Here is a 288,358-nt window from a genome sequence, read left to right as displayed (position 1 = left end):
AGGCCTTTGACAAGGTATTCCATGGTAGGTTGTTGTATAAGATTAAATCTCATGGGATCCATGATGATATATCTAAATGGATATAAAATTGGCTTCTTGATAGAAGCCAGAGGATGGTTGTAGAGAGTTGGTTTTCAAACTGGAGGACTGTCAGCAGTGTGGCGCAGAGATCAGTACTGGGTCCACAGTTATTTGTCATTTATATTAGTGACCTGGATGAAAATATAGGAGGCACAGTTAGTAAGTTTCAGATGACACCAAGATTGGTGGCATAGAGGATAGTGAAGAAAGTTATCTCCAATTGCAATGGGGTGTTGATCAATTGGGTCAGTCAGCTGATGAATGGCAGATGGAGTTTAATTTAGATAAATGCGAGATGATGCATTTTGGTAGATTGAACCAGGACTTACTCAGTTAATGGTAGGGCATTGGGGAAAGTTACAGAGCAAAGAGATCTAGGGGTACAGGTTCATAGCTATTTGAAAGTGGAGTCACAGGCAGACAGAGTTGTGAAGGAGGCATTCAGTATGCTTGGTTTCATTGGTCAGAACATTGAATGCAGAAGTTGGAATGTCTTGTTGAAATTGGACAAGACATTGGTGAGTCCACACTTGGAGTACTGTGTAACGTTCTGGTCACCCCATTATAGAAAGGATATTATTAAACTAGAAAGAATGCAGGAAAGATTTGCTAGGATGCTACCAGGACTTGATGGTTTGAGTTATAAGGAGATGCTGGATAGACTGGGACTTTTTCCTCTGGAGCGCAGAAGGCTGAGGGGTGATCTTACAGAGGCCTATAAAATAATGAGAGGCATAGATCAGCTAGATAGTCAATATCATTTCCCAAAGGTAGGGGAGTCTATAACTAGAGGGCATAGGTTTAAGGTGACAGAGGAGAAATACAAACATGTCCAGAGAAGCAATTTTTTCATACAGTGGGTGGTGAGTGTCTGGAACAAGCTGCCAGAGATAGTAATAGAGGTGGATACAATTTTGCCTTTTAGAAAGCCTTTAGATAGTTACGTGGGTAAGAATGGTATAAAGAGATATGGGCCATATGTGGGCAATTGGGATGAGCTTAGGAGGTTTAAAAAAAAGGGCGGCATGGACAAGTTGAGCCGAAGGGTCTGTTTCCATGCTGTAAACCTCTATGATTCTATTTAAGCAACAAAATACTAAAAGGATTGATTTGTCTCAAGCTTATACAGCCAGTTATGTTTTTATATTGATATAGAAATTCAAAATATAAATGATATCGGTAGATAAAATGAGAAAAATCTTAATTATTCACCAGAATATTGAGGATTACTTTGTTTTTCTGGCAAGTTAGGCAATTAAGGGTCTTTTTGAAAGTACAAGCATAAAATAAAGCTTCAAAATTAAATAGAACTGAAAGTCAATTTTTTTTTATATTTCATGAGAAAAAGAGCACAACTCACTATGAAATGAAAATATTGATTGCACCATTTAATTCTTTATTAATCCATTTATTATGGGTGAAGATGAAAAATATCTGAATTTATTCTATTTGTCAAGGAATGGCCAGAGATATTTATGCTTGGAAGATCGGTTCTTAAATGGGAAAGAAATGGGTGCAATTTTTCTTTCCAGATTTCTTGAGACTATTTCAGTGACATTCTTGTTTACTCGAGGTAATTCTGATAAACTATAACATCCACTGAAGCAAATATTTATTGTGTAGGTGACCAAGGAGTATCCGATAGCAAGTCTTTAAATACTATTGCTAAGAAACTTAAAGCATCCAGCTGTAAAAGCCTACAAAAATTTTACTGACAACATAGCTGGAAGCATCTGTCTATGAGTATTGGATTGGAACAAATAGCCTGGAAAAGCTTTCTGGGAATTGAAATAGTCACAATTTAAAGGCAGAATATCATGAAAAATTCTTCACTCTCCAATGTTCTTCATCGGCATTTATCGTCCATTCCTAATTGCCCCTTGAGAAGATGGTGGTGAGCTGCCTTCTTGAACCACTGCCATCCATGTGGTATATGTACACCCACAGTTTGTTGGGGAGTGAGTTCCAGGATTTTGACCCAGTAACAGGGAAAGAACTGCGTTATAGTTCCAAGTCAGGGTGGTAAACAGATTGGAGGAGAGTTTAAAGGTTTAAAGTTTATTTTGTTATGTCACATTACATTAACACCGCAACCAAGCTGCCACACTCCAGTGCCTGTTCGGCACTGAGGGAGAATTTAGAATGGTCAATGCACCTAACCAAAACATCTTTTGGACTGTGGGAGAGAACTGGAGCCCCCGGAGGAAATCCACGCAGACACGATGAGAACGTGTGGACTCTCCGTACAGACAGTGATCCAAACCAGGAATGAAACCTGGGTCCCTGGCGCTATGAGGCAGCTGCGCTGGCCGTGGCATTCCTGTGCACTTGCTGCCCATGTTCTTCTAGGTAGCAGAGATCATGGGTTTGGAAGATGCTGTTGAAGGAGCCATGATGAATTACTGCAGTACATCTTGTAGATGGCACACACGGCTGCCACTGTGATTAGTGGTGGTTGGATTCAATGTTGAAGGTGATAATGGATTGCCAATCAAGCAGGCTGCTTTGTCCTGGATGATGTCAAGTCTCCTGAGTGTTGTGGGCGCCATGGTGCCAAATGATTAAACACCACTGCCGCACAGTGCCACGACCCAGGTTTGATTTTCGGCTTGAGTCACTGTCTGTATGGACTCTGCACATTCTCCCCGTGGGTTTCCTCCGGCTGCTCTGGTTTCCTCCCTTGATCCAAAAGATGTGTCAATTAGGTGCATTGGCCATGCTAAAATTTCTCCGTCAGTGTACCTGAACAGGCGCCAGGATGTGGCGACCAGGGAATTTCACAGTAACTTCATTGCAGTGTTACTGTAAGCCTACTTGTGACACTAATAAATAAACTTTAAACTTAGAGATGCATTCATCCAGGCAGATGGAGAGTATACCATCACACTCCTGACTTGTGCTTTGTAGAGGTGGATAGGGTTTGGGGAGCCAGGAGATTAGTTAGTCACATTGAGTTCCAGCCTCTGACCTGTTTTTTGCAGGCACAGTATTCATATGGCGAGTCCAGTTCAGTTTCTGTTCAGTGGTAACCTCTAGGATGTTGATCACGGGGGATATAGTGATGATAATGCCATTGAACGTCAAGGGAAGATGGTTGGCTTTTGTTGGAGATGGTCATTGCCTGGAGCTTGCAAGGCATGAAGGTTGCTTGCCATTATCAGCCCAAGCCTGAATATTGTCCAGCACTTGCTGGACACACACACACACACACACACACACACACACACACACACACACACACACACACACACACACACACACACACACACACACACACACACAGGCATGGACTGCTTTAGTCTCTGACAAGTCATCATTGGTGCTGAACATTGTGCAATCATCAGTGAACATCCCCACTTCTAACCTTATGATGGAGGGAAGGTCATTGAGGAAACAACTGATGATGGTTGGACCTCAGACAATTCCTTGAGGAACATTTGCAGCGACGCCCTAGAACTGAAATGGAAGTTGCTGGCAAGATTGGCATTTATTACCCATCCCTGCTGCCCTGAAAATTTGGAGGCAGTTGAATGGGTTGTTAGACCACATTGAAAGCAGACAAGGTAAGGATGCCAGGTTTATTTCTCTAACGAAGATAATGACAAAAAATGGGTTATTATAATGCTGACTTTTAATGACACTAGCTTTTATTTCTAGAAATTTAAACAGAATTAAAATGCTCAAATAACTAGTGTGGGCTCAAAAACTTAATGCACTGAATTAATAGTCTGTACAAAGGTCAATTTATAATAAGTTGCATCGATTAGTCTTGTATTCCCTTGGTGTATAAGACAAAGGGGTGATTTAATCTGAAAAACTAATCATACCTTTTATACTCTTTCCTCTTAGTAACCACTTGTAATGTTATTTACTATCAATCCTCTCTTCTGATGATGTTTTATACAGCATATTAATTTATAATGTCATCATCTCCCATCCATTGACTCTGTCTACACTTCCCGCTGCCATGGAAAATGCAGCAGCATAATTAAGGACCCCATGCAACCCGGACATTCCCTCTTCCACCTTCTTCCGTTGGGAAAAAGATAGAAAAGTGTGAGGTCGTGTACCAACCGACTTCTTCCCTGCTGCCAACAGACTTTTGAATGGAACTACCTTGCACTAAGTTGATCTTTCTCTACATCCGAGCGATGATTGTAACACTACATTCTGCACTCTCTCGTTTCCTTCTCTATGAATGGAATGCTTTGTCTGTATAGCGCACAAGAAACAATACTTTTCACTGTATGTTAATACATGTGACAATAATAAACCAAATCAAATCTGAGCATACGTTACCATACATACACATGGTGTATATATTGAGTGTTTTGAAAAGAATACTTTTGCTAAGCAGCAAATTATATATATTTCTTTTTCATTGTATAGCAACAGCTCAGAACTGGAAATTGAGCACAAATCGGTCAGAAGTGGATCAAACTTTATTCCTATCATTCCCAAGCCAGTCATTTCAGGGCAAGCCATACCCCTTGCCTGAGATGTGGTGATCCTCAGGTAAAATTATCTCCCACCAGAGAGGACAGCAGCCTATGGCCATCTGGGACAATGATGACTTTACCTTTCACTGTGTTGCATTTGTGAAGGACATACACTGCATTATGGGACCCAGAATCGATAGAGCTCTCAGAGAAAGTAAGCCCAAACTGAAACCAGAGAGAGGCCATGTGACACAGCTCATGGGTGAAGTATACTGAATTCAAACTAGTAGAGATCACCACAGGAATGGAAGGAGCAGTAAACCTATTCACCACATCCCTTTTGAAAATCCGCTCAACATAACATGGCCAGGGACCTGGATTCAATTCCTGGCTTGTGTCACTGTCTATGTGGAGTTTGCACATTCTCCCTGTGTCTGCGTGGGTTTCCTCCGGGTGCTCCGGTTTCCTTTCACAGTCCAAAGATGTGCGGGTTAGGTGATTTGGCTGTGCTAAACTGACATTCAGTGTATCCGAACAGGTGCCGGAGTGTGGCGACGAGGGGATTTTCACAGTAACTTCATCACTGTGTGAATGTAAGCTTACTTGAGACACTGATAAATAAATTTTGCTTCACTTTTGAGCTGTTTGAGGATTAAAAGTGCACCAAAAGATCTCAGTGCCGGAAACGTAGAGCTGATAAAGGAAGATTCCAAACCAAAACCAGTATCTGCAAAGGAAACCAGAATCAACCAACTAACTTGCAGAGTGATTGTTTTAGTGGGAAACTCCCCGTATCAGCAGCCACTGTAAGATGTGATCAATCAGCTGTAAGCAAAAACTCAGACAATCCGTGAATAATTATTTTCTGATTTTACATTGTATCTGGCCAAGTTCTAAGATTAGATTGTCTGTGAAGTTTTATCTATTTTTATGCATGTTGAGAGGAGAAAGAGGAGGAAGTATTGTGCGTACCTATGTGTATTTTTTGAATTAGTGGGAAGCTCAATATATTCGTACATTTTTCAACTTTTTTTAATAATATCTGCGTCCTTACCTGGGTGAGTTTTAACAATAAAACTAACACTTTATTTGTTAAGCTAAGGAACCTGGCTGGCTTGTTTCTCGCACAGATGTACACACATTTAAGTGTATATATTGAATTGGTAACATCACCTCTTTTTGAATGCAAACTCTGTTACAACTAGCTCAGGATTTGATTTGATTTATTATTGTCACCTGTATTCACATACAGTGAAAAATATTGTTTCTTGCATGCTGTGCAGGCAAAGCATGTCATTCATAGAGAAGAAAAGGAGAATATAGTGTTACAGTTAAAGCTAGGTGTAGAGAAAGATCAACTTGATGTGAGGTAGGTCCATTGATGGCAGCAGGAAAGAAGCTATTTTGGATGTGACCTCAGACTTTGCATCTTTTTCCCAATGGAAGAAGGTGGAAGAGAGAACGTCTGGGCTGTGTGGAGTCCTTGATTATGCTCTCTGTTTTTCTGAGGCAGTGGGAAGTATAGACAGAGAACATAAGAACATAAGAATGTAAGAAATAGGAGCAGGAGTAGGCCATCTAGCCCTTCAAGCCTGCCTCGCCATTCAATAAGATCATGGCTGATCTGAAGTGGCTCAGTTTCACTTTCCCACTTTCTCCCCATAACCCTTAATTCCCTTGTCTGTCAAAAACCTATCTACCCGTGTCTTAAATACATTCAGCGAGGCAGCCTCCACCACTTCAACGGTTAGAGAACTCCAGAGATTCACCACCCTTTGAGTGAAGAAGTTCCTCCTCAACTCTGTTCTAAACTGCCCCCCCCCGCCTTATCTTGAGGCTGTGCCCTCTAGTCCTGCTATCCTTTCTGAGCGGGAAGAATCTCTCTCCCTCTACCCTATCCATCCCTTTCATTATCTTATACGTCTCTATAAGATCCCCCCTCATCCTTCTAAACTCCAATGAGTACAGACCCAGTCTATTTAGTCTCTCTTCATGGTCTAACCCCCTCATCTCAGGTATCAGCCTTGTGAACCTCCTCTGCACTCCCTCCAAGGCCAAAATATCCTTGCGCAAGTACGGCGACCAAAACTGTACACAGTATTCCAGCTGCGGCCTCACCAGTGCCCTGTACAGTTGCAGCAAGACCTCCCTGCTTTTATATTCTATCCCCCTCGCTATAAAGGCCAGCATCCCATTCACCTTCTTGATCACCTGCTGCACCTGCAGACTGGGTTTTTGCGATTCGTGCACAAGGACCCCCAGGTCCCTCTGCACCGTAGCATGCTGCAGCTTTTCGTCCTTTAAATAGTAATCCCTCCTACTATTATTTCTGCCAAAGTGGATAAATCCCTCCTACTATTATTTCTGCCAAAGAGTCAATGGATAGGAGGCTGGATGGCGTCGCGATGGACTGGGCTTCATTCGTGAAATTTTGTAGTTTTTTGTGGTCTTGGACAGAGCCACACCAAGCTGTAATACAACCGGCAAGAATATTTTCTATGGTACATCTGTAAAAGTTGGTGAGAGTTGTGGAGGACATACCAAATTTCCTTGGCCCTCTTCAAAAGTAGAGGCATTGGTGGGCTTGAGTTGGATAAAGAAATGAGTTAACTCTCCCAGTTTAGTCATAACAGATACTTGGATGCTCATGTTTGACATTTGAATGATTAGACAAACAAAAGTAATTGGAAATGGAAACTAAATTAATGGGTATAATTTTAAAAAGACAAGTTCAGTTTTCTTGTGCATTAATTAGCATGCATCGCATGCTAACTCAAATGATAAAGCGAAGTAAAGTAAAATTTATTTACTAGTCACAAGTAGGCTTACATTCACACTGCAGTGAAGTTACTGCGAAGGTCACTTTCTAAGTGAGTATGATTACAGAACAGAGTGGAATAACTTGAAATAACTTAAAGACATTCTCCACTGACAAACTGAAAAATGTGGTTCAATAGTTGAGATAGAATTTTGACCAAAAGCTAAGGAACAAGAAATTCAAAGACTAATGGCAGCAATCTTGAAATTGAATTGAAAGTGTTGGAGGTAAGCATTGAACCAGAAATTAAAAAAAACTCACTTCAGCAAAAATATATTCGGAACAAAAGATACTAGAGTTAGAAGCTTAGGAGAGAGAAAAGGATGAAGGAAGCAAGGAGGAGAGAGGAGGGAAATTTCAAAGAGAAAAATAAAGCATTTCAAAGTAAGAGAGTGGCAGGAATGGAGGAAATGAAGAGAATTTCAATTAAAAAAGCTTGAATAAGAGGGGAGACTACCCCTGGGCCCTGTGGATGCACCAATTGGAAGAGATCTGCCCCAGCTCAGGCATAACTGATGAAGCTCTGATGAAGGGTTATTCAAACGTGAACCTTTGGCTCTATTCTCTCTCCACAGATGCAGTCAGACCTGCTGAGATTTTCCAGCATTTACTGTTTTTGTTTCAGGGGTCACTGCATAGCTGCTCAAATTTGCCCAAGCAATCCCAAAGCTTGGTGGACGTAGAAGCATTTTTGTCTATTTCATGTGAAAATAATTGCAAAATAAATACAATTGGCTTGCAGAAAACTGGACACTGATTATGCAAAGCAGGTAAACAGGAAAAACCCACAAGGTATAGCCATGCTTTTTAAAGAGACCTCTACAGTTTGAGATGGCCAAAAAGACTATCCTCAGTGCTTGTGAGTCAGTGCTTGAGGCTTACAGACGTTAGTTTTAAACCCTGTGAAAACAGCTTGAACAAACTTATGCCAAACAATTTGCCTTTGACTGCTAGATGCAGGCATGAGGATGCTGGGTAGACCATTTAAGATGGAAATAAAGAGATATTTCTTCACCCAAAGAGTGGTGAGCCTGTGGAATTCATTACCACAGAAGTCATTGATTCCAAAACATTGAATATATTCAAGAGGTGGCTGGATATAGCACTTAGGGTGAACGGGATCAAAAGTTATGGTGAAAAAGCAGGATTAGGCTATTGAGTTGGACGATCAGCCATGATTGTGATGAATGGTGGAGCAGGCTCAAAGGGCTGAATGGCCTCATCCTGCTTCTATCTTCTCTGGTTCTATGTTTCTATGCAAATTAGAGACTATGAAAGCATCAAGAGAGGTAATTCTCATCAATGAATTTTAAAACTTCACTCCCTATCAATGTAAAGATACATGTGGAGAACGAAAAGGTTTCAAAAGCAACATAAGCAGACCAGGCGGCTGATGATTATGAGCCGCTTCATAAGCCCTTATCCCAGGGGAACTCCTTTCTTCGTCACCCCCATAAGCCCGAGGAGAATAGAATGTGGGAGGATGAAAAAAAGGTGAAGAGTCAGGAACAGGAAAAGGAAGCTGGAAACCTAAGAGAGCTCCCTCAGCAGGATACAAAGAAAAGTTTTGAGAGTAGGGGTAAATGTTCAGAATGTTTCATTGCAACAAGACTGGGCACCTTTGTGCTGATTGATGGATGTTATGGGAAAAGCCCTTATTCTCTCTTTCTCTTTAAGATAAAGCTCATTTCTTTCTCTGAGTCTGTTCCTGCCTGATAACGGGAAAATCTGACTTATTTATCCTTTCTGTATGTTATACCTTTTGCTAAATTACTTTTTATTGACACACTTATCTAATCTAGTGATATCTTCATCACTTGCATTTTCCAATTTCTTTCTAGAGCAAAACAAAAATTGATATTTTATGACATAGGCCATCTTTAACTTGGTGGTGGTCACCTGCAATGAGTAATGATTTTTAAGTTCATATTGCAAATACTTATTCCATTCAAAGCTAAGTCATTTCTAACAGAATGTCACAGCCCATGATTCAGTACACTGTTCATAACAGTGCACATTTCTGGCCAAGTACCAGAATTTGGCATAAAAAGGATGATTTCATGCTGCAGAGTTACCAGTGAGAAAGCTATGGTCACAGTGGACAATTGGACTTTAACCTGGTATTGTGCCCACCCCAGTCCAACGCCAGCATCTCCACATCAAGTATATTAGAGGGCAGGAGGCACATAAAAAATGGCAGGTGACTGGGGCATCATCTTCCACCCACCCTGCCATGCAATTCACAGTATGCAAAATGGGTAAGGCAACCCACCCACTCTTAGGCCTATTGAGATCTTTAAGTGGACAAACATTGGCCCCTACAGAACCTCATTCCACCTCCATCGCTATGATACATATGGCCAGGGAAGGCACAAATAAAGCTGCCAACCCAGCAACTTTGAGAGCGTGGGAAGTCTCCATGCCCACTGGAGACAATCCCCCCTTCCCCGACCCAATGGTACTCCATCCATTTGTGCCTCCTTTGCAGGCCTCTAAAACCAACTCCCCTTACCTTGAGTTGCTGTGGTCCCCAACCCCTGCTTGCCCAAAATGCCTAGACTTCTCTTCAAACCAAGGAGAGCCCCTTCCTGGGGATCGCCTATAGTGCCAGCAGTGGTCAACATTCTCCTCAGGGGCTGCTTTATCTACATAATCAGATAGGCCAGCCGCTCTCTAGGGTAGGATTTCCTGTGTTTGAGGTGCAGAAGTTGTGCTCTCAAGTAATTAAGGCCCCTGCCAATGTATTATCGCTGTGGAAGGAAGTCTTGTGGCACAGTGTTAGCAGCCCTTCTGCTGGACCTGAGCTTCTGTGTTCAAGTCCAATGCCAGGTCTTGTTAGCCATGGATGGAGTGATCAGTGGGCCGATAATCAGCTTGGACATCCTTCCACCACTTTCCCCACTATTTCCCAAAGGGTAAAAGTGAGCGTGAAGATACACAAGAGGGAGAGATCACTGTGGAACAGCAACCCTTCTGGGCAGAGTTTTCAGCCCAGGTTTTGGCTATTCTGGCCCCAAATAAAATTCACCACCCGTGGATATTTGTGATAAATATTAGTTTTGGACAATAAAATATTAAATCCTTGCGATTTATGTGCCTATAAGAAAATAATCTGATCAGCCACAAGATCTTATACATTGTTATACGAAGCATAACGGTGAAGCAACAACTGTTTTGAAATATCAACTATCACACAAAATATTTTCTGAAGTACAGACAAACATGTTTGTATTGTAAAGTTTATTTATCTATTAGCCGCAAGTGGGCTAACATTATCACCGCAGTGAAGGTACTGTGAAAATCCTGCACAGGCAGGACTTAGGAGTGCAGGTCCTGCACTGCACAGACAGCGTCCCAAGTCAGGATTCGAACCCAGGTGCCTGGCACTGTGAGTCTCCAGTCCTAACCTCTGTGCCACTCCAAGAATATGCTGAACAAGATTAAATAAATCCACTATAACCTCTCATAGAATATAAATATTGAAATCGGAATACAGTCTCCTCATCACTTGTCTGTTGGGCGTGATTTTATCTGCCGTTCATGCCATGCTCCTGCTGTAGTGAACTTGAAGAATTTGACAGCCAGCCAAACGGTAGTAAGATCCTGGCCAATATCTTTTTGCAGTGCCTTTAATGGAGCAAAAATATCTCAAAGGGTTTCACTTTTACTGAACCTCATTTGACTCTGAACCACATGTGGAGATATTCAAGTTAATTATCAAATTACAATAAATAAGGGTCCCACACACCCGGACATCTTCTCTTCCACCTTGTCTCGTTGGAAAAAAGGCAGAAAAGTCTGATGTCACTGACTAGTTTCTTCCATGCTGCTGTCAGATTGTTGAGTGGACCTGCCTAGCATGAAGCTGATCTTTCTCTACACCCTAGCTATGACTGTAACACCACATTCTGCACTCTCTCGTTTCCTTATCTATGAATGGTATGCTTTGTATAGCGTGCAAGAAACAATATTTTTCACTGTGTACTATTACATGTGAGAACAATAAATCAAATCAAATCAAAAGCTTGTCAAAGAGAAAGGATTTAAAGAGTGACTTAAAGGAGAAATGAGAGAGAGAGAGAGAAAACGATAAAGAGGAAGGTCTCTTGGAGCTCCTAAGCAGCAATGAAACTATGTGACTATTACCACTCTTACACTGTGGAAAGCACTGAGGCCTCTTAACCACTTAATTTACTATTTCACATTGTGCACAACAGGCTCTGACAGGATGATTTTGCTTTACAACAAATGGATCTTACAACCAGCTGCAGGAACAAAAATATTCCTAACAGTTGCCAATAAATGTACAATTTGAAATAATGTCATAGTTGAGTCCTGGAAATTAAGTCACCTTTTTTTACTGAAAAAAGATAACCGTGATTAGCTTAATTTGACATCTTGCGTTTTAAATTTTTTTTAGGAAAAGCTTTTTACTGAAAAGTAAACGTTTCCTAGTTCTTGTTTTCTCCCACAAAGCTGTGCAGTCATTTAGCATTTAAGCTTGGAAAATATTCAGCTTTTTGTTCTGTATTCGAACAACAATTTCTCATCACCGATTTGAACAGCGACAAGGTTTTCTTCCTGTATTAGATGCAGGAAAAGTGAAATTGCACTCAGCATTTGGTCACAGTCCTCAATCACCCAACTCATCATTTGATATCTCACAAAATGTCACCTGCTTCTCTTGGATCTATGCACTCTGCCTGATTGGGAAGTAAAATATGCTGGGAAATAAAATCAAATCTGATGAAGGTGAATGTCTGTCTGTGAAGTATTCATTATGGTAACAGCGACAAAGATCCTATCAGCCTGTACAAGTTCAGGAGAAGCTAGTTGCAATAAAGTAGTAATACTAACCATAGAATCATAGAATCTCTACCGTGCAGGAGGAGGCCATTTGGCCCATCGAGCCTGCACCAACAACAATCTCACTCAGACCGTGCTGCCGTAACCCCATGTATGGACTCTGCAGATCCCCCTGACACTGAGGAGCAATTTGGCATGGTCAATCATCCTAACCCGCATATCTTTGAAATGTGGGAGGAAACTGGAGCACCCAGAGGAAACCCACACAGACACAGGAAGAACATGCAAACTCCACAACGTTCATCCAAGGCTGGAATTGAATCCAGGTCCTTGGTGCTGTGAGGCAGCAGTGCTAACCACTCAGCATTTTGCTTGCGTGACCTCTGAATCAAAATATATGAGACCAAAAGGGTATTACTAGATTTTTACTTGAAAGGAAACATCTAGAACAAATTGAGTTTTCAACCCAGTTACGAGATATTGATAGCAAGATATAATCAGGCCTGTTTATTGATTTGGTATGACAGTTAGAGTGGAAATGTTAAGACATCACCAGCAGGATTACGTAGAAAGCCAGATCAGAAACAGATGTGTGACTATATGATTCTGTGATTCTGTTGCTGGGAAACGGGATTAGATGGGAAGTTAGGTGTTTCACATGTGTCGGTGCAGGCCTCTTCTGCCCTGTGTGATTCTATAAGTGGGATTTTTACGGCCTTGCTCGAGCGAGACTGGAAATTCCTGCTCGGGTTCAATGGACATTTCTGTTGTCCGCCACTTGCCCACTCCGAGTCCGTGGCGGTAGAATGCCGGCGAATGACTCTATAATTTACAGTCACATGAAGTGAATGAAGAACAACTGATGAAAGGAAACTAATTAAATTAATAAAGAGTACGGTTGTGTCGCAAACTACCTCAGATTCTGGGAGTCTGAAATAAAATTCTGGAAAATGCACAGCAGGTCAGGCAGCCTCAGTGGAGAGAAACGGGGTTAGTCGGAGGAACTTATAGGTAATGATTTGGGTTCATCCTTTGCCTGAACTGTTGATGGTAATCCCACTGCAGCCATTCCAGGGATCCTTATTGGAATTAAGTCCCAATAAGGCAACCCACTGGCAATAGAAGATGTTACAGTTTGTCCTTACCCTTCAGACATTTCTTATGCTTTTGTCTAAATTTCAATCTTCCCAATTTGATTGGCTAGCTTTTCATGCTGCCTGATAATGTTAGTCAGTGGCCCGGTTCACCCTGACTCATTTCAGCAGGCTCCGGATGTTAAACGGGCAGGGGTGGCACAGTGGCACAGTGGTTGGCACTGCTGCCTCACAGCACCCCCTCCCAAGTTCTATTCCAGCCTCGGGTCACTATCTATGTGGAATTTGCACATTCTCCCCGTGTCTGCGTGGGTTTCCTCCAGATACTCCAGTTTCCTCCCACACCCAAAAGATGTGCAGGTTAGGTTGATTGGCCGTGCTAAATTGACCCTAGCATCAGGGGGATTAGCAGGACAAATGCGTGAGGTTATGGGAATAGGGCCAAGGTGGGATTATGGTCAGTACAGACTCGATGGGCCAAATGGTCTCCTTCTGTACTGGAGGGATTCTATGATTCGGGCAAAGATGCTATTGCAACTCCCTATCTCTGGCTCAGTATCAAGTGGCCCAGAGGACAGTCTGATTGGCAGCAGTCCCAGAAAGAGTTTGCAAATTATGGCAGATGAGGAATTGAATATCTAGGTCCACATAAATTTAGTGGAGCTCAAAGCAAAACTCCCATGAAAAAGAATCATTTAAACATACATTGTTCTCATCAGCTCCAATTGTTTACACTGCTTTCTGCCTATTTCAAGTATAGGTTCTAATGAGATTGGAAGGATACCTGGGGAATGACTTGACTTTGGCACAATGGGTGCAGATTTGTATGAATCTTTGATTGCACTCAAGATGAAAACTGGAGGCCATGACTTATAACTACTATCTTACTGCTTCCCTTCACTGAGACTTGATAAATCTGGGAGGTAACAAGAACAATGGCTGCAAATTAGGAGAGGGGAGTGTGCAGCGGGACCTGGGTGTCCTTGTGCACCAGTCGCTGAAGGAGGTAAAGAAGGCAAATGGTATATTGGCCTTCATTGCAAGAGGTTCGAGTACAGGAGCAGGGATATGTTGTTGCAATTATAAAGGGCTTTAGTGAGACCACACCTAGAATATTGTGTGCAATTTTGGTCTCCTTTTCTGAGGAAGGATGTTCTTGCTTTTGAGGAAGTGCAGCGAAGGTCATAGAATCATAGTGCAGAAAGAGGCCATTCAGCCCATTAAGTGCACCAATCACAATCCCATCCAGGCCCTATCCCCATATTCCTACATATTTACCCACTAACCCCTCTAACCTATGCTTCCCGGCATACAAAGAGGCAATTTAGAATGGCCAATCAACCTACCCCGCAGATCTTTGGACTGTGGGAGGAAACCGGAGCACCCGGAGGAAACTCACACAGACACAGGGAGAATGTGCAAATTCCACACCGACAGCAACCCAAGCCAGGATTCGAACCCAGGTTCCTGGAGCTGTGAAGCAGTAGTACTAACCGCTGTGCTACCATGCCGCCCCAGAGCTACCAGGCTGATTCTCAGGATGGCGGGATTGATGTATGACGGGAGATTGACTAGGCTAGGATTGTTTTTGCTGGAGTTCAGATAAATAAGGGGGAATCTCAGAGATACTTATAAAATTCAAATGGGACTAGCCAGAGTAAGAATTCTCACAACACCAAGTTCAAATCCAACAGGTTTATTTGGAATCACGTGCTATCAGAGTACTTCTCCTTTCTCAGGTGAGTGAGGACAAACAGGGTAGATGAAGGGAGGATATTCCTGATGGTGGGGGAGTCCAGAACCGGAGGTCAGAGTCTAAGGATTCAGGGTAAACCATTTAGGACAGAAGTGAAGAAACATTTCTTCACCCTAAGAGTGATGAGCCTGTGAAATTTATTACCACAGGAAGTAGTTGATGTCAAAATGCATGTTGAATGGCTGCATAGTAGCACAGTGGGGAGCACTACTGCTTCACAACGCCAGGGACAGGGATTCGATCCCAGCTTGGATCACTGTCTGTGTGGAGTTTGCACATTCTCCCTGTGTCTATGTGGGTTTCCTCCAGGTGTTTTGGTTTCCTGCCAGATTCTGAAATACATGCTGGTTAAGTTCAGTGTTTAATAATTTTTTTATAAGTTTCAGGTGAATTCTTACTTTCTCCATAGTCCCCTGAAAATCAAGGGAAAGATCTTAGCATCCCATTTCTGTTCTATATTCGGCTAGCGATGGATAGAAGAATTGCCTCCCTATATCAGGTTGGAGGTCCTGTTAATATGCAAATCAATGTCCTACTATACAAATAGATCTTGAGAGTCATTTTGGTGACAATTAGGCAGGTTAGACACTGATGGAGCAGTTGTGAGCATCATTATTCAAGAATGTGAGGATTGAAAAGTTCTGAAAGACTAATATTTCTTACAGAATGAAAAGATTATATAAGATTATTTCTTGCAGAGTTACATGGAAACATAGAAGATAAGAGCAGGAGGAGGCCATTTGGCCCTTCGAGCCTGCTCCATCATTTATTACGATCATGACTGAGCTTCCAACTCAGTAGCCTAATTCTGCTTTCCCACCATAACCTCTGATCCCATTTGCCCCAAGTGCTATATCCAGCCACCTCCTGAATAGAGTTTAAAGTTTAAAGTTCATTTATTACTCACAAGTAAGGCTAACACCACAATGAAGTTACTGTGAAATTCCCCTAGTAACCACACTTCAGAACCTGTTCTGGTACATTGAGGGAGAATTTAGCATGGCCAATTCATCTAACTTGGACATTTTTGGACTGTGGGAAGAAACCGGAGCACCTAGAGGAAGCTCACGCAGACACAGAGAACGCATGCAGACTCTGAACATGCAGAGTCCACACATACAGCAACCCAAGCCAGGAATCGAACTCACATCCCTGAAGCTGTGAGGCTGCAGTGCTAACCACTGTGCCACCCCACTGAGGAACATGCAAAAGAATGTGGATCATAAAGGATCTGAAACCAAAAGAGAAAATGCTGGAAAATCTCAGCAGATCTGGCAGCATCTATAAGGAGAGAAAAGAGTCCAGATGAACTTTTGTCAAAGCTGCATTTTACTTCTTTATTATCCTTAGCTTTCTCCCCGCCCCAGAACTCTTTCCCCCTATTTTCTCAATTTTACCTCTCTCCCACTCAACCCCCCACACCTTCATCTGTCACTGTTTGCCCTTTGATTTCAGCTTCTGTGCCATTTGGCCATTCACACATTTTATTCTCTCTATGAACTGCCATTAACAGCTTTTCCCCTTGTTTTTGTGGCTATGACTCATCTTTCATTCCCTCACCCTACAGCATAAATATCTCCCACTTCCTATGCCTTATAGCTTTGACAAAGCCTCATCTGGACTTGAAATATCAGCTTTTTTTCTCTACTTAGATGCTGCCAGACCTGCTGAGATTTTCCAGCATTTTCTCTTCTGGTTTCAGATTCCAGCATCTGCAGTAATTTGCTTTCATAAGGGATCTTTTCCTTTGAACTAGAAGTAGTTGCTTTGAAGATTGTTTTGAGCAATAAGTAATCAAAGAAAATTGTATGTCATTGAGCAGTAAGGTAATAGCCCAGGCTCTGTGAGCCTGAAGCTTCCTCCTGGGATAGAACCAAGAGATCGCAATGAAAATTGAAAGCGATGTTGTGTCCATTGCGCACAAGTCAAATGTTGGCCCAAGTATCCTTTCAATTGCATTAGAACAGGGTCAAAATTAAAATGAACATAAATCAGTAACTGGGGCCTAAGGAAGCTCCACTGGTATATTTTTCCTTTGAATGTGAAAATTTAAAATTGACCATCATTCATGCACATCAGGCATAATATATTTAAGATTTTGGGATGAGGGAAGTTTTCCATTTTTAACATGACTAGGCTTATGCCGTAAAAATGCATCAAAGGGAACAGAAAATACAGAGCAGACCTCAGTAAAGATACATATTTTTAGCAGTACTCAAAAAAAATGCAAATGGGAAGCCATTAAAATGATTGTCTCCTTGCCGCAGCTGAAAATCTGCATTCATTATTTCAGCCCCTGAACATGTAGGATTGGTGTAAAGATTCATTCCAATGGTGGGTTTGAAGGACAACTGTAAAAGATCAAGGGGACTTGAGTGTATGATCATTATGCATGTTGCCAATTAACGTGCGAAAGTGTGCAATGTTTTAAGTGTGCCAGTTCCAGGTCTCCTGTCTGTTGTGTTTCCAGTTCTGTTGATTCTTAAACACCCAATAAAAAGGGATGTTCGGATTGTAAGTTCACCTCGCTGAGCTAATGTAACAAAGTGAAGAAAACAGTATTCAAAAAGGCTGCAATTTTTCCAGCCAAAATTGGATCAAAGTAGTTTTTAAAAAAATCAGTTGAAGGCAGAGGTACCTATTGAGTAAGGTGGTGTATATAATTGCCAATGCAACCAGACACATATAGTGGCCTGCATGGCCTAATTATATTGCAGGATAATCATAGAATTCCTACAGTGCAGAAGGAGGCCATTCGGCCCATCAAGTCTGCACCGACCACAATCCCACCCAAGTCATAACCCCATGCATTTACCCTAGCAAGTCCCCTAGATGCTAAGGGGCAATTTAGCATGGCCAATCCACCTCACCCGCACATCTTTGCACAGTGGGAGGAAATCAGAGCACCTGGAGTAAGCCCAAGCAGACACTGGGAGAACTGGCTTGAATTGAACCCGGGTCCCTGACACTATGAAGCAGCAGTGCTAACCACAGTGCCAATCTTTCACATCACATACAAATATTCACAAGATCTAGCTGGTTGTGTTGTATATGCTTTTAAGTGGTGGCAACATCTCTTGTAGTATAATGGCAGAGCAAGGGTTAACGCGGGACAGGAAAACAGTACTGTTCACAGCGTGACGCAGAGAGGCATATGATAGTCCTAAACTCATTAAAGATGCCATATATGCGCAAGATTTCTTTTACCTCGAGGTTTATGATGCAGCAGTGTTGTCCAATAGAATGTTGGAATTGTTTTAGCTCCATGCTATAATTTAGCAGGAAGAACCTTACATGCACTCACAATAAGACAAATATATTTCACACATCTACATTTACTCAACCAAGATGTAATACTGTTCTGTGCAAACAATTGCAGTCTTTCTCTTCTGCCAACTTCTGGAATTCAGAAATACCGTGATTTTATCAGACACCGCACATCTTACTGCAGCCTTTAGGTCTTTGTCCAGTGGTTGCAGGCAGTATTTTGCTGAGATCTGTAATTGGCAGGCCACAGCTGGTTTGATGGGATTGACAGATTCAGATCGTGACCACATCAGAATAAATTAATCAGATGGGAAGAAACAAACAAAGGGAGCAAATTTCATTGCCACAAATTAATTTTCACATTAAGCTAATTGAATAAGAAATTGGTCATTTCATGATCTTTATTTAATTACTGCCATTCAGACCCACAAAATCCAATTCCTCACTGAAAATCAGCCCAATTGAAAAGTAAGATTGAGTTGATTTAACTTTGTCAATAACATTCTTTACAAACTCGAGGTAGCTATGATTTTGTTTATATCAGAACCATTAAAATATTATTAATATCAGTAACTCATACTCACACATCACCTTTACCACAATAAATCATCCAAAGGTCCTTTAGAGGAAGATTATAAAACAAAATGTGACACTGTAATAAGCTCCTAGAGGAAGAAGTCCCTTCATCAGAATCCTATTATTTAACATTCCAACAGCAGTACACAGAGTGCAATCAATCAGCAGTCTACCTTTGGGAGTGCCAGAGGAACAGACACTCCTGGTTATATACAAACTAAAGTCTCCCTAACTGGCCCATCAATTGGCCCTTTAATCAGGGATATCTTTTTGCGTTTAACCAAATAAACAAAACCAACTTAGCTTAGAAGGACTCTTTTTCTCCCCAACCAAATAAACAAGATCAAATTAACTTGGGGACAACTCAAAAAGGGCAGTTCCCTAAAAGGAGGGGAACCGCCTGAACCAAAAGACAAAGTGGAAAGGAAACTTAAAACATCAAATTAAAATGTGATTAAAGAGGTTAATTATACATCCCAGTTCCTGCGGTGCCCAGCGGGCACGGAAAACATCAACGGTGCCCTCAGACACCGCATGCTTCCTTTCCAAGGACACCCGGGCATGAATATAGCTGCAGTAGAGGGGCAGACGGTTGAGTTGGACGACTCCCTCGATTGCCCCCTGCCTGGACTGGTAGATGGCACGTCTTACCAGGCCCAGGAGCAGGTTCACGAGGGGGACCCCCTCCTTCCCCACCCCCTCCCTACCCGGTGCATCCTTTTAATTAGGAACTTCATATTCCAATAGGCCAACTTCAATGGCCTGATTAAAGTCATTACCGACACCAAATCACCTGAAGCAATATTAGGTCAGATGGCCAAACGTTTGGTCATAGGGATAGGTTTTAGTTTGCGTCTTTCAAAATTGAGAGACAGAGAAGTTTCTTTTTTAATTCTTTTGTGGGTCATGGGTGTTTCTGGCAGAGCCAACATTTTTATTGCCCATCCCTAATTGCCCCTGAGAAGGTGGTGGTGAGTGGCCTTCTTGAACCGCTTCAGTCCCTGAGGTGTAGGTAGACCCACAGCGCCGTTAGCGAATGTCAGGATTTTGACCCAGCGACAGCGAAGGAATGGTGATACAGAATCGGGACAGTATGCTGCTTGGAGGGGAACTTCCAGTTGGTGGTGTTCCCATCCATCTGCTACTCTTATCCTTCGAGATGGTAAAAGTCGTGGGTTTGAATGGCAGAAAGAGGGAATTCCAAAGAATAGGGCCCAGTCAACCAAAGGCAAGGCCAGTAATGGTAAGGTGATTAAACTTGCAGATGCTAAAGCAGCTACAATCAGACGACATACGTTTCAAAGTATCTGTGAGTTCTTTGTATTTGCTGAGCTGTAGTTAATAAAGAGAAATCTCTCACATGAAAGCCAGCATAATGTATAAGTCTCTGAAAAGCTCTTATAAGTATTAATTGTTGCTTTCTTTGAAATTTGACATTCTTGCATCTGTCCTGATGAGTGCAAAACAAAATGTTTCAAAAGGTCTCTTTTCTCAGTAATAGTTCCATTGTGATTAAGGAAGATAGCCCCTGAAACTCAATTACTGCTGAAGACACGACTAGTGATGACAATGCCACAAATAATTAATTCTAGAAGGTACATCATATTGTTTATAATGGTTTTTTAGCAATGAAAGTAAAAGAGTGAACATTTTATCAGGAATAATTGGATGAAGTGAGACAACTTAAATAGCTGGAAATATAATGACCAAATGTAGCGGATGTGCCAAGAGTGCTAGAATTACAATCAATATAGCTGTGTTTAATAATTGGAACAGGCTTTTGCCTGGATAACTGGTTGGAGAACTGAAGAAAAAAAATTAGAAAAGAGTTTTCTATGTAATGTGGCACTGGAGCTTGGACATTGAGAAAGCAGGAGGTCAGACTTCTAAGAATAAGTGGGTTTAGAGATGCGTGGAGAAAGAAAAATGGGTAGGGAAGTAAATTACTGAGGAGGTATTGGCAATAGTCCAGGGAGAATATATTCTGACATTATCAGGACAAGAGAAATCAATTAAACTAAGCACATGCTGAGAGGGGAAATTTAGGAAGAAGCATTAGAATAGCAGAAGGAAGGAAAAACAAACAGAAGGTGGGAAAATGTTTCAGAACCACCTGAAGTGTGTGTTGGTTGTGGGTCTGGAATACTGTGGGAGAGGGGAGATGATTAATGGGTTGGGGGTGGGGAAGCCCCCTGGGTGGTGAAGAAGATGCAGACAGGGATCAATCTGGGTATTTAGAATACTTACACTGAAGTTAGAAATGGTTAGTAGGAAGTTTGGTAGGAAGAATGGTAGGAAGGACTATTACTTACGTGGCGAAAAACTGCAGCAGGCGACGGTGCAGAGGGACCTCGGGGTCCTTGTGCATGAGTCGCAAAAACCCAGCTTGCAGGTGCAGCAGGTGGTCAGGAAGGCGAATGGGATGCTGGCCTTCATAGCGAGGGGGATTGAATATAAAAGTAGGGAGGTCTTGCTGCAGCTGTATAGGGCATTGGTGAGGCCGCAGCTGGAGTACTGTGTGCAGTTTTGGGCACCGCACCTGCGCAAGGATATTTTGGCCTTGGAGGGAGTGCAGAGGAGGTTTACTAGGCTGATACCGGAGTTGAGGGGGTTGAGCTATGAGGAGAGGCTGAATAAACTAGGCTTGTACTCGTTAGAGTTTAGAAGAATGAGGGGAGATCTCATTGAGACGTATAAGATGATGAATGGGATGGATAGGATAGAGGTGGAGAGACTCTTCCCGCTCAAAAAAGACAGTAGGAGTAGGGGGCACAGCCTCAAGATAAAGGGGAGGCGGTTTAGAACGGAGTTGAGGAGGAACTTCTTCACTCAAAGGGTGGTGAATCTCTGGAATTCTCTGCCCGTTGAAGTGGTGGAGGCTGCCTCGCTAAATATTTTTAAGAAGCTGGTTGATGGGTTCTTGATAAGAGAGGGGATTAAGGGTTATGGGGAGAGGGCGGGAAAGTGGAACTGAGCCACGACAGATCAGCCATGATCTTATTGAATGGCGGGGCAGGCTCGAAGGGCTAGATGGCCTACTCCTGCTCCTATTTCTTATGTTCTTATGTTCTTATGTTTTATCTGTTCTAACTTTTTCTGAGTAACTATTTGTGTATCACTGGCAGAACCATCCAAAATTAGCAATTTAAATTGCTTTGAGTTCCCAGCCCAGCACAATTGTCCAGGGGAGGTTAACGCTTCTGGGCAATTGCCAGGTAAAGCTTTGTCTGCAAACATCTATGAGGGATTCTTTGTGGCACTCCCCCCAAGTGCTTCACTGACGAGTCAGTGAGATATGGGCCATTACAAATTTAGCTTATGAGTTTCCTTTTGTTCTTTTTCAACATTATTAAGGAAAAAATGGGAAAGGAAAAGGAAAAGAAAGAAACATGAACCAAATCTTTGTTATTTAATTCAGAATGGATGCTCTCATGCAAACTTGGAGCATTCTGTCAGAAGTAAAAATTCGATTTAGTCATGGTTTGCAAAACAATAACCATCAAATCAATAAAGCTTTTTGATTATCTGATGGTTTCAATGTAAAAGTATTTTAAATTCAACACTCAGCCCAGCTTCTCAACGATGACGCATGTTATGAATGTGGAATTTTTTAAAAAAATTAATTGCAATAAAATTGCCTCCTTTTAAAATAATATTTCATTGTGCTCCCCAGTTCCAATATCTTGTTTATCATGACAGGCAGCTACAATGGTAATCTCATAAATACAAATGAAGTTACTAAACAAAAATATTCTGATGCCTCATCCTCCTTCAAGCATCATTGACTGATCGTTCAAAACAAAATTCTATTGAATTTTGAAGGTAGGATTTGAGATGATATTATCATGCAAACCTCTTTTGCCATTCTGAATAACTCCAGTATCTCTGAAAGACAAATTAAACTTCCCTGTATAAAGTGACCCAGCTATTAACAGTTAACTCAATTTACCATGGATGGCTGGGTCTTACTCATCTCAGTGGAACTAGAATTGAAGTCAGCAAGGTACAATTCTAAAGATAAAAGCAAATTGTTGCGGATGCTGGAATCTGAAACAAAAAACAGAAGATGCTGGAAAATCTCAGCAGGTCTGGCAACATCTATGGAGAGAGAGGAGAGCCAATGTTTCAAGTCTGGATGACTCTTCAGAGCATAAGACAATAGATCATTGGGTGAGTCTTATACTGCGAGGTTGGGGGTGGTGGGGGAGCGGGGTGCAATTGACAACGATTCTGTAGACATAAAGACAAAAGGAACATAAATGGTGGGGATCACAGCCAGGAAGAGTGCTAATAGCGGCCATTAAAAGATCAGAATGTGTAAATGGCAGGAACAAAGTTAAGCAGACTGTCAAAGGACAACCTGAGACATGTAACAGATGTCCCTAGTGAGGGTGGGGGGTGGGGGGAGCACCGTGGTGGGGGATGAGGAAAGATAGAAAGTAAGGTTCTAAAAAAAAGGTGGAAAATGAAATAATGGAAGAATTGAAAATAAAAAAAAATGAGGTGAATTAAATAAAAGAAAATAAGTGGAAATGGGGAGGAGTTGAAGGAGAGAGTTCCTGGCTCTCCAGTGTCCCTAGAAGCTTAGGATAAAAGCAAGTTACTGCAGATGCTGAAATCCAAAACCTAAAGAGAAAGTGCTGGAAAATCTCAGCAGGTCTGGCAGCATCTGCATGGAGAGAAAAGAGCTGATGTTTCAAGCCCAGATCACCCTTTGTCAAAGGTAGAAGGCATAGAAAGTGGGAAATATTTATACTGTGTGATATAAGAACATATAAGAAATAGGAGCAGGAGTAGGCCATCTAGCCCTTCGAGCCTGCCCCGCCATTCAATAAGATCATGGCTGATCTGTCGTGGCTCAGTTCCACATTCCCGCCCTCTCCCCATAACCCTTAATCCCCTCTCTCATCAAAAACCCATCAACCCACGTCTTAAAAATATTTAGCGAGGTAGCCTCCACCACTTCAACGGGCAGAGAATTCCAGAGATTCACCACCCTTTGAGTGAAGAAGTTCCTCCTCAACTCCGTTCTAAACCGCCCCCCCCCTTTATCTTGAGGCTGTGCCCCCTAGTCCTACTATCCTTTCTGAGCGGGAAGAGTCTCTCCACCTCTATCCTATGTAGAAGCATTGGAGAGAGTGCAGAGGAGATTTGCCAGGATGCTGCCTGATTTGGAGGGTAGGTCTTATGATGAAAAATTGAGGGAACTGGTGCTTTTCTCTTTAGAGCAGAGGAGGATGAGAGGCGATTTATCAGAGGTTTATAAGATGATGAGGGGCATAGATAGAGTGGACGTGCACAGACTATTTCCTCGGGCGGATGTAGCTGTTACTAGGAGGCATAACTATAAAGGTTCATGCTGGGAGATATAAAGGGGATGTCCGAGGTAGATTCTTCACTCAGAGAGTGGTTGGGGTGTGGAATGCATTGCCTGCTGTAATAGTGGAGTTGGACACTTTAGGAACTTTCAAGCGGTTATTGGATAGGCACATGGAGCACACCAGAATGATAGGGAGTGGGATAGCTTGATCTTGGGTTTGGACATAGCTCAGGACAACATCGAGGGCCGAAGGGCCTGTACTGTGCTGTACTGCCCCACGTTTCTATGCAAAGGGTCAATGAGAATAATGCTGTCCATTATGAGGAAATGAAAGATGAATCATAGCTACAAAACACTCATTCCAGAGTAAGAAGTGCTTTACTTGCACGTCTTTCAATTTGCTCGATTGCATTCATTGCACCCAAAGCAATCTCCTCTATACTGGGGAGACCAAGTGTAGACTGATGATTGTTCTGCTGAGCGCCTTTGGTCTGTGTGCAGTCAGGACCCTGACCTTCCGGTTCCTTGCCATTTTAACACATGCTCCCATGCCCACAGGTCTGTCCTTGGCCTGCTGCAACGTTCCAGTGAAGCTCAATGCAAACTGGAGGAACAGTGCCTCATCTTCCGGCTGAGCATGTTACAGCCTTTCGGTCCCAACATCGAATTCAATAACTTCAGATGATTAGGTCTATCCTGCCTCGCCCCCTTTATTTTTATTTTATTTAATTTCTCATAGAATCCTACAGTGCAGAAAGAGGCCATTCGGCCCATCAAGTCTGCACTGACAACAATCCCACCCAAGCCCTATCCATATAACCCCACATATTTGCCCCACTAATCCCTCTAAACTACGCATCCTGGGACACCAAGGGGCAATTCAGCATGGCCAATGTCCCTAACCTGTACATCTTTGGACTGTGGGAGGAAGCCGGAGCACCTGGAGGAAACACACACAGACACAGGGGGAACATGCAAACTCCACACAGACAGTGACCCAAGCAGGGAATCAAATCCAGGTCCCTGGAGCTATGAGGCAGCAGTGCTAACCAAAGTACCACTGTACCACCCTGTTCTCTGCCTTTTATTTCTTTATTGTCTTTCTTTATTTTTCTTCCTCTTCATTCTTCCACTTATTTTATCCCCTTTTCTTATCTTTTCTCTCCCTTTGTTTTGCTTTTCCCCCCTTTTTCTCAATTTTACCTCTCTCCCACCCATCTTCCCTCTCCCCTCACATCTTCATCTGTCACAGCTTACCCTCTGATTTCAGTTTCTCTGCGGTTTGGCCTTTCACACCTTCCATTCTCTCTACGGACTGCCATTAGCAGCCTTTCCCCTTGTTTTTGTGGCTATGCCTCATCTTTCATTCCCTCACCCCACAGCATGAATAACTCACACTTTCTATGCTATGGACTATGGACTAGAAGTTAAGTCTTGGACATCTTGCTGCAGGGGCTCCAAACAAACACATCATTGCAGTGGATTCCAGTCTTTCACTGTTCACTTGTTGCTGAAGCTTTGAACAGGAATTCTGAAACAAATAGAACATAGAACATAGAACACTACAGCACAAACAGGCCCTTCGGCCCACGAGTTGTGCCGATCACATCAACACCTACCAACCTACAGACCTATCTATAACCCTCAATCTCATTAAACCCCATATACTCATATACTCTAGAGACTTTCTCAGAAACTTTGGTAGGTCTTCACCAACACTTAATCTTGAGATTCACGAAGTCTTTCCTTATGAGATTAAGTGTTGTGAAACTGTACTTTATTGGACTCCTTGTAGAAAGTGACTAGAAGCTCAGTCTTGGGCATCGTGCTAGGGGGTTCCCTTGGTCTGCATCAGAAGTATGAGACGGACATGAGGGTAGGCAGAACAGCACCACCTGCTGGAGGAGAGGGAGTCAGGAGGGGGACATGGACTCCTTCCTGTTCCAGGAAAACTCTCTTCCTTCGGATCTCCTCCACCACCTCCAGTCCCGTCTCCGTGCATCTATGCATCATCTCCAGTGTTCCTTGAAACCTGCCACAGTGCGTCATTCTGCCCATTTCACATCACCAATGAAAGTGGGTGCGTGGAAGCCATATACAATATATATGTATATACCACTCTTTATAAAATGTATCTGAACAGTGTTTGAGTGCTAAACCTGAAGGTGTCACTGTCTTTAGCATTCGATGGCAAGTTCAAATTATGGTAATCAGTAACTAGGACCCAAACTGCATTCTAAATCCAAACTTTCAAGCAGGTGTATTAAGTAACCCCCCCCCAGTCACAGCCTCACTAACAGTACCCCCCCACCCCACCCACCCACTCTCCTCCCACCACCTCTCCCCCCACATCTTTTAAAAGGTGATTTGTTGTATTTCCATCCAAAATTTTGTACCAATTAAAGTATTGTGTTCAGAAGCCTTAAAAACAATACAATAAACATCAACAGTGACTGCACTTTTAGCTAAAATTCAATTGAACCAAACATCCACAAAATTGACATTCTGTGCTTTCAAACAGAAAATGTTTTGAATCTGGCATGGTCTGAGGCATTTTAAACTTCATTGTTACATATGAGCATAGTTATTTATCACCATTTTATCTCAACGAGCAGTCAAGTAAGATTAATGTGTTGTTCTTATTTTATATAACTGTTTGTGTTCTTAATAATCTATCGAATTTTATAGAAAACATACCACAAATGTTTTAAGTAAGAATTGAAAATGCTGGAAGCACCCATTGGAGAATAGACAAGTTAATAGATTTCAAGTCTACAGACCCTTTGTAAAAATCAGAAGGTATTATTGATGAACAATATTTCACGAACAACAGATCTAAGGGACAAGGAGGAAAAACCAGAAACAAGCATGAAGAGAGCCCAGTTTTCGTGCTTTCCTTTCCACCTGTTACTCTCCCACTTATTGAAAATGTTCACAACCTCTGAGTGTGAAATTGTTGGTCGCAGATAGAGAATTAGCATCCCACTTTCCACTGTTTGATTTATTGCTATGTTTAGTGCAGCCACCTAAAACAAATATTATACCTGAGTTCTTCTGCTTGTCTTATTCCTTTTATTGTGTCTCTTAATTGTCCCTTGCTTAAAGCACTTCAGTCATTTAGCCATTCCTTGTCCTCTTAGACACTTTACAAGTAATTCTATTTCTTACTCTATGTGTCTGTGTGTGTTTGTGTGTCTGTGCATTTGTGCGTGTGTCTGTTTATGTGTGTATCTGTGCTTATGTATGTGTGTGTGTTTGCGTGTGTGTGCTTGTCTGGTGTGTGTCCGTGTGTCTGGTGTACTTGTCTATGTGTGTGTTTTTGTGTGTATCCATGTGTTTGTGTATGTTTATGTGTATAACCTAGACACAGGTTTAAGGTGCTGGGGAGTAGGTACAGAGGAGATGTCAGGGGTAAGTTTTTTATTCAGAGGGTGGTGGGTGCATGGAGTCGGCTGACGGCGGTGGTGGTAGAGGCGGATTCGATAGATCTTTTAACAGACTTTTGGATAAGTACATGGAACTTGGTAAGATGGGGGGTTATAGGTATGTCTAGTAGATAGAGACATGTTCGGCGCAACTTGTGGGCTGAACGGCCTGTTTGTGCTGTAAATTTTCTATGATTCTATGTCTCTGCATGGGCACCTGTGTGTGTTCATGTTTGTGTGTGTGTGCATCTGGGTCTATGTGTGTGAGTTTATGCGTGTTTGCGTATGTGCATGTGTCTATGTGTGTCTTTGTATGTGTATCTGTATGTATTTGTGCATATATGTGTGGGTGTCTATGTATGTGTGTATATGTGTGTTTGGCTATGTATGCGTGTTTGTGTATGTGCCTGTGTCTGTGTGTGTCTTTGTATGTGTATCTGTGTGTGTGTCTTTGTGTGTTTGGCTGTGTGTGTTTATTGTGTTTGACTATGTGTGCGTGTATGCATCTCTCTGTGTGTATCTGTGAGTGTTTATGCATGTGTGTATGTGTGTGTGTGTGTGTCTGTGTCTGTGTCTGTGTTTTGCTGTCCTTACCTCTTGTTCTGCTCTTTTTTAAGCAGGTTGTTACTCAGCTGAAGATTGATATTTAAGTGGGATATTTCATAAAAACATAATAAGTAGGAGAAGGAAGGTGGCCATTTGTTCTCTCAAGTTTACATCTACCATTCAGTAAGATTGTGGCTGAATTGATTGTGGTCTTATCTCCACTTTCCTGCCTGTTCCATCATAATCCTTGACTCCCTTGTAGATCAAACACTCATGCCAAAATCACACAAAAACTGAATGACATTGTGCAAAATGAAAGAAGGTTCATGCAGACCGTGGGTTAGTAATTAGGTTTCATACAGTCAATATTGATTCATCCATTCCAGCAAGTCATCCAGATTGGTGTCAGCATATGCGCATGAAGGTTGTAGCTGGTATTTATCAAAAAAGCACTGGAACATTTCGCTTTAACTCCACATCTGTTAGAAACATCTGCTTAAAAAAAATACAAAATAAGAACATAAGAACATAAGAAATAGGAGCAGGAGTAGGCCAACTAGCCCTTCGAGCCTGCCCCGCCATTCAATAAGATCATGGCTGATCTGTCGTGGCTCAGTTCCACATTCCCGCCCTCTCCCCATAACCCTTAATCCCCTCTCTCATCAAAAACCCATCAACCCGTGTCTTAAAAATATTTAGCGAGGCAGCCTCCACCACTTCAACGGGCAGAGAATTCCAGAGATTCACCACCCTTTGAGTGAAGAAGTTCCTCCTCAACTCCGTTCTAAACCGCCCCCCCTTTATCTTGAGGCTATGCCCCCTAGTCCTACTATCCTTTCTGAGCAGGAAGAGTCTCTCCACCTCTATCCTATCCATCCCATTCATCATCTTATACGTCTCAATGAGATCTCCCCTCATTCTTCTAAACTCTAACGAGTACAAGCCTAATCTATTCAGCCTCTCCTCATAGCTCAACCCCCTCAACTCCGGCATCAGCCGAGTAAACCTCCTCTGCACTCCCTCCAAGGCTAAAATATCCTTGCGTAAGTAAGGCGCCCAAAACTGCACACAGTACTCCAGCTGCGGCCTCACCAATGTGTAGAATAATTACAAATACAAAATTCGTTGGATGCTCCCTTTATATTGTATCCATAGAAACCATAGAAAATTTACAGCTCAGAAACGGGCCTTTAGGCCCTTCTTATCTGTGCTAAACCATTGTTTGCCTAGTTCCACTGAACTGCATTTGGACCATATCCCTCCACACACCTCTCAACCATGTACCTGTCCAAGCTTTTCTTAAATGTTAAAAGTGACCCCACATTTACCACTTTATCCGACAGCTCATTCCACACTCCCACCACTCCCTGCGTGAAGAAGCCCCCCCCTTAATATTCCCTTTGAACTTTTCTCCTTTCACCCTTAACCCATGCCCTCTGGTTTTTTTCTCCCCTAGCCTCAGTGGAAAAAGCCTGCTTGCATTTACTGTATCTAAACCCATCAAAATCTTACACACCTTTATCAAATCTCCCCTAATTCTTTTACGCTCCAGGGAATAAAGTCCTAACCTATACAATCTCTCTCTATCTCAGCTTCTCAAGTGCTGGCAACATCCTCGTGAACCCTCTTTGCACTCTTTCAACCTTATTTACATCCTTCCTGTAACTAGGTGACCAAAACTGTACACAATACTCCAAATTCGGCCTCATCAATGCCTTATATAATCTTATCATAACACTCCAACTTTTATACTTGATATTCTGATTTATAAAGGCCAATGTACCAAAAGCACTCTTTATGTATCATTTGCTTGCTGAAGCCCTTGCTTTTGCTAACATTTCAAAATTTAAGAGCATAACTTATACAAGCAATGCTGCTAAGCACAAAGAGGAAGGTAAAATATATTTTCTGTCTATTAAAATATGTAATACAAAAGAAGCAGCTATAGTGGATACTGCAGGACAACACTTAAGTGGTGTTGGGTAATCAGGGAGATAAAATTAGCTTTCAATGTTGGGATAACTCAGGGGGCTCCTGTCAGCTGAATATTCAATGATGTCTACCTATAAAATAAACTATTGCAAGAGAATGACAGATCCCCAGATTTCTAAGTGTATCTCTTCACACCAGGCACTATCCCTGTCATTCTCATTATATAGTCTCAAAAGCCTCAATACCCTTGCTACGATGTGGAACCTAACTGTGAACAAAGCATTGTCATAGAGTCATAGCATTGTATGGCACAAAGCAGACTTGGCACATGGGGGGGAGAGGCGGAGGGAGGGGGGGGTGGGGGTGGCTTGGGTTAGGGTCACAGAACATTGGCAGCGCCTTAGACTGATAAACAATGCCTTTGGCCCATCAAGTTTGCACTGACAATAACTACCACTAAATGCTCACTAACCCTATTTTCCTGCACTAATCCCGTATCCTGGAATGTTACGATATTTCAAGTTATAGTTTTTAAAGGTTGTAAGGTTTCCAGCCTCCATTACCTGACCAGATAGTTCATCCCAAATTCCCATCACCCTCTGAGTGAAAACTTTTCTCAAATTCCTTCTGAATCTCCTGTCCCTAAACCTGAAACCATTCACCTATTGTAACTAAGATCTTATTAACATTTTACATAGACTTATCATTCAATCTTGGCTTATATATTGTATACTTGGAATAAGACCCAGAAGTGCTTTAGCTTTTTTTTTTGCATTGGTTTATCAGTCTAAGGCGCTGCCAATGTTCTGTGACCCGAACACAATCCCCCACCTCTCCCCCTAAGTCCCAAGTCTGCTCTCCTAACAGCACTTAGCTTACTTCCATTCAAAGCATAATTACTGTTGTTATTTCCTTTATCAAAATGCAGCACCTCACACTGACTGGCATTTAGATCTATCCATTAGCCCGCTTTTTAATCCATTCCCATCTTATCAATATCCTCGTACTCTTTCCTGTGGTCTTCCAATGAGTTATAAGTGATGACACTTCAAAAGTACTCCATTGCCTGCAAAGAGTTTCGGACCGTGATTAGCTTGTGAAGGAAATGAATAAATACAAACCTTTCTTTAATTTAAACAATGCATACTTTTTATCAGAAGGTATCCCACCCTTGTCCATTCTCCTCTTCCTGCACTTCTTGTTGCCGGGGTGATGGTAAGGGTTGGCCCCTTCATTATCCTAAAGCTAGGCAGCATGCAGCACACAATCACAACTGGGAGACATGTTAGGACTCTACATCAGATTGGCTATCAGAGAAAATCATGCTGATCATCCACTAATTAGGTGGATGATTAAGACAACACAGTGGCACAGTGGTTAGCACTGCTGCCTCACAAAGCCAGGGACCCAGTTCAATTCCGGCCTTGGGTCACTGTGTGGAGTTTGCATGTTCTTCCCATGTCTGAGTGGGTTTACTCCAGGTGCTCCGGTTTCCTCCTATGGTCCAAAGATGTGTGGATTAAGATGATTGGCCATGCTAAATTGACCCTATTGTCAGGGAATTAGCAGAGTAAATATTTGGGGTTATGGGGATAGGGCCTGGATGGGATTGTGGTCGATGCCGACTCAGTGGGCCTCCTTCTGCGCTACAGGGATTCTATGATGCTTCTATGATTCTAAGTGCACAGCCCTCTTTGTGAGCCAGCCCCGGATCTCGGCTTGGGTTGCTGACAGGAGTTGTGAGTCATTTCTGAAGGGGACAGAAATTGTTGTCAAATAACCAACTTCAAAGTCCTCCAGCCCCAAAGGTAGACACTCCAGGTTACCTGCGCCTGTAACAAAATTTATTTGAAAGCAGATGAAAGTTGTTCAGTGATAGAAAAGTGTTGTTGACATAACTCACAAATTTGTTGTACAAAGCAGAAAAAAAATTAAAAACAGGACGCCGAAGAGTTAACCAACAACCTGCAAGGACAAAGGAGTATGTGATCTGTAAGAATAGGCCATCTAAATAGCACAGTTAAAGGCCCTTCCTGTTTGTTGTCATAGAAACAGGGAAACATAGCAAATGGGAGCAGGAGTAGGCCATTTGGCCCTTCAAACCTGCTCCATCATTCATTATGATCATGGCTGATCATCCAACCCACTTTACCCACATATTCTTTGACCCTTTTTGCCCCAAGAGGTATATCTAACGCCTTTGTGAAAACAAACAAAGTTTTGGTCTCAACTGTTTTTGGTGCTAGAGAATTCCACAGGTTTACCACTCTGTAGGTGACGAGGTTTCTCCTCATCTCTGTCGCAAACAATCTACCTCATATTCTTAGACTGTGACCCCTTGTTCTGGACTCCCCCCACCATTGGGAACATCCTTCCTGCATCTACCCTGTCTAGTCCTGTTAGAATTTTAAGGATTCTATGACAGCCCGCTTCATTCTTCTGAAATCCAGCGAATACAATCCTAACCGACTCAATCTCCCTCTTCCCTGAGTCCTGCCAACCCAGGAATCAGGTTGTTAAATCTTCACTGCACTTCCTACACAGCATGAACATCCTTCTTCACATAAGGAGACCAAAATGGCATACGATATTCCAGGTGCGGCCTCACCAAGGCCCTGTATCGCAACAATATATCCCTGTTCCTGTACTCAAATCCTCTCACAATGAAGAACAACAGACCATTTGCTTTCTTTACCTCCTGCTGCACCTGCATGCTTACTTTCAGCAACTGATGTATAAGAACAGCCATGCCTTGTTGCGCATTCCCTTCTTGCAATTTATGGCCATTCAGACAATAATCTGCCTTCCTGCTTCTGTTACCTCCTGTGTAGAGGATAAGCAAATGTCTCTGATTTTGTTATCGTTTGCACCTTGAACAGTGACCAGCACCTCATCATAGCCCAGCTGACAGACCAGACACCATAGGCTTTCAGTATCTGCAAAATTCTCACTGTGGAATAGAGATTTAGGCCGGAATTTTACCACCATGCCTGCCCTGGATTCGGGGGCAGGGGCCAGGGAGGGAGGCTCGCAAAATGGAATTCTCTGTTGGCCTCGCGCGGGATTTTATGAGACTCGCCTGAGCGAGGTCGTAAAATCCCAGTATTAGTTTCGAATGGTAATATTAAATCAGACGTGTGTGCTCATCATGTCAGATCTTAAGGTTAAAACAAACGCAGTGTGTGAATACCAAACAAGACGGTATGCAAGCTATCCTTCATCACTGAGTTGTGTTCCAATCGTGTAGTCAGAAACTACTTAAATCCGGAAATTCAATAATTCATTGCTGCCTGCTGTTCCATTGATTGCGCTAATGCTCAATGCTCCATGTCTTTATTTATTCAATATTGCTCATTGCTGCATTCATTTATTGATTTATCAAGGTATCCAGTGGTCCATTTAATTAATTGGCTCCTGCTGCACTATCCATTTATGAATCGACCGGTATCCATTACAACCTTAAGCTTTCCTTAGTTCTTTACTTCCAGCTTCCTCCAAATTCTGTTTGAAGTGTACAGATGTAAGGGTTTATGGGTAGGATTTTCTGGCCCATCCCACCAGCGGGATCTTCTGGTCTGATCAAATGCGTCCTTCCCACTGCAGGGTCCCTGGTGGTGGAATGAGAGCGTCACACAATATGCCGCAGACATCAGCAGGACAGGACGATCCTACAGGCAGCCAATGCTGAGCTGCCTCTGCCACCGGAAGACACGTCCTTGGAGGAAGTTTGGGGTGGGGACAATCCTGTACTATGTATCTGGCTAGGGTGCATGAGGTGTCAGGGAGATGTAGTACGTCAGTGAGGTGGGGGGAGGAGGGGGTGAAACATGTTGCATCCTTTTCAGGGCAATTTGTCCATCCTTTGTCCCCACCTGGTACTCAGCTCTCACCTTTGGCTCCCTGTAGCTGTTTGCATGCGACAGTGGCCACACCCCGGGCAACGGCTTTGACAAGCCAGCTAAACCAGGTGAGGGTAGTAGACGGGTCTCAACCCTCGGTGAGATAGGGAGATGTCTATCCCATCATGTGAAGACAGACACTGGTGGATTGAGCGGACGAGACCAATGGAAGGTCCAACGGTCAAGAAGGTGGTCTCTGCAAGCGTAGCGAAATGCGAAGAGCAGGACAAGATACAGAAGATGTCCTGGTCACCCACTGCACCTAGTCCCATCTCCAGCCGTCCTGACTCTTCTCTTGCTGCTGGATCCAGATGGGAATTGGGAAGAGAGAGTGAGGCTGACGCTGTGCATATCTCCCTCACTTTAATCCAAATCAAGAGCTAGTCTCGACACCATCATCACCAATGTCCTGTTCAACCTTTGAAGCCCTGTGGCGATGGGCGAGCGACGAAGCAGCAGGTGTGGATACACTGGGAGCTGTAGTCACGGACCTGCGCACAGGCAGCTCAGGTCTAATGGTCGTTTTCTGCTGACCGAAGCAGCAGTGAAACTCGGCATCTACCTGGGCAACTGAGCAGATCTCTTCGGGAATGTACTACTCACCTCCGTAGAATGAGGAAGAGGCTAGAAAAGGTGCCCTAAACATTGCCTGTTTCACTACACCCTGGACAGTTTACCAGGGCTGGCGGGGATCCCATCTTCCAGTCGAACAAACAAAATAAAACACAAGGTGTCAATGCTCATCATTGGCACTTGGAACGTGCGCATGCTTTTGGACAACCCTACAGCAGACAGACCAGAGAAAAGAACAGCCAGAGACCTTGCAAGATACAACATTGACATTGAAGCCCCGAGTGTAATTCGTCTTGCCAGTGTAGGTCAGTTGACTGAAACTGGAGGTAGATGCATTTTTTTCTGGAGAGGTCATGGCAGTGATGAGCATCGTGATGCTGGAGTTGGATTCGCCATCAGGAGTTACCTTGTTCAGAAACTTGCTAGTCTACCCAAGGGTGTGAACAACCAACTTATGACATTATAGCTTCTGCCACAGAACAGAAGTCAAGCCACCCTGATCAGTGCTATGCCCCCACAATGAACAACCCAGATGAGATGAAAGACAAGTTCTACGAAGAACTAGATGCCCTGCTATCAGCAGTGAGCAGTACCGACAAGCTTAGCAACTTCAATGCAAGAGTAGGGTGTGACTCTGCAATCTGGCAGGGAGTAATTGGGAGGCATGGAGTGGGCAAGTGTAACAGTAACGGCCTACTCTTAATGAAGACCTGTGCAGCACATGGCCTCCTCATCACCAACACAACCTTCCGTCTGCCTACCTGACAAGACCCCCTGGATGCACACCCGCTTTAAGCATTGGCATCTTATTGACTATGTCATTGTCAGGAGAAAAGACAGGCAGGATGTCAGAGTAACCAAGGCTATGTGTGGTGCTGACTGCTGGACAGATCACAGGCTTATTGTCTCCAAAATGAGGATCCACATCAGACCCAAGAGGCGACCACAAGGAAGCAAAGTTATGAAAAGAATCAACGCAGCCAAGCTAAAGAAACCCAGCATAGCTTCAGCACTAGCTGAAGACTTAGAAATCAAGCTTGCTGACCTACACCTTGCAGGCAGCGCTGAGGATGACTGGGAATGCTTCAGGGATGTTGTCCATTCATCTGCTCAGGCCCTCCACCCAAGCAGCATGATTGGTTCGATGAGAATGATGAGGAGATACAGGCTCTACTTGTTGAAAGCAATGTCTTCACTGGGCCTGTCAGAACGACCCATCATTAACTGTCAAGAAAAATGCTTTTACCAGTGCTCGCAGGACAGTCCAGAATAAACTGCGTAAAATGCAGGATGCTTGGCTGAGTGCCAAGGTAGATGAAATACAGAGATACACTGACAGAAATGACTTGAAACGATTCTATGAAGCCCTCAACACTCTCTATGGACCTCAGTCTCTTGGGAGTTCCCCCCTCCTGAGTACAAATGGTACAACTTTCATTACAGAGAGGGCACAGATCCTGCAGAGATGGGCTGAACACTTCGAAGCTGTCCTTAACTGACCATCATCTATTACGATGAGACAATAGACAGGATTCCCCAGGTCGATGTCAACTGTGCCATGGATGACCCATCAGTAGTAGTCAAAGTCACAAAAGCTGTCAGTCAGCTATCCAGTGGCAAAGCCCCAGGGGCAGATACCATACTCACAGAGATCTACAACGCTGCTGGTCCTGTACTTATCGAGAAGCTCATCAAGTTGTTCCAGTCCTTTTGGAAGCAAGGATCCATTCCTCAGGAACTTAAAGATGCTTCCATCATACACCTCTACAAGAGGAAGGGCAAGTATGCGACAACCACCGAGGAATCTTGCTGCTCTCCATCACAGGAAGAACTCTCGCAGGAGTCCTGCTAAATCATCTGGTCACTTATCTGGAGCTGGGCCTGCTTCCAGAGTCACAGTGTGGCTTCCGCAAAAGTCACGGGACTATTGACATGGTTTTTGCTGTGAGCCAACTTCAGGAGAAGTGTCAGGAACAGAATCACGAGCTCTGCACAACCTTTGTTGACCTCATGAAAGTCTTCAACACTATCAGCCGACAAGGCCTGTGGAGGATCATGTTGAAGTTCGGCTGCCCCTCCAAATTCATTCAGATGGCCAGAATACTGGATGGCGGATAATCCCCTGAGGCATTCCCAGTCACCAATGGCATCAAATAGGACAGCGTGCTCTCACCCACACTGTTCAGCATGATGGTTACTGCCATGCTGAATGATGCCTTCCAGGACTGTGTTGCTGGAATCAGTTTCAAGTACAGAGTGGATGGGAAGCTCTTCAACCTGAGGAGGCTTCAAACTATTACCAAAGTGAAGGAGACTGTTCTGAGAGACTCCCTCTTTGCCAATGACTGCGCTCAGAGCCAGAGATGCAGGTCAGTATGGACAAATCTTCCATGGCTTGTGACAACTTTGGACTCACCATCAACATTAAAAAGACCGAAGTCATGCACCAGCCTGCTCCTCATGCGTTGTACATAGAACCCATAATCATAATCAAAGGGTAGGAGCTACAGGCAGTGGCCCAGTTCACTTATCTTGGCAGCACCCTCTCCCGAGCAGTGACTATTGATACAGAAGTTAACTGCAGAATAGCAAAGGCAAGTTCCGCTTTCAGTAAACTGTGCCCCACTGTATGGGAACGTTGAGGAATCAGCCCAGCAACAAAACTGAAGATCTACAGCGCTGTGATACTCACTACCCTCCTGTATGCCTGTGAAACGTGGACTGTATATCGAAGGCATGCAAGGCAGCTCAATCATTTCCACATGACTTGTCTTTGCAAAATATTACACATCAGATGGCAAGACTAAGTCCCAGACACCAAAGTTCTTTCTAGAGCAAGTCTACCATCAGTCCACACACTGCTGATGAGAGCACAGACCCACTGGGCAGGGCATGTCATCCATATGCCGGATAAACGCCTACCCAAGCAGCTCCTTTTTGGGGAACTCTCTGCCGGAAGACGCTCGCATGGAGGGCAGAAAAAACATTACAGAGACACACTCAAGGCCTCCCTGAAGTCGCTTGACATAGACCCGACCAGCTGGGAAATGCTGGCACAAAGGATAGCCAATGTTGTTCCTTTGTTCAAGAATAATCCAGGTAATTACGGGTCGGTGAGCCTTACATCAGTAGTAGGGAAATCACTGGAGAGAATTCTTCGAGACAAAATTTATTCCCACTTGGAAATAAATGGATGTATTAGCGAGAAGCAACCTGATTTTGTGAAGGGAAGGTCGTGTCTCACTAACTTGATTGAGTTTTTCAAGGAAGTGACAAAGATGATTGATGATCTGGAGGAGGCGGCTGAGTGTAAGGTAATGAAATTTGCTGATGACAAAGAAGATGAGTGGAAAAGCAAATTGTGTAGGGGGTGTGGAAAGTCTGCAGAGGGATCTGGATAGGCTGAGCGAGTGGGCGAGGACCTGGCAGATGGAGTACAATGTTAGCAAGTGTGTGGTTAACCAATTTGGCAGGAATAATAGTAGGAGGGATTACTATTTAAAGGGTGAAAAGCTGCAGCATGCTACAGTGCAGAGGGACCTGGGAGTCCTTGTGCATGAGTCGCAAAAACCCAGTCTGCAGGTGCAGCAGGTGATCAAGAAGGCGCATGGGATGCTGGCCTTTATAGCGAGGGGGATAGAATATAAAAGCAGGAAGGTCTTGCTGCAACTGTACAGGGCACTGGTGAGGCCGCAGCTGGAGTACTGTGTGCAGTTTTGGTCGCCGCACTTGTGCAAGGATGTTGTGGCCTTGGAGGGAGTGCAGAGGAAGTTCACTAGGCTCATACCAGAGATGAGAGAGTTAGACTATGAAGAGAGACTGAATAGACTAGGTCTGTACTCGTTGGAGTTTAGAAGGATGAGGGGGGATCTTATAGGGACGTATAAGATAATGAAAGGGATGGATAGGGTAGAGGTAGAGAGATCCTTCCCGCTCAGAAAGGACAGCAGGACTAGAGGGCACAGCCTCAAGATAAGGGGGGGCAGTTTAGAACGGAGTTGAGGAGGAACTTCTTCACTCAAAGGGTGGTGAATCTTTGGAATTCTCTGCCTGTTGAAGTGGTGGAGGCTACCTCGCTAAATATATTTAAGTCACGGGTAGATAGGTTTTTGACAGACAAGGGAATTAAGAGTTATGGGGAGAAAGCGGGAAAGTGGAACTGATCCACTTCAGATCAGCCATGATCTTACTGAATGGCGGGGCAGGCTTGAAGGGCTAGATGGCCTACTCCTGCTCCTATTTCTTATGTTCTTATGTTCTTATGAGGGTAAGGCAGTGGATGTTGTCTAGATGGACTTCAGTAAGGCCTTTGACAAGGTCTCTCATGGCAGACTAGTGCAGAAGATTAAGTCACATGGGACCAGAGATGAGTTGGCAAGGTGGATACAAAACTGGCTCGGTCAAAGATGATGGACGGTAGCAGTGGAAGCGTGTGTTTCTGAATAGCGGGCTGTGACAAGTGGCATTCCTCGGGGATCAGTGCTGGGACCTTTGCTGTTTGTCATATATATAAATGATTTGGAGGAAAATGTACCTGGTTTGATTATTTCTCGTTTAATAACATCCTTTCTACAATAGGATGACCAGAACTGTGCACAGTATTCCAAGTGTGGCCTTATCAATGACTTGTACAACTTCAACAAGACACCAAGTGAGGTATGACATTCTCAATGCTGGACCAAGCAAAGCCAAGAAAACTGCTCTTTGAATTTCCTTTGCTTTATGCTCTGAGGATGATACAATGTGAACAAGCATCTCTGATTATAACTTTTTCTGAGGTCAGGTTTTCCATTATTTTTTTTTTCCGATTGATCTTTTACTTCAGCACTCCTGCATTGTTCAGGTGGAGGCTTTGAAGGAAAGAAGAAAAAAAACTTATATTTGTTTAGCGTCTTTCACAACCATGGTAAGTTCACTCAGTTATTTCTGATCTGTAGTCTGCAAACCGTTAAAAACGGCACCCGGAACCCAATTCTAGGATTCCTGACCCCATGCCTAATTTCCAACAGGATGTGGACTGGTTTGGATCGTGAGCCAGTACCCTGCATCTCTGACCTGGCCAACTGCATTGGGGGGTTAGGTACGCCCTACTCCTCCGCTGTTTTCATGGAGATGGTCCAGCATCTCAAAGGGTCGTGGGTCACAACATCTCAGAGGTGTCGTGATTCACAGTCTGCAAGAGGAAATCTTTTGAAAGGTAAGTTCAAAAATGTCCTCCTCATGCTTCCATGCCAATGGATATCCCCCATCCAGCCCCTCATGGACAGTTATGTCCTTGTGCCAAGGGGCGTCTCCTCACCCACTCCCTGTGGCCTCTCACACCCACCATGCCAAAGGATACACTCCACCTACTCCTAATGGCCCCTCATAGCCACTCCTCCCCACCACCCTGCCCCCATGTCAAGCTATGAAACATGCCCAATCACCTGTTATTTATCATAGTGACAATTGGTGGTGCAAAAAAACTTTAAAAAAGCATTAATTCATTAATAAGTTTCCACTTTCTGAAAAATGCTCCATTTTACAATAGCCGAATTAAAGTGTCAACCATACAGAGCCATCTCAGAATCAATGGGAGAAACTGCAGGTACTTAAAGCCACCTTATCATGAGTAAATAAAGATTGTGCAATTTGGATCAGAGAGCCAAAGTTACCAATCAAGTGATGTTTTTCCTGGGACTCAGGCGTTTAAGTACTTGAGTGTAAGTGTGGGCTCTCAGCCGAGATACATAAGAGCAGTTGAAAACCCAGCCGGAAATTCAGCCTGTTGTCATGTACAAAGACACAATCGGTGACAGTCATTTTTTTCTCAGTATTTTTTAATAAGTCACAAGATAGCCAAGGTTAAACATTGTAATTTTTTGAAATCGGTTACTACTAAAATAATCAGAAAACTACACACAATACTACAGGTTATGACAAACTGGATGGCCTCTTTCTGTGCTCTAAATTTCCGTGATCTTATCTTTACAAATGCCAAGACTCCAACTGATTTGCACACAGAAGTGATAAAAACGCACGTAAATCAGGTTTTTGTTGATCGGATCAAGCTAGTTAAGGAACTGGACGTTATAACATTTAGGTAGATTGACTTATTGAAGCTGGCATGTTATCTAAACAAAAGGTAAAAAGAAACAGCTCCTTGATATTAGGCAAGACTTCTGGCATGCGTCCAATGCATCTTACTGAGGAATAACTCAATAAAGGCTCAAATCTTAAAAATACAATTGGCAGCACTTTACTGAGTTGTATAACCTATGCTGCTTACAGTTATATCTGTGTTATATTGCCATTATTGACATTTTATTTTAATGCATTTTAAAATAACTCTTCCAAGGTTTTCACACAGGAGTCATTATTTATATTGCTTGGAGTGGATGTCAACACTGATACCAATACATTGGATCAGTATGGACAGGCTCACTGGACCTGCTAGACTCTCCTGTCCATCATTTTCATAGGTAAATCAGGAGATTATTAACATAACCTGGGTGCTATCATTTCAGGATTATTGGTGATTTGACTCAGAAGGTACTGCTGGTAACTTAAATACAATATTGTTGTTAAGTAAAATTTAGCTCACAAGGGAATGCAATCACAAATAGCAGCTTCTGGCAATCCAGCTTAGAACTCAGATGAAATACCTGTCCAGATGTGTACAAGATCAATTTCAGACAACAGAAGTCCATTAAAGTTATTCTATGAATATTTATAAGAAGGCAGCTCACCACCACCTACTCAAGGACAACTAGGAATATGCAAAATCCCTTGAATTACTTCAAGGGGTATTGGCATTACTGGCTAGGCCTGAGGCCAGTAATGCCAATATCCCTTGAAGAAATTCTTTAAAAAAAAATCACATATAATACTGACTCAGTGGAAAGGGCAAATGCCTGGAGTGTGCCACCATGATGGTGGTTCAATTGACACTTCAACATGCCAATAATTGGGGATGAACAGCAGAGGGAGCTGGGTCAACATTTTGGCTCCCATTGCACCAATTTGTGAGGGGGGGAATGGAGGTATGGGGGGTAGTGGTGGGGAAGAAAAGGAGATCTATTTGCACAGATCTGGTGAAAAATCCCTCGGTGGGAATTTCTCATGTATTGGCAAAGGCTGAGAAATGAAGCATTGAGGCTGCCAACAGCAATGGCAGATTCTTCTGTTAAATAGTGCAGGACATAGGAGTAGGATTTCCACCACTTATCGCTGGTGGGTAGCCCCTAATTCACCCACCCTGCCATCAGCTCAGTGCTTCGATGATCAGAGCCCTTTAATACATTTGGCTGACAAAAAAATGTTGTTATTAGGCTATTGTGAGATAAAAGTTACTATTAATTTTATTCCTTTCTCATGCAAAATAAATCAGGGTTTTAGTTTATAATTAGCCTTGTCTCATTAAAGTATTTATGCATCCACTTGCTGGAAAATAGGAGAAATACATTCAGTAGCAAAGGCAAGAATATGTTAGTGATTTCACCTAACATGGGGTTTCCTTGTTACTGCCCTCAGATTATACTTTTGATAAATATTCAACAGCAAAGATAAATATCTGGGGGTTTGGTTGTGCTGGAGTTTTTGGTCAATTTGCCCAAACCCACTCCAACAATGTTTCTTATGTTTCTTATGTAACCAGTCAGATTGCAGAAGTTTAAGTATCAATTATATGTCATGTGAGTCTGGTTTCTGCGACCTTTTGCTCTAGTCTAAGAAATGTGTGAGACGTGTCCCCAAGATGAGTTAATCACCATTGGGTGTTTCTGTTACTCGTGTTCCGTTACAACCCTTCCGAGCAGGTTTTTAAAAATTAAACTTGCTCACCCGGGTGCAGGGACACGAATAGGCATGTTTTGAAACTGCTTGAATGTGATGCTTGGAAAAATAAAGTTCTAAGAAACTGGGAAATAATTCTGTATATTTTTCAAAGTTGTTATCAATTATTTAAACAGAAATTCTGATGAAGAGCCAAAAGGACTTGTAATGTTAACTCTCTCCTTACAGGTGCTGCCAGACTTACAGTTAAATTTATTTATTAGTGCCGCATGTAGGCTTCCATTAACACTGCAATGAAGTTACTGTGAAAATCTCCTAGTTGCCACACTCCAGTACCTGTTCAGGTAAACTGAGGGAGAATTTAGCATGGTCAATGCACCTAACCAGAATGTCTTTCAGATTGTCAGAGGAAACCTACACAGACAAAGGGAGAATATGCAGACTCCGCACAGACAGTGACCCAAACCAGGAATCAAACTTGAGTTCCTAGCACTGTAAAGCAGCAGTGCTAACCACTGTGGAACCACACTGCCTTGCTGAGTTTTTCTCGTGTCCTTTGTTCTTGTTTTTAAGTTCCAGTAATCACAATATTTTGCTTACTTTGATTATTTAAAATGGGGTTAATTACAGGTGGAGAATTGACACTGTAATTAAAAATGCTTTTTTTTTAGATAACTCAACTTTTAGCTGTATTAATCTAACTTTACCAAGTGACTACTCATAAATATATCAAGGAATATCTTGTAAAGCACAGTGGCACAGTAGTTAACACTGCTGCCTCAAAGCGCCAGGGACCCGGATCTGATTCCTGGCTTTGGTCACTATCGTGCGGAGTCTGTATATTCTCTCCCCGTGTCTGTGTGGGTCTCCTCTGGGTGCCCCAGTTTCCTTCCACAGTCCGAAAGACATGCTGGTTTTGCATTGAGCATGCTAAATTCACCTCCAGTGTACCCAAACAGGTGTCGGAGTGTGATGACTAGGGGATTTTCACAGTAACTTCTTTGCAGTGCTAACGTAAGCCTACTTGTAATACTAAAAAATGAACTATTTTTAAACTTTTACTTTTCAAAAAAAATTACACTTTATAATATAAGTCATAAAATTCGGATGCTAGGTCATGTCAGATTTTACTATTGATGATATGCCGATGTGTTTGGGCAGTAACTTAAAAAGGAAAAAGCACTTCTCAAAACAAGTGCACTTTTCAGGGTAGCCTGCGTATCATAGCCAGAACTTTCTGGATGTTCACGCCGGTGGCATATTCTGGTCCCACTGTCCCTGCATCCCTGCTGCAGGTTGACAATGGCAGGGCCAAAATATCTCACTGCTGGCCAATAGCAGGCTCCCTCCACAGCCACAAGTCACATGGTGGGTTACGTGGAAAATCCCACCCCTTATGATATACTGCGTGCTTTATATTACTGACCATTTTCTCTGAACAATTTGTCATCACAAGCTGTGGCTGGGATTTTGTGCTCACATTCATATCGGACATGACTGGCAACGTGAGAGCAAAATTTCGCACGAGGCCCAAGTATACGTTATACGTTGGCAGGGGGTCCAGTCACAATTGTCCTCAGCCCCTGCCAGTGGCATTATGGGATTCTGGTGGCCTGACGGAGACAAGGCAGCCGATGCGTGGAGTGTATTGGGTAACTCTGTGTGGCATTTGCACATTCTCCCTGTGTCAGCGTGGGTTTCTTCCGCGTGCTCCGGTTTCATCCCACACTCCAAAGATGGGCAGGTTATGTTGACTGGCTATGCTAAATTGTCTCTTAGTGTCCCAAGATGTGTGGGTTAGGGGGCTTAGAGAGGTAAATGCATGGGATTATGGGAAGTGGGGCAAACCTGTTGCCAGAGAGTTGGTACAGACTTGGTAACCTCCCCCCCACCGAATATTCTCTTTCTGCACTGTATGGATTCTAAGATTCTATGAGTGTATAAGGACAGGAGGGGAAAAAGTGAGAGTTCACAATGGCAGGTAGAGAGGGCAAAGAGGTGGATGAAGAACACAAACAATGGAAGACAGAGGGAAGTGAGGGGAAGTAAGAAATTTGTACACATCAATGAAATCACAACTCATTCTTCTAAACTCAAGCGAATACTGGTCCAGTCTTCTTAATCTTTCCTCATAGGGGAATCTCACCATTTTCAGCATTGGTCTAGTGAACTTCCATTGAACTTCCTCTGTGGCAAATATATTGTTCCTTTGACAAGGAGACCAAAACTGCACACCAGGCACAATCTCACCAAGGTTATTTACACACTTCCTTATTGCTGCACTCAAATCCTCTGACAATAAAGGCTAACATACTATTTGCCTTTCTAATTGTTTGTTGCACCTGCATATTAGCTTTCAGTGTCCTATGAACACAAGCACCCATATTTTTTTGACATCAACATTTCCCAATCTCTCCCTATTTAAGAAATACTGTGCATTTTGTTTTATCATTCTATCTGACAAAAATCCTTTCTGTTTTCTGTTTGCTAACTAATTCTCAATCCATGCCAGTCTCTTTTCCCTAATCCCATGGATTTTAATTTTGCTTACTAACGTCCTGCTTGGGACATTATTAAAAGCCGTCTGAAAATCCAAATAAACCATGTTCACTGATTCTCCCTTATGTATCCTGTTAGTGACATCCTCAAAAAGTTCCAATAGGCTTGCCAAACATAAGTTCCTTTTCATAAATCCACATTGACTCTGCCTAATCAGATATTATTTTCTAAATGCCGACATCACATCCTCTAAAATAGATTGTACGATTTTCCCTATACTTTGTCAGGCTAACAGGTCAGTAGTTCCCTGTTTTCTCTCTCCCTCCTTTCTTAAATATTACAATCACATTTGCTACCTTCCAATCTGTAGGCACCATCTCAGAATCATGATCCTTATTACTATCCTACTCTCTTACCTTCTCCTCTCTCTTTACTTCATCACATTTACTCTTGCCCTCACTATTAAGTTTAAAGTCTTCTCTACTTCACTGGTTATGTGATTTGCCAGAACTGTGGCACAGCATTGTTCAAACGAAGAAAGTCCGATCTATGTCATTGACATCAATATGGACCACCAGCACTGGAGCCCCCAACTCTTACTGCATGTTCAGCTCCATTGGAGAGCAGACATCATTAACCATGGCACTAGCAGGCAGCACAGCCATCTGGACTCAAGTTCTTCAGTGCAGTGAACAGAATTTATCACCCTGAGTCTACTGTATCCTCTCACTACCACATTCCTCTTCATTCCTCCCAACTGAATGATATTCTTCACCATGGTGCCATGCTCAGTCTGCCCAACAACCTTGCAGTCCTTCTCCTCATCCATACAGGTAGCATGCATCTCGTTCTTACCTGTTGCACAAAGTTAGGGGCTGAGACGCCTCCATCACTACAACTTGGGCCGAAGTTGCCTAAGCTGTAGACACTTTCTGCAGATATGTCCCAGACTGCAATACATTCCACAGGTTTCTGCCTGCTGCAGTTACAGCACCATAACCAGCCCTGTCCAAGCTTATTAATTTAATGAATCAATTAGTTAATAATTTACACAGATGAAGTGTTTATATATATATATATATAGCTTCTGATGACTCACTCAATGACTTAGCTTTCATCTAACAATGTTTGAAAGTAAGAACCTACCATTTCTAATCTAAATTTACGCTTAAGAAAAGCTTTACCGGAACTTACCACCTGAACCAGATTTCCAGCACCTGATTCACTCTGCGGGTGTTATTTTGCACTCTGTGTACACACTGTGTTGGGATTTCTGTCCGGATAATCCAGCATTCTGTGCACAGAAAATCTGGAGACGTGGTCCGTGCCACCACATTGGCAGAGAGGGAAAGGATGTCACGCTCTGCACGTAATGAAATTCATGTGCCTGCCACCACCCCCCCCAACCCCCATCCCCCATAGATACGAGTAACCCAACCCTGCACATGACCACTAGGGCAAAATGACCCCGCCCCCCAGATGCACAGGGGCAAACCCTCCTTCCCCCATGTATCGAGGAAACTTCCCCCCTCTCTCCACACAAACTGGGGAAACCCCTACTCACATAAGGGGAGCCGCAATAATGGAGCTCCCCAGAGGGCCCACCACTGGCACTGTTCCCTGGCATTGACATAGTGGCACTGCCAGGGTGGCTGGGACCAGTGCAGGCATGTCCCTCTCCCCACAGGGGTTATATTTACCTGTGTACCCCTGGTGGGTCCCTCTTGACTGCTTCACATTTTTGAAAAGCATTTTATTTTCCAATTCTCGTGAGATTTTGCACTTGCGTCGCTGTTTGCACTCGTGGCGGATGTGGGCACAAATTCGCATCCTTCATCGAACTCATGCATAACCTCATGTCCACATGCCCCTCTGTTGAATCCTTATATAAAATAAAAGATCAACCTTCCACTTTTGGTAATGGACTTGAAATAGTAATATTCCAAGTACAAAACTGCTTAATATAAATCGAGTTGAAAGAAGTTAAAAGGTTTCAGGGCTCGTCTGTGTTATATAAAATAAATCAGAGAACCATTATGAATTATAAATAACATACCCTACGTTTACAGTACATCCTACAAACATTAGATCCACGGAAGCCAAATTCGTACTGGCATCGTTGATTCATTTTTGAAGAAAATCTACGTATTTTTTAATAAATAGTATAATAAAATGATGGCTTTTTTTGAATAAGTCAACTTACATCCTAAGTGTTTCCCAGGTATGAAGAGTCTACATATTGTTGAAAATAATTTCTGACATTGCAAATAAATGACAACATATCCAAAACACTTGCAAGATTTTAAGTGATCATTGAGTTTGTCATGGAGAAATGAATATACTGCACCTGGTTGCTATAAATATTCAAATGACATATTGTCACATTGATCTATGGCACATCTTTCTGTATTACATTTTTTCCATTTCAAATTCGTAATGGATTTTGCCTATGATTTTTACTCAGATTGACTACCAGATTCCACAAATCCCACAAAATGACTTCTAAATTGTTCCTCGTTGCTATTCACTTTATTACTTATTGAAATAACTGATGGCCAAAATATGGATTTAAAATAGAGGAAAAAAATGCTTGTTTCATAATAAGGTAATTTGATGTATCAATTAAATTGACTGAAGTATTTACCTGAAAGTTTTCACCTCTTCCAAAAGCTAGGGTTGGAGTTGATTCTCCTACATGATTTTGATTTGGTTTATTATTGTAGCATGTATTAATATAAAGTGAAAAGAATTGTTTCCTGCGCACTATACAGACTAAACGTACTGTTCATTGAGAAGGAAAAGAGAGAGTGCAGAATGTAGTGTTACAGTCAGGGTGGCACAGTGGTTAGCACTGCTGCCTCACGGCACTAGGGACCTGGGTTTGATTCCCGGCTTGGGTCACTGTCTGTGTGGAGTTTGCACATTCAGCCTATGTCTGTGTGGGTTTCCACCGCGTGCTTTGATTTTCTCCCAAATCCAAAGGTGTGCAGGTTAAGTGGATTGGCCATGTCAAATTGCCCCTTAATGTCAGCGGGACTAGTTAGGATAAATGCATGGGGTTATGGGGATAGGGCATGAGTGGGATTGTGCTCAGTCCAGACTTGATGGGCTGAGAATTGCCTCGTTCTGCACTGTAGGATTCTATAGCTACAGTGTAGAGAAAGATCAACTTAATGTGAGATAGGTTCATTCAAAAGCAGGGAAGAAGCTGTTCTTGAGTTGGTTGGTACACAACATCAGAACTTTTGTATTTTTGTATCTTTTTCCCAATGGAAGAAGGTGGAAGAGAGTACGTCCAGGGTGCATGGGGTCCTTGATTATGCTAGCTGCTTTTCTGAGGCACCAAAAATGTAGACAAAGTCAAAGGGTGGGAGGCTGGTTTGAATGATGGATTAGGCTTTGTTCATGACCCTCTGTAGTTGCTTGCAGTTTTGGGCAAAACAGGAGCCATACCAAGCTGTGATAAAACTAGAAACAATGCTTTCTATGGTGCATCTGTAAAAATTGATGAGATTCGTATTGGACATATCAAATTTCCTTAGCCTCCTGAGAAAGTAGGGGCACTCATGGACTGTCTTAACTATAGTGCCAGCATGGGGGGGCTGGAACTGATTGTTGGTGATCTGGACACCTAAAAACTTGAAGCATGAAGTTGAGGGAGAAACCTCAACAGGCCCAGGCAGACTGAGACAGAGAGATTAGAGGTGATGGGAAAAAGAAGAGAGAGCTACGAGAGTTTAGGATTACTATTGGCAGTGTACCACCAGATGTGAGGCAGGGTCAGACTTTCATGAGGTTTGCTGTTAACCTTACCACAAACTGTACAACTCCATGAATCAAGTCTTGAACTATGTAAGTCCTGCTGAGTTTTTACTGTTTCCCGTGCTGGGTTGTTCTTTGTTCTTTGTTTGTTCTTTGTTCTAAACTTTTGCAAGTGTTACAATGAGTTATTGTTCTATTCCCTTTTGTTCAAGCCAAATATTGGCCCGAATCTTCCAAGGAGCAGCAATCACTGTCAGTTTGCTGCTCCACTCCTACTTTCCTTTGTCACACAAGAGTTCCACGTTTCTGGGCATGAGTTCAATCCCTGGCCTGCTCAGAAACACAAAGCATACCTTCAGGCCAACTGCTTCTGTCTAGTGCTTGATCACTGGGGGAAGACAGGCCATGCCATCTTTTTATAGCACTAGCTGTCATATTCTGGTCAGTGCTTACTAACACTCTGAAAACCTTGGACATTTATGCATCTTTTCAGTGTCTTGGTGTACAAGTGAATGGATAAGTGAATGGATGATTGTGTGGGTAGGTAAAGGGCTAGAGTGGGTGAGGTAAATGATTAACGGGGTAAGATGGGTGAGATAGTAGGTTGGTGAGTGTGTAGGGTAGCAGATGAGTAGGATGACAGATGAATAGGGTGGTAATTGGGTAAAGCGGTGAGTGGGTAGTGGGTGGGTAGGGTGGTAAGTGGATTGGATGGTAAGTGAGTAGGTAGATAGAATGGTAGATGGGTAGGGTGGAAGATATGTTGTGTTGTAAGTGGGTTGAGTTTCAGGCCAGAATGGTGCTTGGAAGGTTGTTGGCTGGATGATAGATGGGCAGGGTGGTATGTGGGTTGAGTGGTAAGTTAATTAGTTGGTAAGTGGGTGGGTGGACAGGGTGGTAGGCGGGTCGGGTGGTGGGTAGTTTGAGAAGTGGATCTGGTCAGGTTAGCACGATGACTGGGGATTGGGGGCAGTCAGGGGATCGGCGAGGGTGGGAGTTGGGGGTATTAAGGTGAGTGTTGCAGGATGGGGCAGCTATATGGCTACCCAGGCGTTGGGCTAGGTTTAATCTATCTAACATCGCGTAAGTAACTTTTCAGGTAAATAAATCAAACCATCCAAAGTCTCCAACTCTAACTCAGAGTTGGAGACTTTTTCAGAAGTCTGGGGATCATAGGAATTGCCTGTCAGAAATTGAAACTTCCTTGGCATTGTTGCGTTGGGACTCCCAAAGGGTTTCAGTGGGTATATTGGCAAGTACAGGCAGTCTCTGATGATGCAGTGACTAGAAGATCTGGGTCATTATCTATTGACATGGAGATGCACAGTATGTAAATGTAAGTCGAAATGACAGAACTAATGGAATGAATCTAATTGTTGGTCTTAATGTTGTATTCTTCCAGGGAGATGTGCTTTGAAGAAAAACACAGATTTTTTTGAAACCTAGGGTGGCTAAACTTGGGATAAATATGGGAAGTTCGAGACAACACCCTTTAATATGATGACACACCACTTGAAGGGTCAACTGAACCCTAAAAGATATTAATAGCAGACCTAAAGTTGTAACATCAGGCATTGCTTCTTCCTTCATCTTGGTGAAAGGAGCCTGAGGGAGGTGAGTTACTGCAGTCCATCGTGTAGACATGATGCTACATTATGCAGTGATGATTAGGAGTTCAGTGTGTCGGAGGCACTGATCATACAAACTACATTGCCGTGATAGTGCTGCGTTTCTTGAATGTTGTTGGAACTGCACTGATGCAAGTGAATAATGGATATCAGTTATACCCCTGACATGAGCCTTGCGGCTGGTGGAGAGCCTTTGAAGTGTTTGGAGGCGTTGCAAAGCACTTAGCATCCAGCTGCTGTCCTGCCTGTTGCTCATATTTGCTCCAGAGGGGGCCATGTAACCTCCCTCAATTTGTTAGAACAAATGCAATTAGACCTCATCTCGCAAACTGTTAGCAAGGCCAATGAACGTTTGCTTGGAGTGTATTAAATGTCTTCTGCGTGCCATGCACTTCCAGTAAGCATCACACTTACATCCGTCCTATTAAATTTTGCCCCATTAAATTTTGTTAGTAATATGTCTGTTGTTGTTAAATAATAGATCTTCCAGCTTACTGTGAGTAATACGAGGTCTGATAGTTTTGTAAAAGGAAGATATAATGTTGTGAAAGCCTGTAATAATAATTAATAAAGTTACTGGCCTGGATTTTGGACAGTGGTGAAGGAGCGGTTCTCACTTTTCACTCTGCTTACATCTGTCCACAAATTTTTCATAGGATTTTGAGCAGCAACTTAATGTCATTAGAGGGCGTTATTTAATGTAGGTGTTGGGAGTCTTGTCTGCCCATTGGAAAACCACTAAGAGACCTCCCACCCGCCAATCCCCTGGTCACCTATCGAAGGAAAGACCCATTAAGTACCATTCAGACACTGAATTGGACTGTGGTGGGCCTTGCCTCCGATCGAAGACTGCAGTCAAGGGTGAGCAGTGAGGTGGGTGGGCACAGACATCCTGCCCACATTTTAATAATATCTTTTGCTCCCACATACTCAGATTTTGTATTGAAAACAATTGAGGCAAACAATGCTGACTGTAGTTACGGACTAAGCTGCACAGCGTTTGTTCATTTACATAACATAACATAAGAACATAAGAAATAGGAGCAGAAGTAGGCCATCTAGCCCTTCGAGCCTGCCCCGCCATTCAATAAGATCATGGCTGATCTGTCGTGGCTCAGTTCCACATTCCCGCCCTCTCCCCATAACCCTTAATCCCCTCTCTTATCAAAAATCCATCAACCCGCGTCTTAAAAATATTTAGCGAGGCAGCCTCCACCACTTCAACGGGCAGAGAATTCCAGAGATTCACCACCCTTTGAGTGAAGAAGTTCTTCCTCAACTCCGTTCTAAACCGCCCCCCCTTTATCTTGAGGCTGTGCCCCCTCGTCCTACTGTCCTTTCTGAGCTGGAAGAGTCTCTCCACCTCTATCCTATCCATCCCATTCATCATCTTATATGTCTCAATGAGATCTCCCCTCATTCTTCTAAACTCTAACGAGTACAAGCCTAGTTTATTCAGCCTCTCCTCATAGCTCAACCCCCTCAACTCTGGTATCAGCCTAGTAAATCTTCTCTGCACTCCCTCCAAGGCCAAAATATCTTTGCGTAAGCATGGCGCCCAAAACTGCACACAGTACTCCAGCTGCGGCCTCACCAATGCCCTATGCAGCCGCAGCAAGACCTCCCTACTTTTATATTCAATCCCCCTCGCTATGAAGGCCAGCATCCCATTCGCCTTCCTGACCACCTGCTGCACCTGCAAGCTGGGTTTTTGCGACTCATGCACAAGGACCCCGAGGTCCCTCTGCACCGTCGCCTGCTGCAGTTTTTCGCCGCGTAAGTAATAATTCTTCCTACCATTATTCCTACCAAAGTGGACCACCTTGCACTTGCCAACATTAAATTCCATTTGCCATTTCCTGGCCCATTCGCCCAGCCTATCTAGATCCTTCTGTAGACTCTCCACACCCTCCGCACAATTTGCCGTTCCACCAATCTTGGTGTCATCAGCAAATTTCGACACCATACACTCGGTTCCCTCCTCTGGATCATCTGTATAAATGCTAAATAGCTGAGGCCCCAGCACCGACCCCTGGGGCACTCCACTAGTCACCAACCGCCAATCCGAATAGCACCCATTGACCCCCACTCTCTGCCTCCTATTTGACAGCCAATCCTCTATCCACGCTAACACCCTACCCCCAACTCCATGTCCCCTGACCTTCTGCAATAACCTCTTGTGAGGTACCTTGTCAAACGCCTTCTGAAAATCAAGAAAGACCACATCCACCGGCTCTCCTCTATCCACCGCCCTAGACTCATAGAACTCCAGTAAATTTGTCAGACACGACTTCCCTTTAATGAAACCATGCTGCGTCTGCTCTATCAAGCAATTCCCCTCAAGATGCCTCGCTATTTCCTCCTTGATGACGGATTCTAACATTTTACCTACAACAGACGTTAAACTAACCGGCCTATAATTCCCTGCCTTTTGCCTGGCACCCTTCCTAAACAATGGCGTAACATTAGCCATTTTCCAATCTTCCAGCACTTCCCCGGAATCCAGCGACGTCTGGAAAATAACCACCAAGGCATCCACTATCACCTCCGCCATTTCTTTCAGAACCCTCGGATGCATTCCATCCGGCCCTGGCGACTTGTCCACAATCAGCCCCTCCAGTCTGTCGAGCACCACCTCTCTAGTAACAGTAATGTCATCGAGACCCTCCAGTCCTACCACCTTTCCATCTCTAACACCCGGCAAATTATTCACGTCCTCCTCCGTGAAGACCGAAACAAAAAAGTTATTCAAGACCTCAGCCATATCCCCATCCCCTACCACTAAGTCCCCCTTCTCATCCTCTAAGGGTCCTTAAATGCAGAACTCAAGGAGCTGCTGTCTGATTTATCCTGCGCCCATCACAAGCTTTGCTACCACAGCACCTCACTGATAGACATGGTAATGCAATCTATGCAGCAGCATGGATTTAATCTGTGCCTGGTTGCAGTTATTCACTGTATGTGGCAGAAAAAAAACTAAAGCTGGTGCATTCGGAGGTGAATGTAATATTAGCTGTGGTTGAGGGGTCAATCACAAGGGGACATAGTTTTATGTCCAATCAATTGGACATAATTGGCCGGCCAATCAATTGAACAGCAGCACCACGGGGGGCCAGAGAGGCCATTTGACAGCAATCATCATGTGCTGTCGAGTCATGGGTTACTGAAACACACAGCACATCAAAGGCCCTTCAGCCCACTGAATCCCATTTTCCTGAACTTGTCCCATATCCTTGAATGTTATGATATTTCAAGTGCTCATCCAGACTGGCCCGGCATAATGGCGCAATAGTTAGCACCGCTGCCTCACAGTGCCAGGGACCTGGGTTCAATTCCAGCCTTAGGACTTTGACTGTGTGGAGTTTGCACATTGTCTCCCCATGTCTGCTGGGTGCTCCGGTTTCCTACCACAGTCCAGAGATGTGTGGGTTATGTTAATTGGCCATGCTAAATTGCCCCTTAGTGTCAGGGGGATTAGCGGAGTAAATGTGTGGGGTTAGGGGAATAGTGCCTGGGTGAGATCGGTATGGACCAAATGGCCTCCTTCTACATTGTAGGGATTTTATTAAATATTTTTTAAAGGCTGTAAGGTTTCTAGCCTTTACTACCTTCTCGGGCAGTGCATTCCACTTTCCCACCACTCTCTGAGTGGAAAGCTTTTTCTTAAAACATCTCTGAATCTCCTCTCCTTACCCTAAAACGACATCCCTTTGTGATTGACCCCTCAACCTCAGTCAATATTACATTCACCTCCGAATGCACCAGCTTTAGTTATTTTCTGCCACATACAGTGAATGAATAACTGCAGCCAGGCACAGATTAAATCCATGCTGCTGCGTAGATTGCATTACCATGTCTATCAGTGAGGTGCTGTGGTGGCAAAGCTTGTGATTGGCGCAGGATAAATCAGACAGCAGCTCCTTGAGTTCTGCACTTAAATGAGCAAATGCTGTGTAGTTTATTCCATAACTACAGTCAGCATTGTTTGCCTCAATTGTTTTCAATACAAAATCTGAGTATGTGGGAGCAAAAAGCATTATAAAAAAGTTAACATTACAGCTATCAATCACACATTAGGTACTCTTGAATCACAAAGAGTTTTAGTCAAGAAATTGATAGGCCACAAGGACTTGATTGTCAAGCACTCAAAAGAATGGGCAGCATGGTGGCACAGTGGTTAACACTGCTGCCTTATAGCGCCAGGGACCCAGGTTCAATTCTCGGCTTGGGTCACTGTCTGCGTGGGTTTCCTCTGTGTGCTCTGGTTTCCTTCCACAGACCAAAACTGTGGGGGTTAGGTGGATTGTCCATGCTAAATTGTTTGTTAGTGTCAGGGGGTTTACCAGCGTAAATGAGGGTTACGGGAATAGGGCCTGGGTGGGATTGTGGTCAGTACAAACCCGATGGGCCAAATGGCCCCCTTCTGTATTGTAGGGATTCTATGATATTGAGCTGTTTGAAAAGAACTTTTTGAGCACAAGAAAATACACTGAATAAAGATGGTTGCCACAAGCCACCAGATGTGCACAGATCGAGGGGCCACGGGCTTAGGGTGAGGGGAGAGAGGTATAACACGGATATTAGAGGGAGGTTTTTCACACAGAGGGTAGTGGGAGTATGGAATGCTCTGCCAAGCAAGGTGGTGGAGGCAGGCACGCTGGAGTTGTTTACGAGTTACTGAGACAGGCACGTGAGTGGGTTGGAGATGGAAGGATATAGGAGATTGTTTTAAATAAGGTTCATTAGCATTGGGATGTCCCTGGTAATGTATAAGGATGTGGAATGATACCAATGTTTTTCTCTTTTAATTCACAGGTTTTAAGTCGGTCCGCCTTGTTGTCCAACGGGGGGCATACACGCGATGGGTCGTACAAGGGCTGCTCTTGGATGTTTGAGAATAGCCTAGCACTTCATGTCGTTAGTGAATGCTTAAACTGGACCAGATGCTGGCCAATACGACAGCTCAGTGACTATCACTGTTTGCTGTGCAGACACATGGATTTGGGCCAGTGTCTGTGGGAATTTGCACATTCTCCCCGTGCTTGCGTGGGTTTTCTCCGGGTGCTCCGGTTTCCTCCCACATTCCAAAGATGTGCTATTAGGCTGATTGGAGGTAATAAATTGTCCCTAAACTAATTTTCCCTCAATGTGGAATGCCATAAGCATAGATAAGGGTCATGGGTGGAGGGGGGACTGGTAATGTTAAAATGGCGGCCTGGGCTCGTTGGGCCAAAGGGCCTGTTTCCCGGGCTGTTTTTGTTCTTTGTATGTCAGTGACCACTTTCTGGAAAATTCTGATGTGGAATATAATTCAGACGTGCAGCAGCATCCTTCTCCGCAATTTCACACCCAAGGATGTCAAGAACCACTTTAAAGAGATTTACTGAAATGTACAGGACATAGCATTTGCCTTTCTAAAGGACTATCCCTCCAATGGAGACGGAAAACCTGTTTGGATAATAGTTTTATGCATATACGTCTTCCTACCTCATCAAGATGGGCGATGGTGGTCAGGAAGGCGAATGGGATGCTGGCCTTCATAGCGAGGGGGATTGAATATAAAAGTAGGGAGGTCTTGCTGCAGCTGTATAGGGCATTGGTGAGGCCGCAGCTGGAGTACTGTGTGCAGTTTTGGGCGCCGCACCTGCGCAAGGATATTTTGGCCCTGGAGGGAGTGCAGAGGAGGTTTACTAGGCTGATACCGGAGTTGAGGGGATTGAGCTATGAGGAGAGGCTGAATAAACTAGGCTTGTACTCGTTAGAGTTTAGAAGAATGAGAGGAGATCTCATTGAGATGTATAAGATGATGAATGGGATGGATAGGATAGAGGTGGAGAGACTCTTCCCGCTCAAAAAAGACAGTAGGACTAGGGGGCACAGCCTCAAGATAAAGGGGGGGCGGTTTAGAACGGAGTTGAGGAGGAACTTCTTCACTCAAAGGGTGGTGAATCTCTGGAATTCTCTGCCCGTTGAAGTGGTGGAGGCTGCCTCGCTAAATATTTTTAAGAAGCGGGTTGATGGGTTTTTGATAAGAGAGGGGATTAAGGGTTATGGGGAGAGGGCGGGAAAGTGGAACTGAGCCACGACAGATCAGCCATGATCTTATTGAATGGCGGGGCAGACTCGAAGGGCTAGATGGCCTACTCCTGCTCCTATTTCTTATGTTCTTATGTTCTTATGAATCATTTGGGGGTTAATAGTTGTGGCTTAACAAAATCTAAGCACCCCTAGCCATGAAGTAAAAGTAATTGTCAGTTCAGACATCAGACAAACAAATCCCTTATGAAATCATTAAGGGGAGTGAGAAAGTTTGTGACTGGAGTAACCATCTTGAAAATTCTTTAATGCAACTGCCAACAGTAGCCTGGAAAAGTTACTAATGAAGCAGTAAGGAGCTCCCATCTCTGGATGCCCAAGTTAAGATCTCTCACAGTTTAAAAATCCAACACAGAGATAGTGAATTTTCCATTGGAAGGGAACTCAGGTGAAAAACTCATGAACTGTTGGAAGAGACAGATTCTGGATTAAAAAGAAGCTACGTCCAACAATTGCAGTTACATGGGTTTCAACTCAACTCCTGGTATCTAAAGAAACTTGGAAATAATTCTGAAGCATCCACAATGTCTGGCCAAAGGCTCATAAACAGTGAATCCTCAAATTGTTTATTGAGCTCTAATTTGGTGTAAGAAGTCCTCAGAGGCAGAAGTCCCTTCACCACAATCCCTTTATGTATAACTGCATACAGAGTGCTTTCAGTTAGTGGGCTACACTAGGAGTCTCAGAGGAACTGACACGCCGGGTTAAGTACAAAGCAAGAGGCTCCTTGACGGGCCCATCAATTTGACTCTTAATCAGCGAGTTCATATTCTAACAGGCCCACCTCAATTGCTTGATTAAAGTCATTACATTTGGCTAAGAAATGAATTACTCACAGTATAACTTGTAAATTTTGCATGCTTGTATGGGTGTGAATGAAGGTCATGAAGGTTTGAGAAGTACAGGCTTTAAATCCCTTGCTATATTTATGTGGGTGAGTTTTTAACTCAATAAGGCTGATCTCCTTTTTGTTTTAAACCTCAAGCAAGCCTGCCAGGCTCAGTTCTTTGAAATCAGCATAAGAATGGTTAAACACAGACATTGAGTGAATTCCTTCATCCTTCTAAATTCACAAAATGCCCTGTTATGGTCAGACTTGGAGTTATAAAGTAGGGGAGTCAATTTTTACCACTACTCATGTGTCTGCAACAGTGTGCAGGGCATCAATCCTAATGAAAAATTCATTAAAGCACAGCAGAATAAACGGTACCAGCTTTTAAAAAATTCTTGTTCAGTCACTGCATCTGATAAAATTATACAATTTATATGAAGTTGATGTATTCACAGAATAAAATTTCACTGCACCAGAAACTTTACTATGTCACAGTATGATGATGGAAAGTTAGTGAATAATGTTGCTTTCCTATGGAAGTTTTCCAGTAAACTCTCATGTCTAAGAACGAGGGATTAAAGGAAATTAGTAATAGTGAAAACAGTGTGCTGGAGGAATTAATGGGTCTGGATGCAGATAAATCCTCAGTGGCCATGGAAATAATGGATGAGATAGTTGTCATTTTCCAAAATTCTGTAGATTCTGGAATAGTCCCAATGGATTGGAGGGTGGCCAAAGTAATACTGCTATTTAAAAAAAGAGGGAGAGAGAAAGTAAGGAATGACAGACCGGCACAGTGGGTGGCATTGCTGTCTCACAATGCCAGGCTTTTGCGTTCGATTCCCAGCTTGGGTCACTGTCTGTGCAGAGTCTGCATGTTCTCCCCATATCTGTGTGAGTTTCCTCTGGGTGCTCTGGTTTCCTCCCACAGTCCGAAAGACGTGCTGGTTGGGTCCATTGGCCATGCTGAATTCTCCCTCAGTGTACCCGAACAGGCGACTTGGAGCTGTTCTCTGATTTATCCAGCGCCCATCTCAGTGTGGCAACTTGGGGATTTTCACATTGCAGTGTTAATGTAAGCCTACTTGTGACACTAATAAATAAACTTTAACAATTAGTCTGCCATCAGTAGCAGAGGAAATGCTAGAGTCTATTATAAAAGATGTGACAAAGGACACTTGGAAAATATCAACGGGATTAGGTAATGTCAACATGGATTTCTGAAAGGGAAATTATGTTTGACAAGTTTGCTGGAGTTTTTGGATGATCAGCTTACATAGAAACATAGAACATTACGGCACAGTACAGGCCCTTCGGCCCTTAATGTTGTGCCGAGCTATGTCCAATCCCAACATCAAGCTATCCCCTCCCTATCATTCTGGTGTGTTCCATGTGCCTATCCAATAATCGTTTGAAAGTTCCTAAAGTGTCCGACTCCACTATCACAGCAGCCAGTCTATTCTACACCCCAACCACTCTCTGAGTAAAGGATCTACCTCAGACATCCCTGCTGTATCTCCCACCATAAACCTTATAGTTATGCCCCCTAGTAACAGCTACATCTACCCAAGGAAATAGTCTCTGCACGTCCGCTCTATTAATCCCTCTCGTCATCTTATAAACCTCTATTAAGTTGCCTCTCATCCTCCTCTGCTCCAAAGAGAAAAGCCCCAGCTCCCTCAATCTTTCCTCATGAGACCTACCCTCCAAACCAGGCAGCATCCTGGTAAATCTCCTCTGCATTCTCTCCAATGCTTCCACATCCTTCTTATAATGAGGTGACCAGAACTGAACACAACAGTCCAAATGTGGTCTCACTAACGTCCGGTATAGTTGCAGCATAACCCCACGGCTCTTAAACTCAAACCCCCTATTAATAAACGCTAACACAGTATAAGCCTTCTTCACGGCTCTATCCACTTGAGTGGCAACCTTCAGAGATCTGTGGATATGAACCCCAAGATCTCTCTGTTCCTCCACATTCCTTAGAATCCTGCCGTTGACCCTGCCGTAGCTTGTAGAATATGTAAGGGAGAATGAGTAGAGGTGGGTATTTAGATTTTCAGAAAGTTTTTGCTGAAATTCCACAGAAGAGGCTAATGTGTAAAATTAAAGCACATGCGATTAGAGGTAATATGTTGGCATGAATTGAGAATTGCTAGCAGACAGCAAACAAAGGGAAGAAATAAACAGAGCTTTTTTTGAGTGGAAGGCAATAACTATTGGAGTATCACAGGGATCAGTGTTTGGGCCCCAAATATTCACAATATATATTAATGATTTGGATGAGGGAAATAATTAAGTGTTAAACAAAGGTGTAATATTTCAAAGTTTACTGATGACAAAAAAACTAGATGGAATTGTGAGTTGTATGAACCATGCAATCCCTACAGTACAGAAGGGGGCCATTCAGCCCATCGAGTCTGCAACAACTCACTGAACAGCTTCTTACCCATATTCCTACCTCCTCCATACTTCAGTAATCCTGTGCATTTACCGTGACTAATCCTAATCTACACATTTTTGGAGACTAAGGGATAGCTTGACATGGCCAATCCAACTAAACCCACACAGACACGGAGAGAACATGCAAACTCCACACAGACAGTCACACAAGGCTGGAATTGAACCTGGGTCCCTGGCACTGTGAGGCAGCAGTGCTAACCACTGTGCCACCGTGCCATCCTGGGTAGGCCAGTTCGAACTGAGATGAGGAGAAATACCTTCACTTAGAGGATGGTAAACCTGTTGTCAGGAAGCAAAGGTAATTTTAAGTAACATATGTGTTGTTAGATACTAGAAATAAGATACAGATTTAAGTGTGTTTGATTTAGTTTTTCTGATAAGGCCTTAGTTAGATTCATATTAAGCAAAGGTATTGCATGCATGGGTGTTTGGGTTTAATTTCAAATTTAGGATTATATTCACTGGTGTTTAGAAGAGTGAGTGGGGATCTCAATGAAACTTATAAAATTCTAACAGGGTTAGACAGGGTAGATTCAGAAAGAATGTGCCCAATGATGGGGGAGTCCAGAACTAGGGGCCATAGTTTGAGGATAAGAGGGAAACCTTTTGGAATGGAAGTGAGGAGAAATATTTTCACACAGAGAGTGATAAATGTGTGGAATTCACTTCCACAGAATGTAGTTGAGGCCAAAACATTGTCTGATTTCAAAAAGAAAAAGAAAAAGGAAATTTAGCTCTTGGGGCTAAAGGGATCAAAGGATATGGGGGGAAAGGGGGGATCAGAATATTGAATTCGATGATCAGCCATGATCATGATGAATGGTAGAGCAGACCTGAAGGGCAAATGGCCTACTCCTGCTTCTAGTTTCTATGCTTCTGTGTCTGTATTGTGCTTAGAGAGTTTCAGATGTGAAAAGCAGACAGAGCTTAGAGAAGAAGGAACTGAACTCCAGGAATTCAGCAAAGTTTCTTCAGCAGCACCTTCTAAACCTGCGACCACTACCATCCAGAAGGACAAAGGCAGCAGATAACTAGAACACCACCACCAGAAGTTTCCCCTCCAGGTCACTCACCATCCTAACTTGGAAATATATCGCCGTTCCTTCACAGTCGTTGGGTTAAAATCCTGGAATCCCTTCCCTAACAGCACTGTTAGAGACTGCAGCAGTTCGAGAAGGCAGCTTACCACCACCTTCTGAAGGGCAACTAGGGAGGGCAATAAATGTTGGCCTAACTAGCAACGCCCATGTCCCGTAAATGAATGTTTTAAAAAAGGACTGAGTTATTGGCCGGAATTCTCTGACCTCACTGGTGGCTGGAATTCTCCAGTCCCGCTGCAATGAATGGAGTTTTGGCTGAGTACCAAATTCTCCATTCTCTCTGGCTGCAGTTGCAGGGTGAACATGATCAGAGAATCCTGGCTGTTGCTTGGCAAACAGGGCCACTTTTAGGTTAGAAAAATCTATTGAGTTTAGTTATAAGTGGACCCAAGGCTAGAGAGGAAGCAACTCTCAGCTCTGCCTGAAGTAACAACAGGACATGAAATAATGACAAGAAAGCAAGTCTGAGAAACTAAACAACAAATGTTCTAAAAACCAGGGAATAAAAAGAGAAGTTCCAGGAAGATTGAAGTCAAAGGGGAAAAGGGAATTGGAATTTGAACAAGATACTGTTCATTCAAGTAATAAATAGAAGTAAATGTGCAGGCCTGGTGAAGCTGGTTAACAAGAAGCCAGATATCTAAAGCAATCCTCAGGTTGGTGACCTTAGTACAACCTGTGAAGCAATAGTGTTCTATTGGTATGGCTGAAAACCCGAGAGATTGTGTGGAAGCTTGAATGCATGTGGCAATTCAAGACAGAAGAATACTGAGAGTTGGAAATCCTGGAAGTGGATCCTTGTTGAAGACAGCTGAGGAAAGCGCTGTTTGAAAGAAGATTCTAAGGCATGTCTTTTCAAGAGTGAAGTTTGGAAGCACTCAAGTGGGAGCCAGAGTCCACTGAGACCAGTTTGTGCACAATGTGATGATCATCTGCAAATAAATCCACAGAAGTTCAATTGGGTGCCAGATGCCACTTGGTTTCAGAGTGAGATGTTGTCTAACCCCAGTTAGCCTGGGCTACAGGGACTGTGTGTTTACTGAGAACATTATAGTATGAAATTTGTTTTGTAAACTGCATTATCCTTAAAATCTGTGTACATTTGTGAAGGTAAACGGGAGTGAAGGAGTCTTGTATTATAGTAAAACTTTTCATGTTTAATAAATGTTTTTATTCTGTTATTAAAACCTATTGGAAACCCTGTGGTCCCTCCTGTTCTCTAACAAAAGTTAACAGTTACGGTCCTTTGAGCCGGGGTTCCATTAGTCCAGCAGTAACACCAACTGGCATAGTACCACTGTGGAATTCTCTACCACGTGAGGCCATGGAGACCAAGTCACTGAATCTATTTAAGTAAGAAATAGATAGATTTCTAGCCACTAATGGTGTCAGGTGGTATGGGGAGAGAGCAGGAGTATAATGTCAAGATAGAAGACCACATTGAATGTTGGCACAGGCTCGATGGGCTAAATGCTCAACTCCTGTTTTCTATGTTTCTAATTTATAACATTTCCCTCTCAGCTTCAAAGTTCCTCTCATCTGCAGTGTCCCTCATTTCTTTGGTTGGTGACTAAAATGCCTTCAGCTGGAATTTTCATGATCCGCCCACCACAGAATCGTAGTGGATGGGACATGGACCCGGACAAAGGTAGGGGAGTCTAAAACTAGAGGGCATAGGTTTAAGGTGAGAGGGGAGAGATACAAAAGGGTCCAGAGAGGCAATTTTTTCACACAGAGGGTGATGAGTGTCTGGAACAAGCTGCCAGAGGTAGTAATAGAGGCAGGTCCAATTTTGCCTTTCAAAAAGCATTTACACAGTTTCATGGGTAAGATGGGTATAGAGGGATATGGGCCAATGCAGGCAACTGGGACTAGCTGATTAGAGGTTTTAAAAAAACGACAGCATGGATAAGATGGGCTGAAGAGCCTGTTTCCGTGCTGCAAACTTCTATGACTCTATGCAAAGATCCGTGGACCTCAGGCGGAGGTTTCCAACCTTGGGGTGAATGCGGCTGGAAAACCCAGCCCATTGTCTGTCTCTTTTGCAAGCACAAGTGTTTATACAACAATTAGATATTTTCTGTTGCTGAGCTTTATTCATTTTAGAAATTACAGTTCGGAAAATTAATCAGTGTAGGGAAATATGTGCTCTGTAATTGGAAGTTCCTGTGGAGCTAGGCGCTGTATTGGACTGCTACCTATGGCATAAATAATACATAGGCATTCACTATAGCTATCCCACTCATTACTGCAGGGCTCAATTGAGTTGCATACCAATCAGTTAAAGTATTTTTGAAAAGGCATTCTTACAAATAGGGTTGTTAATGTGTCACATCTCTTTGTTTTTGCATAAAGCGTCAGGCAGTTAGAGGCGCATTAATCATTAGATCACTCACAATACTGACCTTGCGAATGCTAATAAGAATGATTTGGATGAACTAGATTTCTTTCAGAAACTATACTGGGCTGCAAAATAGAGTCAAAAATGTGCAACTATGCTAGCTCAGAAAGTGATATCATTCTTAAGTGTTCCAGGCAACATGCAGCTTTATTTTAATGTTGGCATTTATAGCAGACTTTATGGACTGATGAAAAATCAGAGTCCTACAGTTCAGAAGGAGGCTATTCAGCCCATCGAGTCAGCACCGACCACAATCCCATCCAGGCCCTATCCCCATATTCCCATACATTTACCCTAGCTAGTCCCCCTAACACTAAGGAGCAGTTTAGCATGGCCAATCCACCCAACCCGCACATCCTTTGGAATGTGAAAGGAAACCGGAGCATCCAGAGGAAATCCACGCAGACACGAGGAGAATGTGCAAATTCCACACAGACAGTGACCCAAGCCGGCAATCAAACTCGTGTCCTTGTTTAAAGTTTTAAAGATTATTTATTAGTCACAAGTAAGGCTTACATTAATACTACAGTGAAGTTACTGTGAAATTCCCTGTGTTACCACGCTCCGGCACTGTTTGGGTCAGTGCACCTAACCAAGATGTCTTTCAGACTGTGGGAGGAAACCGGAGCGACCAGAGGAAACCCATGCATACACGGGGAGAACATGCAAACTTCACACAGACAGTGACCCAAGCCAGGAATCGGACCTGGGTCCTTGAAACTGTGAGGCAGCAGTGCTAACCACTGTGTCATCGTGCCACCCAATGTTAAATTGGAGCAGCCCTGATGATTCTGGCATGAACATGGAAGGTTGACTTAAGCTGCAGTACCTAGTCTAGTTATTCTATAAAAGCATTCATTTGTTCTATTAGGTCAAGGGCCTCACAAGTGGAACAAACAGGATTTTAAGGCAGTCGACTATCAAATGTTTAATTTGGAACCCAACTATCACAACACATTTGGATTTGATTTGCTGATGGGTATTTGGTAACTTAGACCTTGATTTTAACGCCCTGAAAATCTATTTGCTCACATACAGTTAAAGTCAGGTGCTTAATCAGGTTTATGCTTTACAATAAATCTATGGCTAGGTTTTGCTTTGTGCTGATGTTACAGTTATGATGTGAGGTTGTAAGCGTTGGGCTGGGCTAGGCACAGTAAGTAGTCTCACAACACTAGCTTATTAATGTCCAACAGATTTATTTGGTAACACAAGCTTTCAGAGCGTTGCCCCTTCATCAGGTGAGTGAAGAGTTCAGTTCACAAGCAATTCTCAATTACAAGATAATGGTTGGAATGCGAATCTTAACAGGTAATCAAGTCATTACAGACACAGACAATGTGAGTGGAGAAAGGGTTAAGCATAGGTTAAAGAAGTGTGAATTGTCTCCAGCCAGGACAGTTAGTGAGATTTTTCAAGGTCCGGCAAGTCGTGAGAGATAGAGATAGTGTGACATGAACCCAAGATCCCGGTTGAGTCCGTCCTCATGTGTGCAGAACCTGGCTATCAGTTTCTGCTCAGTGATTTCACGTTGTGTATCGTGAAGGCCACCTTGGAGAATGCTTACCTGACGATCTTGACTGCTGAAGTGTTCCCTGACAGGAAGGGAATACTCCTGCTTGGTGAACGGTGTTCATTCATCCATTGCTGTATCATATGCATGGTCTCGCCAATGTACCATGCCTCGGGACATTGTTTCCTGCCGTGTATCTGGTAGGCGATGTTGGCTGAGTCACAAGAATATGTACCATGTACCTGGTGGACGATGTTCTCAAGCAGTTGAGACAATGGAACTACGCCATCTACATGCACACCAAGAACAGAAAACTTCATAGAATCATAGAATCATAGAACCCTACAGTGCAGATAGGGGCCCTTCGGCCCATCGAGTCTGCACTGACCACATCCCACCCAGGCCCTACCCCCATATCCTTACATATTTTACCCACTAATCTCTCTAACCTACGTATCGCAAGACACTAAGGGGCAATTTAGCACGGCCAATGAACCTAACTGCACATCTTTGGACTGTGGGAGGAAATCAGAGCATCCGGAGGAAACCCACACAGACATGAGGAGAGTGTCCAATCTCCACACAGACAGTGACCGGAGCCGGGAATCGAATCCAGGACCCTGGAGATGTGAAGCAACAGTGCTAACCACTGTGCTACCATGCCCCCACAGAAATAAACTCAGCATCATCAGAAGCAGCAGCCCTCGGAACCACAATAGAAAACAGTACCACTGCAGGGAAGTCCATTGTCAACTTGTCAGACTACACACTTCAACCAGACAAAATTGAAGTTTTCAGCCTATGGCGCAATTTTTGTCCCGCAACCAAAATAGACCCCATCATTCTCGCAGTGGACATAGAAGAATTGATCAGGCGAATAAGGCTCTGTGAGTTCTTCCACAAATCCCAAGAGGCCAACAGTGAACACAGTGATGCAGCTAATGAACAGGAACAGCCGACAGAGAGATCCGCTGTCGAAGAGGAAAGAGTTGAATTGGGCCCCTCCGGGAGGCCGCTGCCCTCGACTTGACATGTATGTCCAAGCTGTCAGGAGGTGCGTCAATGCCAGATTCATCAGCCGCATGCACAAGACAACCTTGAACACCACCCAAGCACAAGGACATCTGCGTTCTCAAGACCAAACGCAACATTGTCATCAAACCAACGGACAAAGGAGACGTTATCGTCATACTAAACAGAATGGATTACTGCAAAGAAGTGTACTGACAACTAAACAATGAGGAACACTACAGACAGTTACTCGAAGATTCGACCATAGAACACACTCGTCAACTCAAAGACTGATCAAAACCTTTGATCCGGACCTTCAGAGCACCCATCACGCTCTCATCCCATTTACTCCTCACACTGGAGATCTCTACTGCCTCCCAAGGATACACAAGGCCAACACACCAACAAACACTGTACCACTAGCCCACGGATAACTTCACAATTCTCCAATACTTCAGCTTCCACCCTAAACACATTAAAGAAGCTATCCCCAACAGACAAGGCATTCGTATACACAGGATTTGCTCAGATGAAGAGGATCGCAGCAGACACCTATAGACGCTGAAAGATGCCCTCGTAAGAACAGGACATGGTGCTCAAATCATCAGTTGACAGTTCCGACGTGCCACAGTGAAAAACCGCACAGACTTTCTCAGAACACAAACATGGGACAAGGCAGACAGAGTACCCTTCATCATCCAGTATTTCCCCGGAGCGAGGAAGCTACAACATCTTCTCCAGAGCCTTCAACATGTCACCGATAAAGACCAACATCTTGCCAAGGCCATCCCCACACTCCCACTTCTTGTCTTCAAACAACCGCACAACCTCAAAAAGACCATTGTCCGCAGCAAACTACCCAGCCTTCAGGAGAACAGTGACCACAACACCACACAACCCTGCCACAGCAACTTCTGCAAGATGTGCTGGATCATCAACACAGATGCCATCATCTCATGTGAGAATAGGATGGTGTGTTGAAGTGGCAAGCGACAGGAAGGTCTGGGCCCTGCTTGTGGACGGATCAAAAGCGTTCAGCAAAGTGGTCACCCAGTCTGCATTTAGTCTCTCCAATTACAGTAGGCTGCATTAGGAGCAGCGAATGCAATAGAACAGATTGAAGGATTTGCATGTGAAGCATTGCTTCACCTGAAAGGACTGTTTAGGACCTGGGACAGTGAGCAGGGAGGAGGTAAAAAGGCAAGGTGTTAAACTTTCTACAATTGCATGGAAGATGTCGTGGGCACAGAGGGGAGGTGTTGGATGTGATGGAGGAGTGGACTTGGGTGTCCCGGAGACAACGATCCCTTCGGAATGCTGATGGGCGGATGAGGGAGGAAGCTTTGAGTGGTGGCATCGTGCTGGAGTTGGCAAAAATGGCAAAGGATGATCCTTTGAATGCGGAGATGGGCAGTTGAAAGCCCTGTCAACCACAGTGGGTGGAAAACCACGACTGAGGAAAGAAGACATATCGGCAGCGCTATTTTGGGAAGTGGCATCATCAGAACAGGTGCAGCAGAGGCAAAGGAACTCAGGGAATGGGATGGAGTCCTTACAGGATGTGGGGTGTAGTCAAAGTAGTTGTTTAAGATAGTTGTTAAGCATTTGCAGGAAGGAGAGAGATCACGGCAGAAGAACTGCTTGAAAGACGGAGGGGTCCTGCTCCACCTGACCCACAAGCTGTGCTGGCAAAACACTGAGTGGCACCTCACATCTCCCTTGCTTCAGTGGCTGCATTTTCTGAACACTGGAAATTTGGCCCGTGGCTGTTGGAATTAAATGGTTTTAAAGATTTGGGAAATGATGTCTGATTTAAATGCTATAGTTATGGACCTGTCTCTCCGGGGCAGGCTATTCAGATTTTTCAAACTCACCACAGCGAAATGTTAGTGGCAGATTGGGGTCAGTTTTTTAACAATCTAATTCTCCCCAGTCCTGTTGTGGGGATGTAACATTTCATCCATTGTCGTCATGGGGTTTGAAAGGTGAAGGATTTAAACAATAAGGAGAATGGCTGAGGAGGGAATGGTATTCAAAGGCGCTATCTAAATGCAAATTCTTCCTTCTCGTCCCTATTGTGTAGGATATTATCCAGGTAATATAATAAATAATAGCCTGACAAACAAGAGATCAGTCAGTTCTGAAATGGAAATTGCAGCCTAAATTACTGTATTAAAGGTTAACAAGAGGGCAGATTCAACTTTTGCTCTTTCATAGAAACTGTTTCTAATAAAATGGCGATTAGATCGGAAGAATTAAAGAGTGCATTTCACGACAGCTAGGACCCCTGTTTCATACTAAATCCAGGATCAATTGAAATTTCCAATAAGATTTACTCTCATCTAAACTTCACATTTCTTGCAAAGCAGACTTAGGACAAATCATTTCACAGAGAAAATATTACATTAAGTTTCTTAGATTGCTTTGTTTCAGCTTCAGATTTGCTACTTGATTCTTAGAAGATAGAAGAGGCTTTCTCAATATTTCCATTTCCACAGCCAGACATCTTGAGCAGATTGATTTTTGGCACTGTAGAATCTATTTACTGTTATCAATGGATTGGGTCATACTCGCTACCATGGCCACTGCATATCAAATACACATTTCGTGGATTACAGAAATGGATCGCAATTTTTTTTCTCTATCTATTCATGGGATGTGAGTGTTGCTGGCGGGGCCAACATTCATTGCCCATTCCTAGCTGCCCTTGAACTGAGGCATTTGAAGAGTCAACCACGTCGCTGTGGCTGTGGAGTCACATGGAGGCCAGACCAGGGTAAGGACGGAAGATTTCCTTCCCTGAAGGGCATTAGTGAAGCAGACGGAAGAATGCAACAATTTGCAATGTCTTCATGACCCCACTCTCCCCCTCACCTCCCCTTTTCCTCCCTCTCCTCCTCCACTTCTCTCTCCCTTCCCCGCTTATCCTTCCCCTCCCTCTCCTCTCTCACTTCTTCCCTTCCTCACCCATTCCCCTCCTCTCCCTTTTCACCTCTCCTTCCCCCTCCCCTCTCCACTCCCCCCTCTCCTTCTTTCCCCTTCCCTTCCCCTCTCTCCTCTTCCCCCTCCCCTTTTTCTTTCCCATTCTCCCCTTCCCCTGATCCCTCCCTTCTCCCCTCACCCGTCTCCTCTTCAACCCCTCTTCTCCCCTCTCCTCCCTCTCTCTTCCCACTCTCCTTCTCCTCTCCCTTCCCCTTCCCTCTCTCCCCTCCCTCTCTTCCCCTCCCCCCACCTTCCCCCCGCTCCCTACTTCCCCGCCTTTCCCCTGGCCTCCCCTCTGACATGTTCTCCAGCGGTGGAGGCAGTTTGCCATTGGCCACTGCTGGGATCTTCCGTGGCTCACTCGTCCTGCCTCTGGTGAACACACTGCAGAGGGGGAGGGACAGGAAGATCCCACCAGTGGGAAAATCTTGCCCGTGGCCATTCCAGATTGAATAAATTTCTCTAACTGCGGTGGTGGGATTCGAACCCTGTTCGCCAGAGCATTAGCTCGGGTCTCAGGATTGCTGGTCCAATGTCAGTAACATCGAAACGTTGCCTCCCCAAATGTTGTGTACATGAATGGCAGAGGATGAATTTTGACATTCAATGGAACAGTGAAGAAAAGTTTAATTATTCAGTTATATGTAATCAGAATTGACAACAGATTTCCTGGCGCTCGCAGAACTGCTACTCAGCGTTTGATTCACTCTGTACCAGATCTTGTACACATATTTTTCTCAGGACTCATTAGATATAAAGCTAATAGAAATCAGGGAAGTTTCTCAGAATGGATCCGGAATCTCTGAAGAACATTTCGGATGTTGGGGTACTCTCATGAAATGAAAATGTACCTCATGTTTAATCTTGTTGCAAGTTAGCAGGCCTGACATCTTAAGGGTCTGCATAAGGTCTCAATTATTGCTATCCCCGTTGTGTATTTGTTTGGACGGTAACTTCTTTCACAAATCAGCTTTTTGATAACGCAGTGGCTGTATACAGAAAAAAGCTTCAGACAGGAAAAGCAAAACTTTGGAAATCTGAAATACCAACAGGAGATGCTGGAAAAGCTCAGCTGGTCTGGCAGCACCTGTGGAGAGGGAAAGCAAATTGCTGTGTCAATTCTGCATGGCTCTTCTTCAGAGCTTCTTAAAGGCGCAGTCTATCTGGGCTGACACGCGGTGGTTAGCACTTCCGCCTCACAGTGCCAGGGACGCAGGACTGATTCGAGCCTCGGTTGACGGTCTGTGTAGAGTTTGCACGTTCTCCACATGGGTTTCCTCTGGGTTCTCCAGTTTCCTCCCAAATCCCTCAGATGTGCCGATTCGTTTGATTGGCCATGTTAAATTGCCCTTAGCGTTCGGGAGATTAGCAGGGTTAATACTTGGGATTATGTGGATAAGGCCTGGCTGGGATCATGCGAAACTCGGGCAGTTATGCCGGTAAAATGCCGCCCATCGTGTGGAATTTAACACCCTGCCTCGAGCAAAGTTAATGTGGAGGCAGGGTGGTTTAATGAAGTGGGAGGAGATCGGTGGAGACACTGCCCCTTCCCATCTCCATCCTTGTCTCCTCCAGGTTTGTACAAGTTTTTGCTGCCCTGCCAATTGAGGACTTTAAGTGGGCAATTAAAGCTTGCTTAAGGACCTTATTCGACTGCTATCGGTAATCCTGTTGAGTTTGCTCGCTGGCTCTTGGGGCAGATGGGGTTGTGAGGAGGTGGGGTGGAGGGGTTCCTTCTTCAAAGGCACCCACTGCCTGATCGAGGGGCTCAATATTGAGAGGGGAAAGCGAGGTAGCTGAAAGCTTTTCCCTTACCCTTGCTGCCAACCCACTTCCCAATTTCCCCCAAGACCCACATTCTGCGACATCCACTGGGTGGGTCTTTCCCAGAAGGGGTGATGTGGGCTACTTCCAGTTCTCCAGCAAGGCCCCCAGTGTTTGCTATAAATACGGCCTCTGTCTCGATTTATAAAGTAAGAAGTTTCACAACACCAGGTTAAAGTCCAACAGGCTTATTTGGCCATACAAGGTTTCAGAGCACTGCCCATTCATCAGGTGAGTGAGGACCTGTGTTCACAAACAGGACATGCACATACACAAATTCAATTTCCAAGATAATGGTTGGATCTCCAAGAAGATCGCACATTCTCGAATCCAACCATTATCTTGTAAATTGAGTTTTGTCTTTATATGCCCTGTTTATGAACACAAGTCCCCACTCACCTGATAAAAGAGCAGCGCTCCGAAAGTTTGTGCTGCCAAATAAACCTGTTGGACTTTAACCTGGTGTTGTGAGACTTCTTACTGTGCCTTCTCCAGTCCAATGCTGGCATCTCCACATCTTGATTTATAAAGCCCATAACTCTGCTAAGCCTTTTCATATTATTTTGCAACCTCCTTTACCAGCAGCAATGAGTTGTGTACACTTACCACACAGTTTCTCTGTCCTTGCACCTGTTTTTCGAATTGTATTCTTTAGTTTAAGTTGCGTACCTCGATTTAACTGCATAAATGTAATACTTTGAAGTTCTCTTATTTGATTTTTTTTTTAAAAAATCAATCGTGGGACATGGGTGTAACTGGCTGGCCAGCATTTATTGACTATCCCTAGTTGTCCTTGAGAAGGTGGTGGTGAGCTGCTAGCTTGAAATGTTGCAATCCACATGCTGTGGGTTAAGCCAGAATGCCGTTGGGGAAGGAATTCCAAGATTTTGACCCAGCGACACACCAGATTTATGGGCTTCTCATAAGTTGAGACAAAGGGCAATATTTAATGCAGACATGGGGGGGTTGGGGGGTGTGAGTTGGGAACAGTTCTTGTTGGAGAACTGGCATTAGCCCCATGCCATGGCCTCTGAGAAAGACCTACCAGGCGTGTGTCACAGGATGTGGGTCTTGGGGGAATGAGGAAGGGAGTTGATAGCAGGGAATAGCAATATATTTCATCTGCCATGTGCCCAACCATTCCACCAATCTGTCTATGTCTAACTAGGGTCTTTCTTGATCATCAGCACAGTGGCACAGTGGTTATCATTGCTGCCTCACAGCACCAGGGACCTATTTTCAATTCTGGCCTTGGGTCACTGTCTGTGGGGAGTTTGCACGTTCTCCCTGTGTCTGCGTGGGTTTTCTCTGGGTGCTCCGGTTTCCTCCCACACTCCAAAGATGTGTGGGTTAGGTTGATTGGCCATGCTCAATTGACCCTACCACCAGGGGAATTAGCAGAGTAAATATGTGGGATTACAGGAATGGGATGGGATTGTGGTTGGTGCAGACTTGATGGGCTGAATGGCACTGTAGGGATTCTATGATCCTCACAGTTAATTATACAAGTTTTGTGTGAGCTCCAAATTTTGAAAGTGTGCCTTGTGTACTCAAATCTAGGTCAGAAATATTGATCAAGATAGTCATTGCTTCGACCAATCCCGAGGGAACTCCACTATATACAGCACTTCCAACAAACAGCTGTTAACCACACCATGTTCCCTGTTTCCTGTTACTCAGCCAATTTTGTATCCATGTTGCCACAGTCCCTTTTATTCCATAGGCTTGAACTCTGCTGATGAGCCTATCATGTGGCACTTTGTCAAATGTCTTTTGGGAGTGCAAGTATTCCGGGTCAACTGTATGACCTTCACTGATCTTTCATTTCCTTCCTCAAAAAACTAAAAACAAGTCAGCATTTGATGGTTATGCATTTAATTAAATCCCAACTAGAGGCCAGGGGCAGGCATTTTTAATTGAGTTTGCCTGAAGCTTCCAGCATGCAGAGTCTGCATCTTGGGAAAGGCACAGTCAGTCAGGAACTGTGCATTTGCTTGCAACCGCCTGTCGAAAGCATCGCAGGATGAGGAGCCAGATGTCAGTGCCAAATATTATGTATTGGTGCACCAAACTGCTTCCTAGGAATAGGTTCAGATATGTGTCGGATCTTTCCACTTGGAAATCATCGTACAGGACAGTAAGCATTATTTGCTGGTGTTATTTAATTAATAATATATTTCCTCACAGGATACACCCATCAAAACAGAAGCCCACAAACTTTCACTATCTATTTGGAGGGGGTATGGTGGCACTGCTATTAGCTCTGATGCCTCGCAGATCCAGGGACCCGGGTTCATTTCCGGCTTCAGGTGATTGTTTGGAGTTTGCATGTTCTCCCTATGTCTGCGTGGGTTTCCTCCAGGTGCACTAGTTTCCTCCCACAATCCAAAGATGTGCGGGTTAGATGGATTGGTCATGTTAAATCACCCCCTTGTATGAGGGGGATTAGCTAGGGTAAATGCATGGGGTTATGGGGATAGGGCCTGCGTGGGATTGTGGTCTGTGCAGACCTGATGGGCTGAATGGCCTCCTCCTGCTCTGTAGGATTCTATGTGCAATTTAGGTGGATTGGCCATGCTAAATCACCTCCTAGTGCTGGGGGATTAGCTAGGGTAAATATGTGATGTCATGGGGATGAGGCCTGGGTGGGTCAGTGCAGGCTCAGTGGGCTGAATGGCCTCTTTCTGCACTGCAGGGATTCGATGATTTCTATTTTATGATACTTGGACCTCCTAAGCTGTGTGGCATGCCATCAGACAGGTTGGCATGCCATCAAACATGCTGTGCATGTTGGGAGGTCCAGGTATTATGGAATAGAATCATAGAATTCCCTTTTGTCGTAAGATCAAAGGGGTGCTACACACCATCAATCCACATTTGGCCTGTTACCAGACATACACATTCATAAGTGTGATCCTGGCCAAATGAATTATCCCTACAGCTTTCCATCAGCATACTAAATGAATTGTGTAGGCAGACTGAAGGTGCCACACACCAAATGTTATTAACCCTTCTAGTTCTGTAGCAGTGCCAAGTTCTCCACCACCCCCCCCCCTCACCATTGCTGCCCCTCATTAGCAAAAGTGTCTGGTCGGTGTCTGCCATTCCACAAACATGTGCTCCTCCAGCCTAATCCCCAGCGAGACAAGGAACTGAGACGGATAGCAGCTGGGCCTGTCTACAGAAATGGAGATGAGTCGGAACCAGCAACATATTGAACACTTGATGCTTGTCACATTAAACAACCCACAGGGAGAACATACTAACACTCGAGAGCAAGCATACCAGTCGGTGCGTGAATGAAATAGTTAGCAAGCTGGAGTGAAATGAACTTTATCTCCCTCTCTGATGCTATGTAGGGTTTGGTTTCAAACGCTGTCATGACGGGTAAAAGATATTTCCTCAATGTTGTCCATGAGCTAAGAATTAGTGTGTGTTTGTATGTAACCCTCCTTTAACTGGTATGTGGTTCAATCTAACAGCAATTCTTTAGTCTTGAACAAGATGATGTTTTGTTTCTGACAGAATACTGCTGTAAGTTAGTTAAATAAATGACGGCACAGTGGTTAGCATTGCTGCCTCACAGCACCAGGAACCAGGGTTGATTCCTGGCTTGGGTCGCTGTCTATGTGGAGTCTGTACATTCTCCCCGTGTCTGCGTGGGTTTCCTCCTGGTGCTCCGGTTTCCTCCCATGGTCCAGAAGACAAAGAACAAAGAACAAAGCACGGGAAACAGGCCCTTCGGCCCAACGAGCCCGCGCCACCATCTTAACAATGTGCTTTTCCTCCTCCACCCTTGACCCATGTCTATGCTTATGGTACCCCCTTTGGAAACCAGATTAAGGGGAGAATAATTTAGGGACAATTTGTTACACCAATCAGCCTAAGAGCACACCTTTGGGGTGTGGGAGGAAACCGGAGCACCAGGAGGAAACCCACGCAACCACAGGGAGAATGCGCAAACTCCCACAGACACTGGCCCAAATCCATGTATCTGCACAGCAAACAGTGATAGTCACTGAGCTGTCGTGGTGCCCATCTGCTGGTCCAGTTATAAGCGTACACAAACGAAGCGAAGTACTAGGCTACTCTCGAAACACCCAAGAGCAGCCCACGCATGACCCACCATGTGTATGCCCCTCGTTAGACAACAAGGTGGACCCACGCACCTGTGGAGTAAAAGAGAAAAACATCAACACATGTAAGAGTTGATTTCCAGGAACGTCCTGAGACTCTGATCCTTATTTAAAACAGTCTCCCATAACCCTCCATCCCTATTTCGCTCATGTATCTATCTAAATAAACCTTAAACAAGTCCAGCGTGCCTGCCTCCACCACCTTACTTGGCAGTGCATTCCATACCCCCACGACCCTCTGTGTGAAAAACCTCCCTCCAGCATCCAAATTATACCTCTCCCCCCTCACCTTAAGACGTGCTGGTTAGCTGAATTGGCCATGCTGCGTTCTCCCTCAGTGTACCCAAACAGGCGCCAGAGTGTGGCGGTTGGGGGATTTCCATAGTAACTTCATTGCACTGTTAATAGAAGCTTACTTATGATAATCATAAATACACATAATAAAGTTACTAGCTAAACATATACAGAGGTTAAATGCAGAAAAGTTTAAAAGATACTTTTAAAGATGAAATTCAGGTCAATTGTTTGTGATATCATTCGAGGCCTGTATTTGATGTGTTGGTTGTCTGGAGTAAAGTATTGAAGTCAAGGAGTTGAATACAGAAGTTGTGATGGCTTCTGTAGATGAATAGTTGGAGATTGCGTTTGTAAGTGAATTCAACAGCTCAGCAGGTTTTTGAGAGCAAGAAAGATTTTTTGTTCCTCACTAGTTCTGCAGTCCAAAGTTGTGTGGGTTAGGTAGATTGGCCATGCTAAATTGTCCCTTAGTGTCAGGAGGACTAGCTAGGAAAAATGCATGCGGTTACACAATAGGGCCTGGGTGAGATTGTGATTGGTGAAGACCCGATGGGCCGAATGGCCTCTTTGAGCACTGTAGGATTCTATGATTCCATGATTCCATGCAGTCACTGCACTTGCAGGTTGCCTGGACTCTTGACAGAACAGTAGTTGGTTTCTGAATAATTTTCTCTTTGTCCTCCCCTTGACCAAGAATCTTTTCGTATCACGGGCGAGATTTTACAGCCTCGCTTGAGCGAGACTAGAAATTCCCGCCTGAGGTCAACGGACATTTCTGTTGTCCGCCCTTCGCCCTCTCTGATTCCGTGGCGGGCGAGGTGGTAGAATTCCGGCGAATGTATTTCTAAGTTCTCCCTGGAGTCCAGCACAAAATATCTGCCAGATGTTCAAACTCAAAATGACTGCTCCCCAGTTGTCGAAATATGCTTCTATATTTGAAACATAACATAAGAAACATAAGAAATAGGAGCAGGAGTAGGCCATCTGTCCCTTCGAGCCTGCCCCGCCATTCAATAAGATCATGGCTGATCTGTCGTGGCTCAGTTCCACATTCCCGCCCTCTCCCCATAACCCTTAATCCCCTCGCTTATCAAAAACCCATCAACCCGCGTCTTAAGAATATTTAGCGAGGTAGCCTCCACCACTTCAACGGGCAGAGAATTCCAGAGATTCACCACCCTTTGAGTGAAGAAGTTCTTTCTCAACTCCGTTCTGAACCGCCCCCCCTTTATCTTGAGGCTGTGCCCCCTAGTCCTACTGTCCTTTCTGAGCAGGAAGAGTCTTTCCACCTCTATCCTATCCATTAACCTGGATCTGGGCACAATGCCGTCTATTGTTATTTATTTATAAAAGTTAATTAACTTTTTAAATGTCTTACCCATTAACTTGAATGATGCCCGTTCTTCCAAGTTTGGTGAGATGGGAAAAAGTTACCCACATATCCAGGGCAATCATAATGGCACTATCACTGGATGAGTAATCCAGGGACCCAGGGTAATGTTCTGGGGACCTAGGTTCAAATCCCACCACGGCTGATGGTGGAATTCAATAGAAATCCGGAATTAAAAATCTAATCACAACCGTGAAACTATTGTCAATTGTTGTAAAAACACATCTGGTTCACTAATGTCCTTCAGGGAAGGAAATCTGTCGTCCTTAAGTGGTCTGGCCTACATGTGACATCAAAGTCACAGCAATGTGGTTGACTCTCAAATGCACTCTGAAATGGAGGGCAGTTAGGGATGGGCAAAAAATGCTGACCAGGCCAGCAACATCCACATCCCATGAATGAAGAAAAAGAAATTGAGGATGGTAATAAAATGCTAGCCTTACCAGAAACACCTACATCCCTCAAATAAATGATGTCTCTTTTAAGACTCTTTTCAACACCTTCTTATCACCTGCCCTTGAACCCGCTGATGTCAAATTTGATTTGATGATGCTCTTGTGAAGCAGCTTGGTGTGTTTTAATATGTTAAACATGTTAGATAAAAGCCCGTTGCTGTTGTTGCGTATTGACTTGCATGGGAAGTGCAGGATCCTAGTTTAAGGACAATGCTGTCAATAATGTACGCTTTGCATTGCATCAAATGTCAGCTTCTGCTCAATTCAGGCTTGAACTCACAATTATCTGACTCAGTGCTCTATAACTGAGCCAAACTGACATTGTAAATGACCAACGCGTGAGTTACAAACAAACCAACCTGGATATCTGAGGTTCAGGAGTGCTTGTGAATGTCAATTAAGGTTGCACAAAGCAATTTTACTTCAGAACCTGTAATCCTGAGGGTCAGACCTAGATGTATTCAACTTCTACTCACAGAGTTTTCATTTGAAAATTGAACAGGTCGTGTTTCATGTTCCTTTATCTCCCCTGTCCCTGTCAATGCCGGATTGCATTGACCATAGTCTATTTTGCTGTCCATTCTTTCATGGGATATGAAAGGATATCATTTGTTGTCCAGCTCCAATTGCCCTTGAGAAGGCACTGAGCCTATGAATCGAACTGCCCAATGAATCACCTAAAGGTGTCCTTCTGCATGATTGGACCAGGCCAATCAATTCTTTTCTTCTTCATTGCCATCTGCTCAGCAACCACTATATTTTTGTAAAGTAGGTGAAATTTGAAATCCTGAGTGACTCACTACGAGAATAAAACCACAAGAAACAAACAGTAGTTCCTATACAAGTCAATGAAGCAAACAGTAGCTGTTCTGCGATATATCCTGCTCCAACTCCCAGCATTCACATGAGGTAAACATAAATTAATAGGCAGACTGTGATTTAACGCAAACCTCAAACTAAACACCAAGTGGCTGACAAGACTGATCCAACAAATGTGTCCATAACATAGCCAGATGTCAGTGAACACAGTGACCCACAAAAGTCCTTTAAACCCTGTCTTCCTCACTAAGGGGTTACAGCTGCTCTCTTGTAAACATAGGCTATAATTTTATAGCCACTCTCGTCGTAGGATTTTCCCATCCGGCTGGCTGGCTGCTAAATTCTCCAACTTTGCTGCAGTAGGAATGTGGCGTGGACGGTCGGTAAGATTGCACCCATTGCCTCCGATTTTCCTCAACAGCAACTCCAACTCAGACTGGGAGCACTCTCATTTTCTTCCGTCAGGCAACTAGATTCCAGCTCGGCCTGCTCCAACCTCTGCACAATTGCTTTTATCTCATCCAGGCCCTGGCACATTACCCCACCCCTCCCTCCCCCCGCCTGCAAGTGAGAACAGAGAATTTGGCATTCCCCATTCACTTTCAGGGGCACCAGGGAATCCTAGCCGTGAATGAGAATGGAGGTTTTCGGCCTTGTCTGATACTGTGCCCCCAAGGTAATTGGCAGGCCGCACTACAGAATTTATGCTCAGGAATAGTTCCGATTGCCCAGTTGTGCTGCTGCCAACGACTGCTTTCGATCATCCTTCCAGGGCTCCTTCTGCGCTCAGCTCCTGGCTTCACTGTCACCACAGGCATTGAGAAGCCGCCTCTTCAGCTTCACTGAGCTGACTCTGCTCCTGGGTGTTTGCAAAGGCCCAGCTTGCACCTTCCTGGAGCTCTCAACCAGGTTTCTCTGGGCTCCAGGTGCACAGAACAATTATTACTGTAATGCGTCACTAAGTCCTCACTCCCCGTGTTGATGCAAAAGCGCTGCCTTTCAACTCTGTATTCCCCCTGTTCCTGCAGCTGCTCTTTATTTTTATTCATTCATGGGACATGGGCCTCACTGGCTGGCCAGTATATGTTTTTGCCCATCCCTAATTGACCTTGTTCAGAGGGCATTTGAGACTCAACTCCATTGCTGTGGCTCTGGAGTCACATATAGGCCAGAGCAGGTAAGGATGGCAGATTTCGTTCCCTAAAGGACATTAGTGAACCAGATGGATCTTCCTGACAATGGTTTTACAGTCATCAATAGATTCTTAATTCCAAATATTTTTTATTGAATTAAAATTCCACCACTTGCCGTAGCGGGATTCGAACCCGGGTCCCCGACATGTCAGCTGAGATTCTGGATTAAGATTCTGGACAATACCACAAGGCCATTGCCACCCCTGAGACACGCACTGCTCCACTCTGCTGTTTCTCCAGCCCAAACTAATCCTATCACGTGGGCTCAGTTTTGGGCCAAAGCCCTGATCACCTGGTCATTTGTTTCATATCATCTCCCCAGGAAAGGAATCCCAGAATCCCCCACCACACTCTGTGACTGTGCTGGAGGCCCCAGGCATGCCGAGAGTAATAGGCTGGAATCCTTCAATTTCACCCGCGGCTGGGATTCTCCAGTTCCTCTGCAGTGAATAGGAGTTTCGACTGAGAGCCAAATTCTCCATTCTCCCTGGCAGCAGTCACAGGCTGAACAAGATGGCAGGATTGGCGGATAGTGAGGAAGATTGTCAGGTGACACAGCAGGATATAGATAGGCTAGTATGCTGGTCAGATAGATGGCAGATGGCATTTAATCATGACAAATGCGAGGTGATGCATTTTGGAAGGAATAATGCAGGGAGGAGTTACATGATAAAACGTAGACCAATTAAGAGTATAGAAATACAGAGGGACTTGGGAGTGCAAGTGCATAAGTCTCTGAAGGTGGCAACCCAGGTGGAGAAGGTTGCGAAGAAAGCTTATGGAATGCTAGCCTTTATAGGAAGGGGTATAGAGTATAAGAGCTGGCGTCTAATGCTTCAGTTGTACAGAATGTTGGTGAGGCCGCATTTGGAGTACTGCGTCCAGTTCTGGTCACCTTACTACCATAAGTACACGGAGACCCTGGAGAGAGTGCAGAGGAGGTTTACCAGGATGCTGCCTGGTATGGAAGGACTGGGATATGAGGAAAGATTGGGTTAACTGGGGCTTTTCTCCTTAGAAAGACGGAGATTAAGGGGGGATCTGATAGAGGTGTATAAAATAATGAAAGGTATAGATAGAGTCAACAGTGGCAGGCTTTTTTCTAGATTGGAGACAAATATCACCAGGGGTCATGAGCTAAGGATGAGGGGGGAGAAGTACAATATGGATACTAGAGGGAGGTTTTTCACACAGAGGGTCATGGGGGTATGGAATGCGCTACCAAGTATGGTGGTTGAGGCAGGCACGCTGAACTTGTTTAAGGTTTACTTAGATAGGCACATGAGTGACACAGGGATGGAGGGTTATAGGCGACAGTTTTAAAAAGGGTCAGAGCCTCGGGACGATACTGGAAATGTAATACTACATGTTAATGTTTTGTCTCTTTTAATCCGCAGGTGTGTCGGTCCACCTTGTTGTCAAACGAGGGGCATGCACACGGTGGGTTGTGCGTGGGCTGCTCTTGGATGTTTCGAGAGTGGCCTCGTACTTCGCATCGTGGTGTGTGCTTAAACCTGGACCAGCAGATGGGCACCAGAACAGCTCAGTGACTATCACTGCTAGCTGTGCAGATACATGGATTTGGGCCAGTATCTGTGGGAGTTTACGCATTCTCCCTGTGGTTGCGTGGGTTTCCTCCGGGTGCTCCGGTTTCCTCCCACACCCCAAAGATGTGCTTTTAGGCTGATTGGTGTACCAAATTGACCCTACACTATTCTCCCCTGAATCTGGTTACAATAGGGGTACCATTCACATACACACGGGGCAAGGTAGGTGTAGGAAAATGCTTTGTTATGATGGTGGCGCGGGCTCGTTGGGCCGAAGGGCCTGTTTCCCGTGCTTGGTTGTTCTTTGTTCTTTGTTTTTTTATTCCCAGGCATAGTCCTTGTCTCCGAAAATACACAGTGTGAATCCAAGATCCCTTCATACCCTTTACTGAGCTACAGTCAGGGATTCCAGCCAGAGAACTGATGACACTAATTCACTAAAGTCAAAAAATTCAGACATTAGTGAAGTTGGGCTTTACCTCGGATCTCTTGTGAGGCATTGAATATAACATAAGACATAGGAGCAGGAGTAAGCCCATTGGCCCCTTAGAACCAGCTTCATCATTCAGTAAGAATCATTGAATACCTGCAGTGCAGAAGGAGGCCTTTTGGCCCATCAAGCCTGCACTGACAACAATCCCACCCTGGCCCTATTCCTGTAACCCTACATATTCACCTTACCAATCCCTCTAAAATCCCCCTAACACTAAGGAATAATTTAGATGGCCAATCAACCAATCAAGATTGTGGTCGATCTGATTGTTGGCTTAGCATTCCTGCATACCTCCCATTAACCCGTGACTCTCTTGTCAAACAAAACTAAAGCATGTTGGAGCTTTAAGTTTATTTATTAATGTCGCAAGTTGGCTAACATTAATGCTGCAATGAAGTTACTGTGCAAATCCCCTAGTCGCCACACTCCAATGCCTGTTTGGGTACACTGAGGGAGAATTTAGCAGGGCCAATGCACCTAACCAGCATGTCTTTCGGACTGCAGGAGGAAACTGGAGAAAACCCAGAGGGAGAATGTGTAGACTCCGCACAAAGAGTGACTCAAGGAGGAATTGAACCCGGGTCCATGGTGCTGTGAGGCAAATTAAGAGCTTGCATTTAAAACTCCCAAAATGACTCAGTGCTGCAGATGAAAAGAACTGAATTCCTTTACATTTTTTGGGAAGGCGGAAAGGTCATAGCATCAACAAGAATTATTTTTGCACAGAGACAGAGCTCAATGTTATTGTCCAGCCTTTTCTTTTGAATCAGTTGTTGAAAAGCAGAAGTGCTGAGAAGGCAAAAGGGATTTAAACGTTTCTTCAGAAAATTGGAATTGCGACATTCTGTCAAAAAAGAAATTTTCGATTGGTCCTGAGAATGTACCCTGGGTGTAGATGTTGGTCTCAGAATGGGATAACATCCAGAAACATTACTCTAATTGAAAAATGATACATATCAGGCTGGATTCACCAACCTCACCCGCACCTGGGATTCTCCAGTCCCACTGCAGCAAACGGAGATTTGGATGAGTGCCAAATCCTCTATTCTCATTGGCAGCAGGAGTAGAGGAGGTGGGGGTGCTGGGGGTGTTGAGCAATGACCAGATTAAGTTGAGATCTCAAAGAAGGATGGGTTGTGTAGCAAGGAGGTACATATATCTGTGCAATAAAACAGAGGTGCATCAAATGTGAGTTCTGTTATTCCTGTGGTTAACAATCCTTTATTGGTTTTATGTATACACAGGGATGCATGATAATAATTGGTTCCCCATTGACTATATACGCCAAGAATTTGTTTTGCGTAGCAAAGCAATTGAATTCATTAAAATTGCCTGAGCATTTTTCACTGTTTCTGATATGAGTTTGTATGTGTGTGTGAGCGCATGTGTCCGCAGAGGGAAGAAGTTATGCATTTACTTTTCAGGAGATTCAAGAGTGGCGCGGTGGCACAGTGGTTAGCACTGTTGCCACACAGGGCCAGGGACCCGGGTTCAATTCTGGCCTTGGGTGACTGTGTGGAGTTCACACATTCTCCCCATGTCTGCATGGGTTTCCACCGAGTGCCCCGTTTCCTCCCACAGTCCAAAGGTGGGGGGGTGGGTGGGAACGATTCCTCCGGTCCACTGCACTGCTTCAATAGCGCAGCTGGCTGAGAGACATCAGCAGGGGGCTTACTGTGGGTCTCGCTACTGGCGTTTGGCTGATCACGAGTCTCCCAGGTAATGTTTTTCAACGTAATCAGGCCCGTGCCAGAAATCGGCACGGGGTCGATTACCAATTTGAAATTGCCACCGGGGTTTGGGAAGCGGGGCGTGGCACAGTTGTTAGCACTGCTGCCCACAGTGCCAGGGACCCAGGTTCGATTCCTGGTTTGGGTTGCTGTCTGTGTGGAGTTTGCATGTTCTCCCCGTGTCTGCATGGGTTTCCTCTGGGTGCTGCGGTTTCCTCCTACAGTCCAAATATGTGCGGATTAGGTGGATTGGCCATGCTAAATACCCCTTAGTATCAAGGGGATTAGCAGGGTAACGGGGATAGGGCTGGGTGAAGTTGTGGTCAGTGCAGACTCGATGGTACCCTTCCGTACTGTAGAGATTCTAGTCTATGAATTGTTATTTTAAAATATATGCCTTAAAAATGGATGATACAGGATAAGTATATTGTCTTAAAAATCTAGTTCTTAGTCATGATGGGGTTACAGGAAAAGAGCCCGAGTGGGATTATTGTCGGTTTCCTTCTGTGCTGTGGGGATTCATATCTGAATGGGCAGGGCTGAATTCTAAGCACTGTGTGGTGCTGCTAACTAATGGTGGTGGCTCCATGTACTCGATCATAAAAATTAGAGACCTTTGGATACTCTTGCTATTACTGAAAGTTCATTCCAACAGTATTCAGCCTCAATATCCCACTACAGTAACGTACTCTAATGCATTTAATCGTTTTGTGTAAAATCCCACATTAATTTAAGGCTGCTAAAACATGAACTAAGATTTTTCACTGCAATTTCAGAATACTTTGGCATATTCCTACTTCTAAGTATAAAAAAACAAGTACTGGCAAAATATTGGACAACAATTGCCCAACTTTGTTGCAACATAAACCACTGATATACGAAGAAATAGCCATTAGTCAGTGCCACCTGCTGGACTCAAAGTCACACATATAAAAATCCAGAAAACATCTTCTGAATTGCTATTAGGATGCTACCGAGACTTGATGGATTGAGTTATAAGGGGAGGCTGAATAGATGGGCCTTCCTTCTGTGGAGCGTAGGAGGCTAAGGGGTGACCTTATAGAGGTCTATGAAATAATGAGGGGTACAGAGAAGGTAGATAGTCAATATCTTTTCCCAAAGACAGGGGAGTCTAAAACTAGAGGGCGTAGGTTTAAGGTGAGAGAAGAGAGATACAAAAGTGTCCAGAGGGGCAATTTTTTCACACAGAGGGTGGCAAGTGTCTGGAACAAGCTGCCAGAGTTAGTAGTAGAGGCTGGTACAATTTTATCTTTTAAAAAGCATTTAGCTGGTTACATGGGTATGATGGGTGTAGAGGGATATGGGCCAAATGCAGGCAATTGGGATTAACTTTGGGGTTTTGAAAAAAAAGGCATGGACAAGTTGGCCCAAAGGGCCTGTTTCCATGCTGTAAATCTCTATGACCCTATTTGTTGGCTTAATATTGTGAAAGAATTTAAGAAATATAGTCATTGAATATAGCTCAGATAGCATTCCAATTAATTGTATGTAAGTTACAGTACATTTTTTAGCAACTTGTGTGCTAATTTTGGAAGAATAGAATAGAATGGTAACAGCACAAGGAGACAATTTGCATATTCTCCTCGTGTCTGCGTGGGTTTCCTCTAGGTGCTCCGGGTTCTTCCCACAGTCCAAAGATGTGTTTTGTTGATTGATCATGCTAAATTACCCCTTAGTGTCAGGGGTAATTAGAGAGGAGATTAGCGGGGTGAATACTTGGGGTTATTGGGTGGGATTGTGGTCGGTGCAGACTCGATGGACCGAATGGCCTCCTTCTGCACTGTAGGAATCTTATGATTCTATGATTCAATGCATCTGTGCCAGCTCTCTGTGAGCTACTTAGTTAGTCCCACTCCCTTGAATAGCCCTGCAATTTCTTCTTCTCTTCACATAATTTTCCAATTTCCTTCTGAAAGCTCTGATTGAATCTGTTGCCACCACTTCCAGATTTTGCATTTCACATCCTAACCACTTGCTGGATAAAAATGTATTCTCCGCGTCACCCGCTTGTTGTTTAGCCAATTGCCTTACCTTGGTGTTCCTTCATCCTCCGACCATCTGCCAACGCAAATTCCCTTCTCTATTCTGTCCAGGCTCCTCAAGACTTTTAACAATTCTATAAAATCTCATCTGAATCTTCTCTTCTCAAAAGAAAACTACCCCGGTTTTGCAAATCTATGCACTTAATTACAATCTCTCATATCCAGAACCATTCTCACAATCCTTCCCTTCACTCACTTCAATGTGAGTGAATGTGGGTGCCATAAGCACAGACATGGGTCAAGGGTGGAAGAGGAAAAGCACAATGTTAAAATGGCGGTGCAGGCTCGTTGGGCCAAAGGGCCTGTTTCCCGTGCTGTGTTGTTCTTTGTTCAATGCCTTCACAATTCTTCTAACGTATGGTGCCCAGAATTGGACACAATACTCCATTTGAGCCATATCAACGTTTTATTAAAATGTCACCATAACTCCCTTGCCTTTTTACTCTCGTGGCTCTATACAGAAAACTGAGGGTTCTGCATGCCTTATTAACCACTGCCTCAACCTGCCTGGCTTCCCTTAATGATTTGTGCACATATACCTCAGGTCCCTCTGTTCCTGCACTCATTTTAGAAATGTATCCTTCATTTTATACTCCTCCCCTCAATGGGAATAGATGGCCCAGTGGGATTATGGCTAGACTATTAATCAAGAACATAAGAAATAGGAGCAGGAGTAGGCCATCTAGCCCTTCGAGCCTGCCCCGCCATTCAATAAGATCATGGCTGAAACTCAGCTAATGCTCTGGGAGCCTGAGTCTGAATCCCACCATGGCAGATGGAGAATTTGAATTCAATAAAAAATATCTGGAATTGAGAATCTACTGATGACCATGAAACCATTGTCGGAAAAACCCATCTGGTTCACTGGTGTCCTGGAGGGAAGGAAATCAGCTGTCCTGATCCAGTCTGGCCTACATGTGACTTCATATCATCATATTACCATATTACCATAGTAATGTGGTTGACTCTCAACAACCCTCAGGCAACTAGGAATGGGCAATAAATGCTGGCCAACCAGCGATACCCATGTCCCATGAATAAATAAATAAATCACTCCTATTCTCCACAGGATCCGTGGATTCAACTGCTGTGGAATGTTGCAGACCACAGTTTTCAGAAGCTCTGAATTCCAGGAACAAGATAATTCTCCCCATAGATGCTGTCAGATCTGCTGAGATTTTCTAGCATTTTCTGTCTTTGTGTAAAAAAAGATTTCTTTCCACTGATGGTTTGGGCATTATCTCCCTCCTTCCCTGTGGCTTCTTAGCTTTATTTTGTTGCCATTTTTGATCCTGATCAGAAATCTGCTTTCACCCCTGTCAAAAGCAGAGTATATTGCTTCATATTAGCTTATGAAGCTTATGTGCCTTCAATCTTTACTGCTGCTTACTATGGAGAAGGTATTACCTGCCGGATGGCTCCTATTCCACTACCTGCCTTGATACCAGGACTCAGTTTGTGTTCCTCGACTGGATGTTTTTCACTGTACGCTGAGCTGCCAGAGTTTCCAGTAACTTGCAAACAAGACCCTTGTCATCACAACTCTATTGCAGCTAAATGCATCAATATCATAGCTTTGATTGACACTTAGTGGTGACGTATTGAAGCTTCCCTATTTCCTCAACATGCCATTCCCAAAGTGTCAATCAAACACCTCGGGCCTCTTCCACTACTCACTTCACACTTTCTCCTCCTTTGAGCCGTTAAGCCCCAGGCCAGAAACTTCAAGGTGTTTTGTGAAGTTGGCCTAGACCCTAAGTTTTACATTTGATTTTGGCATTGGTGAGTATAAGATGTTTTACTCCAGGTGTGACTCAAGTGACCCACCAGGAAATTTTCATCAAAACAAGCTTTATTTAAGAACACAGTTAGAATATAACAAAAAGAATTGGCATTGCTTTTACTAGTTAAAATATTTACATTTGACAAGGTCTAATTCTTAACAGCTAGCGATCACTATTGTTCCAATTTAGCATTAACCCCGTATTGACATAAATCTTTGCTTTCGAACCAGTTAGTACAGAAACCAAAGATCTTACGTGGGTACTAGATTTTTGGCCTTTTCACACTTCTGGAGAGTGTTCAAGACAGATATTTGTCTTCTAATTCTCATGCAGAAATTTCCAGAGAAAGCTCCACCCCCAAACAGTAAAATCCCATGGACAGAGAGACCTATTTCTTGGCAGGTTCTAGTTTCCACTTCAAGCAGAGCAAGAAATACAGAGAAAGTAATCTCTCTCTGAGGATCCCAAATAGCAGACTGCCTTGAGTTCTCTGGCTGTACTTAGTCAGAGTCACAGAATATTACAGTGCAGAAGAGACCCTTTGGCCCATCGAGACTGCGCCGACACATGAAAGGCCCTCACCTGCTCACCTAATCCCCACTTGCCAGCATTTGGCCCATAGCCTTGAATGTTATGGCATGCCAAGTACTCATCCAGGTACTTTTTAAAGGTCATGAGGCATCCCGCCTCCACCACTCTCCCAGGCAATGCATTCCACACCACTGTCGCCTTCTACATAAAAAGACTTTTTGTCAAATCTCCCTTAAACCACCCACCCCTCACTTTTAACTTGTGTCCCCTCGTAACTGCCCCTTCAACTAAGGGGAACAGCTGCTCCCAATCCACCCTGTCCTTGCCCCTCATAATGTTATACACTTCGATCAGGTTGTCCCTCAGTCTTCTCTACTCCAGAGAAAACAACTCAAGCCTATCCAACCTCTCTTTATAACTTTAATGTTCCATCCCAGGCTGTATCCTGGTGAATCTTCTCTGCACCCACTCCAGTTCGTTCACACCCCTCCTATAATGTGGCGACCAGACATGCACACAGTACTCCAGTTTTGGCCTCACCAAAGTTCTATACAACTCCATCATGCCCTCTCTGCTTTTGCAATCAATATCCTGACTGATGAAGGTGAGTGTGCCATATGCCTTTTTCACCACACTATTAACCTGCCTTTCCACTTCAGAGCTCTATGGACAAATACCCCAAGGTTCTTTTGTTCTTCAGAACTTCCCAGTGTCAGACCTTTCACAGTGTACTTCCTTTTCAACTTACTCCTTCCAAAGTGTATCACCTCTCACTTTTCAGGGTTAAGTTCCATTTGCCACTTATCCACCCGTTTGACCACCTCATCTAGAGCTTCCTGTAATCTAAGGCACTCAACTTCAACTTCATTGACCTTACCTGTCAATCAATCCCTACTCTGCAATATCCCAGGGAGAAAACAAAACAACATAATCCTGTATTGGTTCAGATTAAAACAAATATGGCAGTAATTAAGATCAATTGTGTTTTTGCAGTAAGAATGCAGTGCTGTTGGATCTAGACAAAATAGCCCAGAGTGCATAGAATAGATCCTGCACAACGAACGTGACTAAAATACGTTTGTTGAAGTCATAGTATAGTCATAGTATCATCACAGATGTTACCAACAATGTTCTAGTTGTGCCTCCTACACCAATGGCTCCCATATGCCATGAGGGCCCAACAAGTGTGCCATGAAAACAGATTCAAAATCATTAAACGTTCATGTAATTAAAGTAAGAGTAACCTTCATCGTCAGCTCTGTGGTCAGCATCTGCAAGACCTGATGAACCTTACTCACCGTCCAGGACAGAACCTCACATCCGCTGTTTAGGGTTTTTCTGCTGCTGAGGCCCATGAGCCCGATGAACGGGACTTGGAGCCAAAGACAAAGTCCCCATGCGCCCACGCAATGCAAAATCTCAGAAAGGGCGCAAAAACCCCAGGAGAAGCGAGAGAGACAGAGGTGAAAAGCACAACAGGAGAGACAGGACAGAACGAAGTTAAAAATGAAGTTCCCAGCAAGGGAAGAAGACAGAGGTGTGAAACAGGAACCAAGTAAATTAAGAAAATAAACAGCCCCCAATTAGAGAATGTGCTGCAAAGCACAGACACTAATTGAAATGGACTTAGGAGAACGTGGCTCAAAATTGCCCCAAAAGCTCTTTTTCTAGAGGGTAGTTCAGGGAAAATAGGATGCATGCCCCAAATTGTTTTGATGGTATTGGGGTGTGCCATGACATATAAAAGTTTGGGAAACACTGTCCTGCACATATTAATATTTTCACAAGGCTGACTCCCTCAATCATTCTTGGAGCTTGGTCAAGCATTTATAATGTGGCCATCTGGCAAACAGATGTCTAGCCAGCTATTCAACTATCTTTGGCTGGGGCAGCTGCCAGATAACTGACTCTTTCAACTTCTCATAAAGATGTCAACTGTCTTTAAAGCAGATGTTGAATTTGTTCATGAATGAGATGTAGGCATCGCTGGCTGGGCCAGCGTTTATTGCCCATCACTAATTGCCCTTCAGAAGATGGTGGTGAGCCAACTTTCTGAACTGCTGCAGTCCTTACGGTGTAGGTACACCCACAGTGCTGTTAGGGGGGTAGTTCCAGCACTTTTATCTGTGACAGTGAAGGAACGGTGGTATATTTCCAAGTCAGGATGGTTGCCTGATAAGAGTTTTTGGTTTCTGAGTCTAGGTTCCTCCCATGGCTTCTCTGAGGAACCATGAGCCACATCACCGAAATCTGGTCTGACTCCATCAACATGTCAGGGATCTGAAATGCCCATCTCTGCACTGGAGCTGGCAAGGGTAGTAGAATTATGTGTGGGCTCACGACCCACACCCTGATGCTGCACTGGACACAGGTATTGAGAGGCAATCCTGGTCCTGCCCACCAATCTTCCAAGCAGGTCACTTGAATCGTACCTGGAGTCAAACACCTTAGGCTTACCCTAATGCCAAAATCAAATGTAAAAGTTAGGGTCTAGGCTAACTTCATAAATTACCTTGAAGTTTCTGATCGGTCCTTAACACAACCATGTCAACATTAAACAAAGATCTCTCCTGGGTAAACCTAGGATGATAAATCAGCTTAAAATGCATTGGAAATGCTGCAGTGGTGCAGTCACCAATGCAGTCCCAATATCAGGCAGCGTAGCGACAATGATAGAAATCTACTTCCCCAGATTTCTGTAAAACTAATGTTCCCACAGACCTATAATTGGATTGTTGTGTTTTGCCATGTCAACAAGCATACCTGAGCACAGCAAAGAACAAACTGATACAAAGTGAGCAGACAGATTGCAAGTGCCTCCAGATGGCTGCTAGTCAATGATCTGTCTAATCATACAACAGCACGATCCCTGGGGCTGCTGAAATATCTGCAGCGCCACTCATCTCTATCCTGGTTTTCTGGCTTAAGATATACAGCACAAGAAAGGAAAAGGCAAAAGAAAATGCAGAGCAACTCAACACTGTATGAGTGCAGCGAATGATTAAATCACTGTAAGTAAAGGAGACTCATTTCCCGGGGCATATCTCTTCTAATAAATTACACAGTTAGAATTTGAAACCCAAGTTTTTTATTCAAATATCTTTGTACAGAAAATGTGAACAATATTTTACATTGACAGTTACAACATACTTGCATTCCACTTGTAAACACGTCCATTTAAAGCTCATTTAACACCCACTTCTCATTTTAGACACTCCACCTTCCATTTGTATAAAAGCACAATTATAAATCAAATCATCCTGAAGGAAAACACTTCACTATAGGGGAGTACATCATCTGAGTGCACAGCTGATTAGCAACATGTTTTGTTTCGCTACATGATCAAACCTTCATTGGTAGCATCATGAAAAATACTCACACGACTCTGCAATAGGTTTACAAAATGCTTCTTCTCTGAAAATGATAAGCTATCCTGGATATTCATACATCAGGATGTGCGATTGCTCCTTTTATTCGACTCCAGTAACATTAATTGTGCTATTGCATCCGCACATCTTTGTTGTGAAGCCAGCTGCAACTATCTTAGCCATAACATAATAATAGATAATCAAGAATGTGTACGGGGGGAACTTGGGTTCATTTTGGGCTAACATGACAATTCAGGGCTGTATACACAATTGCAATTTATTGTTCTTTGTTCATTACACATTTGTGATATGATTACGAGCAGCAACATATTCAGAAGCTGCTCCCTTCTACTGTATCGAAGGGCAGCAAAGGGAAGAGAAAGAGAGAGGGGAGGGAGAGAAAGAAACTGAAGATATTGAATATTGAATGTATTGACATGTACCAGGTTAAAAACAAAGCTAAATGTTATCTATAGTTATGTATATATAACATATAAAATAAAAAGATAACTTTCTAGGTGACTGACCCACAAGATGTATGTAGAAATGAAACGTGCCATACTCTTACTTATCCAAATCTCATTTCTGCTAAGGGTTGCTCGCAATAGCCTCGACACTGCAGTATTAATGACAAAACTGCCAACACTCACTGTTCTCCTCTGAAAAGCACAGTGACTTCTGGTGAGCAACATGAATCCAGAAGTTGTTTTCAGTGATTTGACACTTCTCCAAAGGAGATGCTGTTCAAGATTTCCCTCCCTCACCCCTCCCGAGACTGCAATCAAGTAGAAATCACTGAAATGGTAAAGGCTTCCACTTTTATGCAACTATTCTTGCTGTAAATATCCTTGAAAAGGTTATACTACATTGAACGAGGCATAACTGGACTTCTAGCAATGCATAAAGTTCATAATTATTGTTCAATCCCCTCATTAGCTCTGAAAGAGTAATTTTATATTCCTAGTATGGAAATTTTCTCTAATATGGTTACTAAATTCATAAATTTTTAAAAACTTTTGGAATTCTCTCTATTATGGTTACGACGTCCATGATTTTTAAAAAACTTTATCAAAAATTATGATATTTTAGCTCTTAGCTTAATCTCATGTGTGCATTGTAAAATATAAAGCAAAACATTCAGTAGCTTTTAACTTCCTGACTTGCTTTCTGTTAGAATAATTCAATGCAATTGGTTAACGACTCTATGTGATGGCATTGTCATTGGATGCTTGAACAGCTCCTTGGCTTGAGGACAGGTTTAAAATGACAATGGGAAAAGGGAAATACAGATCAACAGAAACCTGTGGGTAGCTTTCTTCAACATCAACAGTGAGTGCCATTGCTGATATTGAAATCTGGGTCAATGAAACAGAACTCAAATTATGAAAATACAATTGAAAAGGTGCAATTGATACAAATGCCTATAACTTTACTAACATCATTTAGCTTTAGTTGGTAGTACATTTCAATATAATTCAGCAAGTACATTTATAGCAGTTAACTAATATTCAGTAAATTATAATGGGTTGCATTACCATTAGTGTGAACACTAATTCAGCAGGACACACGCTTTACCATCAAAACTTATGAATATAATTTATGCAATGTAATAAATAGTCAAACACTACCTATGTAGTGGTACAAAATTATATTAACATTCTGTTTTGTCTAAATGCATTTTTCATATACAAACACTTTCTCGCACAAACCATTTCAATTGTATACAAAACATGAATTTAATTTTCAGACACTTCAACAGAAAAAAACAGCTATCCATAAAAGGTACATTTTCTTGTATAAAAGTTAGAAGCAGAATATGCTTTCAGTAAAAGTTAGTTTTCCTTAATAATCTTTGCCATATATTTTAAAAATGATTAAAATTATAAATAAAGTCCCATAAAACATTGATTTAATGTGCGCTCTTGGGGAGAAAAAACTTCAATCTGTTTCAAATCCCCTCTGCACAATACAAATGTTTTAATTTTTTGCTGTAGTTCTGCAATAGTTTACGAGGTAAGCAAATATCCAAAATACTCAAAGGAGTGATACATGTGGCTTTATAGCCAGTGGATTATAGTTTCCCATTAATAGCATGTTATAGGTAATTTTAGATTATTCCAAGCTTTGGCTAATTTCAGCATGACCTTATTAAGCCAATTTACTGATGATGTGAGGGAAAGGCCAATATCACAAGTCAAAAACCTTAGTCTAGCATCATTTTGTTCACTTTACATGCCACTAGTCCAATTTCCTCTTGAGGCTGGGAACACATGAGTGAAAAATGTCACGGGCCGGAATCTTATCATCATTCACGTTGGCAGGATTTTCCCATCCTGCTGCAGTGAACAGAGTTTTGGCTGGTTGCCAAACTCTTCAATTTTGTTGCAGTGGGAGTGTGCCTTGAAAGTCAGGTAAGGTCGATCTCCAGTTCAATTCTTAAGGCTCACTGAAACCTTTTGAAATGAACAGCTTTGATTGCTAACTGCTGATTGACAACAGTCAGCGGTTACAGCCTTCAGTAACCAAGGTCAGAATTACAACTTCAGTAGCTTACCAATCAGGGAACACGAGTCAAAGTCAACATAAAATAAGTGAGAAAGGATTTTCTTTCTATAAGAAATGCAAATGAAGGTTCCAATAAATACTGCTCCAGTTTTGAATTAATATTAGTAGATATTTACTACTTTAATCTCTCTGAGCGCATCACTTCTGTGCATTAATGCATTACAGAGTTTTGTATTATGTCTTTCAATGCTGACACAATTCTAAGTGATTACAATTAAACATAGACATTTCAACTTTTTCACAGCAATGAAGACCAATCAGCAATAGTGCATAGTTGCACAAATCTACTGTAAATTTTCCATGGCATGTAGCAATTAATGATCCAGCACCATTACACTGCGGGAAATATATTACATTATAAACGTGTCCACTTTAAATTTGAAAGACAGATGTTAGTAATAATCAATTTACCAAGGCAAGGATCTGCATGACCACGTGGACCATTACTAAATTTATAGAATCATAGAATCCCTACAGTGCAGAAGGAGGCCGTTCAGCCCTTTGAGCATGCACTGACAACAATCCCACCCAGTCCATATCCCCGGAACGCCACATATTTACCTTGCTGACCTCCCTGTCACTAATGGGCAATTTGGCATGGTCAATCTGTCTAAACTAACCAGCACGTCTTTGGATTGTGGGAGGAAACCAGACCATCCAGAGGAAACCCATGCAGACATGGCCAAAATGTGTAAACTCCACACAGATAGTGACTCAAGCCGGGATTTGAGCCCAGGTCCCTGGCACTGTGAGGCAGCACTGCTAACCACTGTACTACTGTGCCGCCTTGGCGATCACCTGAAATGTACAGAGGCCTCATCTCAGTATTAAAATGAAACTTTTCTTTCCATTTGTGACTCGGGTTGCTAAATTCCTTTGGATTCAATGGATCTTGACTTGTGCTATTTTGAGGAACCAGACAGCTTTTTGCCTGAACTAACACGGGAGCTCAGCACTGGATAAAATTGGCTAGGCTCCAACTGCCAAGCTGCATTGGGTGCCCGAAAATTGAGACCTACGGGGCGCCAGGATTATCATAATTATCATAATGTGGTCAGAAGACCAATTTAAAATATTCCTTGGGCCTCTCCAGTCATTGCATGCCACCAGAATTCTGCTCAAATCGCCCATCCTTCTTTTAAAGCTCTTGGCTGGAATCTTATCACCGTTCACGCCGATGGGATTTTCTCGCAGTGAAGGGAGATTTGGCTGGCCACTAAATTCTCCGACATCGCCGCAGTGGGAGCGTGATGTGAACGGCAGGTAAGATCACATCCCATATTTAATTGTGATTTTTTTTAAAAAATCAGTCTTTTACATCCCTAATCTCATTAAATTTAACCATATTGATTAATAGTTATAGGACAAATCTTAATGGTGCTGTTTTAAGTCATGTTCAATTGAGTGAAATAATGCAAATTAATTTTTCAACACTGCCAAATGAATGGAGACACCTCTTATGAAGATTGGTGCCTTTCTTGTAGTAACGTACTGAATTGCAAACAAAAACCTCTGCTTTACATTAGTGTATTTTCCCAGCTGTATAGTGAAAAAGTATAAACTTGTAAAATATAGTTATAAAATTTGTAATGAGCCAGAATGGGTATTTTAAAACACTCCATATTATTCCTAATTCTTTGCAATAAGATCGAAAGAAGCGACAATATTAGCAAAGAAATTAGCTCCTAAGAAGATAAATACCAATAATTAAAATTGTTGTTAAGTTTGTCATACATTTCATAGAACCTTTATTTGCTACCATTGTCAAAATGATTACTAGACTACATTGTGAGATAAATAAACGGAGCAGGCCTGGCTGTATCTGGGGCAAGAAGTTGTCAACAGGCGGAATTTTACTGTCCCGCCCACCAGGGGAATCTGAGTGGGCGAGGAGTGGACCATGGAAAGGTCCGTTGACCTGAGGCAGGATTTTACAGTTTCGGGACGAGCGAGGCTGTAAAGTTCCTCCCTACATTTCGGATCTAAAGATCTAGAGAAGGATCATTCAGTTCTGAAATGTTAACTCCGTTTCCCTCCATAGATGCTGCCTGACTTGCTGAGTTGATCCAGCACTTTTTTGCTTTTATTTCAGATTTCCAGCATCTGGAGTATTTGGTTTGATTACATTTTTGAGTTTTTTGACATGTTTTGACAGATCAAAAGGATATTAGCTTATATCACACTGTGCTATTCATTCTTCAGAAACTGAAATATGGCCAAATCCCCTTTAGGCAGTAATTGGATTCCAAAATATATATTAAAAAAAATCATTTTACGCTTATCGATCACACATTTATAGTTGGGAGAACTAACTTCAGGTTGCTCGGAAATAGGAAAAGCCAGACTATGAAAAGGTCTGATGACCTCGGGCAGGATTTTACGGTTTTGGGACGAGCGAATGCTGTGCTTATGAGGTCAAATTCAGATCAGTAGTGTTTCTATTTGTATTCGACAGCACATAGTTGATTCTGATTGACTTTAAATTGGAGCACAGCGACAGAAGGGCTCTGTGCATGAGTCTGCCCAAGTTCCCAACTGTAACATTTTAAGGGTGGAATTTTCCTGTCCCGCCTGCCACAGGAATCGTAGCAGGCGGAGATACAGACCGTGCAAAGGTCTGTTGACCTTGGGTGGGATTTTCCAGCTTTGGGGCGAGTGCAACTGGAAAATTCCATCCTAAATGTTTTGCTGGAGTGTTCAGGAACCCCCATTTTTTTTTCAATATGTCGAGAAGTTCCGCTGCAGTGCACAAAATGCTGCAGAGATCCAGGACCCCAAAATAGTTTTAACATCAGTTTGACACCACACTACGTAATTCATGCACCACAATTACTTTTCAGATATCCAATAATCTGAATTGAACAAAGTGGAGAATTTATTAAATGATTAGATAACTGAACACACTTTTTGAGTTAAGGGTAAGGCTACTTAGCTATTAAATTCAAAAGAAGACCGCTCCCTTACTGTAAGGTCAGACAGTGACAAGCAGATACTTGAATGCTACTTCTCTGTTGGTGCAAATCATAGAATCCCTACAGTGCAGTAGGAAGCCACTCGGCCCATCGATCCTGCACCGACAACAATCCCAACCAGACCCTATCCCCATAACCCCTGTTACCCTGTTTATCCTGTTAATTCCTTGACACTAGGGACCAATTTAGCATGGCCAATCAACTTAATCCGCACATCTTTAGAGTGTGGGAGGAAACTGGAGCACCCTGAGGAAACCCATGCAGACACAGGAAGGTTGTGCAAACTCCACTCAGACAGTGACCCAAGGACAGAATTGAACCTGAGTCCCTGGTGCCATGAGGCAGCAGTAATAACCACTGCACCCACAAATGAAGACCATTTTGCTCTCATTTATACAGTTTTACTAATGTGGTGGTTTAACTAACTAGGATCCCACATAGAAATTTTGTCACAACAATTTGAACAATCAATGCAACTAGCTCCACATTCTGTCAAAGGTGTAAAGGCTATGTCTTTCCAATAGATTGTCAACCTGAAAACCTGATCTCACATTGAGCCAAGTTATCTGTGCTGGACACGTACAAATTTCTGTCAGTGATCAACCTGGAGGCTTCTTCTTCCGATTGGACTGCTGCCATTGAAGAACCCCTAAGTCTTAGGAACCTTGTTTCAAGGCACTGGAAAGAGGCATTAATTGGCAATCCCTGCACTAGGTAGCAACGTATCTCCCTGATGCTACTAGTTCCAGATAAGAACCTTGAACCCACAGACTGTAGTCCAGGTTCTTACTTAGGAAATGGGAAATGTACATAGTGAAAAATGTAAATATTTGGAGATCAAAAAACTGAAGGTAGCCACGACGATTTGCTAAAAATACCTTTTATGATCAATCAAATAAGAAGCTGAATGGTTTGCATGTGTCAACCTTAAGATATTTACATGCTGACATCAGCTAGCTTCATCATGGAATCCATAGTAATTAAAAGAAAGGGAACAGCCTATTGATCCCAATTCAGATATTGTTTTGAAAATTCAATATCCTTTAGAATATTGAACAATGTGACATTAAAACTACAATGGACATTAATTGTTGGCTGATAAAATATACTAAACTTCACCACTGCATTGACTTAATTGTGCCTTTGGAATGCGTGGCTTTTCAAAAATTATGTAAGAGGTACAATCACATAAAGCTTATTTATTCTGAAACATACAAAATATTTACTGAAATTAGGTAACTCTGATCACAAATACAAAAAAATTTGATTATGTTATGAATGGCAAATTGCGCCTCGAGGCTTAAGTGAGCCAAATTTCTTTTCCTGATGAGTGCAATGACACTGAGGTCATGCCTTGGGACACAGCTGTGCAGACACTAATGTCTCCTGTTAGTTTCATAGAGTGCCTACAGTGCAGAAGGAGGCTATTCGGCCTATCGTGTTTGCACTGCCAATAATCCCACCCAGGCCCTATCCCCGCAATCCCACATATTTACCCTACTAATCCCTCTAACTTATGCACCCCGGGATATTAAGGGGCAATTTAGCACAGCCCATCAACCTAACCCACGCATCTTTGGACTGTGAGAGGAAACTGGAGTACCGGGAGGAAATCCACACAGACACAGGGAGAATATGCAAACTCCACACAGACAGTGACCCAAGCCGGGAATCAAACCCGGGTCCCTGGAGCTGAGAGGCACCAGTGCTAACCACTGTGCCACCATTTCGCCCCATGTTTTGTAGTGACTTTCTCCCATTTATTTTAAACAGTTGTACATTTTGAGTGATTGTGCACTGGTATCTCAGCAGCATTTTAGTGCCAGTAATATGAAAAAGGTCATTCTTTGTTGTGTCTATTTATGACAACTAATACTAAATAGTGCATATGACATTGAATCCCTCACTGTCCTTCCAATCACAAAACACAACAGCCAACTTTTAAAATTCACATAATATATGGCTCTCCAATAGATTCTAGTGCAAATTGTCAATAGTCACCACAGCTTTACAAAAAGAAATTGCTTTCATGTGGAACTGATATTTCTCACACCGTTTAGATTGCTGCCAGGTATCAATCCAGTACAACAATATTTATATAGACCCTGCATAATACTTGTTGCTTTCAACTTCCCTGATCCACCTCTCATCACTTGCAACAACAGATCAACAAATACCGAGGGTGGAATTCTCCCATCTAGGGATTTGTCACATGGCAAAAGCAGGAACTAGTGCGGAGGCTGGCGGAAAATTGTGTCATATTTTTCCAGCAGCGGCCTCATTAATTATGCTACTGGATGTCATGCTCCATATTGCGTGGCAAAGCGGATCGGATGGTGAGTAGTCGTTGTAACTGGGCGCCATATTCTAAACCTCCTGAAAATGATGACAGATCTCTGGGAACTCTCTTGAGGTCGGAAGGTGGACCTCCTGAGAAAGTAGATGGATTTCCAGGAACACTCTGGTGGAAGATGGACCTCCTCAATCACACTGAATCTGGAAGATCCACTTGTAGATGCTACTGTGGTGTTCCAGGGTCCAGAGTTGTCGACGGTTTCCATCCTCAAATGTGGAGGCGTTGTTAAAATGAGTCCCGACATTGGCATGACTTGTTCCAGAATGTTTTCCACTGGCATGTTTTCCCACTGGCATCACGGAGAATCGGGCATAGAAGATTCTGGTTAGCCCTTCATCTGCATCCCATTAGCGGGTTGCAAATCGAGTTCCCGCTGTTCTCCATTGGGTTTCCTAATCCACCACGGCAGGCATCAATGAAAGCTCTCCAACCACCCTACCTCCCGCCACTGAACCTTCCAGGAGAAACAATGGGAGAATTCCGCCCTCAGTATGCGGCTATCCATGCTATTGCACCTTGGAAAACTATACAGGCTGCGCCGCGTAACTTTATAAAAGTTCCATTCAAATATTTGAATGCATTATTCTCCCTTTGAAGATAAATTTTGAGTCTTTGTGGGTAGCAGTGCTGTGAACTGCCCAACCATGATCAATATGCAACTCATCCAATAGAAAATTGACGGCTTTTTTTTAGCATTTGTAATTTCCAAGTTCATGGTTTAGCGAACGTCCTCTCTGTTTTATTTATGCCTCTAAAATTTAAATGATCGTGCAAAAGGAATACATTTTACAAAATTGACTAGGGGCAGCCACAAGAGTCGGGGGCCTGTGCCAGGTTCACACACAGATTGACTGGAGCCTTCATATTTGAGCTACACCATGAACAGAGTAAGATACAAGGCTCTAGTAAACAGGGATTTAAAAAAAAAGAAAATATATTTTATTCTTAGGCTTTAAAAGTCTAGATACCAAAAACAACTGCTCCTATCATTGATAGCAATGATAAACCCACTATCATCAAATATATTACATATATACATATACATGTATTTTGGCGATTTACAACTCAGCATCTAATTGATACTTTGTCTGAAAAAAAGGAGCTTGCCCAGGAGCAAGTATTTTAAATAAACAGAGGAGAAAGGCTGTTTAAAACATTTGTCAAAGGAAAATAACTTAAGTACGGCTGTATGGGTTAGAGATGTGGAGAAACATTCCAATTTTCAATCTCGTTCAGGCTTTCTTGGAGGCCTCAGTTGGAGGCAGTGCACTACAATGGCTAGTACTTATTTCAGATTCTTGTGCAGTAATAGAATGGCTTGTAGCTGGACCACGTGCTTTCTTCATGCTCATGAGGCATTTTTTACACTTCACACTTACACCCTTCGCCCGCGTTTAATTCGTTGTGAGTCTGTAAAAAGACAGGATTCCCCAAAGGTCCAGCTCTGCTGAGATGTAAGCGGAACTTTGTCATCTAGATATTTCTCAGGCTGGCTCCTTATTCTTAGATGAATGATGGGTGACATGCAATAATGTAGAATGGCAGGCATCTTCATTCATGGACGATGTGGGATGTAGTTTGAGTGGTGTTCAATAACTATGTTGCAATTGAATGGTTTGCTATCATTTCCGGCATTTCCTTTGATGGTAGCTCTGACTCCCCATTGTCCAGGCTTGAACTATTCAGTGCTGATGTTGGTGGCTTGTACAGCCATAAGGCTATAAAAAAGAACAGTATCCCCAGTACCTGAAACAGAGAAAAACAACATAGTCCTCATTGATTTCTTTGGTTGTGTTTTGGCTATCGGGAAACATGTAAGACGGCAATGGTAACTACATTTATTCAGATGACTGGTTAATGATCCATTTTCTCAATTATTCAGGCCCACTGCCTCAAATTTGTGGTGGTGTGGTGGTAATGTCACCTGGCCAGTAATCCAAAGGTTGAATGTTCGTGGATCATGGGTTCAAAGCTGGTGAAAGTTAAATGGAAAGCTGGTCTCGATAATGGTGACCATGAAACTATCATTGATTTTTGCAAACCCCTCCTGGATCCACTAAAGCCCTTAAGGGAAGGAAATCTACCACCCTTATCTAGTTTGACCCATACATAACCAGATCCATGACAATGTGGTTGACTCTTAGCTGCCTTCTGAAATGGCCTGGTAAATCACTCAGTTCAAAGGTGATTAAGGATGGGACTTTTGGCTATGATCAAGCATTGGATCAAGCTTATTCTTGTCAGCTTGGATCTTGATGTCTCCTTTGTGGGGGGCAATGGATTAGATTCAACCTGAATTTGAACTGTTTTTTGGAGCAAGCAAGGAGATGGATTCGGGGCTTGCCCCGTCTTCCCTTTGCATTGGCTCTGTAACTCTGAGAAAGGAATAAAATGCTTTTTTAAAAAAGTTTAGGGATGGGCAACAAGTTCTGGCCTTGCCAGTGATGCCAAGATCTCATTGAAAGAATAAAGACATTTTGGACACAGGTCGCCTAGTTAGCTATTCAATCCTCCATTCTGTGCTGCTGGGATTGTAAAATATAACTTTTTTCGAAATGTTAAAATCCAGATTAATATTCTATGCTAAAAGCTTCAATGAGTCACATAATCATAGTGATATGGTACAGAGAAGAACCATCATGTTTGTGTCAGCAATTTGAAAGAAAGATCCAATTAGGCCCACACTCCCCTGTTCCTTGTCACAGCGCGATAGGTGACAAATGGGTGCAAATAGCAAATGATGATCGATGCCAGTGTGTTCTAATACATTTGGTGTTTTTTTCCAGACTGTAAATTATCATATATACATTACCTTGTATGTTATTCCTGCAATCAAGAGGTACTTGCTCATGGCTGAATTTTGATAGATATAGCACGAGCCCCTGTCACCGCACTGATCCTGCCATAACAAGCAAGAGATGTCTATAACCGAGCCAAAGGCAATTGGGCCTGGGATTCCACCTGTTGAAATGTACATAATGGATAGAGATGAAGTACAAAAGCAGATTTTTCACAGTTGTCTGAGAGAGATAACACCCTGAGCATGTATTCGGTGGTGGAAACGGCTCACCATGGGCTGGCGGCGAGGTTTTCCAATCTCGCTGATGCCTATGGCATGCTGCATTGTCCGCTGGGGGACTCACCATTGGAAGATCCCGCCAGCAGGAACGGCTGGGAAGATTTGGCCCTTTGACATTACGTTATTGAATATGCCATTTTACCATTAGCATTCTCAAAAAGGGTTAGATTTATGTTCCTATCTAGTTGATGATTGTTGCAGATCTAGTGAACTCACTGTGCTTAATAATCTGAAGTTAATAGAAAAAATGAAATAAGTTCACAAATGCTTTGAATAATGTAAAACCATTGAGGCACAAGGTCAAACATATATTCCACACAGCTACTCTGCTCTGTAATTAGCCCTGCACTTGCTTCAAAAATATATTTTTAAAACGATTAGGAAACAAAAACATCAAAAAGGGTATAAGTCACTTAGAAGTTAATTGAAGTCCTTTAATGTCACGAGCAATTATGGTTACCCATTAATTGTGTAATTCAGCCATGTAATTCTGAAAAACCAATGTTTAGGGCTTTCTGAAATAATGTTCTTGATCCGAAAGGTAAAATAAGGGCAAGACATAAGTTAATCATGTTCAGCTGTATTTGTAGATTAAGTTTATTCAAATGCTATGATTAATATTCAGTTTACATTTAATATGTAATCTTCAAGACTTCCAATTATTCAAATACACTTACATTGCTAGTGTCTCAGTTGAACAATAACAAGGAAACATTTGACTCTAAGCTGTTGATTTACCATTCAATCTATACTGGAGCAGAAATAAAAAGCGCACAGACATGTTATTAAAAGTGGACGAGGTATCCTTACCCAAAGTTCGGACCAAGATCCATTGAATTCCAAGTGCAAATGATCGCTGACTATCAGGGACACACCTAATTAATTTAAAATTTAAAAAATGGAGGTTATCATAGAATCCCACAGTGCAAAAGGAGGCCATTTAGCCTATTGAGTCTGCACCAACAGCAATCCCTCCCAGGCCCTATCCCGGTAACCCCACGTATTTACCCTGCTAATTCCACTGATGCTAAGGGACAATTGAGCATGGCCAATCCACCTGGGATATGCAGACCTATCACATGGCATATTTTCCTCCAAACCTCCAACCCCTTCAGTAATTTTGGTTAGGTCACTGTCTGATTTTTTTTTAAACTTAAAATACTTTAAAAAAAATTCTCAATCCAACTGATAGGAGATTATTTAGGGAGAAAACAAACGCTCCGTGGTGAGCACTGAACAACATTAGTGTGGAAAGTTTCTCTAATATTTACAGCTCAAACATATTTGAACATTCAAAACCATTCCTGTTAAGTCCCATAACTCTGTGACATCTCTGTGCCTCCTTCAATTCTGGCCTATTGTGCACCTTCGGTTTTAAAATTTTTCAATTAGTGTCCCAAGTAGGCTTGCATTAACACTGCAATGAAGTTACTGTGAAAATCCCCTAATCGCCACACTACAGTGGCTGTTCAGCTTCACTGAGGGAGAATTTAGCATGGCCAATGAGCCTAACCAGCACATCTTCCAGACTGTGGGAGGGAACCAGAGCACCCACAGGAAACCCACACCGACGCAGGGAGAACGTGCAGATTCCGCACAGACAGTGACCCAAGCCGGGAACTGAACCCAGGTCGCTGGCGCTTTGAGGCAGCAGTGATAGCCACTGTGCCGTCCCAACAGTGGGGTGGCACAGTGGCACAGTAGTTGGATTATTCCTTCAGCCACCTCAGCCTCAAATTCTGGAATTCCTTCTCTAATCCTTTCTGCGTTTCTGCTTATCCTTCCTCATTTAAGGCACATCTTGCGGCGGATTCTCTGATCTCATTCACCCCTCCCCCAGTGCCAGTGAGAATGGAGAATTTGGTGCTCAGCCAAAACACCGTTCACTGCAGCGGGACTGGAGAATCCCAAATGTGGATGGGGGTTGGGGGTTTCCGGTATTACTGTTTACCTTTTTCACAAAGCTTTTGCTGATCTGTTCTACAATCTCCTTATGTGACTCAGGGTCAAATTTATTTGTAAATAGTACCATAAGGCACCTTGAGATGTGCTATGATGTTAAAGGCATCATATAGATGCTAGTTGATGTTTTATTTGTATCTATTTGGAAATGATTAAGAGATTCCAGTTTCCAGTTGTCCAGATCACCAATAACATGCCCTGATCCCTCCACACTGACATTATAGTTAAGAGAGCCCACCAATGCCTCTACCTTCTCAAGAGGCTAAAGAAATTCAGCATGTTCGCTATGACACTCACTAGTTTTTACAGATACACCACAGAAAGCATCCTTTCTGGATGTATCACAGCTTGGTATGGCTCCTGCTTTGACCCAAGATTGCAAGAAACTATGAACGGTTGTGAACATAACCCAGTCCATTATGCGAACCAGCCTCCCACCCACTGACTCTGTCTACACTTCCTGCTGCCTCGGAAAAGCAGCCAGGATAATTAAGGAACCCACGCACCCCAGGCGTATTCTCTTTTCACTATATCCCAATACATGACAATAAGAAATCAAACAAATGTTTGTTCGATAGCTCCAAATTTAATAGGAACACATTTAAAAGCTGGTGCTTCTCGTCGCTTCGCTGTGTTTTAATAGTGTAGACCATCTGAAGTGATTAGTAAGGTTGGGAAGGAGTGACTCTCTTAATGGTTAGCAACCAACTGCCACATAGAAGGTAATGTTCAGGAGTGCTGATTCCATTCCAACCTACAGTACAGTTTAATGCAAAATATGCAACTGGCGCCAAAGGCAAATATATTCCAGATGCCAGAAAACTGAATTATAAACAAAAAATGGGAACAGGAAATCATAGAATCCCTACAATGCATCTAGCCTGCACCGACAGTATTCCCACCCAGGCCCTATCGCTGCAGCCCTCCATATTTATCCCATCAATCCCCCAGACATGGTCAATCAATCTAAAATGTGAAGGGTCATCCAGCTCTGTTCTCTCTCCACAGATGCTGTCAAGGCTTGCTGAGATTTTCCAGAATTTTCTGTTTTTTGTGTGCTGGAGATGTTCATTTGACAGATTCTCTGCACTGGTGCTGCCTGCCCTGGAGAATATTTTAGGTAGCCTTTACTCAAATGCAACAACTGGCTATTTTTCTAACTTTTGGGAAGGCATAGCCAAGTCAATAACGATTTAAATTTACAGCACATCTGCTTAGGTATATTTTTGTGTTTACTGTCAAATAAATTATTAATTTGACAATGTTGATAACCAAACCAGAAATCATAGGCCGGAATCTGACCACCGTTCACGCAGGCAGGATTTTCCCATCCCGCCACAGTAAATGGAGATTTGACTGGTCGCCAAATTCTCCAACCTTGCTGCAGTGGGATCGGGGCATGAACGGCCGGTAAGGTTGTGCCCACTGAATCATAGAGCCGCCAAACAGACCATTCAGCCCATCGAGTCTACACCGACTCTCTTAACCAGGCCCGTCCTATCCCCATAACCCCAGACACTTACCATGGCTAATCCTCCTAACCTACACACCTTGGGGGACACTAAGGGGCAACTTAGCACAGCCAATCCACCACGGAACCTGTACATCTTCAGACTGTGGAAGGAAACTGGAGCACCCGGAGGAAACCCATGCAGACACAGGGAGAACGTGAAAACTCCACACAGTCAGTCAGTGCTGGAATTGAACCCGGATCCCTGGCGCAATGAGGCAGCAGTATGAACCAAATGTACAATAATCAAATTAAAACATCTTTCATGATGTTCAGATTTTTTAAAATTGAATTTGCACTGTGGCATTTTTTGTGATACTGGGATACAAAAAGTGAACATAATGGGTCACCTGGTAACCAGTTTGATTCTTACCTGAGAGTTGCTGTGAGTGCTGGAATACTGCTCAGAAATGTGAAGAAAATCACAAAAAAGAAGAACACCAGGAAAAGTGGCATGAATGAACACGAGGAGTTGCATTTTCCAGATTTTGCAGTGCCCTTCTCAGACTCAAGGTTCTCCATAACGCAGAGACAGTTGTAGAAAATCTGGTAAGTAAACAGGAATCGTGCAAAGTCTCAGATCATCATGTGATTGGAAAAGCAGAATGGACATGTACAAGGAATTAGCACACCATCACCTTCTCATGGCCTAACCAGCCCAGCTAGCGACGCTCCGTAGAATGCCAACAGGGCAAAAGGCGGTCATTTGGCCTATCAAGTCTGCACCAACTCTCTGAGAGAGCATCTTACCCAGGCCTGCCCCTCTGCCCTATCCCTGCACATTTACTATGACTAATTCACCTCAATTGCTTTTGGACATTAAGGGGCAATTTAGCATGGCCAATCCACCTAACCTGCACATCTTTGGACTGTGGGAGGAAACCAGAGCATCCTGAGAAAGCCACGCTGATACGGAAAGAACATGTAGATTCCACACAGCCAGTGACCCAAAGCTGGAATTGAACCCGGGTCCTGGGACCAGTGAGCAGCAATGCTAAACAGTGCTATCAAATGAGTAAATAAAAGAAAAGCAGAAACACATTGCACACTTTCTCTTTCATGTGAAGCTAGAGATAATGCATATCCATGTCTTCGCTAGGTTGAGACTAGTCCAGCCAATATTTATTCCAAAACTCAGAAGATTTCAATCTATTAAGTTCATGATCATTTCCACTGGCTCAGTGCACTCAGAAACACTTTGCATAATTTAATAAAGCATGGAATTATAAGTCTGTAAACCATCTCAGCCCTATATGATCAATGCCAATGTAAGGTTGTATTTGAATAGTCACTTAGGAACAAAGGAGAAAAAATTATTTTTCCCACAGTTGTAATCATGAATTTGTTTTTATTCATTTGTGGGGGTGTCACTGGCTAGCCAGCGTTTATTGCCCATCCCCAGATGCCTGAGGGCAGTTGAAAGTCAACCACATTGCTGTGGCTCTGGAGTCACATGTGGATCAGACCAGGTCAGAATGGAAGGATTCCTCCCCGAAAGGACATTAATGAACCAGATGGGTTTTCCAACAATTGACAATGGTTTCATGGTCATCAGTAGATTCTTAATTCCAGATTTTTTTTATTGAATTCAAATACCACCATCTGCCGTGACGGGATTTGAAACCAGGTCCCCAGAACGTTAGTTAAATTTCTGGATTAACAGTCTAGCGATAGTGCCACTAGGCCACTGCCTCCCCCTAGGTTAGACAGTTATTAAGTAACATTTCACACAGATTCAGAAAGAGGAAATGTTCTGTCTGACCTACTCTCACTGCTGTTTCTTTGAAAGCCAGAAAGCCATCAAACAAAAAAGTTGTTTGGAAATTGAAAGCAGGGTGTATTCAAGGAAAAGCCTGGAAGTGCAGAGGAAAGTGGTTGTAAGAAAGGAAACAGCGGGTACTTGTTAAACTGGGGAGGAAAGAGCACTGGGCTGTCTCAGCTATTGGCATTTGGGTGTAGAAACAGTCGAAGGTGGCCCCCAGTGTCAGAAGATCGAGTTACAAGGAAAATTAGCTTTTGAATTTTCAACTAGCCTAGGATCGGCAAGTTTCGTGAAGGAGAAAGTTCTGAAGTTCCAGTACACTATGTGTAAAGAAGTACTTCCTGACTTCATCTCTGAACTACACAACAGGTAATAATAATTAACTAAAGAAATCTTGGTTGTTTCTTTGGAAGGAACTCTTCAAAACTGACGATAAAAATATAACAAAACTTACTCCAACTTATAAATCAAAGAAAGGGTTTAATAAAGAAAATTTATTACTCTAAACTTGGGGCCTCACCCTGGGTCAATTCAAGTTCCCTATTCCCAACAGGTTCTTATTTATAGTGAGTCAGCTGGTCAGCTGACTATCACATCATTCTGTAATTGGTTCCATGATTTACTGGGTCAGCTGACTCTTACAGCTTGTTAGCATTGGTCACATTACATCCGATACAAAGTTGTCACCGGTTACATTCGAACATTGGCGACAATAAAATGAGGTCAAACATCTTGGGTGCACACTGAATATGTATGAAGGTAAAACAAAAATTAATGAAAATGGTCATGTTCGGCTTGTCAAAATAACTTCCTTTTCTCTCCATATGGATGTTTGACAAAATATCTATTCATCGTGTAAGTGATTTTCAAAAAATAGTTGAAAGGAGCATTTGTTCTTTCAGTTGAAAGGTTAATAAATCACATAAAGGCGCAATAAATCAATTAGTCAGAATCACTGAATCATACGTACCGTGCAGAAGAGGCCCTTTGGCCCATCGAGTCTGTACCTGCACACGTGTAACAGCTGAACTCCCACTATTCCCATTTACCAGCACTTGGCCCATTGCCTTAAATGTTGTGATGTGCCAAGTGCTCATCCAGGTACTTTTTACTGGATGTGAGGCAATCTGCCTCTACCACCTTCCCAGGGAGTACATTCCAGACCACCGTCTGGGCAAAGGAGCTTTTCCTCACATCCCCCCAAAACCTCCTGCTCCTCATCTTGAACCTGTGCCCTCTCGTGACTGACCCGTCAACCAAAGGGAACAGCTGTTCCCCATCCAATCTGTCCATGTCCCTCATAATCCTGTAAACATCAATCAGGTCGCCCCTTCAGTCTTCTCCACTCTAATGTTTACAACCCAAGGCTATTCAGCCTCTCTTCATAACTTAAGTAACTTCTTAACTTGAAGAAAAAATTCCAGCCCCTTGCAAAACGGGTAACAGGCAAATGCAAAGTACAACTGGGGAAGTTACCTTTCTGCCGTTGGCCAGCTGTGTTGTATTGGATTCTGTGCATCCAGCATGACAGGGGGAGTAGTACGTTAACTTATCCTCTCCGCAAACTGGATTATAAATCTCCATTAAACAGTTACACTCCGCATTGCAAGCTGCAGTAACATTAACTGCACCATCATAATAACTGTGGAAAGCAAATGTCTCAGCATCAGTCAGCACAATTACTGCATCACTAAAGTCTGAAAACCTGGAAATCAAACAATCAGCATATTTATGCATCTTTCACATCCACAGCATAAAGAACATGGTTTTACCATACTCCTGTACTTTTAAGCAGTGTAAACATTGTGATCAACAATAATAAGGAAGCTTTCTTGCAAGTTACAGAATTACCTGATAATCAATAAATCTGAAAAACACAGATATGAAAGATGCTTCTACCCTGCAAGAAGGTGCTACTTCTTTTAAGAATTCAGAGATTATGATAAACACACAGAGTACATGAGAAACAAAGTTCATCACACATGCAAAGAACAAGTTAATGGGAAGATATCTGAGCAAATTATAAGAAAATGGAGAAGTAATTTTTGAACAAAGAAAATTCATCCACGCAGACACAGGGAGCACTTGCAGACTCCGCACAGACAGTGACCCAAGCTGGGAATCGAACCTGGGTTTTTGGCGCTGTGAGATAGTAGTGCTAACCACTGTGCTACCCTGGTTAATGGCAAGTTATTTAAGCAAATTTTAACAAAATGGAGAAGTAATTTTTGTTCTCGTGCAAAGAAAATTCGTTTAGATCTTCAGTCAGAAACATGTGTGGAGCACATCTATTTTCTCAGAATCCAAAGTACATTAATTGTCCCTTTTCATTGCATGTAAAATATTGATTTCTGCAGCTGTTATATGAACTAATCTTACAGATCATTGGTTAAAATATCTTGCATTAACTATGATGTGCCTAAAGTATTAAAGTTTCTGAATGATTGAATGTTATAATCAGATTTGTGTGCATACCTGCCATTGAAGGTAGAAGTGATGCCTGTCACAGGCATATTGGGGCAGTGAATGCAGACTATGAAAATGGCCATCAGACCAAAGATTGTGCAAATCAGACAAAACTTGATGATCCCGGCACAACGGAGTTTTAATTTATTCACGATAAATCCACCGAGGAAAGTGCCGCCTCCACCTGCTGGGACAACAAGGTAGCCTGGAATGGGGGAAAGCGACAAAAAGCTATAGTAAATCCATCTACTTTTAGATTCACCAAATTTATCACTCATGTCTCAGTTTTTGACCATTGTGTGTTATTGCAGTAAGCGACACTTAAGTTATTTCGTTGATAAAATTCATTCAAATGATTTAAAGTACAATATACTTTCAGAAATGGGAATGTATATTTCTTAGGCTAACAGCACTAAGTTTGATTGGATTTGATTTATTGTTGTCGCACGCATTGGGATACCATGAAAAATATGGTTTCTTGCATGCTATACAGACAAAAACATACTGTTCATTAAGTAACATTATTAGAAAGTTTAGAAGAATTCGAGTTCAGTTTTAACAGCGCAGAATAGGAGTGAAAGATGAAATTAGAGGGTCTGTTGGGGGTGGCTCACAAGAAGTTGCCTCGCTCTGGCAGCACTTTTTTGCAATCTTGTGTAAGACCAGAGTAACTAGATTACCCGCATGGAATTAGACCTCACTCTTTGAATTAAGCTCCACTCCAGAAACGATGAATATTCACTTCATCGAGCCTTTACCTGCAAACCCCTGACGTCTTTAGGGTACAAATTGTTTTGGATTTTTTTGGGGTGCTCAGGGAAAACCCGATTAATGTTTTCCAAACAGGCTCGAGGTGAACCTCAGCACTTTTCAAAGTCTCGGGCTGCATAATGGGCATGTAATATTCTGACATTCATTCCTAAAAATCTAGAATTTATAGCCTTTCCAAATTAATTGTCCTGCCCTTGCCATCCACCAGAATCCACAGTGTCAAGCAGGGAGTGGGTGGCGCAGTGGTTAGCAGTGCTGCCTCATAGCACCTGGGTTCGATTCCCAGCCTGGGTCGCTGTTTGTGTGGAGTTGGCACATTCTCCCCCTTTCGGCATGAGTTTCCTCCAGGTGCTCCAGTTTCCCCCCACAGTGCAAAGACGGGCAAGTTAGGTGGATTGATCTTGATAAATTAGTCCATTATTGTCACCGGATTAGGAGGGTAAATATACGGGGATAGGGTGGGTGGGATCGTTGTTGGTGAAGCCTCGATGGGCCAAATGGCCTCCTTCTGCACTGTAGTGCTTCTACGATTCTATGACTGAGATAGTATGGAGCAGCAAAAGAAGAACTAGCTAGTCCCTGAAATATAGCCAAGGGAGGTTGGGAGAAGCCAATGAAGCACATCTCCCAGAAGAAAGCAGGCAAATCTCCTTGCTGGATTACAAAACCTGCCTTGGAATACAAAGCGGAAAGATCAGAAATGTGTTTCATTCATCTATATTAACACTGAAACACCATGAAATATGACACTGCACAGAACTGATAAGGTATTCTATCATGGCCCTTTGTTCCATTCTCTTTTTAACAATGAAAAAGTTACTTAAGTAATTTCACATTGTACAAGATGTATAAATTACCATGTAATTGGTCACCATTATGAAGCACTGGTCTTGTATTTAAAAAAATCATTCCTGTCTTTGATAGCTTAAAAATCTCTTACACGCAATTACACTTTTAAGGAATCTAGCTTGAGCATTATGAAGACCAAATCATCGTGGCAGCACCACATGTTAATCACCCAGCAGTTTCCAGAATTGGTTACTGCAACTTGAAAATGGTTTGATTTATTAAAATTCTACATTTGATCTCCCACCTCTGGCCTTTATTCTCAACTCTCTATGTTTAGTTGCACAATTTTTTTTTGGTTTTTCTGCGTTCCTCATCACTCAGTATTCACAACACCAAATAAAATGGAAGGCAAATGTAAAAGCAATAATGCTGCAGATTACACGCAAGAAATGTACAAAGAGGAAGACAATATCAGAAGTCTTCTGTACTATTTATAGCAACCATATTTGTTACCTCTTTTAAAACATAGAACATAGAACAGCACACCACAGGAATAGGCCCTTCAGTCCCTGATGTTATCCCAAACATGACAGCAAATTAAACTCATCCTTTTTGCCTGTCTTGGGTCCACGTCCCTCAATTACTTGCATATTCATGTGTCCTGTAAACACCCCTTTCATATCTGCCTGCACCACCTCCCCTGGCAGCACGTTCCAGACTCCTACCACTCTCTGTGTAAAAAAACTTGCCCCTCACATCTCCTCTGAACTTTCCCTCTCTGACCTTAGGCCCCTAGTATTAGACACTTCAACTCTGGGAAAATGATCCTGACAGTCAACCCTAGCTATGCCTCTCCTCAGCCTCTGTGGCTCCAGAGAAAACAACCCTAGTTTTTCCAGCCTGTCCTTGTAGCTCATACCCTTAAATCTGGGCAGCATCGTAATAAACCTTTTCTGCACCCTCTCCAAAGCCTCCACATCCTTCCTGGAATGTGGTGACCAGAATTGAACACAATACTCTAACTGCAGCCTAACCATGTACTCAATGCCCTGACCAGTAAAGGCAAACATGCCATACGCCTAATTTACCATCCTATCTATTTGTGTGGCCACTTTCAGGAAGCATGGCTGGAAAACCCCACCCATAGGGGTAAATTTTCCCATCCCTCCTGCCGTGAAAATTGTCATGGGCGGGACAGGCAATTTGACAGACAATTGAAAAGTCCATTAAACTTGGATGGCAACTTCTGGTCCTGCCCGACCCGGGACCAGAACTCTCTATCTGCACTTGATTCCATTAAGAAAAGTGTCGCTAGATAAAATGCTAAATACCCACAAGGATCATATAAATCTATTCTTACCAAATAGGGTTGCAGCTTGTGAGGCACTCAGACTAAACTGGGATTCCAGGAACTTGGGTCCAAATGTAGACATCCCAGCTATCAGTGTAGCTTCAGTTGCTCCCGACAGACAGAGAAAGATGAAAGCTGGATTCCGCAGCAATAATAACGCTGACCTGCAGACAAACAGAGTAGGTCAAAGCCAGAGGTTTTAAGATGCATAAATGGTGCAAAAATCAAGGGCAGGATTTTCCAGCTGCAAGACCAGAAAATCCCACCTGAGGTCAATGGACCTTTGCATGCTCCATGTCCTGCCCATTATGATTGCCATGGGGGGAGGAATGTGAACACTCTACCCCAGTTTCCTCATTCTTCCATCTTAATCTATGCAATAAAACTGAAAGCAAAAGAAATGCGAAGTTATTAAAATTAAGATTTAATATACCACTCTTAATGCAGCATTAAACACAACCGCAATGACTAAGGGTTTATCTTTTGCTCCTCTCCATTTCTCATCTACATGTTGCCCCTGGGTAGCGACATTTATCAGGTTCCACATGTTTAATATGGTTGATAACACGAAGCTCCACCTCACCACCTCTTCAGTCAACCCATTCCGCTACATCTGTGGTCTGGCACCCATAGAAATGTAAGCCATCTCAGTGTATTTCTCCACTGCTGGGTCACGTTTGGTTCACTGCAGGAGCGGGACTGACTGCAGGTTCAAGCTTCAGGGAGAAGCCCAACTATGGGGGTGCCTCGCACTGCTGCTTCACAGCGCCAGGGGCCCGGGTTCGACTCCCAGCTTGGGTCACTGTCTGTCCGAGTTTGCATAGTCTCCCTGTGTCTGCATAGGTTTCCTCCAGTGCTCTGGGTTCCTCCTACAGTCTGAAACTCATGCTGGTTAGGTGCATTGACCCGAATAGGCACCGGACTGTGGCAACTGGAGGAATTTCCCAATAACTTCATTGCAGTGTTAATGTAAACCTTACATTGTGACTAATAAATAAACTTTGACTTTTGACTTTGATCACTACTTGGGGAGAGGGTGGCAGGGTGGGCAGTTGCAGCCAGCACCTTATGTGCAGTACGAGTGCTGCAGATGGGACAAAATGGAGATACAAAGCAGCTGGAGGAATTGGCTCACATCTGCTGGGTTCAATATTATTCGAGGAGTAAACACTCCAATTCCTTGAAATCCACCTGTCACTGCCACCTTTCCACATATAACAAATTCCAACAGTCCATCCACCCGTCCCATGCCATTCTCTCTCTCCCACACCTTCTGTCTCATTCCATCCTTCCCATGATATCCCCATGCCATTCCTTCCATGCCACCTCCACCCCGGTCTTGCCAGCACCACCCCTTCCAGAAATAAAGTCTCCAGCCAAGGGAACGTTCTGCTGTTTTTGCTCTCCACCAGTCTGCAGCTGCCTGGTGAACCATGTGCCTCCATGTGCACCAAGCACTGGTCACCTAATCAACCCACTGCATGTCTCTAAAACTGACTAATCTAAACAGTCCAGACAGACAAAAACAGGGTTTTATTTTTGTGAATTAGGCTTGCTTTCATTTTCATGAGTCTGCACTGTACTGGGGTATCCAAAATCAAACACAACGGCATTTTGCACTCAAGTTGGGTAGAGCAAGTTTGGAAATTTCCTGGCGTGCCCGAATGGTGCAATCTTCACTCTCTAGGCGGGGCACATTCAGTTCGGAGCCAAGCCCTCCAACCCAGATGAAGATCGGAGGGAGCTGTTCAAAAAGCCCATCTCAGTTCTCTTGGAATCCATCCCAATATTTTTGTTAAATTTTAGGCCTTTGGCCATCACCCCTCGGATTCCAGCATTCCCCCAACCATTCCCCATGCCACCACAATGCCTCCATACTAACTCGATGCTAATCCCTGACACTCAGATATCCCCATGGCCCCTTTTTGCATCCAACTTGATGCCAACCCATCTTTTCCACTCACCTTCTTTTGCTCTTATACCCTCCTTCCCAACTCACCCAATAGCAACCATGGGCAGACCTCAGCAGTCATGTTATGATTAAATTAAATATAGGTCGAAATATCGATTACTGCCTTTGCAATTGTAGAGAAACAGTCCCATTCATGAAAACCCATTAAAAACTTATAAAACCCCCCCAAGTATTTAATCCCTTAAAAATAAACAGACTTGTATTCACAATAACAGCCTTCGTGAGCATTTACAACTATTCTAAATAATTCTGACCACACCCTGCAAGTTAAGTTCCTTGCTAGAGTGAAAATGAGATCGATTTGACCTTGCTGAGTTTGGGTTTCCCTTTTATGAGAGTTGTGCCTTTTGCCCTTTCTCCTACTGGCAAAAATGGAATCTATTGGTAATAGGACTGGAATTCCCAAATCCAAGTCTCCCTGCCATTGTTAAGGTTCACGGTGTCTCCTTGAATCTGCAAAAATGCAGGCCAATATTTCAGATGGAATCTGGTCAAGGTTATGAATAAGTGATGTATTAATTTCTTATTTTTAAAATCCTGTCCCCTTGAAATTCTTGAACAGGACACAGTATTGTTTAGTTAAATACTGGGAAAACCAATGTCATTGTCTTTGGTGCCAACTACACACCAATGATTCCATCTCTCTCCTGACAACTGTCTCAAGTTAAACCATACTTTTGGCAATCTTTGCCTTGTATTTGATCCTGAATCAAGCATCTGACTCTATAACTTCACCATCACAAATACTGTCCAGTTCCACCTCCCTGGCATAGCAGATATTTGCCCTGCCTTCAGCTCAACTGCATTCTTCAGCCAACATCGATGTCTCTGTTATTGTCGGACATGATTATTCAAATTCTCTCCAGGTTATACACCAATCCTCTTCTCTCCACCTGTCTCAGCTCATCTGAAATACTTTTGCCTAACTCTTGCCCATCATTGCATCTTCACTGCTCTATTTTGGCTTCTGAACTAACAAAACTTATCCCTTCAAATTCTCATCCTAGAGTTAAAATAACTCCTAGGACTCATTCTTCCCGATCTCTATGATTTCTTCCAATTACCCTCCAAGAATTCTGTTCTCCTCTAACTCTAGCCTCTAAAACATACCTCACCTCTTTCGTTTCACCATTGCTGGTCATAGCTTACACCCTAAACTCCAGAATCCTCTCCCTTAACCTTTCCAGCTCTTTCCCTTCCTTTAAGATCCTCCTTAAAGTCTACCTCCTTGATCAAACCTTCAGCCACTCACCCTAATGTCTCCTCCTTAGGCTTGATATCAATTGTTGCCTGATTAAAAGTTAAAGTTTACTTATTAGTCACAAGTAAGGCTTACATTAACACTGCAATGAAGTTACTGTGAAATTCCCCTAGTCGCCCACAGTCTGGTGCCTGTTTGGGTCAATGCACCTAAGCAGCACATCTTTCAGACTGTGGGAGGAAATCCACTGGCAGACATGGGGGAGAATGTACAAACTCCACACAGACAGTGACCCAAGCCAGGAATCGAACCCAGATCCCTGGCGCTGTGAGGCAGCAGTGCTAACCACTGTGCCACTGTGTTGCTCATGGTTATGTTCCTATTAGCCATTTTAAGACATTTTCCTATGTTGAAGCTGCTCTGTGAGTTCAATAACAATGATGTTTCATTCCAACCATTCCTAACTAAAATATAACTGCTTAAAACTCAAATATTGTTTCAGGAACATTCCAGAGAAAGCACATGCAGATATTCGTTTTTGCCTCAAGTTATTATGTGTGTTGCCTTTGAAATCAGACTAAAATGTGGAGTGTTAACGGTGACTGCTAGCAATGTGCTGAGTGTCGTCCTTGCAACAAATAGTACTTCATCTTCCTATGCCATGGGCAAATAAAGCTTGTAGAAACATTGTGAATTATAGAGGAAGTTTATTGAAGATATAAGCCCAGAGTTTTATTACTGAAGTGAATAGTGGGAGTGGAAAAAAGTTCCAGGCTTGGCTTACTCGCTTCGGGAGAAGAGAAAGAGTGTGCAAAACAGCGATGTTCAATGCCAGGGGAAGCAAGAGGGAAGAGGCACGGTGGTGTTGGTGCAGTTGGGCCACTCGACCTGAGAATGAGGTCAGAGAGAGCCACAAAGGCTGGCGGGTTCAGAGGTGTATTGTTTACAGAGCCCACCTTGATGCCACGGGACTTTGTCCCAGTTATCATAAAAACACAATGACCCTTCAACCCTCACACACCCTCACTCCCCACACACTCCCCTTCTGCCATCTATGCCGCCCCCAGCCCCCCACTCATCCCATATGACCCTTCATACCTCCAATGCCAAATTATACCTCCCCACCCACCCCCTATAGCCACTCATGCCCCCAACGCCAAGCTATGGCACTTCCATTCCCTATACCTTATTATGTATGCTTGGTTGAGAGCCCAGTCATCTATTATTTGTGTTCAAATACCTCTGGCCCTCTGATCTCTGTTGTCAATTTCATAATGTTTACTTACACAAGTTTCAGTGATTGCAAGGGTTTGTGGTTTCTGCTATTCACATTTCAAAGGTTCTGGATGATTGACATTTTTATTGTCTTGTACTGAAATACTTTTTGTAACAGTTGAAAGTATTAGATGACTAAGATTTTTTTGAAAGCTTTGCTTTTATACATGCTAGGGTGCATTGATTCTATACAGTGTATTGTGGATCAGTTGACATGGAAGTGCCAGAGCTTGATATATGGGGTATGAGGGGCCATAGAGGGATTGTGCAGGACATAGCTTGGCATTGGAGTTTGGAGGCCATAGGGGGCAGTTAGGGGCCTTACTTAACATAATAATCATGAACCATGGGCAGAGTCCTAGTCTGGAGTTGGGAACCTAAAGAAAACATAACGCACTCAATGAAATTCCTGCTGAGGAAGCCTTTAATCTTGACCAAATAAACACATAGCCATTCAAAAACCACTTTAAAGAAATAACAAGTTACTACAAGGTTATAAAAATGTCAATTAACCTAAGCCAGTGGTCTCTTTTACAACTAAGTAAATAAAGGCATGCTGAGCTGAGTCCATTAGTCAATGCTGGAGCTCAGCCAAGCATTCAGAATGAAGCCTCTGATAAAACAGATGCCCGGCCATCTGTTCAGCCCACTTTTGGAAGGAACACAGGGATATGACGGGCAGGGGAGATAGTCCTGAGCATGCTAGTTCCCAAGGTGGAATAGTCTGCCTAGATACATTGAGGCAATCATGGGCCAATTTTTAACTCTGCGTAAGTGAGTGAATTAAAATCTGTCCCACTACATGGAAGATTGGGGCAACAGAGGGCATCTCGGTATAATAATGGAGGTGGAGAATTATGTACTAGCTGTGGGTAATTCCATGATATTTATCACAAATGGCAGCAGAACTGTAGAAGCAAAATTATCATCCTCCCTCCCACAACACTGTACCCAAGAAATTGTGCGTAGGAAATGTGACTCAGATATTTTCTGCAGAGTTAAAGACATAACTTGGGCTGGGTGGGGTGGCTGGGGAACTTTGATGGAAAAATGGAGATCTTACTTCTGGGTTTTTTTTCCAGGGATTAAATTGAAACCTGCGCAAGTATAATCATACCAACTCAAATCAGTCTCGTATTTCACAAGAACACATGTATTTATGTGATGTATTGACTGCTGACAAATTCCCACAAAACACAGCAATCACTTGGTGAGTAATTCAGAGTTTGCCAAGTTAGTGGGGCCTTTGCAAAAAGAGGTTACAGATTCTTTTTGTGAACAAGTATTGCTCTACTCAGGCACAATTAAGTAATGATAACTCTGCCTTACGCATTACCTCGGCAAGTCTTTTAACGTTTTCCCAAAATCTGGCTCCAGTGCTGTCTGCTGGCTTCCATCCTTCAGCTGATGAGCTTCAGAGACTCGCATCTTCACATAACGTTGCGATCCTAATTTACAGAGAAACAGATTATCTGATTCATTATCAAGACCATACCCATATACTCATCAAGCACAGATTTGACATTTTATAGATAATTATTATGATTACTCACACACATATATATATTTAGACATTTGATTTCAAGAATACATTAGCTGTGACTTCACAATGTTATAAACTCTAGAGCTGTGATTACTAGTGATAAACAAAACCAGGTTACATAGAATCTAAGCATAAGGAGCAATCTTCCTGCCATTCATGTCACACTCCCACTGCAGTGAGGTCAGAGAATTTGGCGGCTAGCCAAATCTCCATTCGCTGTAGCAGGATGGAAAAATCCCACCGGTGTGAATAATGATAAATTCTAGCCACTGACTTTCAGCTGACAATTTTCAATAAACTTGCTTCTTCCTTTCTTGGTTATCGTTACCAGGAGGTATCTCATTGTGGTGAGTATTTTTAAACACAAGGATTGGAACTCTACCACCTCACCCGCCACGGAATTGGCATGGATGAGAGTCCAACAACGGAAATCTCTATTGACCTTAGGTGGAAATTCCCAGTCTTGCCTGAGCGAGACTGTAAAATCCTACCCACAGTGTCTATTTATGATGAAGATTACGAATGATGTTACAGCACATGATTACAGAGCAACAGATACCAGAAATGAAACTTACCAGGAAAAAATATTCTTTGCTTTCTAAAACAAGAAAATAAATGCATATGGTTTTGGGGTTGAACCCCACTCCAATCTAACACTGGCAAATGGAGGTAAGACTTCCAATCTCCATTTACATCCAAGGGGTTACTCACAGCCATTGGTTTTGTGACATTGTTGGCATTGTTATTCAAGGAATGATAGTTGGCTGCTGGATTAGAGAGTACTCCACACTGGTATAGGCATCAGATTGATGCAAATCATAAGTGGAATCGTAAGATGAACAGGTGAAGGAAACTTGAAAGAAAAAGATTGTAGTTCTCAATCATTTTCAGAACTGTGGTTTTTCAATATCCTTTGTCTCAACATTGTGAGTTAGCCTTGAGGTAGCTGCATAATCATAAGTAATGTAACAGACCCTCTCCATTATAGTTCAATTTGGATCAAATAGAAAGCATGGAGTAGCGAAAAATAATCATAATGCTGATTGAAACTCATTGAACACTTCATAAAGTGTGACTTCTTATACAGATTGGCACAAATAAATTTGCTATACATGGGGGAAGACATACTGATTTAGGTGCAATTGGCTAAATTCTCCCTCAGTGTACCCGAACAGGTGCCGGATGTGGTGACTATGGGATTTTCACAGTAACTTCATTGCAGTGTCAATGTAAGCCTACTTGTGACACTAATAAATAAACTTAAAGACTGAAAACTTAGAAAGAACATAAGAACATAAGAACATAAGAAATAGGAGCAGGAGTAGGCCATCTGGCCCTTCGAGCCTGCCCCGCCATTCAATAAGATCATGGCTGATCTGTCGTGGCTCAGTTCCACTTTCCCAAGAAGAAAATAAGAAAAAAGAAGAAAATAAGCAGATAAATGGTGTGCCTATTTACTGTGTTACGGAGTGGCAGGATGAGGGGTTCATATGCATAGGTACTGATCTGGTGAGGCCCTGTTCTCAGAAGCATTGATGTGGAGATGCCGGCATTGGACTGGGGTAAACACAGTAAGAAGTCTGACAACACCAGGTTTAAGTCCAACCGATTTATTTGATAGTAAACTCACAAGCTTTCGAGGTTGAGAACAGGGATCTTGGGTTCATGTTGCACTATCTGTAGCCCCCATGACTTGCCTGGGTTTGCAAAACATCACTTACTGTCCTGTCTGGAGACAATACACACCTCTTTAATCTGGGCTTAATGCTCCTTCCACTCACATTGTTGGCCACTTTAAGACTTGAATAGAAGGTTAGGTGTAAAGATTCACATTCTAATCAGCAATCTGTAAACTGTCTGTGCTTTATACGCTCTGTCTGAGGCCAGAACTCTCCATTCACCTGACGAAGAGGGAAACCTCGAAAGCTTGTGAGTTTACTATCAAATAAATCAGTTGGACTTAAACCTGGTGTTGTCAGACTTCTTACTCAAAAGTATTGGCCAAGTGCTCTCACAGCACAACAAGATTAAAAAGCAGCTGCCCACTCCAGGGAACCTTTGAACAGTTGAATCATGAGACGCCTGGGGCAGAAACTTAGGCACAGGTTTCCTGTTCAGTTATAGAGTAGGACTTAGTAATAAAACATCAAAACAAATAGAATCAAGTAAATAACTAAAAACAGAGCCGAGGGAGAGGGGGAGATAAATTCCGTCATAAAGGGCTTTGAAATGATGTTCCTTTTACCGTATGGCAAAAGAGTTGAAAAATTCATTAGGAATCATTTAAAATTAATTAATTATAGATTTTCTTTGTGTTCGGTCTGCTGTCGTGATGTTGTAGTGAACATTTCCAAAGCATACATTGTTGGCAATACAGATGTGACACCTTGTGGTCAAAACATTCACAGCATGAAGATTTTACTCCTTTCACAGAAACTAGCCTTAGGTGATTGGATCAGCTTCTCCTGTCCGGTCGTGTACACAGGGAGCCAAGCTGACCCCCGTAAGCATTCTGTATTCATTTGATTTGCAAGTAACACAAGTATTGAAAAAGGCTGGGTGGGGGGGGGTGGGGGGCAGTAATAAATGGGTTAATTTCCTCTTTTTCAGACTACTTCTTCCCTTTGGAGAAACCAAACCTGTCAATCAGGCTTAGAGTCTATGTAAACTTTGCAGTTGGGAACAATGGAGGTACTTGAGATGCATTCAAGCATGAAGGGAAATGTACATAAACACAATTGACTAAGTAGAAATCCATTAAGCTGCCAATGGAAGCCTCTTTTAAAACACTGCCTTTCGAAGCTGACAGAGATCAAGAGAGAGGGTTTCAAAGGTTTCAGCTTGCTAGGACAACCCAGAGACTTCAAATCAAAGCTGAGTGAATTAGGTTGAGTTGAGTGTGCATCTGTGGAGAATGGAGCCCCACTCCCCACAAACCCTATATGTCAAACTGACATCTCCTCTTTGGCAGAGGACTTCAAAGGGGTCTGCTCACACCTGCAGTTTCTGAGAGAAAGAAAGAGAAATCTTTTTAATTTGACTTATTATTGTCGCATGTATTAGTTAACACTGAAATGTATTGATTCTTGCATGCCATTCATAGAGAAGGAAAGGAGAAGATGCAGAATTAGTGTAGTGCAATCATAGTTAGGGTGTAGAGAAAAATCAACTTAATGTGAGGTAAGTCCATTCAAAAATCTGATGGCAGCATTCTGTTGCAGAATGGGGTGCTGCAATGATATAAAAGCTTTTCAGATGACCAGGGGGCATGGAAATTAAAGTGACCTGGCCACAAAACTTTAAGGGCTGATAGGCAGGAATGCAGATATTGAGCACAGGTCTGTCTGAAATCACCATACCAGGGATGACCTTCAGGCCTGTCAGGTTAGAAGGAGCAGTCCAGTTGTGAGACCCACAACCAAGGGCAGAGTGGTAAGGTCAACACCTTACCACTAGCCTGAGCCCACTTAACCCCAACAGTCTTGAGAGAACAGTCCTCTGCAGCCTGGCAATGGCAGAGGGGCAAATAGCCACTTGGCCAAGCTCCATAAACCCTTCAGTGCCCAAGGTACAAGACCTGGGTGTCAGTGCCAGGGGACACTGCAGTGTTGATTCTGCCAGGTGCGAGGTCTAGAGAGGTCTCAGTGGGGGTGTTCTGATGAGGAAGGGGGCTGAGTGGAGGATCTGAGTGGATGGGGGGGATGCCTGAGTGGGGAGGGGTCAGGTCACCCTCATGCCTGTGTAGTGTGTGATGGTGGGATGTTGACCCATTATTTGTGGGTGAGGGGGGAGGATGCCCTCTTTGGTGAGGAGTTGGCGGTGCTCCCCTAGCCAGTGGGTGTGTGTGTGAGAGGCGGGATGGGGAGGGGGCACCATTACAATTTTTGGGTGGAGGGGGGGCCTGTCTCTGAGCGTGGAGATCGGGGTGCCTTTAAAAATGATCTCCGAAGCGTGGGGCTGTCCAGCGGGTTTTACAGGATGAGCTCATTTGCATATTTCAGGTGGGTGAATCCGTTGGTGTGGGAATGTGGCCCGAAAGCAGGTGAATTCAGCCCTTAGGCTGGAATTTTACCAGCACGCCCACCCTGATTCTGGAGGCGGGCGAGGCTCGGAGAATGGCATCCCCCTTTGGCTTCAGGCAGGATGGTACAAACCTCGGGCGGATGTGCCAATAAAATTCTGCCTTTAGGCTCAGAATGGGAAAATTCTGGCGTAGGTTTGGGCTTCACTCTTATTCCAATCACTTTAGCCACAAATACGAGTTTGCAGAAAGCATTCATCCATTTAATCCTTTTCTTTCTGCTTTTTGTGTAGGAGATCAGAGGAACAACACTGTCAGAGAAAATGAATTACAAGAATTTGCTGAGCTTGTTGGGGCTCACTGCAGGAATGTGTCTATTATGGTCTATTATTACCACTGTACAGCTAAAAAGTATTGTTTCTTGCACACTACACAGAAAAAGCATACCATTCACAGAGAAGGAAAGGAGGGGTGTAAAATGTAGTGTTACAGTCATAGCTAGGGTGTAGTGAAAGAACAACGTAGTGCGAGGTAGTTTGACAGCAGCAGGGAAGAAGCTGTTCTTGATTCGGTTGGTACGTGACTTCAGACTTTTGTATCTTTTTCCTGATGGAAGAAGGTGAAAAAGAGAATGTCCGAGGTGCGTGGGGTCCTTGATTATGCTACTGCTTTTCAGAGGTAGAATCAAATCTAATCAAAAAGTAGACAAATGGATATTTTTTCAATTAAAAGGCTTCAAAGTTCTGACCCAAAGTTGAGTCAGCTTCACAATCAATGCTGAAATCATTGTGTGTCCATGACACATGCGATCATGTGGAAACAGGATCACTGGGAACAGGAACTGGGTCGGCGTCCAAAAGGATTAACTTTGGATGTTACAAAAGAATCAAAGCGTTATTATACAAAAGGAAACTCTGTGAATGCTGGAAATGTAAAATAAAAACAGAAAATGCTAGAGAATTTCAGGAAAGATTATCAATCTAATAAATGTTGGCTGGAATTCTCCAGACCTGCCGGCAGTGCACCCCAGCGCAAGGGTTTCCCGCTGGCGCGGGGTGACACCATTGGCAGGAGTGTAAGATGGTGTGAATAGAAGCAAGATTTTGTTCACGTTATCACATGCCCTCATAATAACAGACCTCCTGGTGTCAAGTTCAAGAGGCACAAGATTGATTTCTGAGATGGTTTTGTATCCACTGTGTCTCAGTGTCTTCTAGGTTCCAGTGTAGACTTGATACTATAGAAGTGGTGTTTCTTCTGCACAGATATACAGTTGAGCCTGCTTTGCATTAATGTAAATGTAGCAGCAAAATCAGCCTGTGTTCGCCATCAGTGAGAATGGTGGCACAGGTAGAAAATATGGCGAGAATTGGGAAATATGATTCTCGCTGGCAAAGCTGTGCTTGCCGATTTTCCTCACCCCCGCCTCACCAGTGACAATACGAGGTTCATGGCCACAAAGTTAAGTACATGTCAGCTCAATTTAACATATTTTACATACTTACATACCCTTCAATCCATCACCAATTAAAAATCTGTCTAACTCCTCCTTAAATTTACTCACTGTCCCAGCATCCATTTTAATCTTATTCCCAAGCCCCTGACCCATGATTTCCTCTCACTGAATATTCAAACCCACCCTAATGTGATGTCACATTGGTGAGGTTTACAACAGCTATTTAAAGATGTGAATCAGTTGGTTTGGAGAGTAACCTGATATGCGCAGGGGGGGGGGGGGGATTGTTTAATATCAGCACTGATTGGGGTGCTCTTTAAAGATGGCGGACAGGCCCACAAAAGGCCCCCAGACTTTTTTGCTCAAGTCGCTCAAGGTGTCGACTGAAAACTTGGCAGTGCACCCGGAAAAATTTTCGGTTTTCAGTCAGAGACTGAATCTCTGACAAATTACGGGAATGTTCCGTTCACTATACTTACGCTGACGTTTTGGGAAAATTTCTACCAACTATGATCCTCGGAGTGATGACAGAATATTTTGTTTCTGAATTTTTTTTTTGAAAATATGCCTCTTTGCGCAGGTGTTCTCAGTGAAAAACTAGAATTTTTTTGTTTTATGATTCCTAAAAAAATCGTTCTCCAGCTTACTCCCATTCTGGACACTGTGCCTTTGGTCTACTGTACTATTAAAAAGAAGCTCAATGTAAGCTCTGTACGGCCTTCTGGACTCGACACTGAATTCAACGATGTGTGGATTAACCTCAACATATTTTGTTTTATTTTCTTTGCCACGATTTATTCTCTCGCTTCCCTCTTGCTTTTGAATGCAGCGATTCAGGATCCTGCCATTCATACCTCCTCTACCTTTTGCTTCTTTACTTGTCTTGTTACCACTCCCTTTGGATTCTACCGTGAAACCCTGACTTGTTTAATCTCGCCTGCCCCCCCCCCCCCACCCCATCGCAGGCCTTCCTGCTTGTTATTCTGTCCTCTCAACCCCCTGCACCCCTTCTCACCCACACTAAACCAATTTCATTTCGAACCTCCCCACCCATCACAGGAAATTTGGGCTGAATAATATGCTTTGAAAATGTCCTAGTGCCAGTTCCGGATAAAATGTCTAGTGGACAGGGCTAAATAGTGGCAGTTCACCCGCATTATTCAAATTAAAGTGGGTATTTAAGCTTGCTATGAGACGACTGATCTGAATAATATGGAGGACGGGATTCCCCCTGCAAGGCGTGTTTTGTGGCAGTGGAGGCAACCGCCATTGATTGGTGGCAGGATCTTTCAGTCCTGCTGCTGTCAATTGTGCTTCCTGCTGTTCCAATCTGTGGTGGGGTCCCCATCAGTGGGAGTGGAAGAGCCTGCCATGGGAACGGCCAGGATATCCCACCTGCAGTGTAACGTTTCCACAGTCACACCAGGTAGGATTCCTGCTTTTTTATGTGATATTTGGTTCAAAGGCTTCTCCTCAGCCCCGAGTTTCAGCTTAGCAGCTCAGAGTTAACACTGACCGGGGACTGCTGGAAGTGCTTCACGTGAGAAACAGAGATTGCATCTCAAGCTGATCTGTATTAGAGGCTTCTTCCTCCTGCTGAGGTCCATCTGGACTCTGACCATCACCCTGGGCTTAAAAGCAGCCAGAAAGTGGAGACTATGGGCTGGAATTCTCTGGCCATTCATGCCAGAGGGGTTCTCCAGTCCAGTTGACAGTGCACCTCCACCCGTGGGTTTCCCTCCGGCACGGGGTCAATGGGAATGGCCTTCAACAGCGATGGGACCAGAGAATCCCACTGCTAGCAAACAACACGCCACCACCCGCTGGCGGGAAACACACGGCTGGGAGGCCGGAGAATCTCACCCAATGATCTCTGTGGGAGACACAACTTCAACTGATTGGGGTGCTCTTTAAAGATGGCGGACAAGCCCACCAAAGGCCCCCAGAATTTTTTTGCTCAAGTGGCTCAAGGTATAAACTGAAAACTTGGCAGTGCACCTGGAAAAATTTTTGGTTTTCAGTCGGAGACTGAATCTCTGACAAATTATGGGAATATTCCGTTCACTATAGAACATAGAACACTACAGCATAAACAGGCCCTTCGGCCCACATGTTGCGCCGATCATATCCATACCTACCAGGCCATAGAACTATCTATAACTCTCAATCCCATTAAATCCCATGTACTTATCCAGAAGTCTTTTAAAAGACCCCAGCGAGTTCACCTCTACCACCACCAATGGCAGCCGATTCCACTCACTCACCACCCTCTGAGTGAAAAACTTATCCCTAACATCTCCTGTGTACTTGCTTCCCAGCACCTTAAACCTGCGTCCTCTCGTAGCGACCATTTCAGCCTGGGGAAATAGCCTCCGAGAATCCACCCTATCTATCCCTCTCAACATTTTATAAACCTCTATCAGGTCGCGTCTCAACCTTCGTCTCTCCAGGGAGAAGAGACCTAGCTCCCTCAACCGATCTTCATAAGGCATGCCCCCCAATCCAGGCAACATCCTTGTAACATCCACTATGTTTATGCTAACGTTTTGGGAAAATATGAGGTGGGGAAGAGAAAGGGAGTGAGAGGATGAGAGACAGATTGGGAGGGCCAGGATGCTGTGAAGAGTTTAAGGTTGATTTATCAAGTTCGTACGGCACTTAAAAGTCACTCGCTATGGAACGTACTCATGTGACCCCACCTGATGATTACTGTGGAAATTTCTTGAGGCATTTACAAGCGCTCCAACAAGATGCTTCCCTCTTGCTTAGTAAGTTGCTTTCCTGCATCTTGTAGATTGTACACACTTTTGTTACTGAATGCCAGAGTGAAGGGAATGAATGTTTAAGATGATGGATGGGGCACTGATCAAGCATGCTGCTTTGTCCTGAACAGTGTTGAGCTTCCTGAGTGTATTTGGAACTGCATTCATCAACGCAAATAGAATATGCTCTTTCGCACTCCTGCCTTGTAGATGATGGACAGGCCTTGGGGAGTCAGGAGCCAGTTACACACTGCATAATTCCCAGCCTCTGACCTGCTCTTGCAATCATACTATTTATATGGCAGATCCAGTCAAATTTCTGGTCAGTGTTAACTCTGAAGACATTGATGAAATCTTGCAATCTTCACGACATTTATCTCAGTTTAATATTATTCAAACAACTTAAAGAAACAAGAGAACAAAAACTCCTCAACATCAGGGCAACAGAAGTTTGACAAGGTCCTCAAAATTATCCTGTGTGGCACAGTGGTTAGCACAGCTGCTTCGCAATGCCAAGGACCTGGGTTTGATTCCCAGCTTGGGTCACTGTGTGTGTGGCATTTGCATGTTCTCCCTGAGTCTGTGCGGGTTTCCTCTGGGTGCTCTGGTTTCCTCCCACAATCCAAAGATGTGTGGGTGAGGTGAATTGGCCATGCTAAATTGCTTCTTATGTCAGGGGACTAGCTAGCGTAAATGCATGGGGTTATGGGGATCCCTGGATGGGACTGTGGTTGGTGCAGACTCAGTGGGCCTCCTTCTGCACTGTACTGAATCTGTGATATTAGCCAGCACTTAATATTTGTGCAAAACTACTTTGATACTTTAATGAGGAATTATAATTAAATAAATGCAACAACTGCAATAGCTTGAAATGAATTATTTGGAATTAGGAATTATGAGGAAATGCATTAACCTGTAGCAAACTAACGTTTTGCAGCAGGAGTTCTAGCTATAGTCATGGATTTGGTACCTGGAAGTTGCCGAGGATAACCAAGAATTGGGATGGACACGAGGAAAGCAGCTGCTCCAGCTCCAAGGAATCCAATCCACCATGCTCCGACCCACAGGGGATTTTCCGGGATGAGGTTAACCCTGCATTGACAAAGTTTCGATCAATTTATATAACTACCCAAAGGGGAGAGAACATTTTCGTGACATATGAATTAATAATGGAACTTAGACAGTCATTTGTAGCCTATTTTTAAAATGGAAAGTAAACCAAGTCTAAAGGTAGATCGCTGTATTATTGCATTCTTACCTGAAGCTTCAGAGTTAACTGATAGCTTGATTCTTTTGACAATAGTGAATGCACAGACATAATGCAGAGTGACCAACCTGCAAAGTGGAAACTGACTAAATAAAATATATTCTAATAAATGTGGAATTAATTACCAAATTACTAATCGCCCCTTAATTCTGAATTCCATAACATTTAGAAAGCATCCACGTTGGTGTATAAGTCAAAGCCTTGAAAAATTTCCTCCAAAAAGCAGGAGTGGAATTTTTTTTTAAAATATCAAGTTTATTTATTAGCATCACAAGTAGGCTCACATTAACACTGTAATGAAGTTACTGTGAAAATCCCCTAATTGCCACACTCTGGCACCTGTTTGGGTACACCGAGGAAGAATTTAGCATGGCCAACACACCTAACCAGCACGTCTTTTGGACTGTGGGAGGAAACCGGAGCACTCAGAGAAAACTGATGCAGACACGGGAAAAACAGTGACCCAAGCTGGGGGAAATCGAACCCGCGTCCCTGGCGCTGTAAGGCAGCAGTGCAAACCACTGTAGCTGGTGTGGACAATCACCATTTTGAAATATTGTCAGCATCCAGACTAATGGATGCAAGTGCCTTAAACTCCTGCAAGGGGTCAAGCAGGCAGTAGCGGCAGCTTTGGAAAGATACGCACACCACAACATGTTATAATTGCATTACTAATCAGCCTCAATTTTTCACACCACAAATGGATATTTTATTCCCTGATAAATCGCTACTATTGCAAAGGTTCGCGATTTCTGGATTTCGCTGGATCTTGAACACCCCCACCGAGGATGGAGAGCACAGGCTCAAGATTGCCCCTAATGTTTCAAGTCTGGATGACTTTTCATTAGAATCAGTCAGACTCGAAACGTTGGCTCTGTTTTTTCTCCACAGTTGGGGTCAGGCTTGCTGAGATTTTCTAGCATTTTTTGTTTTTGGTTCAGATTCCAGCATCCGCAATATTTTGCTTTTATATTATGGAATTTGTAGCATCAGGGTGAAGTAATATTGGTAGTAAGTCTGAAATCTGGATTAATATGTGGATGTTAATTGTGCCAAAATTCATTGGGTCAAGTGTAATTAAGTCAAGACTAATTGGGTTAAGATTAATTGGGCTAAGGTTAATGACTGAAGCTATCCTAACTGTATCTGGGAAAGAAAAACTGCCTGTCTAAGAAATGTGATTGCTGACTACAAATACTCCAGAATTTTCCCATCCTGCCCACCATGGGGATCATAGCGGACGGGATATGGACCATGTAAAGGTCCATTGACCTCACTTGAGATTTTCCGGTCTAGGGGCACATGTGGCTGGAAAATCCCACCTCGATGTCTTTACTGTAACTCTGAGAGAGAACCTCATTGTCTTGGGTATTTCCAGCCCTCCAGAAGTTGGAGTAAATTTCAAAATTCTACACATCTCTATGAACCCTGTAAAGGTCAGTGCGGCGGAGCATTTATACAAGCCATCCAAAAAGTGTTAGGGCAGCTCATGGTCTGAATAATCTTGTCAAATTTCGAGGAGATCACTAACATTGGTGGATGCTGGACGATGATTGGTGTTGACGCAAGACTTTTTCGAAGGCCACTTGATAAGGTTCCACACAAGAGATTACTGGCAAAAATTAAACTGCTTGGAAGTGGATTCACACTTGTGAGATGGGTTGGGAGACATGAGACAGGGCAGAGTTGAGAGAAATGTATTCTTATTGGCTGGATGTGACAACTGGAAATCCCCAGGGATCTGAGCTGGGACATCAACTTCTTACTACATACAATTATGACTTGGTTGAATCAACAGATGTCTGAATAGAGTTTGCAAATGAACCCAAATTAGGAGTAAGTAAGTGGAAGTTTCTTTTCACAACTATTTTGTGTCTTGACATTTTTCCAATTATGGGATGTGAGTGTTGCTGGCATCACTAGCTTCCATTGATGAGGTGGTGATGAGTCATCTTTTTAGACTGCAGTAGTCAATGCGGTGAATGTAATCCCATGGTGCCTGTGAAAGAGGGAGCTGTGGGCTTCTGACTCAACAGCGATGAAGATCTGCCAAAATACTTGCAAGTCAGGAGTGTGATGGAATGCTCTCCATTTGCCTGGATGGTGTCGAGCTACTTGGGCATTTTTGGGAGTGCACTCATTTGGGAACATGGGGTATAATCTATCACACTCCTGCGCCGGAATTCTCAGCCCATTCACACCCTGTAACTGCTGACAACGAGAACGGAGAATTTGACGCTCAGCCAATCTCCTTACACTGCAGCGGGATAGGAAAATCCCAGCTGCTAGCAAGGTTGGAGAATCGGGCCCCTGCTTTGTGTTTTGTAGGTGGTGGAATCTGGAGGTAAGTTACACAATGTCCAGCCTCCACCTGCTCTGAGAGCCACAGTATTTATTGTCTTTGGTGAATAGTGACCTCCAAGATATCAATGGTGAACGATCAGAATGGATGGCCTAGTGGTGTAATTACTAGACTATTAATCCAGAATCTCAGCGAATGTTCTGGGGACCCAGGTTCAAATCCCATTACGGCAGATGATGGAATTTGAATTCAATTTCAAAAAATCTGGAATTAAGAATCTATTAATAACTATGAAACCATTGCCGATTGTCAGAAAAACCTATCTGGTTCACCAATGTCCTTTAGGGAAGGAAAACTGCTGTCTATACCCAGTCTGGGCTACGTATGATTCCAGAGCCACAGCAATGTGGTTGATTCTCAACTGCACTCTGAATAAGGGAAACTAGGGATGGGGAATAAATGCTAGCCAGCCAGAGATGCCCGTATCCCATGGATTAATTAAAAACAAAAAAAATTGATAGTAATGCCATTAAATGCCAAGGGGTGATGTATTTTCTCTCTCTTGTTTGCATGGATGTATTTTCATAGAATCTCTACAATGCAGAAGGAAGCCATTCGGCCCATCGAGTCTATACCAACCTGCAGAGCAAATGTTACTTGCCATTTATAAGCACAAGCCTTAATGTTGTTGAGGTTTTGTCTCAAGTGAGCCAGGGCTACTTCATTATCTGAGGAGCTGTAAATGGAACTGAATGCAGTGCAATTATAAGTGAACATCCCCTTTTCTGCCATTACGTTGAAGGGAAGGTCATGATTGAGCAACTGAAGATGGTAAGGCCTAAGTCACGGCTTTGAGCTCAAATGATGGTGGACTCCGACAACCACAACAATATCTCTCTGTGATCAAAACAAAATACTGCCGATGCTGGAAAGCTGAAACAATAAGAGAAAATGCTGGAAAGACTCAGCAGGTCTGGCAGTGTCTGTGGCGAGAGAAACAGAGTTAACGTTTTGGGTATGTTTGACACTTCATCAGAGAAGAGCCTGAAGAAGAGTCATATGGACTCTTCATGGATGTTGCTGGGTCTTTCCAGCATTTTCTGTATTTATTTGTCTTTGTCCTAGGTTTGACTTCAACATGTGGAGAGTTTTCCACATACTTTCGATGACTTTAATTTTACTGACGCTCCCTAATGTTACACTTGGTCAGATGCAGCCTTGATGTTAAGGGCAGTTGTTCTCACCTCACCTCTGGAATCCAGCACTTCTGTCCATGTTTGCAATAAGGCAGTAAGACAATCTGGTACAGAGGGAACCCGTTAAGTGCTGTTTAGTAACACTCCCACAGTCCAAAAGACATTCTGGTTAGGTGCATTGGCCATGCTGAATTCTCCCTCAGTGTATCTGAACAGGTGCCGGAGTGTGACAATGAGGGGATTTTCACAGTAGCTTCATTGCTATGTAAATGTGTGCCCACTTGTGATACTAATAAATAAACTTTAAGTTTTAGTTGCACACCAGCTAGAGATTGAGGGAGTGGAATCCATTTCCATTCTGAAATGGGGCAGGTTTGGTATTATGACTGTGGCGGGAGTTCTCTGGCCGTTCATGCCTTGCCGCTGCTGCCAGCGATAACGGACAATTTGGCGCTCAGCCAAATTTCGTTCACTGCAACGGGACCGGAAAATCCCAGCTGTGGGCAAGATTGGAGAATCTGGCCCCTGTGTGTTATATTTCCACCAGAGGGCATTCTTGTTTATAATTCTGTCAGGTTTGAGAAAGAAGCAGGGAGATTTCTTAGAAAATTTTCAAGAATGTGTGTGGAAAAAGGGGGAAACTTGAGTTGGGGAGAATGGGGCATAAGTCGTGTTTGAATATAAGTAACGTACAAGGTAGAATTAGAACGAGCTGCATCAAAGAAGTGGGTAGAAACTGTTCAACTTTTTCTAGGCTGCTGCAATTTTCTTGCCCTACTGCTTTTGGATAGGGAAGGGGAGCAAGTAATGGGAGCAATATGAGCTTCCCAAGGCATTCTTGTGAGTTGAGAACAACTCTGTCTGAAGATGGTCATCAGTTCATGTGACGTATGTGGCCAGCTGAAGAAACAATGATGGGCCAAAAAAGGAGCAATTTATACCCGTTAGTAAAATAGAAAACATGTTCAATATTGAGATTGCTGCATGATACTTTCAAAGGTTTCTTATTAAAATGGAATCTATCAAAAATAACTGGCGATAAAGTACCAGGTCCCAAATTTGAATTCTTAGTTATAATTTTTTTTGTAATTCATTCATAGGACATGGACATCGCAGACTGGCCAGCATTTATTGCCCATCCCTAGTTGCCCTTGTTCAGAGGACAGTTGAGAATCAACTACATTGTTGTGGCTTTGGAGTCACATGTAGGCCAGCCTGGGTAAGGATGGCAAATTTCCTTCCCTAAAGGACATTCACAAACCTGATGGGTTTTCCCGACAACCGACAATGGTTTCATGGTCATCAGTGGATGCTTAATTCTGGATATCTTTTGTTGAATTCAAATTCTACGACCTGCCATGATGAGATTCGAACCCAGGTCCTGAGAACATTAGCTGAGTTTCTGGGTTATTAGTCTAGCTATAATACCACTAGGCGACTGCCTCTCCTTTACATAAGAAAGACCACGTGCTTGAATATAATTCATTCATACTACAAGATCCTGAAGACTGGCCATTGTTGAACCTCAATATTTCTTAAATTATTGCAAGTGCTTTCTCTCCATAATCGATAATGAGATCTAATTCACATTATAACAACTGCAGGAGTCAGCTGTAAAGGAACGGTACTTTATTACACAAAATAAAGTAAAGCAAAACCACAAGCCTGTAGTGAATGCAACAGATCCCAGCCATGACAATACAATAATGGACCCACTCAGGGCTCTGTATACAAGCCCCATCTGGTAGGGTAATCACCAATCACAAGTATTCCACCAGTCTTACGGGGAGGTCAATCAGGGATTCCCAATGCAAGAGTTGGGGGTTATCCCACACATGTTTTCATATAGAAGTATTTTATAGACGAATTTATCAATAGCCCTAATACCACTGCCCTGCCCTAATATCAATTAAGTTGCTGTGGAATGGATATTAAAATGGGACAAAATCTATGAATTTATTCTTTTGTGGGATGTGGACGTTGCTGGCTGGCCAGCAATTATAGTCCAATCCTATTTGCCTGAGGGCAGTTTAGAGTCAACCACATTGCTGGGGCTCTGGAGTCAAAGCCAGACCAGGTAAAGAAGGCAGACTTCCTTCCCTAAAGGACATCTGTGAATCAGATGGGTTTTTCTGACAATTGACAATGGTTGCATAGTTATCAGTAGATTCTTAATTCTAGATATTTTCTACTGAATTTAAATTCCACCATCTGCCGTGGTGGGATTTGAACCCGCGTCCCAGAATATCAGCTGAGTTTCTGGATTAATAGCCAAGCAATAATACTACAAAGCCATCACTTCGCCTTCTTTATGGCTGTCAAATTCTCACTGCTGTAGCCCATGCGAATGATCGGGTTACATGCCGAAACATTCTTGACTGTTTCCCTCCACTCTGCTACCTGCAAATTATATGAGCCGCAACTTTCCAGCCGTTCACCGGAAGATCCCGCCGACAGTGCACCCCCGTGGTGGGTTTCCCCGCGGCAAGGAGTACATTAACGGAAAACCCCATTGATAAGGACAGGACCAGAAGATCCCGCCGCTGGCCAATGGTGGGTTGCCTCCGCAAAACACGTGTTGAGTTGCGCGAATAATCTTGCCCCTGGAGTGGAGGCAGGTCCACAGCTCAAACCTGTTCAAAAGCTTTGGATAGTTGAGGCAGAAAACCAGAACATTGACACTGGTAAACCAATGAGTCTGGGTTGGAACAGTGATAAGTCTCACAACACCAGGTTAAAATCCAACAGGTTTATTTGGTAGCACAAGCTTTCGGAGTGTCGCTTCTTCTTCAGGTGAGTGAAGACACTCCAAAAGTTTATGCTACCACATAAACCTGTTGGACTTTAACCTGGTGTCGTGAGACGTCTTACTGTGCCCAACTCAGTCCAATACCGGCATCTCTACTTTCTGGATCGGAACTCATTCAGATTGCAGATTTATCCAGCATTTCATCATGCCACATTTGCCCTCAGATCCCATATGCTAACAGGGGCAGTCGTGAAAAAGGACTTTGTTTTTCTCATTTCAAGGAAAATATAATTGACTTTAGGGCAAAAAAAACTGCAAATTTTTTTGGCAGGGAATCCAATTGAAGCATTCCACATTTGCTTCTTTCGGGTCAGTGGCCATCGAGCATCTCAGTTTGTGGATCTGATCTGTTATCTGGTTGTGGCTGCGGGAAGTGGACATGTCTAGACATGAGGTGAGTATTACATTCAGGATCTGACTGAGATGTGAAAGAATAGGCTCAAGTTATCAAGATTCAACAAGCAGAATGGTCTCTGAGGAGTATCTCGGAAACTGAATCACAGCTTGGAGCCAAAGCCTGAAGGAGTAGATTCACAGGGGAAAACTGAAGAAATGAAAAGGAATGTGAGAAAAAGCAACAGGGAAAGAAACATTCTCTGGAGAGTTCTCCCGGAATAATCACGCGCTGAATAACATTGCTGAGGGTATTTGTCAATAGCATGTTGATCAAAATGATGTCTTTTGATATGATTTGATTTATTAATGTCACGTATTGAGATACAGTGAAAAGTATTATACTTGCGCACTATACAGACAAACTATACCGTTCACAGAGTACATGGGAGAGAAGGAAAGGATAGGATGCAGGATATAATGTTGCATAGGTAGGGTGACGTGAAAGATCAACTTAAAATATGCTTCGTAAGGCTCCAACTATTTGAATGGGGCCATCCCTCTAGATTTGTGAAACAGTCTCAGAATTGAAACAAAATCGATGCACGTGCAAAGACAAATTCTCAAAGGGGTTCTGGGTTATAAGCAACATCTTACACGCAGTAATATTGGCAAAAATCTAATATAGAAACTGGAACCCACTTTGTGTTGATCTCGGTGTAGATTTTCAGGAAAAAGCCTCCAAGTAAGTAACCAGCTGCTGGTCCAATAATGGCTGCCGTGTAGAAAATACCTTGAAATAAAAAGCAAAAGAAGTGTTTATTGTGTAAACTGTACATTACTCAGTTCTTGTAGATGCACGCGATGTTACTCAATTGACAGCCTCTCATTTATTTTCCATGTCTGTTTCTACCTCAAGCCATTGCTTAAGAAAGCTTCCCAAAGGGATTCCTTCTCCTAAACAAACACAACTTCAATCTCCATATTTTCCTCCTTCACTCCTATTAGATCATTGCAATATAACCATGTCTGTATAGTTCTGTAACAACAATGACAACAAATATAAAAAGCACATTGACCCCAAATGCTACTTTTGATGGCACGATACTATTTTCCGAATATTTTTACACAATTTGCATTCACACCACATATCCTCTGTTAGAAGTAGGCAGGATACAATCCAAGATAATTTGCCTTGCCCAAGATTTTGGTTTTCCCGGACTACAGGTTCACTCCACCTTTGGGGGTCACAGGAAATAAAAGAAATCTATATCGCCTTTAATTGAATATGTCTAAAGTTGCTCAGTTAAACAATGCTGAGACCAGTTCACTCCAAACGTCCTCACTGATAAAATCCAAATAGCCAAGTCAACAGACAACAGACAAGGCACTGCATTGCCTTGGTTTTGAAGAGTCGACTGACAGAGCCTGGGTCACTAGGAGCTCATGGGTTACAATTTGGAAATCAAATCATCATTTTGGATGCACTAACAGGTATTTCTTTTGGTTTAACTATTCAATGCCAAGGTTGCTTCTCAATTTATAGAAATCATACAATCCCTAAGTGCAGAAGGAGGCCATTTGATCCATTGAATCTGCACCAACAACAAGGCCACTCAGGCCCTATTCCCACTTAGTTACCCTGCTAATCCCTCTAACCTATCACATCCTGGGACTAAGGGTTAATTTAGCATGTCCAGTCAATCTAACCTGTACATCTTTCAACTGTAGGAGGAAACAGGACCACCCGGTGGAAACCCACGCAAACACGGCGCAGACTCCAGACAGATAATGACCCAAGTCGGGAACTGAATCACTGCGGTTGGAGCAGTGAGGCAGCAGTGCTAACCACTGCGCCACCGTGCGACCAACTTCAAAATCACATGGGTGGTATCCAGTTGTTTATTCTACAGAAATACACATCCCAACAACAACAAGAGCTTGCATTTATATAGCATCCTCAATGTAATTAAACATCCCCAAGGCACTCCACAAGAATGGTATAAAACAAAATTTGACACCGAGTTATGTACAGGACATTAGGGCAAATGACCAAAGGTTTGGTCCAAGAAGTAAATTTTATGGAGAAAGAGAGGCGGACAGGTTAATTGAGTTCATTGCAGAGCATTAGGCTTTGGCAACTGAAGGCACAGGCACTAACGATGAACCCATTAAAATTGGGAATGCTCAGAATTAGATGAGCATAAAATATCTCAGAGGATTGTGGGACTGCAGGAGGTTATCGAGATAGAGAGGGCCAAGGACTCTGGGGGGATTCAAAAACATGAATAAAAAAATGTAAATTCAAGGCCTTGCTTGACCAGGAGCCAACAATGAACAGCAAGCACAGGAGTGTTGGGTGAATGGAACTTGCGTTGATTAAGGACATAGGTAGCAGAGTTTTCAATGACCTTAAGTTTATGAAAACATAAGCAGCAGGAAGAGGAGGGGACCGAGTTCGATTCCTGGCTTGGGCCATTGTCTGTGTAGAGTTGGCACATTCTCCCTGTGTCTACGTGGGTTTCCTCTGGGTGCTCCAGTTTCCTCCCACAAAATGTGTTGGTTAGGTGCATTGACCCAAACAGGCGCCGAAGTGCGGCGCCTAGGGGAATTTCACAGTAACTTCATTGCAGTAAGCCTTACTTCTGACCTAATAAATAAAATTTAACTTCTAATCTGATCTTGGCCTCAACTGCACTTTTTAGCATGTTCCCCATAATCCTTGACTCCCCTATAGTTCAAGAATCTGTCCATCTCAGCCTTGAATATATTCAATGATACAGCCTCAAAGATTCAAGAACTTCAAGGTAAAAAAAATCCCCTTTGCCTTTGTGTTAAATAATCACCACTTATGACAAAATTGTGCCCCAAATTCTAGATCCCTGTGGGAGGAAACACTTTCTCAGCATTTATCTTGTCAAGGTTCCTCAAATTGTTATATGCTTCAATAATATCACCCCTCATTCTTATAAATTCCAATGAGCATTGGCCAAATTGGCATAACATTTCATAGAATCATAGAATCCATACTGTGCAGAAGGAAGCCATTTGGCCCATCAGGTCTGCATCAACCACAATCCCACCCAGGCCCAATCGCTATGACCCCACATATTTATACTGCTAATCTCCCTGACATCAGGATCAATTTAGCATGGCCAATCAATCCAACCCATAGATCTGTGGGAGGAAACTGGAGCACCCAGAGGAAACCCACACAGACACGGGCAGAACATGCAAACCCCACACAGACAGTGACCCGAGGCTGGAATTGAACCGGGCCCCTGGCGCTGTGAGGCAGCAGTGCTAACCGCAGTGCCACCGAGCCGCCCATATCTTCATATCGTCCCAGGAATCAATCGAATAAATCTTCACTGAACTGCCTACAGAGATGAACATAGAACATAGAACATTACAGCGCAGAACAGGCCCTTCGGCCCACAATGTTGCGCCGACCAGTTAAAAAGCAATGACCCTCGAACCTAAACCAAACCCTTTCCATCCATAAACCTATCCACAGATCTCTTAAATGCCAAACTAGGCGCATTTACAACTGCAGCAGGCAGGGCATTCCAATCCCTCACCACCCTCTGGGCAAAGAACCTACCCCTGACATCCGTCCTATAACTACCACCTCTTACCACCCCACCCCATCGTCCTATAACTACCACCTGAGGAGGAATTTCTTCAGTCAAAGAGTGGTGAATCTGTGGAACTCTTTGCTGCAGAAGGCTGTGGAGCCCAAGTCACTGTGTGATTTTAAGACAGAGATGGGTAAGTTCTTGATCAATAAGGGGATCAGGAGTTATGGGGAAAAGGCAGGAGAATGGGGATGAGAAAAGTATCAGCCATGATTGAATGGCAGAGCAGACTTGATGGGCTGAGTGGCCTAATTCTGCTCCTATATCTTATGGTCTTATTATTCCTCCTTAGATAAAGAGTTTTCTATCCATGTTAATATATTACCCTAACACAAGGAGCTTTTATCCTGCAGAATCAAATGCCTTTTAGAGATCGAAATGATGACATCTCCTGACTCCCTTTATCCAACTTGTGACTTACATCTGCAAGAAACTTTAATACATGGTTTCCTTTCCATAAAATCATATTGAATCTGCTTGATCGTGTTATGATTTTTGAAACATCCAGCTGCTACTTCCTTAGTGAAGGATATAAAGTGGGAGGCTGGCCAAGAGTATGTTGGAAACAGTCAAGTCCAGAAGTCAGTGATGATTGTGGCCAGAAAAGAAACAGATGGATTGTGAATCTCACATTTGCTGATTTCTCTGGAGTTCATAACCTATTAAGGTACGTGGAAACTGGAAGTATAGCTTTGTTGTGACAGAGTTTGACGTCATTCCACAGCTGTAGTGTAAGCAGAATCAGAATCTGGCATCAGTACACAACCTGAGCCCAGAACACCACAGAATGAGGTTCTTCAGAGAATTAAGTTCTACTCCGTTTTGCTCTGGAGTCACACTCAATTCCCACTCCAAACTCAGCACAGTTACAAAAATGCTATAGAACCCTTATAGTGCAGAAGAGGTCATTCAGCCCATTGAGTCTTCTCTGATTCTCTAACAGAGCATTTTACCTAGGCCCACCCCCACTCTATCCACATAACCCCAACCATTTACTCCACTGATCCCTCTAAACTACACATCTTGGGATATCAAGGGGCAACTTAACACAGCCAATCCACCTAACCTGCACATCTTTGGACTGTGGAAGGGAACAGGAGCACCCGGAGGAAACCCATGCAGACACGGGGAGAACATGCAAACTCTACATAGACAGTCACCCGAGGACGGAATTGAACCCAGGTCCCTGGCGCTGTGAGGCAGCAGTGCTAACCACTGTGCGACTCAAAAATGTTGCCTGTACATTAACCTGGAATGTCTGGAATTTGAATGGACCATGCGGGAAGCTTGACGCTAGTGAAATGTAGGTTCTGCAACATATTGGAGGGACTTAGGATCAATTATTTAATACAATATTGTCCATACTTTTAGGGTCTTACTTTTAAATCAGTTTCTTACAGTAAAATTATTTTCAGTTACTAGGTAGAGATTTCTCGGGCATAGGAGCTTGCCTTCTATCTGGAGATGATGTACTAGTCAAATCATTGCGCTGACTGTTACTTACACTCCAAGTAATTGAAGAACAGCATTACATCGATGATGATTTTTGTGGGGTTAGAGCTGCAATTTACAGCGAACAAATGTAACAAAGTATACCTTTCAAACAGGAAATCTCTTTCACTAATTGTTAAAGATACTGCTCTCAAAACATGCAGGTAGTATGTGATGTCAAACATACCGTAAGCAATTCATTGATTGATTACCTGGGATCCCGTCATGACTCATTTATTCTACCCCAATCCTCACTGAATAGACAGACGGGTCTATGAGGATGGAAGGTGCGAGATCACTGGTAACACGCTTAAGCAGTGGCTGATGACTCGCATTCTGAATCCAAACAGTCCTGCTAAGGAAAAGTATAAGGTGCATCGGTCTTCTCGGAGCTCACTTCAGAGGAATTTGTATAATTAAAATGCACAACTCTCCAGCTCATATGGAAGTGCGCTGCACAGCTCTCTGAAGATCTGCCAAACATAACATTACTGTCCTTTGCAGGATTATGTTAAAGCTCCCAAAAGTGTGAGAATTGAAATTTTAGAATGAGACTCCCAAACAATCTGTCAGTTTTGCTGTTTTCTCTGGTGGTAGTAGAGATAATGTCTGATCCTATTATGCGGCATCTCTGTTCATTGTCCATTCTTTGAACTCTTTTTATATAAATTATTAACATTAAGCCTGAGAGGGAGTGACTTTATTAATAGTCCTCCCACCACTTGGGCAATCAAAATGAGAATCCTTTGTCCGCTGAATGAAAGGATCTCAATGAAACAAATTTAAGTTTCCACAATCCAGTTTCCAGTAGGTTTTGGCATAGCACAAAGCAAATTTGGTGCAAATTGGCACTCCTAAGGCACGTGGATTTCCAGTATGTGAAGTAAGACAGTGTTGCAGTCAGAAATGGGCTTGTTGCTCTCATTGACAGTACTATACTAAAGGTTGCAAAAAACATTTACAAAGATGTTACCGCGACTGGAAGCTTTGAATTGTAAGGAGAGGCTGGGACTTTTTTCCCTGGAGCATAGGAGGATGAGGGGGTGGCCTTATCGAGGTTTATAAAATCATGAGGGGCATAGGTAAGCCAAGGTCTTTTCCTCAGGGTAGAGGAGTCCAAAACTACAGAGCATAGGTTTAAGATGAGAGGGGAAAGATTTAAGAAGGGCCTGAGGGGCAATTTTTTTACACAGTGGGTGGTGTGTATATGGAATGAGTTGCCAGAGGAAGTGGGAGAGGCAGATACAATTACAACATTTTTAAAAGACATTTGGACAGGTACACGGATTAGTTTAAGTTTATTTATTAGTGTAGGCTCACATTAACATTGCAATGAAGTTACTGCAAAAAATCGCTAGGAAATTTTGAGGGATTATGGACCAAATGTAGGCAAATGGGATTAGTTACATAGGAACACAGAAACATAGGAGCAGGAGGAGGCCATTTGGCCCTTTGGGCCTGCTCTGCTATTCGTTACGAGTGTGGCTGATCATCCCAACTCAATCCTGCTTTTCCCCCATAACTTTTAATCCCATTTGCCCCAAATGTTATATCTAGCTATCTCTTGAATACATTCAATGTTTTGGCATCAACTACTTCCTGTGGTAATGAATTCCACAGACTCACCACTCTTTGGGAGAGGAAATGTCTCCTCACTTCCGTCCTAAATGGTCTACCCTGAATCCTCAGACTGTGACCCCTGGTTCTGGACTCCCCCGTCATCAGGAATATCCTCCCTGCATCTATCCTGTCAGTTTAGTTCAATTTAGCAAATCTGGTTGGCATGGATGAGTTGGGCCAAAGGGCCTGTTTTGTGCTGCGTGTCTCTATGACTTTATACCCAGCAATGGTAAGGCATGTTGGAACTGGGAAGGTGTTTGATGACCGGAGATAACAATAGCCATTATCCTAATCGCTTTAATGCTAATGTGAGCCCTTCTGAGCGACTGAGCAGTGTAATATTTTCATTCAAAATGCTAAGTGAATAAAGAATATAATTTGTCTTTAACGATCACTGTCGTGTTTAACAAAGCTTAATTTCTTGCTCCCCTTTGAAGTAGCATGGTGGAGCAAAGTTTTGGAAGTGGTTTTCTTCAAACAGAGGAGTTGGCAGAGAGGCTGAGTGCAAGGATCTCGTTCCAGCAGAGTTCTTGGAATACTCTCAGGGGAGGTTTGACAGTTGTGGCATAGGAATGATATTGCTGGCAGTATCAATGAGGAGCATAATAGTGAGGGAACCAAAAGTTTCAAATTTCCAACAATCATTAACTGTTCATAATCAGGTACAGAGTGCAGCTTAATACCAAATGAGATTAGGTCCAAACTAATTTGGATGGGCCCTGCACAGTCTGCACTGTCTGGAAATATATCCTGTCGAACCCATCCGTGTGATCATCGAGAACAAAGGGCTGATTTAAGTGGCCATTCACGCATGGGATTCTATGCCGTGAGAAATAGATATATTTGCTGCAGAACCTTGCCACATCCTGGTGGGCGTTCTCTTTAAAAACAACCGCTTTGGTTTTCCTGGCCTGTTTACTTTGGTGCCTGAGACCTCAAGTAGGACTGAGAGAATAGTTGTGGTTTATCCTGAATCCTCTATTTCTTCATCAGGTCACTTGTTTCGAACTGCAACCCGTCCAACTACCTCAAATCAGTTTGGCTACACTTTCAATTCCAAAAGGAACTAAAATTTAAAAAAAACACACATCGTTTCAGATTTTGCCTGAAGTATTTGGGGTTGGCACAGTGGTTAGCACTGCTGCTTCACAGCGCCAGGGATGTGGGTTCAATTCCTGGCCTGGGTCTCTGCCTGCGTGGAGTTTGCACATTCTCCCTGTGTCTGTGTGGGTTTCCCCTGAGTGTTCTGGTGTCCTCCCACACTCCAAAGATGCGCAGATTAGGTGAATTGGTTGAGCTAAAGTTCTCCCTTAGTGTACCTGAAAGGGTGCCGGAATGTGGCGACAAGGGGGTTTTCATAGTAACTTTACTGCAGTGTTAACGTAAGCCGACTTGTGATTAATAAATAAACTGTCCATTTCTTCTTTCACCCTCTCCAAGAATCTAACCAGTTATCTCCTGACTTAAGATGATAAATTGCTCAACTCAAATACCAAAATTTGACACGCATTAGCCTGTGAAGAGAAACATAACTTTGATTACAAACCTTAAAGAAGGGGAGCCTGAGCTGGATTAAATATTCTGTTATCAATTACATGCAAACTTACTTCTTCCTCAACATCATTTGATTATGTGTATTATAGAATACACTGAGTTCAATTTTGTAGAAATGGCGGAATGACGGAGGGAAGGGGGGTCTTCTGAAAGCATATCGGCTTCACATGTGGTGATATTTCTACCTCCAACTTTGCTGGAGGGTTTGGGAAAGCGAAATATCTTGAGTCTGTAAAACATGGGGGCTGAATAATATGGGGGGTGTAGTGTGGGGGGAGGTCTACAGCTCGAACATTCCCCCCTTCTCCCCCCCCGACCATCACCACCATCCTCTCCACAGGAACCAAAGCTGAAGTGGAGCTGGCACACTCCACGCCATCCCACGTAATAAATGAGCTAAATGAAGGCAAAATGGGACTTGCGCCAGGAAACATTCACTGGGAAGGAGGATCCATCCCTCTGGAGTGGCCGGCAAACTGGACTGGATGACAGCTCCATCTGTCCTGGCAGCATTAACATGGCGCCAGTGGGCACTGCTGGGAAAAGGATGAAGGCCCACGGGTTCTTGCAGCAGGTAAGCCTGGGGTCCAGGACAGGCTATAGAGAGTGCCAAGGGTGGGGTTTAGGCTACAGGTGAGTAGGAAGGAAATGGCGGACGCGGGGCAGGTTAACAGCTTGGGCAGCACGTTATCAGAGTCAACTGACTTGAGAACAAGCCCAAATGATGTTTGATTATCTATTTAAGTATGAAGTGGAAAAAAGGTTTATTAGTCACGAGTAGGCTTACGTTAACACTGCAATGAAGTTACTGTGAAAATCCCCTAGTTGCCTCACTCCAGCACCTGTTCGGGTACACTGAGGGACAATTTAGCATGGCCAATGCACCTAACCAGCAAGTCTTTCCCATGTGGGAAGAAACCGGAGTACCCAGAGGAAACCCATGCAGACACGGGAAAGACGTGCAAACTCCACACATACAGTTGGGAATCAAACCTGCGTCTCGGAGGCAGCAGTGCTAACCACTGCGCCACTGTGCTGCCCATAGGGTGGGCTGCTGATTTTAGTATTCGCTAACCTCTACCTCCCCCCCACTCCGTATTATTGGTATGAGCAGAAAGGTGGTGAGATGTGCATATCCTATTTCATATGCCCCCTCCCTACCCTCAACCCAAACACACGCAGCCGGTGCATGTAAAATGTAGCCCATGAACTCACAGTAATTTATTAGAACAGTTATTCAGCCAGCTAAATCATTCAGATCCTTTTTCTTAAAAATCGGGCTATGATGCAGCTGCGCATAGTTTTATGTCAAATTAAGACTTGTCAATCCTGGACTGGTTTCCTTATTTAAAAAAAAGTTAGCCATACACAAGTTCAAAGATGAGAGTGCAATCTTCTGGCTCCTCATGCCCAGGGGAACTTCTGGTCCCACGGATGACTCACCCCCGCTGCATATTTCCAGGTGGTGTGGAGTGGAAGAAATGGGAAATCCTACTGACAGCAGTGGGACCACAAAATCCCGCCTCATGCCGGTGGGAAAGACACCGCAGGGAGGCCAGGGAATCCCAGCGGTGAATGAAATTCCTGCATTTTTTAATTCACCTTATTTATGGAAGGATATATTTGCATTCGAGGCTGTTCAGAGAAGGTTCACAAAGGTTGATTCCTGGGGTAAAGAGGGCTGTATTAGAAAAACAGGCTGAGAAAGTCGGGCCTATACTCATTGGATCTTCGAAGAATGTGAGGTGATCATATTGAAATATGTGAGGTTCCCTCTCCTGGGGGGAACCCAGGCCTAGGGGGCCAAAGCTTCTAAGTTAGGGGTCTTCTGCTTAAGATGAGGAGAATGTTTTCCACTGAGGGTTGTATGACTTTGGAAACCTGTCATTGAGGGTGGCAGGGTCATTGAATATTTTTGAGGCAGAAGTAGATAGATTCTTGTCAGGTGAGGAAGTCCAAGGTTACTGGGGGTAGATGGGAAAGTAGGACTTGAAACACAAACAGATCAACCATGATCTTATCGGATGGCTGATCTGTTCAGGTCTGAATCTGAATCCACATTTGATCTGGAGTGTTTGGAAATCCAGGGATGATAGAATTGTAGAATCCCTACAATGCAAAATGAGGCCACTCAGCCCGTTGAGTCTATACCAACCACAATCTCACCCAGGCTCTACTCCCGCAACCCCACATATTTACCCCGCTAATCCCCCTGCCACTAGGGTTAATTTAGTGGCAAGTGGAAAGTATTTTATCGCTTTCCTGACTTGTGCCTCGCAGGTGGTGGGCAGGCATTTGGGGAGTCAGGAGGTGAGTTATGTATTACAATATACCAAGTTTCCGATCAGCTCTTGTAGCCATAGCATTCATGTAGACTAGTTCACTTCTGATCAATGGTGACACTCGAGGACGTTGATGGTTGGAATTTTATCACTGAATGTCAAGAGGAGGTGGTTAGACTTTCTCTTTATGGACAGGATTTCAAGTCTGACATAAATGTTACATAACACTAATCCCCCAAGACCTGAATATCGCCTGGGTCTAGCTGCACGCAGGCATGGAGTACTTCATCACTCAAGGAGTTGCCAATGAAACTGAATTCCATAAATAAACTGTTTATATTATTCTTGTTCTATTTGTCTCCTTACTGATATTACAAGCAAGTATTTTCCCACATTCTAGCGAAATAATCATTATCAGAGATTATTGATGGTGTTAGCTTTCAACTGACACATTGTGGAGTCAACTAGAATTACGAAGCCAGTTGGATAAGATGCCTGCTGCTACAGCTGGACAATGCTTGTGCAGACAAAAGTGATTTCTCTAACATTATGCCAGACCACAAAGATAACACTAATGTTTTCCAAACAGGATCCAAGCCAAGAGCCTTTTTGTTCACTCAAAGGTTAGATCTCTTCACACTTGTAAAAACAAAAACAAGGCGAGAAGACATAGGAGCAGATGAGGCCATTCAGCCCACTGAGTCTGCTCCACCATTCATGGCTGTTCTCAAGAACTTGCAACCAATGCATAAGTCAAATTTCGGAACACCTCCTGTAAATACAAGGGAAGGGAACAAAGGGAAATTTGACAAGCAGTCGCTCAATTCAGATAGAATAGAATAGAATCATGGAATCCTACAGTGCAGAAGAAGGCCATTCAGGCCATCGAGTCCGCAGTGACCACAATCCCACCCAGGTCCTATCCCCATAACCACATGCATTTACCCTAACTAGTCCCCCGACAGCAAGGTGCAATTTACCATAGCTAATCCACCTAACCCGCACATCTTTCGACTGTGGGAGGAAACCGAAGCACCCAGAGGAAACTCATGCAGAAACGGGGAGAACGTGTAGACTCCTCACAGACAGCGACTCAAGCTGGGAATCAAACCCAGGTCTCTGGTGCTGTGAAACAGCAGCGCTAACCACTGTGTTAATGCCCGCCCAAATAACAAACACTGGAAGTTCAAAATTATGTTGTAAACTCTCAGGCTTGGAATTCATTCCGTAATGCAAGGAATGAGACACAGTTCAAATTCACTGCTGAAGAGATTATGGAATATTTTGAGCTGTGCATGCAAGTATGATACACCTAATCTCCATGGTTATCTATCCTCTGGCCAAATGGATCTCCACCATAATAATGCTCCTGTTTTAGATGTGTCAGCATCACTGATTAATGTCTATATTCTGATTCTCTAGGCAGAATTTTCCAGTTCCACCCACCACAGAAATTATAGTGGGCGGGACACAGACCACCCAAAGTTCTGTTAACCTCGGGCAGGACTTTCCAGTCTTGGGCGAGTGCTGGAATTTCCCAAGATATTCTTTAAGAATATTAATGAGAGAGGATAATCAGGGAAAGAGTAGGGTCCATTAGGGACCAAATGGGAAATCTGTGGGTGGAACCAGAGGACATTGGCAGAGTGTTGAATGAATATTTCACATCGCCTTCACCCAAGAGAATGAGTACACTGATATGGAATTGTGGGAGAGAGACTGCGAGGTTCTTGTGCAAATTGACATATGGAAGGATAAAGTATTGGAGATGTTGGCAATCTTAAAAGGATAAGTCTCCAGGTGCTGATGAATTGTGCCCCAGGCTGCTGTGGGATACTAGGGAGGAGATTGCAGGGACTCTGACCCAAATTTTCAATTCTTCTTTGGCCACAGGGAGGTGCCAAATGACTAGAGAACAGCTCATATGGTTCCGCTATTTGAGAAGGGTTGTAGTGATAAACCAATGAACTACGGACCAGTGAGTTTCATGTCAGTGGTAGGGAAACTATTAGCGAAACTACTGAAGGAGAGCATTTATCTCCACTTGAAGAGGCAAAACTTGATCAGGGATAGTCAGCGTGACTTCATCAGAGGGAGGTCACACCTAACAAATTAGATTGAATTTTTTGAGGAGGTGACCAGGTGTGTAATGAGGCTAGTGCAGTTGGTGTAGTTTATATGGATTTCAGCAAAGCCTTCAACAAGGTCCCACATGGGAGACTTGTAAAGAAGGTAAATTCACATGGGAAACAGGGTAATTTGATAAAGTGGATTCAAAATTGGCTCAGTTATAGGATGACAGAAAGCTACTTTAGTGACTGGAAGCCAGGGTCCAGTGGCATACCACAGGATCCGCGTTGGGCCCCCTATTATTCATCATTTATATAAATGACATTGATGACTCTGTGGGGTAGGATTAGTAAGTTTGTGGATGACACAAAGATTGGACAGGTAGTTAACAGTAAGACGAAGTGTCTTGGGCTACATGAATATATAGACGGAATAGTCAAATGGCCAGATAAGTGGCAGGTGGAATTTAACTCTGAAAAATGTGAGCTAATACACTTTGGAAGGAGTAATTTGACCAGGAAGTTCTCAGTGAATGGTAGGACACTAGGAAGTTTGGTGGAACAAAGGGACCTTGGCATGTTTGTCCACAGATCTCTGAAAATGGAAGGGCGTGTTAGTAGGGTGATGTAAAAGGCCTATGTGACACTTGCCTTTATCAATCGAGGCATAGAGTACAAAAGTAGTGAAGTCATGTTGGAGTTGTTTTGAACTTTGGTGAGGCTACAGCTGTGTCTAGTTCTGGTCGCCACATTATCAGACGGATGTGATTGCACTAGAGGGGATGCAGAGGAGATTCACCAGGGTGCTGCCTGGAATGGAACATTTACATTATGAAGAGAGGTTGCATAGGCTTGGGTTGTTTTCATTGGAGCAGAGAAGACTGAGGGATGGCCTGATCGAGATGTACAAGATTATGAGAGACACGGTCAGAGTGGATAAGGAGCAGCCGTTCCCCTTAGTTGAAGGGTCAGTCACGAAGGGACGTAGGTTCAAGGTGAGGGGCAAGAGGTTTTGGGGGGGGGGGTGTGAGGAAAAATTTTTTTTTACCCAGAGGATGGTGATGGTTTGGAATGCGCTGCCAGGGAGGGTGGTGGAGACGGGTTGCCTCACATCCTCTAGAAAGTATCTGGATGAGTACTTGGCACACCATAACTTTCAGGGCTATGGGCCAAGCGGTGGCAGATGGGAATAGGTGGGAGGTCAGGTGTTTCTAATGTGTAGGTGCAGACTCGATGGGCCAAAGGGCCTCTTCTGTACTCTGTGATTCTATAAAATCTGATCACGATGCTGATTAAAGGATCCAGCACTGAAGTTGTTACAGAAACAATCTCATGTAGAATTATAGAGCAATGTGACGCTGAAAGAAATTCTGATTGAATTAACTCTTTTCATGTCATTAAAAAATTATTTTTAATTTGTTTTGATTAAGCCTTAAACATGCTGTGATTGATTAATGAAGATTAATGATTAAGTGAGTTGAAGATTAAATTTTCAAACAAAAGAAGCAATTGATATAAAGTTTAAAATTTATTTATTCGTCACAAGTAAGCTTATATTATCAGTGCAATGAACTTACTGTAAAAATCCCCTAGTCGCCACACACACCGGTTCGGGTACACTGAAGGAGAATTTAGCACGGCCAATACACCTGACCAGCAGGTCTTCTGCACTCTCCTTAGGCCCAAACTGTTTGCGCCACTTTTTTTTCCTGGATTTACCCCTATTTTGGCGGGAATTCTCCCACCTCGCCCACCACTGCAACTGTAGCAGGCGGGTTGCGGATAATGTGAAGGCCCATTGACAGTCGGGCGGGAATTTCCAGCTTTTAGGCCAGCGCGGTTGGAGAATTCTGCCCTTTATGTTTGTGTATAGGTAGGTATAGCCCCCAGGGTGTGAGGCACATACCAGGATGGGGCCCTGGCACTACCCCCTGGCAGTGAATAAAAGCTAATTGTGTCCAATATTTACTGACAGGCGGGCCAAGCTATTGACTGCCGAAGTCAATTTGAGGAGCAAATTTATTTATGGAGAAAAGCATTTTGGTGTGAATAAAATAATGATGGTCGGAATTCTCCAAACACGTCCGCGGCTGGGAGTCTCCGGTCCCGCCGCTGTGAATGGAGATTTGGCTGAGCGCCAAATTCTCCATTCTCGCTGGCAGCAGTGGCAGGGTGAACAACATCAGAGGATTTGCGCCGATATCATTGGGCAGGAAAACAGCATGGTGCTGTTGAACGCACCATGATGAAAGCAAAAATTGTAAAGAAAACCAGAGGATGCTGAAAATATTAAGCAGGTCAGGCAGCATCAGTGCAGAGAAACAGAGTTAACTTTGACTTTGACTTTGCTAAGAACCATCCAATAAAAACAGAATTCCAGGGTGTTGTGACCCTGAAAGAACTTCCAGTCGAATTAACTTGTTCAACATCAGAAAAAAAATGTTCCTCTGGATTTCAGTCCTAAAAGAAAATCTCGTGATTACAACTTGTCTTTTGAAAATGATACAAACTATTCTGGCACATTTGTCTACCAGTGCCCAGGTAAACCACTGTCGCTCTTCAGTTAGCCATATGAGATGATCATTCGCCATTGCTTAAGTCTCACTTTGCTTTCACATCTACAGGCTGGAGTTTACAGTTACATGATACAATCGCAAGAGCAATTAGTGCTAATCTTCACACAAAAATAAGCATTCTTAGTGTGATATGATTCATCCATCAATTTCAGCTGGATCAGAGAAAGGAATGCTTTTAGGGGGAGGTGGGGGGTACAAGGAAACAGTGTTCTGACTACGGAATGTGCAATGAAGCAAATCTGCACAATGATCTGTACAAATTAATGGCCTTTATATGCAGGCAAACAAGCAGGGCCAACTCATTTCAAAAGTTTCCCAACTCCATCAAATCAATTTTCAAGGGCAAGTCTTGTGTTATTTTAAAGGCATAAAAACAGTTTTTTTCCAAATTGGGAGATCTGATTGCTTTTTCTTCGAAATCTTCCCAAACACGCAAAATATCTGAAAGACTGGATCATTCTCCCAAAGCAGCTGTCAAAGATAGAGTTCTCAAACCAAACTTTGGAGTTCTCAGTGGGGTCCTACAAGGAAATAATATAGTTGGAACAAGACCTCTACGATCTCACTAACAACATTCACATTTTAGTTTACAGCTTTGGCAAGGATTGCGTCAGGGTTCTTTCCTCTCTGACAATTAACATAAAGAGGCAGAATCACCATTTTCATCGCACTTCTACCAAAGTTATTGCCTCAGGGCAGCAAATGCCTCAAAGAAGGGCCCTACACTTTTATTTGTATCCCAAATCATGCAGGCAGCATGGTGGCACAGTGGTTAGCACTGCTGCCTCACAGCGCCAGGGAACTTGATTTGATTCCTGGCTTGGGGGTCACATTTTGAATGGAGTTTGCACGTTCTCCCCGTGTTTGTGTGGGCTTCCCCCGGGTGCTCCGGTTTCCTCCCACATTCTGAAGGATGTTGGGATTAGGTGAATTGGCCATGCTAAATTGACCCTTAGTGCCAGGGTGAGTAGCAAGGGCGAATGGGGTTATGCAGATAGGGCCAGGGTGGGATCGTGAAACAAAAATGGAAAATCTCAGCAGGTCTGGCAGCATCTGTAAGGAGAGAAAAGAGCTGATGCTTTAGGTCCAGATGACACTTTGACAACAGGACTCAAAACATCAGCTCTTTTCTCTCCTTACAGATCTTGCCAGACCTGCTGAGATTTTCCAGCATTTTCTCTTTTGGTTTCAGGTTCCAGCATCCTCAGTAATTTGCTTTTATCCATGGTGGGATTGTGGTTGGTGCAGACTCGATAGGCCAAATGGCCTCCTTCTGCACTGTAGGATTCTATAAAAGAGGCATTAGTTGTTATCTGAAGAAATTAGGTCACACTTCTCAGCATTAAGGATACACAAGCACACAGCATTACCAGTCCAATTGCTTCCACGATGATCATACAAATGATTTACAAAGGCAGAGCAAACTCAATATAGCAAAGACTATACACATCATCATTTCTACTTAAACTCACCGATATACACAGGAGCATAGTTTGACTTGACATTTTCATCCAGATAGGTCACTCCCAGGGTGTAGAGTGGAGTTGCTCCAATGCCGTGCAGGAACTGCCCAAGCATAAACAGGAACCGGTAGTTGGATGAGCTGGATGACCCCTCGCTGCAATGCGTAGACTGGTTAGAGTGGCACAAGCCAACGTGCTCGGGGACGTTCACCACGTAACGGCCGGAGATGAAGTGAGGTGAGGCGAACACCACGGACCCCAGAGCCATGATCAGAACCCCCCAGCCAAGCCAGCGGGGCTTGTGACCGCTGCCGCCAAAGTAACTGACAAAGACCAGGCAGACGCAGGCCGCGATGTCGTAGGAGCTGGCAATCATTCCGCTGTGGTAACTGCGTAGGTCAAATCTCCGTTCGATTGAGGTAATCACGGTATTTATAAATCCGTTTACTATCATCCCTTGGAGAAACGAGGCACTGCAGAGGAAGAACAGCATGCCCTTTGGTGTGTTGATAACCTGCAAAAACTTGGGCTTCAGCAGACCCCAGCCACACATACTTTCGGATTTGTTTGGGATTACTTTGTACTGGCTGCTGTACACCTTTGTCCCATTGCACTGTATTTTATTGTTGGCTTCTGAAGAAGTCAAAGTGTCCGAGTTATTAATATTCGGGCAGGGGTCATTTAAATTCAGCAGCTCCTGTCTGGAGCTGAATGAAGCGTCTCCTGTTAAATGGCTCGACATTTCCAATCAGATTAGGATAGGTTGCCGCGATTCAATGATCTCCCGCGATGTGGAATTCTCGTAGATGAGGAGCCGGAGAATGATGCCTTTAGGAGTTCCCGCTTAACAGTTCATTGTGCTGACAGATGACACATCCTCTTACGCCAATCTTATTTTCTTCATTATGCAAAAGAAACATAGTAATTGCCATCAGTTACATAGAACGCCTACAGTGCAGATGGAGGCCATTCGGCCCATTGAGTCTGCACCGACTACAATCCCAACAAGGGCCTATCTCTGTAACCTCTCACATTCACCCGGCTAATCCCCTGACATTAGGGACAATTTAGCATGGCCAGTCACCCTAACCCTGCACATCTTTAGACTGTGGGAGGAAACCGGAGCACTCAGAGGAAACCCACACAGACACAGGGAGAATGTGCAAATTCCACACAGACAGTGACCCGAGGCCAGAATTGAACCCGAGTCCCAGGCGCTGTGAAGCAGCAGTGCTAACCACCGTGCCATCGTGCAGAGGTTAGAACGATCTCCCTGATATTGTGCACTCTGACAGAAGTACCAATTTTTGTCTGGTTTCCACCACTGCACTCATTGATGTGCAGGATTTGAATATATTTGCTTAGTATAGTTTATGGTACCAAACCCGTCAAGGACTTGCTATTGATTTTTCTCCACTAATAATAGGAAGTTTCTCCTTCTACCAGAGGGGGCGATCTTGAGCCCACACTCTACGTTTATGGGAATGGCAGCATGGGCTCAAGATCCAGTAAAACCCAGAAATCATGCATCTCATTGCCCCTCACCGTAGACCCATATATCGACCCCTCACCATCATTTCAAACGTTGCCACTATGACATCATGTGAACCTGTCATGGAGATTCCCTGGGTGTGTAATGGTGTGCATAACCTCTGGGGGGAGAGGGGCATGGTCAGACAGCTCCCCGGCACTGCTGTCTGGCACAGGTTGGCACAGCCAGGTTGACACTGTGCCAATCTGACAGTGCCCACTTGGCAGTGCCAACCTAAGCCAGCGAGCAGGGATTCGGGTGGACCCCAGTGAGAGTCTCAATAGCGGGGTTGGGGGGGATCCATTTACTTGTGATGACTTGAGGGGAGGGAAGAGTAGATACAGGAGCAGTGGGAATGCTGCTGATGTTCAGCGGAAGAGGACATGCTGCCAATGGCTGTTTGGTAATGGAAGGGGGTACTCCGGGGCAGTAGGGGTGGGAGGGAATGAGGGCACCTGTGACACCATGGGGTTGCTGGGGGTGCGGGGGGTGCGAGGTGGGGGGGGGGGGGGGGTGGTGCGGCAGGAGCTCCTAAGACCTCATGGTGGGTTGTGAGAAGGGGTAGGTTATTGTTTGCTTTGATCGGGGTGCCTTTGAAAACGCCGCCCTGTTACATTTAGGCCCCGCCCCTCAACATGACAGCGTGAAACATGTTTACTTGGTCTTTCTTTGACAAAGTATCAGAAGATCTGGAGAGAGAACCTGTCAGAATCTTGCCGGTTTTCAGTCAGACTCTGACACTTTGCCATTTTTTCGTAAGATCCCACCCAAAGTCCTGAAATCACGCCCTGACTTTTAAACTAGCATAATTATTAGTAATGTAACACACATCCCTATAATATGTTTTATTCTTAACAGAAAAGAATAAAGAGGGGCACAATGTTGTCGTTATTACGGGACCAAAAATCTAGAGGCCTGAATTAACAAAGCAGAGATTGACGGTTAAATTTGTCATCATGACATTTTGTGAATTAGAATTGCACATAATTGTAAATAATTTTTTTCCAGTCAAAGTAGAAGAGAATGAGTAAAAATGATCTGAGCACAGTTGGTTTGTCTAAAATCTGATTTTCTTCGTTACCTGACATGGCCTGATCTGATCAACATGGTTGACTGGTCTAACCTTTGACACAACCCATTGAGCCACTTATTCAAGAAGGTCCAACACCACCATCTCAGGGAAAGAGGGATAAATGCCCGAAGAACATAGACCCAAGGATGACTGTTAAAAGTAAAGTGGGAGCAGCACATCTGTGCGTACACTTGTGTTTGGTTAGAATTCGAGGTGAAAGGGCAAGATCCATTGCTGGGTGCTAAACAACAACAACAAAAGAAAACTTGGACTTAGATTATACCTTTCTTAGATTATAAAGGATGCAGGCAGGAAAGTGGGGTTGAAACCAGGATAAGATCAGCCAATGTTAAATGGCAGAATGGACATGAAGGGCTGGATTGTCTGCTCCTGACCCTAATTCCAACGTTACTTGTAAAAGAATGCATTCAGGCAGGTACACAAATTCAGTCGTGGAGGTACATTTTCAAATTCATCAGCCAAGTAGTAATCTTGTTGGGCACATTAAAGAAAGTGCTTGATTTCTGCCTGGGCAATTGAAGTAAAAAATGATTTATAGAATCCCTACAGTGCAGAAGGAGGCCATTTGGCCCATTGATTCTTCACCGACTCTTTGACAGAGCATCCCGCTCAGGCTCTATTCCTTTAACCTCACATATTTACCCTGCTAATCCCTCTAACCTACACATTTTGGGACACTAAGAGGGGATTTAGCATGATCAATCCAGCTAACCAGCACATCTTTGGGCTGTGGGAGGGAACCAGAGCACTTGGAGGAATCCCACACAGACACAGGGAGAATGTGCAAACTCCATACAGACAGTAAGCCAAGGCCAGAAGTGAACCCACATCCCTGGCGTTGTGAGGCAGCGGTGCAATCCACTGTGTCTCCGTGCCACTGAATCAATTTTACATGCATATTTATTATTTTGATCCATTCTATTTCTTAACTCAATCTATGTCGCAAAGGGTTATTGGAAAAATTTTATTTGACATAACTGGAAAGAACATAAGAACATAAGAAATAGGAGCAGGAGTAGGCCATCTAGCCCTTCGAGCCTGCCCCGCCATTCAATAAGATCATGGCTGATCTGAAGTGGCTCAGTTCCATTTTCCCGCCTTCTCCCCATAACCCTTAATCCCCTTGTCTATCAAAAACCTATCTACCCGTATCTTAAATATATTTAGCGAGGCAGCCTCCACCACTTCAACGGGCAGAGAATTCCAGAGATTCACCACCCTTAATACAAAGGTCACAAGGATTATTATACTCTGTCATGGTTTCTCAAGAAGGAGGTAATAGCAGCATGAGGTCACAATCAAATAAGGAAATAAAGAAAGATAACGTGAGTTGAAACAAAGAGGTGACAAATAATGGAAAACAGATTCTCCGATCATAATAACGCTCTGGGTTATGAGCAAGACACTTGGGACAGGATTTCCCTCCCCCCTCACCCCCACAGAGTATTTTCCAGTGGCAGAGGTGATCCGCCATTGGCCAGTGGTGGGATCTTCCAGTCCCGCCCTGCACCCTTTGCCAGTGGGGAACACGCAGCGGGGTGCTCGCCATCGGAGGGACCGGAAGATCTCGTGGGTGGGAAGGCCAGGAAAATTTTAGCCTTCATGATTTGCTGCCAAAAACAAGGCCGGCATTTCATTAAATACTGTACATGTGAACAAGGACTTAGGAATTTAAGATTGGAGGTGAACATGGTTATGCAAGAGCCACGTCACTGAGTGTGCTGTAAAAGTTACATTGTGTTACAGTTAACTGTTTGATGACCATAAGGCACATGCTAATAAAATTGATGAGTTTTATCAGGGGAACTGGTTTATTTCTATGACTAACAGTCCCTCCATAACCACCCTAGCAAAGATGAAGTTTAGCTTTTAAGTTTATTTATTAGTGTCACGAGTACGCTTACAGTGAAGTTACTGTGAAAATCCCCTAGTCGCCACACTCTGGCGTCTGTTCGGGTACACTGAGGGAGAATTTAGCACGGCCAATGCACCTAACTAGCACGTCTGTTGGCCTGTTCGAGGAAACCAGAGCACCCGGAGGAAACCCATGCAGACATGGATATAACGTGCAGACACCGCACAGACAGTGACACAAGCCGGGAATTGAAGCTGGGTCCTTGGCGCTGTGAGGCAGCAATGCTAACCACTGTGCTCAGAGTACACAGTACACCTCGACAATAATAACAAAACCCCCGGTCAATGCCCCCTACCGGCAGTGGCTTACCTCTGCAAATCTCAACCGTGGCCACTGAATCGGCACGGTGCACAGTGGTTAGCACTGCTGCTTCACAGCGCCAGGGACCCAGGTCAATTGTGGCCTTGGGTGGCTGTGTGGTGTTTGCACATACCCCCTCTGTCTGCGTGGGTTTCCTTCAGGTGCTCTGGTTCCCTCCTAGAGTCCAAAGATGTGCGGTTAAGTTTGAATGGCCATAGTAAATTGCCCTTTAGTGTCAGGGGGATTAGCATGGTAAATACAGGGGGCGACAGGGCTTGGGTGGGGTTGTTGTTGGTGCAGGCTTGATGGGCTGAATGGCCTCCTTCTGCACTGTAGGGATTCTATGAATCTCACCATGGTATTTTGTTGGTAAATTGTTTGTTAATTACTGAGCAGAGGATTCCTTATTCATAACAGGAGCAACGTGTAAAAAGGATTGAACGCAGAAACTGTAGGATGCAAATAACAATTACGCTTCAGATTGAACTTCCCGTCATGAATTGGTACAGCCATCCCATACAACAGAAGCCAATTTGAAGCCTACCCAATGAAAGCCAAGTGCAACTAAAGAAGAACAAATCCAATGCCCCACTGCTAAAACTCAGTCCAAACCCTCAAGCTATAAAGAGTGGGAGAAAAGAAGAGATATTTGTGGTGCAGGCAAGAGTAAGCTTGGGTTTCAAAAAAAACCTTCAGATAAACATGAAAATATAGATCTAAAATGTGAAAAAAGGAAGGTGCAAGTTGTACGCAGAAGTAGAATCGGGAAATATGATAAATACTTCTTAAAAATTTTAAATTATCGGCATTCAGACGGATCAAAAGCAAACATGCTCTGGAAGCTTTGGTTGACATCAAATTTATTCTATTCATTTAAAAAGTCTACAGAGTAGACTTCCAGTATTGGCTTCTTCAGAAGGTTATAAAATAATATTTAATACTGTTGGTCAAACATATAATACAATAAATGTACTTACCAAAGTAATTTGAGTGTCTCTGGGGATCAGTTGAGAGAATACTGCATCTAATTAGAGCAGCAAAGAACAATGTGTTAGCAACAGCACTGACTGATGAATGTTGAAAAACTCTTCCTTCAAGGCAAGTGCACTCTTCTATTGCGCAAGTTACAAAAACAATGAAAAGATTTAGGAGAGAAAGCTGTGTTAAAACAAGCCAAACACTCTGCGAGATTGTTCATCCTCGCTTAACTTTCAAAGAGTGTTCAATAACGTAACACTGCAATCCACACTGGGGTGGAGTAGGTGGAGTTTTATTCTGCACGTGGTCCTTGCTATTTTCGACATGGGAGTGCTTGATACTAAATTTGGAAGGGTGCCCAGATTCCAACGTGGAATCACTGATCACCAGGTAATTCCTCACCTTGACAACCATAAAATAGAAACAGCACCTTAACCTTACCTCAGCTTCATGGATAGGCAAGACCACACAGCAATGAGAATAACAGACGTTATTAATTGCACAGTCTGTGTTCGGAGCTTTTATCCATTCATAGACAAATGACAGAAACTGTCTTGCATACCAGCAACTAATAATCATACCACGGGCAGGATTTTGCTGTCTGTATTGTGATGTGTTCCTCATGTCAGGAGGAAATGTGTTTTGCTGACATACACATCTAGACTGTGGGAATTCTGCTCTGACCAAGACTGCAAGAAACTACAAGGGGTTGTCAATGTAGCTCAGTCCATCACGCAAACCAGCCTCCCATCCATTGACTCTGTCTATACTTCCCACTGTCTGGGAAAAGCAGCCAGCATAATTATGGACTCCACGCACCCTGGACATTCTCTCTTCCATCTTCTTCCATCGGGGGAAAAAGATACAAAAGTCAGAGGTCATGTACCTACCTAAAATTAGGTTGATCTTTCTCTACACCCTAGCTATGACTGTAACACTACATTCTGCACCCTCTCTTTTCCTTCTCCCCTATGAATGGTATAGCGCGCAAGAAACAATACTTCTTCTGTGTCCCAATAAATGTGACAATAATAAATCTATTCAAAATTCCCCTGGAATTTTCACTCCAGCAGCCAATTAACTTGCTGTGGGCAAGGCAGATGTACTATTAATGGTGGGTCACGCAGCTATCCCTAGCTGCAGCTGCAATTTTAAAAGGCATTGGTGGACCAGTCAGTCAGCTGCAACCTGAAACAAGGGGTGCAGGCAGTTTAGGTAGTGGCAATTAAGAGGGAGGATCAGCCCACGATGCAGCAACCCCTTCCATGTAGAGGCAACCCATAAAAGGAGGCAGGTCCTTTTCCAGAGGATGGGAGGGAGGGAAGCAACTATTTGTAACCAAGGAGGCCTGGCTGGAGCTGGCAGAAGTTGGGAAGAGATGAGCATTCACTGCCCAAAACTGAATCCAGTGCAGGAAGAGATTTAATGATATGGTACAGTCCAGAAAGGGGAGTGGCTTTACTAGTTGGCATCTGGAAGCCCAGTATCTATTGAAATGCGCCCATAAAACTGAAGGCCAGGCGGAAGCATGGATCCATATCAAAGTAATGTTAGCACTGAGATGTACAGACAATGTATGCTACATAGCTGCCTTATCTTGCCATCTCCGTGGCATGGTGCTGCAAATTTCCATTGCCTCAGGGCCAGCAACATGTGGGTGCTATGAAGCAGCACTGACTTTGCCCATGTTCACCCTTGCAGGAGCTTAACAACTTCAGGCAAGCACTGGAGTTCACATGAGGCCTCGATGGATAGGGGACAGGCAGGATTCAAGCAATGGGGGTTCTTCTCCGGGTCCTTTCACAGCTGATGACATATCCTCAGCACCTTCCACATTGACACACACACTGGATATTGCTCTGATGATTGAGGTGGCCCTTTCGTAGGTGCAGGTGGCCCCAAATATGCTGGGCCCCAGTGAGGTTCAAGCATCCAAAGAAGTGAGGGTTAGGTTGAATGGCCATGTTACATTAACCCTAGTGTCAGGGAGAATAGTAGGGCACAAGAATTGGGCCAGTGTGGGATTGTGGTTGCTGCAGACTTGATGGGTTGAATGGCCTTCTTCTGCACTATAGAGTCTATGATCTCAAGGACAGAGGTCAAGACCAACTACTTCACCAGGACAAGAAGGTAGAAGTCTACCTCTACGTCAACCTAAGGTGAAGGGGGAGCACGTTGTAGAAGTTACTGTTAAGTATGGGCCTAGATGCATGGACTAACACTGAGGGGTAAACTAGGTGACATTTATTTATTGCTACAAACTTATTTGATGAAGGAAAATGGTGTTGAACAGTGATCTGAAACAATTTGTACATTCATTTCAATACAACTATTGACATTAATTAAATCTAATGAGTGGATTCTCTGTACAGGTGAGGCATTCTCGAGCACTTGTCCTGATGATGGTATTTTCACCCAATGGTTATGGGCATACATAGATGATGAGAGTCTTCGAGTAGAGATTAGTAATCCACACCACCAGGAGGGGAATTCTTGGCACAACACCCCCTCCACTCCTTCAAAAGCTCAAGGAATTGTGAATCTCTGTGCTACGTTTACCCCACTACCTGGGTCAAGTGGCACCTCTTGAGGTGCTTCACGATCATCCTCCTTCTCTGAGGATATTGCGCTCACAGTGTTTTCCTCTGTTTCTACTGCTGCTCTCCTCTGGAGTAAGTGCCAGGTTATTTGGTGCACAGCAGATAATGATTCAGGATACCACTGAGGGTACATACTACAGGGCTCCCCAGATCTATTGAGTCCTCATTTTCATGGCCTGCTCACTGGTGGCCCTTGTGATCATGTGACTAAATTTGTTTTTAGGCTGTTTATTGGATTGTGTACAGGGGTCAAGAACGATGGGAGGAATTTTCCGGCCCCATCATGGCGGGTCTGGAGAATGTAGTGAGCCATTCAAATGTCCATCCACTTTGGCAGAATGGAAAGATCCCACTGGTAGGAGGGACTGGAAATTTCCAGCCAATGTCTTCAGAGGATACCATTAGTCCTTTAGAAGCCATGAAGATGCCTGGGAGGTGTGAAGAGCTCAGGCAATTTGAATTGTGAAGGATGTTCAGGTTATGGCAGTTTCCTGTGAACCTCACATGTATCTGACTATAGTGGTCGCACACTCTGTGAACACTGAGAAAGTGAAGGCATTTTCTGTTCACAAAAAAAATCCTGGCTGCTGTGAAGGAGCTTTCACGACCACTTGTATATAGTCAAGAACCCCCTGTACCTGGGGAATTCAGACTTTGGCCCCTGTTGTAAACTGGATCTGTTGGCCAGGCCAATCGTACAAAGCATCTGTGACCTCCTGTATGCAGCAATGGACTGCTGACTGAGGCAGGCCAAGTGCATCTCCAGATGGCCTGTAGAAATTGGATGCCAGTGTCCTCTTTAAAACAATGGATGTTGACCACCCCTCACCACTCCACCCCCGCTCTCCCCAGCGCTCCCTCATCCTATTGTCCTCAGCTCCTGTTCAATTGTACAACATAATTCCATCACTGCCTCCTTGGAAAGATACATTCTGTGTAGCCATTGGTGCTCAGATATCTCAATGAAGCTGAATCTCTTCCATTATATGCACTGAGGAGGATAGCAAATTCTATGAGACCAGGCCGCACTAGTTGCCCCATACATCCTCCTTGTTCATCTCCAATGGCTTCCTCTGGAACTCCCCTGACCTCTGCAAGGGTTGGTGGCATACCCATCTCTGGCTCACTCACCTCCTCACTGGCATCTGAAAACACAACACCCGTTGCTAGCTTCCACTGCCTTGAGGCTCTTAACGATCTTTGCCCTATCTCCACGGGGTTCTTAGCATCTGGGAGGGACATTTCCAGCAGCAGTTCTCTTCGACCCCACCCAGAGACAATGTTTCATCAGTAGCTTAGTTTCCAAGATGGATTTCATGTATTTGAGTACATGAATTGGTGCTTTCAAGCTCCAGGTAAATTGATACTGGAAACTACTGCGAACAATGATCACCTCCCTGAACAATGAAATGTTTGATTTCAGTCAGCAATGTATAAACATGGGATAGGTTTTTATTTTCATTGCCAAACTGCTATATTGATGTAAGATGTTGTTATTGGGTGAGCTCACCTGTCCATTGCATTGAAGGTGAAAATCTACCCAATGTCAGAACTTTTTTTCCCACATTAAAACGCTCTTCTAAAAACAAACTCCTTCTACAAAATGTTGAACCTGCCTCTGTTTTTTCAAAGGGCTTGGGTTACTAATCCATTATGAATTCAATAACTCTGGAAATAGCAGCATTTGATGTAAGATGAATAAAACCTGAGTTAAATGGCTGAATTCCAACATTAACTCAAGAGACCAGTTGTTTGTGTGTACGTGTGTGTGTGGTTTAAGGTGTGTGTGCATGGGGGGAGTTATAATGGGTGTGCGTGTGTGTGCACGTTTGGCTTAAGATGGGTGTGCATGTGTTTGCGTGCGGAGGATTTTATGATGGTGTGCGTGTGTATGTGCGATTTAAGATGGGCGTGGTATATGTGTGTTTGTATGTGGTGGGTTTTATGATGGTGTGCATACATGTGTGTGTTTGCACGAGTGTGTGTGTGTGATTTAAGATGGGTGTGGTATATGTGTGTTTGCATGTGGTGGGTTTTATGATGGTGTGCATATGTGTGTTTGTATGTGTGTGTGTGTGTGTGTGTGCGCGCGTGTATGTGTATGTGGTTTAAGATGGGTGTGTATATATGTGTTTGTGTGCGGGGGGTTTATGGTAGTGTGTCTGCTTCTGTGTGCGTGCTTGTGTGTGTGTGTGTGTGTGTGTGTGTGTGTGTGTGTGTGTGTGTGTGTGTGTGTGTGTGTGTGTGTGTATACACTGGAGTGTATGGTGCAGGTGTGTGAGAAGTGCAGGGGTTTGCATGTGAATAAATCTTCAAATGGAGCAGGTTGTAAAGTATTAAGTAGCCAACAGTGGCTATATATCTGCTGCTTTGCTTGTTTTCTTTAAATGAAACAGAAAAGTACACCTTGTGGTCATTAGTTTAAATTGACAACTTGGCTCTATGCACTCTGCTTTCTCACTCAATGCGAATGTCAACACACAAAATAGCCACAAGTCCTGAATCACAGGCCGTCAAAAAAATTTAATATGGAAATGGATGGTGGAGTATAACAACAATGCTCATTACACATCCCAGTTAAAAACCCCAATATTAAGGGCTAATAGGAAAATATCAACAAGGAGCTTCATAGAAACCATTAGTTAACGTAAAAGTACTTCACCTTCCCAGTACTCAGGTTAGAGCACCTTTCAATCTGATACCCAACTAATTAAAATGTGGAGTTGCTGGTTTTGGACTGGGTAGGCACAGTAAGTAATCTCACAACACCCAGGTTAAAGCCCAACAGGTTTATTTCGTAGCACGCTACCTCCATCAGGGGTAGCGCTCCGAAAGCTCGTGCTACCAAATAAACCTGTTGGACTTTAAGCTGGTGTTGTGAGACTACTTATTCTAACTAATGAAGAGCATAAATGTGGATTCTTTTCTGTGTTCAAACATATCAGTACGAAAGAAAAACTAACTTTCTTGCCCTCCCGTGTGACCGAAGGTGTCTACAGAGATAATGCCTGAGATGTTTTGAAGCAAATGGTCAGTATAATAGGGACAATTGAATTAGAGCTGTTTGAACAGACTGCATCATGTTTAATTGTTATTGATCAGGGTTAAAATAAAGTTCCACAAGTTCTATGACAGGAGCTTTCACGTTAATTTATGACTCACTTTATGATCTCGACTAAGAGACTTTGCAATGTTTCCTGGTGGAAGCCATCGGGTCAAAGACTAACAATTTATTATCTGATGATAGGATCTCCCTAGTAAACGCCTCTGACTATCCACTTTGTCCCAGAGCGGAAGAGTCAATTACTGAGAGGCATAGGTTTAAAGTGTCAGAGGCAAGGTTTAAAGGAGATGTACGAGGCAGATTTTTGACACAGAGAGTAGTGGTGCCTGGAACTCATTGCCGGTGGAGGTACTGGAAGCAGATACAGTAGTGACTTTTAAGGGGCATCTTGACAAGTACACAAATAGGATGGGAATAGAGAGATATGGTCCCTGGAAGGATAGGGGGTTTTAGTTAAGTCAGGCAGTATGGTCGGTGCACTCTTGGAGTGCCGAAGGGCTTGTTCCTGTGCTGTAATTTTCTTTGTTCTTTGCTCTTTGATTCAGATATGAGGAAACATTAGGTATTCAGGCCAGGAATCAGAAAAACTTGCAGGAGGGGACAACTTTGCACATCTGAAGCATATTTTGCACGTTCAGGCATATGCTACACTTGAGTTTTGCGCTGTTGTGATTAATGTTCAAAACATCGTGTGCATCCAAAATTCCAACTCTCAAGGCAAGAGAGGAAGGAAACAGCAGGGCAGTTTAAGTTGCTTTTGGATTGCATGAATTTGTACTAGGTGGCACTTTTGCTCCGTATTTTTAAAATTCACAGTTATGATGGGAGATATAGGAAAATGTCCACGACGCTATTAAGAAGGAAAGTTCGCTTGAGAAATTTAGAAGGCCGTCAAACCTTTCTTACAAGACCATCATGTGGAGCTGAAATCAGCAAAATGATGAAAAGGGATGAGTGAGTGTACCACTCAGAGTAGCAATGTGTGTTTTCCTTAAAGGGGAGTGAGGTTATTTCAAAAGTTATAAATAGGCATGGAAATGAAGGGGATTCACAACAGTTGAGGTCAGGTGAGTCATTCAGTTTGGATCCTGAGAAATATTTCTTGCTTTGACAAGCTGCTCAAGTATGTTTTGTTTCAATTAGGGCGTAGTTATTAGCATGAATGATCTAAATTCAGAAATTAGTGCCAAACCAAGCTGTTTACAAGATAATTCTTGTTTGGATAATCAGAAACTCTGCAGGTCAGAAGGAGGTCATTCAGATCATTGAGCCTGCACTGACCACAATCCCACCCAGGTCCTAACCTCATAACCCCAAGTATTACTCTGCTAATCCCCCTGATACTAAGGGGCAATTTAGCATGGCCAATCCAGCTAACCTGCATATCTTTGGACTGTAGGAGGAAACTGGAGCGCCTGGAGAAAACCCACGCAGATATGGGGAGAATGTGCAAACTCCACACAGACACAGTCACCCAAGGCCAGGATTGAATCCAGGTCCCTTGCGATGTGAGGCAGCATTGTTAACCATTGTGCCATCATGCCCACCCTAACCTTCAGAAAAGAACAGAATTTGGACTTGGTGGATTTGTGGCACTCCAGAGGTGGACTATTTGTCTTAACCTTGAAACCGAAAATAGTAATATAACAGAACTAAAATAGCCATGAATCTGGTTATTGAATTACTATAGGAATTACTGTACAGTAGATCATGCTTCAATTTCTAGATACTCTAGAGTTAACGGCCGGTATTTTACGATCTCGCTCAGGCAATGGGGAATCCCGTTTTGTGAGCAGTGCCTGCCCCGGGGTGGTAAAATTCTGGGAAATGTTTCAGATCTAAATGATCCTTCTACAGCACTGTCCTGAAGAAGGATCCAGATGAACGTGCTACAAATGAGGAAAAAAAACCACAGGCAAACAGCTGATCAGAAGATCTAAACTCTAATTACAGATCATACAGATAAGGCACGTTGCACAATAGGGGTCCTCAAAATGGGAAGTTGAACCTTACACTTTTACGTCATGGCATTAGATAAACTTGATGTTACTCTTATCATGAATGATGAACAGGCCAGCACCGCTTGCCTTTCTATACAAGACGGATAACAACCTGAACAATGTGGAAATTTCCAGCTAATTTCTGTATTAAAGGTTGATGGGTCGTTCTATTAAATGTAGATTTTGATCGCAAAAGGCAGGCACAATTGATGCCTTGGAGGAGTACACACCCTGAAAACACTACTTCTTTTCCCTCAGAATCACAATTGTGTAAATTTCAGTCGTCTCACTTCCCAGCCACATGATACGGTGCATCAGGAATAACACTTCACACAACCACAAAGAAGACCATTGATTCAGCAGAGTGGGATTACCTGTTCCAAGTACTTTAGATCACCTGACCATCATTAACAGTAGCCAATTGTCTGGGTACTCAGTAAAAATCTCTGACCTAACATGAAACATTTACAAAAGCCAGGATTCCACATCGACATTAAGATGAGAGGTCACGCGACATCAGGTTATAGTCCAACAGATTTATTTGAAATCACAAGCTTTCGGAGCCTTGGCCCTTCATCAGATGAAGTGGAGTGAGGTTCGCAGACGCATAATAGATAGACAGAGTGACAATAGCCCGAATCCAACGGCTAATCAAGAGTGTCAAAGGATAAGTACAGATAGTATAGGGCAGTGTAGGCCAGCTGAATAACAAGTCTTTACAAGTAATCATGAGTGCTAATATACAAATGAAAGCAGTCAAGCAAATATTCTGTGCCTGCGCACCTTGTTCCACTTCACCTGACAAAGGAGCAGTGCTCGCTTGGATGTGGAACCAAATTATACTGAAGGCTGATGACGTACGCAATACTAATGTAGGAAAGTTATGAAGTATTCCGGGTTATTATGATTAGCAGCATCAACAGCATGAAAGGTACAAATAATTGGACAGGTCATCCTTAGAATGTTTTGTTCACTAGGCTGATACCGGAGATGAGGGAGTCAGCCTATGAAGAGAGACTAAATAGACTGGGTCTGTACTCGTTGGAGTTTAGAAGGATGAGGGGGGATCGTTTAGAGATGTATAAGATAATGAAGGGGATAGATAGGGTAGAGGTAGAGAGATTCTTCCCACTTAGAAAGGATAGCGGGACTAGAGGGCACAGCCTCAAGATAAGGGGGGGCACAGTTTAGATCAGAGTTGAGGAGGAACTTCTTCACTCAGAGGGTGATGAATCTCTGGAATTCTCTGCCCATTGAAGTGGTGGAGGCTGCCTCGCTAAATATATTTAAGTCACGGGTAGATAGGTTTCTGATAGACAGGGGAATTAAGGGTTATGGGGAGAACGTGGGAAAGTGGAACTGATCCACTTCAGATCAGCCATGATCTTATTGAAGGGCGGGGCAGGCTCGAAGGGCTAGATGGCCTACTCCTGCTCCTATTTCTTATGTTCTTGTTCAGTTTCAAGCACTCAAATTTAGAAAGTGTGTGAAAGTCAACGGTCCAAATTTGCATTCCTGGGTCAGGGACCTGACTTGGGGGCTATCTCCGGGGTCCTGACTCCACACCACATGTCCCAGATTCACCCACCACTATTCTTAAAGGTTCTAGCTTAAGACTGACACATCGGTGGGGTGCTCAGGCAGTGCGGTTCTATTTGGGAGCGGCATCCATGAAGCTCCCTCTGTCTCTGTCTGGTGGTTCAAATGGATGCAAGAAGCACTGTGGCATTATCTGAAAAGAAGCAGGGATTTTTTCTCTTCTTATATTCTGGTTGAATTTCCTGCCCTAAGCACCGCCAAAATGAGAAGAAGTTCATGCCATTCGTCCCACAGTTTTGATGAAAGGCCACAGAGCTGGAAACATCAGCTCTCTTTCTCTGAAGGGGATTCATAACAGTTGAGGTTAGGTGAATCATTCAGTTTGGATTCTGACAAAGGACGTATGATGCTGTTAGGCCTACAGGGTATTTCCAGTATTTTCCTATTTTAGTTTATTTAGTGGGATCCGGGGGTGGAATTCTCCAGTCATGTTGGCCTAAAAGCTGGAAATCCTCACCCGACTGTCAATGGGCCTTCACATTGTCCGCAACCCGCCTGCTACTATTTCAGAGGTGGGTGGGGTGGGAAAATTCCAGACCTGGTCTGTATAACATCACCATACACTCGCCACTGTAACAGTGACTCTACTTCAGAAGTAATCATTGGATACAAGCTTTTCCTTTAAGGAGAGAACATTGTAGCACAGGATTGCTACTTGCACACCTTTTTCTTAAGGTGTTTACATCCATTCCATGGTTATAATGTTGACATCCACTGAACACCTTGTATTCCAAACCAGCATGAATCCCTTCATAATAGAATAATGGTTCAGATAGTGGGGTGAATTGAACAAGGCGCAGTATTGATATTGAGATGAATTTCTACATTTAAACAGCATCCTTGTTGTGGATCTCATTTGGCCTATGGTAAATAAGCTGGCCCTTGTTGAAGATCGCAAGCATTTTGTTTTCTTGCATCTGAAAGGAGGCATGCCTGGAGGTCAAATCTGTTGCAACCAGGCAATAATGATTAACCAAAGCACATAGCAAGGCCATAAAAATTAGAAGAGTTGGTGACATCTTAACTAGCGATCTAGAGACACAGGGTAATGCTCTGGGGACACTTGTTGAAATCTCACCACAGCAGAAAGTGCAATTTGAATTCAAGGAAAATCTCAGATTAAAAGTCTAATGATGACTTTGAAACCATTGTCGATTGTTGTGAAAACCCACCTGCTTCACTAATGTCCCTGAGGGAAGGAAATCTGCCGTCCTTACCCGGTTTTGCCTACATATGGCTCCAGAGCCATAGCAATGTGTCCTCTCAAATGGCCTAGCAAGCCACTCAATTTTTTTTATTTCATTCGTGGGACATGGGTGTCGCAGGCTGGCCAGCATTTATTGCCCATCACTAGTTACTCTTGTTCGGAAAGCAGTCGAGAGTCAACCACAATTCAAAGGTAATAAATGCTGGTTTGGCCAGAGGGGCCCACATCCCCTAAATGAATTGAAAATTCCACCAACACCATGTAAGGTTCATGGATGATTGAAATTGTCAGTTTGGGCGCAGGTGCTTTACGACCCCAGGGGTAATGAAAGGCAATATAAAAATGCAAGTTCTTCCTTTTTCTGTAACTGAATTCATTGCACTTTGGAAAGTGAACAAACTCACATGGTGGTTTAGACAGGGGAGCAGCATTGCTTTGGATTCACGGTTTATGATAGGTAGATTGGTGTAATCATAAAGGGCAGATCGCATTTTCTGGAGAGTAATAAACTACACAGTTAATTCAAAGAGTGTCTGTTTTCATCATTTGAGGGCATTACTCCAGCTGACTGAGCTTCCATCTAACAACGTGAGTAAAACTAAAACTCTATTTTGACTGTCATATTGTAGATGACCTTGTCATATTCCCTGATGTAAAAATGCAGAGCTGAGTATGCGTTAGGCCCAAACTAACTGACTAAAGAGGACTACAGTACAAAAGCTGGGATGTACTGCTGAGGTTTTATAAGGCTCTGGTCAGACGACATTTGCAGCATTGTGAGCAACTTTGGGCCCTGTTTTTAAGGAGGTGCTGGACCTGGAGAGGGTCCCAAGGAGGTTCATACAAATGACCCCAGAAATCAAAAGCTTGACATACAAGGAGTATGGACTGTACTTGAGGACTCTGGTTCTGTACTTGATGGAGTTTAAAAGGATAAGGGGGAATCTCATTGAAACTTACAGAATAATGAAAGGTCTGCATAGAGAGGAAGTAGGGAAGATATTTCCATTAGTAGGCAAGACTAGGATCCGAGGGCACAACCTCAGAATAAAGGGATGATCCTCTAGAACTGAAAGGAGGAGGAATTTCTTCAGCCAGGGTGATGAATCAATGGAATTCATTGCCACAGAAGACTCTGGAGGCCAGGTTATTAAATAATTTAAGACAGAGATAGATAGGTTCTTGATTGGTAAGGGGATCAAAGGTTACAAGGAAAAGGAGTACTGTGTGCAGTTTTGGGCGCCGCACCTGCGCAAGGATATTTTGGCCCTGGAGGGAGTGCAGAGGAGGTTTACTAGGCTGATACCGGAGTTGAGGGGATTGAGCTATGAGGAGAGGCTGAATAAACTAGGCTTGTACTCGTTAGAGTTTAGAAGAATGAGGGGAGATCTCATTGAGACGTATAAGATGATGAATGGGATGGATAGGATAGAGGTGGAGAGACTCTTCCCGCTCAAAAAAGACAGTAGGACTAGGGGGCACAGCCTCAAGATAAAGGGGAGGCGGTTTAGAACGGAGTTGAGGAGGAACTTCTTCACTCAAAGGGTGGTGAATCTCTGGAATTCTCTGCCCGTTGAAGTGGTGGAGGCTGCCTCGCTAAATATTTTTAAGAAGCGGGTTGATGGGTTCTTGATAAGAGAGGGGATTAAGGGTTATGGGGAGAGGGCGGGAAAGTGGAACTGAGCCACAACAGATCAGCCATGATCTTATTGAATGGCGGGGCAGGCTCGAAGGGCTAGATGGCCTACTCCTGCTCCTATTTCTTATGTTCTTATGTTCTTAATGGAGTTGAGAAACTTATCAACCATGATTGAATGGTGGAGCAGACTCGATAGGCCAAATGGCCTAATTCTGCTCCTATATCTTATGTTTTTATGGAGTCAATGAATGAGGATGCGAGTCAGATTAGCAGGAAGCAAATGATGGTTTTGTTTTTGCCATTCATTTAGAATATGAATTATATTTCTCCGAAAGCAGACAACGAACATTTCCGCCTTAAGTAATTAAATAGATTAGACGCAGAGCTCTGTCTGCTTTTCATAGGCATTCTTTTATAGTCTGATGGAAATGGCTGAAAAGTGCACACTGTTTATATCATCATAGGGCAGTGACCTGTGATACTTTGAGGTTAAATGATTTATTAGTGGTTTATTCCTTAGAGAGCTGGATGCTGTGTTGTGAACACCTTTTATCTGGAACAGCGATGACTGTGAACCAGTGGTGAAGGAGACTGCGACTGTCCAGGAAGATGGTCACAGGTATCGGTGCCCTTGTCAGCATCTCATAAGCAGCTGCACACAGGTGACAAATGCCCTCTGGACAACATATCAGGATTACGACTGAAGGGGTTCAGAGGGCATTGAGTCCAATGCCTGGAACTGTCAGGTGGTGCCCTGCAATATTCTCAGGCAGAGGGAGATGGCGCTGAAGAGAGAGGGTCCCGTGCTGCATGGTCCCCTCCTGCCACTCTCTGAGAAGATCTCCCTGCTCACCATTGTTTTTTGCCAAAACCCTGGCTCCATTGTGCCATCTTGGTTCTGTGTGTTAGGCTTTGGCACACATTCTCTCCCACAGGGCCAGCAGCGGCTTCAGCAATAGCTGTCTTGGGAGCCTGAAACCTGTCTCTATTCCTGCCCCGCTCACTTCATTTGGACAGGAAACCTACCTCCATCCCAATTAAGGGCTCACCCCCAGGAAAATTCGATAGTAGCCAGGTCTCCACCAGCATGGGTTTCGAATAAAAAAACAAACTGGTTCCAGTTTACCACCTCATTGAGAAAATCCAACTTCTAGTATTGACCTGTTCCAACCAAAACTGCTTTACTTACAAACATTTGGTTTATTTTTAGCCTGGAAAAAAAAAACTAATTTGTGTGGAAACTATTTTTGCTGATTTTTGGCCAGGTTCAGGGAATCTCCTCTCCTGAAAGGGAAATAAAGCAAGGGCTGTCTACTCAGGTTTTACCTGAATTTCTTGGTGCTAACGTGACAACGTCATTAACAAAGTGACTTCGCACCAGTAAACAACAATGAGACATCAGAGCCAATTTCTTGCCCTTTATGCACGAAGTGTGTTTGGATGGAATTCCAGCTGGTTAACACCCCCAAGCAGGTATGATAATTATACCCGGAGGCAGATTAGTCAGAGAAATGTAATGCAGATGAAAACAAACACAAATATACACGCACATAGGGCTAATTTGATTGGAAGGGAAGAAGTCTCGGTGCCAGGGTCGCATAGCTACAGATATGGGCACTGGGACACGAAAATGTGGATTTTGCCATCAGTGTCCACTTAATGTATGTGAGGTGTGAGAGCCAGTTAATAATGGGTGGTGGGTAGGAAAAATTCCACATTACTGAAACTCAGGTACCATATTTAACAGGAAGGCCACGTTCAGAACGAAAGCTTTACACATAGAGGCAACATTATTTTTTATTATTCATTTCATAGAATGTGAGTATTGCTGGCTAGGCCAGTATTTACTTTCCATCCATAATTGCCCTTGGGAAGGTGGTGGTGAGCTGCCTTCTTGAATCGCTGCAGTCCATGTAATGCAGATACACTCACACTGCTGTTAAAGAGAGAATGCCAGGATTTTGACCCAGCAGCAGTGAAGGAACGGCAATATATTTCCAAATCAGGATGGTGAGTGGCTTGGAGGGAAACTTGCAGGTAGTGGTGTTCCCATGTATCTGCTGCCCTTGTACTTCTAGATGGAAATGGGTTTGGAAGGTGCTGCCTAAGGAGCCTTGGTGAGTTTCTGCAGCGAACCTTGTAGATGGTACACACTGCTGCTACTGTGTGTCAGTGGTGAATGAAGTGAATGTTTGTGGATTGGTGCCAGTCAAGTGGGTTGTTTTGTCTTGGGATAGTGTTGAATTTCTTGAGATTTGTTAAAGCTGCAATCCATCCAGGCAAGTGAAGAATATTGCATCACACTCTTGACTTGTGCCTTGTAGATGATGGACAGACTTTGGGGAGTCAGTGGTGAGTTCCTCACGATGGCCACCTGCCCTTGCAGCCACTGTATTTATATGGCTAGTCCAGTTTCGTTTATGGTCAATTGTAATCCCAAGGAGGTTGATAGTGGAGGATTCAGTGAAAGTAATGCCATTTAATGTCAAGGGAAAATGGTTAGATTCTTTCTTGTTGGACATGGTCATTTCCTGGCATTTGTACGGTGTAAATGTTACTTTCCACTTGTCAGCCCAAGCCTGGATTTTGTCCAAGTCTTACTGCATTTGGACATGGACTGTTTCAGTGTCTGAGGAGTCGTGAGTGGCGCTGAACATCTCCACTTGACCTTATGATGGAAGGATGATCATTGGTGAAGCAGTTGAAGATGGTTGAGCAGAGGGACTACTCTAAGGAACTCCTGTAGTGATATCCTGGAACTGAAATGGCTGAGCGCCAACAACCACGATCAGCTTTCTTTGTGCTGAGTATGAATTCAAACAGCGAGAGTTTTCCCCCTGATTCCCTTAAGCTCCTTATCAAATGCTGCCTTGATGTCAAGAGCAGTTACCCTCATCTCAACTTAGGTGATCAGCTCTTCTTTCCAAGTTGGAATCAAGGTTAAAATGAGCTGAGTGACCCTGGGAGGCCCCAAATTGAGTCAGCGAGCAAGTTATTGCTAAGCAAGTACTGCTTGATAACAGTATTGATGATCCTTTTCATCACTTTACTGATGATCAAGAGTAGACTGATGGGATGGCAATTGGCCAGTTGGATTTGTCCTGCTTTTTTGTGCATAGGACACACCTGGGAAATTTCCCACATTGCCTGGTAGATGCCAGGCATTCTAAATGTACTGGAAAGCTTGGCGAGGGGTGCGACAGGTTCTGGAGCACCAGGCTCCAGTAACATTGCTGGAATTTTGTCAGGACCCATAGCCTTTGAAGTATCCAGTTAGAGAAACCTCCTCCCTGTCCTGCCCACCACCACTACACACACTCTGAGCCCTGCTGCCCGCACAGTGACATTTGACCAGTGGCTGGAATATGTTCCCCAGTATTTTATCACTCCTAGTCCCTCCCCACCTCCAAGACTGCCATCAGAAGCCTGTCAAATTCCACCCAAAGCTTCAGAATCAAACTCTGTGGTTTAAATGCAGCAGTTTTCTCAGTGAAAGCGGACAATGTCATGCTGCAAGTTCCAGCCTCAACGTTGGTCACATTTGTTGGAAACAAATGTCTGGGTCCTAGGATTTAACAAGACCTCTGCATTTCTTAGCAACATTATAAATATTTGTCAGAAAGGTCAGCTTTACGGAAGAAAGCTGAATCATCCCAATCATTGCGCAACAACATTCTAAAACAAGTTTGCTGGTGCCAACACTGCAACTTGCAAAATTCATTTAAAAAATCCAATTTTGTCACGCCCATAACACAAGACCATTTAGATTAATATAAACAATGATGCTTATTCTTAACACAGTTTCTCCCTTGTGTCAACTAATGCAATCTGGGGAACACCTTTAAACAGTGGATGCCCACATTTTTGATGACACGAAACTGAACTGTCAGCAAGTAATGCGATACCTCCTCAAAGAATACAAACGCCACTTGAAAAAAACTTTAAATCAAAATTGATTTTAAACTATTTTAATTTTGCTTGTCATAAAAATGGAGCCAGCATTTGAATGGCTGAGTAAAACATCGGGAGTTCATAAATCAGTGAGAAAATCTTCCTTTTGCCAGAGATTGAAGCAGAGCTGAGATTTAAATTGGCTCCAGCAGCTTAGTGTCGTTCCAAGCTGTTTAACTGTCAGCAGCAACATAACACTACTCTATTGCACACTGTGTACACCTCCCAATTGAGATAAACCCCTCTGATCGAGCCTAATCTATTGTATGAAACAAATATAGATAATATTTGGCACAGTGGTTCGCACTGGCAGTGCCTTACAGTGCCAGGGACTTGGGTTTGATTCCCGGCTTGGGTCACATTCTCCCTGTGTCTGCATGGGTTTCCTCTGGTTTCTTCCTGCAGTCCAAAGATAGAAAACATTGAAACATATAACATTACAGCACAGTACAGGCCCTTCGGCCCTCAATGTTGTGCCGAGCTATGTTCAATCCCAAGACCAAACTGGCCATGATAAATTGTCCTCAGTGTCATGGGGACTAGCTTGGGTGGATGCATGGGCTTATGGGGATAGGGCGTGGATATGGTTGGTGCTGTCTCAATGGGCTGAATAGCCTCTTTCTGCAGTGTAGGATTCTATGATTCTAATTACATAAACACACAGTGAGGATTTTAAACTTTCTGTTTATATTTTATTTAGCTATTGAAGAGATTTACTTCCACAAGATACAGTAGATCAACAACATTCGAAAAACCTGTCAGCTCAGGACCTTTCAAGGCAATTTGCAACTCCGAAATCCAAACAGTGAGAATACAATAATGTGCAAAAAAACAACCCATCAAAGTCAGCAAGTTCAGTGTATACCATTTAACTCCTTTTGGAAACTATGTTCAGGTTCTCACCATGAGGGAGAGACTCTCCAGCATTCCAGCGGAAATGGCCAAAGTTTTTAAATCCCGCTAGTGAACCCTGCACTTCCCACCTTTGTGGGTGTGAGATTAGGGTAAGGCTGGGGACTCTGTACATGTGCTTTGTAGATGCAGCAGGCCGTTTAAATAACCCACTGCCTCCACTGAATTTTGGTATTCCAGGGGTGGGATTCTCCCATCCCGCTGCAGTGAACGCTGATTTGGCTGAATGCCAAATTCTTTGTCCTCGCTAGCAGCAGCTGCAGGGCATGAACGGCTGGAGATTTCCAGCCCGAGAGTGTGAAACCTGACCCTGTGCAGCTCAGAGAATTTTGATTTGATTTGATTTAATTTATTATTGTCACATGTATTAATATACAGTGAAAAATATTGTTTCTTACGCGCTATACAGACAAAGCATACCGCTCATAGACAAGGGAAGGAGAGAGACTGCAGAATGTAGTGTTATAGTCACAGCTAGGGTGTAGAGAAAGATCAACTTAATGCAAGATAAGTCCATTCAAAAGTCTGACAGCAGCAAGGAAGAAGTTGTTCTTGAGTCGCTTGTACGTGATCTCAGACTTTTGTATCTTTTTCCTGACGGAAGGAGGTAGAAGAGAGAATGTCCGGGGTGCGTGGGGTCCTTAATTATGCTGGCTGCTTTGCCGAGGCAGCAGGAAGTGTAGACAGAGTCAATGGATGGGAGGCTGGCCTGCGTGATGGACTGGGCTACATTCGTGACCTTTTGTAGGTCTGAACTTGATGGACAGAAAGAAATCCCACAACACCAGTTTAGAGTCCAAACAGGTTTATTTGTAGCAAAATCTGCAAGCTTTTGGGACAGCCTGTCCCTTCGTCAGGTGGCTGGCCTTTTGGGAGGTAAGGCACGTTTGGGATTGTTAAAAATGAACATGATAAAGCACAAAATTCATTGGATTTCAGACCTGGGCTTTCAATCCCAGTTTAGGTGCGCAGAGTCAGGGGATGTCCCAGCAAGATAGACTCATCCTATAAAGGTGATTGGATTGGATTTTCGGTTACTGTTTGGGCAGACTGAAATAGGAGATGGGTTGGACGATCCATATTTTAAATAAAGCACTTGAAGTTTCTGGGTGCGGTTAAAGACCTTGTACACAAAGATAAATAGTTCTTTAATAGTTCGTTGACAACTCCAGTCGTCAAGGAACTATTAAAGAACTCTCAAAGCTATCAAGGAAATGCCATAGCTATAAAAGAATTATGAAAGCTGTCAAGAAACTTAAAGTTAAAGCTTATTTATTATTCACAAGTAAGGCCTACATTAACATTGCAATGCAGTTACTGTGAAATCCCCCTTGTCGCCACACTCCAGCGCCTGTTCGGGTCCATGCACCTAATCAGCACGTCTCTCAGATGTGGGAGGAAACTGGAGCACCCGGAGGAAATTTATGCAGACACGGGGAGAACATACAAACTCCACACAGACAGTGAACTAAGCCAGGAATTGAACCCGAGTCCCCGGCACGGCACTAACCACTGTGCCACCCACAAACTGTACAAGGATATTAGACAAGTTGGCATAGAGGGAATAATGGCAAAGAGTGGTGCACAGGGGCATGGATTGCATGAGTTGGCATGGGGGGAACGGAGGAATATAGGTAAGAGGAACAATGTGGGCTGGGCAAAGGGGCATGGGTTTGCATAGGTTAGCCAGGATGGAGCACAGGCTGTGTTTATGTGTGAAGTGGTGGGGTAGGGGGGAGCAGAAATGATGAGGTTTGAAGGGCTGTCTTTTATTTTTATTGTATTTATTTCAACACAGTGCCAGAGCACAGAGGCACGCCTTCTGCCCTGCCTGCCTCCACACTCATACCTGGGTCATCCACCCCGGCTCCTATTTTGGCCCATCCCAGCAGTGACTGAAAATCCAACCTGAGGGCAGACATTTTTATAGGACGTGTCTGTCGTGCTGGAAGATCTCCTGACTCTGTGCACTTAAATTGGGAATGGAAATTCGGGCCTTGTAATCTTATGAAACAAATGACAACCACCCAAATGATTCACAAATTATCTTAAGAGGGAGCAGTCAACTAAAAGTCTCTTCTACAACCTGGTTTTCACAAGTACAATGTCACTTTATTTTTAAATGCCGTTGGGAAATTTATAAGGTATCTCCCAACATACTTTAAATAAAGCACTTGAAGTTTCTGGATGCAGTTAAAGACCTTGTACAAATAGATATTTAAGACTCAAGGAAATAAATTGCTTGATGGTTAGGATATTGCACTGGATGAAAATATTACACAACTGTTCTCCCTTCCAGTCAGAAAGGTGAACTAAAATAATAAGTAATGACATGCAAATAATAAAGAATGATTTTGAATGTCAAAGCAGTTTTGATGAGGGCAGAAAGAGAAAATATAATTTGAATGAGAGTAGAATAGAATGTAGTCTCCAGAATTGGGATGACCTTATTGAGGTTTATAAAATTCTGAGGAGCATAAATAAGATGAATAGCCAAGCTTTTTTCCCTAGAGTAGGGAAGTCCAAAACTAGAGGGCATAGAGTCATAGAGGATAACAGCACAGAAACAGGCCCTTTGGCCCAACTTATCCATGCTGTCTCATTTTTTTCAACCACTCAGCGAGTCCCAATTGCCCGCATTTGGCCCATATCTCTCTAAAGCCATCTTACCCATGTAACTGTCTAAATGCTTTTCAGAAGACAAAATTGTACCCGCCTTGACTGTTAACTCTGGCAGTTTGTTCCAGACACTCACCACCCCGTGTGTGAAAAAATTGCCCCTCTTGATCCCTTTGTGTCTCTCCCCTCTCACTTAAACCTATGCCCTCTAGTTTTAGACTCCCCTACTTTTGGGAAAAGATGTTGGTGATCTAGTTGATCATAGGTTTACGGTGAGAGGTGAAAGATTTAAAAGGGACCTGACTGGCAATTTTTTCACACAGAGGGTGGTCTGTATTTGGAATGAGCTGCCAGAGGAGGTGGTAGAGGTGGGTATAATTACAAGACTGAAAAGGCATTTGGACCGCAACATGGATGGGAAAGGTTTAGAGGGACATGGGCTAAACAGGACTAGTTCAGTTTAGGAAACCTGATCAGCATGGACAAATTGGGCTGAAGGGCCTGTTCCCGTGCTGTATATCTCTATGACTCTACATCTGGAATTTTCCCATCCCACCCGCAGTGGGTGGGGCCAGACCATGCAAAGGTCTGTTGACCTCAGACAGGATGTTGAGGTGAATATGGCCAGAAAATCCAGTCCTAGGACTCTAATTACCAATCTCTATCCAAACAACCTGGCGAGAAACTGTTGCCACTCAAAAAAGGGACTGAACAAAGCAGGAGCAATTGCCACTTCAGGATTGTATTATGGAACATATTGACATTAGGTGTCATTCACGATGCCATAACGCCGGTTTCTGATAATATGAAACACCGGTACATCAAAAAGCAGAGAACTCACCTCAAGTTATTTAAAAAAAAGTAAAGTTAAAGTTCATTTATTAGTGTCACAAGTAAGCTTACATTAACACTGTGATGAAGTTATCGTGAAAACCCCCGAGTTGCCACACTCCAGCACCTGTTCAGGTACACTGAGGGAGAATTTAAGATGGCCAATGCACCTAATCAGTACGTGTTTCGGACTGTGGGAGGAAACCAGAGCACCTGGAGGAAACCCACACAAACATGGAGAGAATGTGCACTCTGCACAGACAGTGACCCAAGGTCAGGAAACGAACGCAGGTCCATGGCGCTGTGATGCAGCAGTGCTAACCACTGTGCTACCGTGCCGCCCACAAATTGCAATTGACAAGCCAATTAGAATCATTAACAATCCAACGCACTGCTATAATACAATGATCGGCCCCAAGGGTGAGATTCATGACAGGTGGGGAGTCTGTTTTTATCGAGGACAAGCTTGTTCAGGCAGATTTGAACACTGCAGCCAAAACCAATGACTCAGCTTTGCAAGTCAAATCCCACCGACTACAGGAATTCCTCCTGCTAATGAACAGAGGAACCTTTTTGAGATATCTTTTCATGAGGAGAACTCCTCTCCGAGTCAGGGGGCTCATTTGTTTGCATATTACCCAGGAAGTGAGGGGTGAAAAGTGTATGAGGCAGATGGGGATTGAGGTCTCAGCTGGAGAGGAGAAGAGTGTGCACTGAGGAGGAGCGATGGATTATGAGGAGGAGAAGTGCGAGGAAGAAAGGAATGCAGGAAGATTCCTATGGTTTTTCAGAAAGGAGACAGGGTGACGCTGAATGCCAAGGCTCAGGAAGAACCCAGAAGACCTCAACAGAGGCACAGATCATCTTATAACGTTCCTTGGGCACAGACAGAGATTGAGCTGCTTGTATCTGCATGAGACTCAGTCAGAAAATGAATCAGGCTTTAAAGAGCCACAGTGCCGTGACTTACACAGGGGAGATCTCATGTAACTGCCCTGGGGATCACCCGATGCTGACGCGTCAAAGATTACAGTGGTCTTGACCTTCTTCGCAACAGGCACATTCCAGGCCAATAAACCACTCTGGCCCAGAAAGAGAGCAATTTAAACTGCAGCGTTTCATTCTTACCAGTGTTAAATAATGAAAAAATTATTAAATTTTAAGTTGCTCTTGATATGTGAGCATCTCAGGCCAGGCAAGCACATATCGCCCATTCTTGATTGCCCATGAGAAGGTGGGGGTCAACTGTCTTCTTGAACCATGTAGGTATACTCACAGTGCAGAAGGGAGGGGAATGTAAATGTTTTAGTTTTTTTTTCCTTTCCCCCTCAGTCGAGTCTTTTTCCTTTTTTTCTGTAGCCGATTTAACTCTTCTTCGCCCCTTGGTCATTTATCCTTCTTTCTCAATTCTTAAATTGGTTAACGTGATCAATTGTACGTGAGACACCAAGCAGCAGCCTCCAATCTGATATGGAGGCTTCAATGCACGCAGTGCCTGAGAAGACTGGAGTGTGCATTGGTTCCAGGAGCATGGGGCAAGGCTAGGCAAATTAGGAATAGACTTCAAATTCCATGCCGTTAAAATACAGAGCTTTTTTTTGCCCAACATTTTATTTCCAATAAACTTTGTGCCTCAGTACAGCTATCTCCACACTTGACACTTGGTGGGTGTTTCAAAATCTTTCGCTTGCCCAAATATATAACTCTGTTGTTTTCTACATTATTTAATGTACTTTCCTTCAATCAGGAAGGTGGAACATCTACATAATGGGCGGCACGGTAGCACAGTGGTTCGCACTGCTGCTTCACAGCTCCAGGGTCCTGGGTTCAATTCCTGGCTCGGGTCACTGTCTGTGTGGACTTTGCACGTTCTCCTCGTGTCTGCGTGGGTTTCCGCCGGGTACTCCGGTTTCCTCCCACAGTCCAAAGATGTGCGGGTTAGGTTAATTGGCCATGCTAAGAAATTGTCCCTTAGTGTCCATAGGTTAGAGGGATGAGTGGGTAATAATATGTAGGGATATGGGGGTAGGGCCTGGGTGGGATTGTGTTTGGTGCAGACTCGATGGGCCGAAGGGCCTCTTTCTGCACTGTAGGGTTCTATGATCTATGATCATAATGAGGAGGAATTTCTTCAGCCAGAGTGTGGTGAATCTGTGGAACTCTTTGCCGCAGAAGGCGGTGGAGGCCAGGTCATTGAGTGTCTTGAAGACAGGGATAGATAGGTTCTTGATTGATAAGGGGATCAGGGGTTATGAGGAAAAGGCAGGGGAATAAAGATGAAAAAAAAAATCAGCCATGATTGAATGGCAGAGCAGACTCGATGGGCCGAGTGGCCTAATTCTGCTCCTATGACTTATGGGCTTATGGTTTTATAATCATTGTCAATGGCAGATCTCAGATTCACCAGCAAGAGACATGGCTCAAGCAGGATGACAGATGATGATCATTTCTTCCGAATGCTCAATGCTCCAGGCAGTGGGTCAGAAGATTCCCATCCAACAAGCAGTTTCAACCATTAAAAATCCCAGTCAATCTGCCTAGTCTCGCCCCATGTGGAGCCAGGAATGTTCAATCATGCAGCATAATTAATTGCAACAGCACCCAAATATCTTCTAAAGAATGATCCCACCTCAGTCTGTTAGATTTAATCCCTTCATTATTACCGAGGCTCTTTAACAGAACATTTGATTCTCGCCGTTAGTTATTTGGCAGAATCCTCAAGACTTGGAAAAGCCTCTTCATTGTGGTGAATACCTCCTGCCCCCCACCATCCCACACACATACATGCTTTCTGTAGAAAAACACCACAAACACCCACACCCAAACTGAGAAAAATAAAACATGGCAAATCAATCAATGACACATGACTAATGAGCAATGGCTACATTAACAAGGGCCACCAAGTTCGTGGTCACAAAGGAGTAGGAAGGGCAACAGCAATAATAAAAAGCAATCCAAGAACTAGAAGCTTCCAGGACGTGACACCATGAACATAGAAAACAGATGGAATTTGATGGCCATGGTGGGAGACCTGATAGAGTCTCTCTTGTGGCTATTCAATCCAGATTGGGTGAGGGTTGGGGGGGCGGGGAGCACCCAGGTTCCTGAGGAGATGGTACCCCCAATCAGTCTGTTTGAGGCGCATATGGATTCATTAAATCACTACAGTGCAGAAGGAGGCCATTTGACCCATCTAGTCTGCACCAACTCCCCCGAAACAGCACCTAGACAGGCCCATTCCTCGCCCATTCCCGCAACCCTACACATTGACCGTGGCCAATCCACCTAAGCTGCACATCTTTGGACTTTATAAGGAAATCGGAGCACCCAGAGGAAACGCAGACGTGGGAAGAACGTGCAAAGTCCACACAATCAGTGACCCAAGGTCGGAATTGAACCTAGGTCCCTGGCATGGTGAGGCAGCAGTGCTAATCACTGTGTTGCCAGCCCCTCAATAATGAGGAATAATTGGGGAAGTATTAATGTAAATCTAAAGCTGACCCCATATTTTTTGATGCTGTTGCCAAAACAAACATGTAGATTAGAAAGAACTGAAGGATATATCTTGGGGGCTTCCTGGGTCAGTGGTGCAGGTTTGCAAAGAGGATCCATTGCTAAAAATACTCTGCCCAAAATCATAGAGTCCAATAAGGAGTCAAATAAAAAAAAGAGGGACTCATAGAAATACAGAATCAAAGAATAATTGCAGCACAGATGGCCACTCAGCCCATCAAATCTGTGCCAGCTCTCTTGCAGAAACAATTTAACAAGTCTATTTATAATTGAATGGAATTCTGTTCCTTCCCACAGTAAATTAAACTATTGAATGCCAACCTGTGATGGAGCAATTAAACCCAATAGGTATCCTTTTCATACTTATGCTTCCTTTTTGGGGTTTCTTGGGTTTTAATTTTGTAGACCTAAGCCTGTAAAAGGTTGGCTTTAGTACCTTCCATCACTAGTGGATAAATCATGAAGTGGAATTTTAAGATCTGTTGAAAGTAGAAACTTGAAGTATGAAGCGTAATAGGAATGGATTAAATTCATGCCTGGCTCCCCATACATTATTGTGCATGCAGGCACCTTCGACTGAATCATTGTTTTCATCAATCGCTAATTAGTTCTTCAAATACTATCAGGTATCTGCGGTATCTATCAGGATCATACACCCCAAGTAACAGTTAATTGGAAGCAGTGGGTGAAAAGTAACAATGTTTTTATGATGCCTCAATGCTTCTGACTAAGTTATGGGAAGCAAGGCCACACCCTGACTTTGCCACATTTCCTCTCTTAAGGAGGCTGACTTTTAACCAACGCACCAGTCAGTAACATCCGAATGTAAAATTCTGCCAAAGTCCAAATTGCTCAAGATTTTCCTAACTCAATTCAAAATCAACCACACAAGTCTCTTATGTCATATAACCAACCACAGGATGAATTAAACATTGTACCAAGGCCAACATTTTATTGTTTTCTTGACCCATGGTCCCACTTCTTTGTTTCTGCATGATTAATTTGTCACATTATTCTTCTTGCTTTCCAGCCCATTATCACTGAATCTCAGAATTGACATGGTGTAGAAGGAAGCCATTTGGCCCACTGTGTCAACACTGGGTCCCCAAATGAACATGACGACCTAGGGGGGAATTTTCCCATCCCACCCTCCATGGAAATTGTAGTGAGCGTGACACGGGCCATGCAGAGGCCTGTTGACCTCGGGAAGGATCTTCCAGCCTTGGGGATGGTGCAGCCGGAAAATCCCGCCATTTTATGGAATTTTACCGGCACGTCTGCCCAAGTTTCGCACGATCCCGCCCGAGGCCAACGGAGAATGCCATTCTCCGAGCCGAGCCTGGCATGCTGGTAAAATTCCAGCCTTAGTGTCATTCCTCTTTCTTTTCCCTGTACCTCTTGTACATTGTTTCCATTTAAGTAATCACCTAACACCCTCTTGAATGCCTCGATTGAACCTGCCTCCACCACACATCCAGGGAGTGCGTCCCAGAACCAGACCACTCGTTGAGTGAAAAAATATTTTCCCCACATCACATTTGCTTCTTTTTGCAGATCATTTTCAATCTGTGCCCCCTCATTCTTGATCCTTTCACACATGGAAACAGATTCTCCCTGTCTACCCTGTCTTCATGATTTTGAAAGTATCAGACCTTTTTTTTCCCACCCTCCCTCCATTTCACCTGCTTGAAATTTATTACATTTCTGACTTTGCCGAGTTCTAGTGAAGGGTAATCGGCCTGAAACGTTAACTGTTTCTCGCTCCACAGATGGTGCCAGAGCTCCTGGGTATATACAGCATTTGCAGTAATCTGCTACAAAAACTGGAGCTGCTGGAAAATCTCAGCAGGTCTGACAGCATCTGTCAAGAGAGAATACAGCCAAGGTTTTGAGTCTGGATGACCCTATGTGAGAGTGGTTTTATTTCCGATTCCAGCATCCTCAGTTATTTGCTTTTACGCAGTAGTCTGCTCTTGTCTAACTTTGAAGCAGGCAAGAAGGGGGTAGCATGGTGGCACAGTGGTTAGCACTACTGCATCAGCCAGCCAGGGACCTGAGTTCGATTCCCGACTTGGGTCACTATTTGCGCGGAGTCTGCATGTTCTCCCCATGTCTCAGGGAGTTTCCACCGGGTGCTCTAGTTTGCTCCCACAATCCGAAAGATGTGCAGGTTACGTGCATCGGCCATGCTAAATTCACCCCTGGTATACCCAAACAAGCACCAGCGTGTGGCAACTAGTGGATTTTCACAGTAACTTCAGTGCAGTGTTAATGTAAACCTACTTGTGACACTAATAAATAAAGTTGAAAAGAAGCCTGCAAATAATTTTGGCATGTCCATCTGTGGCAGTTTAATACAGTCACTTGCTCGTCATTTTACTGGGGGGCTTGGCATCAAATGTGAGGCGGTGTAGCATGATGGGGACCACATGAAGATAAAGCAATTCCAATATTTAAAGGGCGAATATTTTTTGAATTGGATATGGCAATTCCAGCATATGGGCTCAGCTTTGTGCTTCAGCATAATGATATCTCACTTGATGTACTGTTAGGGACTGTGTGGAGACAGAAATAGATAGTTTTCCACAGTATTTGAAAGAAGCAATCTACTGCTGCTAAAATTGGCAAGGATCAAGATTTAGATTAAGCCCAAGATGGGGTGCAAAGCCTCATCTTGACAGCCTGGACCTTGCTTCTCTCTCTCTCATGGGGACCTTGAATTGGATTCAATCGGGGTTTTAATTTGTTTCTTGGAGGAAGAAAAGAATGGATTTGGGTTTGCCAGGTCCATTCTGAACACTGGCTTTGTAATTTTAAGCATAGATAAAAAAAATTTTAATAAAAAGGTGTGGCTGGAGGTCACCAGCAGCAGGAACATTGTATCTTGCTCCTGGGTACAGTATGTGAAAACCTTTGACGACCTAACCAGGCCAGAGCAAGTGAGTACAATTCTAAAGCTCCCTCTCCTTTATTGTCCTGTCAAATCTATTGCATCACATTACTTCTCACGCCCACTTAAAGCACGCCATCCATTTTCTGTGCATTTCCTCACACTTGCAACTATCCACTCACCTCATCTTTACGCAATTTGACGCTTTGCCATCATCGTCCCCTCATGCTCTCCATCCATCAGAAGAACACGTCCTATTACTGTTCATAAATCAATCATTACCTTGCTTGCAGGAAGAAATGGGTGCACAAAACACAAGGATGTCGGGGAGAAACTAAGGTGGGTCTCCTCCCCCAGATCACATCCTCAGGTGAAAGCACTGGAGATCAGAGGTTTCTTGGGATCCCCGGCAGCTGGGAAATTCGAGGCTGCCTGGTGACAAATTGTAACATTGGCCCAAATGTCGCACGACACACAGTCATTCTGACTTGACTGCAAGAGCAAGTGAAACACGATCATTTTCATTAAGTTGCAACATTCTCACCTCTTACTAATTCATATCCTTTCTCTCTACAAGACCTGTCACGTGCCTATCCAAAAGATGGCAAATCAGAGAAGCTCGGACCTTCTAAGGTTGCACCATCGCAAGATATATGGTTATGGATCAGCCCAGATACTCACACTCTGGTTGGTCCAAATAGGCACTTACATAGAAACAAGAAGCAGGAGTAGGCCCTTCGAGCCTGCTCCACCATTCATCTTGATCATGGCTGATCATTGAATTCAATATCCTGATGTCCCTTTCCTCCCAAATATCCCTTCATACGCAAGAATTTCTTCTTGAAATCAGACAACGTTTTTTTCCTCAACTACATTCATTGGTAGTGAATTCCATACATTTACCACTCTCTGGGTGAAGAACTTTCTCCTCACCTCAGTTCTAAAAGGATGATCTCTTATCCTCAAATTATGACGCCTAGTTTTGGACTCCCCCACCATTGGGAACATTCTTTCTGAATTTACCCTGTCTAACCCTGTTAGAATTTTATAAATTTCTGTGAGATCCCTTCTCACTCTTCTAAATTCCAGTGAATATAATCCTAACTGACTTAGTCTCTCCTCATATGGCAGACCTGCCATCCCAGGAATCAGCTTGGTAGACCTTTGCTGTACTCCCTTTATAGCAAGGACTTCTTTCCTCAGATAAAGACACCAAAACTGCACACAATACTCCATGTGTGGCCTCACCATCACCCTATATAATTGCAGCAAAACATCCCTATCCCTATCCTCCTTGGGCGGTATGGTGGCACAGTGGTTAGTACTGCTGCCTCACAGCGCCAGGGACCCAGGTTCGATTCCCGACTGGGGTCACTGTCTGTGTGGAGTTTGAATGTTCTCCCCGTGTCTGCATGGGATTCCTCCCACATCCCGAAGATGCACTGATTTGGTGCAGTGATCCGAACAAGAGCCGGAGTGTGGCGACTAGGGGAATTTCACAATAACTTCATTGCAGTGTTAATGTAAGCCTTACTTGTGACTAATAAATTAATAAACTTTATCAAATCCTCTCACTACGAAGGCCAACATATCATCTGCCTTCTTTACTGCCTGTTGTCCCTGCATGCTTATTTTCAGCGACTGATGCATGAGGACTCCAAGGTCTCGCTAAGTATCCACTTCTCTCAATTTATACTCATTCATGCAATAATCTGTCTGCCTATTATTGCTGCCAAAGCGGATAAGCTCACATTTAACCACATTATGTTCCCTGCTGACTTGCACAATTGAATAAAAGCAGACAGTGGTAGCAGGAACAGCTGTGGTGGCTCCGTGTCAGAGGGTTCATCCCTTTCCAAGCTCTACCTAGTTGGATACAAATACTGAATGTCAGGAGGGTAGTGATGAAAAAAATAATCATGAAGCAACAACAGAAAACGTATGATGTATTGACAAGCCTTTTGTGCACAGGGGCATTTTAACTTTCCCCCACTGCCCCTCAGTCAATATCTGGTGTGCTACTTCTTCTTCTGATAGTAGCGTCTGTTCCTTCAGTGGTCTGGCTGTAGCAGCCCTCACCAAAGCCTTTACAGGCTCCAAAACCCAGAAGCTGCAGACAAAGAGCATATCAGCAGTCAAAGCAGGGATTTGTGCAATCTGGTTCTACCTCTGCTGAACCACACAACAACTGGGGGGAGCGGTGGGGCAGGGAAAGCAAAGCTTTGTAGCTGCACATGGGTGGGAGGATGTTATGTTAAGTTGCCATGGTTTGGCAGAATCACAAAATTTATCACTTCCCCTTCTCGGTCGCAAGTTGCCTTTTCAATTGTTTGATGATAAATAGGGAGACATGGATGGGCAGGAATGAATGTGGGAGACGAACTGTGAGCTGAGGCACAATGGGCAGTTAGCCAGTTGGCAATGAGACTACTTGCTGTCAGTTGGTTGAGGGTGATTGCTGGATGTGGTTGTTATCGGGATTGTAGGGATGACGCGGTGGCACAGTGGTTAGCACTGCTGCCTCACAGTGCCAGGGGCCCCGGTTCGATTCCCGGCTTGGGTCACCTTCTCCCCTTGTCTGCATGGGTTTTCTCCAGGTGTGCTCCAATTTCCTCCCACGGTCCAGAGCTGTGCAGGTTGGGTGGATTGGTCATGCTAAATTGCCCCTTAGTATCAGGAGACTAGCTAGGGTAAATGTATGGGGTTATGGGGATAGGGCCTGGGAGAGATTGTGGTCAGTGCAGATTCAATGGGCCGAATGGCCTCCTGCACTGTAGGATTCCAGGATTCTATGAGTGATGGCAACTAACTGAGAGTTACAGATATGGGGGCCAATGTGTGTCGCTGATGCTATTCCTCATTTCCCTTGAAAACATTCACAGATGATGGCTGCTCTCTGTTCAGCTCTACTTCTCAATGTTGTGGGCAGAAAACAGCACACCTCAATTAATCTGGAGACCCTGGCTGCTGAGTATAAAACAATACGGAATAAGGAGTCCAAGTGCCTATTTGGATCTGCTTTGCAATACTGACTTTCCCCAAGGCAGCAAACGCTGGTTACGTACAGAAAACAAAGACTTGAGGGACAGGTGCTAGGTCAATACTGCCGGTATTGGGCTGGCAAGGTGACACAGTGGTTAGCACTGCTGCCTCACAGCACCAGGGACCTGGGTTCAATTCCCGGCTTGGGTCACTGTCTGTGCGGAGTCTGCGCGTTCTCCCTGTGTCTGCGTGGGTTTCCTCCAGGTGCTCTGGTTTCCTCCCATAGTCCGAAAGACATGCTGATTAGGTGCATTGGCCAATTCTCCCTCAATGTACCCAAACAGGCGCCAGAGAGTAGCAACTAGGAAATTTTCACAGTAACCTCATTACAGCGTTAATGTAAGCCTACTTGTGACTCCAATAGATAAAACTAAAACTTCAACACACTCACATGCCCAATACATTGCACACATAATACCAAAGAGGAACAATGTTCTCTTAAATGTGCACCGTTCCTCACTTTCCTGATGCTCCAGTTTCCTTGCACAGTCTGAAAGGCATGCTGGTTAGGTGCACTGACCCGAACAGGCACTGGAACGTGGCAACTAGGGGAATTTCACAGTAACTTTAATGTAAGCCTTACTTGTGACTAATAAATTAACTCTACCTTCCACTGGCGCCCCATCAAGAAGGAAACCTTTTTTTTCACAATTTGCACGTAATAAAAATTGTTCCAATTCTATCTTTCTCCAGAAAATCCATAACTGCCTCACTTTATAAAGCGACACATTCTGAAAAATGACTGGATAAAATCAAACATTGCAAAAATAGTCTTGCCGACCCACAATAAATTTTGAAAAAAATCTCATACATTCTGGGTTTTAAATTGATATCAAATCAGCAATGTTCAGTTGATTTGCTCAGCTCAGACTAAAACAATCACATAATTGAACACAGAACGGGGGGAAAAAGAAACAAGCACAACATCACAAATTTATTGCCAGCAGCAAAAGTAGTTATATATGTGAAGACTAACAACTGGCAGTGCTACTTACAGAGCCTCGGAAAATTGTTGCTGTGCATTTGCTGAAAGATGAGGAAACACAGCATTGACGGTTCCACCTTGCTGCCTTTTAAATCAACACTGTCAAGCACGTGGGTTTTGAGTCATTCAAACATTTTGGTGCTGGCCTTCGACAGCCACTGTCAAGTGCTGGCTGATTGGAGCAAGCTTACTTGAAATTCAAGAACACTACTGTACAAGAAAAAGAAGTGTTGAATTTGGACACTAAGTAGCTTTCCTTCCTCCAGTTTGCAGAAAGGAGGTCAGTGTTGCCAAACCCTTCGGCACTTACTTCCTCCCCAGACAGAATGGATTGGAAACGTGCAGCTCGGGCAGTCGAGTAACAAATCAATTCGAATACAGAAATGACACGGAGGACACTTGACGTTTTGATTGAGTTGGACAGGTTAGATATGGAGATAATGTTTCCGCTACTTGGAAAAGAAAACGATAATGAGAAGCCATGAATACAAGACCCTTCCTGATAAATCCAACAGGGAAAATAAGGAGAATTTTTATTTCGTAGAAGAACGGTTAGAATGCGGGACTCGCTACCACAGGAAATAGTTGAGGCCAGTAGCCTCGATACTTTCAGAAGGAAACTAGAAAGCACAAGAGGAAATTGAAACATAATATATGTTTAAAGGTTGCGATGAATTAAGTAGGTGGAATGGGAGGAGACCAGAGCAGAGTATAAACACCAGACTAAACTGCAGCATACTCAGTACTGTAAAAGTTGAACATCCATTGCTAATGAGTCAAAGGATATTACTTTAAAAAAAACTCACCCTGAAACTGCTCTCTCTTCTGCTTTCATGTGAATATTGTCTGCCATTCCCCCTCCACCTACCCACCCTTTCGCACTTTGTCTGCAGCTCTTGTGTCCAGATTTTCATTCCTGGGTCAGGATTGCAGAGTCAACATAAGAACATAAGAAATGGGAGCAGGAGTAGGCCACCTAGCACTCCGAGCCTGCTCCGCCATTCACTAAGATCATGGCTGATCTGAAGTGGATCAGTTCCACTTTCCCGCTTTCTCCCCATAACCCTTAATTCCCTTGTCTGTCAAAAACCTATCTACCCGTGACTTTAATATATTCAGCCAGGTAGCCTCCACCACTTCAACGGGCACAGAATTCCAGAGATTCACCACCCTTTGAGTGAAGAAGTTCCTTCTCAACTCCGATCTAAACTGCACCCCCCCCCCCCCCTTATCTTGAGGCTGTGCCCTCTAGTCCTGCTATCCTTTCTAAGCGGGAAGAATCTCTCTACCTCTACCAGGAGATAATCCTGCCCGATGAACCCGATCCTTTAAAGAGGACCACCAACAAGTTGGATTTTCAGTTGGTTGGGGTGGGGATGGTGGTGAAACAGGGTTTGGAGTGGGTAACCCCAGAGTGAGTGCAAAAGCTGTCAGGTGCAGAGACTGGCTGAGTGGAAGGTTTGTCTCTGTGCTTTGGCACTGGATTTAAATAACAATAATAAAATAAAAAATATCCCTCCAGCCCTTGCCCATTGCTCCTCACACAGTCCGTACCCTCCATCTGTGCCAAACTATATTAACCCATGCCCCATCTATCATACTTCCTATGCCAACCCATGCCTCCCCCATCCCCACTGCCCTCATAATCCCTGTGCCAACTTAGTGCCAACTCATGTTCCCCACCACTCTTTGCACTTACCCCCTCCATGCATCCTCACCTATATTATAGGACAGTTCCTTGACAGAATTTATATAATGACACTTCTTGGACAGCTTTGTAAATTCCTTTGCAAATAAAAACTCAGTTTCTTCACAGCTGTAGAGTTTTTTAACAGCTCCTCGAAAGAGGGTAATCCTTTGACAGTTCCTTGACACCTGGACAGTTCTTTGACAGCCTGACAGATCCAATCAGTTTGTGTGGAGTCAGATAATAATAATAAATAGTTGGAGTAGGGTTGACTGGGAACTAGAGGGTTTGGGGGATGGCGGGGGGAGTGATGTGGTGGTTCCCCTGAGTGGCGGGGCCTGTTTATAAGGGATTTTTTTTTCCTTCTATCTCTTTCAGAGTAACTATTGAGTTATCACAGGCAGAACCACCCAAAGTTAGTGATTTAAATCGCTTCTGTCGGATGGTTCCTAATCCAGCCCAGCACAATTTTCTGGAAGAAGTTAGCACTTCTGAGCAATTTCTGGGTTAAACCATTACATGGAATCTTCCTGGAGGAATTCCCTAGTGCATCACTGCCCCAGATGTGATGCTGGGGAACCTGGGAGTTATGGCCCAATATCCCGTACAGCGAAAAAGTGACTGCGACAAGTGGCAAAGATCAGTCCAGGTGACGTGTACAAACAGCTCTTCTTCCCATACCTTCACATCTCAAGCTACCCAAGAATGTTAAATCAAACTCGCCATGTACCCAGCGCTTATCCTTTATAAGGAATGGTACTGATTGTTCTATTTGATAAACTTGATTGTCCTGTAAAATATTCTCACAAATGTGGCATGTCAAATTATTTGTTTAAACCATGTTCTGCCCACATGTTGGGTCACTATCTATGTGGAGTTTGCACATTTTCCCCATGTCTGCATGGGTTTCCTCTGATAACTTCGCCTTCCTCTTACAGTCAAAAGATGTGCGGGTTCGGCTGACTTGCCATGCTAAGTTGCTCCTTTGTGTCAGGGGGATTAGCAGGGTAAATATGTGGGGTTATGGGGATAAGGGCCTGGGTAGGATTGTGGTCGGTGCAGACTTGATGGGCTGAATGGCCTCCTTCTGCACTTTAGGGATTCTATGATAAGTAATCTTCCATCTTCCACGGTCTGCATTAACTTTTGAGGTTCATCACGCTCGGACTGATTTTATTTATCTCTTTCCATTTTTGCATGGCTAATTCTACAACTGCCTTAAGTACCAGCTTCAACCTTCAGGCATATCTTTAGGGCCTGATCGTTTGTATTTGCCTGTTGCCAGATATTTATGCTTAGAGCTGTACAGAAGGCAGCTTAATAAGCTATTCATAATGACTGCCTCAGTTCCTTATTAGGCTGTTGAACCATGGCATGCTTCACCTCTATTCTACTTAGACACACCAATTAACTTTCATATTCCAGCTAGCATTTAATTAAGCAAGGCCAACTGAAAATCCTAACATTGCTTTGCAGGAGACTGGATAAAAGCAAATTATTGCGGATGCTGGAATTTGAAACCAAAGAGAAAATGTTGGAAAATCTGAGCAGGTCTGGCAACATCTGTAAGGAGAGAAAGGAGCTGACGTTTCACGTCCAGATGACCCTTTGTCAAAGCTGTGACAAAGGGTTACCTGGACTCGAAACGTCAACTCTTTTCTCTCCTTACAGATGCTACCAGACCTGCTGAGGCTTTCCAGCATTTTCTCTTTCGGTTTGCAGAATAGTGATTTGTTATATGTATCTATCCATTGCTTTCCCATTATTACAGAAGCCGCATTTGACCATGTCCCTTTTTGGCTTATACACATCTTGTCATTTGCTTAAAATAATCATTCCTCCAGTGTTACTGGAGAAACAAAACTTTAAGCATCTTCCAGCAAAATGTAATTTTCTGCACTAACCTGTTCCTTCATCTACTTTAAGTTGACTCCTAAATCTCTGCTTATTTTAAACATATCACTAATTTCTAACACCTTCTTTAACATGACAGATCGACTCATCGATGCATGATTCCTTCCACATTCTGTGCAATCAGAACAAAACTGTTCAGCTTTCCACCGTCATGCTCTCTGGATCAGGAATATATTTAATCAGATAACTCTTCTGCCACTGCTCAAAATTCCAAATTAGGGATCCTTATAAAACATATCACACAATGTCAAACCTGGATAGTGTAATGATTTTCATCAGGCAATTGAGGTTGGCCTTCTTGAATATGAGCTCCTTGATCAAGGGCCTAATTGATGGTCCAATCAGGGAGCCTCATGCTCTACACATAAACAGGAGTGTCAGTTCCTCTGGCACTCTGGATGTAGACTGCTTACTCACAGCCCTCTGCATAGTGTTGTTGGATCTTGTAAATAAAGGAATTTTGGTAAAGGGCTTCTGCCTCTGAGGACTTATTACAGATAGAGTTACTGGTCAGGAAGTTTGAGTAACTGAAGTACAGCAAACCAGGTTATAGGCAAATGCTCTCCATTCACAATAGCACAGGGGTTAGTCCTGTCTCACAACCCCATTCTGGTTTTGGGTGACTGTCTGCAATGGAGTTTACACATTCTCCCCCTGTCTGCGTGGGTTTCTTCCAGGCGCTTTGGTTTCCAATTTCAAGATGTGTAGGTTAAGTGGATTGGCCATGCTAAGTTGCCCGTAAGTGTCTCGAGATCTATAGGTTAGATGGATTAGCCATGGAAAATGTTTTGGGTTATTGGGATCGGCGGGGGCAGAGGGCCTGGATAAGACACTGTCCAAGAGTCAGTAGACTTGATGGGCCGAATGGCCTCTTCTGCACCGTAGGAATTCTCTGATTCATAGCCTGATCTCACATCCATTTTTGTAAGCATGAACAATTCCACAAGGCCTCACTATTTTGTAGCAGGTACCTTGAACGATGTAATGTTCATTATATAATAACAGTTGGTCCTACTCACCATGACCTACACCAAGGGGGAGTACAAGTAAATTATCTGAGGCATCTAATATACCCAAACCAAATAACTTTTCACTTGCAGTATTGTTTTACAGGCAGCACCTATCTGATAAGACGCCACTTGTTAATCCAATATCTCATTTTCTGTCCTTAATAAAATTTTAAACAGCTTTCACAAAGCAACTTAGCAGAAGCATCAAAGGGTCAGAGAACTTGGAAAGGCTGGTTTAATGGATGATTGAGCAGTGGAAAGAAACATGACTGCACTTTTCTATGTCTCTTCCTTTCCAGTTCAATTCCTATAAATGAAGTATTTAAAAGAATTGCTAACTGAACAACAACAGATGCATGTTGTAATGAAAAGCAGAATCAGAAACATACTATCTGGGTCAGCTATCAGCCAATAAGTCTCATTTGGAACAACTTCCAACCAAAACAATTTTTTGAAAAGAATACACAATACATCATCAGGAGGGCAGCAGCTTTCTTGGAATAGGAAGTAAATTTTCAAGAGTTTCATCCCCCTAGTCAATAGGAACTTAAACAATAGCAAAGTGGAGATTGTTGGTCAGCTGAAGAGAATGACCCATTAATTAATGCTTCCTGCATTATATTCTAACCAAGTAACTATTCACTGGGAGCCATTTTGCAGTGGTACTGTCAGTGATTGTTAATCCAGAGACTCGGGGTTCAAATCTCACCACAATAGATTATGAATTTTTAATTCAATAAAAGTCTGGAATTAAAATTCCTCCTGTGGCCTAGAGGTATTAGTCACAAACCTAGAGCAATGCTCTGGGGTCACTGGCTCGAGTCCCACAATGGCAGATGGTTTCAAATAACAAAAATCATCCTGTGGCAGGCAAAAAAAAATTAAAGACAATAAAACTCAGATGTACTTACTCCCTTTCTGGTCACAGTAGCCACCTGTTTATCTCTTGGCAATACATGTTGTGTGAACAGGAAAGACTACGGAGGGCAAAAGGACAATGACATTTACAAGCAACAAGGTATCATGGAAGCCCTACAATGCAAAAGGAGGCCATTCAGCCCACTGGGTCTGCACCGACTCTCTGACAGAGCAATCACATAACCCCACGTATTTACCCCACTACATATCTTTGGACACTTTAACATAGCCAATCCTCCTGCCCTGCACATGTTTGCACAGTGGCAAGAAACTGGAACCCTCAGAGGAAACCCACATAGACACGGGGAGAATGTGCAAACTCCACACAGACAGTGAACCGAGACCTGATTTGAATCTGGGTTCCTGGCACTGTGAGGTAGCAGTGCTAACTGCTGTGCCACACCAAATATCACTTTGCTAAGCGCTGCAGATTCAAACAAAAGCAGTCTCTCACCTACGCCAGCAGTAGGTGTACTAATGAGAGTTTGTATAATTAATTAATTAATTTCCTGTTTGTTGAAAGTCATGAGCAGTCGTTGATTTAATGGATTACGCAGAACAACAGCAAGTTTCACCTTCTCACCATTCTTTAGTTAAAGTTTCTCTGAATTCCCTACTGGATTTTTTGGCAGTGATCTTACATTGCCTGCTTCTAGTTATGCTCTTCCCCTTGAGAGGAAACATCCTCTCTCTGCGTTTGTTCCTTAAAGCCTTTTGTAATTTTAAAGATCTCTATCAGGCCACCCCTCAACCTTCTTTCTTCAAGAGAAAAGAGACCAGGCCTGTCAATCCCTTTCTGATAAGTGTAAAAAAATGTAGCCACTGTGGCAAGTGAAATCATAGAATAGAATCACTACAGTGCAGATGGAGGCCATTCAGCCCATCGAGTCTGCACAACCACAATCCCACCCAGGACCTATTCCCGGAACCCCATTTATTATTTACCCTAGCTAATCCCCCGGCAGTAGGGTCAATTTAGTATGGCCAATCAACCTAACCCGCACATGTGTATCCCTATGCATTCCTGATGTCATCCTTGTAAACCTTCTCTGCACCCTTGCCAGTGCCTCCATTTCATTTTCATAATGGTGACCAGAACTCCATGCACTCCTCAAAGTGAGGCCAAACAATGGTATGATACAGGTTACTTTGCAATCCTACCCCTGTTGAAATAAAGCTTCGCACATGGTCTGCTTTTTTTTTGTGTGGTACAATTTTGATGATTGAGTCAAAGGGTGGAATTTTTCCTTTGCGCCTTCCACAGGAATTGTAGAGGGTGGGACATGGACTATGCAGAGGTCTGCTGACCTCGAGTCATAAAGATATACAGCACAGAAACAGGGTCTTCAGCCCAACTTGTCCATGCTGACAGGTTTCCTGAACTGAATTAGTCCCATTTGCCTGCATTTGGCCCATAACTCTTTAAACCTTTCCTATTCACATACCTTTCCAAATGCCTTTTAAATGTTATAATTGTACCCGCCTCTACCACTGCTTGTGGCAGCTTATTCCGTATATATGCCACCCTCTGTGAAAAAGTTGCCCCTCGGGTCCTTTTTAAATCTTTCCTCTTTCACCTTAAACCTATGCCCTCTCGTTTTGGACTCCCCTACCTTGGGGAAACGACTTTGGCTATTCACCTTGGCCGAGTTGTACTCCAAGATTTATTTGTTCCTCTACCCCAACTAAATTTGCACCTTCCAAATAAGGAGTGGCCGCTCTATTCTTCCTGCCAAAATGCATTACTTCACCTTTATCTGCGTGGATTTTCATTTGCGCATTATTAGCCCATTCTGCAAGTTACTAATCTCCTCATGTGATTTGTTTCCATCCTCAGTGTTGACTATTCCACTCCAATTTGATTTAATCCATCAATTTTGAAATCAAACACACAATTTCCAAAACCAAATAATTAATGTAAATTGTGAAGACAAGTGGTCCTAGCATCTATCTTTCTGGAACACCAGGTCCCAAAATTTGCTACCCTTAATAAGCATCCTTTCATTTGCACTCTCTGCTTTCTGTCTTGAAGCCAGATCCATTCTACCACTTGTCCCCTGATTCCAAGGTTTCTGATGTTGTTTATTAGTTTACTATGGGCACTTTACTGGAGGCCTTTTTAAAATCCAGATAAATCACACCTGCAAGTTTACCATTGTCTACTCTCTCTGTTACCTCTTTAAAAATTTAATAAGGGTTGTTTAATAGGTTCAATAGGGTGGCACAGTGGTTAGCACTGCTGCTTCACAGCTCCAGGGACCTGAGCTCGATTCCCGGCTTGGGTCACTGTTTGTGTGGACTTTGCACATTCTCCTCATGTCTGTGTGGGTTTCCTCCAGGTGCTTCAGGTTTCTTCCCATAGTCCAAAGATGTGCAGTTTGGCCATGCTAAAATTGTCCCTTAGTGTCCTGAGATGCGTAGGTTAGTGGGATTAGCGGGTAAGTGTGTAGGTATATGGAGGTAGTGCCTGGGCGGGATTGTGATTGGTGCAGACTCGATTGGCTAAATGGCCTCTTTCTGCACTGTAGGGTCTCTATGATTCTATAGGTTTGCCCAAAGGTATTTCCAAGGGCATCAATGTTGTGCAGGACTAGAGTTTTTAAAATTCTTTTATGGAATATGGGTATTGCTGCTGATGCCCATCCCTCACTGCCCTTAAGAACATAAGAAATAGGAGCAGGAGTAGGCCATCTAGCCCTTCGAGCCTGCCCCGCCATTCAATAAGATCATGGCTGATCTGTCGTGGCTCAGTTCCACTTTCCCGCCCTCTCCCCATAACCCTTAATCCCCTCTCTTATCAAGAACCCATCAACCCGCTTCTTAAAAATATTTAGCGAGGCAGCCTCCACCACTTCAACGGGCAGAGAATTTCTCTTCTCAGTGGCTTGCTAGGCCATTTCAGAAGTCAGTTTTTTTTAAGCATCAAACGTATTGTTGTGGGTCTGGAGCCAGCACCTCACATTTACCAAATTACCCAAAGGCATGGAGATAACTTACAGAATGGATGGGAATCTGTTCCACTGATGCCACCTTCAACCCAAAACAAAACCTATCCTCAATCTTAGTCAACGAGATTCAGTATGTCGATGGCGTTTTTGTGTTTTTTTTTTATTCATTCATAGGCTGAAGGTGTCACCCACATTTATTGGCCATCTCTGAGGGCACTTAAGAGTCAACCACATTGTTGTGGAGCTGGAGTCACCTGTAGGCCTGCCCAGGTGAGGACAACAAATCGCTGAAGGACATTGGTGAACCAGATGGGTTTTTCTGACAATCAACAATGGTTTCATGGTCATCAATAGACTATTCATTCCATATGTATTTTGAATTCAAATTTCACCATTTGCCACAGTGGGATTTGAACCCGGATCCCCAGAACATTATCCTGGGTACCTGGCTTACTAATCCAGCAACAGTACCACTACACCACCACCTCCCCAAACTCAGAAGCTGAGTTCCAGGTCATTGTCCGCTCCTTCTTTGAAGCACCTGGGAAATTGGCCTTTCACTAAAGCAAACTGAGGTTCTCTTCCACCCATCTCCCACAACAACTGCTTTTATTGACGAAAATCATTTGCAAAGTCCTGGAAAAAGTGATATATTTTCCTTATTTTGGGAGCCTCTCCATGACGAAGGAAGACCTAAGTGACTCAAATCATCATCATATCCAATGTAGCACCTCAGCCTCTGGCCGAGCAAATTAACCTTTTTTTTTTAATTCATTCATGAGACGTGGGTGTCACAGGCTGGCCAGCATTTGTTGTCCATTCCTCGTTACCTAAGGGCAGTTGAGATTCAACCACATTGCTGTGGGTCTGGAGTCACAAGTAGGTCAGATGAGGTAAGGACGGCAGATTTTCCTCCCTAAAGGACATTAGTGAACCAGATGGGCTTTTCCAACGTTTAGCAATGGTTTCACGGTCATCAGTGGATTCTTAATTCCAGATTTCTTTTTTAAAATTGAATTCAAATTCCATCGTGTGCTATGGGCAGGTTTCAAGCCTGGGTCCCCAAAACATTAGCTGAGTTGCTGGATTAACAGTCGAGCGATAATACCACTCGCCCATTGTCGCTCCTACAATGGTTAGCTCGAGGAGGGGAAATGGGCAAATACATTGGAGGGCGGATAGTAGAGGGATTAGGGAGAAAAATAATAAAGAGAAAAATAGAAAGGGAAAGGGAGCAGCAAAGTACAAATTGATAAGAGTTTGAGTCAGCAAAGCATTAGAAATTAAATTATGGAGCTAAGTGCCCGATTTGAAATGGAAGCAGTGATGGATTTGAAGAAGTCTAGACGCTTAAGTATATCAACAGACTTAACAGATACAGAAGGGGAAAGAAAAGAATCATCTTATAAACTAAAAGGGATAATTGCAGTTATAGAAGATGAAGTTTTCAAATTGTTGTAGTGCTCAGACAGTTTGTATCAAATATTAATAGAACATTAATTACCATATTAGTAGCATTTTTAAAGATAACTGAATAACGAGGTGGAGTTTTGAGGCAAGTTTGAATGGTTTTATTTGGTAACAGAAACGTCAGCCATCAAGAAGATTGGGAGAAACAGCAAGATTCTGATCAACATTCCATATCCCACCACTTGAGTTGGACCGGAAGCCAAAAGGGAAAACCTCAGCAGGTCTGGTAGCATCTGTAAGGAGAGAAAAGAGCCGACGTTTCGAGTCCAGATGACCCTTTGTCAAAGGCACAGAAAGTGGGAGATATTTATACTGCAGGATGAGGAAATGAAAAATGAGTCATAACCACAGAAACCAGGATAAAGGGCTGCTAATGGCTGTACACAGAGAGAATAAAGGGTGTGAATGGCCAAACGGCAGAGAAGCTAAAATGAAGGTTTTGGGGGAGGGGGGAGGGGGAGGGAGGTTAGGGTGGATAAAGTAGGGGGAAAGAGTTGGGGGGGGGAACAAAGGAAAATAAAGAAAGACAATAAAGAAATAAAAGGTAGAGAACAGAGTTGGATTGGAAGTTAGCCAGTCTCATTAATATGAAAATGGCATTAATATGAATATGAAAACTAGCTCAGATTAATTGAAAAAAGATCATCGTGACTCAAATGATAGACTGACAGTGGTGGGCATTAGAAATGCATGTAGATTAGATATAAATTAAATGCATTCCAACTGGCAAAGAAGAGAATGTGTTCAAAAGGCAGCAGGTAAATGCAGGGGGTTAAATCAGAAATGGGACATCAGAGGCACACAATGAAATATATGGAAAATATAATCCAAACAGGGGCAAGTTTCCACCATCTGCAACACCACCATCTGCAAGTTCCCATCCAAGCCACTCAACGTCCTGACCTGGAAATATATTGCTGTTCCTTCACAGTTGCTGGATCAAGATCCTGAAATTCCTTCCCTACCGGCATTGTGGGTCAACCCACATAGATTGCAGCGATTCAAGAAGGCAGCTCACCACCACTTTCTCAAGGGCAACTTGAGATGGGCAATAAATGCTGGCCAGCCAGCTACGCCCATGTTCCACAAATGAATAATAAAAAATGTACTTTTTGGGAAGAACAGAAGATTCTGTGTAACTTGCGTAAAAGTCATGTACAATTATTTCAATATATTGGGTGGGATTTTACAGCCTCACTCGTCTCAAAGCTGGAAAAATCCCACCCAAGGTCAACAGACCTTAGATTGGTCTGCCCCTTGCCTGCTCCGATTCCTGTGGCAGGCGAGTGGGTAAAATTCCAGCCATTGACACAAGTCAACTCCTGAAGTTCAATTTACAATTGGCACTGAGTATAGTCATTTGCTACATTTAATTTGGTTTTTTTCAAAGCAATATTATTTTCTTTGGTGAAATATTCTCAAGCCAGATAATTCGTAGGTACCAAACCGATTTGAATTTGAAGGCCTTGATAATGATTCCCCATGAGGGCTGGGAGGAGATTGGTGGGGTGGTGAAATCTGAAGAAGAGGCAAAAGAAACATTCCCACCCCACAGCACTTGTCATTTTTTACAGTGGTGAATGGACTGCTATTTGAGTGTGCAAACGTGGAAAGGGGCGGCACAGTGGCAAGTGATTAGCAGTGCCGCCTCACAGTGCCAGGGTCCCAGGTTCAATTCCAGCCTTGGGTCACTATCTGTGTGGAGTTTGCATGTTCTCCCTGCGTCTGCACGGGTTTCCTCTGGATGATCCCGTTTCCTCCCACAATCCAAAGATGTGTGGGTTAGTTAGGTTGATTGGCCATGATAAATTAACCCTAGTGTCAGGAAGATTAGCACGGTAAATGCGTGGGGTTATGGGATTAGGGCCTGGGTGGGATTGTGTTTGGTACAGTCTTGATGGGCTGAATGGCCTCCTTCTGTACGGTAGGGATTCTACGAAAGGAAGGGACCTTGTTAACTTATTTAAATAAGGCTCCTGTAGTGTTTGGGTGCTTGGTTTAAATTCAACTGCTGCTGTTTCGGTTTCCCAGGGCTCAGAAAATTGGACTGTTAAATAGAGGCAGGAGTTGCTGGTTCCTCAAGGTTTACTGTCTTTTCCAATGCTCATGGTGGGTCAAGAATGCTCCTCCTGGCCCCTTGAGGAATCCTTCAACCTCACTTCTACCACTTACAGCCTATCTATAGCATCTGATAACTTCTTCCCCCACACTGTGATCAGAGCTGACCACCTCTCACAAATCAGTGTTACAGTTTGTTTAATTGCCATGATGAGCGCTACCATCTGTTTTTTGTGATTTTTAGGTTATTACAACAGTTTTACAGCATTCATTTTTTTTAAAAAGGCAGATATCCTAGGATGCACCTCAAAGCAGGAAATTGCACAAAATGCTAACATTTAAATAAATAAGCTGAGTGTTTCAATGTTCCATCCAAGCGAAAATGTCATCACATAACTAAGTATTGCCAGATGAATAGGGATAAAACAGGGACTTTCCCAAAAAGTATATTTTATATGCTTTGGCCACGATCTCTCTGAATACTGGAAGAGACCTGCGGAGCTAAATGGTGTTCTCTTGTTCAGACTGAAGTTAATATGTGAAGATGCCAATTGCTATTTAACAGTGCCCCAATGAAATTTGCTGTATTTTCCAGCTCCAGAACAGCACACCAACAGAGATATATATCTCGCAGTTTTTCAGACCTTGTCTGTCCTGGGTTGAAAATGGATGTTCAGCAGCATACAGGTCAGTGCATAGCCAATTCTTGTTCGAGGTTAAAAGGCTAGAATTTGTCTTTCGATTGTCACAGTGCCACAACAACAGCATAGATCTCTGACCTGCCAGCCATTTGGGATTATCTGTCAAGAATGCACAGAAACCTTTAGTTTATGATTTCCATTCTCTCATATGGCAGCAGTTTTGTGGAGTTCTCCACCACAAGCCATTTTGGAGACACAGGCTATTAATTACTTTAAAGGGGGTTCAAAAAAATTACTTGCTAAAGCTAAGTATTAAGAGGGCGTAGGGAGAATAAAGTTATGTTGAGTGGCTCACGTGCCTGAGAAGGAGTGAAGGGCTCAGACTGTTCCTATGTATAATCTTATGTAATTCCTTCAGAACATAGACAGCCCTTTAGCTTAACAAAGCCACTACATCAATTCTTCCACTTTATCATCACAATATTGAGTGTTTCAGTGTCAGTGGCCTAAATATTCTTGAAGGGTCTAGATTTTGGCAGTGGGCAGTAATTGATTCTTCACCCATGCTGGTCCTAGGCTAATATACCCCTGTGCAAAAGGGCAGTTGTCTTATAATTCAAAGTAAATGAGGGAAATACACAATTTACACTCAAGCAGTGGTGTAGTGGCATTGACGCTTGACTTGTAATCCAGAGACTCAGGGTAATTCTCTGGGGACCTGGGGTTCGAATCCCACCACAGCAGATGATGAAATTTGAACACAATTAAAAATAAAATGATGACCGTGAAACGACTGTCAACAATCATAAAAACCCATCGGGTTTACTGATATCCCTTTAGGGAAGGAAATCTGTCATCCAGACATTCAGCGTTAATAAGAGTCTTGGGAAGAAGGTACATTTCTAAGTTCACACAGACAGTCACCCAAGCCGGGAATTGAACCCGGGTCCTGACGCTGTGAGACAGCAGTGCTAACCACTGTGGCACCATACAAGCTAGGTCCCGCATCAGCTATTATCTCATTGAATAATGGAACAAGCTCAAGTGGCTAAATGGCCTTCCCTTATTTCCATGTACAGATTTGAGTTAAAACCTAAAAGCATCACAAAGAAATTTGATGGGCATTTTTCCGAAACCTTAGAAAACAGCTAAAATTAAAGCAAATTACTGCAGATGCTGGAACCTGAAGCCAAAAGAGAAAATGCTGGAAAATCTCAGCAGGTCTGGCAGCATCTGCTAGGAGGGAAAAGAACTGACGTTCGAGTCCAGATGACCCTTTGTCGAAGCTAAAAGGCACAGAAAGTGGGAGATACTTATACTGCAGGGTAAGGGAATGAAGAGCTGCCAGTTGGAGTGTATGACTCCAAGCAATTTGCACTGTGCACCTCAACTCAATGTAGTTTCTGTGAACTAAAATGGGAATATTTCATGTTAAGTGACTATACTTTTGGTTTAGACTTTTTTTTACAATTTCAAAGCCTTGATTGCATGTTCACTTACTAGATAATAGTGAGGCACAGATTTACATAAGTAGCAATGGCTGCTTTAAATAGATCCCATGTCACTGAAGTTTTGAATTTCAGCTGAGAACAAACCGTCAAATAAGGACCCTGCAAACAAAAACTACAGGAGAAGACAAGTTAACAGGAGCCGCAAACTGCAAACTACTTATTACAAAAGCAGAGAATGGTTAAATGCATCTGCTCATAATATCCTTTCTCACACTAAATTCCCATCACCTACCAGTCCTGTGGTTACTGACCTACAATGGCTCCCAGTGCAGCAACTGATTTTAAAACCCCCATCCCTGTTTTCCAAATCCCTCCATGGTCTCACCTCCCTCGCACAAGCTCTGTCATCTTCTCCAGCCCTGTAATCCTCTGAAATGGAATCTCAGAATCCTAACTGCGCCATTCAGCCCATTAAACCTGCAGCAACAACAATCTCACCCAGGCCCCATCCATATAACCCCAGGTATTTACCCTGCTAACCCCCCTGGCACTAAGGGGCAATTTTAGCATGACTAATAAACCTAACCCACACACCTTTGGAGCGTGAGAGGAAACCGGAACATTGGAGGAAACCCATTCAGATAGGGGGATAATACGCAAACTCCACACAGACAGTGACCAAGGCCAGATTTAAAGCCGGGTCCCTGGTGCTGTGAGGCGATGGTGCTAACCACTGTGTCACCCTTGTGCCGATAGCTGCGCTCATTCAATTCTGGCTTCTTGAACACCCCTGATTTTAATTGTTCCTCCATTATTACAATCCCTGTGGACGTTATTGCTAGGCAAATCAGATCCCGGCATGGAACCATGCTCGGTAGATCCAAACTTCTATTTTTTCTTTAGATACATGCATAGACAGAATCACAGGACTGCTGATGAACATTTAACAAGAAAATAAAACATTTATTAAATAAGAAAATATTAACTGTCAAACACCATTCCCTCATCCCAATTATACCCTTACATATATAAACAGCCATGTATGGAAACCACAAGCTACAAAATCTGATACTCTAGTGTTCTCAGAAGTACACAGTCCATGTAAGCCAATAGGCAAAATATAATCAGGCACCCCACACTCTGAAACCAAGTGACAGATGCCAGCCAATACAATTTCTGTGGATTTCTCATTAATTCCACCCCTTCTCCCCACCCTCTGATACTTGTCACTGTGAGCCAATTGGTTTCACTGGAACCCTATCTTTCACATGAGGGTTTCCAACCTCTGTTCTCAAAGAACACATTTCAGAATCTTCTTCCAAACAATGTTTTCTTTCGGATGCCTCCACCAAGGATCCACTTCCAGAGTTTCAATCTCTCCTTTCAGTACTCCAGAACCTTTGATCACCACAGGCATACCAGTTTCACTATTCAGGTACCCAGCCACACAAACTGACAACTGCTTCACAGGTCCACAATAAGGAGTCACCCACCTTCTGATTAGTTCAGATGCCTGGCTTTCTGCAAGCTGACTTTAAATCTTATTCCCGTGGTTATCTCCTTAATATAGAGCCCTTTCTCTGCCACTGGGGAATGAGTGAGGTCAAGGGCCCCGATTGTTGATTCTTTCACGAACTTCATGCAGGCCCTGTGCGACAGACATGCGCTTCAAACTTGGCCAACGCAAGTCAGTAATATTGCTACGAACTCAATATAGGTGATGGGCATTTAATTCCCCAGTAAGAGTACATTTTGTGCCCTTGCTACATTCAGGGCTAAAGCAATAAAATTCCTTTCTTGCCACTTAGACATTAGAGTTTATATATTAGTAGGCTTACATCAACACTGCAATGAAATTACTGTGAAAGTCCCCTAATGACCACACTCTGGTGCCTATCTGGGTATACTGAGGGAGAATTTAGCATGGCCAATGCACATAACCAACATATCTTTTTGGACTGTGGAAGGAAACTGGAATGCCCAGAGGAAACCTATGCAGACACAGGGAGAACGTGCAGACTCCAAACAGAAAGTGACCCAAACCGGGAATTGAACCGGGTCCCTGGTGCTGTAGGCAACAGTGCTAACCATTGTGCCACCGTGCTGCCCAGTGACTGGGCTTATTGAGCCATACTGGGCCAGTACGAAGTTGGGTAAAGAATCAACAATTGGGCCCTTCACCTCAGTGATCCATCTATGACAGAGAAATAACAGCACCATGGTGACTTAGGTTTTAGCACCGATCGAGGAGATCCAAGTTCTGCCTTCACCAAAGATCCACATCCAGGGTTTCAATTTCTCCTTTTGATATTCCTCTATCTGCCCCAAGTCCCTGCAGGTGATATGCTCTTGTTCCTTCACTCCTATGTCCATAAATATTCACTCAATTTTATTGCGTCGTGTATCAGAAGGCCTTTATTGACTTCAATTGCAATATTTCACAAATTTTACTATTAGTTATTAATTAATGTTTATGCCACATATTTCAATTTAATTGCATATTACAAGATCTGTTTTAGCTGTAAAATCGGATCCAATTTTAACATTTGGTATTCTGTGAGGTTAATAGTTGGAGAGTATATGTAACTCCATGGTGACACAACTGTGCAATAACAAGGCGCCGCAACAGAAATCTGCTGACTTTGAAGATAGTACTGCATTGTCAGTGGTGTTATCTTTCAGAAGAAACATTTCTTGGAAGCTTCGTTTATGGGATAAGATGAAAACTCCAATAACACTACTGGAGGAGTAGTGAGTCCTTTCAGCATCTGGGGCAATAATTATCCCTCAAGCACTGCCAAAGACAGATTCACCGACCCTTCGACTCATTTGCTGGTGTGAAATCTTGCTGTGCAAAGATTTGGTGCGGTACTTGCCTAGAAAGCATCAGTAGCTCCACGTCAAACTTATTTCATTAACTAAAGCACTTTAAGGCACCGAGCAAAAAGGATTGCATGTCCCCAGTACTTGAATGATATACGTGAAGGCAAGTGTATTGTCTTCTTTTAGTTGACCACATTGAATCTGCTAAGAAACTGAAAATAGGAGCAGGTGTAGGCCATTCAGCCCTTTGAGCCTGTTCTATCATTCACTGTCAACATGGCTGATCATCCAGCTCAACAGCCTGATCTCGTCATATTCTTTGATCCCCATCACTCCAAGAGTTATATCTAACTCCTTCTTGTGAACCTACTGGATGTATTTTTACTGCCCTGCCTGCCACAGGGATTGGAGCAGGTGAGGGCCGAACAACACCTCTACTTCTCAGAAGACTGAGGAAATTTGGCATGTCAGTTATGACCCTTTTTAACTTCTACAAATGCACCATAGAAAGCATTCTTTCTGGCTGTATCACAGCTTGATATGGCTCCTGCTCTACCCAAGGCCACAAGGAACTACAAAAGGTCGTGAATGTAGCCCAATCCATCATGCGAAACAGCCTCCCGTCCATTGACCCTGTCCACACTTCTCCGCTGCCTTGGCAAAGCAGCCAGCATAATTAAGGACCCCACGCACCCCGGACATTCTCTCTTCCACCTTCTTCCATCGGGAAAAAGATACAAAAATCTGAGGTCACGTACCAACCAACTCAAGAACAGCTTCTTCCCTGCTGCTGTCACACGTTTGAATGGACTTACCTTGCATTAAGTTGATCTTTCTCGGCACCCTAGTCATGACTGTAACACTACATTCTGCACTCTCTTGTTTCCTTCTCTCTGTTTGTATCGTGCGCAAGAAACAATACTTTTCACTGTCTGTTAATACATGTGACAATAATAAATGAAACCAAAATCAATGGGAAAATCTGTGAAGTGTGGTTGGGATTTTACAGTTTTGGGTCAAGGGAGGCCATAAACTCCTGCTCACAATGTTGTTGCCTCAACCACTTTCTGTGTAGTGAATTTCACAGCCTTCCCATTCTCTGCGTAAAGAAATTTCTCCTCATCTCAGTCCTAAACTGTTTACCATGTATCCTTAGGTGATGACTTCTGGTTCCGAACACCCTAGCCAATGGGAACTTCCTTCCTGCATCTACCCTGTGTGGTTCTAAATGACTCAAATTGTAACACCTCAAAAAACTAGAGCCAACATTCATATTATTTATGGGACAATGAAACCAACTACATTTAAGCAGTTTTTAACGGAAAGTTTTATGTGTTGCAATAGGGTGGGGATCCTGAATTAAAAAATAACATGGTTTGGAACAGGCAACGCAACTAAGGAAAATCCCATTCATCAAGACAGGTTCACAAATAAATGTTAAAATGCAGCAACTGTGTTCAATCGTGAAATGTGACACTTTCAGTGGTAAAAGCAACCAGGAGACTATGAGTGTGTTAAATGATTCATTATTACTTTTAGAAACTGGTTAAAACTAGTATTGAAATTCAGGGAAATGTGTTTTGTTTTCTAACCTAAAATCCTGTGTGGAAATGCAAAGGAAATGATTCGTTTCTCATATGTATCCCTATTTAAAATGCAGAGTGAATCCTGATATTTTTCTCAGTAATGGTACTTTCCCCTTAAGCACAGTGAAAACTTGATAGCAAAATCACTGGAACTTAAAAAAAACACTTGGAAGTTCACTTTAAAAACAAACTTGACCATTGCTGCCAAAAGGTAATGATTTTTCCTGCAAGCTATTGATTCTGTTCATGAAGATTGTGGGTGCACTTTCAAATTCCTGTTAGGATCTTCAGTAAAAATGGGAATCTCAAGCAGGATGTGGCTTCACACATAAGTTTACATCTCAATTAGAACCCGCAATGAAACTAATATATATATGTCTTCAAATTAACATGTGCAACCGTCATCTGCTCAAAAGCTATCGAATATCTTTTATTCAGTTACGGAATGTGGGCTTCGCTGGCTCGGCCAGCATTTTTGCCATCCCTAATTGCCCTCGAGAAAGCGGTTGTGAGCTGCCTTCTTGAACTGCTGCAGTCCCTGAAATGTACACACACACACACACACACACACACACACACACACACACACACACACACACACACACACACACACACACACACACACACAGAGTGCTGAGAGTTCCAGGATTTTGACTCAACAACTTAGCGAAGGAAACACTTCATAATTTCAAATATTCCTCAGGGCAGCACAGTGGCACAGTGGTTAGCACTGCTGTCTCGCAGTGCCAGGGACCTGGGTTTTGTTGCTGTCTTGAGTCACTGTACGGAGTTTGCACATTCTCCCTTTGTCTGCGTGGGTTTCCTCTGGATACTCCAGTTTCCTCCCACAGTCAGAAAGACGTGCCGGTTGTTGTATTGGCCATGCTAAATTCTCAGTGTACCTTAACAGGCAACTAGGGGATTTTCACAGTAGCTTCATTGCAGTAATAATGTAAGCCTACTTGTGACAATAATAAAAATAAATAAAAGAAACTCATTTTGTAAAACAAAAATCACAGCGAGGCTAATAAATATACCAAGAAAGGAAGGCTTGTGCAAGCTAAGCCCAATGGAAATTACTACCCCACATAGATCACAGCATGGATACTATTATAACCTACAGAAGCATTTTATTTGTTACTTGCTTTTATGTAAATGTCATCAATTGGAAAGGATAGCAGTTTGATTGTTCTGTCCTCAATTTCTGAGAAGACTTACAGTCAGAATCTATTACTAAATCAAACACAAAATACTGCTGATGCTGGCATCTGAAACAAAAACAATAAAATGCTGGAAAATCTCAGCTGGTCTGACAGCATCTGTGAAGAGAGAGAGTCGAGCCAATCTTTCGAGTCTAGCTCTGACGAAGGGTCATCTAGACTCAAAACGTTAGCTCTATTCTCTCTCCACAGATGATGTCAGACCTGCTGAGATGTTCCAACATTTTTCCGTTTTTGTTCTATTACTAAATTAACTGATGGCGGTGGTTCAATGAAACCATATTGTTGGTGTGGTGAAGCTCTGAGGGTCTTAGTAAGTAGGCTTGTTCATAAGAACATAAGAAATAGAAGCAGGAGTAGGCCATCTAGCCCTTCGAGCCTGCCCCGCCACTCAATAAGATCATGGCTGATCTGAAGTGGCTCAGTTCCACTTTCCCGCTTTCTCCCCATAACCCTTAATTCCCTTGCCTACCAAAAACCTATCCACCCGTGTCTTAAATATATTTAGCGAGGTAGCCTCTACCACATCAACGGGCAGAGAATTCCAGAGATTCATCACTCTTTGAGTGAAGAAGTTCCTCCTCAACTCCATTCTAAACTGCCCCCCCTTATCTTGAGGCTGTGCCCTCCAGTCCTGCTGTCCTTTCTGAGCGGGAAGAATCTCTCTACCTCTACCCTATCCATCCCCTTCATTATCTTATACGTCTCTATAAGATCCCCCCTCATCCTCCTAAATTCCAACGAGTACAAACCCAGTCTATTCAGCCTTTGTTGGTTTCGCAAGATCACGTCAATTTTCTGAGTTGACCTTTCAAATGGCTTGAAAGACTGATCGCCGTAATGTTTTTTACTCATAACTTATCAACACATTTCACAGCAAAGACAAAAAATGGTTCCAAATAGTTCTGCAAAACTTATGTACCCCTTTAAAATAATTCATCATCTTGTTTCTGGACTTCAACTCAAGGAGAAGCTGGACTTGAACTATGATGAACAATTATGTAAACTCTGCATATTTCCACTGGGAAAAGAAACCAGTTAAAATGCATTAACAGTTTTGTTTTCAGATCTTAAAGAGATGGGATAAAGTTGGACGATAACAAGCTGTTCCACCATGTTCAGAACATCACAACCAGAGGACAGGCATAGGCGTTAACTTTTAATCTGCAGGAAAATGGTTTCAGTCAGTTGGAAATCGATAGAACAGGTTCTCTAGGAAGATTGTATTGATTGATTAAAGTTCAACTGAGAAGGATTTCTGTCAAATAATGCTCTTGGGATGTGGCATGTGTAATTTGAGACATGACATGCGAGTTTGAAGAAAACAGATAATATCAAACCCACAGTTCCTAACTCTTCCTGATATTGGGTAGGCTCTCATACCTAATGTTGGAGTCTATTGTAGACCAATTGATAGAGACTGATGGATACAATAAGTGAAAAACTGCATCACCATTACAGCACAGGATTATCAGGATGATAGAGATGCCACTTGCTGTTTTTTGGTCTGGTAATTTCTAGGTTCCGAACATCTGAGATTGGAGCTGGAGGCTGGTGGGTATGGCTGTGGCATTTTCCAGCCTGTGAGGGTCACTGCCACAACCACAGACCACCCTCAGAAAGGGCCCCTCCCCCCTCTCCAATGATGCTCTGGCAGCTATGGCCACAGTTTATTTCCTTGATCAACTTTTCAGAGGATGTCTCAATGTTGAAACATTGTCAGATATCCAACCTGCCTCAACAACAGCCATCCCTCCTGGGTGGCCTGCCGAAGCTCCCGAGTTTCTGGTGCTCTGATTGGGCTGGCAGTGTCGATGGCCTGTTGACAAGTATGGCGGCCTCCTCTATAGTGTAGACCGAGGCCCTCCAGCCTGTCAAGCCTGCATCGACTCTTCAAATAGTATCCCACAAAGACCCTCTCCTCCCCCTATCTCCATAACCCTGTCATTTACATGGCCAATATACCTAACCTACACATCTTTGGAAACTAAGGGCAACTTAGCACAGCCAATCAACCATGGACAGAATTCTCCAGCCGCACAGGTCTAAAACCTGGAAGTTCCCATCCGGCTGTCAATGGTGTTTCACATTGTCCAAAATTCCAGTGGCGGGCGGGATGGGAGAATTCCAGTCCATATTTTTGGACTGCGTGAGGAAACCCAAGCGCCCAGAGGAAAACTCATGCAGACACAGGGAGAATATGCAAACTCCACACAGACAGTCACCTAAGCCAGGAATCAAACCTGGATCCCTGGCACTATGAAGCATCAATGCTAACCACTGTGCTACTGTGCCGCCCACAGACCAGAAACAATGCTGGAGGGCTTCCTTCAGCAATTGTGCGTCCAACACCCCCAATATGGACCCAGCATCGAAGCTTCTGAAGCAGTCATTAAAAACCCAGCCCCTGGAGAGCAGGTTATCATTTCTGCATCAAAGTAAAAAACTTCGTAAGAATTTGAAACTCAAAAACTTTCCATTTGCAGCTAACAATCAATTTCACAGAACCTGCTTCAGTTGCTGAATAATTAATAAGGATGGTTTGAAAATGTTCAAGTCTCTGGAACACACACACACTCTCCTCTCTCTCTCACACACTCTCTCCCAGGCACACACATTCTCTCTCCTCTCTCTTACACACACTTTCACACACACACCCTCTCCTCTCTCTCACACACACACTGTCTCTCTTCTCTCTCTCTCGCACACACTGTCTCTCTTCTCTCTCTCACACACACACTGTCTCTCTTCTCTCTCTCACGCACACACTGTCTCTCTTCTCTCTCTCACGCACAAACTGTCTCTCCTCTCTCTCACGCACACACACTCTCTCTCACACACACACATTCTCTCTCCTCTCTCTTACACACACTTTCACACACACACTGTCTCTCTTCTCTCTCTCATGCACACACTGTCTCTCTTTCTCACACACACACACTGTCTCTCTTCTCTCTCTCACGCACACAATGTCTCTCTTCTCTCTCTCACACACACTGTCTCTCTCTCTCACACACACACTGTCTCTCTTCTCTCTCTCACGCACACAATGTCTCTCTTCTCTCTCTCACGCACACACTGTCTCTCTTCTCTCTCTCACGCACACACACTCTCTCCTCTCTCTCACACACACACTGTCTCTCTCCTCTCTCTCACACACACACTGTCTCTCTTCTCTCTCACACACACACTGTCTCTCTTCTCTCTCACACACACACACTGTCTCTCTTCTCTCTCTCACGCACAAACTGTCTCTCTCCTCTCTCTCACGCACAAACTGTCTCTCTCCTCTCTCTCACGCACAAACTCTCTCCTCTCTCTCACGCACACACACTCTCTCTCCTCTCTCTCACGCACACACACTCTCTCTCCTCTCTCTCACGCACACACACTCTCTCTCTCTCTCTCACACACACACACATTCTCTCTCCTCCCTCTTACACACACTTTCACACACACACTGTCTCTCTTCTCTCTCTCATGCACACACTGTCTCTCTTCTCTCTCACACACACACTGTCTCTCTTCTCTCTCTCACGCACACACTGTCTCTCTTCTCTCTCTCACACACACACTGTCTCTCTCTCTCACACACACACTGTCTCTCTTCTCTCTCTCACGCACACACTGTCTCTCTTCTCTCTCTCACGCACACACACTCTCTCCTCTCTCTCACACACACACTGTCTCTCTCCTCTCTCTCACACACACACTGTCTCTCTTCTCTCTCACACACACACTGTCTCTCTTCTCTCTCACACACACACTGTCTCTCTTCTCTCTCTCACGCACACACTGTCTCTCTCCTCTCTCTCACACACACACTGTCTCTCTCCTCTCTCTCACGCACACACTGTCTCTCTCCTCTCTCTCACGCACAAACTGTCTCTCTCCTCTCTCTCACGCACACACACTCTCTCTCTCACACACATTCTCTCTCCTCTCTCTCACACACACACATACTCTCGCTCTTCTCTCTCACACACAAACTCTCTCTCCTCTCGCTCACGCACACACACTCTCTCTCCTCTCTCTCACACACACACACACACGCTCTCTCTCTCATGCTCTCTCTCTCACACAGTCTCTCTCCTCTTTCTCTCACACACACTCTCCTCTCTCTCACACACACACACACACACACACACACACACACACACTCTCTCACACAGTCTCTCTCCTCTTTCTCTCACACACACTCTCTCTCCTCTCTCTCTCACACACACACACTCTCTCTCCTCTCTCTCTCACACACACACACACTCTCTCCTCTCTCTCTCACACACACACACACTCTCTCCTCTCTCTCTCACACACATACTCTCTCTCTCCTCTCTCTCTCACACACACATACACAGTCTTTCCTCTCTCTCTCACACACACACACTCTCTCTCTCACACACACTCTCTCTCTCACACATACACACACACTCGCTCCTCTCTCTCACACACACACTCTCTCACACACACACACACACTCTCTCTCTCTCACACACACACTCGTTCCTCTCTCTCGCACACACACTCGCTCCTCTCTCTCTCACACACACTCGCTCCTCTCTCTCTCACACACACTCGCTCCTCTCTCTCTCACACACACACACTCTCTCTCACACACACACACTCTCTCTCACACACACACACTCTCTCTCACACACACACACTCTCTCTCACACACACACACTCTCTCTCACACACACACACACACTCTCTCACACACACACACACACTCTCTCACACACACACACACTCTCTCTCACACACACACACGCTTGCTCCTCTCACACACACACTCGCTCCTCTCTCACACACACACACTCGCTCCTCTCTCACACACACACACACACTCTCTCTCTCTCACACACACACACATTCTCTCTCCTCTCTCTCTCTTTCTCACACACACACTCTCTCCTCTCTCTCTCTCTCACACACACTCTCTCTCTCCTCTCTCTTTCTCTCTTACACACACATTCTCTCACACATTCTGTACTGGAACAAGCAGAAACAGAAATGAAAGATTCTAATTTAGGAAAAGTCACGGATGGAAAGACCGCTGAAACAGTCCCAACACATAGTTTGCATTAAAACAGGAATGTTGCTTTAGAAAATCTATAAACAATGTTATAGTTAATATAAACTAAAAGGTAGATCACCCATATCCCTGTGTTCACTAACTCTAAATACATTGAAAAATTCTACTGGAGAAAACCAATGCAGCCACGTGGCCCACATTCAGTTGTTTTTCTTTGCTCCGTGTCAGATGAAAATTCTTGTACTCCTCTGCCAAGAGCGAAAATGCATTTTAGCACCAAAACATTCTCAAAGCCTCCAAAGTGAACTCTTTGAAGGAAACATCAGAGCAAATTCCAATCCCAGTTTAATGCCAGCTGCCTCATGCATTTTCTACACTAACATTTGAGCTTCAGTGCCACTCTATACATAATACTGAGTAATTAGCTAATTAACAGGACAACAATTTGAGTGTTCTGTTATCTTGGAAGACTACAATCAATACTCCTCAGGTGAATTAAATCAAAAGGGAATTTTCTGTAAGCTTTAGAAAGAAGTGTTATAATTTCGCAGAAAGTATACGTTTAAAAATCATGTATTTTTACCAGGCACACATAAGCTACAACATTGGGCTCCCATGGCACTGATGGTGTTGGCGCTGTTCAGACCTTTGATTAATGATAGTGTCTAATTGTCTTCCAGCCTATTCTGCACTGGCCCACATGGTGTGATGTGCTTTGAAGGGGACTTACTTGGGCAAACGACCCACACGCTGGAAAGAGAGACAGGGTTGATAATACTCATGTGTTTAATGCTGATCTGGTGCCCAACTTGCCAGTTTGGATATCCGGCGTCCTCTTACTGTCCTCTTCCTGCTCTCTGCTGTCTGTGCTCCATCTCCCTTTTGCGCTGCAGCCCAAGAGGAGCAACAGCTAATGATAGCTGAATTCACGTTCCACTGCTCAATGGAGCCCCATCATCATGAAATCAGAAAAGGGACTTTCAAGAGAGGTGCTTTTGACTTTCTTTTGTTGCTGCAAACTTAGTGGATGAACCATGTTCTTCGTTTACGGAGGAGCTCTCACAAGCTGTTGGGGTCAGAAGGGAACAATGCTAGATTTCAGTGGAGTATGAAGATCTCGGAGTACATAATCAGCTATCATTAGTTGCTGTCGCTCTTGGGCTACAGCTGGGAAATGGAGCACAGGCAGCAGAGAGCGGAAGGTATTTCTTAAAATTCATTTATGGGAGTGGGGATGTTGCGATCAAAACCAGCAATTTTTGCCCATCCTTATATTGCCGTTAAGAAGGTGATGGTGAGTTGTTTTCTTGAACCGCTCCAGTCCATGCTCTGTAGGTGCACCCACAGTGCTGTTAGGGAGGGAGTTCCAGGATTTCGATTCAGCAACAGTGAAGGAATAGCAATATATTTTCAATCAGCATGCGCCATGGCTTGGAGGGGATCCTCCAGGTGATGGCGTTTCCATGTGTCTGCTGCCCTTGTCCTTCTCGGTGATAGCCGTTGTGGGTTTGGAAGACGCTGTCTAAGGAGCTGTGGTGAGTTCCTGCAGTACATCTTGTAGCTGGTGTGCGTTGACGGTGAAGGAAATGAATGTTTGTGGATTGAGTGCCAATCAAGCAGGTTGCCTTGTCCTAGGTGCTGTTGAAATGCTTGAATGTTGTTGGAGCTGTACTCATCCAGACAAGAGAAAGTATCTCATTACATTCCTGACTTGTGCCTTGTAGATGGTGGACAGATTTTGGGGAGTTAGGAGGTGAGATATAAAGTTAAAGTTTATTTACTAGTCAGAAGTAAGGCTTACATTAACACTGTAATGAAGTAACTGTGACATTCCCCTAGTTGCCACAGTCTGGCACCTTGTTTGGGTCAATGCACCTAACCAGCATGTCTTTCAGTGTGTGGGAAGAAACTGGAGCACCCGGAGGAAATCCACGCAGACGCAAGGAGAACGTGCAAACTCCACACAGACAGCAACCCATGCCGGGAATCAAACCTGGGTCTCTGGCACTGTGAAGTAGCAGTGCTAACCACTGTGCTACTGTGCCACCCTTTCCACAGGATTAATAGCCTCTGACCAGTTCTTGTAGCCACAGTATTTATATAGAATCATAGGGACCCTACAGGACAGAAGGAGGCCGTTCGGCCCATCGAGCCTGCACCAACATCAATCCCACTCAGGCCTATCCCTGTAATCCCATGTAATTACCTTGCTAATTTACCCTGACACAAAGGGACGATTTAGCATGGCCTATTAACCTAACTCGCACATCTTTGGACTGTGGGAGGAAACCGGAGCACCCGCAGGGAACCCACACAGACATAGGGAGAACGTGCAAACTCCACACAGTGACCCGATGCTGGAGTTGAACCCGGGTCCCTGGCACTGTGAGGCAGCAGTGCTAACTGCTGTGCCACCGTGCCACCTTAACGAACTCCTGCAGTGATATCCTGGATCTGAGATAATTGACCTCCAACAATCTCAATCATCTTCCTTTGTGCCAAGTATGACTCCAACCAGCGGAGAGTTTTCCCTCAGATTCCCATTAACTCCAGTTTTGCTCAGATTCCTTGATGCCACACTCAGTCAAATGTTGCCTTGATGTCAAGGGCATTCACTCTCACTTCACCTTTGGACTTCAGCCCTTTTGTCCATGTTAGAACCAAGTTTTAATGAGGTCAGGAACTGAGTGGAATCTATGGAACATTGAGTGTCTTCAAGACAGAGATAGATAGGTTCTTAAACAATAAGGGAATCAAGGGTTTAGGGGGAGAAGGCAGAGAATGGGAATATCAGCCATGATTGAATAGCAGAACAGATTCGCAAATGACCTAATTCAGGTCCTATATCTTACGGTCTTATCAGTGACTCTGCTGCAACCAAAACTGAGCATCTGTGAGCAGATTCTTGCAAATCTAGAACCTCTTGATAGCGATGTTGATGACTCCTTGCATCACAATACTGATGACTGACTGTAGACCAACAGAGTGGTAACTGGCCAGGTCAGCTCCAACAATCCTTGTAATCTGCTGAGGTACAGATTGATGGACCACAATGAGAACCCACGGGCCCTTTTGTGCACTGCTACCTATAATTATAATGGCTGCAGTCTGGACCCGCATGGCAGCAAGCTCATATCCCATGACCTCAGTCTGAACTTCAATGGCAGCGCTGAGGCATAGAATGACCTCTGCCTGTGCAGCAGTGCAAGATGTGGAGATGCCGACGTTGGACTGGGGTGGGCACAGTAAGAAGTCTCACAACACTAGATTAAAGTCCAACAGCTTTATTTCGTAGCATAAGCTTTCGGAGTGTTGCTTCCTCTTCAGGTGAGTGTAGATTTGTGTTCACGAGCAGGACAGACATAGACACAGACTTAATTTACAAGACAATGGTTGAAATGCGAGTCTTTACAGGCAATCAAGTTTTTACAGGTGTAGGCAACGTGAGTGGAGAGAGAGTTAAGCGTAGGTTAAAGAGGTGTGTATTGTCTCCAGCCAGGATAGTCAGTGAGATTTTGCAAGCAGTGCAAGCTCAGACAGTGGCCACCAGCCATTGTAGCATAGCTTGGTGCACAAATGCTTACATGGAGTTAGCCACCGCTTCCACACACTCGAAAGAATAGATTCCAAGCTCAGCACAAAACCTATTGCCAAGTTGGAGCAGGACTGTGCAATGCTTCTTTACAGTGGCACGTCTGCCAATGCACCAAGCATCTTGGCTGATAGCCCACCCTAGAGAAGTCTTCATCTGAGTCATCTGCCGCTAATCTGGTGGTGTCACCCCCAAGGAGCTGTCACTTACACTATTCCAGCCCCTTTCATCTGGTTGAAGCCCACTTGTGCCCGCTGACTTATCAGGTCAAGTCTCAGATATCTGAAAGAGTAAATGGGCCTGGACTTTCCAGTCTTGTCAACGGCAGGAACCATCTCAGGTGAAATGGAAAATTATTTGACGGACCAGCCAAAAGTCCATTGACTTTGGGCTGGAACTTTCAGTCAGCAGGTGGGACTGGAAAACGCCAGCCGATGGGGTTTGCAAACAGGCCATAAAGCTAGAGTATACCATCAGCCTGGGTTTTCTCATCTGTACCGTCTCCTCCAAGTTACTCAGGAGATGCAGCCATGGCTGTCTCCAGAAATCCTCCTATTGTATGTGACCCTGTGCTGCAAGAGAAATGGAATAATGTCAGTGAGTTTGTCGCAATGTGCTTGGATGATGTATCTGCAATAGCTGAAAGCTGGAGGTATCTGAGAGTTGTGAGAGGTGGCTGTGAAGCTTGTGTGAGGCTAAGGTGGAGCACCTGAATGCTCAGCATGAATCCCAGTAGCTAGAGATTGTTGATGGGTGAGTGACGGAAAAGGGGAACATTGTTCAATTTGTGAAAATGGCATTTAAAGTTGCACTGACTGCCTTATTGGCCACTCATGTGACATCAATGAAGCTTTAATGACATTGTAGCCAGGGCGTTTGGAGTCAGATTCCTTGCATTGACTTCCCATGATAACCTGCTCCAATTCCCGTCTTAAGATATCCCTGGAGGACCTCCTGATCCCAAGTGGGAATCTAGACGTGGGCCTGCACCGCTGCATCAGAAAATCTCGGAGCCTCTTCACTGACCTGTTGCTCCATTGGTACTCTCATTCCTTCTGTGATCAATGTTTACAGCCAGAACGCACAGTTCACAGGGGTTCAGGCCACTTCGAGAAAGTGCAGGCTAGCTGTAGCTTGCGTTAGCCACACACGCATCTGGTCCCCCTGCTGAACATGCAGTCATTCAGCAGCACATACAGTTGTGGGCTGCGTACCGCAATTAAGAAGACAAGAAGGCAACAATATCTCATCTGTAGCCGATAAAATCAATTGTTTCGAGATAACTAAACGGTTTCATGACAGCCTTCGTTTCATTTGTGAATCTTAACCTATTTGACCCCATGTACATAAATGTTTTATAATGGGAAATTCCATTACGGATGTATAGAAGACTCGTAAATCAAATAATTCTGGCCAAAGTTCTTGAGGACTGATTGATGCAAACAGGAAGCAAAATGACGGTGACTCTCGCATCCTGCTGTGCCTCACTAGCATCTCCCAGATTTCTAGAAGTGTCTGCTCTGCGCCAGAAATTGGCAGGGAGGCGCAAAGGCCATATAAAGGGTCATTTGAGTATGATTTAAATGCAGGGAGTGGACCTGGGACTGAAGTCTCTCTCTGTATCCCCCCCTCCCACCCCATTGAAGTGGTTCACTCCAACAGGGTTTAAAGTAGCTCCGCACTAAAGAGGAATAATTGTCCGACCCCACTGGAGTGAAAGGTGGGGAAATCAGGGACCCCCAGAGGGTCAGGTAGCCGGGGTTGCCCCCTGCGCATTGGCGCCTTGGCAGTGCCAGCTTTTGCCACCTGGCACTGCGCAAGGGACAATGCCACCAATGCCCAAGGGGCACCTTGACACTGCCCATTGGACATGGGGCAGTGCCAGTGGGGCAGGGCGTATGAGGGTGCAGTGCTGAGGGGGGGGGCCTGATGTGGGTGGGGCTTGCAGGGCGGTTAGTGGGGGTGGGGCTCCTGCTGCCACTCTGATTGGAATTGGTGTGGGGAAGGAGGGAGGTCGGGGATCAGGGCATGCTGGGCAGGGGGAGGGGCTGGGGTAAACTGGGGCGGGGAGGGCAGTCAACTTGCTAGGGGGATCAGCACTGTGGGGATTGGGGGCAAGGGGGGGTGTTACTGTCCGGGGTTGGGGGGGGGGGGTGCCGGAAATGTCCGTGGGACACTGATCAGCCCGGGGTGGCAGTTGGGGAGGGGTGGGGGCTGGTGGCAGGGAGTGCTGATATTGTGGGGTGGAGGGGGGGAGGGGGGGTCACAGAGCTGGCCAGCGATTGGGATGCAATCAGGGCAGAGCCACTGTGCACGTGTCGATCTAGGCACTGACAGATCGCTGCATGTGCAGTAGTCCGCTCAGCGCACTGATGTCAGCCTCTCCAGTGGGGATAGGCCCCTAGCTTTTAATGATATTCATGTTGGTGGCCTCTGCAATGCACCGAGCGTAGGAGATCCTTCTCTGAACTTCCACTGGAAAAAAAAACAGCTTGAATCACTCCTGTTTTCACATGAATTCGAGACTTGGAATCTTTTGGGGAGAATGCTGGCTATTGTTTTTTCCATTTTGCCTGTTGGAAAAGCAAATTTCCGACATTTTGAGCTGCTCTGCTTGACTTCAAACCCAAATAAGGCGATCTCCAAGTTATCTTGTTTGAGTTGTAGCCAATGGATCTTTGAATCCATTATATGTAATGTATCTTAAACTATCAGCACTTCCATGTTTCTCCCGTTTGTGCATCACAGTATTTCTACAACATCCCCCTGTGTAATTCAGCTGCGTGGTTTCAAAGGCTTCCATTGTATATCCTGTCAAGTGATTAATTTTCTCTCAACTCTTTCTGGCATTGATCTATTCCAGTGTGATCCAAGTGCTCATGTAAAATGTCTCCACAATTATCGTTTGGATAGTTAATAGCCACAGTGAGAAATCTGACAATACCAGGTTAAGTCCAACTGATTTATTTGATAGTAAAATCACAAGCTTTCGGGGTTTCGCCCTTCGTCAGGCGAATGGAGAGTTCTGGCCTCAGACAGAGCGTATAACAGCACAGACAGTTTACAGATTACTGATTAGAATACGAGTCTTTACCACTAACCTGCTATTCAAGTCTTAAAGAGGCCAACAATGTGAGTGGAAAGAGCATTAAGCACAGGTTAAAGAGATGTGTATTGTCTCCAGACAGTACAATAAGTGAGGTTTTGCAAACCCAGGCAAGTCATGGGGGTTACAGATAGTGCAACATGAACCCAAGATTCATGGCCAAGCTTGCCTTACTGGTGTTCCCCATAGAATTCCTTCAGTGCAAAAGGAGGTCATTCAGCCCCTCAAACCTGTACCGGCAACAGTCCCACCTCAGTTCTTTCCCTGTAATCTCACGTGTTTACCCCGCTAATCTCCCTGACACTGAGGGACAATTTAGTATGGCCATTCAAGCTAATCTGCACATCTATGGATTCCACACAGACACAGGAAAAATGTGCAACCCCCACACATTCACCTAAGGTCCCTGGTGCTGTGAGGCAGCAGCGCTAACCATTGTGCCACTGTGCCACCCAGGCTCCAGAATTACCTTATCTTTTGTCACCTTGATCCCACACTCTGAATTTTCTTCCTTAAGCCTCTCCACCTCTCTCTGGTCCTTAGAGATTCTGCTTGAAACTCACCTCTTTGACCAAACCTCTGATCACCTGAGCAAACAGCTCTGATGTCCCTTTGCAGTACCCTTAAAGGCATTACAGAATGCCTGGGTGGCACTATGGTCTAGTGGTTAGCACTGCTGCCTCACAGCGCTGGGGACCCGGGTTCGATTCCCGGTTTGGGTCACCGTCTGTACGGCACCTACACATTCTCCCTGTGTCTGCACGGGTTTCCTCCGGGTGCTCTGGTTTCCTCCCACAGTCCGAAAGATGTGCTGGTTAGGTGCATTGGCTATGCTAAATTCTCCCTCAGTGTACCCAAACAGGCGTCAGAGTGTGGTGGCTAGGGAATTTTCATAGTAATTTCATTGCAGTGTTAATGTAAGCCTACTTGTGACACTAATAAAATAATTTTAAAAATGCAATTGTTGTTGCAAAGCCAAGTGTTCTTTAAGGCAAAACAAGTGAATGTGAAAACAAATAAAATTATTTCCCCAGTGGAAAATGTGATTCATTCATTAGGAAGCCAACATGCCAGATCGGGAGCGAATACAACTAGAAAATGAAGTGTTAAATTCTTATAAGACATGCAGAATAGTTGTTTAATTTAGGAAAAGTTAGCCATTCCTTTGAAACATTATTTTAACGTATGGGCATCGCAAATATAATGAAGTCCAATTTAAACAATCATGTCAAGAGAAATATCATCATCTAGATCAGCCAATTTGCTGAACAGACAACACACGTCACATCCAAATTATGAAACTGCTTATTATCTACACCATGGTTTAAGCACTTGGAGAGAGACAAGGATAAACATTTATACTTACTATGCCTTGCCAATAGCTCCGGATAATGCAAGACATTCTTTGAAACTAGTGGCTTGAGGTTTGCTTTTCCAATTGCCAAGTTCTGAAAACAGCATTATCGTACCTAAAAAAAAAAAGATTGCAAAAGTTTTTTTGTAGATAAGTTAATTCTTAAGTTCAAATATATTCGATCCCACATCTATGGCTTTTATAGTACAACCACTTCAAAAGTTAAGTAAACCAGTACATAATCTGATATTCCTTCAATAACTTAGATAAGGTATCAAATCTGTCGTGGAATTGCTCGTGGTGAATTTCAAATAAGTGGCTCTTGGAAATAGTTATTTCAAGTTTGCCCAGTAGCAACACCCCTTCATATGTTCTAACTCATGCTACATAACTGGATTGTCTCTGCTACCAAGAGGTAATAACATTGGAATAAATCTCTGATATGACAATCTTGAACTCTTGTGTTCCACACAATTGTTAATCACTCAGACAATACAAACTCCAGGCTCCAAGCACAGTAGGAAGAAAAATGTAAAAAATAATTGTTCGTTCTCTGTCAAGCAGAAGAACAGCAGACTGCGAGCCAAAGACTGCAAATGGTTCTGTAAATATTGGTTAATTTTCAGCTTGCCACCAGGGTGTAAGACACTGATTTTGTTCCGTTTTTATAATGTGCTGGGCTGAGGGTGACGGGGAAGGCAAAACTGCCAGCGGTGGATTAAAGCAGATGCTGGAATCCGAAACCAAAAGGGAACATGCTGGAAAATCTCAGCAGGTCTGGCAGCATTTGTAAGGAGGGAAAAAAACTGACTTTTCGAGTCCTTGGTCAAAGCTAAATCATATCAGGAGTTTTGACAAAGGGTTATCTGGACTTGAAACGTCAGCTCTTTTCTCTCCAAACAGATGCTGTCAAATCTGCTGAGATTTTCCAGCATTTTCTCTTTAGGTAATTTTCAAGGTCAGTTTAAAGTCCTGGCAGCAAGTGAAAAATCCAACACCTATATTTCTTCAACATGACAGACTGCTTGCAAATGTCTTAGATCATAATATTGCTCGACAGACCACTGGATGGTTAGTTATCGAGTAAACTCTGCTATGTAATCATTGCTAAAATGCATTTTAAGTTACGGCTCTGATGGTTCAGTTAACAAATGTGAATAATAAGTGATGAAGTATAAACATAAGAACATAAGAAATAGGAGCAGGAGTTTAGCCCTTCGAGCCTGCCCCGCCATTCAATAAGATCATGGCTGATCTGAAGTGGATCAGTTCCACTTTCCCGCTTTCTCCCCATAACCCTTAATTCCCTTGTCTATCAGAAACCTCTCTACCCGTGACTTAAATATATTCAGTGAGGTAGCCTCCACCACTTCAACGGGCAGAGAATTCCAGAGATTCACCACCCTTTGAGTGAAGAAGTTCCTCCTCAACTCCAATCTAAACTGCACCCCCCCCATCTTGAGGTTGTGCCCTCTAGTCCTGCTGTCCTTTCTGAGCAGGAAGAATCTCTCTACCTCTACCCTATCTATCCCCTTCATTATCTTATACGTCTCTATAAGATCCCCCCTCAGCCTTCTAAACTCCAACGAGTACAGGCCTAGTCTATTTAGTCTCTCTTCATTGGCTAACCCCCTCATCTCCGGTATCAGCCTAGTGAACCTTCTCTGCACTCCCTCCAAGGTCAATATATCCTTCCGCAAGTGCGGCGACAAAAACTGCACACAGTACTCCAGCTGTGGCCTCACAGTACCCTGTACAGTTGCAGCAAGACCTCCCTACTTTTATATTCTATCCCCCTCGCTATAAAGGCCAACATTCCATTCGCCTTCTTGATCACCTGCTGCATCTGCAGACTGGGTTTTTGCCACTCGTGCACAAGGACCTCCAGGTCCCTCTGCACCGTAGCACGCTGCAGCTTTTCGCCCTTTAAATAGTAATCCCTCCGACTATTATTTCTGCCAAAGTGGATAACCTCACACTTGTTAACATTATACTCCACATTAACATTATATGGAGGCACGCAGACCAAGGTCCAGAGTTCAAAATAATATCAGTGCTGAATTAGTAGCACTTAGAGGCAGTAGTGGAGGAGCTACAATCAATCTTAGCTTTCCCCCAGCTCATTTCCCATTTATGATGATGGTTGCTGATGAAAAGTATGCATGTGGACTCTGGCAAGACCAAATTCATGCTGAGCTGTCATTAGAACTTGTGCTGGTACCAGTACCAGGTTCTTCAGATCCTGCCCTCACCAACCGACACTTTCAAACCCCTTAATGTAACTGGGATCTATTGTGCTCACAAGCTCAATAGAAGTAAAAGTTCAATTTGATTGTCCATGTTCCCAAGTGAAAAGCAAATGGGCATTGGCAAGAGCCATCACTTTCCTTGCAGAAAACAGCAAGATAAGATCATTTATTTCTCATTTGGCTTAGTCGCATGCAGCAAGCTGTGTAACATTACCAAGTTACCAAATCGACTTAACCATCTTTGAATTAAGTCAAGGATGCTGCATGCATAAAAACTATTTATTTTTCCTCTTCTCATTGAAATTAAATTGTCCGTAATAATGCCGACTACAGACTAAATTGTCCGTAATAATGCTCACGCACTACTGTGCGAAACGGAATCTGGAGAGAAACCAGACCCGGGTCTACATACTGAACTTCCATGACCCCTCCAAATACTAGTTGATACAATGACACCCAATTGTCATATTATCAAAGTTCACACTGCTAATGGGGCTTGAGGAGATGGGCACCGAGAGGTTGTTTCCCCAACCTGCTGTATCAACAACAGCCTTAAGTGTGGAGAGAGGAGAAACAGCTTCACTGAAAGGTTGTGCATCTTCACAACTCACTACTCCAAAGGGTTGTGAATACTCCACTGTAGGATATATTTAAAGCTGGGAGAGGCAGATTTTTGCTCTCTGAGATAGGGCCAGGGAAGGAAATCATGGGTCCTTGTGCTTCTCTTGTTTCTGGGGCCCCTTATCCCACCCTTGCCCCTGTTAACCTTCCCCCTTGCATCCTTTAGGTGCCCAGAATTGGGAACCAGTCACAGTGGGGTCAAGCTGTTGTATATAGGTTTAACAAAACTTTTTTGGCTTTTGTATTCTTTGCTTCAATTTATGAAGGCTGTTAAAAGTCCAGGTTTCAGTATGATGTACTTTACTCCAGCTCTAATTCTTTGAACCTTGCCCTGTGCGATATCCAGACAGAAACATACAAATGACTTGAACCTTACAGGTACTACAAATAACAGAAGTACAAGTGAAAATATTTTAAACTAACAGTGACATATTCTACATGGTTCCTGGTTTCACTTTGTTATGGTTCAGGTTAGAAACTCCAAAGTGTTTTATGAAGCTCGCTTGAATTGTAAATTTTGCATCTTGAATTTGGCTTGGATAAGCATGAGATGGTTCACTTCAGGTATGATTCAAATGACCCACCAGGGGGCTTTTATCAAACAAAGTTTATTTAAGAATATAGTTAATATGTTTAGTAAGAAAATTAGCAAGAACTTTTATCAATTACAAACAAGAAGCAAACAATCATGATTATGTACAACCCTCAAAAAATATATCTAAAATGCTCCAATCATACTAATCCCATAGACACAAGGTCCTTTTCACAGGTTTAACCACAGCACAAACTAATGCTCACATGATACTGGAAATTGACTGGAGAATTGAAAACCCCCAATCTCAATTCACTCAGAACAGGTTGAAGGCCAAACAGCTTCCCAAAACACCAGATCCATCCCCCAACAACAGCAGATTTTTACCCTTCGGGAAACCAACAGAATTTTCCAAAAAAAACACGAGGGAGAGAGAGACGTCTCTTCAGCTTGATGCTCCTAACTTCCAACTCCCAAAACTGAAACTGAGCTCCTGTCACCTGACCTACCCACAGATTTACTCTTCCATCCAACAATGACATCACCTAAGGCTGTGAGCATGATAAGCATTGACAGTGAGAGTTGCAGTGATCATGATTAAAAAAAAACACTTCTTAATAATACACTAACACTACCAAGTTAAAAAGTGGCAAAATTTTGCAATGAATTGCCACCAACCAAAAATGTGCTGTTTGTATCCAGAAAAGTGGGCTTAAAATTACATTTTGCGTTGAGTGAGAAATATTTTTTCATTTTAAATTGAAACTAACCAAACTAATAAAAACGTTCTGCATGGAGTATATAATCAGAAAATAAAGCGCTGCAGTTGCTGGAAACCTAAAATATAAACAGGAAATGTGGCAAACACTCAGTAGCCCAGGCAGCATCGATAGAGAGAGAAACAGAGTCTACATTTCAGGCCCATGATTGGCACGAGCTCTGACGAAGGATCACTAAGTTGGGACAGGGGGGTGGGGATGCGGTGGTGGGGTTTGGTTGAGCCTGCTGGTGGCATGGGGGTGGGGAGGGGAGATCAGGACCGCCAGTAAAGGGATGGGGGAGATCATTTCAGGCCGGGGATTTGGGGGGAGTGGGTCAAGGTTGGCTCAGACACATCCAGGAGGCCGGCAGTGCGGAGCTACTGTGCATGTGCCGATCTCAGTGCTGACACGCTGACAGATCAGTGCATGCGCAGTGGCCCATTCAGCGCTATGCTGCTGGCCTCTCCAGCGGGAATAGGCCCCGTCCACAGGTTTTCAGCATGATTCACGCTTGTGCACTCTACAGTGAATAGAGTGTGGGAGATGCATTTTGAAAATCCCGCTGCAAAAAACCCAGCAGGATTTACTCCAGTTTTTACATGATTTTGACACTCAGAATATTTTTGGGAGAATCCCATCCACTGACTTTCAGTGTGGGTTTTCCTCCTCTCCTGGACCAATGTGTTGATAAGCTTTTGTGTGTGTGTGTGTGTGTGCGCCTGTGTACAGGTGTTCATCTCACTGCCAGTCTCAGGGCTCTCTCTCACTCTCTATCACTCACACTCATTCTTAATTTGCAGCTTCGACGAAAAAGTCCAGACTTCTCAAGTTTCTCTTCCTAACTCTGCCTCCTCGTCATTATCCTGGTGAACCTGCTAAGTTTACAGTTTATTTGTGTGTTATAAGTGGGCTTCCATTTACACTGCAATGAAGTTACTGTTAAAGTCTTCTAGTCGCCACGCACCGGTGACTGTTCGGGTACACTGAGGGAGAATTTAGCATGGTCAATGCACCTAACCAGTACATCTTTCGGACTGTGGGAGAAAGCCAGAGCACCCAGAGGAAACCCACGCAGACATGGGGAGAACGTGCAGACTTCCCACAAGCAATGACCCAAGCCTTCAATTGAACCCGTGTCTCTGGCACTGTGAAGCAGCAGTGCTATCCACTGGGCCCACTGTGTAAGCCCCACATACCTTTCCTATTACTTTTATATTCTTTCTACTTAAGGGTGCTCAAAACTACGCAATAATCCGAAATACAGTCTAATTAAAGTCCAGTAAAGTTACAATACAGCCTCCTTTCTTTTGTGTTGTGTACTTCTAGACACACCAATGATTTGTTAGTCTACTTTTATGGCCTTGTATACTTGTGATCCATCTTCTTAAGAAACTGTATATCTGTGCAATAAGATTCCTCTGCTCTATTTAACACCTTATATTTTTGAAGTATGTATTTCCTCTCCCTATTCTTACATCCAAAATCTATCATTTCGTATTTTTCTATGTTGAGCTGCATCTGCCCAATCTCTGCCCCTTTTTTTAACCTGCTAGTCTATGTCCTATTATGGTCTTTCACAACCTGCACTGACTCAACCCCAGGTGCAGGAAATTTGGAGGTTAATATCACTGAAGAGGAGTTTGGGACATATGTGGAGGTGGCAAACGGTGCTTTCCCTCAAACCTATCGAACACTGCAGCTGGGCCTTGCTACTTCTGCAACCTCGAGGCCTGTCCAGGTTGCAACATTATCTCGACTCCTGCAGTCCTTTGGTGGGCCAGCAGGAGCTAAAGTACGTGTCTGAGGCCATCACCCTGGCTGTCAAAACAAATGGCTGCAAGAACTCGGTCTCTAGCTCCAGCACAATTGGATTTTAAGCGCTGGGGTGTGTCATGAGTGACATTATTTGTGTCCATGATTTTGAATTTTCCTTTAGCTTTGGAATATTTGCATGCTGTTCATATGAATTCACTCCCATCCAATCTTGCAGGAGCCACAAACAACCTCGATATCTGGGAGTGCCTCAAGGTGAACGAATCGTGTGAGCTCCCTGGTTATCTGGCACACTCTTGCATAATCTGTGTCTTGAGGTGACAGACAATCTGCACAGTTATTTCCTGTTGATGCAAGCTCCCGACTCTCCTGCTGCGACCTTGATGGCCACAAGTGGGCAGTCAGGAGCACCCTGGATGGGGAAGCCAGTCATTACCGTGGACCCTCATGTCTTTTTTCCACCTGGCTGACCTCATCTGTCTGCCAGTGGTTAAATTGCAGACAAGGATGAAGATGGCATTGGTCAAGGGCCTTGACACAGCTGTGTGCGGCACATTAAGAGAGGCTGCACAGATCCCCCACAGCCCTCAGATGAACCAAAGGTGTAGATGTTGAGGGTCACAGGCATGCAGTGACCACCCATGCTGTTGGAGACAATTTCAGGACCTATTGTTTCGCAAATGAGATGTCACTGTGCCCCAGGAGAGGGGTAGCCTCCTGCGGCACTGCACTGCAGACATTTGCAGCTTGGTGCGCTGCCTTACATTCTGCTGGTGATGTCTTTGGCATCCCCTCCCACCTTGGCCTCCTTGCTGACCCTGCACCAACTGAGCCCCATGCCTCTCCTCTTACAGGTCTCTGCCTGTGCTCACCTTGTCTCCTCTTCCTCCTGCTCCTCTCGACCTTTTCAGAGCTGGTCTCCCCTACAAAGTAGACTATCTCTGTTGGATCAGATGTAGAGGACCAGTGCCTTGTAAATGATGGAACACTGTCCTCCACTCCTCAGGGAAGCCTTCCAGGGAAGTCCGCAAGTGCCTCAAATGTTAAACAATAACTCGGAAACTCAAGCTAAACTCTGGACTCACAAAGCTATAAACTCAATCACTGAGAAACTGTTGCTGCTCTTGGGGGGCCTTTTATCCCACCCATGGGTGAGAAAATTCAATAAAAGACATAATGAGCGCTCACCTGTTTTGCCTGCCTGACCAGCTAAAAATACCATAGGCTGCAAAAATTCCTGCAGATTGGACTTTTAGTAGTCTGAATTGGTCCTTGAATTGTGCATCTGATTTGCATACCTACCCATCACAAAACTGCACACATGCGCAATGATATTAAGAGGTGGCACAGTGGTTAGCACTGTTGCCTCACAGCACCAGGGACATTGATTCAATTCCTTGACTGCCTGTGTGGAGTTTGCACATTCTCCCCATGTCTGCATGGGTTTTATCTGGGTACTCTGGTTTCCTCACACAGTTCAAAGATGTGCAGGTTAGGTGGATTGACCATGATAAATTGACCCTTGGTGTCCAAAGATGTGTAGGTTAGGGGGATTAGTGGGAAAAATACCTGGGATTATGGGGATAGGGACTGGGTAAGATGCTCTGTTGGAGAATTGGTGCAGATTCGATGGGCCACATGGCCTCCTTCTGCACTGTGGGGATTCTATGATTCTATGGAATACTGATGTCCTCTTCCTGTGAGATTTTCTGCACTCCTGGGTCAGACCTATGCCCAGCCCAGACGTTAACATTCTGCCCGTGGTCCTTTTTATTTAAAAGTTTTAGTGGAGGTTTTTGTAACAGCCAGAGGTCGTGGTACATATTGGTACTAACAACATAGGTAGGAAGAGTGATGAGGTCCAGCAGCAGCCGTTTAGAGAGTTAGGTAGAAAGTTAAAAGGCAGGACCTCTAGGGTTGTAATCTCAGGATTACGCCCTGTGCCACGTGCCAGCGAGGCTAGGAATAGAAAGATAGTGCAGCTCAACAAGTGGCTAAACAGCTGGTGTAGAAAGGAGGGTTTCAGATATTTGGACCTGTGGGGTCTCTTCCAGGGCTGGTGGGACCTGTACAAGAAGGGCGGGTTGCATCTAAATTGGAAGGGCATAAATATTCTGGCTGGGATTGTTAGTGTCACACAGGGGGATTTAAACTAGTTTGGCAATGGGGTGGGAACCAGATCAAAGGTGAATTAACTGAAGGGGAACCAGAGACTAGGGCCAGAGAGTAGGGCAAGTAAGACTCAAAGAAAGAACAGGTAGGGTGTGGTTGCTAATCAAAGAGGGTCTGATGGTCTGAAATGCATTTGCTTCAGGTAAAGCAAATTAACTTAGAGCCTGGATTAGTACTCGGAACTATGATGTTGTTGCTATTACAGGGATTTGGTTAAGGGAAGGACAGGATTGGCAGCTTAACATACCAGAGTATAAATGTTTCAGGCAGGATAGAAGGGGGATGTAAAATCAGTGCAGAAGTTGCACCACTGGTTAAGGAGAATATCACAGCTGTACTGTGGGAGGACACTTTGGAGGGTTCATATAGTGAGGCAATATGGGTAGAGCTCAGGAATAGGAGGGCAATGTTGGAGGTTTACTATCAGCCACTCAGGAGTCAGTGGAAGATAGAGGAACAGATATGTAGGCAGATTTTGCAAGGTGTAAAAGTAACGGGGTTGTTGTGGTGGGAGATTTTAACCACCCCTATATTGACTGGGACTGTATTATTGCTAGGGGCGTAGATGGGGGGCATCCGGGGGGGCTCCTTGAAATAGTATATAGATGGTCCAGCTTGGGAAGGGGCCATACTGGACTTGGTATTGGGGAATGAACCCAGCCAGGTGGTCATTGTTTCAGTAGGGGAGCAGTTCGGGAACAGTGATCACAATTCAGTAAGCTTTAAGATACTGATGGATAGAGATAAGTGTAGTTCTCAAGTTAAGGTACTAAATTGGGGGAAAGCCAATTACAACAATATTAGGCAGGAACTGAAGATGGGGCAGATGCTTAAGAGCAAATCAACATCTGGCATGTGAGAGGATTTCAAGTGTAAGTTGATAGGGATTGAGCACCGGCACATTCCTGTAAGGATTAAGGATAAGTATGGCAAGTTTTGGGAACCTTGGATAATGAGAGATATTGTGAGCCTAGTCAAAGCGAAAAAGGAAGCACTTGTCAAGGCTAGGAGGCTGGGAACACATGAAACAAGGGTGGAATACAAGGAAAGTGGAAAGAAACTTAAGCATAGAATAAGGAGGGCTAAAAGGGATCACGAAAAATCATTGGCCAGCAGGATTAAGGAAAATTCCAATGTTCTTTATGCATATATAAAGAGCAAGAGGGTAGCCAGGGAGAGAGTTGGCTCACTCAAGGTCAGAGGAGGGAATCTTTGCATGGGGCCAGACGAATTGGGCAAGGTATTAAATGAGTACTTTGTGTCAGTATTCACCAAAGAGAAGGACTTGGGGGATGATGGGCCTGGGAAAGGGTGTATAGATAGTTTGAGTCATGTTGAGATCAAAAAGGAGGTATTGGGTTTCTTGAGAAACATTAAAGTAGACAAGTCCCCAGGATCTGATGGGAATATGCCCCAGAATACTGAGAGAGGCAAGGGAGGAAATTGCTGGGGCCTTGAGAGAAATCTTTGTATCCTCACTGGCTACAGGGGAGATCCCAGAGGATTGGAGAATAGCTAATGTTGTTCCTTTGTTTAAGAAGAGTAGCAAAAATATTCCAGGTAATTACAGGCCAGTGGGCCTTCTGTCAGTGGTAGGGGAATTATTAGGGAGGATTCTTAAAGATAGGATTTACTCCTACTTGGGAATAAGTGGACCTATTAGCTAGAGGCAACATTGTTTTGTGAAGGGGAGGCCATGCCTCACTAACTTGATTGAGTTTTTCGAGGAAGTGACGAAGATGTTGTCTACACGGACTTCAGTAAAGCCTTTGACAAGGTCCCTCATGGCAGACTGGTGCAGAAGGTGAAGTCATTCGATCAAAAATGAGCTGGCAAGGTGGATACAGAACTGGTTCGGTCATAGAAGACAGAGAGTAGCAGTGGAAGGGTACGTTTCTGAATGGAGGGCGTTCCTCAAGGATCAGAGCTGGGACTTTGCTGTTTGTAGTAAGTATAAATGATTTGAAGAAAAATGTAACTGGTTTGATTGGTAAGTTTGTGGACAACACAAAGGTTGGTGGATTTGCGCATAGTGATGAGGACCATCAGAGGATACAGCAGGATATAGATCGGTTGGAGGCTTGGGCAGAGGGATGGAGTTTAATCGGGACAAATGTGACATATTGCATTTTGGAAAGTCTAATTACAGACAGGAAATATACAGTGAATGGGAGAATCCTTAAGAGTATTGATAGGCAGAGGGATCCGGGTGTACAGGTACACAGGTTACTGAAAGTGACAATGCAGGTGGAGAAGGTATTCAAGAAGGCTTACAGCATGCTTGCCTTCATCGGCCAGGGTTTAAACACTGAGTTTAAAAATTGGCAAGTCATGTTGCAACTTTATAGAATATTGGTTAGGTTGCATTTGGAATATAATGTTCAATTCCGGTTGCTCACTCCCAGAAGATGTTGAGGTTTTGGAGAGGGTACAGAAAAGATTTACCAGGATGTTGCCTGGTATGGAGGCCATAAGCTATGAGGAGAGGTTGGAGAAACTTGGTTTGTTCTCACTGAAACGATGGAAATTGAGGGGCAACCTGATAGATGTCAACAAGATTATGAGGGGCACGGACAGAGTGGATAGTCAGAAGCTTTTTCCCAAGGTGGAAGAGTCAATTACTAGGGGGCATAGGTTTAAGGTGTGAGGGGCAAGGTTTAAAGGAGATGTACAAGGCAAGTTTTTTTACACACAGAGGGAAGCAGGTGCCTGGAACTCACTGCTAGGAGAGGTAGTGGAAGCAGATACGATAGTGAATTTTAAGGGGCATCTGGACAAATACATGAATAAGATGGGAGTGGAGGGATACGGTCCCTGGAAGGGTAGGGGGTTTCTGTTCAGTTGGGCAGCATGGTCGGTGCTGGCTTGTTTCTGTGCTGTAATTTTCTTTTCTCTTTATTAATTATCCGGTATTTGTGTACTGATAAAATAAACAAGTTGGTTATTTAAAGGCACAGAACAATGTTCTTTAGAGTGGAACTGAATTCAAATTTGAATAGAATTAAGAACACACCCGGGAGAAAGCTGGCATAGTTCAAAGACTTGCCAATAAATAAAGATGGCCACAATAAAAAAAATGCTGGAAATGCTCAGCAGGTCAGGCAGCATCTGTGTAGAAAAACACATAACATTTCAGGTCAAGATGCTGATAGAACTGAAGAAAAATAACAATATAAGCGTTTACGAGCCAGCAGAAGCAGGGGAGAGGGTAGGAATAACAAAAGGGAACGTCTGCGATAGGGTGGAGGGCAGGGGAGATTAAATAAAATAATATTTCATGATGCAACAGCCAAAGATGGTATAGTAAAGAAACACAAATTCACAAGTAGGCTTATGTTAACACTGCAGTGAAATTACTGTGAAATCCTCAGTGCCTGTTCAGGTACACTGAGGGAGAATTTAGGATGGCCAACGCACCTAACCCACACATCTTTTGGACTGTGGGAGGAAACCGGAGCACCCAGAGGAAAACCACGCAGATACAGGGAGAAGGTGCGGATTCCGCACAGGCGATGACCCAAGCCAGGAATCGAATCCAGGTCCCTGGCACTGTAAGGCAGCCGTGCTGACCACTGTGCCACCGACTGGTAGAAGATTTTGTTCCTCCTGCCCACTATCTCCATTACACTGGCTTATAAACTCTTACATTGCTTTCAGTTCTGATGAAAGGGTATCTTGACAAGGAATGTGTGTCTCTCCACAGGTGTCACCTGACCGGTATTTCTTTTGTGTTTTTACTACTCTCTAAAACCTCCTTGTGTTTGTTGTTAAAACTGTTTGTCTAAGATGTTACTCATGAGGAGTCCAGAATGTGGCTTCTGATGTTTACTATCATCCTGTGTCAGCGGTTAAACCCACCGTTGCAATTCAGCAAGCTTACTCAATAAATGCAATCTTTACCAACACTGTGAGGGGCTTACTCTGTAATAGGTGACCCACCTCCTGAACCCTCAATACGAAACAAAGTGCCTACCATAAACGCATTGGAGTACACTCCGCTCACCTGCAGCAGCAATGTGTGGAAACTCAATGGTATCCAGGGCAAAACAATTTGCCTGTTTCTGCCGAAGGATTCAATATCCACTACAAACACACTGATAATAACGCATTTGCCGAATGCCCTGCAAAATCTCACAAATCAGCTCCTCATTCCTCTTCAGTTTCGATCTCTAAAAAGTACAAGAAGTCATCCACCGTACTGACTTGAGGCTAATATCGCCGTTCCTTGGAATTCTGCATTCAATGCAATTGATAGAGCATCATTGCCATAAGGATTATAACATTTCATGCAGAAGACCCTTCGTGTGTCAGGGAGATTAGGAGGGTTACAACGATAGGACCTGGGTGGGAATGTTGTCGGTGCAGGCTTGATGGACCAAATGGCCTCCTCCTGCACTGTAGATTCTAAGACCCACGTTTCAGTGAAGCTCAGTATGACATTGGTGCTGAAGAAACTTTTCTAATTAATAATTCGGAACAAAATTAATAATCACTTGGACAAATGTAGGTTACTTAAGGAATAAACTACAAAGGGTTGTGAACATAGCCCAGTCCATCACGTAAACCAGCCTCCCGTCCATTGAGTCTGTCTACACTTCCCACTGCCTCAGAAAAACAGCCAGCGTGATCAAGGACCCCACGCAACCCCAAATTACCCTCTTCCACCTTCTTCCGATGGGAAAAAGATACAAAAGTCTGAGGTTACATACCAACCGACTCAAGAACAGCTTCTTCCCTGCTGCCGTCAGACTTTTGAACGGGCCTACCTTATATTAAGTTGATCTTTCTCTACACTTGAGCTGTGACTGAAACACTATATTCTGCATCCTCTCCTTTCCTATTCCCCCATGTACTCTATGAACGGTATGCTTTGTCTGTATAGTGCACAAGAAACAATACTTTTCACTGTATACCAATACATGTGACAATAATAAATCAAATCAAAAGTCTGCATGGATTGTAAAGCGAAAATGTTGTGTAACTAACTTGCTGGAGTTTTTATGTTCACATCACAGACAGAGTTGATAAAGGGAATGCTTTAAGTATAGTGGACTTCTTAAAGTGCCGCACAACAGACTTGTGAGCAGTGCTATAGCACATGGAACGAAAGGGGCACTAGCGACATGGATATGAAACTGAGTGAAAAGAAACAAAGATTAGTGGTTAACCGCTGTTTTTTTGGACTGCAGTAAGGTTTTTAGTGGAGTTGCCTAGTTTTCAGTGTTAGAAACCCTTCTTTTCCTGACATTATATTGATGACCTGGACCCTAGTGTACAGAACATAATTTCAACATTTGCAGATGATATGAAAATTAGAACCAGGAGGAGATTAGTATAGAACTTCAAAAGGACAGTGACAGGTTGGCTGAATGGGCAGTGAAACGACAGATGAAATTTAATGCAGAGAAGTATTCAGTAGGAAGAGCACAGAGGTACAGAAGTTAAGGGTCTCATTATAAAAGAGTTTCAGGAACAGAGTGATATGCCCCCAAATCACTGAAGGCAGCAGGCCACTTGACAGCATGTTAAAAAAACACGAGGCATCATGGGCTTTGTCCTTTGGGGGAACAGAATACAAAAGCAATAAGTTAAATCTGTATAAAACATTGGTTCACCCTCAGCTGGAGTATTGTGTCCAATTCTGGGCTCCACACTTCAGGAAGGACGTGAGATTGTTGGAGAGAGAGGGTGACAGTGGCCCAGTGGTTAGCACTGCTGCCTCACAACACCAGGAATCCAAGATGGCGCTGGAGCGAGGTGACTTCTTGCAAGCTGTGCCCAGCATTTCTTCTAATTCTACCTTCTACTCTCGTCCTATGCTTCTAAAACTTCCTTCTCTATGAGTGGTATGTTTTGTCTGTGTAGCACGCAAGAAACAACACTTTTCACTGTATGTTAATACCGGTGACAATAATAAATCAAATCAAAAATCAATTCCAGCCTCGGATGAGTGCCTGTGTTGAGTTTGCACATTCTCCCCGTGTCTGCGTGGGTTTCCTTCAGGTGCTCCGGTTTCCTCCCATTGTCCAGAGTTTGCAGGTTAGGTGGATTGGCCACGGCAAATTGTCCCTGAGTGTCAAGGGGACTAGCTGGGGTAAATGCAGGGGTTATGGGGATAGGGCCAGGGTAGGATTTTTGTTGGTGCAGGCTTGACGAGCCAAATGGCCTCTTTCTGCAATGTAGGGATTCTATGAATTACAGGATAGATTCATGAGAATGGTCCCTGAGATGAAGTTGGAAAAGTTGGGACTGCTCTCTTTGGTGGAGGGAGGAGCGAGAGGAAGTTTGATAGAGGTGTTCAAAATCATGTGAGGTCTGGACAGAGTAGATAGTCAGAAACTATTCCCATTGGTGGAAGGATTGAGAACCAGACTGCAGGGGATTAAGGTAAGTGGCAAAAGAAGCTGGGTGACAAAAGAAATTAGGTTCTTTGGCCATGATAAATTGTCCCTTAGTGTCCCAAGATGTATAGGTGAGGGGGATTAGCAGGGTAAGGAAATACAACATGAGGAAAAATGTCTTCATACAAGGAGTATTTAAGATCTGGAATACACTGCCTGACAGTGTGGTAGCGATGGTGTTGACTGAAGCTTTCAAAAGGGAATTGCCTTAAAAGGAAAATCCAGGGGAGTGACATCATCAAATTGCTCCTTTAGAGGGTCAGCACAGGCTGAATTATTCCTGTAAACATTCTATGTTTAGATAAAGGGGGGGCGGTTCAGAACGGAGTTGAGGAGGAACTTCTTCACTCAAAGGGTGGTGAATCTCTGGAATTCTCTGCCCGTTGAAGTGGTGGAGGCTGCCTCGCTAAATATTTTTAAGAAGCGGGTTGATGGGTTTTTGATAAGAGAGGGGATTAAGGGTTATGGGGAGAGGGCGGGAAAGTGGAACTGAGCCACGACAGATCAGCCATGATCTTATTGAATGGCGGGGCAGGCTCGAAGGGCCAGATGGCCTACTCCTGCTCCTATTTCTTATGTTCTTATGTTCTTTCTATGATTCTAATAAATTATATTTGTAATGTTATGACCAGATATAAAACTTCTCTTACGATTTAAACAAATTTGTTCTTCCATCCTCAGTCCTCCCTGGGTTATTTCCAACACAGGCCCCACAGCACCTGCGCCTCTGTGTCAGTTCATATTGACAGAAGCCACTAAATTATCCTCCAAAACAAAACTCTACAGGGTCTGCACCCCCCTGCAGGAATCCGTTAGCGGCACCATTGTGTAGAAGATGCATATCGTACCAAGGATAAAAACTCAAGCAGCTAATTTACATCTTGTCTTCTTTCAATGTACTTCAGATACTTAAGTTGATTTACTAGTGTCACAAGTAGGCTTGCATTAACACTGCAATGAAGTTACTGTGAAAATCCCCTAGTCGCCACACTATGGCACCTGTTCGGGTACACTGAGGGAGAATTTAGTATGGCAAATCCACCCAACCATAGCATCAGGGGGACTAGCTAGGGTAAATGCCTGGGTTTATGGGGATAGGTCGTTGCAGACTGAATGGGCCAAATGGCCTCCTTCTGCACTGTGTGATTCTATGAAAGCCTGTCACAATTGAGCTGCCCAAAGGCATTGTGAGGGCGCTACGGTTAAATCTGGGCCAAAATGTTTGACAAATGTGTAATAATTGCTTCATGAAGAAGCATTGTTACTAATTATAAACCGATGGAGTGATGCCCAGAATGTTTTCATGAAATAACGCTTAACCTGCAATTGGCAACTAGGCAAAGACATAGCCAACTATTAATTAATAACAATTGCAACTTCCTGTAGTGTTCAGAACGAGGAGAGTTTGTAAGCGCCCACAGAATGGAAATGATGACCCAGTTCTGACTGCACTAACAGGAAGTAAAACACAATGGAATTAAGCTGCTAATGGCCACTTGAAGAATCAAAGGCGATTATCTTAGAAAGCTCCTGTCACAAAGGAATTCAATGTTACTTAAACAGTGGCTATATCCTTTGAGGGATGGAGCATTACCAGAATTGAGGTACTTGGGAATACCAATGATGTCACAGTGTTGATTATCCCTTGACACCAAAAGTCCCTTGTCACAAATCATTGCTCAGATGGTAACTCGATGATGTACTGTCCTCAAATGCAGTTGAGTATGAATCATCATAGAATATCTTTAACGTTTCAATGCCGATAAGACATCAGCATTGTTTGTCAACATCCCAATGTCTTGGGCCATGCTGAGTTATGCAAGAAACACAAAGCAGCTCTTGTGAGTTTCCTGAACCCGAGGCAAAGTCTCAGTGTCATGCTTCAGCAGCAATGGAACTTTATTGCTAACAGTGATACTGACAATCATGATTGGCATTTTTAATGCCCTTCATATCAATGTTAGTGCACTTAAGCTGATCTATCTACGATGCAACTGATTGTTTCAGCTTTGGTTCAGCTGATAGTACTCCTACCTCTAAATCACAAGTTTCTTGGTTCACTCCACTCCAAGGTGCAAGCGTAAAATTCAAAGCTGACGCTGCAGGGCAAAGCTTAGGAAACAGTACACTGTTGGAGGTGCTATCTTTTGGATGAGATAAACTGAGGCCCCAGCTGTCTGTTTGGGTAAATGTGAAAGACCTCATGGCACTATTTTGAAGGAGAGCCAGGGAGTTCTCCCTAGCGTCCTGGCCAATATTAACTCATTAAGGGTAATATTATTAACTCATTAAGAGTAGTAAGGGCATGGAATGTCCTGCCTGCAGCAGTTGTGGACTCACCAACTTTAAGGGTGTTCAAATGGTCAGTGGATAGGCATATGGATAACGCTGGATTAGTTTAGGTTAGAGGGTCATTAGATCCGATCCACTGGTCGGCGCACCATCGAGGGCCGAAGGGCATGTACTGCGCTGTAATGTTCTATGTTCTATCACATTAACAGCTAGGTTGTTCATTTTCATATTACTGTTTGTGGGAGCTTGCTCTGCGCAAACTGGCTGCCACATTTCCTACATTACAAAGGTGACTACACTTGAAAAGTATTGGCTGTAAAGCACGGCGAGATATCCAATGATTGTGAAATATGTACCAATGCAAACCTTTCTTCTTTTGGTGTTTTGGCACAGGCAATTGTAGATGGATCAGCTTTAAAGGGTATGGATAAAGTAGACATGGAGCAGATGCTTCCGCTGGTGGGGCATTCTAGGATGAGAGGTCATAGTCTTAGGATAAGGGGTAGCAAATTTAAAACAAAATTGAGGAGAAACTCCCAAAGGATTGCGAATCTGTGGAATTCGCTACCCCAGAGTGCGGTGGATGCTGGGACAATGAGTAAATTTAAGGTGAAATTAGATGGATATTTTTTACTGGGTAATGGGTTGAAAGGTTATGGGGAGTAGGCAGGAAAACGGAGATGAGGAGCGTATCAGTCATGATCAAATGGCGGAGTGGATTCGATGGGCCGAATGGCCTAATTCTGCTCCTATGAACGTAAAGAACAAAGCCATATGACCAGAACTTAGCCGGGCATATTCCTACACCATGCAAAGTCTGAAATGTGGTCTTTCGCCAACAGCAATGCTTCTTTTTTTATTTGCTTCAAAATGACATTCTCCAAAGCATGGAATTGATTTCTCATATTCCTGTAAATGCTTATTTTTGGAAGTTCCCACTCAGGATCAATGGAAACACCCGGAGTTGCCAGAGAACTGAAACAGAAACATGATATTCAGACAGGCTGGATTAAAAGGCATAAAATGATTGAAATCTGCAAGTCCAGCTAATCTATCCAGGTTGGCTGACAAAGAATGGTTCAATGAAAAGAACTTCAGATGGAGGAAAATGAAATGCCAGTTGGTGCAAAAGTTGAGGTCTTATACAAGAGCAGGAGACTGCCCACAGTAAACAGCCAACCCCTACCCACTCCTCAATAACATCATGACATTTTCATAAGCATGCAGTTTTCTAACTCTCTCTAATTAGGCAACACTGCTGCGAAATATGGAGGACGCAGAATCAAGCAAAACTTAGTCAATCTTCGTTATTTGTAAATTGCTACTGAACCTCAGAACCAAAGCTGAAGGAAGTTAATTTCTTAGTAAGAATGGAGATCATTTGGTGATTTCACAACATGAGAGAGGCAGTGATGTAGTGATATTGCCACTGAGCTAGGAATCCAGAGACCCAGGGTAATGCTCTGGGGACCCGGGTTCGAATCCCACTACGGCAGATGGAGAAATTTGAATTCAAAGACGAAATTTGGAATTAGAAGTCTAAAGGTCACCATGGAGCCATTGTCAATTGTTGTAAAAACCCACCTGGTTCAATGATGCCCTTTAAGGAAAGGAAATCTGCCATCCTCACCTACATGTGACTCCAGGCCTAATGCGGTTGACTTAAATGCCCTCAGGGATGGGCAATAAATGCTGGCCTAGCCAGCGATGCCCACATCTCATGAATGAATAAAAACAATTGTATTGCGTGTACAGCTTCCTATAATCTGTAAAATGATGCGATTATCTTCATGCTTTACAGTGCCGCCAATATTGGAGGTTCAACGTGATGTCAATTTGAGATCAAGCATAAAGGAATATTTTACTGCAAAATGGTTACATTGCAAACTTGGGAACGAATTTCTGCTCCGCCTTGTGATCTGGTGTGTAGCCCTGAAATTAGTCTTGAGAAACTACTCGTCAAAATGCATTCACTGCTAATACGTTTTGAATTACTGGCAAAAGTACAAGCAACATGCAGCATAACCTGCAGTCATCCTCCATGCGATAGTAGATTTTAATAGATAGATCTTGGTCAGAGTGCAATCTTTAACTTGCTCAGTTGGGAGATATGAAGTACTAATCAGCAGCTTAAAACCGTTAATTACGTTATGTTAAAGAGAGACAATTTTCTGGCTGTCTGTGTCACCAACCAAAAGACTTATAAGTACTACAGTCCGGACTGTGAGTCCAGATCTTTCAAGCAGCAGCAATGACTGCCAGATTGTTATTGCAATCGGGAATTCCCCCGACTCGAGGCTGCTGCGCAATTCGACTTGGGGCTTCTGAACCTGGCTTTCACAGAAATCCGGACAGAGCTCTGTCAAAGTAGAGTAGAGCAGGGCAAGACAGGATGCACCCCCTCCACCTCTCTTTTAATGCCACTAGCCGCTGTCTGATAAAGTTCCTGTTTGAATGTTAGTGTTTGAATGTCAGTGGGTTAGTGAGTGGTGAATGAGTAGGTGAGTGAGGTGGGTACCTGTGTATGGGAACATGGGTGAGGCGGGTAGGGTAACAGATGGGGAAGGAGGTACCTGGGTGAAGTGGTAGGTGTGTGAGGTGATAGATGGGTTTGAAGTTTATTTATTAGAGTCACAAGTAGACTTTCATTGTAACTGCGATAAGCTACTGTGTAAATTCCCCAGTCGCCACACTTTGGTGCCTGTTCGGGTATGCTGAGGGAGAACTTAGCATGGCCAATGCACCTAACCAGCACACCTTTTGGACTGTGGGAGGAAACTGGAATGCCCAGAGGAAACCCAGGCAGACACAGGGAGAATGTGCAGACTTTGCCCAGACAGTGACCCAAGCCGGGAATCAAACCCAGTGCTGTTAGGCAGCAGTGCTGCTCCTGAGTATTTGAATCTGAGGGGTAGTTGGGTGGTCAAGGGAGGTAGTCAAGTGGGGTTGGAGGGTAATCAGTAGAGGGAGGTGCTCAGGCCAAGGGGATTGACAGGTTGGGTAAGATCAGGAGATAGTTGGGTGGGGGGAGAGGTGGGGGGAAGGGATGTAATGCATGTTTGGAGAGTTAGTCTGGTGGTCAGGAGAAAAGGTGGGGGTTTCAGTTGTGGAGAGGTACCCTGGTGTTAAACTAGGTTTTAACCTGTCTAACGTTTCCTCACGAAGTACCCAGTTAAGTTTTGCAGATTTCTCCCATGTGTCCGACTTTAGGGTAGAGTCAGAAACATTCGTGGATGGTCCTGGGTTTTCTGTTAGGGATATCTGTGCTCATCAGGAATCAACATTCTCAGCTGGAAACAAGAGGAAATATTGAAACTTTCCCACATGGCAAGGCTCCAGGAAAGCTGGGGAAATAGTAGCTGAAGAAATAATGGTAACAAACAGATAGGCTGCTCTTAAAATGAACAAAAGCACTCCGTCCAAAAACTAGCATCCAAGGATAAGATCCAATCTGAAATTAATGAAGTTTTGTCCAATGTTGGTGCATGCCAGAAAATAGAGTCTGGAGAAATTACATACATTTATGTTCAATTTAGTCCAAACTCAAACATGACTCTAGATTTCTTGATGTGTTAACTCAAAGGGGGTTTTTGAGGAAAGCACTGTTAGATATTCTGTTTCCTATGTGTGGAAGAAAGCCGCATCACCTGTTTTGGCTTGGGTTCAGTTGGACGTTTTGCTGGTTCCACCCTGATATTTAGGTCACAATGTGTCTGTCTGCTAACAGATGTTCTCAACAGAAGCACGGATGTCCTTGCCACCTGGTTTCAGGGTCAATGTAACAACAATTGAAAGTCAAGCAATTGACAAAATGACTTAAATTCAAGCTGTTATACATACACGCCACACAACCTCTGCCAATAATGAGAGTAGCACTTAGTAAATAGGCGCCGCAAAGCAATCTCAATGCTTTGTTTAAACATGGGGCAGCATGGTGGCTCGCACTGCTGCCTCACAGCTCTGGGAACCTGAGTTCGATTCCCGGCTTGGGTTACTGTCTGTGTGGAGTCTGCACGTCCTCCTCGTGTTGGCGTGGGTTTCCTCCGGGTGCTCCGGTTTCCTGCCACAGTCCAAAGATGTGCAGGTTAGGTTGACTGGCCATGCAAAATTGCCCCTTAGTGTCACGGGATGTGTAGGTCAGAGGGATTAGCAGGATAAATGTGTGGGGTTGTGGGGATAGGGTCTGGGGTGGGATTGTTGTCAGTGCAGACGCGATGGCCGCCTTCCACACTGTAAGGTTTCTATGATTCAGTGTCCCTCTGGCCTAAATGTTTACACTTGGCTTCTCATCTTCAATTCAGCATATGGTCTATTTTTGCAGAAACTTACATGTGTTACACTATTGCCTGCAATTGGTTTGTATATACGTCTGATTTACTCTGACATCCAAACACATTTGGGAAATTTCTATTGCAGTGTATGGGTTTCCTTGCTGCAGACAGAGGTGAGTACGGACAAAAGAGACGTCTACTGCATCTTCAGAAATTTCCATATTCCCAGTATAACAAAACCTTATAATTGCAAATCTCAACACTAAATATTCATCGCTGCTGCTTCTCTCAGGCTTTCATCCCAGTTGAAGGGGAGAGGTATTGTCAAGATGAATGAGAGAATCCCTTGGCCTCGTTAGATCTGAAGCCAAAAGACTTACTGGGACGCGTAATCAATGCGGCGGAATGTCAATATTATTTTCCTGGGGCTGTATTTCACCCTGCCCCATCCCTCACTGGTTTGTCTCTCTTGCCCATGGGTCAGGAAACATCTCAGGGAGCTGCTGATGAAATCCGACATGCTGGTTTATAGAAATGAGCGGACAGTGTATCAGGTTTTTGCTTAATTAGTCGGTGGGTCAGTTTTTGCAACACGAGACCAGGCCCAAAATGCTATTGAGGGAAGTTTTGCAGGAGTAGCTGACTTATCATTGCTTGGATCATTGGTCTGTCTGGCTTTCTTAACACTGAAATCTGCTACAACTGCTTAGTATTATGGATGGTTCACCAGACCAGTTCAAAGGGCACTGACGATAACTATATCTCTCACTGTCTTGCAGCTTATAGTCAGTTTTAGCATTATTTAATGAACAAAATACAACCATTACTCACTGAATCTTTGAGGAAAGGTCAGCTATCGTGCCATAATGGAATAAACTGTGCTGTAATTATGTACACATGATAGTTTGAACTTTGCGTAGCATTATTGGCATTCAGAATTTTTTTTCATTGCCAAGGATTAGCACCACAGTAATATTTAATATCACGCTGCAAAACATTTTCAGCAACCCAGCTGAATGAAAATGTGTGCGCGTGCAGGCTGAAGGCAAAACAAACACAATTTTCTCCTGCATTGCACGTTGCACTCCATTACATCCCACCATTCTCCAGCGCAAGAATGTCACAAGTTGTCGTTCTAAACTAATCGTTGAAACTCGCATCAAACTGAAACGAGCTACAAAGTATAAGATAAGCTGATGCTGAAGAAATACAGTCATTGTTAACTTCCTTAGCATCGCACTGTTGCAACTTTGCAAATTTGTGGTTTACTTCTTGTAAGTATGGTGTTTGGGCTTAGTCAAAATAAATCCAAGAGCTGATGCCAATAAAGATTGCTTTCTAATTCATCCAGTTGTTTAGGAAGTTGCTAAATTACTGTGAGGATGCTTCCAGTCCTTTGTCACGTCAAGCTCATTTGAAATCCAAGAGATTTTTTAACTGAAAGATACTACAGCTGCAGACTTGAAGCTTTGCACTGTGCAGTTTCTGACAATACTGTACCACACGCTGACAGCAACACAGGTGCATCTGTTATTGACTGAGAGCAACCACAGTATAAGTGCCCTAACTGGATATCAGTGGTATTTAATGGTACATTAATGATGGGCATTGACTAGAGATTCACTTGAGTCCTAGAAATGAACACAAACTAAAACCGTGGCCGCTAGGCTAGAAGGCGTATGCTTGCGATGGGTAACTGTGCAAATAAATTAATAAGTGTGTAAGAATTGCCTCAAGCTTTATCTTTCACCAACCTTCAAAACCCGGATAGGTCAGACGGTAGAGCATCAGACTTTAAGGATGGCACAGTGGTTAGCACTGCTGCCTCACAGTGCCAGGGATCCATGTTCGATTCTGGGCTTGGGTGACCGTCGTGTGGAGTTTTCACGTTCTCCCCATGTCTGCATGCATTTCCTCCGGGTGCTCCCGTTTCCTCCACATTCCAAAGATGTGCAGGTTAGGTGCACTGGACACGGTAAATTGCCCCTTGTCTCAAGACGTGTAGGTTAGATAGATTAGCCATGAGAAATGTGTGGGGTAACACCTTTAGGGTGGGGGAGAGGGCCTGGGTAAGATACTCTGTCAGAGAATCGGTGCAGACTCAATGGGCCAAGTGGCCTCCGTTGGCACTGTAAGGATTCTATGAACTTCCATGAACCTGTTTTCTCAAATGAAAGATGATAGTAGAGGATGTTTGCCCAATGATGAAAGTTGGAAATGGAGAAAAAAATTCAGGTAGAAAAGTATAATCCTAGTAGATGTGAAAAACAGCTGAAAGCAAGGGTAAATTGTCAGGGTATGATGATCCTCTCTGATGCTCTTGGCTTCTGACACATATGACCACTAAAATAATGAAGCATATTTGTGAACATCAGTTATATCCTTGCCAGAGAGGAAACAAGGTAGACCCTTGGTATTGCTGCTTCCTACCAGAGGCAAAACAGAAGCATTTTCAGAGTTGGACGTCTGTCAGTTGGATAGTGATGAAGGTTTGGTTCTTCTATTAGAAATCTTGGATGAAATTTACAAGAAGAATGATCTGTTGCACGCTGGAGGCAGTCAGACTTTAATAGAAAACAGATGATCACTCCATGGAGGAATATATCATGGACTTTAACAGCTTGTATAAAGGATTGATGAGAATCAACCTGGAGATTGCTGGATCAGTACTTGCACTATAATTGTTGGATTGCACTAAGGTGTCCCATACGGATACTCTCCTCATTCTAACAGCTGTTTAGTTCTTGGAGATCTGTTCTTTCTGGATCAGATGTCTGCTGCCAAGAAAGAAATGCCTAGGGAACTAATCATTTACACTAATCCTTTTAGTGACGCAGATAGCCCATATTGCACTGATGCAAGAACCAAAGGTTCAGTACCATGGAAGGATGAGAGCAAAGCAGAATGAGGATAACAGTTTGGGCTATGATAGCAGGAAACAGAGTTGGAGCAGCAATAATAAATGAATCCCAGGAAGGCACAGGAGCAAGTTAACAAATACTTCAGGTGCGGTTCAAAGTATCATGCCCATAACAGAGAGGTGGGTCCTCAAGACGACACAAAGGATTCTGAGGAAGGGGATGAAGGTGTTAATGAATCCAGAAAAAAATCGCAGTCATCACAAGGAGTTTTAATTCTGTGCTGAATATGATGATCACAATCTCTAAACGAGCAGTGCTAGATATTGTTTATGCATCAACAAAATATGGAACACATTGGTTAACGTGTTATCTTGATTCACTAAGCTGTGAGGCTAAGTGCAGTATCAGTCTCATTTGATGATGACAAAACACTGAGATCAGCAAAGAGAGTTATAGTTCCAAGGAAAATAGCTGAAGTCAGACATTTCATAATGACTGATATATTCAGTGAGATACCTTATGGAGATTAAATCAGTTTGGGTACAGATGAGAAATAGTGAAGGTAAGGACCACCCACCCCGGGAATTGAAGTGTGTGAGGGGTGGAGAATGGGAAGGTCCTTTGACCTTGTGCAGGATTTTACAGTTTCCAGATGAGCGAGGCTATAAAACCCCACCTAAGGAGTTACTTCTGGGAGTGGTTTCTAGGCCCTCTAACAAGAATCACACCTAGGATGAGGTATAGAGGAAGAAATAATGTGGACTTGCGAGAAAGGTACAATAATGATCATGGGTGATTTTAATCTACATATAGATTGGACAAATCATATTAGCAAAGGTGGCTGGCTTGATGAGTTCATAAAGTGTTTTCAGGATAGTTTCAGGGTGCAGACTGCATTATATCTATTAATGTGCACCAAGACAGAATTAATTAATGACTTCATAATAAAGGAGTCTGAGGTAGCAGTGATTATTATAAGATTGCATTTCACATTCAGTCTGAGGGAGAGACGAATGGATTTAACATGAGTGTTTTAAACTTAAATAACAACAATCTATGAGGACATGAAGACAGATCTGGCTAAGGTAAACTGGGGAAACTAAGTTCAAGGATAAATCAGTACAGATGTAGTGGCAGACATTTAAGAAGATATGTCACAATACTCTGAAAAGACACATTTCATTGAGAAAGAAAGACTAAAGAAAAGGACACACCATCTGTGGCTAAATGAAGAAGTTATTAAAGATAGTGTCAAATTGAAAGAAAAAGTGTAAATTCGGCAAAATCATGGGGCAGATCAGAAGATTGGACAAAATATAATGAACAGCAAAGAGAGACCAAAAGATTAATAAGGAGGAAGTAATTAAGAGTATGAAACAAAGCTAACTAGGAAAATAAAAACAGATAGTAAAAGTCTCTACAGGTAGAAACTGCACTGGCAGTAGTGTGTACCATCTACAAATACACTGCAACAATTCAGCAAGGTTCCTTTGACAACACCTTCCAAACCCAGGATCTCTAACACTAGATGGAGAAGCGCAGCAGATGCAGATGGTCCTGGTACTTTTCAGAATCAATCAATTCACAAATAGGCAGACATGAAAACTTGGATCCTGCGATTCCACAATGCACTGACTTGAAAAGTATGGAAAGCCAGACAAGACATACAACACAGTAGAGTCAGCTAACAGGAAACAAAGAGTAAGTAGGCATAAATGGTTTTTTTTCAAGATGTAACAAGTCCAGTGCATTGCGGAATCATGGAATCCAAGTTTTCTTATGTGACTACTTGGGTATTGATTGATTGATGTGACAAGTGGGGCGCCTCAATGCTGGGAACTCAACTGTTTACAATTTATATTAATGACTTGGATAAAGGGACCAAATGTACATTTGCTACATTTGCTGATGTCAGAAAGACATCGGCAAAATAAGGCGTAAATCAGACATAGGAAACTAAAAAGGGACACAGGTTAAGTGAGTGAGCAGAAATTTGGCAGATGAAGTACAATGTGGGAAAATGTGAACTTGTCCACTTTCACCAGAGGAATAGAAAAACAACATATTATTTACATTGAGAGAGATTGCAGAGGGATTTGGGCGTCCTAGTACGTGAAAAAGTTAGTATGCAGATACAGCAAGTGATTATGTTGTTGTTTAATGCAAGCAGAAATGTGCTACAGTCGTACAGGATATGGATGAGGCCACATCTAGAGTATTACGTAAAGTTTTGGTTTCCTTATCTAAGCAAGGATATAGAAGCAGTTCAGAAAAGATTCACTCGACAGATACCTGGGGTGGGAGGTGTTATCATATTAGGAAGTTTGGAGATTAGAAAATTGAGAGGTGATCGTATTGAACCCATAAGATCCCGAGGGAACTTGACAAGGAGGACGCTGAAAGAATGTTTCTTCTTGTGGAAGAGACTAGAAGTTGGTGCCACTGTCTAAAATTACAGGATGTCCCATTTAAGAAGGAGATGAGGAGAAATCTTTGCCCTCAGAGGGTCATGAATCTTTGGAACTCTCATACTGAAAGAGCGGTGGAGGCAAGGTCATTGAATATGTTTCAGACAGAGGCAGTAGATGGATTCTTGACTAACAAGAGAGATCAAAAGTTCCTGAGGGTTGGTGGAATATGCAGTTGAGACCAGAATCAGATCAGCCATGACCTTATTGAATAGCACAGCAGATTCAGGGGCCTGAATGGCCTACTCGCTCTTAGTTTGTATGCTCATATATCATCACTGTTGCGTAAACCTTCTATGAAAAAGATACAAGTTAAATTTGACATATATAAGGCAATTACTTTTAGAAAGTCAGTGGATCTGAAGTTTACCCAGTGACGACATTTTGTCCTCTTAACGAAACCTGATGTTTATCATCAGAGTTTTAAATGGTTATTAATGGCAACAGGTGATAAGAATCAGATTAAAAAACAAAATGTCTTAAAGTTACATGGAAAATTGTTCATCTGACTCGTCAAAAGATTAAAATTGCAGCCAAAGGATGGTAGGTGAAGAGTAAATGAGGCCAGTAGAACAGATTACTGAGAAGTGTAAAATCTGTAGCTAAAAAAAAGTTGAAGACTTGTTAGATTACAAGTCTTCCATTAGCACATGACCTTAATGAGGTCATTGCCATGATATGGGACAAAGACAAAGGGTGCGATCTTACTGTCGATTCACACTTCGCTCCTACTGCAACGAAGATGGAGAATTTGGTGACAAGCCAAATCTCCGTTCACTGCAGCAGGATGGGAAAATCCCACTAGCATGAATGGTCGAAAAATTCCAGCTAAATATTTTCATTCTACACTTTGTAGACTGGCAGCCAGGTTTAAATCTGAATTCTCTGTTTTTCAGACTGAGTGCAGTGGTAGAACATGGAACATTATAGCAATGCTGCGCCGACCAGTGGAACCAATCTAATGACCCTCTAATCTAAACTATTCCAATATTATCCATATGCCTATCCAATGACCATTTGAATGTCCTTAAAGTTGGCGAGTCCACAACTGCTGCAGGCAGGGCATTCCACGCCCTTACAACCCTCTGAATAAAGAACCTACCTCTGACATCCGTCCTATATTTATCACCCCTGGGGCCCAGCAATGCCTTTGGCCAAAAGGACCTCTACTCACTACATCTGGAGTCTCAGAACAGGACTAGAAGCAGGATTCCTCAGAAATTTTAGCGATTGCCAATAAACTTGAGGATAAATTAATAAAAGAGGCATTCGATAATTGAAGAGAGTTTAGAGTTTATTCTGCGGTATGAAATAGGGGGCAATCAGTTTTGTCGCACAGGTGGCTTTGTACCAGACGTCCTTGCAGAGGGAACTTATAGGTTAAAGGGAAGCAAGTTGCTAGGGGTTTAAAGAGCCATAGGGAGGCGGATGTAGATATTAGATATCCCACAGCTTGGAAAAATAATCTTGCAATTCATGGAAGTTGGATCGCTCAGCAGAAAAGCCACATTTCTCTCAGGGCAATATTTATCAAAGTCATGTTTCTAAACTGATCCAGAGAGGCAGCAAGAGACAGGAGGAAAACAACACAAACTAAACAAGTGTTGAGTTGAACATTGTGGTATTTTTCAGTGAGATCTGTGGTACAGAGGGATCGGAGTGTCCTGGTACATGAATCACAAAGATAAATCTTGATTCTACATTTTGAAGTAAATACCACAATTTTGTTTTTTTGGCACAATTTAAAGGAAAGATTTCAGGCATTTCCATGATGCATATTGATTTCTTATGGGGCGGTAGAGTGAAATTTTTAGAAATATGTTTTTAATGAAGAATAGTGTGGAACTTAAAATTGGGAGTCTGGCTTGTGGTGCTGTTAAACATATTGGTTTTGACATTAAGCAGCGGACGTCTGGAATTCAGTAACTTTAAGTCAACAATCCTATTTTCATGTGTTAATTGTGCTCTGTCAAAGGCAGATGATGCTGTATTTGCCCTGATAGCAATTGGAAAACTGGATTGGCCCTGTTGAGCTAGTTGGGTAATTAAACTGGACCAGAAGCTAGTTTTGATGGTTGGAGTCAGGGACTGTGATCAAACACATGGGGTGGGATTTTCCGTCTGCGCTCGCACCAAGGCTGGAAAATCCTGCCCAAGGTCAACAGACCTTTGCATGGCCTGTGTCCTGCCTGTTATGATTCCCATGGTGGGCGGGACTGGAAAATTCCACCCTTGAAATCAAGCATATTGTGCAGACAAATAAATTCTGTAAAAAAAATTAAATGTGGAGAGGTGGTGGCAGAGAGACATTCATAGAATCCCTGCAGTACAGAGGGAGACCATTCGGGCCCATTGAGTCTGCACCGACCATATCCAACTTAAGCTCTGTACCCGTAACTCAGCACATTTACCCTGCCAATCCCCCTGAAACTACGGTCAACTTAGCAATGCCAATTTACCTAGCCCACACATTTTAGGACTGTGGGAGGAAACCTGGGCCTCTGGAGGAAACCCATGCAGACACGGGGAGAAAGTGCAAACTTCACAAGGCAGTGACCCGGAGCCGGAATTGAAGCTGGGTCCCTGGCACTTTGAGGCAGCAATGCTAACCAATGTGCCACCGTGCTACCCCAGTCGAATTGTCGTGGTACTTGTAATCCAGAGACCCGTGACAAGATTTGGGGACCCGGGTTCAAATCCCACCACTCGCCGGGGAGATCACAATTTCCAATTTTTGCCGGCGATGTAATCAGATACCTCTACAATGGAGGGTGGGGGAGAGATGGGTGATCTTTAATAATGGCACCCCTATCTAACTGGAGCCGGATCCCACTCAAAGAGTCCCCTCCTCACCAGACAGACGGCTCAAATCCCAACCGCTCTTCTTGTTTGGCACTTAAAGTCACAAGATCTAGAGAGAAAACAGGCCAGCGCAGCTGGAAAATTCCACTCCAGTTTTTACACCAGAACTCACACTTTGCCAGGTTTTTATAAGGTTCTGCCCATTGTTTCAATTCATTCACAAATCTACAGAGACCCAGATGATGCAGGCTGGAGGACACCCTGCCTTTCCGCTGGCCCTCACTCAGATGAGGAGAAGGAGGACTCGTAGCAAGTTGTCACAGGACCGGGGGGGGGTGTAACAACCTGAACAGCTAGAGGTAGAGGAGCCTCAAGAGGTCAGGGTACTGACAAACTGGGTCAACTGCAAAAGTTGAGCCATGCCCCAACCACAGCTGTACCACAAGCAGTGCTGCTGTCTACAGATGAGCAGGGCTGCCTTCTGATGTCACTGAATGTGACTGAACATTGCTGCTAGCTTCTACACAATGACCTGTGGCTGGAAGGACTTGAAGAAAATCCCATGCCAGTGGCATCGAATGTTACTTCCACCTTAAACTTCTTTGCCAGTGGCTCCTTCCAGATTCCACTGGAGACCTGTGCGTCATCTACCAGTCAGTGACTCACACATGTACCCCAGGAGGTCACGGATGCCCTGTGCAGGACAATGCACCAACTTGTCCAATTCTACCTTAAAGATAGGCTGCAGGAGCATTGGAATTTGCAGCAATGTTATATTTCCCGCAAGTGTAGGGCATTATTGACTGAACACTTGTGACCTGGAGAGGTCCTTGGCAATAGCAGTCACATTCATCAGTGGAAAGGAATTTCACCCTTTGAACATATGGTTCCTACCTGAGCACAAAAGGTAAATCCTGAATGTTTGTGCTTGGTTCCCAGGCAGCTCTCAAAAAAATCTACAGATTTTGAAGATTAGCCCATGCAAGGCTGGCTCCTCAGGGACAAGAGATACTCTCAAAAGGCATGGCTGATAGCACCAGTTTGCTGTCCGCCGAGTGCTGCCAAGGGGAGTTACAAATGCCACACTCCTCCACCAGGTTCATGACTGAACAGACAATAGGTTTCCTAAAGATGAGGTTCAGGTGTTTGAACTGCTCAGGGGGCTTTCCAACGCTCACAGCAGAGAGTATCCTGGATCATCACTGTCTGCTGCATCCTGCACAACCTAGTGCTATAAAGGGGTGGTGGGGGGGAATGACTTGGCTGAGAGAAGCACGGAGGAGCAAACTGTCTCCTCTGGTGAAGGGAATGGAGTTGCCGAGGGCAAGGATATCACAGAGCCACGTGCCGAAGCCATAGCAGGGGTATGACGTGGCAAATAAGCCTCTGTCAATCTGATCATTCCCAAGAATGGCTCTATGCATCAGAGTAGAAACATTTACATACATCCAAAAGATATTGTCCTGATATGTATATTTTTTAAAATTCTCATAAGGTTACTTCAGAACATAATGAGGTATACATTCAGTGAAACCACAATGAAGTACCAGCACATTCTAAAATCAAAGCGATCCTCAATGGTATTATTCATTTGTGAAATAGTGCTCAGATCATTGACTGAAATGGTAAATTAACACCTCGAGGTAAAATTTAGCACAGCGAATCTCAAGTTCAATCAATTATCTAACCACTGTTTAAATTATCAGTCCACTCATCGCCAAAACCAGCATGAGGCCATGCATTAAAAAAATCATGATGACCCAAATTCATGACTTGCCAGTCAGAAAATCCAATGTATTCTAGCAGACAGCTAACATGGAAATAACAGGCCAAACTGGCTTGCTGTATTTTCTTCATTCATTCATGGGATTTGCATGTTGTTAGCTGGGCCAGCATTTAAGAGTCAGATAGGTTTTAATTCCAGATTTTTGTTGAATCGAAATTTCACCATCTGCCAAGGCGGGATTTGATCCCAGGTCCCAACAGCATTAACTCTGGGTCTCAAATCCAGTGGCAATATCACTTCTCCACTGTCTCCCCATAACTGTAGCCATTCTACAATTCTATGAATGCTGGATAATGTGAAAAAAATTGAAGGGATTTGAGGGTTACAGTCAACAAGTCATTAAAAGCAGCATCTCAACTGGTAAAAGCCGTGAAACAAAGCTAATGGAATGCTAGATGTTATAATAAGAAATGAGGCGGAGATGCCAGTTTTGGAGTGGGGTGGCCACAGTAAGAATTCTCACAACACCAGGTTAAAGTCCAACAGGTTTATATGGAATCACGAGCTCTCAGTGCACTGCTTCTTCACCAGGTGACTCACCTGATGAAGAAGCAGTGCTCTAAAAGCTCATGATTCCAAATAAACCTGTTGGAATTTAACCCAGTATTGTGAAACTTCTTTTGGTAAGAAACGTAAAATGGCCTTCCGACAGTGAATCTATTTAAAATCCTGACTAGACCATAGTTGAAATATTGCATCCAATATTGCATATCACAATATAAGAAAGGAGGTGTCAGAAAATTGGAGAATTGTGAACGTTACACCCTCAGTCAAGAAGGGCTGTAAGGGGGGCGGTTTAGAACGGAGTTGAGGAGGAACTTCTTCACTCAAAGGATGGTGAATCTCTGGAATTCTCTGCCCGTTGAAGTGGTGGAGGCTGCCTCGCTAAATATTTTTAAGATGCGGGTTGATGGGTTTTTGATAAGAGAGGGGATTAAGGGTTATGGGGAGAGGGCGGGAATGTGGAACTGAGCCACGACAGATCAGCCATGATCTTATTGAATGGCGGGGCAGGCTCGAAGGGCTAGATGGCCTACTCCTGCTCCTATTTCTTATGTTCTTATGTTCTTATAATGCTGGCTACTACACACCTGTCTTTGGTCATAGGGAAATTTTGGGAAACTATAGTTCGGGACAAAATCAAACATCACTTAGACATCTGCATGATAATTAAGGAAAGCCAGCATGGATTCATTCAGGGAAAATCTTGTTTAACTAACTTGCTGGAGTTTTTTGAGGAGCTAACAGAGAAGGTTGATAAAAGCAATGCTGTTGATTTGGTGTTTTTGGACTTTCAAAAGGCATTTGACACAATGCCACAGAACAGGCTTGTGAGCAAAGATCTAGCTCATGGACTGACAGGGAAAGTAGGCATTTGGACAAAATACTGAGAGAAAGCATAGTGATAAATAACTGTTTTCTTTAGGTTGGCTGCAATGTGCTGGAAAATGGGATTAGAATAGGTGTTTGATGGCCAGTACAGACACGCTAGGCTGAAGGGCCTCCTGCTGTGCTATAAAACCCTATTGGCGTAATTTTATTGCTTCTCCCACCCGTAGAATCCTGCCTGAGGCCAACAGAGAATGCCGTTCTGCGAGCCTCACCCACCCCGACTCTGGGGTGGGTGTGCCGGGAAAATACGGCTTATGACTCTATCTCCTCTGAGAAGGAAATTGGTGAATCAAAAGGGTTTTTATGGCAATCCCATCATTTCATCGTTACCATAATTGGTACCAGCTTTTTATTTCAAATTGATATAACCAACAGGTTTTAAATTAGCCAACTATTATGGCAGGATGGATTACTTGTCCACTAATTAAACCATTACTGTAACCACAAGCAAGCTCCAGGAGGGCAGTGGAAATACTTCAAGAACGCCCTCAAAGCCCCCTTGAAAAAGTACAAAATCCCCACTGGTACCTAGTTTTTTTTTAAAGTTTATTTATTACTGTCACGAGAGGGCTTACATTAACACTGCAATCAAGTTACTGTGGAAATCCCTTGGTCGCCACACTCCGGTGCCTGTACAGGTACACTGGGGGAGAATTGAGCATGGCCAACGCACCTAACTAGCATGTCTTTTGAACTGTGGGAGGAAACCAGAGTACTCGGAGGAAACTCACACAGATGCAGGGAGAAGGTGCAGACTCTGCACAGTCAGTGACCCAAACCAGGAATCAAACCCAGGTCCCTGGCAGTAGTGCTAATCACTGCAGAGCCGGGAATCCAAGACCACTCAAAGTGAAGATAAAGCATCTGGGAAGAAGCTGAATAGCTTGAGCTTCATCATGGAGAACAAACTGAGGCTGAACGTGAAAGGAGCACCTGGCAGCCCGGCACCCTCCCCCACCCACTCCTCCATCCACCATCTGCCTCCATCTGTGAGGGAGACTGTAGGTCACGCAATGGCATCCTCAGTCTCCTGAGAACACATTTTTAGTCTGGAAGTCTCGACCCTGGGGAACTGCCTAAGAAGAAGACCCTTAAGGATGAAGAACAAGGGGACAAAGACACTTGTGGAACTATTCAACATCCTCAGTTTTATTTTCCAAGAAAACGGAACTTAAAAGCTGCAATTCTTTCAAAAATCCTGAAGGTTATACCTTATAAAAAGTCCCAGCAAGTCACACAACACAATGCAAATTTACAAGTTTTAAATAAAAAAAATTCAAAAACAATCAAGATAGCAAGTACTGAACAGAGAAACAATTTCTTAATCACTGTAAAATCTGATGTACTTCTGTGAGCAGCGACAGGGTGTGGTGTCATATTTTGCCAGCTTATAAATTTGTATGGATGGCACAGTGGTTAGCAGTGCTGCTCACTGTTCCAGGGACCCAACCTGGGATCTGTCTGTTTGCATGTTCTCCTGCGTCCATGTAGGCTTCCTCCAGATGCTCCGGTTTCCTCCCACGGTCCAGAGACGTGTAGGTGAGGTGGACTGGCCACGCTAATTAGATTGGCTGTGTGAGTGCAGCTGTGCTTGATGTGGTGTAACGCTTCTCAAACCCCCGGTGACAGCAATCTTTCCAGAAATAATTAGCTACAGAAAAAAAATAAAGGCCTGACCTACGCATCATCAGAGTACAGAGAGCGAGAGAGAGAGAGACAGGCTTATAAACTGTATATCCACTGGGTTGAGAATTATAAGGACTACATGCAGGAATTTAAATATCTTACTGAAATGCATTCAGCAAATGATTTGAGTAATTGTCCCAAGCTCAATTGTCAAATCATCAATAGTCAGTCATTGGAATTGATACTACAAATTTGCATTTTGATTTTTTAAAAGCAAACATTAATCCTTAATCACGGCTTTAAACTTAAAATGATAAGGCCTTTGGATGGCTGCGGTTAAATTTTAATACTTACCCTCAGAGACAGTGCTGATGGGATGGGTAAACCTGTTTCAAAAAGACAACAAATTGCCCCCTAAGCAGATACAATGAGCTTCTGTTTCCATAACTGGCGACTAGGCTGCATCTTTCTGTCTCCACCATCCTGACCACCACAGCATCCTATTCAGCAGTACAATGAATATTAAACTTCAGCATGACAGATGGGTCGTTGTGATATATCTGTCATCTCGATTTACTCGACATGTTATGCCATAGTTCTGGGTATCAAGCAAGCTAACTCAGTATGGGTTTTCACCTAAAGGGATTCATGCAAAGAGACCTAACACATGCTTAAGGTGCAGCTAAGTAGCTGAATTGAAGCCTCAACTTCCTGCACTCTGCTCAAACCTATTCTGAGCCTTTTAGGCTAAGGTCAAATGCAGAAGATAGAAATCAATAAGGTTTACACTGAGGCTTCATTTGAAGCAATTTTTAAAAACGCCTTTTGGTTAAGGTGAACCTCAGATCAAGCACCGGAGGGGGTGTAATGCCTGCTCCTATCAGCTTGAATCTTGTTGATCAAGCCCAAGACAGGAAAAGTGAGACCTGTCTTGTCAGCTTTGATCTGTAATATGTCTCTTGAAGGAATTTTGATTGGACCAATTTGATTTTTGAGTTAATATAAATTTTAAAAAATCTGTTCAGTTGCTAGCCAAGAAATTTTGAACCCACAAGAAAGTTTCTGATACTCTGCTTATAAGTCCCAAGCTTAACCTGCATTTGGTCTTAGTTAACTCATTGACAGGGGACAAGAATCTTTTTGGTTCTTCTAAAATAGTCATAGCAGGCATCTAACAGAGCAAGTACAGATATGAACTGACCATGATCACTTGGAAGTCACACACCACCTTCTCCTCCCCACGACCCCACAATTCTTCAGTTAAGATTTTAAGAATTATGTCAGATCTGGGCATCCATCATCTCCCATTAGTTAACCTATTAGTAGTGAAGCATGATATATCCTACAGCAGGTATGCCAATAATGCTCCTTACACTTGCAAGTAGTTCTGAAATTCCTTCTAAAACCTGACCATTATTTCAAGTGACACTGTCCCAATATCATCCAACGTTTAGAATCTGTCTTGACTGGGTTGCACTTGAACATTTATGCTGTTCATTATGCCACTCAGAAAGGGTTCCTCATACTGCTTTACCCAATTTCTTGTTACCGTCTAGTGATTACCCACCATGGAGAGGGGACTTTGCTAACCCATTTGGAAATCCAATCTACCAAAGTTTCAAGTTTAATATTATTTACATCGTTCTTGCTTGACCTTGTCACTCCTTAGGTGAACAATAGAAAGAACCCCTACACTGCAGAAGGAAGCCATTTGGCCCATCGAGTCTGCACCAACAACAATCTCACACAGGCCCTATCTCCGTGACCCCACATATCCCCACCGTAACCCCGCTAATACCTCTAAAGCCTATTCATCCTGGGACACTAAGGGGCAATCTAGCATGACCAATACACCTAACTCACACATCTTTGGACTGTGGGAGAAAACTGGAGCACCTGAGGAAACTCATGCAGAATAGGGGAGAATGTGCAAACTCCACACAGACAGTGACCAAAGCTGGGAATCAAACCCAGGTCCTTGGAGCTGTGAGACAGTGGTGCTAACCACTATGCCACTATGGCTCCATGGAGTCTTATAAATCCCCTCAGGCTCTTTGTTCCTCTAACTGGCTGCTTGTACACAACACTGCCCCTTTGCCCCATTGTTGACTGCCATTCTTTCACTCTCCTTCATCCCTGCCCTTGAGCTTCCTCGAACTTCTCCCACTGCCACGCAATCTTTTAACATCCAAGCAAAGGCTTTTTGCTCAGGCGTTTGCACTTTGTTCGTAACCTATCCTACACCAGTGTCCATTTTTCACCAAACTTCTGTAAAATTCCTCAGGACATTTTTTCTGCAATAATGCAAACTGAAGGGTGACCCAGATTCAAAATGTTGGCTCAATTCTCTCTCCACAGATGCTGTCAGACCTGCTGAGATTTTCCAGCATCTTCTGTTTTTGTTGCCATAGTCTCTATGAGGAAGTTTCTCCTCAACACTCATATGCCTGAAAGTATTGTTGAGTCAGAAATTCTCCCAACATTTAAGTATTTGGATATTCACTTGAGTTGCCATGACTTCTGTGGCTATGGGCCAAGCACTGGCAATGGGATTAGGGTCATCAGATCTTTGTGGATGTGGTGGGCCAAATGGCCTCCTTCTGTGCTGTAAATGTCAGTGAATCTATGAATCTGAACAACCACTCCTTCCTCCCACAGATTGAGCACCTCAAGTGTACCCCGTGGAAATATATTAACTTCATTAATAGGCATTTGGAATAAAGTGAGGTCAAAACAATAAAATGCCAAGTTAACCTTTAGTTTCAAGATCAATTGTTTCTTGAACAAAGCCCAGCAACATGAGCCAAGTTCTGCCTGTGTGTTGTATTTAATTAGTCTGACGTCCCAGCACTAACATTCAACTATATAATGTATTGTGTGCACATGATTAAACAGCATTTCTTGTCAAAACAGAAGCGAACGAGGCAATCACCTTGATCTCATTATCTTAGTGCAATTTTGACTTCCAGTAAATGATTGATGCAAAAAGGGAGGAGTTTCCAAGAGAGGAAAGTAAACACAATATTTATTGTACTCATTTTAAATTGATGTTTCACTACACGTACACATTTTGGAAACAAAATAGACAGTTTTAGTTTATTTATTTATGAGTGTCACAAGTAGGCTTACATTAATACTGCAATGAAGCTACTGTGAAAATCTCCTAGTCGTCTCACTCCGGCGCCTGTTCGGGTACACTGGGACAGAATTTAGTAAGGCCAATGCACCGAACCTGCACATCTTCAGACTGTGGGAGGAAGCTGGAGCACCTGGAGGAAACCCGCACAGACACAGGGGAGAACGTGCAGACTTCACACAGACAGTGACCCAAGCCAGGAATCGAACCCGGCTCTCTAGCACTGTGAGGCAGCAGTGTTGACCACTGTGCCACCGTGCTGCCCCTAGGTTTAACACAAGGCTGACTCACCCGTTCATCAAGGGAGCAATAAACAAGCAACCAGATAAAAGTAACTGCATTATTTTCAGTCAGTCATCTGCGGGTGAACCCAAGTCCTTCACAAGGCTGTAATGTAATTGAGGGATTCAGAGGTGACCTTAAACTCAGTTAATTCTCAGGTAAAAGCATAAGCATTACTCAAATGCCTTAAAATTAGATTACAACCTGAAAATCCTTGATCCGTATTTTCTTTCAGAAGACTGAGGCATTTTATGTGATCCCCATCATTAGGGATCATCAGAGGCACAGGAGAAGAAACATAACACATCCCACCTAAACATTTGTGAGTTTATTCCACTCAATTAAGTAGTTTGATTCCCTAGTACTATTTCTGGACACCTATTATTAGGTTAATAAAAATAAAAAATGACTTGTGACATCTTAAAACATGCTACAACCAAGTACTTTTGAAGTGTAATCATGTTTGGAATATAGGAAACCTAGCAGCCAATTTGCACTCATCAAAATGTCACAAACTACAATGAATGAAGGGTGGTGGTTGAGGGTCAAATACTGGTCAAGGCACTCGGGGAACTGCACCGCTCTTCTTTAAAGAGTGCCATGGGATCCGACTGAAAAAGAACTCACTCAAAGACTGGCAGTGCAGCAACTCAAAACATATTGATTATTTCTCTGTATTTTATCTTCGCACTGCCTTTGCTCGAGTCCAAGTGGCTTAGTTGGTATTGCTCCTACCATTGAGCTGGGGTTCTTCTCCAGTCTTGTTAAGCACGGAAGGAGTTTCGTAAACCCAAAAGCAGGTTGTTAACCAGCCCAGAAAATCCTTACAACGCTCTACACCAGACTTGCCCAGCCTTTTCACATCGGTGAGGGGTGGGGGGGAGCATTCCAAAAGCATTTGCCACCAGTTCCAGCCAGATGATCCATCTTCTCCTGAGGTCTCCTGCATTATAGATGTCTGTCTTCAACAATTCAATGCATTCCATGTGATAGTAGGAAATAGCCAAAGGCATTAGATACTGCAAAGGCTGTGGACCCTGACAACATTGCACCAACTGTACTGATGACCTCTGCTCCAGAATTAGCTTCCCATACCTAAACTGTTTCAGTACGGCTACAACACTCCATCCTAAGGTCAGAAGCACAACATTCAGCATCATTTGTAACTCCTCAGATACTAAAGCAGTCTGTTCACTTGCAGCAAGACCTGGGCAACATTCAGGCTTGGGCTGATCAATGGCAAATAACATTTGTGCTACACAAGCACCGAACAATAACCACCTTGAACAAAAGTGGAACTAAGGACCAGTAGACTAAGGAAATTTGGCATGTCCGTTACAGCTCTCACCAGCTTCTACAAATGCACCATAGAAAGCATTCATTCTGGTTGTATCATAGCTTGGTATGGCTCTTGCTCTATCCAAGAGTGCAGTAAGCTACAAAGAAGCCCAGTCCATCATGCAAACCAGCCTCCCATCCATTGACACTGTCTACACTTCCCGTTGCCTTGGAAAAGTAGCCAGCACAATCAAGGACCCCATGTACCCGGGACATACTCTCTTCCCTCTTCTTCCATCATTAAAAAGATGCAAAAGTCTGAGGACACGTATTAACCAACTCAAGGACAGCTTCTTCCCTGCTGCCATTGGACTTTTGTATGGATCTATCTCACATTAAGTTGATCTTTGTCTACACCCTAATAATGACTGCAACACTACATTCTGCGCCCTATCTTTTCCTTCCCTATGTATGGTATGCTTTGTCTATGTAACGTGCAAGAAACAATACTTTTCACTATATATTAATACATGTGACAATAATAAATCAAATCAAATCAATTCAAATCAAAATTAATCATCACCCCTTGATATTCAATGGCATTACTAACACTAACTACCCAACTCTGAACATCCTGGGATTACCATTGTCCAACAACGGAACTTGACCAGCCATATAAATACTGTGGCTTCAAGAGTGAGTCAGAGGCTAGGACTCCTGCAGTGAATAACTCGCCTACTAAAACCTCAAAGTCTGTCCATCGTCTACAAGGCACAAGTCAGAAGACTGTGATCAAATACTCTCCACTTGTTTGGATGAGTGCAGCTCCAACAACACCCAAGCAGTTCAACACCATCCAGAATAAACCAGATTGACACCCCATCCATCACCTCCAACATCCACTCCCTCCACCACTGATGCACAATGTGTACCAGATACAGGATTCATTACAGCAACTCATCAAGGCTCTTTCGACCACACTTTCCAAACTGTGACCTCCATCTACCACCTGGAAGAACAAGTGCAGCAGATTCTTGGCAGCATGGCCATCGTCAAGTTTCACTCCATATACACATCGTCCTGTCCTGGAACTGCATTGCTGTTCCTTCATTGTCACGAAAGGCAGTCCTGGAAACTCCCCTCACAAACTGTACTATTAATGTATCAACACTACATGAGCTGGAGCAGTTCAAAAAGGAAGTTCACGTCCACCTTCCCAAGGGCAAGTAGAAATGGGCAATTAATGTTGGCCTGGCCAATATTAATTATGCCCATATTCAGTGAAAGAACATTAAAAAATGTTTAAAAAAAGACCACAGAGTGCAGCAAGGTCAGCGCTCATTCCACATCTAATTGTTTCCCTTAAATGATGATAACCCAAAATATTCACAGACTGCTGAGAAAAATCTATAAAAATAGCTCTGTCAATTTCTGTAAACTGGTTGAAGGCATAAATAACTGGAAGTTTTATAAATTTACAGCAACTTCCCCGTTTTTCCTGAAATGGTTGCTCAAAAGCCATCTATTGACAAGCAAACAATTCATCATTGATGATGTGTCTCCAGGAAGCATGACATTCCCTTAGCTCTAATGCAAACTCTTTGCTTTACCTTGCTGGGTAAAGCTCGCTTAACTCTTTACCTCGCTGAATATATTTAAGACACAGGTAGATAGGTTTCTGATAGATAAGGGAATTAAGGGTTATGGGGAGAAAGCAGGAAAGTGGAACTGATCCACTTCAGCTCAGCCATGATCTTATTGAATGGCAGGGCAGGCTCGAAGGGCTAGATGGCCTACTCCTGCTCCTATTTCTTATGTTCTTATGTTTCTTATGTTCTTACGCTGTCTCTGACATGAACCAGTGCCGGAATTGTCCAACCTCACCCATGGCTGGGATTCTCTGGTCCCCGCTGCAGTGAATGGACTTTTGGCTGAGTACCAGAATCTCCGCTATCGCTGGCATCAGTGGCGGGGCAGAGGAGACATGAGAACTCCGGCCCAGCTTGTTAACTTACTTACCTTAAAGCAAAATACCGCGGATGCCGGAGGTCTGAAAAATAAACAGAAAATGCCGGGTCACCTCAGCAGGTCTGGCAGCAATTGTGGAGAGAAACAGAGTTAACAGGTGGGAGTCCCCGGCTGCGCTCGCCCCCGAAACCGGAAAATCCCGCCCAAGGTCAATGGATCTTTCCACGGTCTGCTCCTCGCCCGCTCCGATTCCCATGACAGGCGGAACGGGAAAATTTGCTCCAACATATCGGGCCTAAACAATCCTTGTCCAGAACTGAGAAGTGACCCTCCTGCAGGAGGATCATTTAGACTTGAAAAGTTAACTCTGTTTCGATCCACAGATGCTGCCAGACCTGCTGAGTTTATCGAACATTTTCCGTTTTTATTAATGTTAGACTAATCAAGTGGGTTAGAAGAAAACTACATTTTTGGGAATGGTATTGTGTTTTACACCAGCTGCAGTTTTTCTTTTACAAAAAAAGAAACACAATTTGTTAAATGTAACTATTCTGCGCTAGGCTTCCTTCCCCATTTTGTACGTGTGAACCACCGAGTACCTATAGTTCACTTTTCCTCTGTTCAAGATCTGCCTCTTATGCTTCTGATCTCACTGTCACCAAAGTCAATTAAATATTCTAGCTCAGCAGTATTTCAAGGCGTATTCACTCCTGCCATTTTTCACACACAGCTACGTCCTTGGTGTTCTGATATCTCATGTGGCACAGTGGTTAGCACTGCTGCCTCACAGCACCAGGGATCCGAGTTCAATCCTGGCCTTGGGTGACTGTCTGTGTGGAGTTTGCACATTCTCCCCGTGTCTGCATGTGTTTGCTCCAGTTTCCTCTCACAGTCCAAAGATGTACGGGTTAGGTTGATTGGCCATGCTGAATTAACCCTTAGTGTCAGGGGGATTAGGAGGGTAAATATGTGGGATTAGGGGGATAGGACCTGTGTGGGATTGTCATCAGTGCAGGCTCGGTGGGTCAAGTGGTCTCCTTCTACACTGTAGATTCTATGATTCTATGTCTGGCTGCTGCAGGATGCTAGTTGCTAATGCCTATTGATGTCAAGAGACCCACGTCCTGCAGACCTCAACAGTCTCCTCATAGCCGTATTCTCTCCCAACTCAAAGCCCTTGTTACTTTACTGGAATGAGGTGTGGGCCAATCCTCTGCGGTAGATTCAACAATTCAATATCTGAGTCAGGAAGGTACTGTGCATATTGCTCTTTTAGATTACTGTCAGGAAGCTCCACCTTTACATTCATCTCCAGAATGGGTGGGGAGTCCAATTACTGTACAAATATACACACAGGCGACATAGGTTGTGCTTCTTTTTGAAGGTTACACAATCAAACAATTGGGTTCCCTCTATTGTCGTGTTCATTACTTGTCACTTCAGAGGGAACCAGAAGTCTATTAAGGTCACTGAAAGCACAGATGTAAGACTGTGTGCTGGGGGGGGGGGTGGGTAGGAGGAAAATGAAATATATTTTCTAGTTCTTATCCCCATGAAAGTTTCACTGCATTGTTTTTATTTCATATGTTTACTCTTAATTATTCACTTTTCGTATTGCACTCAATGATTCATCGTATTTTGAAGTTTTTTTGAGGCAATTCAAAATTACTATTTCCTCAAAAGTTAAAAAAAATGTATTTTTCACGATTCCAAACATTAAGGGGAAGCAATTTTTACCAGAGCCACTTCCCTCTTCTCAAGATGAAGAGTTTTTTTTCAACCAATGGATCAACACGTCCATTTATTCATTTTGTCTTTGGGCTGATAAGTGCTCCTTTCCCTTAAAAATAAATTAGTTATTTTTTGTTAAGGGGAAGCAACGTGTTTAGTAACATCTAAGGAAGTTACAAATATGAAGGCCGGAATTCTCTCATCTCATACGGCCAATGACAACTGTTAGCGAGAACCAAATCTTCATTCACTGCAGCGGGACTGGAGAATCCCAGCCATGGGCAAGGGCAGAGAATTCTGGTTTAAATCAAGTAATGGGCCACTTTAATTTGATTTTTATTCATTCATGGGACGTGGGTGTCACTGGTTGGCCAACATTTATTGTCCATCCCTAGTTGCCCTTGATTTGACTGGCTTTGGAGGCCATTTCAGAGGGCAGTTGAGAGTCAACCACATTATTGTGGGTCTGGAGTCACACATAAGCCAGACCAGGTAAGGACAGCAGATTGCCTTCCCAAAGGATAATGGGTAAACTTCAACACTAGAAATAAAAGCAAACTGTGCCCCCAAAAAATAGACCTCATTGTCCTGTAGAAATAATGGTTAGATAATCACTAAAATATAAAGGAGACAGAACCTTCAGGAGACCACACATGAGCAGCGTGTGAAAATCAGGAATGTTGTCCGAATTTATCTGATCCTCCAAATACCACATGAGAATAATACCTTATAATACCTTGCCAGGCGATTATACATTCAAGTTAAAGCACGAGGTTCACAAAAGAAAGTTAAGGCTTCTCCACTTCAGTGGAAGTATTTTTTAAACAGCATAATAAATTGTAATTGTTGCAAGCAACCTCTCTGACACTGAAGATGAACTTTTTATCTGGGTCCTTCAGATTTTAATTATTGTTTTTCTCATTCCTTCATGTTAATCCCATCCTTCATGCCCTCTCTATTTCACTTCCCGTGCCTGACTTGACATTATGGCTTGGATTTTGCATGATGTGGAGATGCCGGCGTTGGACTGGGGTAAACACAGTAAGGAGTCTCACAACATCAGGTTAAAGTCCAACAGGTTTATTTGATAGTAAACCCACCAGCTTTCGGAAATGCTGTTCCTTCGTCAGGTGTGTGGAAGGTTCTGATCAGAGAAGGGCATATAAAGTCACACACAGTTTACAGAATACTGATAAACTTGCATTCTAATTAAAAGACTCTTAAAAGACCCTAATGAATTCGCCTCCACCACCACTGATGGCAGCTGATTCCACTCACCCACCACCCTCTGAGTGAAAAACTTACCCCTGACATCTCCTCTGTACCTATTCCCCAGAACTTTAAACCTATGTCCTCTCGTAGCAACCATTTCAGCCCTGGGAAATAGCCTCCGAGAATCCACCCAATCTATACCTCTCAATGTCTTATAAACCTCTATCAGGTCACCTCTCATCCTTCGTCTCTCCAGGGAGAAAAGACCAAGTTCCTTCAACCTATACTCATAAGGCATGCCACCCAATCCAGGCAACATCTTTGTAAATCTCCACTGCACCGTTTCAATAGCTTCCACATCTTTCTTGTAATGCAGCGACTAGAACTGCGCACAATACTCCAAGTGGGGTCTGACTAGGGTCTTATAAAGCTGCAGCATGAAGGAGCGGCATTCACCATTCACTACAGAGGACTACCCACGAAGTTTTCTCAGTTCCTTGAGCTGAGACTTGCTCTACACAGGACATCTGTGGGATCTGCGAATTGGGCAAAAGACAGCAAGGCTCTTCAACAAATCAGATTGAAGAATCCTCACAGACACCAGAAGCAAGAAGTACAAGGAGGATGTACAGTGCGTCTCTTCCAACTTCTTCGGTTGGGAAAAAGATACAAAACCAACTGATTCAAGAACAGTTTCTTCCTTGCTGCCATCAGATTTCTGAATAGACCTATCTTATATTGAGTTGATCTCGCTATTCACCTTAGCTCTGATTGTAACACTACACTCTCCCCTTTCCTTCTCCCCTATGTACTCAACGAATGGTATGCTTTGTCTCTGTGGCACACAAGAAACAATACTTTTCACTATATACCAACATATGTGACAATAATACATTTTTTTTAAAAGCAACAAACAAAAGGTTGGGAAAGACAGAAGGGATTGAGACTTTTTAAAAATCATCAACATTTATTAACATCTGGAGGAGTAAGACTCCACACTTTGAAAATTAAATTTTCAGGGCCAGACAGAATGGTTGGCAATAGTTTTTACTTCTCAAGATATTCTCATTTACTTCCAAATGCACTAGCTCTAATATGTTTTGACCTGTTTAGTGTATAGTTACCCCACAATCTTGTGTATGTTTCAATGCCAAGACTTCTTGGTATGGTTCCATTATAACACAGCCTATGGAGGAGCAGGCTAAACAGGAGTGCAACTTAAGGATTTCCACATGCAACTGTGTGTTTATGTACTCTAGTTTAAAGTTTACTTGTTAGTGTCACAAGTAGGCTTACCTTAATAATGCAATGAAGTTAATGTGAAAATTCCCTCGTCGCTACACTCCAGCACCTGTTCAGGTACACTAGGGGAGAATTTAGCATGACCAATGCACCTAACCAATACATTCTTTGGACTGTGGGAGGAAACCGGAGCACCCAGCGGAAACCCATGTAGACATGGGGAGAACATTTAGACTCCGCACAAACAGTGATCAAAGCTGGGAACAGAACTCGGGCTCCTGGTGCTGTGAGGCAGCAATGCTAACCGCTCTGCTGCCATTCTAAAGTTTGCTGTCCAATTTAATCCATAATAATGTGGGCAATGTTGGCTACACAGCTATTATTAATACAATATGTGGACCTAGATAAAGTATTCTGACACTTTCTGTTCAGGCTCCATGCTGTTCATTGGCAATATCTTCAAACTGATAGGTTAAGGATCACATAGATTGCACTGTCCCCTGCTGTTGTGTGGAACTCTGTGATTACAGTCTGTCCTTTATAAAATCCCATACAAAGTCTGTAGGCAGGTGTGATGAATGGCTGGCATCATTCATGCACTGTCAAGAATCTAAAACACTTTATAGTGGCCTGGAACGAATACGTGTATTAAACATGGGAATGCATTCCTAACTTCCATAACATTTCAACAACAGATTGAATTTAGATAGCATCTTTAACATAATAAAGTGTTCCAATGCACGTCATAAAAACATCAACAAATAACATCTGACACGCAACGACCAAGGGAGAATTAGGCGAGTTAAAGACAGAGACGAACAGAGAAACGGAGAAGTTTAGGGAGGAAATTCTAGAAAGGATGTAAAGACAGTGCCAAAAAGATTGATGAGAATAGTTCCTGATACGAGAGATTTCAGTTACAAGAATGGATTAGAGAAGCGGAGGTTATTCTTCTCAAAAATGGTTGAGAGAGGATTTGATAGAGATGTTCAAAAGCATGAGGGGAGTAAACAGTCTTCTAAAATCCAATGAATACAATCCTAACCGACTTAGGGCGTCCTCATATTACAGACCTGCCATCCCAGGAATCAGCCTGATAAACCTCTGCTGCACTCTCTCTAGAGCAAGAACATCCTTCCTCAAATAAGGACACCAAAACTGCACACAAAACTCCAGGTGTGGCCTTCCCAAAGCCCTATACAATTGCAGTAAGACATCCCTGTTCCTGTACTCAAATCCTCTCACTATCAAGGTCAACATACCATTTGCATTCTTTCCTGCCTGCTGCAAGTGGAGATAAAATCAGAAGATGAGGAAATCCACTAGCTGATAAAGGAAAGGTGAAAGAAGATATTAGGATAGGGCTGGGATGCAGGAAGGCGTGTGGAAACTGGTGTCAGCTTACAAGGAGTGTTTGAAAGGAGAGACTAAGAGGAGTGGGGTAATGTGAGTTAATTAAAATGACAAGTGATCAGAGTAATAGGGCAGAGGGGGGAGAGAGAGAGAGAGAGACCAAGGTGTATCCTGGAGGTAAGAGGCATTTTATTTGTGTTGGAGTTCAGGCAGGGAATTCAGAGGAAAGTGCAGCCAAGTGCATAAATCTTCAATTTAGGTCAAATGTCAATACCTGGGAATCAAATTTGAGTCATGGGTTGGGAAGGAAGCTTAAAGGCAAAGCAGAGATCATTCAGCGGCAACATAGCCAGTGAACATCCAGAGTAATCAGAAGAGAAATTGGAGATATCCAAACACAAGTGAAAAAAGTTCCAACTGAAGGAAACAGAGCCTCTGCAACAGGCAATAGCAGAGATTCAGCAGAGAATACCAGCCAGCATAATTAAGGACCCCACGGAACCCAGACATACTCTCTTCCACCTTCTTCCATCAGGAAAATGATACAAAAGTCTGAGGTCAACTCAAAAACAGCTTCTTCCCTGTTGCCATCAGACTTTTGAATTAACCTACCTCACACCAAGTTGATCTTTCTCTACACCCTAGTTATGACTAAAACACTACATTCTGCACCCTCCCCTTTCTTTCTCTATGAACGATATGCTTTGTCTGTATAGCGTGCAAAAAACTATACTTTTCACTGTATGTTAAACATGTGACAATAATAAATCAAATCAAATCAAATCAAAATCAATGTCAACTGAAAGAGATGGCTAAGGGGAGTCACAGTGCAATCCAAAGCCAGCTTCACTTTCACCCAAAAGACCTTATTTTCTGTCCATGCTTTGTAGATTTAATTCCAAAATACATAGTACATAGAATTCTGTTTTGAAACAACCTAATAGAATTTCATTTAGTGAGACATTCTTCACAGACTAACGAAGGCAATGGCCTAGTGGTAGTCTCACTAGAATATTAGAAACTCAACTCATGTTCTGGGGATCAGGGTTCGAATCCCGCCAAGGCAGCTGGTGGAATTTGGTTTCAGTAAAAGAAAATCTGGAATTACAAATCTAGTGATGACCATGAAATTATTGTCGATTGTCAGTAAAACCCATCTGATTCACTAATGTCCTTTAGGGAAGGATATCTGCCTTCCTTACCTGCTCTGGCCTACATGCAACTCCCGAGCCTCAGCAATGTGATTGACTCTCAACTGCCCTCCAAGGGCAACTAGGGATGGGCAATAAGTGATGGCTAGCCAGTGACACCCACATCTCACAAATGAATAAAATTAAAAATTCCACATTTATTTCCCCCCTCCACACCTTCGTACAAATTCACCTGAATACAAAGATAGATCATACTGCACAAGGACTGAATTGGAAATTTGAATTTGAACAATTCCACCCGAATGTGGACCTCGTACTTAAGAGGGAGGGAGAGTTCAACGCAGGAAAGATCAGTATAAGTACCCATAAATAAACCTCAAAAAAGTTAATTCTATCATGTGGACTGGGGAGATCCCCAGACAGAAAAAAAAACATCTGTTTACGGCAGGGGAAAAAGACCATAAGGCATTTAGAAGAATCTTCTAGCCTGCTTCATTTGGTTTAGGGTAAAGAAATAAGCCAGTGCACTTTGCACTTGGTAGGATGATTCATTGCTTGCAACGCCAAAGCAGTTTCATACGGAACCTGGAGAGCATGATGACTCGGCGAAGCAGAGCGCAGTGAACATGTGCGCTGTATTCTGTCAAAATTAGCCCCTGATAGCGTGGTCATTCTCTGGGTGATTACGAATGTTCCTAGTGTGGAAGGACAGCTATCGGGACCTGCTCCCCATTACTTGGAGCTTTCCCAGACACCTGCTAGTCTGTGTGGAAGGAGATGTGACCGATAGTAACCCCAGTCAGTGTAAGATCCCATCCAGACCTCATCGCAACCTCGTAATTTTTTTTTGCCCTAAAAGGTCTAGATGGCTCTGATGCCGCTATCTCAAATCGCATTTTATTCCTATTGATTTTTTAAATATACGTACATTTTAAAACGACCATTTCTACATTCCTGGAGATCACAAAATATAACAATGTATTAGCAGACAATATATAACATGTCTTTTAATATCTTTATACAAAGCCACTTGATTACAATCACATTCCATGCAAGATGACAGCACAAGGCATAAGATGATTTTTTAAAAAAATAAACCAAGACTCTAAAAATACAGGCACACAAAGGATTGGATAGATCAGACCGCATGTATCTCCCAAAACGTTTCAAATTGTAACAGATAATTCTGTACACACTGGTTGTAGCTGGGATTGGTACTTGTCAGTTTTCATCCTGTTTGCTTTCTATTTTGGAAGAAGGTTAGTAAGTGTGACTGGCTACCATTGCTATCTGGAAAGTAAAAAAAACAGAGAGAGAGAGAGAGACTCACATGTAACACCGGCTGTTGGCTTCACGTTCTGCCCATGTTCAAGTTCAGGTTCAAATTCTCATTCATGAAGCAAGGAGCAGATGGAGCTGCTGATTGAAAGACGGATCGACCAATGACCAATCTGGGGCTATGGCGTTATGCACAGAAACCAACCAGAGGCGACCTGGCCGGTTAAGTGACAGTAACATCATCCATTCACCACAGCAAGGCGCGATTCCTGCTTTCACCAAGCCAGGCTTTGAAGATTCATCCTTTTCTGCCTGAATCAATTTAAGTGTGCGTTCAGAAATTGTCACTTTTTTTGTTTCAATGTAGCAGATTTTAGAATCATAGAATAGAATCATAGAACAGCGACTGTGCAAAGGGAGGCCATTCGGCCCATTGAGCCTGCGCTGACAAAAATTTATTCTGCTGCTAATCGCCCTCTCACTAACTCGTCTTCTGGCATTCACCTGATGAAGGGGCAGCGCTCCGAAAGCTCGTGCTACCAAATAAAACTGTTGGACTTTAACCTGGTGTTATGAGACTACTTACTGTAATACATCTTTGGACACTAAGGGGCAATTTAGCATGGCCAATCCAGCTAACCTACACATCTTTGGACTGTGGGAGGAAACCAGTGCACCAGGAGGAACCCCAGGTAGACATGGGGAGAATGTGCAGACTCCGCACAGACAATGACCCAAGCCAGGATTCGAACCTGGGTCACTGGCGCTGTGACGAAGCAGTGCTAACCCACTGTGTCACTGTGCCGCCCAGAGTTTTTCATACAATGGACTTGATTTACTTTTGTTTCAACCAAAATTACTTACAGTAAGCAAAATCAAGTATAAAACTCCAGCCACGGTTTTGTTTCTGCCAGTCGGTGGCACAATGGTTTGGTCCCCTTATTTGCATAAGGATATATTGGCCTTGGAGGGAGTACAGAGAAGGTTCACCAGGCTGATACCGGAGATGAGGGGGTTAGCTTATGAGGAGAGATTAAATAGACTGGGCAGAGTTTAGAAGGCTGAGGGGGCATCTTATAGAGACTTACAAAATAATGAAGGGGCTAGGTAGGGTAGAGGTAGAGAGGTTCTTTCCACTTAGAAAGGAAACCAGAACTAGAGGGCACAGCCTCAAAATAAGGGGGGGGGGTGCAGTTTAGAACAGAATTGATGAGGAACTTCTTCACTCAAAGGGTGGTGAATCTCTGGAATTCTCTGCCCATTGAAGTGGTGGAGGCTGCCTCGTTGAATATATTTAAGTCACAGGTAGATAGATTTCTGATAGACAAGGGAATTAAGGGTAATGGGGAGAAGGTGGGAAAATGGAACTGATCCACTTCAGATCAGCCATGATCTTATTGAATGGCGGGGCAGGCTCGAAGGGCTAGATGGCCTACTCCTGCTCCTATTTCTTATGTTCTTATGTTTACTGCTGCCTCACAGCGCCAGAGACCCAGATCACTGTCTGTGCCGAGCTTGCACATTCTCCTTGTGTCTGCGTGGGTTTCCTCCAGTTTCCTTCACACTTCAGAGATGCGCATGTTAGGTGGATTGACCATGCTTAATTGCCCTTATAGTCAGGGTGATTGGCAAGGTAAATATGTGGGATTGTGGGGATAGGGCCTGGGTGGGATTGTTGTCGGTGTAGGCTGGATGGGCAGAATGGCTTCCTTCTGCATTGTCGGGATTCTATGAAACCTTATTTAGTGTCTTCCAGAGAAAGAAAGACTTGCATTTTTGTAGTGCATTTTATGATGACTAGATGTCCCAGAACTGGAGGCAGCACCTCAGTTTATTATACGCTGATTTATTGTTATGCCAAATCAGTATGAAACATGTGTTTGCCTTCTCCTGGAGTACAGTGTCATTTCTGAGTACCATGTTTTTTGGAAGGATGTGAAGGGGACAAAGGAGATTTACAGAAATTATTCCAGAAATGAAGAAACTGTGGTTAGATTTGGTATGAATCAATGTTTCTAAAAAGATAGAATCTCGAAGCTGAAGCTGTTTGGCTTCAAAGAAAGATCCAGGAGAGTTTTAACAGAAGTATTCAAAATCAATTGGGAACTGGATAGAGTCGATAGAGAGAGATTGTTCTCGTTAGAGAAGGAGCAAGAGCCAGGAGACACTAATAGAAATGATGACATGAGGAAAATCTTGAAGTTTCTTTATTAGTCGGCTTACATTAACACTGCAATGAAGTTACTGTGAACATCCCCTAGTCGCTACACTCCGGCACCTGCTCAGGGTCACTGAGGGAGAATTTAGCATGGTCAATGTGCCTAACCAGCACGTCTTTTGGACTTGTGGGAGGAAACCAGAGCGCCTGGAGGAAACCCACGCAGTCATGGGGAGAACATGCAGACTCCGCGCAGACAGTGGCCCAAACCACGAACCAAACCCATGTCCCTGACGCTGTGAGGAAGCTAACCACTGTGCAACCCTTCTTTAAGTAGCGGGTGGTCTGGATTTAGAATGGATTCTTGTTGGAGGCGGATTCAAGGCTTTCAAAAGAGAACTGGATCATTGTCTGAAGAGGACAAATTTTCAGGGCAATAGGGGATGTGGCACAAGGCAAACTGCAGAGGGTCAGCACTGACATGATGGGCTGCATGGCCTTCATCTATGCTTTAGCCATTCATTCTATGATTCAGAGCACTTTTAAACCAATGAAGTCCTTCTGAAGTATAATCACAGTTGTATGATACAGGACAGAAGCTATTGTAATATTTGAGATGCGGCAGCCAGTTTGCACACTGCAAGCTCCAAAAAGAAACAATATGATGATGACCAGAGGAATCGAATAGTGCTTGCCATTTTGTTGGTAATTTTAATCATGTGGAAAATTGCCCAGGGAGGTATTATTTACCAAAATAAAAGTTTACTTCACCCAGTTACAGTCGTCATCATTTGAAATCTTCGTGTTGGGACGGCATGGTGGCACAATGGTTAGCTCTGCTGCCTTGCAGAGTCATGGATCTGGGTTTGATTCATGGCTTGGGTCACTGTCTGTGCAGTGTCTGCACATTCTCCCCATGTCTGCATGGGTTTCCTCCAGGTGCTCCGGTTTCCTCCCACAGTCCGCAAGACGTGCTGGTTAGGTGCATTGACCATGCTAAATTCTCTCTCGGTGTACCTGAACAGGCACCAGAGTGTGGCAACTAGGGGATTTTCACACTAACTCCCTTGTAGTGTTGATATAAGCCTGCTTGTAATGCAAATAAATTTAAAAACTTGAGAAAGCAGTTGCTTGTATTCCTGTTCTCCAACATTGAAAAGCGACTTACATTTACATAGCATCCTACACAGAGTCAGAAGTTCAAAATGCTTTACTGAAGTACTTTTCAAGTGCAGTCAGCATTGTAATATTTGTAAGTAGCAAACTTCTACCAATAGCAAACTTCTACAAATAGCAAACTTTGACAATTAGCCTTTTGCATTAATATTGGTTTGAAAGTTAATTGTTTGATTGTCTGACTTTACTTTTTATTGAAGTCTTAATTAATATTGTAGGCTAAAAGAAGAGTCACAAGGACTTGAAAGGTTAGCTCTATTTCTCCCGTCACGTATGTTGCCAGTCCTCCTGCAATTTTCCAGCATTTTCTGTTTTTCTTTCAAATTCCCAGCATCTACAGTATTTTGCTTTTATAATATTGTCAGCTGCTTGTGTCCAGTACATGGACAGTTATTTTAATGTGTTCTTCTGTTGCTATTGAATGGAGCCTTCTCCTGTCCTCCAACATTAAAACAAGACTTATATTTACATAGCATCTTACACAGAGTCAGAAGCTCAAAATGCTTCACAGCCTCTGAAGTACTTTTCAAGTGCAGTCACTATTGTAATATTTGATAAGTGGCAGCCAATTTGCACACAGCAAACTTCCACAAATAGCAATGTGATAGTGACCAGATAAGTCTCTTTTTGTAGTATTGATTGAGGGATAAATATTTGTGGGGCAGCAGGAAAAACTCCCCCTCTTCAAAATAGTACGACAGGATGTTTTATACATCAACACGGCCCTGTTTGGCAGTACAGCTACAAGGCAGTACCTCTGACGGTTCAGCAAACCTTTAGTAGTGCATTTGAAGTGTCAGCCTGGAGTTTAGGTCAATGTCCCTGGAGTGGAATTTGAACCAACAACCTTCTGATTCAGAGGAACGATTGTTACCAACAAGCAACAAACATGCCCTGTAAATAGTTCCTCCTCAGATCATGATCCAATTCTCCTGTGAAAGCCACAATCGAATACACCACATTCTCAGGCAGTGAATTCCAGATTTGAATCATTCGCTGCAGAGAAATAAAATTCCTCCTGTTGTCATTGTTATTTTTCTAACCAGTCCTCTATAATATGTGTCCTCTGGTAACATTTCAGCATTCAGCATGTCCAAAAAAAAATCTACAGCAAAACAAACTTACTGAAGCAAGAAACTTCAAAACATTTGCTGAAAAATTGGACAAGGTGGTTTGTGTGGAAAACCGCTATGTAAAAGATCCAAGTTCAATTCCTAATGGCTGATTACATCAAATATCACAGTGCAACTGACATCATATCACTGTCGACAACACAATATCCTACATTGTTACATATTTTAAAGTGAATTTTAAATTCTTTTTGTTGAAGCTAAATTCTACAACATTCGGTGCCATTTCATATCATATTTTAATTTGTTTTCCAGATATTGCGGGAGTTAAATTGAATAGTCCGTAGAAATTTTCAGGGTTTTCAGAGCATGATTAATGTTTAAAGTTTATTGATTAGTGTCACAAGTGGTCTTACATTAACACTGCAATGAAGTTACTGTGAAAATCTCCTAGTCGCCAAACTCCAGCACCTGTTCAGGTACACTGAGGGAGAATTTAACATGGCCAATGCACCTGATCAGCTCATCTTTCAGACTGTGGGAGGAAACCGGAGCACCCGGATGAAACCCATGCCGACACAGGGAGAGCATGCAGACTCCACATAGACAGTGACCCAAGCTGGGAATTGAATCCGGATCCCTGGTGCTGTGAGGCAGCACTGCTAATCACTGTGCCACCCGTAACTACCCAAGTTCAATGTAAAATAGGCAGCAGGTCAATTCATGCTGCCTGCTTATTTGATTACTATGTGCAGGTTCAAAATTGTAACTCGCTAGCACTTGTGCTAGCCTGCACCAGGTATTCTAGCTTGCATCAGCTATGCCAGCCTGCACCATGTATGCCAGCCTGCACCTGTTATGGTAGCCTGCACTACTTATGCTAGCCTGCAGTGCTTAACACTAGGCTGCACCTTTTAATGAGAGGTTGCATCATAGTTAGATCGCGTGCTGGCAGTTATTTAGGAGGTGACTCTGACAGACAAACAGGGAAGAATGGCACAAATTGAGGACAGAGTGAGCTTCAAGGGTTTTGGACGCTACATCCGAGGCCATGGTGGAGAAGGTAAAATATAGGAGTGATGTCCCGCACTGGCAAAGTGACAGGTGGTTCTGCAGATATATTCTCAGAAGGCAACAGGAACCCTTTAAGGTCAATACCAGAAACCAAGTCCAGACGATTTGAGTGCAGTGCTGCAGGAAGTGACTGGGGTCTGCAAGTGCAATTTCAGAAGTCATGTTCTACCGATTGCAACACCACTCTCATACATTGCTCGAATCATTACAGCCTTATCATTCACCCACTGCCAACCCCTATCAATCAGTACACATATCAAATTTTCACATGCTTCACCTCAATCTCACGCAAACTTATAAGTGCCTCACAGTCAAACCTCATTGCTTGCACATGCTGATAAGTAACAGGTTGCGTAATACTTGCTTACATACTTGTCAGAGTAGGTGGTGCACAACCTGAGGCAGCAATTGCTAAACTGAGCGGGAGGGGGTGGGGGGTGGGTGAGACTGCATGCCCTCACTCCAGTGGAGGAGGTGGTGCTCATAGAATCATAGAATCCCTATAGTGCAGAAGGAACCCATTTGTCCCATCGAGCCTGCACCGACCACAATCCCACCCAGGCCCTATTCATGTAACCCCTCATATTTATCTTGATAATCCTCCTGCCACTCGGGTCAATTTAGCATGGCCAACCCGCGCATCTTTGAACTGTGGGAGGAAACCGGAGCATCTGGTGGAAACCCACGCAGATATGGGGAAGGTGTGCAAATTGCATGCAGACTGTCACCCACGATCGGAATTGAACCCCAGGTCCCTGGCACTGTGAGTCAACAGTGGTAACCACTGTGCACCATGCAGTGCTGATCATTATTAGAACAGCCTTTGCATAGTCTATGGCCAATAATGTCACTGCACGTAAGAACATAGGAAATTGGAGCAGGAGAAGGTAATGTGGCCTCTTGAGCCTGTTCCACCAGTCAGCAAGAACTGATTGGGTTGGGCTGATCTTGGCCTCAACTCCACTTTCATGCCTGTAGTAAGTAACCCTTCACTCCCCTATAGTTCCAAAACTCTGCTTGTCTCAGTCTGATTCAATGATTCAGCCTCAATAGTTCTAGGGATAGAAAATCCCAAAGACTCGCAGAGTCATAGAATCATAGAATAGAATCCTACAGTGCAGAAGGAGGCCATTCGACCCTTCAAGTCTGCACTGACCACAATCCTTCCCAGTCCCTATTCCCGTAACCCCACATATATACCCTGCTAATCCCCCTAACACTAGGATCAATTTAGAATGGGCAATTAATCTAACCCACACATCTTTGGACTGTGGGATGAAATCAGAATGCCCAAAGGTTTCTGGTCTGGGAGAATGTGCAAACTCCATATGGACAGTGACCCGAGTTTGGAATTGAAACTGGGTCCCTGGTGCTGTGAGGCAGCAGAGCTAACCACTGTGCCACCACACTACCCCAATCGTAAACCCCATATTCCGGTTGAAAAACAGTAAGACCTGCACTATGTACAACTAGAAGGCAAAGAGTGTCACAGTTAGATCACTGTCCCAAATGAACTTTGATAGGGCAAATAGCAATCTTCCATTAATTAACCTATATATATTTATTTAAAAGAGAAATTGCACTAAAATGGTACAACATTGCTGTTACAGTTGTTGCAACAAAACTATGGGTGGGATTTTCTGTCCCCATCCCACAGTCTGATTTCTATTGGCATAGATGGCTCACCATTAGCTGCCAGCGGGATCTTCCAGCCCTGCCAATGTCAAGGTATTTTGTGTGGCTCACCTGTCCCACCAGTGGGGATCCTGCCATCAGGGGGCGGGGGTGGTTTGGGGGAGGTATTGTGGGGGTCACCATCGGTACCGGAAGAAGGTAGGAAATTCCTGGCTTGGAAGTCTGAACAGCTCTAACTGATTAGTGAGTCAGCTCAAAATGACAGTAAAATTGTTCTGTACTTTGAGAGCAAATTCATGATCAACTTCTAAGCAGTTAGAGGTGTATGCAAGACATCTACATATGTATTATCAATGAAAAAGGCAAAGTAGAATTCTAAGGCTTATTTATCGGTGTCACAAGTAGGCTTATATGAACACTGCAATGAAGTTACTGTGAAAATCCCTTAGTCACTACACTCCAGCATCTGTTTGGACACACTGAAGGAGAATTTAGCAAGGCCAATGCACCTAACCAGCACATCTTTTGGACTGTGGGAGGAAACATGAACACTCAGAAGAAACATTTGCAGACACAGGGAGAGTGGGCAGATTCCGCACAGACAGTGACCCACGCCACAAATTGAACCCAGGTTCCTGGTGCTAACCACTGTGCCACCATTAGGTACATAATTTCTGTTGGATTTCTGCCAGTTTTTCACTATTTTATGTCGTATCTTCAAGATTTTCTAGCAACATGACACCAAAGTTATAGCCGATAATAAGGGGAAACTCTACGGAAATCTCAGGCAAATGCGTCAACAATGCAGAAATAAATAGCAATTGTGTTATTACAAATAAAAAAGCTTGTTATCATTACATCTCATTCTGTTTGATTTCTAAAGCCAACTTATTTCTTTTCTTGTAGCTGTACTACACAAAAGTTGGAGCAATATGTAAATTGGGTTCAGGAGGTTCAAATGTTAGCCTTATTAAAATGATTATCACACGCAACTTTAGCTAAATAAAAACGAATAAAATGAGCTACAGATGTCATAGAGGAAATTTCTTCAGCTGCCTGCTGAAGTCCAGAACATAAGCTATCTGCAATAACTTGAGATATTTATCAACGATTCCACCATCTCAACTGGGTATGATCATTCATTGCTTTGTTGCATTCTCCAACCATAGCATTGGCTCATAATCTGTCTGAATGCAACATGCAAAGAGAGATCTTCGAAGAGTGAGGAGAAACAGATAAACTAAAGCAATGTTAAACTGAGCAGTGATTTCAAAATAAATGGTGATTGGGAGATTCTTTCTTTAAAATGTAATTCTTCTTAGTGGCTGGGCAAAGTGGGACAAGGTGACAAAGGTGCTTAAAAAGTGTCTATGATCATTAACTCAGAAATCCACCCAATATAATTCAGGGCGCCTCGCACCCCGGACATTCTCTCTTCCACTTTCTTCCTTTGGAAAAAGAATACAAAAGTCTGAGGTCACGTGCCAACCGACTCAAGAACAGCTTCTTCCCTGCTGCCATTAGATTTTGCATTAAATTGATCTTTCCCTACACCCTAGCTATGACTGTAACATTCCACACTCTCTCATTTCCTTCTCTGTGAACGGTATGTTTTGTCTGTATAGAGCACAAGAAACAATATTTTTCCCTGTATGTTAATACATGTGACAATAATAAATCAAATCAAATCAAAATCAAGTCAAAATAGAGGTGCAGAATAAAAAGGAGTTATGCCAATCAAGAATAATAACCAAAAAACAATAACCAAATGCTAAGCAAAATAAGTGATAGTCATTCGCTGACTCATTCCCCATTTCTTGACTGATTAGTGTCAAACTGCCTGGTTTAAATTTCAAACATTGCTTTGCAGTTAACCTGGTTCATTCTCTATGGTCATGATGTGGAGATGCTGGATTAGAATAGGCAAGGAGAAAGGTCACATGACACCAGGTTACAGTCCTAAAGGTTTATTTGAAATCACAAGCTTTTGGATTGCTGCTCCTTCGTCAGATGAAGTATCTGTGGCACCACATCTACCAATTAGAGTCAACTTGCCAACCAATCTGCACTTTCTTCTCAAATAGTATGATTTGTTGTTTCTCTTATATGGTTATTCTTGTAAAATGCCCCAATGAGTGCAAGGCAAAAAGCTCCACCATGTCTCTTTTTTTCAGCAATATTCAAGTTCTGAACTATTGAATGACTGACTGACAATAGCCACACTTGTATTATAGAAACTTCAACAGAATTAAAGGACTCAAGTTGCTTCATAGGAAACTTATCAAGCAAAGTTCATACGTCGCTCTTTCGGCCTCGTGGCACAGTGGTTAGCACTGCTGCCTCACAGCATCAGGGACGTGGGTTTGACTCCCAGCTTGGGTCGGTCACTGTCTGTGCGGAGTATGCACATTCTCCCCGTGTCTGCATGGGTTCCCATGTGCTCCGGTTACCTCCCACAGTCTGAAAGATGTGCTGGTTAGGTGCATTGGCTGTGCTAAATTCTCCTTCAGTGTACCCAAACAGGCACTGGAATGTGGTGACTAGGAGTTTTTTGCAGTAACTTCATTGCAGTGTTAATGTAAGCCTACTTGTGATACGAGTAAATAAATTTAAATTGATGCCCAATTTTGGGCACCTCACTTTAGAAAGGTGTGAGGCCTATGAAATGCTCTGAGGAGATTCACTCGAATTTGGTATCAGTATGATGGATTTCACGTGAAGAGGTTGGAGAAGCTATGATTGTTCTTCTTAAAGCAGGAAATATTAAGAAGTTTTGATTGTGGAGTTCTAAAACATGAAGTACTCTGAGAGACTAAATGAGGAGAAAGAATTTCCACTGGCAAATATGTTGATAATTAGTGGATACAGATTGAAGGTGATTGATGGAAGATGCTGATATGAAATAAGGAGAATTTTGTTTTACAAAACAGGTTATTATGATCTGTAACACACCACTTGAAGAGGTGGAAGAAGCAGATTTTTTTTAGTGTAATTGGATAAACACTTGAAAGGACCAAAATTGACAGGCAAAAGGGATGAGCAGGGGTCTAGGATGGTCTTTTAGCAAGCTGATTGATCTCTTCCTGTGCTATTAAGATTCGATCATTCTACAGTAAATGGAACCTCATAGAAACCATTGAAACCCAACAGTGCAGAAGGAGGCCATTCAGCCCATCGAGTCTGCACCAACAACAATTCCACTCAGGCTCTATCCCTGTAATCCCACACATTTACCCGTACTAAAGTAAAGCTTATTTATTAGTCACAAGTGAGGCTTATATTAACACTGCAATGAAGCTACAGTGAAATTCCCCTGGTCACCACACTCTGGCGCCTCTTTGGGTCAATCCACCTAACCAACATGTCTTTCAGAATGTGGGAGGAAACTGGAGCACCCAGAGGAAGACCACGCAGACCCAGGGAGAACGTGCAAACTCCACACAGACAGTGATCCAAGCAGGGAATCAAACCCAGATCCCTGGCGCTACAAAGCAGCAGTGCTAACCACTGTGCTACCATCCCGCCCAAAGCTACCGTGCCACCCCACTCTCTAATCTACGCACCCGGAGACACTGAGGGGCAATTTAACATGACCAATGCACCTAATCTGCACATCTTTTGACTGTAGGAGGAAACTGGAGCACCGAGAGGAAACACACACAGATCCAGGTAGAATGTGCAAACTCCTCACAGACAGAGACCCAAGCAGGGAATTGAACCCAGGTCCCTGGTGCTGTGAAGCAGCAGTACTAACCACTGTGCCACCATGAACCTAGTCTTCAAAGAGGTACAAACATGCACTGAATAGTTTTTGGGGATATTAACATTTCTACAACCACAGGAAATATTCACGCCAACCTTGCCCAAAAGATGAAATATTAATCACTGTGCATCAGACACCAAATCTGCTGAAACATAGTTGGTCTTAAACATTAGCTTTAAAGAAAACTTTTAGTAACAGATTTGATTACCGACACAGAGATCCAATTGTGTATCCTTAACTTACAGTCTTGGTAATGTTCTTCCAGACACCATGCCAGACAGTAAATACCCCTTACAATATTTTCATCGTAATTTTAGTTTCTTCCACGATAGCCTGAGCTAAAAAAAGGACCGATCATTTCCACAGCAGCGTTTGACATCTTGTCCTTCACAGAACAAAAAAGGCGTTGTGTGGCATACTTTTGCACAAGGGAGAACTAAGCTTTCATAAATAAACTATTGTTTTCTTTCACATGCAAATGCAGTCAGCCTTCTGTAGAGAAACAAGACATTCAAGATTGAAAACAATTCCACACAAATATTATCAAGCATTTGCAGCAATAGAACATCCATCACTGAAGTATACATAGACACAGTACATACAAGCTGAAAAATGATTTTTTTTGGTCAGTTACTCTATATTTGTATGGTCCAGCCTTTCCAGCATCATGTGCCAATAATGTACTCACCTAAAAAAGTGCTGATTAGCTCGATTTTTATATTTAAAGTGTTTTAAAAGATATTTAGATGCTGATTTTTATGATTAAACATTTTTTATTAGTGTCGTAAGTCAGCTTACATTAACACTGCAACTAAGTTACTGAGAAGATCCCATAGTTGCCTCACTCTGGCACTTGTTCAAGTAAAGTGAGGGAGAATTTAGCATGGCTATGCACCTAACGGCACTTTGTTTGAACTGTGGAAGGAAACCGGAGCACCCAGAGGAAACCCATGCACACATGGCCAATGCATCTAGCCAGCATGTCTTTTAAGCTTAAGGGAGGAAACCGGAGCACCTGGAGGAAACACACGCAGGAAACGTGCAGATTCCACACGGACAGTGACCCAAGTTGAGAATTGAACCTGGGTCCCTGGCGGTGTGGGGCAGCAGTGCTAACCACTGGACCACCATGCCACCCAAAATAGAGCTGGCTACCCTATCTGTGTTGATTTATCATTATGGATAACCACATTGGCCACATTCTGACCGACACTGCTCGATGCATGCATTTGAGTAGAATGGATGGATTGTGCCTTTCCTGACTCCCGAAACCTGTGAGCAGGCAGCATAACCACAGCCAGTTACTGTCACTTGGTGCGAAATAACCAGAACAGAGACTAATATCATCCAGATATCCAGGCTTGGTTCAGAACATCACCATTTGCTGAAGTACATGCAGTCGATACTGCTGTGATTTTTTTTTCTCTGACAATGAGTGTAGTTTTGTGAAGCAGCGTAAGGGTGTTTCTTTCAGGCTCATTTTACTTAGGAATGATGTAACATGCTGAAAATGTTTTTGATGGTTGTTTTTGGCAAATGCAGATGTCATGACCCATTGTGAAACTTCCTGAGATACAAACACTAATAACTAGTCGACTCCAGATGTGGCTGATAGAGATTTAAGTAGGGCATGGGCACATGTCAGGTGACAAGGTTGGGATGGGAGGGCGGCTGACCCCAAGGAACAGACTTCATCTTGAGGCTAATATCCTTTGTCCCCTGGGTTGCTGACATCCTGCGTGGTCTGGTGGGAGACAGATGGGTTGGAGACCATGATAGGGATGTGCTGGACTGGTAGGTAAAGATGGTGCTGGGGCCTTCAAATCTGCCAGACGAATCAGCCTGTCAGGTGACTCGGAGGGGGAACTCACCTGTGTGCAATTATTGGGGTTCCAAGCACAAAATCTGATGCGAGATCCTGCCATTCTGACCAGCGGGAAAGTCAGAGCTGCTCCTCACTGTGTTTCATCTTGTTGAGTGTGTGAGACCATGCAGCAACAAAGTCCCAGCGCTGGATACGGTGAGTATTACTTGTAGCATTTCAATTGTAACAATGTCAGGTCTCTGATATGGCTACTTTATAAACCTATAGTGTAGTCTAAAAGAGTTGAGAACTTCAAAAGAACAAAGACAAGTTGGCAGAGTGGGCAGAGTGGTGGTAGATGAAGTTGAATGCAGAGAAGTGCAGGGTGACGCATTTTGGTAGGAACAGCATGGGGAGATAATATAAAACAAGGGGTAAAATTCTGAAAGGGATGTAGAAGTAGACAGACTCAGATGTAAATATGTATAGATCATTGAAGGTAGTGGGACAGGTAGAGAGAGTAATTTATAAAACAAATAGTATTCTGGGATTTTTTAATAGGGACATAGAGTAATAGAACAAGGATGTTACGCTGAACTTATACAAGACACCAGTTGGATCTCAGCTGGAATTTTGTATACAATTCTTGACGCCACACTATAGGAAGGATGTAACCGCATTGGAGAGAATGCAGAACAGATTTACAAGAATGGTTCTAGGGATGAAAAATTTTTGTTAAGAGGGTAGAGGGAGAGAAGATGGTTAAGGGGAGATTTGATAAAGGTAATCAAGTTCACGATGGGGCTGGACTGTGTAGTTTGGGGGAAACTGTTCTTGCTCGTAAAATGACTGAGAACCAGAGGGCACAGATTGAAAGTGATTTGCAAAAGAAGGAAATGTGATGTGAGAAAGAGCTTGTTGACATGTCGAGCGGTTTGGAGCTGGAATGCACTGCCCAGAAGTGTGGTGGAAGCAGGTTCAATCGAGGCATTCAGATGATTACTTGAAGGGAAGCAATCTGTGGGGGTATGGGGAAAGGGTGCGGGAATGGCACTAAGCAATGGCACTTGTTTGGAGAGCCGGTGCAGACACAGTGGGCCAAATGAACTCCCTCCATAACATTTCTGTATACTTGTACCGTAGGAAAAAGAGCCTCATCCATTAAAAAAGGTGAGCTGGAAAGGCCCACTGCAATTTCTCTCTATCTGTGAAGATTGCAATGAACAGTAATAAATATGCTTTGCAGAACAACCTTATAAAATGTAGTCACATGTTTGTATAATTACCTTGACAGTCTTCAGTCAGCCAGCAGATGTCTTTCTTACCATCTCTCGGGAGAAAGGCCACAGTGAAACTATTTAGATTTTCTCTCACATTTATCCATGCTGAACTCTTTAATTGCAGGACTCCCTTAAACTCTAACCTTCATGACCCCTTTGAAAGAATCCCCAAAGCCTGACCACAGAATGAAGGTTTTCTTCTCTCAGACACAGCACATCTTTAAACACAAACCACATTCCTTTCAGAATTGCTGGTGGAGGAAATTTCAAATTATGTTCTAGAACTACATTTACACTGGTCCGCCAGGGCAAACTGGTTGCAGGGGATTATCCCGATGTCTTAACTGGTAGTCCCACATGCACCCAATATCGTGTCTCAGACTCCCCTAAAAACTGGCAGGTTGTAGACACCTACTGGAAGCCCCCAGGTAGCCCTCTTTCAAAGCCTGTTTAACTTCGGTTCACTGCATCAGCAGCATGATAGGGATGAGGGCAACTGGCATAGGAGTTCTAATGAGGACAAGAAGATGGATAGGGCATCGTGGCAAGGGGTGGGGTATATATTGGAATGGGATTTGTTGAAATATCAGAACCTTGGGTCTAGATTGCACACTAGTTCAATTTTTCACAGGGGACCTCAGCTAAGAATTTACTTCATTTTCATTGGAAAAGGGTCTTAGCTCATTTCAGGTGGGGGTTTTGGATGCCTAGTCTATTTTTTACACCAATCTGGGAGGTGATGTAATAAGCATGTGCTACCTGATGGCCATATAGGAGAATTAGATGTCAGTTTTGTGACTGAAAAATGGGTATAAAGTATGTGTTCTTTGCAGAACAGGAATTAAGAACTGGGAGGAACGCATACATAATTAAAGCTACCAACTCTGACGTTATGGTGAAAGTGCCAGCGTTGGACTGTGGTGAGCACAGTGTTGTGAGACTTCTTATTATGGTGAAAGCACAGTGAGAAATCTCACAACATCGGGTTAAAGTCCAACAGATTTATTTGGTAGCACAAGCCAAAAGCTTTTGGAGTGCTGCTCCTTCATCAGGTGAGTGGGAGTGGTGTTCACAATCAGGGCATATAAAAACACAAGCTCAATTTACAAGATAATGGTTGGAATGTGAGTCTTTACACGTAACCAAGTCTTAAAGTCTCTCTCACTCACCTGATAAGATTTGATTACATATAAAGACTCGCATTCTAACCATTATTTTGTAAATAGAGTTTGTGTCTGTATATGCCCTGTTTGTGAACAAACCCCCACTCACCTGATGAAGGGGCAGTGCTCCAAAAGCTTGAGCTTTTCCAACAAATAAATCTGTTGGACTTTAACCTGGTCTTGTGAGGCTTTTTACTGTGTTTACCCCAGTCCAATGCCGGCACCTTCTCATTATGGTGAAAGGTCAGCTGCTTTTTCCCAATGTGTGTGGCATCTGATATACATTAACGGCACCAGTGCTTCAAAACCACAATACACGTCTATTATCTGACCACATGATGTGACTCGATGGATAAGAAGATGGGGAATGCTAAAACATAACTTCCTCAAACAGCATTGGAGACTGTAAATATGTTATGTGAAATCCTTTTAAACAATCCATATCACAAGATCTGCACAGATGAGAGAGGGATTTGGTTGAATGAAATCACCTCTCTCTTCAGAATGCTGTCATTGAAAGTATATTAAATGTGACCATGTGAGCTGCTCTCTCAATGAGTTTATTAATTGGCTATTGAAATGTAAATATATTTGATCCAGCAGAAAATAAATTCTGCACGTAAGCACTACGTACTTTTGAAAGATTAAATTAACGCTGCTAATGCATGTACTACAAACAGCCTGGAAGAGACTTTGAACTGCTGGCTGATAATCTTTTGCTCGATAATCTTGCAGTTAACAGTTGAAAACCTGGTGGATGGCTAATTTTCTATCACAGGAGCCCAGTCAGTTGCAGTTCAGAAACAGTTTAGTGGGCCGGGCCTGTGAATGGTTCAGATTTCCCGACTGTGGTGATGGGCACAATACTGATTCCATGCCTGGCATTCACCAAGAACAAAAGCCACCTGCCTCACCTCTTCCATTGCTAATGATAAGGATGTCGGCAAGAATGAAAATCGTGCACAATGAACATAAGAACATAAGAACATAAGAAATAGGAGCAGGAGTAGGCCATCTAGCCCTTCGAGCCTGCCCCGCCATTCAATAAGATCATGGCTGATCTGTCGTGGCTCAGTTCCACTTTCCCGCCCTCTCCCCATAACCCTTAATCCCCTCTCTTATCAAGAACCCATCAACCTGCTTCTTAAAAATATTTAGCAAGGCAGCCTCCACCACTTCAACGGGCAGAGAATTCCAGAGATTCACCACCCTTTGAGTGAAGAAGTTCCTCCTCAACTCCGTTCTAAACCGCCTCCCCTTTATCTTGAGGCTGTGCCCCCTAGTCCTACTGTCCTTTCTGAGCGGGAAGAGTCTCTCCACCTCTATCCTATCCATCCCATTCATCATCTTATACATCTCAATGAGATCTCCCCTCATTCTTCTAAACTCTAACGAGTACAAGCCTAGTTTATTCAGCCTCTCCTCATAGCTCAATCCCCTCAACTCCGGTATCAGCCTAGTAAACCTCCTCTGCACTCCCTCCAGGGCCAAAATATCCTTGCGCAGGTGCGGCGCCCAAAACTGCACACAGTACTCCAGCTGCGGCCTCACCAATGCCCTATACAGCTGCAGCAAGACCTCCCTACTTTTATATTCAATCCCCCTCGCTATGAAGGCCAGCATCCCATTCACCTTCCTGACCACCTGCTGCACCTGCAAGCTGGGTTTTTGCGACTCATGCACAAGGACCCCGAGGTCCCTCTGCACCGTCGCCTGCTGCAGTTTTTCGCCCCGTAAGTAATAGTCCTTCCTACCATTCTTCCTACCAAAGTGGACCACCTCACACTTGCCAACATTAAATTCCATTTGCCATTTCCTGGCCCATTCGCCCAGCCTATCTAGATCCTTCTGCAGACTCTCCACACCCTCCGCACAATTTGCCTTTCCCCCAATCTTGGTGTCATCAGCAAATTTCGACACCCTGCACTCGGTTCCCTCCTCCAGATCATCTATATAAATGGTAAATAGCTGAGGCCCCAGCACCGACCCCTGGGGCACCCCACTAGTCACCAACCGCCAATCCGAATAGCACCCATTGACCCCCACTCTCTGCCTCCTATTTGACAACCAATCCTCTATCCACGCTAACACCTTACCCCCAACTCCATGTCCCCTGACCTTCTGCAATAACCTCTTGTGAGGTACCTTGTCAAACGCCTTCTGAAAATCCAGAAAGACCACATCCACCGGCTCTCCTCTATCCACTGCCCTAGACACATCCTCATAGAACTCCAGTAAATTTGTCAGACACGACTTCCCTTTAATGAAACCGTGTTGCGTCTGCCCTATCAAGCAATTCCCTTCAAGATGCCTCACAATTTCCTCCTTAATGACGGATTCTAACATTTTACCTACCACAGACGTTAAACTAACCGGCCTATAATTCCCCGCCTTTTGCCTGGCACCCTTCTTAAACAACGGCGTAACATTAGCCGTTTTCCAATCTTCCGGCACTTCCCCGGAATCCAGCGACGTCTGGAAAATAACCACCAAGGCATCCATTATAACCTCCGCCATTTCTTTCAGAACCCTCGGATGCATTCCATCCGGTCCTGGGGACTTGTCCACAATCAGCCCCTCCAGTCTGTTGAGCACCACCTCTCTAGTAACAGTAATGTCATTAAGACCCTCCAGTCCTACCACCTTTCCATCGCTAACGCCCGGCAAATTATTCACGTCCTCCTCCGTGAAGACAGAAACAAAAAAGTTATTCAAGACCTTAGCCATATCCCCATCCCCTACCACTAGGTCCCCTTTCTCATCCTCTAAAGGACCAACGTTCACCCTAGCCAGCCTCTTCCTTTTTATATATTTATAAAAACTCTTGCTATCCTTTTTTATATTAAGTGCTAGCCCAGCTTCATAGCTTCTCCTACCCTTCTTTATCAACTTCTTTGTCAATCTTTGTTGACATTTAAACCTTTCCCAATCCTCTTCTCGCCCACTGCTCTTAACTACTCTAAATTCCTCCGCTTTTAATTTAACACTTTTTGATGGGGTAGGGAGAAGAAGTTCAATTCTTTGTTGTGTAGAACTGCACAGATGTCACATAAAATGTGAATTTTTGTCCCCATTAGCTGCAGATATTTCAAGTCGCTGGTATTGACTTATCTTAACAGTAACATTTAACATTCGCCATCCAATCAAACGAAAGAGACTAAAAAGAAATTTCAAATCAGTAAGCCAATACATTTGACCAGGGCAAGCAATAAAGGAAAATATGTGCAACTAATGACTGAGTTGCATTTGATGGCAGGATGGGTGAACCATGCAAAATGCTGTAAACATCGTCAGGACTGGAAGATCCCACTAGTGACCAATGGCAAGCTGCCTCCGGCACCGGAAAACACAGGGGTGGTGGAAAATTCTGCTCAAATGTCTTTAAAGCACTGCTGCCTCACAGCACCAGGGACCTGGGCTCAATTCCCGGCCTTGGGTCACTGTCTGTGTGGAGTCTGCATGTTCTCCCCGTGTTTGTATGGGTTTCCGCCGCATGCTCCAGTTTTCTCCCATGGTTCAAAAGGCGTGCTGGTTAGGTGCATTGCCCATGCTAAATTGTCCCTCAGTGTACCCCAACAGGTGTCGGAGTGTGGCGACTGGGGATTTTCACAGTAAGTTCACTGAGTGTTAATGTAAGCCTACTTGTGGCACCAATAAATAAACAAATAATAAAAATTAAGGGCTGGACACAAGTTGAACACTGCAGTCAGAGCTGCCAAGTTTTCTTAGGTCATGATGATCTTTAGGAAATAGATTTAATACCCGGTTATGAATATTCAGAACATCAATTCAAATAATCTTAAATTTAATGGGCTATTAAAGCACATATATCAATCTTTGCAAAAAGGTTCCTGAGGCAGCACCTTCCAAACCCATAGCCGTCACCAGCTAAAAGGGCAAGGGCAGCAAATACATGGGAACAACACTACCTGCAAGATTTCTTCCAAATCACAATCCACCTTGACTTGGAAATATATCACTTTTCCTTCATTCTCGCCAGGTAAAAGTCGTGGAATTCTCTCCCTAACATCACTGTGGATGTACCTACAAACTTCATGGACTGCAGCGGTTCAGGAAAACAGCTCACCACCACCTTCTGACGGGCAACTAGGGGTTGGCAATAAATGCTGGGCTTAGCCATGAATAAATTTGTACAAAGCTTCTATATTTTGCATTAATCATTTTAATGCTTATCTTGTCTTGATAGGCATATAACCAAATGGGGAATAGAGGGAAATAAGCGGTTGGTTTGGATAGGTAAATGTGATAGGCACAGGTTAGGTGGGCCCAGGGGCCTGTTCCTGTACTGTACTGTTCTTTGTTATTTGTTTATTCAAGTATTATTATTAAGTATTGACTTTGGATCCCCTAATATATTAATATTCCTTTAGTTTTGTTAATATATTTGCCTTGGCTGTTAGCAGTGAATTTCGTTTATCTGTTTTGAAGGCCATTTATAATTTGTCTACCCAATTAC

General features: G+C 43.5%; 1 protein-coding gene across 2 annotated transcripts; it reads right to left on the bottom strand.

Annotated features, from left to right (window-relative positions):
• Window positions 1-89,941: 89,941 nt before the first annotated feature.
• On the bottom strand, window positions 89,942-220,235 carry slco4a1 (solute carrier organic anion transporter family, member 4A1). Of its 2 annotated transcripts, XM_080204759.1 has the most exons (13): window positions 220,133-220,235; window positions 156,455-156,501; window positions 150,648-151,536; window positions 134,648-134,738; window positions 127,009-127,130; window positions 117,593-117,704; window positions 111,818-111,972; window positions 108,907-109,102; window positions 107,908-108,073; window positions 105,043-105,215; window positions 102,008-102,072; window positions 100,931-101,079; window positions 89,942-99,864 (listed from the first exon to the last, which is right to left on the bottom strand). In XM_080204759.1, the coding sequence occupies exons 3-13, from the start codon at window positions 151,378-151,380 to the stop codon at window positions 99,715-99,717; spliced, it is 2,112 nt and encodes a 703-aa protein (XP_080060885.1). In that variant the 5' UTR covers window positions 151,381-151,536; window positions 156,455-156,501; window positions 220,133-220,235; the 3' UTR covers window positions 89,942-99,714. The 2 variants fall into 2 exon arrangements, with proteins under 2 accessions (XP_080060885.1, XP_080060884.1); XM_080204758.1 differs by lacking the exon at window positions 220,133-220,235 and having other exon boundaries at window positions 156,455-156,678.
• Between the last annotated feature and the right edge of the window lie 68,123 nt (window positions 220,236-288,358).

The sequence above is a fragment of the Carcharhinus amblyrhynchos genome, chromosome 16 (assembly GCF_965287045.1).
Source record: "Carcharhinus amblyrhynchos chromosome 16, sCarAmb.v2.hapA, whole genome shotgun sequence".
In the NCBI taxonomy this organism is placed as follows: Eukaryota; Metazoa; Chordata; class Chondrichthyes; order Carcharhiniformes; family Carcharhinidae; genus Carcharhinus; species Carcharhinus amblyrhynchos.
The sequence above is the reverse complement of the archived record's forward strand: the minus strand, read 5'-3'. Positions and strand labels throughout refer to the sequence as shown.

Bases quoted from the DNA above. Each gene is read 5' to 3' on its own strand.
- slco4a1 (XM_080204759.1), bottom strand. From the start codon at position 151,380: ATGTCGAGCCATTTAACAGGAGACGCTTCATTCAGCTCCAGACAGGAG. The intron at 105,216-107,907 runs GTAACTTCCCCA...TTTACTTACCAG, and splicing joins AGCTGGCCAACGGCAGAAAG to ATTTTCTACAACTGTCTCTG. The intron at 99,865-100,930 runs GTAATGTATATA...TCTCTGTTTCAG, and splicing joins TTGCAGGAATAACATACAAG to GTACTGGGGATACTGTTCTT.